This window comes from Anoplolepis gracilipes, chromosome 13 (assembly GCF_047496725.1).
Source record: "Anoplolepis gracilipes chromosome 13, ASM4749672v1, whole genome shotgun sequence".
In the NCBI taxonomy this organism is placed as follows: domain Eukaryota; kingdom Metazoa; phylum Arthropoda; class Insecta; order Hymenoptera; family Formicidae; genus Anoplolepis; species Anoplolepis gracilipes.
Genome location: NC_132982.1, coordinates 8,055,491 through 8,338,035, shown reverse-complemented (window position 1 = coordinate 8,338,035; position 282,545 = coordinate 8,055,491). Strand labels below are relative to the sequence as shown.

At 31.7% G+C, this 282,545-nt stretch overlaps 11 protein-coding genes and 2 long non-coding RNA genes across 26 annotated transcripts; 7 read left to right on the top strand and 6 right to left on the bottom strand.

Annotated features, from left to right (window-relative positions):
- Nucleotides 1-2,129: 2,129 nt before the first annotated feature.
- LOC140672406 (HEAT repeat-containing protein 3) lies at nucleotides 2,130-4,803 on the top strand. Its single transcript, XM_072904551.1, has 6 exons — nucleotides 2,130-2,423; nucleotides 2,645-2,905; nucleotides 3,049-3,974; nucleotides 4,059-4,344; nucleotides 4,410-4,583; nucleotides 4,664-4,803. Exons 1-6 carry the CDS (start codon nucleotides 2,286-2,288, stop codon nucleotides 4,784-4,786), a joined length of 1,908 nt encoding a protein of 635 aa, XP_072760652.1. The 5' UTR covers nucleotides 2,130-2,285; the 3' UTR covers nucleotides 4,787-4,803.
- LOC140672405 (uncharacterized) lies at nucleotides 4,572-20,392 on the bottom strand. Of its 3 annotated transcripts, none has more exons than XM_072904549.1 (7): nucleotides 20,258-20,392; nucleotides 9,700-10,023; nucleotides 8,106-8,176; nucleotides 7,418-7,667; nucleotides 6,988-7,107; nucleotides 6,528-6,807; nucleotides 4,572-6,450 (listed from the first exon to the last, which is right to left on the bottom strand). In XM_072904549.1, exons 2-7 carry the CDS (start codon nucleotides 9,903-9,905, stop codon nucleotides 5,443-5,445), a joined length of 1,935 nt encoding a protein of 644 aa, XP_072760650.1. In that variant the 5' UTR covers nucleotides 9,906-10,023; nucleotides 20,258-20,392; the 3' UTR covers nucleotides 4,572-5,442. The 3 variants fall into 3 exon arrangements, with proteins under 3 accessions (XP_072760650.1, XP_072760649.1, XP_072760651.1); XM_072904548.1 differs by lacking the exon at nucleotides 20,258-20,392 and adding an exon at nucleotides 15,091-15,298; XM_072904550.1 differs by lacking the exon at nucleotides 20,258-20,392 and adding an exon at nucleotides 12,222-12,352.
- On the top strand, nucleotides 12,343-20,264 carry LOC140672411 (uncharacterized). 2 transcript variants are annotated; one of them, XM_072904559.1, is made up of 6 exons: nucleotides 12,343-12,468; nucleotides 14,271-14,414; nucleotides 18,516-18,741; nucleotides 18,956-19,229; nucleotides 19,768-19,845; nucleotides 19,934-20,264. In XM_072904559.1, exons 2-6 carry the CDS (start codon nucleotides 14,315-14,317, stop codon nucleotides 20,027-20,029), a joined length of 774 nt encoding a protein of 257 aa, XP_072760660.1. In that variant the 5' UTR covers nucleotides 12,343-12,468; nucleotides 14,271-14,314; the 3' UTR covers nucleotides 20,030-20,264. The 2 variants fall into 2 exon arrangements, with proteins under 2 accessions (XP_072760660.1, XP_072760659.1); XM_072904558.1 differs by lacking the exon at nucleotides 12,343-12,468 and having other exon boundaries at nucleotides 14,198-14,414.
- A 472-nt stretch (nucleotides 20,393-20,864) lies between the features above and the next one.
- On the top strand, nucleotides 20,865-25,085 carry LOC140672403 (solute carrier family 12 member 9). Its single transcript, XM_072904547.1, has 10 exons — nucleotides 20,865-21,125; nucleotides 21,322-21,599; nucleotides 21,679-21,813; nucleotides 22,106-22,443; nucleotides 22,558-22,771; nucleotides 22,843-23,112; nucleotides 23,211-23,418; nucleotides 23,501-24,289; nucleotides 24,365-24,784; nucleotides 24,871-25,085. The coding sequence occupies exons 2-10, from the start codon at nucleotides 21,332-21,334 to the stop codon at nucleotides 25,067-25,069; spliced, it is 2,841 nt and encodes a 946-aa protein (XP_072760648.1). The 5' UTR covers nucleotides 20,865-21,125; nucleotides 21,322-21,331; the 3' UTR covers nucleotides 25,070-25,085.
- Nucleotides 25,086-26,389: 1,304 nt separating this feature from the next.
- Nucleotides 26,390-28,419, top strand: LOC140672408 (enoyl-[acyl-carrier-protein] reductase, mitochondrial). The gene is made up of 5 exons (XM_072904554.1): nucleotides 26,390-26,807; nucleotides 26,914-27,150; nucleotides 27,223-27,444; nucleotides 27,575-27,805; nucleotides 27,903-28,419. The coding sequence occupies exons 1-5, from the start codon at nucleotides 26,607-26,609 to the stop codon at nucleotides 28,131-28,133; spliced, it is 1,122 nt and encodes a 373-aa protein (XP_072760655.1). The 5' UTR covers nucleotides 26,390-26,606; the 3' UTR covers nucleotides 28,134-28,419.
- Oscp1 (Organic solute carrier partner 1) lies at nucleotides 28,413-30,124 on the bottom strand. Of its 2 annotated transcripts, none has more exons than XM_072904557.1 (4): nucleotides 29,981-30,124; nucleotides 29,211-29,530; nucleotides 28,859-29,136; nucleotides 28,413-28,776 (listed from the first exon to the last, which is right to left on the bottom strand). In XM_072904557.1, exons 1-4 carry the CDS (start codon nucleotides 30,090-30,092, stop codon nucleotides 28,413-28,415), a joined length of 1,074 nt encoding a protein of 357 aa, XP_072760658.1. In that variant the 5' UTR covers nucleotides 30,093-30,124. The 2 variants fall into 2 exon arrangements, with proteins under 2 accessions (XP_072760658.1, XP_072760657.1); XM_072904556.1 differs by having other exon boundaries at nucleotides 29,903-30,029.
- A 4,197-nt stretch (nucleotides 30,125-34,321) lies between these two features.
- On the top strand, nucleotides 34,322-38,877 carry Atg7 (Autophagy-related 7). Of its 2 annotated transcripts, XM_072904813.1 has the most exons (9): nucleotides 34,322-34,510; nucleotides 34,833-35,059; nucleotides 35,229-35,709; nucleotides 35,832-36,148; nucleotides 36,241-36,541; nucleotides 36,786-37,133; nucleotides 37,274-37,389; nucleotides 37,501-37,798; nucleotides 38,049-38,877. In XM_072904813.1, exons 2-9 carry the CDS (start codon nucleotides 34,860-34,862, stop codon nucleotides 38,106-38,108), a joined length of 2,121 nt encoding a protein of 706 aa, XP_072760914.1. In that variant the 5' UTR covers nucleotides 34,322-34,510; nucleotides 34,833-34,859; the 3' UTR covers nucleotides 38,109-38,877. The 2 variants fall into 2 exon arrangements, with proteins under 2 accessions (XP_072760914.1, XP_072760915.1); XM_072904814.1 differs by lacking the exon at nucleotides 34,322-34,510 and having other exon boundaries at nucleotides 34,921-35,059; nucleotides 35,218-35,709.
- Nucleotides 38,878-40,662: 1,785 nt separating this feature from the next.
- LOC140672370 (uncharacterized) lies at nucleotides 40,663-57,557 on the top strand. 3 transcript variants are annotated; one of them, XM_072904468.1, is made up of 5 exons: nucleotides 40,663-40,892; nucleotides 46,692-46,985; nucleotides 52,870-53,034; nucleotides 54,740-54,934; nucleotides 55,388-57,557. In XM_072904468.1, exons 2-5 carry the CDS (start codon nucleotides 46,928-46,930, stop codon nucleotides 55,465-55,467), a joined length of 498 nt encoding a protein of 165 aa, XP_072760569.1. In that variant the 5' UTR covers nucleotides 40,663-40,892; nucleotides 46,692-46,927; the 3' UTR covers nucleotides 55,468-57,557. The 3 variants fall into 3 exon arrangements, with proteins under 3 accessions (XP_072760569.1, XP_072760571.1, XP_072760570.1); XM_072904470.1 differs by lacking the exon at nucleotides 40,663-40,892 and adding an exon at nucleotides 41,192-41,398; XM_072904469.1 differs by lacking the exons at nucleotides 40,663-40,892; nucleotides 46,692-46,985 and adding an exon at nucleotides 52,654-52,675.
- An 8,171-nt stretch (nucleotides 57,558-65,728) lies between these two features.
- On the bottom strand, nucleotides 65,729-74,544 carry LOC140672402 (sorting nexin-13). Of its 3 annotated transcripts, none has more exons than XM_072904544.1 (10): nucleotides 74,341-74,544; nucleotides 72,397-72,509; nucleotides 72,153-72,252; nucleotides 71,971-72,057; nucleotides 71,758-71,882; nucleotides 70,900-71,464; nucleotides 69,063-70,628; nucleotides 68,652-68,840; nucleotides 68,361-68,575; nucleotides 65,729-68,046 (listed from the first exon to the last, which is right to left on the bottom strand). In XM_072904544.1, the coding sequence occupies exons 1-10, from the start codon at nucleotides 74,377-74,379 to the stop codon at nucleotides 67,716-67,718; spliced, it is 3,330 nt and encodes a 1,109-aa protein (XP_072760645.1). In that variant the 5' UTR covers nucleotides 74,380-74,544; the 3' UTR covers nucleotides 65,729-67,715. The 3 variants fall into 3 exon arrangements, with proteins under 3 accessions (XP_072760645.1, XP_072760646.1, XP_072760647.1); XM_072904545.1 differs by lacking the exon at nucleotides 74,341-74,544 and adding an exon at nucleotides 73,903-74,310; XM_072904546.1 differs by lacking the exons at nucleotides 72,153-72,252; nucleotides 72,397-72,509; nucleotides 74,341-74,544 and having other exon boundaries at nucleotides 71,975-72,057.
- A 1,878-nt stretch (nucleotides 74,545-76,422) lies between these two features.
- On the bottom strand, nucleotides 76,423-166,735 carry LOC140672413 (uncharacterized). 2 transcript variants are annotated; one of them, XR_012047887.1, is made up of 3 exons: nucleotides 165,938-166,366; nucleotides 76,848-76,983; nucleotides 76,423-76,681 (listed from the first exon to the last, which is right to left on the bottom strand). It is a non-coding gene; the product is annotated as an uncharacterized lncRNA (long non-coding RNA). The 2 variants fall into 2 exon arrangements; XR_012047888.1 differs by lacking the exons at nucleotides 76,423-76,681; nucleotides 76,848-76,983 and adding exons at nucleotides 109,339-109,979; nucleotides 110,174-110,565 and having other exon boundaries at nucleotides 165,938-166,735.
- Nucleotides 82,166-264,758, top strand: LOC140672407 (alkaline phosphatase). The gene is made up of 9 exons (XM_072904553.1): nucleotides 82,166-84,127; nucleotides 106,346-106,593; nucleotides 203,872-204,046; nucleotides 209,576-209,754; nucleotides 211,373-211,580; nucleotides 212,398-212,538; nucleotides 224,699-224,893; nucleotides 251,939-252,060; nucleotides 259,413-264,758. Exons 1-9 carry the CDS (start codon nucleotides 84,007-84,009, stop codon nucleotides 259,839-259,841), a joined length of 1,818 nt encoding a protein of 605 aa, XP_072760654.1. The 5' UTR covers nucleotides 82,166-84,006; the 3' UTR covers nucleotides 259,842-264,758.
- On the bottom strand, nucleotides 166,911-201,428 carry LOC140672409 (caspase-1-like). The gene is made up of 5 exons (XM_072904555.1): nucleotides 200,835-201,428; nucleotides 196,172-196,428; nucleotides 180,904-181,079; nucleotides 176,779-176,899; nucleotides 166,911-168,952 (listed from the first exon to the last, which is right to left on the bottom strand). The coding sequence occupies exons 1-5, from the start codon at nucleotides 200,942-200,944 to the stop codon at nucleotides 168,645-168,647; spliced, it is 972 nt and encodes a 323-aa protein (XP_072760656.1). The 5' UTR covers nucleotides 200,945-201,428; the 3' UTR covers nucleotides 166,911-168,644.
- LOC140672412 (uncharacterized) lies at nucleotides 227,118-232,870 on the bottom strand. 4 transcript variants are annotated; one of them, XR_012047886.1, is made up of 4 exons: nucleotides 232,852-232,870; nucleotides 231,491-231,614; nucleotides 228,583-230,620; nucleotides 227,120-227,628 (listed from the first exon to the last, which is right to left on the bottom strand). It is a non-coding gene; the product is annotated as an uncharacterized lncRNA (long non-coding RNA). The 4 variants fall into 4 exon arrangements; XR_012047885.1 differs by lacking the exon at nucleotides 232,852-232,870 and adding an exon at nucleotides 232,122-232,228; XR_012047884.1 differs by lacking the exon at nucleotides 232,852-232,870 and adding an exon at nucleotides 231,987-232,126.
- Nucleotides 264,759-282,545: the final 17,787 nt, after the last annotated feature.

The following is a 282,545-nucleotide window of genomic DNA, read 5'->3' as shown; positions in this document are numbered from 1 at the left end:
GAGAGAGAGAGAGAGAGAGAGAGAGAAAGAGAAAGACATAATAATTTTACTTTTAACAAACTAAATGCGTGTTTGATGGAAAAATTTCTGCAGACAATAAGATTTATTTTTTTTTCTATTATTTATTTAAATGAATCTAATATTATAAAATATATCTTATAAACGCAATTTTACGCATTTTATAGAAAGCATTTAAAATTTATAAAAATATATAATATAAATCTCGCCACGCACATATAATAGTGTTTAAAGAAATAAAATAAAAGCAAAATGTAATAAGTAATTTCTTATGCAAATATAAGTGGAAAGTGTAAAACAAAATTTTTTCATAAGACTACAAGTTTTTTCGAGAAAATTGATTTTAAAGATCCGCATGTGAGATCAAGTACGTGTGTGCACTAAGTTATAGAATCAATGGATCTAGCTGTAAATTAACAAAAAAATAAAGATTCGAAACATATATTATTATTACATAATTTACGCGCTTTCTTATTCGTGGAGTAAGATTTTACGCGCGACAAAGAGGACATTTCCAGTAATTTGTCATTTAATGAAATAAATGTATTATTAAAACGAGAGACTCGGTTGTTGCTCCGTACTCGTGTTAGTTCAATATTAACCGCGCGAACATGTATCTCTCTGTACATGTTCCCTACGTCTTACGCGTCTCACCGCGAATTTTGAGGCGCGTAAATCTTGTCCAGTAAAAAATGACGATTGAAAAACGCCAAATAAACGCCGATAAACGACATCGATTCGACATCTTCAATCAATCTCATCTTTCACTGGAAAGCAACGCTGAGAGAATCCTATTTATAGTCGGCATCAAATACGATCCTCGACTACAATAATAGTGATCAAAATCAGGATTATATCAACGAAAACACGGCCGTGATTGCGACAAAGACAAATGACCGAGACAAATGTAAATATAATTAATAAATAATAGCGCGCTATATGTCACGAAGATCGATGTTATTTTTTTTCGGAATATTTTTAGACGTATTTTAACACATTAAGATTATCGCGTAATATTATCGTATTATTATTATATGTATTATCGTCACGAGAAACGTGTACGCGCGATTGCGAGATGATCAAATAACGCGAGATGCACGTGCCGGCGCCGGCGCCGGCGTAAGAACACGTGCGCACACCACGTCCGCCGAAATCGGATGAATGGCACACAGGTGTCACGGGTCATGGGTTACGCGTACGCCGTACTCTCCCCTGCCTTATTATGCAATGAATGACGCCAAGGAAAAGCGAGAGTATGCGCTCTCTCTCTCTTACGCACGCTAAAAGTAAAAAATACACATTATGTAAAATTTGACGCATTAAAATATTATATCAAGTAATTTTAAAATGCACGTAAAATTCTCTAATTAAAATGATATTGTTATTAGATACCTTTAACGCGCTTTGAAACATGTATGTGAAACGCGATTACAAAATATATATAATGTGTAAAATACTTTAATAACTAAAATCAATCTTATAACTTGCAGTGACGAACGTGTACAACTGTATATACAACGATTCTATTTTCTTGTTACATTTATTGTATTATAATAAATAAACATGTAACAAAAATTATGTCAATAATGTTAACAATTATTTGTGAAAAATAGAAATCTTCTAACAATACAATTATATTGTACCTATATTTATATCTTAGAGATTTATTATAAATATTCTTTATGTGCACATATGTATATGCATAATAATTTTAATAATTTTGTAAAAAATATTTTAATAATAAATAAATAAATATATATATATATATATATATATATATATATATATATATAATGTACATTTATCTTTCCCACAGCACACATATGTATATATTTATATACATACATAAAATAATTTTAATAATTTCTCTAATAATACATATATATAATACCTATTGTTATTGTTAAAATAAAAAAATTGTGCGCAGCGAAAATAATATATAATAAAATATATTAATAGATTCATATTTCCCTGTACTTTTCAAATCCATAATTGTAAATTTAGTACGGATATGAATCAAGCGGCTGTTTTACCGTGGTACCGAAAATTTGACCATGTAGTTCTACCCTTTAAAGTGGATCTAGTTGGCGCTAGCGTACAATGAAAAAGTATTGTACAAAAAACGGCGATAAAGAAGTCGATAATGAATTGAAAAATTACTAGTGCGCTGATGTGTATCCATGTGCAATTTTAACCTCTATACTCTGATTTATATCCAAGTATATATATTTTACCGTTCTCAATATATTTTTAATTAATTTTTCGCAATGGGGAAGCAAAGGCGACAACGACACAAGCCTCATAAGGCAAATCCCACTGGATTACCGTCCGTCAAAGAGCTTGAATTGACTGAGGAATTTACGGAAGGAAACAGGGAGAAAGTTTTGCAGAATGCTTATGGAGATGTAAGCACGTGAAATTTGTCAATGTAATATATATTTAATCTAACAAGAATTAAGTAAAGAAACTTAGTAAATTATTAACGAAGCGGAATTCTCTGATCTCCTTTCATTGTTTTTCAATGTTTTAATATATTACATGTTCTTTTATCTTTTTTTTATTATATTTCCTTATATTAAATGTTCTTTCATATTTTTTTTTTTTTTTTTTTTTTTGTTATATATAGATTCAATCATCTAATCTCGAGGAGAAATTATCCGCTTTGCAAATACTGGCATCAATGTCATGCGATTCCTCTATGGCCAAGCAAATTGCTAAGGATGGAATAGCAAAAATAATTGGACCATTACTGATGGATCATAATGCCGCTATACGAGCTAATACTGTATATACTTTGAGAGATATCGCTGAAAATGGTGGAGAAGATGCATATACTGATTTAATCAATGATGACATTATGACTCCATTGACTGCATTATTGAAACAGGTATACAATCATCAATAATAATTTACATGTATATTTAACATATCTTAATATATTTAAAATTTAACATGAATTAAAATCAACTATTATAATATTATTATAATATTGTGCAACAAACATTATGGACTAAAATAAAGTCTTTATAGCATTTAGATTGGGAACCAAAAAAAACAAGAGATGAGAAAGAGACATTTGTTCAGGCAGTTGATTTGTTGCGAATATTGTGTGCAAATAATGAAAGTGCACTCAAGTGCGTCAACAGGGAAGATTTAGTATCACTCTTAACCAAGTTTTTAGATATTAAAATTTACGGAATGAAAATTGTTACAATTACTACACAATGCATGGTATGTCTATCGGATGAGAATGATATTGCCATTAAGAAAATAAAACAAAGCGAATCAATTTTATTCAATCTGCTGGACTTGAAAATAGATGATGAAAAAACTGCCTTTAAAGTACTAGCCTTAAGAACTTCAGTAGCTGATTTATTAATTAATATAAATAATGATATAGATAGTAATCAGATGCAAGTATTTTGCAAAGTATTGCCAATACTTTCTGAAGTACTTACTGTTGATCATAAACAACTACTGTCTTGCTTAATATCTATTTTACCTCACGAAAATAATATCTCAAACGAGAAAAGGAAAAAAATACAAGAAAATAGAAAAATGTTAGAATTGCAAGAACAAGCCTTGCAGATTCTAACAAACTTATGCTATGAAGACGACGACAGTGAAATTGATTCTGAAATTGATGAGTCTGATGTAATGGAGATAGAGTCTGAATGTCTGGACGATGATTCTATGAATGACACTTTGAAAATGACGTCAACATTTCCAGTAGAGTTGGTTGAAATTATAAACAATTGTAACTTAATTGATAAAATTTGGAATAAAACTGAACTCGTAGTGGATAAAGACAGCCAAGAAATACTGACTCAAACCACGGAAGGTAAAGCTGTAGTAAAACAGTTTCAAAATATTCGATGTGCAGCTTATTTATGTCTAAACAACTTATTATCTAGCATAGAAATTGACGTTTTTGGTGGTGTTGATAATTTGTATAGGTAATTTTCAAATTTTTTAAACAGTAGAAGATCACTTCTGTTCTATTATGTTTATAATAATTTTCATTTTATTATTCATTCCAGGAAATGGCTGGAGATTGGAACAGCCGTATTTAAGTCATATGATACTTCGAGTAACGTAGAACTTTTAGAAGCGGCCACTGCTGCCATGAGAGCCATTCTTCAACAGTTGGCCGAGGTGCGAGCAACGGTCTTTAAGCAGTTAACTGTTCAAGACTTTCAACCATTATTGAACTGCGCACGTCAATGTCCTAATGCAAGTGTCCGCGTCAATTTAATAAGGATGCTCTGCAATCTGGTACAGATCTTAATGAATAACAAAAATTCTGAGAATCACGAAATGATAAAGGTAATCATCTTCATGTTTTTCTGTCCAATTAAAATTTTCTTATGACAACCGTTTATCGTTGACAGTTTATTTCCACGTTCTTATTGGACATCTGTACAACGGACACTCAAGCATGGGTTATAGCGGAATCTATAGACGCACTTATGGACATATATGCAGAAGATGAGACAGATTGTTTAGCAACAGAAATCAACCTCGTGTTGAGATTGTCATCTTTAACGCCACACTTTAAAAGCAAAGTAAATATATTGTTTTATAAATACATTTTTTAGGGTAATCCGTACAAATATACTATTGTTGTAATTTCTGGTTTTTACAGGTGCGACAGCAGAAGAAACAGTTGAAAGACAACATGTCAGTAATATCGATTGTAAATGCAAACTTAACAAGATTTATAAAATATAAACAGAGACAAATAAGAAATCTTAATCAAATGAGTTAAAAAAACTTTGTTAAACAGTTATTTTATAGAAAATGAACTGTAGAGATCATGAGATTGGAGATTTTTACAATGAATAATAATTTATTCAAAAGCTTATTTGAAGAGATGATATATATGTACTTGTCCCTCTTCCCATTTTTGCACCCTTGTAGATTTATTTCAAACTATTACTCAGTTATTGCGTTTTTAATAGACTCAAAGTAGGATTATATTTTTTATCACAAGATAGGATTTTAACTTTATTTCTATGATAGAGGAGGCTTAGAGTTTATTTCTCATATCAATAAATAAAGAAAATTATATCTAAAATATTTCTCGGTGTAATATATCGCAATTGTGTTGAAAACATAAAAGATCACTATAATCATATAGCATGATAGAAATGGTAGAATTCTGCAGCGAATTCTATCGCGGGAAGATATATGTCGTTAGTATGAAATCATCAATCATCTAAATAAGAAAACGTCATGTGTCAAAATGTCTGAAACAAAGACGTATATATGTATACAGCCTTCGAGTGATAGCCCGTTTGTAGTACATAGATTCTTTCATTGCATCGAAATTTACAGCTAAAGGTGATTATATTACACTTGCGCGTAAAAATCACGATAGAATTTCACTGGTAAATCCGAAGTCGTAGACGAAACTTCTAGATTTCAAAAGGATCCTCTCTTACCATTGTCTTCCAAGCTCTTGTTTTCGTTTTTCGAGAGCCTGGATTCAGACAAGTTTCTCAAACTCAGCGCGCTATGTCTTCTAGGCTTTGGTATAGGGTTTACCTCATCCAGGAGCTCGGGTTTGTGCCGGATCGGTTCGGAAATGTGTAGCTCGATCACCTTTACCGTGTCCCGGGGTGCCGCGACCGGTATTGGTGGGTCTGTTAATCGGACGACATGAATATCCTTTTGCTCGCATGGTAGCTTCTTAAATTCTAACTTGATCGGACCGGACGGACTGTCCACCATATTTTCGAAGAAGTGCCGGCGATTTGCTTGGATGGACAGTCGGGTACTTGTCACCTGGTCATCGTCACACGCGTCGATCTTTTCTTGTTCTTTGGACGCATTCTTGCTTTCCAGAGCTTTGATCTGCTTTTCGATCTTCTCGATCTCCTCCTTTACGGAAAAGCTGTCATTTCGCGATAACGTGCTCAATGAATCTTTTTTTCTCAAACAAACTTCATCAGATTCTTGATCGACGTCTTTGATGATTTCGATCTTTTCCTGGGACGTTCTGCTGTATTCTATGTTTACAGGATCTTTCTCGACAGGATCCTTGGTAATTATATTTTGTTCCTTCTCCTCTGTCTTAGTTTTGAGTTCGACATTTTCCGATATTCCATTGGAGTTACACGTTGATCTTTCTTCCGAAGGATCTTTTTTCTCGTTCACCTCAGGCACACAATCCTTTAAAACTTCACACGTTTCGTCCTTCGTGATGTTCTTCGCAATATCATCGGATGTATCCTCGACAGTTTTTGATAATTCGTCCCGATTCTCTTCTTGTGGCAACGATTTTTCATTCAATTCCTCGCAGCTCTTCTTCGTCATCTCGTCGATGTTTTCAGTGGCTTTGATAATATTGATAGGCTCGATTATTTGAAGTTCGATTTTCGTCTCTGGTGTAGACTCTGTTTTATTCATCTCTGAATGACCATTACTCTCCTACGAAAATATATATTATACAATATTATTTCGATAAATTATTAATATCATTTATTAAGTATTCCATTTCCATATACCAGAGAAATCTCCAATTGCTCCTTTCGTTTCGGTGGTTGCGGTGCTCTACGTTTTTTACGTCCGTACGTGCTCGCTGTACTGGTAACGGATACGCAACTGTTGATGGACAGGTTCGATTTCCTCACAGCATCCTGGCTAAATCTCTTAAAGACGTAATCTTCCGGCACGTTCTCATTCTCGTCCTTTAAGCTCATGTTACCGGATCGATTGGCCGGATCTTCCTCGAGATCTAACGCGGTTCCGTTCAACCTCTGCGACGATCTATTGCCGAACCTTCGCCTGAGCCAAAAAATTGTATCAATTAGAACAAAATTTTTAATTACAAACTATGTCTTTTAGCGAGGAATTATTTTACGTTAAAGAATTTAATTTTATCACTTGATACTCAAAACAATTGAAACTTTAAATTATCACAAGTGTTAAAAGTATCAATACAAAACAAGAAGCAAAGGATCTTACATGGGTGGAACCGGAGTTTTTTCCAATTTGTCATGAAGGCTACCGTTTTGATTCGGATGCTTGTCCTCGAAATTCAAAGGTGGTATCTTGTCTGTCGGCCTTGGGCTCACCTGTCCAAACCTGAATAAAAATATTGAATATGATTTTAATGAAAACAATTTCAATCCAGCTCTAAAAATCATATCTCTATCACAAACTAATAACACTATATTTTAATTTTCGTACATTTAATTTATACGGGAAATTTCAACATTTTAATCTCATTTTAAAATCAGCATCTTTGATTTTTTTTTTTAATTAAGAACTTCTATTTGCTACTTAATTATATTAATAAAAGAATCTCTCTCTCATATATAATAAGTACAAATGTAGATATAATAATATACTTAAAATAATACCATTGACTGTCTTTAATTCTATGAAATTTCACCTTCTGACTGGTGGCTTTGGTGTGAGATCAACGCCCATAATAGATGTTGTGGTGTCTTGCGGATTTCCATCATAAATCTTGGGATCTCCGTTCATTGTCAAATTCGAGCTGCATCTCGAAGAATTATTGTCGAGAGTGTATTTTCTTCTCCTCGTCAGAGTACCCAGGGCTTCGTCGAACTCTTGCTGATCCTTAGAAAGACGCGATTGTACTGGTCTGTCGTAAGGCTCTCTCTTGTACGTCGTCGAAACTGCAGCACGCGATAAGTTGCATTTTAATTTACACGGTAAAGTACATCATCGGTTACATAAACGTTGCGGCACTTCAATTTTTATTTTGCATTTGCAATCTAAAGATTAAAGAGTTTATTTTTCCAGATTGTTTTATATATAATACACACACACACACACACACACACACACACACACACACACACACACATATATATATATATATAAATAATATAAACGAATTAATTATGTAATAAAATAATTGTTAACAATATATATATAATACTATGATTATATATAAAATATATAATATTTATAAAGTGTTTAAAAATATATATTAGACTTAAAACAATTTGATAAATAATTTATTCATTTATTATTGTAATCATATATTATTGCACGTTAATTAACATTTTATTTTTATTGTGCAGTTAATAAAATATACTGAATAAACAAACCTGTGGTGATTGTCGACCGTTTTTCGGCTATTGGTTCTGAAGATTCTTTGCGTTTTCCAAACAATCCATTCCTAAAACATCACAAATTAACATTGATTCGATGTTGACATCAATTATTCAGTATCGTTATCTTATTATTATTGAATTATAATAGACGTAATTATAAAAGACGTAAATAAAAGGCATCATAATAAAAAAAAAAAAAAAAAAAAAAAAAAAAAAAAAAAAAAAAATAAATTAGTCTGAATTTTAGATTAACGTATACGACATTATGTCATTCAGTTAGAAACGCTCTGATTCCATCAGTAGGCGACAAATAACAATTGCATTTCGCGTTGGCTTCTTAACGGATTCACGCGGCACTTACACGCACGCGAAGATGATGAAGTTGCGGGCCGCGTCGTTTGACATACTTTGTACATATGCTGGAAAATTTATAATCAAGCTAACACCAGTTACCGTTCACGTCCTAAAAATTTTTACCGATTGCGTTGAAAGATCTTTCAAGCCGGAATTTAATTAAACTATACATTACTTGGCGAGTTAAAAATAATCGTGAAAGTCATTGAAAAAAAAAAAAACATCATGCCGGATATATAACATCCATGACGTCTACAAACGTATTCTTATTTTATCCATCGCGACACGCATGCGGCATCAAGAATGCCGAGATACATAAAATCGACTTATTGCGCTAAAGAGAAACAGATAAAAAGAAGAACGAATTCCCTAAAACACGACGCACGCGAGCGGCGAAATCTTCCTATGCATTCGCAGTTGTTAGAGACGTTGATTATATTCATCCTCATTCTCCGCTTAATGTCACTTCCACTTTGCCGACGATAATTTGAAGCGCATTTGTATTCGTCCCATTCCGCGTACTCTCCGACGTGTTATAATTCAACTTTCGATTTGACATTCAACGACGCAGATTCTTCGGTTTCTCGCATTTTTTTTTCGGTCAATTCGAAATATTCCGAGTGCCAATCAGACCAAAACTCTTGTTGTTTCTAATGAAAGTATTTTTAGTCACGTGAATGATGCGAGAGTATCCACTTACAGAACTTGATGACTTTCGGAAAAAATGTAGCACGACTTTCATACAATATAATTATACGTGATATCGCGAATAATTAATTTTACCGTCGTTTTAGAAAAAGGATATTCAATTTAAAATTGAGGAAAAATTAGAAGATTGTCAAAGAAAGTATCGTCATGTTTCGTAATATCGAAACCAGCTTTTACAAATAATTTATATTTCCTTGTACTTTCTTTCTGTAAAAATTATGAACAAGAATTACGCGATGACCAGACATGCACATTGTTGAAATTTTAATGCATAATCTACATGTGTCCTTTGGACATTTGCCACAAATTAGCAGTGCTATCGATAATCTAAATCGCAAACACAAGTTCAAGTTCGGTAAACCTTGCGAAAACATTGAAATATTCGATTTTGATTCATACAATATATATATGTATATATGCATGTATGTATAATATATTATTACTTCTTGTAGTCTTTATAAATATTCTACATACATATATCTTGTCAATATGTCGCGCAACGAGATACAACTGCAAAAATATTCACCAAGTAGATTTGATCGAGAAGCTGTTTGACCTCTTCTTCCGGCTTTTGCCAAACGTCCAGAATTTGTGCTTTGATTCCTTCGATGATTTACCTTCGTGGTATACTTGCGACTGAGAATTCGTCGTATCATCGTTGAACGGATTTAAATGTTCCGGGTAATCATAGATCGATACGCTAGGTCGTCTGGGCCTCTGAGACGACGACATGATTCACCCGTCAAATTTCGATCGATGTCTCGAGATATTAAATGAAATATCGTACGAACTCTTCGTGCAGGTCATCGATTTTTCGTTACAGCTCCTGCCAGTTCTTGCAATCTGCAAACTAATTTTGTCGGAATATTAATTCAGATTGAACAGATTATGGCTTATTCATACTGCAGTAAAAGTTTGTATAATAATATTCAAGTATCAGCGTGTGACATAAAAAAGACTTTTCTAAACTATTTAAAATATGATCAAATGCAAACATTATTATTGCATTATATATAAATAAAATTATTGTTCAATATAATCGTATTTGTATAATTGCATTATATAAATAATACAATTAAATTAAATTAAATGAAGATAAAGTAATTAAAATAGAGATGATAAAATAGTTCGAAGTCAAATAAATTGTATTGTCAATTATTTGCACTGCTCTTTCATTAAATTAATGTGTTACGTCACTAATTGTAGATCACGAAAGCGATAAAATTTGTCGGCACGTTCGCGATTAATTACTAAGCGAGCTATCAGCAGTTTGATTGTAGACAATAAACGAGAGAAGAGCGATTTGGAACAATATAATTGTTGAACGTACGTACGTGCGTGCGTGCGTGCGTACACTCGTTGTTGTGACAATTGTTCGGTTCAAATTGGATGACCCGGAATGAAACAGAATGGCTGATACTGCCGCAAGTGACTGACGATGAATTAATCCGGTGACAGTAAAAAGGCCGTAAAATACATACGCGTCACTCATAACCAGGTTAACAAGATGTTTAATCGTCCGCTATATTATAACGCACAGCTGTATGTCGTTATGTATGCATAATGTAACTGCTTGCAAGTTGTCTTGTCTTTTTGATTACGTAGTGCAACGGATCGACATTTTAGTAGCATCTTCGTGATAACATAATTTTACTCGATTTTAACGCGCAGGTTTTTTAACAAGATTTTGAGATATTAAACAACACTTTTGAAATATTTAAAAACAAATATTGTTATTTCAATTCATAAAGATTTTTTATAATTTAAAACGTTTAGGGATTTATTTTTAGATGTTTAGAAATAAATATAAAATATAAAATAAAAAGGGACTTATTTTCAGATTATTAGAAATAAATATAGTCTCAGAAGTCTTCGTGGACCTTAAAAGATGGTAAGGAGGATAGGAAGAACAAATGCACGTACTAAAATGCGGATCAGTGTGTGCAAATAATACCTAACAAATGCAATTAGCTCAATTAGCTCACTGCGTTCGCGCTTCGTTTTGTTCATCTTACTAGTCGCGACTTGGAATTATTCGATCATGCGTAACTTTTGAATACGAGTCGCGTATTCTATTCTATTCTATTCTATTCTGTGACGACGAAACGCAAAATACACGTTCGAAGGTTCTTATGCTAATATCAATCATATTGCTGATGCACACACGAATCATTTACGAATACAAATCTTTGATGATCTCAGAAAAAATGTATAAGTACAGCAAGATGTACATACATATTTTACGAGATAGAACAAAAATAAAGATTAATCAATTCTTTTAGCATACAAAAAATATTACTTACATCATTATGTATTGTGCAAAATATTGCTTGTAATAATTTTTACGAAGCACACATACACACAAAGCTTTTATTTATATTTCTTTTATATATATATATATATATATATATATATATATATACATGTAACTTGTCGTAATCTTAATCTCTATAAAAAATATTTTATTTTGACAAAAAACGAATTTCATTATAAAAGACATTCGATTAAACATTTCCGCAGTTATGTTGAAATGCGTTAACTCGAGTGAACTTTTTATGAGGAATGCGATTGTTCAATAGTCTGAATCGTTCCGTCCTGTAATCAAACGCGCGATTTAATTATATGGGATATTTCACAATGACCTTTCAACTCTGAATATTTTGTTCAATTTAAAATTTGAAATTGACGTTTCCTTAATAGGAATATCGAGGAAGGTCGTTATTTGTCGTAAGTCGTACGTCAATGTTATCTTTGTGATATCTCTGTAATATCTCTTTGTAAATAAATCATCATAAATAACCCACGTATTATAAATATATATTAAAAGAAATGCTTAAAATTCGATATAGAAAAAAAAACAAAGAGTTTTACTATTCTGAGATTTTTTTGCACATCCGAAAAATTCAATTCTCAGAAGAGTATTTTCTAATTCTATCGATCTCTCTATTCTAAAAATTTTAATCAATAGAAATTTGATTCCGATTGATCTTGTAGATATAAAAAAGAAAATGGTATATGATAAATAATTTCGAGACACTCTGTACTTACGCGCTGATTATCGGACGTTAAGCACAATCGATCGATCCTCGATTATGACGTAACTGTCTGATACATAAGTTTCGCAACTCTCGAGTAACGCGCGAGCGTCGGAAAAAGATCTCCTTGTGCATCGAGTTAACACGCGTCGCGTTTCTCCTTCGTCGCTTATGTGCCGCTCTACAATGCACCACGTGGCACGTATCATTTGCGAGAAGCGACCGGAGCGTGTCGCTAACGTAACGAGCATAATGAGAAGGTATACTAAAATATACTCGGGCGTGACGAGTATGCATGTATATACTAATTTCTTAAGCGAGAAACAGGTACGTCTGTTTTTCGCCTGTTATTTTCCGAATAATCTCACAATCCGATTGTAATTACAATCCACGAGGCTCGAAAGTCCTTTTGAAGATCCGTCATCATGCAAAGTCGATCGCGCGCGGGGTGGGGATTTAATCTAATCTTTCCCTCTCTGCTTGTTGATGAGAGAAGCATTTTGCTGGTATAAGCAAGTGCCCTCGCACTTTATTTAATCGATGATGACGCGGAATCGATCGCTGATTTCGATAAAACTAAAAAGGGTATCTCTCTTTACCTGCTCGTGCATCTTGATTCCGCGAAATCGTGCCTTCCCTTCCCCTCTACGGATAGCTAAAGTAAATAGATAACAAAGCGTTTCTAGTATTCTCTATAGGCAACCGCGAGATCATTTTTCATGTTTTGCACTTGAGTTTACGCGGCGGTAAATCGTCATTGAAAATCGGATTGAATAATAACAATTGCAATCGGCCTTACCACATTTAATTGTCAGCTGTGTATAATTTAAACTTTAAACAAGCGATATATCTAAGTTTAACCGCAATGATTCATTGTCCCATGCGACTGAACTCACGAATGACAATGCAACTTATCTTATTTTCATCGGCTCTTCCGACGCGTTGGAATGCAAACTGATTAAAAATCGAGTAACCCCAGTGGTCAGAATAATAAAAATAAATATAACTAAATAAATAAAAAATATTAAACCTTCCTTGAATTTTATCGAATTCTTCTTTCTTTTATTTTTCCGCGATTCAAAGAGAGAAAGAAAAAAAGAAAAGTTTAATTCATATAAAATTAAAATAAAATTTAAAATATATAACACAAATATATTCAAAAGAAAGTATGCAATAGTGATATCATCGTCACTTACACATCGAACAAAGTATAAGGAAAGTTTTATATTTATAAAAAAAGTCTCATCTCTTACAAAAAATCACGTTATATAAATGTACAAAAAAAGTATCGACGCGTCGGGATGTATGCTCGAAGCAAAGTTGAAAGTCGACTCGGTTAAGAATACGTAAAAAGCCTTTGTTAAAAGTAGAAAATTTGATAATCTTGGGTCTCGTGCGTGAAAACAGTGTGATTTTCTGGCTGCGATCCAGAATTTAGTCCGCTCTGTTTCACCGGCGATATATTTTTGGATCCTGAAAATATTTAACGAAATTATGTCGTGACCCGCGATGATTCTTCTCTACGATATCACGGTTCTTTTTCTTTCCGAGAGAAATTTTCCTTTCATTTCGATGAAGAAATTAACGGTCAATGCGCTCGAAAATTAATTTCATTCTTTGTCTGATTCGATTTAATAACTCGCGGAACGAGCTTATACAGTCGAAGCTAAAATATATGAAAGGCACGTTTTTCGAAAATGAAAAAGAAAATAATCTTAACAGCATTTTCTAGAAAATCGTGATTATCGTTGACGTATTTCTTATCTTTTCTCATATTTCAAATATGCAATGCTGATATCGCCATTTTAAAATATGTTTTTTTTTAATTTGCAACACAGATAATGTAATCTCTGAATGACAGCATAATTCAATAAAAAATTGTACTTTTTATTTCTTTGTCTCTATCTCTCTTTCTCTTGTATTAAGTAAAACTTTCTTACAATAGAAAAAAATAGAAGCAACTGTTAACGTTGCAGATACAATGCTATGCTATTGAAACGCGTTTCGTGTTTGGTCATTTTGTTAGCATAAGTATTATCGATTGATGTGGCCTTCGTTACAGATTCCTAAAAAATCAGTCGTAAATTAGCCGTCACGTCATAGATAATGCGACTTTCGATACAAATGATGGAAAGGGATCGGGGACCAGCGCGCGCGCCGGTTCTTAAACTTCAGGGAGACATCATCAAAGGAGGCCGTTCGAAACGTGAGTCCAAAAATAGAATCTCGTTGCAAAGCCGCAATCTCTACGCGCTGATGATAGCAATCGGAAAAGTATTTCAAAGATTATTTCGCCGTTCCATATAATGGATTCCATCGCATGTGTAGGTCTCTGTATACATATAATATTTGCGGTACACGTAAATCATTAATAACTTTTATACGGATATAGCGGCCAAGGACTCGCAGTACATTCGACGAAAATACGGCGAATCAAATATCGCTGTAATTACGAGAGACCGAAAAGGAATTTATACTCTTATAGTCTTTACCACATTATCTCATTGGCAATTTTTAGGTATGACGATACGAGTGACTTGCAACGGTTTACACACTGTCACGTTTCGTTGAGCCGCGAGCGGCTTATCGCGAACGTATGGATTATGCTAATATTACACCCGCGGATATATGCATATATTCGATTCCCGTGTCTCTAACAATAAGACATTTCAAATGCCATCTGCGTGTTCTCGAATCGTTTTAAAAACTCGTGGAAAACTCACTGTATACCTTTATATGTAATTGTATGCAAGTGACACTTTGCATCTAGCAACTATCCACAAAGACGCAAAGACGCACAGTTTATCATGTCGAGGAGACGGTGAAAATTTGCATTTCAATCTAGGTCCGCGAGAAACTCGCTGTAAAGTCATTGTACTTACGTAAGTGCGTGTGTTGACGTCGTGACGTGTCAGACTACGCGATCGTCTCCCAAGACGTAGCTCGATCAAACACGATGCACTTTCACGAAACTGATCACAGCTGTATAAGAAATACGCGAAAATCAAAGTTCAATACGAGACATCGCGAGCGCGAACGATGCATGAAATAATCCTACCACGAGTCACGCCGGCAGACTGACGACTGAGGCCGGTCGCGCCAATGTTCGGCCATCGTCGTGTCGTCTTCGGTCGTCTTCGGCCATCTACGGGCCACGCGCAAATTCGCGCCACGTCCGACGACGCGCGAGATTAGCCGAGCGTTCGATGAGGAAAATTCAAATTTCAGAATTGCTTTTAAAATTGATTGCTCAGAGTAGAGTTTAATGTTTAGCGTTTAATTCATCATTTAGAACAAAAAAATTCTTCCTACTTAATCAATCATACTCTACTCCAAACAATAAATTTTGAAACGCAATTTAGAGATGTCATCGTATGTAAACTGCATTTATTTATTCATATCTCTGTAATGTCATGGATGAATTAAAATTTTATTTGTACTAATTTTGCTACGTTAATCTATTATCAAATTGGTATTTTATCACGTTACTTACGTTACACGATTCTTTGTATTAACTTAAAAATCAATAAACGAAATTAGTGAACTTTGTAAAAGTTGTTAATCAGCAATAAATTGAGAGACAAAAATTAAGAAGAGCTTGCATAGTATAAATGATACTATTTGATTCATAAATTTTAAAAGATTTTAGATTTAAATAGATTCTGGAATAAATTCTGATATAAACCAAAAGGATAATTAAAAATATTCTTTCTATCAAACATTAATTAATTATAATATATATAATAAATTGCAATATTACAGACGCTGACTAATGCTGACTGAATGCAAGCCCGCACATTTCTAAGCGCAAGATGCATGTTTATCGCGTAGGTAGGCGTTAATAAAACTGGCTTGGAGAGTTGCACAAGAAAAGTTGCAAGTAAAAGTGCAGACATGTAAATTTTACATTGAGAAAATTAAAACATAAATTAAAAACCTTTTGTTCGATAAAATATTCTCAAATCTTTTTATTTTTAATTCTATATCTAATCTCAAAGAATAGTTTTCAAATTTTATTAAATAAATATGTCTGCGCGTTAAAATAAATGTAACGTTCGATAAAGGAAATTCTGCGATAACATTTAAGACCGTAATATACCATTTTATTTGCATAATGCACATTCGTTTGCCGAATCGATAACGTATAGAAATGTAGAATTGTTGCAAAAATCCAAAGTATACAAGTAGAGCATTTTTTCCTTTTTTCTTTCTCGATATTCTCCTTCTGTGCCACGGTTATCGCATGACATTAGCGAAATAAGGCAGTGATCTCAATAAATGCGATATCTACACCCAATGTATATTTCGATCGATGACATCGCGAATGAAACACCACAACTACGCGTGACATGTTTATGTACGGATCGATGCATCGCTGTAATCATAAATTCACGATTCGTATATCATACTTGGTTTTTGCGAGAAATTTGGAGACGCGAGAACTATTTATTCCTCTATCTATACCTCGATTTAACTGTACTGATTACATCGTCAAATTGATAAGATAGCTCTTATCGTGCAACTTTATTCAGTAAAGTTTGTTAATATTCCCAGTAGGCACCTAAAGCCTCGTTGAAATTGATAAAACCCTGAGATGGAAAAAAGGCGAGATTTCTTTACATAACGCGAAGCATTGATAATGTTCGCAAAACATGTAAAATCAATCAACAATATATGATAATAGATATAACGTTGAACGTCACTTTAGCAGGCTGCGTTTGAGATAGTAAGGATCCGTGAATCTTTTTTGAAATCATTAAACTTTATTATCCCATAATCCGAGCATTGTATGCGAGTATAATGGAGCCGGCTTTCAAGACTAGCGGCGCAATGAGACTCTCTATTGAAAATAATTATGGGTTGATCCCGATGCAATTGATACGAAAAGTTCACCGTACAAAATCCTTTTATTCTTTTGACAATCGACCTAGTGATGTGACCTTGAAAAGAAAAAAAAAAGAATAAGATGTCACACTTCTAAGATAAATATTACGTTAATTCTCGTAACGATAAAATCATTTTCGATGTGCAGCTATTAATCTCAGCGAAATTATTTATTTTTCATTGTCAAAAGAATTTCTTTATGTTATACGATATATAGCTCGTAATTTTCTTCTACTTGTAGAGAACTAATCGAGGAAAATAAGATTTTCTTATCGCGCATGCTTTTTTTAATCAAATTATCAAATGCCGCGATGTACGCTTTAATAAAACAGTTTATGAGATGACCCGTTTTCACCTTAACTTGACATAAATGCTCGATATATCAACAACATTAAACTTCGTTATAAAGTACAGCCTCTGTGTCGCGTGAAAATTTTACAATTTTAATAATTTTAGCAATGCGATACATAAAAATTTACTTGATTAAATATAACAAATACAAAATATATTTTATAAAACAATAAAAAAATAATTAAAATTATATATATATATATATAAAGTTAACAACAAGTTTCTTGCAGATATACTTTTGAAAAAATGCGCACCAAAGATCACTCAATAAACGTCAAATGCGCGCAAGCTACTCTCTTTGCTTCAATGATATCTTAAAGAGATCTTTATAATGTTTCTTTGTGATTCGTCTAAAATACTCTGCATTATTTAAATTTCGTTATATATAAAGACGAAAATCGCGGTCGTGTCCTAAATAGCAGAACAATGCGGAATTGTCAGTCTTGAGAGATTAGCGGCATCCGTCTAAACGAGAAACGAACAACGACGAATTTTTGCGCAAGAAATGCGTAAATTACAAGAGCCGTGTAAAAACGCATCGGTGCGACGCATTGCGCTAATTCTTATGTAACTGACATGAAACGGACAGAAATTGAGCTCTCTCGGTGCGCGAGTACGCGGCTTCGTCGTTGCGTATGTGCACGCACGGCAAATGGCTCGGCAACTATGCAAATTTAAGTGCAGGATGATCCATCCGTTCGTTAAATGGGGCGAAGGTCTTCGTCGCGTTAATCCACGCCAATTTTTTTTTGTTTCATCTCATCGCGTAGAACGAAAAATCTCGATTAAAGACGTAAATGAACTGTGTGAGAAACTTTGCTATTCTGAAGATTCCAAATGAAAATTAAATTAAGTAGTATTAAAGTAGTGATTGTAAGAGAACAATTTTTCTATGTCGCGAGTGTTTATTTGTGTCTCTGAGCAGTGTCAGTCATTTTAATCAAGTGTGTTACGAAATACTATGAGAAGTTAACGACGAAATAAAAAATTTGTACACATACTTCAGAATGTTGTAGAAGGAATTATCACGGAAACGTTAAAATGTTAGAAATTAGCGATTACACAATTTTAGAAAAGCAATCAGAGGAGGATGTATACGAACGGAATGAAGCAGAACAGCTAGAGGAAAAATCAATAGAAGAGATAGAAGTGATTAAGGAAGTAAAAGAAACAAAGAAGAATAAAAGGGAGGACGAGGAAATAGATAAAAGCATTGCGACATTTTTGCGTGAAAAAGATTTGAGTGAAAATCTCGTCAAGACATTGATTAATACTGGTCTTACGGATGAACATGTCAGGTTACCTAAAATTGATAAATTGCATATTTTCCGTATATTAATCAAAATTATAATTTATAACCAAAATGTTATGAAAGAAAAATTATTTTTATATGTTTTATATTAATAAAATATAAATAAGTTAAATATAATGTTAATAAATCCGTGAGGCTTATTTTTTCCTTGTACGTATTCTTTTCTTAGTTTTTTTTTTACATTTCTTTTATCTCCTCAGATTTTTAAAAGCTTTAAATCTAAATGATGATGACATGGACAATTTACGAGATTTATGGCGAACAAAGATCGAAGTTAGTAAAAGCAGCGATTCTATTAATTCCTCTACGTCCGACGATTCCTCTACGTCCGATGGACGTGCGTATTTGTCACCGAATAATATCTACTTAAAAAAAGTCTTGAGCAAACCTTTGATCCAAGCTCTTTGCGAAATTGTGGCGAAGAAACCAACCGATCCCGTGGAATATTTGGGCCATTGGTTACTTCATTTCAAGGTCAGTTAATTTAGAAGTACAATGAATCTTCAAATTTAAATCATGAAAAAATTAAATCATATTAAATCAAATTATAACACTAAAAATTAAATTATATCGATATATTGATAATTTATATAAAAAAAAATAGATTAAAGAATAAGGAAGATAAAAAGTAAATGTTGGGTCGTTTTCTGATGTGAAATCTAGAATGAGCTATTAAAACTAGTTTCGACTTTTGCTTAACTACTTTTCAGTTCAAGGTTGATAACAATAAGTGAATAAAATTTTAGATCTTCTCATATAATGTATACAGCTGCCAATGCTCAGTGATTTTGTACCATGATTCATTACAAATCAATAAAGTTTTCGGATCTATTCATATATATACTTATGATGTTATATGTTTCGCAAGAATAATATTTACTTTATTTGGCAAATTTCTCAATGATGAGAATAAGATATACCTGTGATTTTAACAACTCGTACTGCAATTTCAACTCAGAATATTTCAATTTGCAAGATGTCTTTTTATATAAATAAAAAATATAAATTTTAGATTTGTGAGGAACGAATTATGCAGCAGAAAGAGCGTCATGAGTTGGAACTTTTGATTAGAGAAAAATTTAAACTGAAAGTATGGACAATATGTTACATATTCTATCGATTTTCCTGAATTATGTATATGTATTTGATATTTAGAAAATATTTACTTTGTACAATAGGAAGTTGAAGACAAACAAGACCTTATTATCGAGGAAAAAAAAGAAGAGATACCCGGCGAGGATGAACACTATTTCAATATTTATGATGACGCATGAGAATTGATTACTAGTTCAATTTATATGCAGAAAACAGTAGTAAAGATTAAAGAAATAGGAAAATTTTCTGAAATAATTTTACATTTATATAATTAATAAAAAATAATCACATTTTTCTCATGGGAGAGAATGCAATTTTTCATTATTCTATTTTTATAGAAGAGAGATGAGAGAGAAATATAAAGATTGAAGTAAAAGAGTTTTTAAATAAATAATAAATGTACTCACCAATAAATATATTGCAGCTTCATCTTCATATCGTACTAAGAAACACACTAAATTGACTGACAGACGCAATTAATTAATTAAAACAATTACGACAAAGTGTTCGAATCTTTTTTCTCTTCATTCTCTATATTCGCGCACACACGATTGCAATTATATCGTAATGAAAACTGAAGTTGCAATTAATATATCGTATGAAATCTAGTTGTTTGTCACAAAATGTTTTTTATCAATACATAATAGATTTAATAAATTAATGAATTCTATATTCTCTCGATTACACTCACAAAATTAAAATAATTTGCAACAAATTTTGTCAGACACCGAACGATATATAATTCGAATGACGTTTATTTTTAATCAGATAAGAGATCGAAGAGAGAAATTTTCTCAATAACGATATACGTGGCGTTCTCTAGCGAGAAACTTCTTAAATCAAAATCGGAATCATTTGCATGCCATAGGGAATTTTTTCTCCCTAGTGTTATGTTTACTAACTTGGGGTCACGTTTGACGCAACAGATCTCTTCTTTAAAAAATCGCTTTATCAATGACGCAAGAGAAATGTTTTCCAGTTATACTGTTTGTATTGTACATTGGAAGTTATATATGTCTTGACACCTAAAATTGGACAATTTCGTATCAAATGCATGGATTAGATGCATTCAATGTAATATAATCTGGAAGTTTTCAACTTCAGCTTCAGATATGAAGACATATACGACGTCAAGTATACCGCGAGTTTATTAACCTCAACTCGAGACTTGAGTTTGACATTAGACTGGTGGATGCTCGATGTGTGACATCACACTCGACGTATGATAATTTGATTATATCTTTTTATATTTTCTTACGCATGCAGCTAATAAAGGTGAGTCATTTTCTTCTTTATTACGTTCAATTGATAACGTAAATTTAGCTCTTCTTGCTCTGAAAATCTATTTCAACGTTTGTTATCTAAGTGTTACGTTGTTGATAAAAGTTGCAACGTGTACATTTTTTTATTAGAAGAATGATCCTTTTTTGATTTTGTGACATTATTAATTGTATTGAATTTATTGGTCTAGCGATTTTAAAATGATTGCGTCGGAAGTTGGTTCCACAAATGCGGATTCTGTGAATGTCAGGATTGCAAACGAAAAAGCCCCGTTGATCAATGGCAGAGGTGTGCTTCAACGACTGAGTAATATTTTTAAAATTGGAAGGATAGCACATACGGAAGGAGATGGCTATGTTGAATTTGGTAATCTTGGTATGGACAGCACTCGTACATTGGGAACCTTTGCTGGTGTATTTAGCCCGGTTACATTGTCAATGTTCAGTGCCTTAGTTTTCATACGAATGGGTGAGCAATAATTCATAAAATATTATGACATTTTATGATATATAAGTATCTGTTATTAACAAAAATAATTTTATTATAGGATATATCGTGGGTAATGCAGGATTACTCGTCACTCTAGCTCAGTTTATTATAGCATATGGTATTTTATTATTCACTGTAGCGTCTGTTTGTGCTATTTCGACAAATGGCGCCGTGGAAGGTGGTGGTGCTTACTGTATCCTTTTCTCATCATGAGTGATAATGACAGCTATTTGTATTTTATTATTTATCTGACAGAAATAAGCCAACTCAACTAACTTATCACTTTGAGATAACTTATCAGTAGATCAATTTACATTATTCTGCTTATATTTGGTATTATGTTTTAATATTATAATGTAGTTGAGAGAAATTTATCTTTAAACAGAAATTTACAAAATATTGATTTAATTATAATTTATAAATTATAATCTTTGGCAATTGAATCTAAAAATATTAAGAGTATTTTCCTATTAATTCTTGTGCAGTTATGATTAGTCGCACATTAGGGCCTGAATTTGGCGGCTCTATCGGCACCCTTTTCTTTATGGCGAATATAGTGTCTAGTGCACTTTGTATTTCTGGATGCGCCGAGGGTTTGGTCGAAAATTTCGGTCCATCTGGTTATTTAAGCGGCAAAACTGGGCTTATACCGGATGGTCGATGGTGGAGATTTTTGTATTGTTCTGTGTTAAACACCGCTAATCTTGTAGTTTGTCTCATCGGAGCTGCAATGTTCGCAAAAACTAGTGTCGCAATCTTGGCGGTTGTCTGCATCTGTTTGAGTAGCGTCTTTATCAGTTTTTTGACACAAGGCATGATGGAGGTAAAGATTTTACGCACCGATATATCTACAAATATATTTCGCGCGTTGTATATTTAATATTTTTTATTTAATTAAGTCATAAAATTAATGAATATTTATGATACATCTTTTCAGATATCAATTCCAGATGCGAATACATTGGTACAAAACGCAACGGAGCATGTAAATGGAACTTATACAGGTCTATTGTCTTCTACGCTTTCTAGCAATCTCTATTCGAATTACAGCGCCGATTACTCAAGCGGAGGCACTATCACAGACTTTGCGAGCGTGTTTGGTGTACTGTTCAGCGGTGTAACTGGAATAATGGCCGGAGCCAATATGAGCGGTAAATAAAATTATTCGTTTGACATAATTAACTTATTAACATAATTAATTTATCCGTTTAATGATTAACAGGTGAGCTGAAAAATCCTGGGCGGAATATTCCGCGTGGAACTTTATCCGCGGTATTATTTACATTTGTATGCTATATTTTGCTGTCCGTATTGACGGCCGCTACTACTAGCCGCTTTTTACTGCAAAATAATTTCATATATATGATGCCGATCAATATTTGGCCACCATTTGTTGCCGTTGGTATTCTCACAGCAACCTTTAGTGCTGGTTTAAGCAATTTGATAGGTTCCAGCAGAGTATTAGAAGCATTGGCCAAGGATAATGTATTTGGTAAGTAATTAATAGAAAAATATAAGAGAATCTGATTCTTAAATATCTTAAATAATTTAATATTTCAAATATTATTTGCGCTTTATTTATGCATCTAGGTTCTGGATTAAATTTTATAATACAAGGTACATGGCGTGGCAATCCAATAGCAGCGGTATTAACTTCGTGGGCTCTGGTTCAGACGATTTTACTCATCGGTTCATTGAATACTATCGCCCAAATTAATTCGGTACTTTTTCTGTTAAGTTATCTCGCTACTAATCTTGCGTGTCTTGGGCTGGAACTCGCTAGTGCACCAAACTTTAGGTATGCTATTTAAATATATTTTTAAATATACAATTATATATATATAATTTGTACCTCACAAGTGCCTAAATCTTTCTTGCAGACCAACGTTTAATTACTTTACATGGCATACAGCGACTATAGGTCTCCTTGGAACATTGATAATGATGTTTGTAATTAACAGTATTTACGCTTCCAGTAGCATAATATTATGCTTAATTTTGATTATCGTTCTACATTTATTCTCGCCGAGTAAAAACGCTCCATGGGGTAGCATATCTCAGGCATTGATATTCCATCAAGTCCGAAAATATTTGCTGATGTTAGACTCGCGTAAGGATCATGTCAAATTCTGGCGTCCGCAAATGCTACTGATGGTCGCGTCCCCGCGATCCGCCTGTCCTCTCATCGATTTCGTGAATGATTTGAAGAAAGGGGGACTCTACGTTATCGGACATGTGAAGGTCGGCGAATTTGCCGGTCAGAATAGCGATCCTACGTTAGACGAATATCCACATTGGCTAAGTTTAGTCGACCACATGAGAGTTAAGGCCTTTGTTGAATTAACAGTAACGAAAACGGTACGCGAAGGCATGCAACATTTAATAAGACTGTCTGGAATGGGTGCAATGAAACCAAACACGATCGTTCTTGGCTTTTACGACGAGGAACAACCAAGAAACTTTTTCCTCGATTCTCCATATGCAACGACGATGTTTGAAAATACTACAACGCTTCCAAATAACGCTATATTTCCCTCGAGGCAAACAACGGGCGAAAAGAATCTAGATCCAATCCAATACGTCGGTATGTGCTCGGATATTCTGAGAATGAAGAAAAATTTGTGTCTCTGTAGGAACTTTCATCTGTTAAATAAAGCGCAGTTAACAAAGTGAGTAAAAACTTTTCGCAAAAAAATATTTGTTTCCACATTATTACATAATTACATTTATGTCTTTGTTTTCAGAAATTCAAATTTGAAATACATTGACGTATGGCCGGTTAATTTCTTTCAACCGACCGATCAAGATCCTTTCGATACAACGTCGTTATTCATGCTTCAGCTCGCATGCATTATCAACATGGTACCCAGTTGGAAGAATTTACATCTCAGAGTGTTCCATTGCGAAATCGCGGACAATAGTGAAAGCCTAAATATCTCAGATTCTCACAATTCGATGAACGAATTCCCGAGAATCTCGAACGAGCACAGAATACGGAAATCATTAAATTTACTGCGAATTTCTGCGTCAATTAAAAAGATCCCGGAATGGGGAGAGCAAGTTCGAGGATTAAAGGGCAGATCTCTGCTTGAACCAAAAAGTCAATATGAACCAAATACTGAATCCAATGCTTTGAGTAACATGTCTCGAGCTTATATATTAGGGTAAACATCATTATTCTTATTCTTTGATTACAATTTTTTTCGCAATAGTTTCTCTTACCTTTTTTTCTCTCGATTTCATTTTTTAGCGTCAATCAACTGATAAGACAACATTCCTCTCAAACTGCAACGACATTTATTTATCTGCCCGCACCGCCAGCTTCGAGCACCTGGGAGGAGGATGACATGTATCGACAGTATCTGCAATTGTTGACGGAATTAACTGTGGATTTACCACCAACAATTTTGGTGCACGGTGTTAGCGCCGTCACATCAACCACGTTATAACAAAAATAAATACGAATAGGCAATGCTTAAAATTTTCTCGATTGGTAAGGAGAGAAGACATACAAAAAATAAATTATATGATTATATTAAATTATAATTTCTCAGTTATATAACATACTAATTTAAGATTATACATATATATATATATATAATATATATATATATATATATATACATATATACACACACACAGACAGACACACAAACACACACACACACGCACACACACACACACACACACACAAGGTGTCTCAGACTTACCGTATCATTTGTTAATGATGGATTACTGAGATCATTTAGAGATGAAAATCTTAATATCAAAATGCCGAGGCTATAATAGTTTTCAAATGATAAGAGTTTAAAGTTGACCAAATAGCATGACAACATTTTGTGCGCTCAGGCATGTTGCATATTAAAAATGTTCTCACACTAAATTTAATTATCAACATTGAAATAATATTGATAATATTGATAAATTATATATTTAATTTATTGTTAAGTTATTATTATTATTTAAATGTCGATAATTAAATTTAGAAGGCACTTTCAATATGTGACATGCCTGAGTGTGCAAAATTTTGTCATGCTAATTGGTCAAATTTAAAATTACCATTTGAAAACTATTATAGCCTCGACATTTTTATATTAGGATTTTCGTCTCCAAATGGCCTCGGAAATCCACCATTAACAGATGATACGGTAAGTCTAGGACACCCTGTATATCATTATGAATATACATATGTATATATCTAATAATAATTATATATATCATATATATATCAAATGCATAAAGAGAAAGTGAAGATAATTATAATTTATTATATCTCTTATATATATATATACATATTAATTTGATTAATTCATTTAATTATTTTATAATACATATATATATATATAGTAACATAGTATTGCGAAGCAATAACTATTGGATTTTAGATTAGTAGATAATGTTATCCCATGTTCAAAAACAAGTTTAATATCTTAAGTACTAAAATTTATTACTGTGATAACAAACGTATTATATAAGAGATTTTTCAGAAGCAAATATTTTTTAACAATAAATGATTCTAAAACTATGTAAATAAAATATCTTATTATATTTCCATATACATAAGGAACTATTTCTGTACTTCTCACTGTTTTTTATATACTATATTTCATATTTTATCATAAGTATTATTTAGTAATAATTATAAAGTTATTTAAATAAAAATTTATTAAAAATAATGCTGGAGCTTATTTATTATAGATTCAAAAAATTGTGATAAAAAAAATCAATCTAATCGAAGAATTTAAATTTTAAACTACATGTTACGTTAGGTCAGAACAACACGTGACATTGTGACTCGTGACAACTGCTTATAATTCCTCTCTAAGAGATAATATTTAAGTTTAGATTCTCAAAGAAAATGTTCAATTTTTGAAAGTTTAAATTTTTGCATTTCGCAAAATATTGACGATCGTTGGAGTGATTTGATATTTTCTTATCAATGCTCTTATCAAACATTATTAAACATTAAAAACGTGATTCATCAACATGGTTATGTTTGGAGGCAAATTGGCTTTGTCAATTTCGTTGACTTCAAGATCAGTCAAAAATAAATTAATGAGCATTCGAGAAATGAGTTCAGTAATTAACACCGATTGCGTAAAATCTTTACTGTATAAAGAGTACGGCGAACCCGTTGAAGTTCTTCAAGTAACCACCCAAACGGTAGAACAACTAGCAAGCGATCAAGTAATGTCATTAGTCATTATTATAATAATTAAATTCTGCCAATTTTTTTCATTCACTATTTTCTACTTTTGTTACATAATTTAATTATTTTTTTTTTATGATAAAGGTATCTGTAAAATGGCTACTAGCGCCAGTGAACCCAGCTGATATAAATACGATACAAGGAAAATATCCTAGCAGACCTTCGTTACCAGCAGTACCAGGAAATGAAGGAGTTGGAGAGATAGTAGCAGTTGGCTCCAATGTGCAAACCTTACGTATTGGAGATAAGGTGGTGCCAAATGGTCCTAATTTTGGAACATGGAGAACGCTTGCTAATTATAATTTTAAGGATGTTATGAAGGTACTATTGCTACACAATACCTTTGTGACATATTATATTTGTTACATTATTTCTTAGCCTCTGATTTTACAGATGCCGAGTGATATCGATCTAGTTGTAGCTAGTATGATAAATGTGAATCCATGTACAGCATACAGAATGCTGAAAGATTTTGTTTCATTGAAGCCTGGAGATACTGTGATACAAAATGGCAGTAACTCTGCAGTTGGTCAATTGGTCATTCAATTATGCAAAGTATGGAATTACAAGTCTGTCAGTGTTGTTAGAGACAGGCCAAATATACAAGAATTAAAGGTTACATAGTATTACAATTATAATAATGTTATATCTTTTTTTTACAGTATTATATTAAATAATGTTAAATCTTTTTTTTACAGTATTATATTAAATATAATGTGCATATAATATTACATATTTTATCCAGAATCAATTGACAAGCTTAGGGGCGGACCAAGTTCTGACTGAAAATGAAATTCGAAATACACAACTATTCAAAAGTAAAAAGTTGCCCGCACCCAGATTAGCTCTCAATTGCATCGGTGGACAAAGTGCACACGAAGTGCAGAGACATCTCGCGCAAGATGGTATTATGGTGACTTATGGAGGCATGTCCAGAGAGCCATTGACCATACCGATAGCTGCACTTATTTTTAAAGTAATCAAAAACTATCTAGAGAATATTATAAAAGATATTAGGTGAATATTGTAAAAGATATAAAAATATAATTTATACTATTTATATATGCTTGCAGAATATATCTTTCAAAGGATTTTGGATGACAGCCTGGACAGACGCAAATAAGGAATCTCAGGAGAGAGAGGATATGTTCAAGAATCTAGCAACTCTCTTTAAAGATAAGAGATTGCAGGCCCCACCACATAAATTGATACCCTTCTGCGAATATCAAGAAGCTATCGTTAAAGCGCTCAGTTTCGATGGTCGAACGGGTGTAAAATACATTTTAGATTTGACGAAATCTTAAAATTTTTTTGCATTTGTATAGAGAATATTATATAGAGAATTAATTTTTTCTATTCTCTCAAAACTTTCATCAATGCATTTAAAATCATTATAATATTCTGGTACCTGCTGTTTTGTACAATTCGCGTAAAACTGACGCACTTTTTGTCAACTCGGGAGAATCGCTATTTGTATAAAAATGTATTTATTTTTAGTAAGAATATCGCAAAGTGTATAAGTATGTGGGAAAAATATAGAAGAAATAATTGCAATTACAGATTTCGTCAGTCAAAATTCTAAATCACTCGATCTCGTCGAGGAGATCGAGCAAGTCCATACTTCGTTTCAAAGTCTCGTGTTCGTCCTCGAAAAAATCCGCGTATACGTTATCGAGTTTGGCTTTATAATCCTCGTTCAATTTTGGCTTCTCATTTCCTGTGTTGCTTTGTTTAGCGTTGCTTCCTTCAGCATCAGTTTCGTTATTCGTATTATTTACGTTCTCTTCGTCCTCATTTGACAATAGATTAAGCGTAAATGGTCTCTCGTAATTAGTCTCCTCGGTTCCCAGCTGAACAGCCAGCATACCTAGTTCTGCTTTTGCACTGCAGTCTTTCAAAAACTGTTGACTGTCTCGCCTTCCCGTGACACCGTATGTTGGTAAGTATCTAGAGTACATAACGATATAATTATTATTATTATTGGCACAGCATTAATATAGAATCTAATACTGGATACTTTTTATCTTACATATTCTTCCCCAATAATGTTTTTCTGTCACCGAAAGTGTCAAAGGATCCGCCGCAACACGTTTCAGGACTCACGTCCTTCATCTTCATGGCCGCCAGAGTACTCCTGTGTTCAATATATCTCTCATTGTATCCATGAGGTGTGAGGTTGAAACTGGCGTTCTCGTTTTGTAGACCACGTCGCAGGAGAATTGAGACTCGTACATGATACGATTCCAGTTCCTTTAGACAGCACTCTCGCGCTTTCCAGATCTCTTCGAAAGTCAGGCAGCCGTAGAACTGTTTGAAGAGGAGATGGATTAGTTCATCGTTGGTTGTCAATATATCCCGTTAAACTAACACGTTATACTCACGTCAAGAACCATTTCTTGCACCAGGGTGACACATTTTTGCGCATTTACATCGCTGACCATATCGCGTATCGCATCTACGTGATTCAGAATAATAAGAATGATCTCTCTGGGTCCAGTAGCTGCCATTAATTGATACTTGACCATCATAATCATCAGATCGAATAGTTTGTCCATACTATTCCTATCTAGCTTCATGATGGACGAAAGAACGACACTCTCCAAGGTGGTGCGCAAGTGTGACACACCGATCATCGGTGACTCCGCAAATATCGACGATAATATTTTAGGATTGAGTAAAGCGGCGGTTACATCGTCCAATACTGTAATTAACTTGTAATTAAAATAATGTTTTGACGAAACAAATATCTATAAAATCTTCCCAAATTTTTATAATGCTGCTATACATAAGATCATAGATACAAAAAATTAATATTCATCAAAATTAACATCAATGTCTTCCCAAGGAATAATAAAATATATAAATATTTTTACTATAATTAATAATTTTTAAAAGTTTAAATATAAAAGTGATAGTAGTAAATCTTAGGAAAATTTCAATTTAATATATATTTATCTTGAAATATTTAAAGATATTTAAAAAATTATAAATAAATATATATGAGATTCAATAAGAAATTTGTAAAAGATTTTTTAAGATTATCGTCATAAAAATAAAAATAAATTATAATTACATAAATTAAAGTATATGTACAAATAAATAAAATATTAATGAAATATCTTCGAAATATTTTAAGCGTGTGCGGCCTCGCCTTGTATTGTTTTGTCGGCGTCGATCTTTTGCGCCTTCAGCCTCTGTCGCAAAACGTACAACATTTCACCACCCATATTTAAATATAGAATAGGTGTCGAATGCAAAGACATTTCTTTTTTTTACGTAGGAGTACGATTTTCCTTCGACGATTGTTGTCAGAACGAAGATAGATATATCAGACAAGTACACGTACTAAAGAGTAAAGAAATTGATGCGTCGTCTTGACGACATAAGTGTACATAATGCTTCCAATTGTTGCGATCGGTACCGAGACTGCGCGAAAAAATTCACGACCGAAGAGAAAGAATTCGTAAGATTAACATTAATAAGATCATTTATTCTGAATTTTTGTTGAAAAACTTTTGAATTTATTACAGAATGGATTAAGATAATTTTATAGATAATAGAGCTGTTTGTGTAGGAATGTACATCTATAGTTTCATACTTTTATATCTTTCTTTTCATCATACATTCTGACACATTTTTTTTATTTCGAAATTTCGTGATAAGAAATATATTATTAAAGACAAAGATAATCTTGTGTAAAAATTTGCTAAAAACGAAAAGTTGCTTTTATTTCACGACTAATGTGATATATTTATAAATTATAAAAAAAACTTGTTTAATTTTATATTTTTATAATCATATAGTTATAAATACACACATCAATCGGTATATATTAAAAAAATAATTTTTTTTTGGTATTAAATAATTATTTCAATGAAATAAAGATGTGTGTAAATAAATTCACATTAATGTTAAACAAAATAACGGAAATGAATTCTTTACATTTACTATATCAATTAACGATGTAATAAATTTATCATGATACTACGTGATCACATGTTTTTTTATGACAGACATAAATTAAATAATTGTTATATTTTTACTTAAATACTTATATTTTTATATTTTTATAGATATATATTTTATAATTTTATATTTTTTTGTAACCATATAGAATTGTTTAATGCAATAAAAATAAATATTTTGTTTATTCATTAATATCTTTTTCTATATGTGTTTTCTATATATAGAAATATGGATTTCTACATATATACGCATATACTATATATATATATATATATATATATATATATATATATATATATACGGAGATATACACATAAAGACAAATGTGTGGAGATATGAATCTCTATATATTTCTTGTATGAAAATAATATTAAATAAATAGAAAATATTGAAGAATTATATTAAATATTGACTCTACATTACCGCAAAAGAGTTTAAGTTATATATAACGAACTTGATTGCTCAATTAAATTAATAATATATAATTAAAAATGGAAATTGATTGTAAGAGAAACCACTTGTTAGAGAATTCTTCTGAGGTATTTCTATGCTATCATTGTTACAAGGGTATGTAGTTTCTTTTTACAAACTAATAATTTGAACTCTCTTTATATAAAGGTACTTGTGGATTAAAACTTTGAAATCTGTGTTATGTATTTTGTATTGTAAACATTTATGTGTAATAGATTGTGTCTGGGTATGTGTATGTATGTGTGTGTGTGTGTGTGTGTGTGTGTGTGTGTGTGTGTGTGTGTGTGTGTATTTGTTTTTTATTTTAATAAATAAACATGTAATGAAAATTATGTCAATAATGTATATTACGCATTTATATTTATTATTTATTTATTACAGTATTTATTCGTAGAATTATCATGAAAATAAAATGTATATTTATATCGTTTAACGTTAGAAACATAAAGAATATATATTTTTTATTATTTTATGTAGCATACAAATTTATATAATTACAAAGTAAATAACAATGTTATTAGATACGCAAAATACATATTTATAAAAATTACATCAAAGATGCAATTTTTTTTGGTGGCTATGCATAAAGAGACATTTTTAAAATTATCTTTATGTTCAAAATAAACTGCATTATTAGTATATTTAAAAATACAAAAATAAGCAATTTTTTATTATTAAAGTTAATATATTTATAATATTATAAACATTAAAAATTAACATTATAACTTATTATATTACAAAAGTTATATTATAAATAGTCTAAAGTTATATTAAATATATAACTTTTATTAATATTAATATTTATATATAATTCATATTTTATGTCTATTATATTAATAAACTTTAATAATCTTTGAATATTAATATAACATTCATATAATTTTATATTAATATTAATAATTAATATTAATTTTCTTTTTTTAATGAACAAAATGAAATCTTGTAATTCGAATTCGCATATATTACATTATTCATCTGTTTCTAAAAATATGAAACGAATCGTCTTAATGTATGTCAAAATGTAATGTATCTTGGAAAAATGATTTTTCTATGTCTTCTTTATAATAACTGCATTATAATCTATAAATATATAGAAAAGGCTATAAATATAATTTTAAAAAATATAGAAAAAATAATAAAATTATACTTACACTTAAATTTATTAAATGTGAACATTACTTCGCTATTACTTTTTCAGTTTAAATTGACCGCTTTTATAATAAACGTAAACGCTTTAAGATTTGGGAAGTGTTTTTATTTTTATTTTTATGTTGACTTTTTTGTTACGTATTTTAAAAATATATGTTGATTTCATAGAATACATTTTTGTACGTGATGTTTATTGATTCTGATGAGTTTGTAAATAATTTTCTTAGGTATACTTCAAACCTTATTTTTTGCCAAGTAATGACGATATATATGTATACATCGAATAAATATAAAAAATAAGAGCAACGGACGAATACGAGGGTGAAAACATCAAAGTATGATAAAATTTGAGCATTTTCGAGTTATATGAATATTACTGTAGAGAATATATATATATTGTAGGCTCGTATACTATATATTATTTTCAATAATTTTGTAAAATATATTATTGAAATTATTGTGCATATATGCGTACACATAAAGAATATTTTTTAATACAATAAAAATCTTTAAGATACAAATATATAGCATATCGTTTTTTTTGAGCGGGGGGGGGGGAGGGAAACGTCACCACGTCCTGTTTGGCAGGAGCCCTTACGGGGCTTTTTAAATTAATATAAGCCAAGAAATAATTAAACTTGTCAATAACTGTTTTCTGTTTTGTTCTTGGGTTTTCGTTTTATTTTTCTTTCTATATATATATATATATATATATATATATATATATATATATATATATATACCTTTAATAGACTATATAGAAAGAAAAACAAAACAAAAAAGAACAAAACAGAAAACAGTTAATTGACAAGTTTAATTATTTCTTGGCTTATATTAATTTAAAAAGCCCCGTAAGGGCTCCTGCTAAACAGAACGTGGTGACGTTTCTCCCCCTTCCCCCTCCAAAAAAAACTATATGCTATATATTTGTATCTTAAAGATTTTTATTGTATTAAAAAATTATATAAAATATATTTTATATATATATATATATATATATAATATATTTTATATAATCTGTTTTCGCAGAACTGTGATTACTATAAGACAACAGAAAAGAAAATTTATGTTTGTATTTTTTGTTCGAATATGTTTTCTATATATGTTTTAAAAATAGAGATACTGCAATATTATTCTATTATTAATTACAAACTGTGTTATTGTAAAGAAACTATATTAATAAATAAAATTAATTATAATAAATCTGTAAGCTTTATATTTTCTTATGTAAGAAATAGTAACAACAAAAATAGTAACAAAAAGATTTTTAGAAATAGTAACAGGAACATTTTTAAATATATAACCGCAATATAACAATGTTATATTACATATTATATTTATAAGTAGGAAATTACAAGAAACTGGTATCTTACCGGTTTTTGTAATATTACCTGTAACATTTAGTTACATTATAGTTATATACTAAATATATAACAGTGTTTACTGGGTACGTACAATTAATTGTATTTTAGAAGATTTCTATTTTATATATATAATATATATTACACATATATATTTTTATATATACGCATGTATATGTACATACACATACATATAAAAAAATTTTAATAATTTAAATTCTCTAATAATAATAATATATATATATATATATCATCTATTATTATTTATAATATGTATTAAAATGAAAAAAGATTATGTGCAGCTAAAATAATATATAATGAAATATATTAATAAATCTATAATATTTTCATGTACTTTTCAAATCCACAATTATATGAATTTAGCATGGACATGAACCAATTGGTTGTTTTACCGTAGCACCGAAAAATGAATTTGATCATGTAGTTCTGCCCACTTTAAAATGAATCTAGATGGCGTTAGCGTACTGTAAGGAAAAGCATCGAAAAGTGGCGGCCCCTCTCAGGTTTTTCTCTGATAACAACAGTGTCTCGTAAACATTTGTCTTTATTTATTGAACATGCTTTCTTTTTGGCATTTACATATTTTCAGTATAATCGTATGAGAATAATGCGATTAGTGTTGATTGCTTTATATGAATATATCTGATACACTGATGTGTATTTTTATTGATGTCAATTTGTAGTTACAAGAGATAGATTTTGGAAGTGTCCATGTATGTATAAATCACTATCAAAATATTTAAGATTCGTCACACTTTTTTACATAATCGATAATTTAAGAAATTTTTAAACATGCTGATGTGTCATCGTATAATTAACATTAATCTGAATTTGCTTCAATTGTCAAAAAAAACACTTGTGTATCTAATAATAGAAATATATGTTTTTTTAGATTATATCTATATTGTATATATTTTAAGACAAAAGTATATCAAATAAATTTTGTTTATATTGAAAAAATATACCTGTACTGTTTATTCATAGTTATTTTATTTATAATTAATTGTACTTATTATAAGTTTTTAATATTTTCAGAGTAAAATAAATCATTAAATACCAAAGATGACATTTGAAATAGTAAAATTTACTAAGTTGAAAACAGCTATGGACTCAACATTTTGGGCAAAATTTGCAGAATTAAAAATAGACAAATTGAAATTAGACGAGAAATCCAAGATACATTTATGGGGAAGTTTCTCTCTTCAATCGATGAATGAGGGAAGAACTAATCCATTAACACTTGATTGTACATCATTTAATGAGTAAGTATTATATAAATATACGATAGTTTCTCATATTTTTTAATAAAAAATATACCAATTACTTTTAAATACATTTTGCAATATGATTTGCATCTGTATTAACATTAGCCAATAATATATAAATTGCATGTCAATATAATAGAATAGATTTCATTTAGATGAGTTTCAGAGATTTGGATACAACTTCTCACAATGCAGGAATAGCTTGTTACGGCTATATGATTAACACAAATACCTATGAAGCATTTAGACAGATCAATCATGAAAAGTTTATTGACACTATGGGCAAATGCATTATTGATAATATCATAGATGGCACAGCTCTGCAAGAGTCTTGGCGGCTTTCTGTATTCTCTGTATTTGCATACTCAGATTTGAAAAAGTATCGATTTTATTATTGGGCTGCACATCCGACTCCTTTCACATTGCCAGAAATTCATTTGGTTGAACCATCAAAATTTATATCTGACGATGAATTTACAACTAGTCAAATAGATAAATTACAAACAAGCTTTCTTCAGTTGGATGCAAAATCAAGAAACTTTTTCACAGTTTTTGTATCTGGAAAGGATGATTTAAACGTTGATAACTTGTCGAAAGGAGTGGAACATGTAAAATTAAACATTAATAGCATTGGAGATTCGAAACAGGTATAGTATTTCATGAACCTGTATATTCTTATTTTTTATTTATGTTTATGGTATTGAATAAGACTTGTGCTATTATTTATAACTTTCTACTAACGAATTAAATTTGTCTTTCATATTATCAGGAAGGGAATAAAGTATACTTTGCATTTTATGATCCTTGTGCAAGTTCAGAACCTGGATGGCCCTTGCGAAATCTTCTATGCCTATTATTGTGGCATTGTCCTACATATTGTTCGACACACAACATCAAATTCTTATCTATAAGGAGTGATAAAATGCAAACTGCAGTTGTATTTACACTTAAAATCAAAGAAGACAGAGACATGGAAAGTATAAGGAAAGCTATTTCTGAAGATCATTTAGTAGGTTGGGAAGCTAATGTAAATGGAAAAATGGGTCCTAATATTGCGGATTTATCCAGCACCATGAATCCTACCAAGTAAGAGTTCTTTGAATTCTTTGAATTAACCAACATTAATTTCTATAGATTTTATATAGAGATTCATGAATATCATTTATATGTTACACTAGATTATCAGACAAAGCAATCAATTTAAATTTAAAATTGATGAAATGGCGCCTTGTCCCTGATCTAGATTTGGAAAAGATCAGTGGTTTACGATGCCTTCTGTTGGGTGCTGGTACATTAGGATGTTCTGTGGCGAGATTACTCCTAGGCTGGGGTATTAATAATATGACAATTGTAGATTGTTCTAATGTCTCTCACAGTAATACAGTGCGCCAGTGTCTATATACGCACGAAGATGCGGTGAAACGTCGATACAAAGCGCATGCTGCGAAAGATGCTTTACTCAGCATACGCCCTAATATGGCAAGTACACTTTTTATCAAATATATGTTTTCATATGATAATATTTTGATAAATAAAATATTTGTATAAAATAATTCTCCAATAATAATTTCTTGTAACTTTTTACTTTTCAAATTTATTAAAATATATTTATAATATTTAAGATATAATTTTAATACACATATAATATATAACATATATGTAAATATATCATTTATATGTATAGTTTATAATTTTTAATTTTAGTTTAATTTCAACCCTTTAGAATGTAGAAGGTGTGGTTTTGCACATTCCTATGCCTGGTCACGTGGTCGGCCAAAGCATGATGGAAACGACCAAGGAAACTGTGAACAAATTGCAAGAACTTGTAAGCAGTCACGATGTAGTGTTCTTGCTATTGGATTCGCGCGAAGCCAGGTGGCTACCCACCCTCTTGTGTGCCACAATGAATAAAATAGCCATTAATGCTGCTTTAGGCTTTGATTCGTATACGGTACAACGGCATGGCACGCGTAATCTCTCTGATTCTTACACACCCAATTTAAAAATGCAGAATCCTGCAGGACAAGATCTTGGATGCTATTTTTGTAATGATGTAACCCAACCAGGAAACGTGAGTGTATTCGTTTTATTTTAGATATCTCTTTTATGTCAGCTTTTGAAATATTTAATATGTGAAAGTAGGAAATTGATGTATACTTATTTAAAATACATAATGTTTTAATTCTACGATATTTTTTATTCTTATTCTAGTCACAAACTGACAGAACACTCGATCAACAATGTACTGTCAGTCGACCAGGTTTGTCGCAAATCGCCGCAGGTTTAGCAGTTGAATTACTTGTGGCAATAACGCAACATCCGCAAGGGTAAGCTACATACGAATTGTCTACGTAAAATTCCAATAACATTTCTATCTTTATCTATTTTTAACTTTTACATAACTCTAGTTTACTCATCTACTTTTATGTAATTCCAAGAATTTCAGCTAGGGCGCTTATGAATAACGATAGCGATGATTGTCAAGCAAACACAGATAATCCATTGATAGGATTATTAGGTGGTATACCTCACACAATACGAGGTTCAGTTTGGAGCCAGGAAATGAAACTAACAATTACACACAGATTTCCATTTTGTACGGCTTGTTCTATACCTTTGATTAAAGAGTATATTCAACGTGGTTTTGGTTTCATACTTGATGCTTGCAATGTGCCAAACTATCTCGAAAGATTATCAGGACTCGAAGAAATACTGAAAAGACCAGATTTGGATGAGGTGTGTATTGATTAACCGATTAAGTGAACATCTTATGCACGAATCTTTATAACAAAAAATAAATATAAAATATTTCAAATTGTTTCTTTTTGTATAAATATACTGGCTTTTTTAAAATTTTTTTAAATTACAGTTTATAATTTGATAAAAATTAAAATAGTTATATTTGTACTACCTTAAATTAGAATTATAAATATTAATTTTGTGTTTGAGTTTATATTATACCGTACATATATATTTCTTTTTCAAGTTATGTTATACAATGGACACTTCAAGCGAAGATGAGGAAGCATTAAAAACTAGAGTTTAAACGATGTAAGTAAATGGGAAAAATTCACATAAAAATATGTATTTGTAAACTATATTTGCACTGTTTATATATAAAAATGATATACAACATTTATATGTACAAAAAGTAAAGAAAGGTAACATCCAAAGGGTTTAATCAAAATAACACACATTCTGTAAAATCAAATTTAAACATAAAAATTGGTTACTATATAAAAAAGATATATCATAAGCAAAGAAAGTTTTTCTGTTTCTTCAGTTTTACATTTTACTTATAGTTGACATATGCACATTTGTGTTATGTGTATGTCATTCATAGTTTTATTAACATATTGATTTCTTTGTGAATTTTTTAAATATCAATTTTTAAACTGAATGAAATAGTATTTATAAAATATTAAAATGCAAACTCTTAATTTTATTCTTTTAATTTAGTTTTTTTTAATTTTAATAAATGTTTGTTATATACAAGATCTATTTCAACAGAGAATATAAAAAAATTTTATATATAATAACATAATTCTCAGACTATTGCTAACGTGTTAGAGAATAACTATTGTGATTTCTAATCAATGTTGCTCGTTTTATCGTCCTTTTATTAAATATTTCTCATATATTGGTTTTCCATGTCATATTTTTATGTCATTGTTACTAAAAAGATGTACCTGTGAACATTCGCTTCTGTAAAAGTAGACATAAATAGTAAAGCCTGAAAGTACTTTCAAATAAAACGTTAATATTTCTCGTATCTAAATATTATATCACTTGTAAAAATAAATTATTCATATAAACATTGTAGGACTAGCTATCTTTTTCTTCCTTATTCGATTAATTAGGGAATATTTCACACGGAATTGTGTTTCAAACAATATTTTTTATAACATGAAAAAAATTAATCATTGCTCTAAAAAACTTTTCCCTTTTCTCTTTTATTATGCAAACTGTGATTTTATAATTATTAGTCACAATTTTTTTTATATAAACCTTGTTCTTTCTGGAAAATTAGTCATTTTATTATATTTTTTATTCTATATCGTATATAATTTTTTTCTTTAAAATTCTAATCAAAGAATTGCTTATTTAAGAAAACATGAATCTTCTCACGGTCCTTTTGCCTGAAATATATATTTATTCTTCTCGCGCTACCTGACGACTCTATTTCACTTTTTTCTGTTTCGACGACTATGGCTATTGTTGTTGTAACAGCTGCAAAAAAAATCACAAGAGTTTCGAATATCACAAGAGTAAACTAATATATGTTATATTTATCATAGGAAAATGGAGAATCCGATTATTCAGTCACATCTGAATAAGTACAATATTTTTAATTTTCGCGTTTTTTTTAATTGATTGGACTTTATATAAAAAGAATGAAATAACTGCATGTGAAATTTTAACAAAAAATGTCTTTTATAATAACTATTAGAGATAGTTTTATAATATATATTGCAGAAAAATATTTCTTAGATAAAAATAGTGATAAGATCAAAAATTGTCTCACTTTGTTTGATGATGAAGAATTTACTTATCTATTAAGGTGTTTATGAAAACTTCGATTTCGTATCGCAGTTTGTATTTATATTGGTATTTTCTTATCATATCTCTAAATAAAACAAGATCTATAAAAGAGAATTTCACGTAAAATCCGATTATAAAGAAAAAAATTTTTTCATGTCATATCTCCAACATATTAATACGATTTCGAAAATATATCTAATATAAAAATAATTTATATGCATGAATCTGTTGTATATATTATTAATTTATACTCCTATAAGTAGAATGACCGCATTTTTTCGTGTACGACTAAGACAACGAGCAGAAAAGTAGGACATTGCCATTTTTGGTAAAAAGAGCAAAGTTAGAGATAAAATCTTACAATTAGTTATATATATATATATATATATATATATATATATATATACATTTATGTTTTTTTTATATTTCCTGTTAAAGTAAAATTTACATAGAATTTTATCGTCAAGTATGCGCGTGGGTGTGTGTATGTGTTTACGTACGTGTATATGACTTTTTTTTACGTATGTAAATATTGCTAAAAATAAACTAGAACAATGTAGCGTTAAGCGATACGATTTCAAGTTTTCAAGTTCTATATCGCTTCAATCATATATAAATATAAACATAAAACTAGGACAAAATACACACACACACACACACACACACATTCTAGAGGAGAGGAGGAATTTAGGACGTACGAGAACACTTCGGAAAGGAGGACACGTCCTCGGAAAGCAGGACGTCCGATCCATAGTCATCCTAATTAATGTATATACATAATACATATACATATATATATATATATATATATATATATATACATATATACGTATACATAGATTCGTCGCAAGATATCAGATATCAATACTCCGCTTAAAAACACCAGGTGATCTTCGCTGCTGGCGACAAGACCCTCCCGTTGGCGTATTTACAATAGCGCGACGCGCAGCGGGCGTTAGTTGGCGATTTTGCCGTCAAGACGCGACGATCGCGCCGCATACCGCGCATTCCAGCGTAATGCTCGAGCGCGACGAGTGGGGACGGGGGGGGGGGGTGGACAGTCGAGGCCTGCCCGTCGGTGTCAAACGGGCCGCGCGCGTCCACCCGCCCGCATGCCATTAGATTTTCGTCGTTTTCGATGAGAACGCGTCCCCGCTGGCGGTAGGACTCGCCGGCGACAAGCGTGCCGGGCTATCGACGTTGCGTTTAACCGAGTGTCAACACACGGCGTAGGAGTGTCACGACGTGAATTGCGGCGAGCCTTCGCGTGCGACGAGTGTATTCACGGGTGAGTAAAACGTAACACACGCATACGTATACGTACGTATGTATGTGCATATATACACACACGTCAAATAAAGCGATGCGACGAGACACGACGTGCCGGTGCGAATCTTCTGAGGAATGCGTTTTTTCTCTCTCTCTCTCTCTCCCTCCCTCTCTCTCTCTCTCTGTCTCTCGCTACTTTTTTCCTCCTTCTTTTTTTTATTCTTTTACGCTACGCCGGATTCCTCTATTGATTCCTTGCGAACGTCGAGAGACGCGCCGCGCGGCGGCGCCGACGACCCGCGCGTTCGCCGTCATCATCGTCCTTGTTGAGTTCGCGCGATGGATATTATACTCGCGACGTTCGAATAATACAGTCGGCGAACAATCCGGCGAGCGAAGATTCGAAAAGCTGGCGCGCGATCACGAGAAGTTGGCCGTTTTCGAAATCATCATCACAAAAGCGCGCGAGAGAACCGACAAAGCACCGTCTCTCGTCGTCGTGTTTGTCAAGGAATTTCACAGCAGGTATATATATATATATATATATATATATATATATATATATATATATATGTGCGTGTGTGTGTATATATGTATTTGCCGTGACAATTTTGCGTACGCATACTTTGTCTCTCAAAAAAAAAAATTACTGTGTCATAAGAAAATAATTTCGAGGCCTCGACGAGCGTGTGAGTTGACATTTCGCTCACCTTTGGAGTTTTTGCGGCGAATTCGCGTTTCGCGTGATTGACGCTCGATCATTTACGTCAACGAGAATAATGGTTGTTTCAAAAAATTGTATCACGTAAGTCGATAAGTCAAGAGAAACGCAAAACTCGGCACATATCCCGGCATAAGATATTTCAAATTCCACGACGTTGTTATTCGCACGAGAAGGTATCAGCGTTTTAAAAATGCTTTACGACGTTTGTATTTTCGGGGAGAAGTGCATTCCACAACGTTGGAATTCACCGCGGAATTCGCGAGCTCGTCTTATCTGCACGTTCGACGAATTTGCAGCGGAGTTTAAAACTCGTCGAAGCCGGTATCGCTTGAACGAAATCGAATGTCTTGCGCGAAAATAATTTTTAGTTTATTCGCAATCATTCGCGTTAGATACGATTTATCGCGCGTAACTTTTTATATTTTTCTATATATATATATATATATATATATATATATATTTTTTTTATTGCTCTCTTTTCACTTGAAAACGAGCGCGTTGCGCCAACTTGGTTTTGAATGCATAAAGTGTAGAAAGTACACGCGACGCGGAGAAATCTATAAAAGATTAAATTTGTGAGACGGATATTTTTGTTTTTTCCTATAAATTGACGTGTTTTTTAATTATTAATCTGTTTGATATTTTTTTATTTTAAATTGACCATACGTACAGTCACGTCAAATTTTTAAAAATATATTTCTATTGTTAATAACTATGGAAATAAAATACGCTCTTTATATAAAACCGTATGTTTATAATTTTATATATTCACTTTTTTCTATTATATATTTTTTTATATTTTTACGTTTTGCGATAGAAGTACGACTTTTTAATATATTCGAGTAAATTAGAGGAAAGTGATACTTTACGTTTCGTATACGGCGTGTAAAAGTTCGGTGCTCGCGTTTGGAATTCCATTGAGTGCGTCGAACTTTTCTCGTACGATCACACAGATCTTTGTTTGGGGAAAAGCGATTGTTGTTACGTTGGCATGCTGATTTCACACGAATAATGGATCTCTTAGAAATTTAAAGAGATCCTTTTTAGAAAAACCCTGAATGTGAACAATTTTTGTTGCTCTTAAATTTGGTTATATTCCTTTGTGTTTCGAAATTTTTTTTGCAGGTGTACGATATAATCGAAATTTTTGGAATTTTATCGTAATTCTAAAGAATTACCGCTCTGTCGCAATAAAATTACAATTCTTGCAACACATGATGTTACCAGTTTATTTATCGCAATGTTGTTATATTTTGGATAACAGTCCCGATTTGTTAATTTTAAAAGTTTATAAATAGAAATTTGTGCAATTTGAAAAGAAATATTTCGTCATTTTTTTAACGAGTATTTTTGCAGTAAATTGATTGTGAAACATTATGTTTTTAGTTTATTCGATTTTTTCTTTTTTTTTTATCTAAAATTACATATAATTATCTATATATAATTCGAATGAAATGTCCGTATATTTGTGCATAATATACAGTTGTATAACTGTAATTACACTTTGCTGTATTTAAAATAAATATTTAAGAATCAAAATTAAAATGAAAATTATATTTAAAATGATTCACACAAATCAAGAGAATAATTAAGACAGCGAATCTAAATTGTATGAATAAAATATTGAAATTTTAGGTAATTCTCACTCGAATTTTTTTTGGCGAATTCGTCAACGAGAATGTTCGACGAGGAATCTCGATCGGCGGTTTCGAGTTCTGGCGTTCTCGAGCTCCGCAGTCGCGTGTATAATCGCCCGCATACTACGTGCTATTCAGTGCGTATATATATGTATGTATATATACAGGGTGTGTGCAGGGTTACAGATTATGAATCAATGAATTTGGAATCAATTTTTCTTCAAATTTTGTGAGGATTTATCGTCGTAAGAGTTTATGATTTTTAATATTAATAAATTCGATTAAATTATTATTAACGTCGAATCAAAAACACAATCTAAAAAAGGCAAGTGTCTTTCAATCGTTAAAAATAAATTATACATGGGTGCTCATATTAAAAAGTGGTATTAAATAGCTTTTTAATTATTGCTTATTATAAAGCTTCGTAATTCTAAATTTAGAATCCGTAGTTTAATTTCTATTTAAATAAGCTTATTTGTAATTAAATAGAAAAAGTATTTGCCACTTATTGTATAAACGGGTCAAGTGTTTCTTCGCAAAACTTGAAAGCTATAAACACTTTGATATTGATGGCATTCCTTCTAGTATTTTATAGATACTCTAATTCTTGGATACCCTGTGTAGTTATTCGATCGAATCTTCAGTCGAGATAACACGTCGCGTGGGAATTCACTGATCGGGTGGTTAGAATGGCGTGCGTGATGTTAGTCGAAGGTGCGAAGATTCACCGTTCTCTCCGTTGGTTTGCACACTGTTAATTTAACGCTCTGGCTAATCAAATTAAATTACAATTAATATGCGGTTTAATTTTTACGGTCATAACTTCAATCTCCGGGAGAATACAGAGAGAAATCAATTTTTCTTTTATTCAAAATAAAAATACATTTTCAACAGTTTAAATTTGTCTAATTTTTTATTCTTAGATTTATATACCTTTTTTTTTATAAATAATTTTCAATATTCTTTAAATATTTCTCATTTAAATATAATTTTTATTTTCTTCTGTGATTGTTATTTAGTTTGTACTAATTATTATAAATTGCAGAAATTCACATAATACTAGAGATCAGAGATAATATAAGGATCAAAATAAATTTTCAGTTATTGTTACAAAGGACAATGAACGAAAATTTCTATAACTTTTAAAAATATATAATATACACAGAATAATATATAAAAAAATAAAATTTTTTTCTGAATAAAAATGAGATTGGAAAGATTAAGGAGGCTGAATTAAAATATTTAAAAGTGTTTAGAAATTGTAAATTTCATGTGCTTAGAATTTTAAAAGTTTCACGCGTTGGAATTCCAAAATTCTCTTACATCAATTCGTGTTTATAAATGTGCATCATTTCGTATAAATGACGTTATAAAGATGCGATTTTCACATGCACGCGATACACTTTATTTAGGCCGTCCTTTCATTTAAATAGCACGGCAGATGAGATGACGCGTGATTCATTTACACTATGCGCGTTACTCTCGTAAAAAAAAATGTGAGGAAGGGGTACGGCCGAAGAATGGCACGCCTAACCAGATTCATCCTCAATCTTATCTCGTTGTTTCACGCCAGGAACTCGACAAACATTCGACAATGCGTGGCAATAGTGCGGTGTCTTTTAGAATTCTTTTGAAGTACTGGCAAATTCAAAGAATTTGATAGTATAATAATTTACACAGGAAAATAATAACAAAGTAATAATTAATAATTCTCGAGTTGGGAATTTATAATCTTTGATATCAAGCGTCAATCTCTTATAATTCTGGGTTTTTAAAATTTGCTTTTATTTCCTTATTACACACCTTAACTCTTACAACATTAGTGAGGAATTAAAAATATATTTTAGCGAGTTAAAGGAATAAGAAAAGGAAAATAAAATTGTTTCATTTGTATCAGTTTGCACAAAAAGCGCGATTCTCCGAAAAGAAACAAGAACAAGAAGAAAAAGCTAAAATACCGGAAAGAGAGTAATGCATGGAGCGGAAGAGAGGCGGATAGAAGATTGTTTATATTGTTATGATGAAATCGTGATGTCGACCGTACGGTAGTGTTGCGAGAAGTGGGAAAAACATGCGAGGAGGATGAGAAGGAATGAGAAAGGCCGTGATACAAGTAGCGAAAGACTCGAACTAGCAATCGACTCAAATTCTCTTTTTCTTCTCACAAATCCGAAAATACCATCTCTCTGTTTCAAATATCGCGGAAGCGATCATATATTTGGCTCGTTTTTTTTTACATCAAAGAATAAGTTTCAGCAAGTGAAATTGATAAATTGTTATAATAAAAAGTATTGTGGTATTTTTTTCGAGTTCCATATATATAGAAATCTGAAAATATTCAGTAAAAATTTTAATCTGGAAATCGTAACTTTAATGTAAATTTTAGATATCGCACATAGAAAGTGTTTTTTAAAATAAAATTTAATTAAAATGTAGTTTAATCAAATTTTACATCATACTAGCTATAACGATAAAATGCAAATGTATTTTTTCTCGTTTCAAGTTGTATATTAATGAGAAACCGTGAAACATGTAAATATTTACTTGCATATTTTAGTAGGAATAGTTGAATTGTTGAATAATATTAATAATGACAATCTGTTATGTTTTAATACTTTCAATATTAAGTGTGCATTAACACTAACTATTTTGCTATTCTGTATTATTTTCTACATTTGTTTCTTCGTATTTTTGAAAAATGTTAAATAATATTTGCATGTTCGTCGAATTATTCAAACGTTAGAATTTTTTCATTAATTAATGTAAAGCTGTCAAAATTTGTAGCTTGAAAAGAATGTAAACATATATTGGTAAAGTTTAGTTCGTTAAAGATCTCGGCTATCAATAAATAGAAAATAAATTCAAAAATTATTATATTTGCAGTAGAAAGCTTCTAAATACTTTTTATAATTATAAATATCTATAGCAATTTGTTAAACATTTTTCAAATGTTTTAAGCGTTAATAATTAAGAAAATAACAATTAAAAAGAAATATAATAAATTAGAGACTTATTAATATCAAGAGAATAATACAGAAGAAGAACTACTGGTATCAATTGTATTATTTAATAATCGCTAAAGAAGATTTAATTCTCAATTAATTTTTAAATTGCCAAGAAATGCGTTATTAAAAATGTCACTGTAACTTGTATTTAATTGAAGCGATTATCAATCAGTATTTGATTGATCCTATTTCGCGCGAACGTGTCGATTCTGCTGCTAACAAAAGTACGTGGCACGCGAGAAGAGAGTTCTTGCTTGAAAGAAAGAAAGAAAGAGAAAGAGAGAAGGAGCATTGCGGGGGTGGGGAGTCTCGCGAGAGGAGGAGAGGTGCTGGAGTCCGCATTCCACAGACAATGTCACGTTTTTTAATCCCCGTTTTACTTTATTTGCGCCGCCTTCGCGGTCACGAGGAAGGCCCCAAACAGTTATAGTTCGACTTCTGTCCCTATACAGAGAGCGCCTTCTTTCGCAACGTGGAAACAGACGAGGACAAGGACGACGTATCCTTGACGAAAGACAGCGACGAAGGAGGCAACTCTACGCAGTGGCGCAAAGTGAGAATTCGCGAATCGCTGTCGGAGTACACGCGGATTTCGCGCGAGGGTGATATTGGAGAGGAGAAAGAGAAGAAGGAGAAGGTGAGAAAAGGAGGAAGAAGAACCAGACGAAACGAGCGAAGGAGGGAAGATATGTCCGCTGTCGAGAGTGCCTTGGACGTCCTCTCCAGAGCGGCGACGATGGTGCAAGGTCAGTTTACATTTTTTGGAATATTTTAAAACTTGCGTAAACCTTAAGGCGATCAGAGTTTCTAAGAGCGTACCTGCTTATTAAAGTATCCTTGAGGCGAAATATACAATATAATTACTCTCACTTTATTAGGACTCAATATTTGATTATAAGCAATATGTGATTATAAAAAAAAGTCGGATGTTAAAAATTTTTTGACGGATATAAAATAATGTTAATAATTCCTATATTATTTTATTTTATAATTATTTCAATTACGTAAGAAAAAGAGAAATTATTTCATTTACATATGACATAAGAGACATACTATATGATATTACAACGCGAATAAAATTTGTAATGATTTTTATTTTATCATTTAGATATCTTTAAAATTATGTGAGAAAATATGATAATATAAAATATTCAAAAAATTTGCTAAAAAATTATATATTAAATAACTTTTTCTTTTTTTAATTGCAACATTGTTTTATTATTGTTTTGAGCATATATGTTAAGCAATGTTCTATATTGAGTTTACTGAATATCGCGGGATATAATTTAGTTTTGTTAGCAATAATGAGATTTTAAACTACAGTAAAAACATTCTTATAGAGAATATTAAAAATTTGAGAAGTTGTTTTTTATAATATACATATAAAATTGTCTTTTTTTTTAAATGAAGAATAATCGTCTATTTAAGAAATACGCGCAAATATTAAACACAGAAATTTTCGGACCGCTTATTTAAAAATAGAAAATGAAAACGTTTCGAACATACAACGATGTCTATTTTTTCAATTCTGTCTTGCTCATTTTTTCGAAAAGATTTTTTCGATTCTTTCCTGTTGTCTTTTCCAGAAAATTTCCAATTATATGCAAATAATATACTGATAATGAGTATGCGGTTTACCGACATAGCGCGATGTAACGCGATCAAGTTCGCGCGAAATGCACAGACTTTAGAAACAGCGACGACTACTTGACATGCCGTCGACATTCCTCGCATAATTCGTTTAATAGTCATTCTATATTTCGCGCGCGTGCACGATGGCGTTAACCAGACTCGTTCGTATGCAAGCTGCACTACAGCGAATCACCGTAGGTATCGCCTATTATTATCGCAGGTGCCTAGTCATAATGCAATGTGCCATTACCTGACATAAATTCGTGATTGTAATATACTATTATACTATCTCGGTTACGATCCAATCTGTAATCGTTTTTACACAGAAACGATCGTACGATTGCGAGTGAGCAATCACATTCTTTGCTTTGTATTCAATCTATCTATCCCCTTACGAAATCATCTTTGCAGAATAATCCGAACGCTTTTGTGCGATTGCTGAAATAAGGAGTAACGAACATATACGAATATATTTTGTAAAATAAGTGTTTCAAATATCTTTAATGTTTTTATTTAATTTTAATTATTTTATTTAATTTTAATTATAAATTTAATTATAAATGTATTTTATTTATACAATCTCGAATTGATATTATATTTTGAAAAGTAATTAATGTGTATGTTTAATTGTTACATTTCTCTGCTAATTACTAGTCAATATTGTCATTTTTTAAAAATTTATCTAGCCTGAGAAAGACTGAACATAAAATGGCTACAATGCTTTATAAAGATATATATAATACTTTTCCTACGTTTTGATTTCGATTCGATAGGATCGATTCTTCGTTCAAAGCATTAAGGAGAGATTTATTTAACAAGATGATTAATCTGCCGTCATCACAAAACAATCGTGCATTGAACCGAATTCTGACCCCATTTAATGGCTGAATAATACCTCTGTACCTCGAAATGTTGTCACAATCGTTCGACAGAGCTGCTGTTTATAATCGTGCGATTCTACGTATTGTAGATTAAATACACGTGTTCAGCTATACGCGCGCGAGAATGCGCATTTGCTGATCTCGAATTTTTATTCTTTGATGGAGCGAGTCCGTCCTCTGCTTACATCGATACATTTTACCAAGAGGTTTCAAACAAAATGTGCATCGGCTGTTTAAATTCTCTATTGCATTTTATACTTTTGTTTCAAATAATAGATCGAATGAATAAAACAATGATTTTATTCATAATGCAAATTAAGTAGACCTTTCATACGAACGAACGAATGTTAAATTGTATGTCACACCTCTCTTATATTTCTCTCTCTCTCTCTCTCTCTCTCTCTCTCTCTCTCTCTCTCTCTCTCTCTGTGTGTGTGTATGTGTGTGTGTGCGTCCAACAATTTAATGAATCGTGATATTATTCAATCTATCCATTCATTTTTTTAATTTATTAAAAATTAATTATATATTATTTATATATTTTTTATAATTTTTTTACAAACCTGCTATATATAGTTGTTAAAAAAAATTATGTTTTACTAGCATCTTCGTGAAAGTGTAACGGACTTGGTGATAAAGTCGATGTGCGATAATGATAGTACATGGATATCGAAAGAATTAAAATAAACTCTCTCCACACCATTATCAACGCATTCGTGCGTGCATCGCGTGCATGCGCTGCACGCATGCGGTTCTCTATCATATGTCTCCGTCTATATAGAGGGTCGTACAGAATTGCTCATCATTTATCAACCATGCGGTTTTCGACTTATAAAGTTGATCTCTTCTCCTTAATAAAATCATATTTTAATGATTTCTTTAACGACCACATCTGCGATATTATGTGCGATAACATTTTAGAATTTTTTTTTACTTATTAACCGCGTCATCGCACTATTTATTTTCTGCATTTGACTTGCCTAAAAATGTACCTTAGAAATATAAAAATTGCAAGCAGGATTTTGAGTATTTTTAATACATTCTTATCATTTTACTGGATCTTAACGAATCAATGGACATTTATGTGCAGATCTTTAGATCTCGGCACACCCTGTACAACGTGTCTACCTGAGGGAGAAAGAAAAAGATAGAGAGGTCGTGAGAGAAAGCAAAAGGGGAATCGAGTTGGCTTCGCGCGCTTGTTTGTAGTATCCATCTTACAAATACACACTTAAATTCGCGATGTATCCCCGCTGTACGTTTATGTACGTGCATACGCGAGTCAGCGTGTTTGTGTGTGTAAAAAGCAAGTCTCCTTCGGTTCCACGTGGATGGCGAGAGGGGAGAAGACGGTGGACGACGAAGGAACCGAGGAGGCGGCGGTGGATGAATGAATGAATCTTAAGACAGTCGTGAGAGAGACGCATCCACGAAACCGCGAGCGTGCTTTTGAGAGAGGACGCGCGTTTTCAAGAATTTCGCGGCTCTTCATCGTCGACGTTGTCGTCGTCCTGGGCATTGTGCGCACCTCGCGATTGCACTCCTGTGATCTTCTTCCCCGCAGCTTCTCTCCGCGTATGCGTGTCTCACACCCTCCCGTCTCTCGCAGCTTCTGCGTTTTGTGGTTTTTTTTCGCATTTTATCTCGTATTCTCAATATAAACCTCTCGTCAAATTCGCCTTTTTCTTTGTTTCTCCGATTCCGTCTGTTGCTTTCTTGTTGTTTTCAATCTCAATATTTCGGAAGAAAAAGAAAAAGAGATCAGTGCAAAAACGAATTAATTCGAGGTTCTTAGCGTGGAGATCGTATGCAAATTTTTCTTCATCTCGAAGATGAAAGTGACAAAGTGCTGCGAAATTTATGAGCGATATATCTTTTAGAAAGTTTTAATATGAAAGTTACTATTTTTGCTACACACTTTTATATTTATAGTAAAATTAAGTAAAAATTACTCTAAACTGTTGTAATTCCAAACATTAAACGAGTTGAAAAGTGTCCGAAGAAGCTTCTCCGAAATCTCGATTCGAGGAAAGGATACAATACGTCTGGAAACAATAAGCTTTCATTTTGATCCTATTCATCGCAAGACCAATTACTTTCGATCTCTTGCAAGGAAGGATCTTTTTAATTTGACTCGCTTTTGCAATTAATGCTCTCAAGGTTGAACATGGAGATTTCATCCAAGAGACGGGGTCTCTGGCAACCATGGCGTAACGTCGATAGTTTTCGACTGATTCACAAATCGGAAGGTATGTTATTCTGTAGAGCCCGATGGAAAATGAAAGAGAACTCTGAGAAAGTCTAAAAAAACAATGCAAATTAAAACAATTGCAGAAAGTCCAATAATGAATTAGCGACATTTCTTTACCGTGTTTTGGGAGTTTGGCGCAGATTGGCATTATTTGATAAGATTAAATAATTAATTATATGTAGATTTAGACGTGGAATGAATCATTTCTCATTGAACAATCTTATCTCTCATGTTAATTTTTGAGAAATTTTGATAATCTCGATCCATTCGCTGGATAGAGTAAGTTGTACATATATTTCATTATTTGTCGATAAGGAAATAAGAGTCATATGCTTGTTTGTTAATTATCAGCGGAACTTATCGAGAAGTCAACCGACTCGCAGACAGAGGAAATCCTCTCGCCCCGCTCACTTCTTCGGTCCATTCATCTTTTCCCTACGCGCCTCTAAACCAGTTTCATCATCTTCCTAACGATCCTCTCACGACTATTAGGCGCTTCCTGCCCATCCTGGGAACCGGACTCCTTTTTATCACCCTTCTTCTTCGTCCTTCTTTTCTTCTTGTTTCTTTTCTGCCGATCGCAGCGAAGGGGTGTCGTTAGATCGGTTTTCCAATTCTAGATATCTAGTCGCGAGGAAATGGCAACCCTCGGCGATTTGATAAATTTCGATCCATAATGGGACCCACTACAAGGACACGACTAGAATTTTGTATCTCATTCTTCTTGACGTAAAAAAATTGTTTAGAATATAAAAAAGGAACGTAATGACACAAAAAATTCAGTATTTTGTGTACTTGTCGGTACTAAAGAAAAAAAAAATGGTAACCTTCGGCGATTTGATAATTTCGATCTATAATGGGACTCACTTCAAGGACACGACTAGAATTTTGTATCTCATTTTTCTTGACGTAAAAAAATTGTTTAGAATATAAAAAAGGAACGTAATGACACAAAAAATTCAGTATTGTGTGTACTTGTCGGTACTAAAGAAAAAAAAAATGTCGAAAGAAGAAAGATTTATGAAGGTTGACTGTAAAGCTATTATTTTTTTCTAATCTGACTTGCGTTGATTTTTCATCAAGTATCGGATATCCTCGTATCCGATATGAACGCAACGTATAACATTTAACGTACACATAACATTTTATTACAAAAAATATACTAAACTAACTAGTTTATTTTGCTTATATGACTCCAGGCTTTTCAAGATATATCATATCGTATTTTTCATTTGAGATATTAAATGCATCGAATGTTGATCATCATTGCCAATGTTTCGAATGTTAATATTTAATGATATATAATCTGTCAATTTTGCTCGTCATATTGCTATGTTTATACTGATTTATATATACATACACATATATGTTAGGCTCTTTATTACCTCCAAGTATATTTACAACCAGTATCTTATAGCACATCTGTTGTTATTCTCGCTTTCACCCTGGATTTATAGTAATTCCACGCATGCGTAACATTCCTCTTCCCTTTCACAGTATGACAAAGCATTGAGAGAAAAAATAAGTCAGTGTTCCTTTTTCGGACGTTTAGCACACCCCCTTGTTTTAGAATTGTACGTATCGTCTCTTGCTATAATCCTTTCGACTACGATCTGGTACTATTTGAATTGGAGCAAAACGAATCCAAGGAATTCTACTCAACGTATGTCAGGCACGTCATAGTACGTTGAGTGTACATGCGTGTGTGTGATCGATAAAAGATCCGAGAAGTAACATAGAGATTTTTCAGATTTGAAAAATCGATCTTAATCTCTTCGTCGCTGTTACAATCGTCAAGTCATTAATCCGTAATCTTTATCGATGTGCGTTCACAGTAGCATTTTCGGCTTGCTTTATATGTTGCAGAGGAGAGACCAAAAACGACGAATCTACATCGGAAGCCGAGTAGTGCTTGGCGCAAAGAGCGTAGGAGAGATCCGATTCAGAGCGAAGCGTTGGACATGTCGGCATCGAGGCAACATCATCATCACAGTAGGCCAAGTGTGATTGTCCCTACCACGCCGCAAACCGGTAAGCATTGCTGAAGAAGCATTACTTTTCGCAGCTAAAAATGAAAAAAGATATTAGTAAAAGATCAGTTAGAGAAAAACAAATTTTTTTCGTTGCATTGTAAAATTATCCGACTGACAAGGATATTATTTTTTAATTGAACCGATGAAAAAATAAAGTTTCAGTGTTTTCAGTTCAATGTTAAAGAGTTGAAAAAGAAAGAAGAAAACGAGAATTTGATATCAAGCTATTAAATGTTTGCATCCATTTATTGTATAATTGCGTCTCTTATGGGATTTCTCGCGATATTCATTAATATATGTTTTAAATTTTGATCTTATTTATATTACAATTTATAATTTGACTTTATTTATATTTTGCATTCTGTCATTTGCTCTTTAAGTGATACTTTTTGTATAAAATTTTCATTGACGAAATATATGAAAGATTCCTATTGAATTTTAATTTGAGAGTTATGATATAGTCTCGATATTGAAGAAAGTTAATGGAATTCATAGTCTACTTATTGTAATTTCTTTTGATAATATTACTATAATTTTCTAAGAATGGGATAAAACGCTTTAACACTGAAACTGAGATCTAATTATAGAGTCATTCAATACTCGATGTTTACAAAGAAAAATTAAATTAATTAATTATTGTGAAAGCAAATAAATAATAAAATTTTTCATTTAATTTGTAATATAATTTACGTTAATGAGATTATTAAAATTTGATTATAGTTGTAAAAAGAAATGACTTTCATTTCTCTTGCATTGATTGTGAAGATAATATTCATTGATCGTAAAGAAAAAAATCATCTTAGGAAACGATAAAAGTTATTGTCTTACCGTCGTTATATAATTTATCGTTGGTACAATTCATGTAAAGAGTGACTTTATCGTCGTCTCTTTGCTTTCCGCTGTTCGGTATTTTTACCAGACTGCTTCCGGCTAACAGCGGGTATTTTGACGATGTCGTTAAGCATTTCGCTTCCCTGAGACCCTATTGTCGTCACTATAGGGATGTCTGAATTCTATGACAATGCAACATCCGCTGCATCGAAATATCGTGCAGATGTGAAGCAACTTTCAATAGGAATATACGGTTAATCCAGACAGCATTCTTTCGTGCTTGTAGGCTTTCCTGAAACATTAATCTTCGTATTAGTCATAGATGAAATTAACACGATGACGGAAAATCCGAACTACATAACACTAGAATGATCTATTATTCAGAAATTTATTCTAAATATTAAAATGTTTCAGTAAGTTCTGTTAGAAATTATTAATGAATATTATTTAAGAAATTTAAACATTAATATGATTAATATGATAAACATATAATATAATATTTGCGAATTTATATCTCAACTATCGGAAATAATAGATATTTTAATACATTTTAAAAAAGGTGCTGCAATTTAAAGATTTCTATTGAAAATTACCGAATTATTTTTTTATATATTTTTGCGAGATTATTCTTTATTCTAAATCTTTTTATGAATTTGTGATTTATATGCAATAATTATATATGTATATAAATATTACATAATTATATATAAGTACATATAATAATATATATTATTAAATAATTACATATATAAATAATATAAAATGTTAATATAAAATAAGTAATATCAACATAACATATTATTTGTCGTTACCAATATTGCTATTTATTTGAAGTTAATTAATGAAAGGAATCACGTTTGCATTTTTTTCAGGCACCACGATCGAAAACACGGCAGAGACGACGGCGATACCTACCGCGACCGGTGGACAGAGGACCGGCATCAGGACGACGGGTGGCGTAAGCGATCCCGCGATCGACGAACACTTTAAGCGGTCGTTAGGCCCGAAAGAGTACGCGGCCGTGTTTAGTCCCAATTCTAATACCGACAAAGAAACCGGCCTGAGCGGTAAGTATATATTAAATATTTATCTGCGCGCAAAAAGGGGATAGACAACACTCTGAATCCAATCTTGAATCAACCATGGATGATATTTTCAATAGCCCGGGTTAGATTTAATCTGGATTCGATTTATCAGCTCGTTATTTATGAAATGTGATTTTTATATCAATTCTTTATTGGTAGGTGATTTAAAAAAAGTGTAAAATCTGTATTAAATTAAACAATTTTTTAATAATTTTTTTCTCAGAACGAGAAGATATTTTTACAATGTTAATTCGATTACGTAGGTAGAAAATTGATTGAGACGTTTTATAAGAATGTTTCACAGAAAAATGTCAAAGTCTCGGAATACATAATATGTAAATAGACCAAGAATAGAACTATGGATCCAATCTGTGTCGGAATAGTTCCTTTAACTGTCTAAACTGGATCATTCTATCTTATATATTCTTTGCGTAGTTGATGATCATTTTGCGAAAGCGCTTGGCGAGACATGGACGAGGCTTCAGGCGAATAATCGAAGCAAGAAATCCACCTAACCATCGGAGAAATTCGTGAGGAATCTTATCGTCGTTCTCGTTGTCGTTCTCGTTGTCGCTTGACGACCATCGTAACCCGTTCGGGTGAAATCGTTCCAATCTTGCTCGTTAATTATGCACTAGTGATAAGTTATTACCGATAAGAGTTAACTAAATTCGCGCCTGTATTCGAAGAGTCCGTACAGAAGGAAAGCTGAAATTATAAGAATTTTTAAATAAATGTTGAATTGTAACGTTGACAACTGAATTGTCAAACGGTACGACCTTGTTACAGTGCATTCTCTCTTTCTCTCTCTCTCTCTCTCTCTCTCTCTCTCTCTTGCTTGCTTGCTTTGAATTGGATTTCTACATCTATACTTGACATTTGAAAAGATGTAAGTCGTAAAAACATTAAAACCTAACAAATTAAAGTAAAAGGTATTTGACTAAGTATTGGACTAAATGTTAAATATTTTCTTAAATACTTTCGACTTACACTTTTATGTGAATTTTACATCTTTTTGTTAATCAAATTATTTGCTTATAGGTTTGAAATCGACCAATATTTATATCTTTTCTTTCATTAACTTATGACAAACTTATGGCAAAATTATGACTTATATTCTTTTTTTCACACATCCAAATTCTTTTGTAAAATACTTTATTTTAATTGATACGTACCGTGGTACAAGGAGGGTATCAAGTGTCCTTGATCTTCTCGTTTTTCAACTGGATGCTGGTTGTCGTCGCGCATCACACACGCAAAATAAGAAGACATTAGGAAGGGTGGTCCGCTGCGCGCTTTTTGTTTTGTACGATGCGTGCATCGCGCGAACGAATTTGATATTGTTGTATATAAGCACGTACTCCCTTACTATGCCATCGCCACAGTCATTACCATATAGTTCCAAGTGTGTCGTGTATGAATATAAAATTATTTATTATTATGTGTTTCATATCCTCGCAAACTATTAAGTTTATATATATGTATACACATACATGCACACAATACGTACACACACATATATGTATGTATGTATATAGGATGTCCTATATACATAGGGTTATAAACTGTTATTTCTTGTAAAAAAAAAAAAGCAACTTTTTTTATAAAATTATCTTTAGTAAATTTTTCCTTTATCATAAAATAAAATTTTTTGACATCTCTCATTCGCTAACATAATCGCTATTAGACAGAATTTTCTGATTTTGTCGTATATATTTATATGTCAGCTTAAAATAAACCTTTTTTATTTTAGAAAAATATAAATATTAGATTTAATTATAATAAAATTATTAAAATTTTACATAAAGAATCGAGAAACAACAAATGCACCGTATTGACATATTAAAAATTGAGAACGATATATATTGCGGAAATATATCGTATTTAACAAGGAAGCAATGTATCGGTTTATATTCTATTCCCATAACACAATTTGTATATACATATATATATGTGTGTGTGTGAGTGTGTGTATATGTGCATGTGTGTGTGTATAATGATATTTATATAAGCGTATGTATGATTACAACATTACACTGAATAACAATGATACGTTCCTTCCTAGTATAAATAATTTCAAATTTTAAATTTTGTCTTCAGGCATTTAAAATTCAATTAAATATTGATGGAATTGATTCAATAAATTTTGCGCAGTTAGTAATTAGAAATATTTTACAGAATGTTTTTTCACCATATCCTCTACAACAGTTAATAATATTTACACTACAGATATAAGTCTGACGGGCAGAATAGTTTGAAAACTTATATTACTTAATTCGTCCCAGGAGAGTAGAATCAATTCGTCACTAGGAGAATAGAATCATTGTTCATGTAAGTGTGTATTGTAATAACGACCATTATTACGACAAGAGGAATGTAACGCGCGCACAAGAGGGTTGGTGAAAAGAATTGTAATTTAATAATAAAACAGGACACCGCACAAACAACGTATAAATATTACGTCTTCGTATCGGCCATAATGCCGTACTAATGGCTGTAAAGATAAAAAAAGGATATGTATAAGTTACCTATAGGGTATCTATAGGTTTAAAAATGATAACGATGATGTATAAGATTAAAAAAAATAAGAAAACGTTTAATTATTCTTACAGAATTATGTTAGTCTTCGCCAAAGTTCTCTCCCCCAAGATTCCTTCAACTTTTAATCGCGCGCACTCGTAAAACGATCTCGCCTCGATCCATCTAGGTTTGCCGAATGCTAAGAAGAGTAGTACTGATTTCTAATGGTGCTAGGAAGTCCAGTTCGTACCCCAGCACGCACAGAAGTCAGTACCTCTACCTTCTTATATGCGAAAAATTCTTTCACTTTTTATCATCGCGATGTAACGGGGATAAGATTATCGCAAAGCCTTATAAAAAATAATCTTGCTGGAGAAAGGTCAAGGATTCGGGAAGTTAGGAATCGAATCATTGGTCATCGAATGTTAACGCCATCGAATATTCCAAGATCAATTTTTAATAAATTATTGGGAAAATAAGGATCTTTAATGTTTATAAACAAGCAACTAGAAACTGAGCGAATAAGAACCAAACGCAGATATTAATACGTCGATTTCGCAGAAAATAATTTTTCTACGAAATTGATAATTGATAAGTGCACAGGGCACATATTTCTCTTGGTGTATTAACCAAGATTTTTAATTCTCATTTTTTGAGAATTTTATAAACCCCTCTACCTTCTTAAAGAGACGTGGGCGAGAAAAATATCAGGGCGAATTTTTAATTTCAAAAATCGGGATCTCGTTGATTTTGCAAAATAAATATTCGCGTTGTCTCTCTTTAACCTAATTGCTCCTTTATCAGGCGATAATTACATACCTCCTTTCGCTTACGAAAACTATGGAATTTTAGCGATTTCATCCGGTGAAGGTGAAGCCGGTTACTCTTCGGGATGAATAATACGAAGAACGAGCAAACGTGTGTTTCAGGTACGATTATATAGATAGAAACGAACGCGATCTAGGCTGCCCTAGAAGCTACACTTTTTTTCTCCGCAATAGGAATTTTCAACTGAAAGGAGAGCCCGTCGATATGTTTTATGAGTGAAAATAATAAGCTTTTCTCGAACGAACGTTGTTATTCGTAGGTGGGCCCAGATGGGATGGACTGTCCCAGGAGCGCTCGGATGGCTTCCTATATGCAGGCGGCCTGTTCATTTGCCGTAAAGCAAAGTGGTAACTTAATATTAAAGCTGAATATAAGTACGGTAATTCCACACCGCAGAGTCTAAAGTAAGTCTACACCTTATATCCCGCCCGCTCCTTCTCCCCCGTTACTGTGTTCTCAGTCATCTCCGGACCTTGTTTCCCTCTTACTCCGGAGTACCTCGAGCGTGATAACACGACAGGATACTAAATATCGGCTGTTCTTTCTATTCCAAGTGCAAATTACCACCGTCCCGTGTCTACTATATAGTCTTCTGTTCTCGTTCCACTCGTGGTCTCCTTTCATACCTTTTTGTCCCCTTTCTGTTCCTCCCCTATACGCGCACAATGCCTTTTTCTTTCTCGTCTCTTTCGTCACTCAATTTTCTCGAAATACAATTCTGTATATCAATAATTATGCAATATAAATTATAACAGTGATTAGATGAAGGAATATATATCGCTATACAATTTTCAAACAAGTTTTACTTAAGCTGCAATTTTTAAAAAAAATATTACGAATAAAATTTTTCTCTATAGTAATATAGAGACTCAATTTTATTTTATAATATAATGAATAATAAATTATGATATATTTTGAATATTTCTTCGGAATAGCATGTTAAGCTTCTACCAATTTTAATTAATTCAAGCAAATGTGTCTCGATGCAGGATTAAAAGTTTTTAAAATGCACAACTATATCCATGTGATAAATCATATAATTATGTTACAACAAATCTCTGCTTTTTTGTTAAAAAAAAAAAAAAACCCAATGTGTCGACAAAGCAAGTTTTACCGTTTTATCTTTTCATTGTCTCGGAGTGATTATTAACGAAATGAGAGACAGGTGTTTGCAAAGTGCAGCGGCCTTGAGACTAACAATAAGATCGGTTACATTATCATCTATGCATCTTTTATACATTTCTTTCATGAATTGTTCATACGTAGATACCTTTTGAATATTTTCAATTTAATTGCGTTAAATATACTTGATATATATTATTAATTAAATTTATTTTTTCTATTTTCTTTTTGTTATTGGTTTCTTACTTATAAATTTAGAAAATTATTTTATAAAATATATATCTCTATTTTTTGTGTAGACTACATATATCGATATGTAGGAGAAATCGTTAAAGATGTGGTAGAAATTAAGTAAAACAATATAACAAAGTATTCAAAATAATATCGATTTTTAAATAATATCAAGAATTTTCGAAAAGAATTTTTTTTTCAAGATTGATTAAGTGATTTTTGTCAAATGATGTCGGACTTGTTAGTGTATATTTGAGATTCCGTACTTTCTAATTACAGTCTGACTCGATACAGTCGACCTCGACCAAGGGGTGTGGATAAAGGGGGTAGGCTTTCGGACGTGTCGTCCTGGATAATTTATAATTAATTGGGGTGAGTGCCTCTCGTGTTTCCGGGATACGCAGCTGGAAATGGGCCAGTAGATTGTGTATTGAGGCAGATGCTCACGTGAACGCACATTTTCCAACAACACACGCAGGTGTTTCTTGGCTACAAAGGTATATTGACTGTAGAAACGAATCTAATTTTATATATTTTTATGTATTTGAATGTTACATTTTTTGTTAAAATAAATAATGAATAATATATGTTAAAATGAAAGAGAACGCGATAGGAATATATGATAGATATTAGAAAGTATGCGATTGAAAACTTTTAAAAAATAATAAGTTTTATGTGTGTAGGGTATATAGAGTTATCGATATCACTATATGTAGTAAAATTTTTTTTGTGCTACAAAATAAAATCTAAAATGTTAATAAAAGGTTATTGAAAATGTCTGGTCTAACAAGAGAGCGCTAATTTTGTGTCTGAGGCACGACTCTGAAATGCTATCGTGCTCAGTTTCTAGGGCATAATTATCTAGAAAATTATCTATAATTATTTCCAGACTGTATTTATCTTGTGCGAAAAATATAAGGTTAAGTTAATGAAAATATCGAAGCAGTAATGATTTCCATTAATTAGGCGTTATTTATCGCCGATGTAAATAAATTCTATTAATTTACCGTCGAAAAGATTGCTAAATTTTTTTTATATTAACTATATATATTTTAACTTTCCTTCCTCTAAAAATCTAAACATATTTGTTTCATTCTATTTGATATGAGTACAGAAAATTCAACCTAAGAGGCCAAATCTGTAGTCGATTTTTCCGACATTACTCAAATTTTTATCAAAAAATCAAGAACTTTCTAACATTTCTTGATAAATAACTTATTTGATAACTGTCAATTAAAATAAATAAAAAAATTTACGTTTAAGGGTTCAAAGAATATCAAAGATTTGACGGACACAAAATCTAAAAATTTTGTTAAATTAATCGGCATATGATTTTTTTTTAAATGACTTTCGGGTACTTACATGTTGATTCAAGATGATCGATAAGCAGGTATTGGACGTCAATCGTAAACTAGTCTCTCTATCGTTTCTCGCGGAGACGCGATACGTTGCCGTTTGTTTATCTGAGGTCTCTCAGGCGTATCTCGTTTCTGAACCAGATCCGGTCGACCGCAGGTCCGGCGTCATTTTTCCGTTTTCTTCTTTTACGTTACTTGCGACGTGTCAACGTCGATGCGAAAAAAGCAAAAAATAAAAAGAGAAAGAGAGAGGAGAAGAAGGAAGTTGCGAATTACGATAGGATCGAGTAATAAAAGAGAGTAGAATAGAATGTGTTCATGTTCTCTCCAGGATTAAAGCTTTCTCGAGACATTGTACACGCAGGATCGAAAAATATAATGTAATTAAATTGCATTACAATGATTGTTTCTTCGATATTTTGAAAGTAACTTATTGAGGTGAAAAAAAGATAAGAGCAGCGAAAACCTAACCAAGGACATAATGAAATCTGACTCATGACTTAAAAAGTCAGGACTGAGAGAGAATAAATGAAACGCGATGACAATACTAACGATGTGCAAATATTGATTTTAAAATAATCGAAACTTAATAGAACTTTATAGATTCAACAAAAGAGATATAATATACTGGAATATATGTAGAGTATATACAGGAACATTATAGAGAAAAAAATTTATATATTTTACAGGCATGTTTTGTGTGAAAAAATCATATAGAAATAGAAAAAAAATTATAGTATATACATTCGAAAAAGAAAGGAAACTAATAGAAGCCACGTTAAAACCGTAGCGTTATGCGCAACGCAACGTTGGATTTGTGACGCTGCATGCCTTGCATCGAAATCCCCGGAGTTACCCCCTACACGAACTGTTCAATCTGCCCCCATGCGGACGCACCGAGTCATCCTGTTCCAAAATATCCCCCTATGCGAACCCACGGTCGATTACTATTCCATGACTTTTCGACAAATGGGCTATAATCCTTGATCCTTCGATTATAATGCGAATCGATACTGCTCCAGAGTTCTTTCTCTTTTTTTTATCTGTCATGCTATTTTTCACTCTTTTAGCTGTCATCGTGCTTTTCACTATTAATTATTTGTTCAACTTTCAAAAGAATAAATATTCTCTTTTTTATCGTTTTCTGATATTTAAGGCTTGATATATTTTTTACAATGAATCTTTCATCGAAAAGTCTATTAAAGTCTGCTCGAGATTAAAAGAAAAGTAAAGAATAAAGGGCGCATCTATTTCCACTCTTTATTTATATGTAAAAATATTGAGAGAAGATTTAAATTGTTGAAAGTATGCGAATAAAAAAAAGTTCTCCGGGATCTCTTAGGATGCGTCATGCAGACTCTATGCGTTGCATATGCACGAATTTTTTCTCTCTCACATACGCATCGCATTTTCTGAGTCATGCTCGATCCTGCGAGTGGAAAATTACGCGTAATCGATCAGTGTGCATCCCTCTCTTTCGTAATCCCATTACAACGCTTGTAACTCGCGCTGCAGCCTTCGAGCGAACATAACGATCGTGCAAATCCTCCGAATGGAAGTCCTTACACAATTGAAGATTCACCCACGTATTTATTCCCCTAAATGCATGCATGTTGATTTTGTTCTTACATTAAATCTTACTGTAGATATATATAAATGTATTGTAAATTGCACGTGCAACGATGTAAATATTATTAATATTTTAGTTTTAAAATTTCTCTGAGTGTTTATAATATTTTTAATTCTACCTTTTATAATATTTATTACCTATCTCTCTCTTTCTGTTTTTATCATCTCCATTATTTCAGCTAGGAATAATCAAACTAAGTAAACTACTTAATTTTAATTTAAATATATATATACTTACTGCTTTAAATATTTCTATAAGAAATTATACAATAAAATTTTACACACAACTTTGTACACGTATAAATTTAATATTGTTTCAACTTATTAAGTTTTTTACTGAAAATAAAGTTATTATATATGCACGCCCCATGTTATTATAATATATATATATATATATATATTAATGAAAAGGAAATTTTATCGTATAGTATCCTTCCATAGGCACCGAAATATTCAGAAATTATCGCTGATTATCTCCATTGAAAGCGACGCGTGTTTTGCAACGTGAACGATATTCGCGGACTGATTCACCCTCCATTCCATCCATTCATTTCCACGTTATTATACCTCGTGGCGGGAAAGCGCGCAGCCGCGTCGAGGGAGGGTGTTTTGCGCTTCAGATTGTTTCGTCGCAGTTTCAACGAGCCTTCGTTCCAGATTCGATCTCGAGGATACGAAATATTGAATTTTGGAAATTTCAATTTTGCCAGAAACGTTCTCGCAAAATAAATTTCTATTAATCGAATATCATGTTAAACTTGACGCTTTTGCGAATTTTTTTAAATAAATCTGTTTAAGAATAATAATTTGTATAGCGATAAAAAAATTGTTTACAATAGAATTTTTAATTTTTAATACTTCCCTACCTTGAAAAAATATGAGAAACATAATCTTTTCAGTTTCTGAAAATTGACATTTTTTATATGTAATTTCAAATGTCTCATAGATTAAAAAACAATCATCAGTAGTCTCAATCGATATTAATATTCCAATTAAATTTATTTTATTCACATTTTTAGATACTTCTGAATTAAACACACGAATAAATTTTTCTTTAACGGAACAAACAACAAATGCCAGAAAATTATAAACTGTGTAAAAATTCAGTCAGTAAATTATTTAAAAAAACGATGTAAAGATGTTTTAAAAACACTATAATTTTTTCAGGCGTTTCTTTGAATTCTTTCTTTCAGATTTTCAACGTGTTTATATAAAACAAATGTTACACTCGATAAAATGACCGTCGCACGCGCGAAAATTTTTTTTCACATTCTCAAAAACCACGCACTTCTAAAAATTTTTACAACTTTATAAACTTTCATTTCGGCACGATATATAAATAAATAAAACATGTAAATCGAAATTGGTGGTTTTCTGGCAAGGATCGTAAGATTTTGCGATGCTACTGAAAGTGATTGATCACGTATTCAAGACACACGTTTTCACGCGCGTGGAATAACAAATCGAATTCATTGAAATCGCAACGATTTTCCTCGAGGCGGGAAAACTCGGTTAACCCAGAAGTGGCGCGTCCACGCCGGGCGAGAAAACACGCGGCGACGCGGAGTTAACACGATAGCAGTTTACGACAGCGAGGGTACCTCGGACACGACTGATCGAGTGACCGAGGGGGTAGCATCGCGGGACATATCCCTCCCTATCGCGCGGGAGCGGGTGCGCGCGCGCGCGCGCACATTTATGTATGCAGGGTTTACACACGTTGGGTATAGTGTGCGTACTACTACTCTACGTCGTACTATACACCCGATGGAGCCTCGTCCCCCTTCGAGAACGAAACGGCTGAGGGAAGAGAAGTGCGATGCCAGAGTATGACCCCCCCCCTCTTCCCCTCGTTTCTCTTCTTCCTCGTCATACGACTTTCTTCACCTTTCTCTTTCTCTCTCTCTTTGTATCTCCCTGCTTCCCTCGCAAGAGCGTCCCGCTCGCTCCCCTCCAACCCCCTTCGGCACGCTCTCGCGTGCGTGAATCATGCATATCGATTTTCTTTCGTAGAGTAAGCGGGGGCCGTTCGGTAGTCGCTCACGTATGGCCGCTATTTCCCTCTCCCTTTTCTCCCCTTTCTCTCTTCTCCCCTCTCTACCCCCCTTTTCTTTCTGAGAGAGAGCCCGGGGGCCGCGTTGCGCCACGAGCGAACCCCCTTCTGAAAACGCATACGCGTACGGTACCTGATTCTTTTCGCACAATGGCCCGTGTCTCGCTTTCCTTCTGCCCCCTCGCCCTCTGTCTCTTGCTCTCTTTAGCTGCCCTCCTCTTCCTCGCGTACCCCTCATCGTTACGTCGCGCGAAGCCCTCGACGCTCTCTGACGATCACCCTCTCCCCCTATATGTGACGCTATTTTGCGCCTCAGTAAAATATCCCAGTCAGAGACGCGCGGAGAAATTTCAGAATGCAAATCCATGATCTTCCAAACTATTTTAATATTCTAATCTCTGTAGTTTCATATTTATAATACAATATTTTATTTTTGTGACGCTGATAAGTAAAAATCTTTTAAAAAGAAAATTATCATACAATATAATTCTTCTTAAAGATTTGAAAAATGTAATTCTTAATAGTTATTGCTGTCGAAAGGATTATTAATTTAGAAAAAATTCAGGGTTTGTCATTTTCCGTCCAGAAAATATGAAATATAAAAAAAAACTACGTCGACTTATATGAAGTTTTAGTTAAGAGAGAAGCGGTACAAAGTACGCGACCTGGGGGGGATTCGTGGCAGAAGCACTGGTCGCCCCCCATCTCTTCCTGCCCTTCTCACTCGAACATCCCTTTCTGCCTCCCTCGTTTTCGTGGCGGCGGTAGCTACCGCGCGCTCCTTCGGTAATAAACTTCTTTTGTTTTCAAACACCCTCGTTCGTTCTTTCGCTTCTTTAGGGACTCGTTTGAACCGGCGCGGCGGCCGACTAGGCTTTAACTAAGCTCGAAACAAAAACGTTCATTTAATAAATAGTTAACCGAATCATTATGGGCATTTAAACTAATTTGATGAGAATACATTTTATGTGAATTATAAAAGTTGAAGGAATAAATATCGGGATACATTTAGGAGATAAAACTAGGAACTCCTAAGTTATAAATAGTTCCTTTAATAAGTGAACATGATAAGTGTGTATGGAGTTTTAACATGAGATAACTCTATATACAGACGTACGATGGAGTAATGTATAACAATTTTATACAATTGCGTTTTGTATTTTCGACGAAGGGAGTATCCTTCTAAATTTTTACAGATGTTCAAAGAACGCTGTCGAGATTGTTGTTAATAATTTTTCGCTCATGAGTAGATATAGGTACTTACTCGACCGCGAATGGCACAAATAAACTACCGAGTACAATTTCAACATAAATAATTAAGTATAACGTCTGCGATAAATTATATTACTTATCTAAATTGATTGCATCGCCTTACAACTTAAGTAAATTGAGTGATGTGTAGTGTACTTTTTACATCTACTTATGTAGTATATTATAGTTTCCCGAGCGCTTCTTTTGTAAAAAGAATAATTAACTAATTATCCGGTGTGTAATAGTTAAAAATGCAAGTGGAATGTTTCCGTGAACTTTATTGCATTTCCCTACGAGGTAATCACAAGGAATTCGCGAGTTTTTTTTTATTTTGTTGTATATTATTCTACGTTAATACCCACGAAAGGATAGCAAGATCCGAGTTGCACAACTCGGTTACGTAATATCGATATTGAAATTCGTATATCGTACTTTTTGGCCACTAGATCACTTAGCATAATTGCACACATCATGGAAAAGTTCTGTTTACCACCTGTTTTTCTGATTGCACTAACAATTTTTTTTCAATATATTTTAATTCGAGGAAACAATCTACATCTAGATAATCTAACGAGAAAGAATTCTAAGAAGAGAGAAGCCAAGATTAGTTTTTTTTACTATTATTTTAGTCTTTTATACATATAATAAAATATCAAATTAATTTATATCTAGAACATCATCTTATTTTAAGAGAAAATTACTTATCTTTGTATTTTTCATATTAAGTTTAATGTAATTAAATAAGACAATTTCTTAAAAGTTTCATTTTTATATTTTCATTATACTATTCCATTGGAAAAGATTTCTGGCGCCGATTAATTAACAGGGGAACTCTATAGGATGGAACTTTTCCGACGTGCGCATCGTTGAACGTACAAATCGTCAAGATATGAAAGCGTATAACTTTCATTTTGTTCCCTGTCGGAAGCTGTAGGCGCGACGGGTGTCCGTTACAATAGCGTATGTATGCACTTTGCATTGCAATTCAGAGGACTGTTTGAAGAGAATAAACGACATTCAGTAATATCTCAATAAGCGTAACGAGTGATGTCTCATTAACCCATTGAGCTCAAATAAGCTTAGTCGGTGAAATATTGAACTCAATTTCAAAATATTGACCCTCAATCAACGCAGACATTTTATAGAATATTAGAGTATGTGTTCAACAACAAGAATGGCATAATTGCATCTAGTACTTTGCATTTTGGAAACAAAAATAATAAACTAAAATATAAAAAGTAGGACATTGTGTGTACAGTCTACTATAAACTCTCTCGCACATACACAGATAATATTAAGTACATGTTACAATTAGCATGTTCACACATCGCTACGTTCTATAAGATAAAAGATAAAGAAGTAAACATTTTTTTTTTCTGAGAAATAGGTGAAGACATTTAATTGTACAGAATTTGCAATACCTACGTAGTTCGTGTATCTGACAAAAAATAGTATTTTATTTATCTTTAAATGTTTCGTCGTGTAAGAGATAAAAAGAGAGAGAAAAACTAAATATTAAAGTCGAATAAGAGCTCAATGAGTCATAGATACAAATATTTTAAATATTTTAAATATGTTTCTCTTATATTGGACACTTTGCACGAGAGTATTTTCTTAATATCGTAAATCTCTAAGCTACCTAAAGAACTGTGATGTATATCTTTATTTAAGATCAATAATAAAATCGAGATTCTTAATGTCACGAGTTAGTTTGAGTGTGCAATTGTTCTCGCACTATTGCATCCGAACATTAATCCGTCCTGTTCTTTCATTAGGATCTCGTTTTGCTTTTATTTTTTACCCTGGGTGATACTGAATATAATTTCCTGAAAACCGTCACAAGATTGTTCTGTGGGAATAGGGTCTCCGCAATACCCTCTAGCAACACATATAACAGTCTCCTGTTTAATATGGGCCGCTGAAACAGCTCGAACACTCTCAACAATCCGCGCCTCGTTGTCTCGCTACCTATGATATGTTTCAGTTCGTCCGAAAGACACGAAAGCAAAGCTACCTTAGCTGCCACTCGCGTTCTATTCTTCATTTCTGTGTCTCGCGGCGGTTTATTCTCAGCCTTTACGCCATTCGGCCAGAAGCTATTCCTGTAAAAATGTGATTAGTACATTTATAATTTTCCCTTTATTCATCGATTAAACGTTGAATGAGATAAACAATTAAAATTATAAATATTATAATTATATTTACATGTTTTAATATCATAAATTAAAATGATAAAAAATATAAATTTTATAAAATTATAATATACATATATGAATTATTTTAATTACATTATTTATACACATTTAAATTATATTAAATTATATTAAAATTATAATAAAAGTATAATTAAATTATATTAAAATTATATTAAAATCTCAATGATATTCCTTTTTACGCAACAATATCAGTTACTTACTTGAACAAACGCAAATATCCCGCAACTTTCGATGGGCTGGTTAAGAATGATACGTACTCTACTATTCTTCTATTAACTATATCCCCAAACATTGTACGAATAATTTGGCGCAATAGCGTTATAATGCGCCGCCTTAGCCACTGATTTCGCACTTTCAGATCAAATATTTCGTCCATCAATAGCAACATAATTCGCAAGGGTATGTTATCGTCAGTCTAAAAATAAATTAAAATGATTAGTGGATCGATTCGACATATTGATCTCGCGAACAAATATAACACACGGAAATACCTCTGTATCGAGACTGGCGCCAACTTTGGTGTTCTCATAAAATATACTCGTTTTCTTGGGATTGCCAAAAAATTTGCTGAGATTGTCCATCACACCGTCCACTGTACTCAACATGTTATCTGGCATTGTTTTCACTGCCTGTGTAACGCTTTTCATGGACGTCTTCAAAGGATTCATTAAAGTATCTATCTGTAAATTAAATATTTGATTAGTTTATATTAGTCCTAGAATGTAACAATAATAATAATTATTATTATTAATAAAGAACTTTATGTAATTTATTATATATTTATAACTTGTATATTTTACGATATTTTTTTTAATAAAAATTTCCAATATTATTTCTAATAAGTTTCTAATAAAAGTTTTATTCATTTGATCATAAGTGAAAAATTCTACAATTTAATTTACCGTTCTTGATATTTGGCCGCCAGTAACTCCTTTATCATAATCTCCTTGCTCCAAAAAGGCTAATAACAAATTCTGCAGTCCCATGTGACCGTCGACGATTGCAGGTTTCGTCAGTTGACACAACCAAGCATTTAACATCAACATTCGTCTTTCCAATACGGTCCGCTCCATATTGTGGAAAGCCTTTTTTGCGGGAAAAGGAATTTTGGCCAAGTCGTAATACTTCTCCTTGATTTTCTGATGCAGATCGTAGAAATCAGAATATCGTCTATAGATGTGCCACTTCTCTTTATAACCCGAATCGTAGTTTTTCGTGACTGCTACGGCGTATATGCCATATGTTTTCCCGCGATCGTTGACGATACCGGTTTCTATTATCGTGGCAGTGATCTCGAAGCGGCCCTGCTGTAATTTCTTGATTGCATTTTGATCGTAATTGTTCTCGTCTAATTTGACAAATTGTTCCGCGTTTGTTTCCACGTAAAACGAAACGTCTTTCTTCTCGCCGACTTGCTCCATTTCCGCGATGGATCCCTTACGAACATTTTTCGTACCCTTGAGATTGCACGTATCTGAGTCAACCTCGTCGGACGCTCTCTCTTCATTCGCTTCTCCTATACTTGTTAAGCTCGTCGAAGAATTTGATTTCTTGGTGCCTTCCTTCACGGTCGAAACAGGTTTCGTGTCATACGTTTCGCACAATTCTTCCAGAGTATCCAATTCGTTGTTCGTACTAGACAAGCTTATGCTGTCCAAGGATTTTGCATCATCTTCGGAAACTGGATCTTTCAGCAGATCCAGCTCGGCAAGCAACTTGACGTAAGCTAATGATCTTTTAAAGCCCGGCAGGAATCTGTCTTCATTTTGTAGTTTTTCGTAGCAGCAGTTTCGCAGCTCATCGAACCACGTCTCCTTGACTGACTCCGTCTTCATCTTACTTAGCAAACTTTTCACCAGCGTGTCGTCCAGTTGTAGCTTGGGCGATGCTTTGTCACTGAGATATTGTTGGTAAATTTTTGTGGCCGCCTCTTTCAGATTATCCAGATCTGCGTTCTTGCGTCTAACGCCAATCATTCCTGGACCAGATTGAGCACTTTGGATCTTCTGCAGTTCTATATCCGATATTTGTTGCTCGGCCGAGACTCTCCATCCGTAGATATTCAAATAAAAAAACAGGTACGCCTCTGCATTTATGGAGGTCATATAATCGATGAAGTAACTGAGGGCAATATTATTCTTTAGCAACTCGTCTAATGGCAAGTTAACTAATTTTTGGCCCGGTAAAAGCAATCTGTTCCACTCTGGTTGAGTGCCGATCCCATCCGTTTCTGTTTCCAAGCCCTCCTGCATGCCGATGATCCTCGTCTCTAGAATTTTTTTCACGTAAAGCAGACTGTTCAATTGCTGCTTCACTGACAGATCATCGTCTCCACCCGAATCCTTCGAACGTAAGTGTGCTATTTCTTTACAAACTATATTCTTCGTCGCCATTAATTCGTCTAAATTGTCTGTTATTCTAATTACTGTTAAAAAGATATCACTTGGTAAACTACCCTCCTTGGTACACTAAAATGAAAAAAAAAATCAAAATACTACTATGATTCAAGTAAAAAATTAATACGATATATATATATATATATATATATATATATATATATATATATATGTATATATTAATATAAACAGTATTTTGAGACAAGTTTTAATAACATTCTTAATAAACATTCTTCAAAAACATATGACACAAGCTTTAAACTTAAATAAATTTATCAAAATTATAAGTTCTCGAATTTACGACTACAAAATTTATCAATTTCACATTTGCTGTTATACGTACCAGCCATATACATGCCTGATTAATGTAATCAGGATCGGAAAACAGATCCAATAATGGTCTGATTATAACGTTCACTAACAGCTCCCTTAAAATAAATCTCACAGTCAAACAATCGAAGTCTGCCTTGGGTAGCACCAGGTACAACAGAATCTCGGATATTTCGCCTAGGAATTCTAATTCCTGTGTATCGTTCGTGCATACTAGATCTCTGCATATCAAATTATTCTCCATTTGTACCTCGAGATCAAAGAATATCTTCTCCAGCGATTCATTTTCCTTCTCTTCGCCAGATGACTCGATCGGTTCGGTGAGTGAGGATAAGTTGGGTATATAAAATTTCGATTGTGAGTACCAAGACACATCGGTCTCACTTTTGTTCCGGCGATGAGTCGGTGTCTTCTTTGGCGTTCCACCTGACGTGCTTGAGCTGGCACTATCCTTTTGAATCCTGTTCGATCGCAATTGCTTCATCCTCGCGCTTGCTTGTCGATACAGCCTGACATGCGAAGCTGCATCATCAACGAGTCGCGTAGTCAAGTAGGGTATCCAATCGACACTCTTGACCCTATTTTAATATTGCATAGAAGACTATTTAATCAATAAACGGAAACGATAGTGACCATTTCTCTTCTATTTCTTTGTATAATGGATATTTAACGTTTTTTTCTAAATTTTAACATCTACAAAATATACTAATATTTTATATAATTATTTTGAATAACATTTTAAAAATTATACAAGCATAGCATGCATATAGATAAAGGAATTAAAATTCAATAAGGCTAAAGAAAACTGGTGTAAAAATGTTCCAATTCTGATACAATGCATTAAATGAATTCATAAAAAACTTATATATACCGATTTGCGACATTGATGGCGATCTTCTGGGCAGTATCTCGAACAGAATAGATAAATTCTTCATCATCTGTAACAACACTGTACCATGGCTCCACATAATCTCTGATTATAAAATCTAAGATTTCCTAAAAGAAAAATAACAGATGCATTAAGCTATTTCCCAATAATCAAGAGATCCAGTTGATATTGATTTTATAAATATTGAGTATGTACTTGCAGGGATTCATCAATGATACGGCTACCAGTTATTCTCCTATCTAATGTAAATGTCATCCTTTCCTTAGACAGCTCTAATATATACTGAAAATATAAAATATTATTATTAAATATTATATATAAAACTACATATTAAATATTATTCGCGGTGATCGAATTATTTCAAAATCTTGCATTACCTGCCGGAACTTTTCAGTCTTTTTAGTTATGTCTTCCCTTTCAGACTTAATTACATTGTCGAGATTCGGTGAGTATGTTCGGTATATACAGATCAATGTTCTGCAACAAATTAGTCTTTTATTTTTCATGTTCTGTATCGACATGTACTCTCATTTAATTTAATATTTTATGTAACTACGCATTGTTGTATATTTTATAAATCTTTCTAAAAAAAGAAGGAAAAAAATCTTTTTTTCGTCTTACCCTAAAATTAATGTAATCAAGCATATGAGAAGTTTTGCAATCGTTTCTACGCCGAAGATGTAAGCCAGTAGAATCGCGGCAGCTCCGAGAACGCCATACAATGGAACGTTCATCTGCAAAGATAACAATCTATTGTCAGACGATGGATTGTTACAGCATAACTCTTTAGAGTTTCGCATATACCGCATATACACGGTGTAATTATCTCGAAAGACGTCAACTCGCGCGTAGATAATGCGGAACAAATGTACTGTTAAGACTTTTCCATGTGGCGATGGCAGCTTATCATGTGCCTCTTCCCTCACGTCTATCAAATAGTGACTTATCGCTCGAAACAAGAGGGAATAAACGGAGAAATATAAATGAGAGGATACGGCTTAACGATGAGTCAGTAAAAAAAAAAAAAAACATAATCACAGAGTACAACTTCTTAGGCGACTGCGTAAGAATTGATAATCTTGTGTCGTGAATAAAATAGAGAACTGAAACTCAGCTTTTTTTTTTATCTTTTTAGACGCAAATTAATATTTTATATTCGTATTCATATTTTGATATTTTTATATGTATAATGGAAATAGAATACGGATAAATATCACTTTATTTTTTATAATTAATTTTACATGTATGTATATGGAAGATTAGAAAAATTTGAAAAAAATAATCTGGATTTTATCTTAAATAAATTATCTATAATAAAGACTGATGTATTATACATATAATAAAAATAATATACAAAGTATATGCCAAATAAATATTATAAATTAGTTATAATCTATATAAAAACACACGTGCGCGCGACAATGACAAGCTTAGTTTAATTTTGGCAATAATATACGTACTCTACATCAATTCTATATAACAAAGTTGTAGATTTATTTATAATATAGTGACGTGTCGTGTTCGGATATATCACTAATTTTATTGTTTATAAATTATTTCAAAAGTTAATCTTTTTGGGATATAGAAAACTGAAAAATGTTTTTATAAATTTGATTTTTAAATTTTTATAATGTTTTTTGGATATAAAAATTTAATCATATTACTTTGCTTTTAATGATTATCATTAGTTTGCTACATTTATTCATATATACATAATTGTTACAATTTTGTTAATATTTATTTATGTGCGTGCGTGTGTGCGTGTGTGAAAATTTGTCGTATTAATATATGTAAAATTTTGTGATGAACACAATGTACAAAGATATTAAATTTAATTTTTCCATACGTAAACAAACTGGTACATATTACAATTTGCAATAAGCCTTATCAGAATAAGCAGATTAAAATAATAATGAAAGAATAATTCACATTAAAGTTGTTCAAGATATTTCTTTCTAGATATAACACTTAAGACATAAACGACAAGAGATACATATCTCAAGAGATATAAATCTCCATGACGTATCTCTGTTCAAGAGATATATAACTATTAGTAATAAACTTATAATAAGGATCCAAAGCACGTGCTTTGTGATAGGAACAGATTACGAAATGTTTGATATTTACCTTTTGTTGTCATACACTCTTAAGACAAACGTTTTCTCCCGCTCCATTTGTCTTATTTTTATTCCCAAGAGCCTCTTTATTTTCGACAAAGATCGATCATATTCGCTATTCTTATCATAAGTGACGATTATTGTCTAGAACTCCGAATCTAGATATTTATCATACGTTCCTCTCTTCTCCTCGCCCGTCTCATCGCGCGCACAAGCAACACTAAACAAATGTCACACTACTGACGTATGGTAGGCGCGTGAATGCGCGCCTATTACACGTCACGGCTATAGAATCGTGAATCACGAGACTCGTAACTTTGTCATCTCGGACCGATGAATGAACGAACCACGCACGGAACTCAGAGGCACGGATTGCCGTCGAAGATGACGACAAAGGTCCGTCGCGGTGATATACTTTTTTTTTCACATGTTCTTTTTTAACGCCTACCTTTGGTAGTTGCTCGACGGGCCGATTGTCGTCGCGCATTCGGCAACACGCATATTGCAAATCTCGCAGAGGCGGTGCTCACGCTCGGCCAGCTGGTCAGCTAAGCGGTGCTTTATTTACATCCTCGCAGATGGTGCGGCTCGATGCGCTGCTGAGTGATACGTCGGTCGACATCATGTCTTCCGATTCTCTCTCTCGCGCGAGTCTGCGTGCTTGAACCTTGAACGATGCTGTCGCGAAGCGCTCTCTGTCGGCAAGTGTATGATCTTTTATTATAGTTTACTTCATTAATCAGAAAGTTTTCGTTTATATCAGCAGGATGATATATCACGCCTTTTTAATAGCTAAACTGTCGCTAGATGGACGTACTAGTTTAATTTAACGATATAGAGAATTATTTTTATATGTGAAAGGGAAGAGATAACATACTTAGGTAATGTATTAAAACTAATTGTAAATATTATTACGTAATTAATTACATGCTTTGGTTATATATTTTATTTTATTATACATGTAAAATTTTAACGAATTCAAACTAATGTATCGGATATTTTATTCACGCAAAAATTTCCTATCGATAAAACAGATCGCAATTGTAAATTGCAAATTTACATCGATTATAAACTTATGCATAATAACAGGCAATTTATCATAATATTCCTTTCATCAATATAAAAAGTTTATATTTGGCGATTCGAGAAATCTCGTATCTCAATTCACAAACTGCCTCTTTTGAGATGAATTTCATCTGAAATTCAAATCAACTCGCGATATTAAAAAATTCCGTGAATGATAGGATACGATGATGGTTGCCATCAATTGCAAAAAAAAAAATCTTGTAGAATTTTTTTATCTCATTGTTCCTTCTCAAATTCAGATGAAATTTGTCCCGAGAGACAGCTGTCGCTTGATAACGCGTTAACGTTATCGCGATGATTAACATTACATATTTTTTAAAATCTATTCAATTATGAAAATGGGATAAAAATTCTATTATTTAAATATAAAATAATATGTAAAAATTATTCTAACAATTCTATGCAATTACCGTACAATTTTAAATGCATTTTTTATAATTAATTATAATTTGTAAATATTACATCTATTTTTATGAAGGACATATTATAATAAAGAATACAAAATGCATTATACAATCGATATATTGATATATTTATACTTGCTAAACTATATATTATACATTTATATTAAATATTGATATATCGCACTTTAAGTCACAGAAATCGCGCTGTGCGCATGCGCCCTCTCAACGCGTCATGTTGAAACTTTATTCATATTACGCGCACGTCGCGTTAGAGTGCAATTATTCGTATATTTGTCGCGATTTTTGTTGTAGTAAATTGATTCCTGTGTATAAGTACAAGTATTATTAATGTAAGTAACTTATCTGCATCTGCGTCGACTTTTCTCTTGACGCTATTTTGTGCATCGCATCTAAATCATTTTGCATCTCTCGCGTTCTTCTGAATGTAAGCATCACGAATTTAACATTAATATTATCCTAAATCGAAAAATGATCGTCTTTCGTATCATATTATTGATATGTATATAATATCGCGTTAGAAATCAAATTTCAATAAGAGAGATGGCTTGGACATTTATATATAATGCTACGAAAGGTATTTAGACATTTTATTTTTATGCGGGACGATTTAGATCGTATGATGAAAGATGCTGTAACATAATTAATATTCATACTGCACTTTGTCAAGCCATCGAGACGGTAATGCATCTACTTTACAGGTTGTGTTCCAAAATTCATTGCCAGTACTGTCAATATTGTCATCTTTCTAGTATTCAGTGAACAAGGATATGCTGACAGTGAATTTTGGAACACAGCCTCGTGTACACGTATGCGCCCTCTGATGCGCGCGCATGCGCGTGTCGATGCGCGGGAATGTGCTTTTCGCGCCATGCGCCATATTGAAATTTCGTCCGTCGCGCGCATCGCACTGTACGCGGTCGTTCCGATATTTTTCGCGATTTTTATTCGATCAGAGTGATCCGCGAGTGTAATAAATAGTGCTACATTGAGCGGGAGACAAGTGACATCGAGTATTATTATCGCGCGTGAGAGCAGGCGTTGATTGAGACATAATATTTGTAATATTTATGTAGCGTTTTATTTTGGCCGGTTTACGAGTCGCGCATCGCGTGAAATCATTCGCAGTTATACACGCATTCGTCGCGATTTTTGTTCGCAGCAGACTGATCCCCAGGTGATGACGGAACAGTCAAGCGGATAATGAACCGAATTAAGCGAGGAACAATCAAGTATCGATGAAAATGCACGTCATTAATTATGTAAGTAATTTATCTGCATCTGTAATAGATATATATATATATATATATATACATATATATATATATATATATATATATATATATATATATATATATATATATTATGTATGTTTGATTTCTCATGATGCTACTTTATGTATTGTATCAAAATTATTCTGTACTTTCTTATAAATGTGAATACCGACGTTGGTTAATATTCGCAGCAGACTAATCCCCGGGTGTGATGATGGAACAGTCAAGCGGATAATGGACCGAATCAGGCGAAGAACAATAAAGTATCGATGAAAATGCACGTCATTAATGTAAGTAATTTATCTGCATCTGTAATATATATACATTATGTATGTGTGACTTCTCATGATGCTACTTTATACATTGCATCGAAATTATTCTGTATTTTCTTATAAATGTCGTGAATATCGACATTGATTAATACTATTTCTATCAAGAAATAATCATTTCTTATATTATATTAATATATATATATATATATATATATATATATATATAATATATAAATAATCAAATTTTGATAAGTGGCACGGACTATTTATAAATTTTTCTACAAGATTATTATTTTCAAATATTTTATTTATTTCGTACGATTTTTTAGATACTTCTGATAATATGGTAAAAATATTTCAAATAGAACTTTGCCTGTTTTGAATGAAAAGCAAGTTTTATTATTGTAATTGATTGTATAAAAAAATTGGTCTATTTGTCAGATTTTTATCTTGAAAATCATATGGATTGTTACATTATTTATATTGGTACATTTTATACAAAGAACTTTGCCCTAGCAGCACTGTTATTTTCAAATTTTTTATGGAGCAGATTATTATTGCAATTCGAGTGCAATAATGATCCAAAGTAAAAAAAGTAAAAAAAAAAAAGTAATTCCCCATTTGAATAGAAAAATAAAAAAACCACGAACATCTCACTTTACAACGCATATCGCGTTGCAAACGCAACTGCGGTGTGTTTTTTTTATGTTTTATGTTTCTTTCCACCACAATACACTTCAGTGGTAACCATGTGTAGTGAACAGACTGACCGAGTTAGCGGTCGAGCCCTTGTGAAAGGTAGCCCCTCGTTTGGTGAAGTGAGGGAAAGGAGGATAATTAAATGTCTATCGGAAATTCGTCGGTACGGCCAACGGTCTAACTATCGAAAGGTGATTGAAACTATTCGGTTTGTTCTCTCTCTCTCTCTCTCTCTCTCTCTTTCTCTCTCTCTCTCTCTCTCTCTCTCTCTCTCTCTCTCTCTTTCCTTCTCTTTTGTTCGCCGTTCACAGTCACAGGTGTCTGGATACGGCAGCTTTATTCTATTATCGCGTGACCGAAGTGCTTCTTCGAGTATTCCGAGACTCATCGTCTCGTATACTTAATTAATCACGCGGCATCACTGATATTCAACGTTAAATCTCGCCTGCGGCTTTGCCGTGCTTTTTTTAGACGCGTCCAGCGCGAAATGCAAATCTGTTCCTGACTTTGTCATCGATATGCATTGTTCTTCTTCAGATTCCTCAGGAAAGTGATAGCTTTTATAATTGAATTTTGCAGAGAGATAATATTTACTTACATATCTTTCTCTCAGACTGAAGCACGTGTACAGATTAAGATATCTTAAACAAGCAATTCTTTCTGATTCTTTAGCTAGCATTGTGTCGGATAATGAATATATGTAATAATTTTCCGGATTCATGGGTTAATTTATTTTCTAAAATGATAAAATTCCATGAAAAGGTATTATTTTTTAAATATTTGTTGTCCTCGTGTTTTGAAATACCGATTCACAAGAGATATTGAATACTTAAATTATGAACTACAATTCTAATTTTAAAATGTCTTATTCAAAATAAGAATTTTTTATAATTTTTATAATTTATTATTTTTGAAAAAAATAATAAATTTTTCTTGAACATCGTATAAAAGAAAATGTTATTTTAAAAACATTAATTTTGCGAGAAACATGGACATCGTAAACAATATTTCATTATTTATTTAATAATGACATTAATTTTTTTGGATTATTTATCTACAAACATCAGGATAGTCAGGATTTTTCTACCTTGATAAGATTGAATAGTGACGAATAATCGATGAGAAAAAACATCCCAAAGGATGGTAAGTTCTTTTCAATCTCTCAAGAAATCTAAGACTAGCGGTCCAAACGTTGGAAGATTCGCGAAAAATTCTATATCTCACCTTTAATATTGGCAAGCGACATTTCCTAAGTAGAGGATGACGCAGTCAGGATGCGCATTGCTCAGATTTTCTTCATTCTTATACAAAATGTCCCGAGAGATTTTTCTTTTCAGAGACAAAATCTCTGAGTTTTAAATGTAAAATTCTAGCTTTTAATACTTAATAGTTTGGTTTTTTATTTTAAAATAAAACCAATGAAAGACAAAATAATAATATTCTATTTAATTAATTCTTAGTTAATTGTATTATTGAATTGTACTGAATTATAAAAATATCGAAATGTACTAATTATTGCTTTAGGTGCATTGTGTATTTATGCTGGATTACATTATACTTGCTAAATTAAAAATAATAATTTCATACGGTTTTTAATTTAATTTCATCATAGTAATTAATTCTGTATTAATATTATTGAAATTATTTACAAAAAATAGTATTTCGTATAAAAAACTTTGTTTCGTTTACATCTTTACTGATTTTTAAATGGATATGGTTAATAATAACGTTATAAAATAAGTCATAAAACTGCAAAGACTTAATTAAGAATTGAAAAAATAGTATTTTTTATAGGTATAAAGTGTCGAAAAGTGAAAATAATTCTATAAAAATTACAAATTTTGTACGATATACATAATATACGAAAAAATAATCTATGTGAAATAAAATTCAAATAAGGTTTTCATAAAAGCTTTTTTTAATCGGAAAAAATTTGTATTACTTTGTAATTTAATCTATTCATTTATAATTGATATTCAGAGAGAAAATATATACTGTGGACAATTTCGTTACATCATCATTAGAATTATTTGACTGAATTCACATCGATTATTGAACTTTTATTTAATTTTGCGTACTCTCTATGATATGATGGTGAAAACTGAAGAATTCACTTTGGAGTCTTTCCAATTTCTTTGAAAAACGATTTCCAAAGTTACTACTCTTGGAATGCTTGCTAGATATACAGACTATCCAAGCCCCATTACTGTGTCCATTATAGATATTGAAAATTAAATTAAGAAAAATGATATTTTTTGAAATGTCAGATTAATAATTTTGAAATTGTAAATGATTCAGACTTGTAAGAATTCATTTTAAAAAATAAATATATAATAGGGACTTTATATTATTTAATTTTGAAAAAATTAAATAATATTTTAATTTATTATATAATCATTATTAAATTATATTTTATTTAATTTTGAAAAAAAGCTTTAATAGAATTATAATTTTCATTTTTATATACGTATATATTTAATTCTAATTGAAGATTTTTAAATTATCTTTATTAATGCATATTTGTTTGAAAAATACGTGCACTCTATTAAATTTCTATATATTTTGCATCATGTTTAAAAATAAATTTAAATAAAAATTAGCTCAATATTTAAATGGTTCGAAGAAAAACATTACTATTTATTTCTATTTAAACGTTTCCATACACACATGTATAGTTAATAAAATATACAATGAAAGCGTAGAATAAAAGAATAAAAATTGATGTTTCAATCGTTTTCACTAACAAAATTCGTCTCCAAATTTACCAAAGAATTTGCATCTGAAAGAACGCGTTAGTAAATAGTACAGTGTGGAAGAGACGAATCGCGAACAAACACAAGATGTATGCGCGAGATGGTCCACAGTGATGCATGAAAGGATTATATGGAGAAAGAAATCTCACAGTTTTTGTTACACCAGATAATAAAGTATGGTATATTAACACACAAGAGAGATTTATTAACGGACAATTTGTATCGATATTTTTTTTTGTTTCTAATGTAACATATTTTGCACTACTTTATATTGTTTTTTGTACTTTGATTCACTAACCATTTTACACATTAGCTTGTATCATAATTAATAATTACTTATAATTATTATATGATTACAAATAATGTATTATTTTCAACTTTTATGTTCTTTTATGTCCTTTTAAAAGATGTATCTATATAACTGTATTAGTATAATAATCAAAATATTAATATGTAAAATGATTAGTAAAACAAAGTATAATATATATGAGGAAATAATTACTCGTAATATGAAATAACAAAAGATAGGACATTGTATCATACTAATTAGCAGCAGAAAAATCTTGATAGCAATTAATCGATAAATAAATGGCTTCTCTTTTATACCTTTGTATCATACTTTATTATATTATTTATCTAATACTATATAAAAGAATTTTGAAAATTTTTTCACAAGAGAATTTCTCATTTTTAGACATTATATAGAATTAAATATTATGGATATAGATATTTTTTATAGATTATAACAGTTATAATTTAAATATATCTCGACAACATAAATATAATAATTCTGGATCGTATAATTAGTATTTTAATATTTTACAAACTGAGGTAGATATTTCAGTTTTTATTTATATAGCTCTTCATTTTTTATAAATGAATGGAAATTAAGTATAAATATTTGAAAATGAATTTACTTAATATATACAAAAGTAAATCCTTTTTATTAAAAGTTTTTCTTTTTATTATATTAATCAAGATTTGAATTTTTCATGAAAAAAATTCCGACATTTTTTAAGTATAATGTTAAGATAAAATATTTTTTTAGCTAAATATATTTTTTTTAATTAATAAAAATATGTTATACGAATAATAAGTAAATCTAGCCACAAATATAATTTTTATAAAATAAAATAAAACTCAATTTCTTATATAAAAAAATTATCAGACAATTTTCATAGAATTACCTTTAACAATATCGCGATTCAATATTGTTTATTGTTTATTGATTATGATAAAGCTACCCTATAATAACTCTTACTCCGTACTGGTGGATCATTTTTGTCTGTGATTTTTCTAACGTCAATTTTTCGAAAACAAATAATCATAAAATAATATATTTAAGTAAATTATTTTTCAAATTTATTATTTTAGTCTTTATTTAGAATGTTCAAAGAAGGTATACACATTTTTTCAGATTTTTTAAAACACTTTAACATATTAATAAACTTATCGAAAATACTCTGACCTACCTGTACAGTTAGAAGGTGCCAAAAATAACAATACGGAGTAAGGGTTAATTATATCAGCGTTTTCAGGACTTCAGTTTTCGCGATGTTCAAAGTAGTTTCTCAGGTCAGATTGAAATATGGCTAAACTATCATCTTAAATTCTTACTTTCCTGTTTTTTTTTTTTAAATCTCAAGAAAAAGAAATCGGACAAGAGTTTTTCACACTCCGACGACGACGGTCGCAAGTCGCAGTCGAATTGGCACGCAGCGGGTGGTTAAGTTCGCTCTCGGATTCGCACGGTTGGCGTCGGCGCCGAAAGGCGAAAGCGACGAGAAACGGCGGGCCCATCGGTACGCTCGAGCCACTGCGCCCGCGTCCGTCCGTCCGCACGCGCGCCAGTATCCCTGCCGGTCCTGCGTTACGCCGGATTCACTACTCATCCTCATTCCGCCCCTCGTGGAGATCGGACGCGGATGCGCGTAGGACGGGGGATCTCTACGTGCGAAACGATCAACGACGGACATCGATATCGCGATGAGTGTTATCGCGGCTGCGACGAGAGGCGGAGGGTGGTAGTGACCCGCGCCGGATGCGACATCGGTAATTTACATCCCGTGAACGGTGCGATATCCGATTTGTGTTGATTCAAGTAGATGATGGTAATCTTCGAATCTCTTGATATTGAAAAGAAAGACGCTTATATATGCTTTCGCGATAGGTCTCGTTGCGATTGAATAGCGAAAGAAATTGTGTACGACACGAGGAAAGAGTGAATGCGAAAATGTAAAGGAGATCTTTTCTTGAAAGAAACAAAGTGTTTTGCAAAAGAACACAAAAAGTGCTGCGATATACAAAGTTCTCGTGATATACTTCGTGTAACGAATTATAATTCGGTTCAGAAAGCCGCGTGATTATGTCATCGCTTGCGTGTATTCACGTTCGTTAGGTATCATGAAAAAGTGGTGGCTTTGAAGTCTTCGTAAGCTTCTTGTCGGGATAACGAATTTTCGGTAAACGGTCGCTCTTCTTTCGCTTTGAGGAGGGAGCTCTGATTATATGAAAGTAACAAAGTACGGTAAGGTCGGTGATTTACGGGAAAAAAAGGCTAGAGAGACGGGCTCGAGGATGCGAGAAGAACGGAAATTAAATATGCCCCACTCGTGTATAATCATGTATGTTAGTTAATGCAATCGAAACGCATCTGCATATTTAACTTTTTCAATGTTAGCGCGTGTAAGGAGATATGGAGCTTTGTTTATCTCTAACAGTTATTTTTTATAAAAAGCAAAAAACTGTCATAATTAGAGATTAAACTGTGTAAATTTTATTTTCGAGTCAGTGAATCTATATACTAAACTATATATAAACTGTTTGTATTATATATAATATTTCTATAAAATCACAGAAAGAAAATCATTCGATTAATCGAATATTATAAATACGCCTGTTAATCTTGATTTTCAAGAAAGGGATAATCGAGGTGGACACACGTGTGCCATTAATAAACAATTAAAAAATTTGCACACGGATTTTGTTATATATATATATATATATATCTAAGCATCGCACAAATCAATTTCTCGTCGATAATTCGCGACAAATCGATGGGACTCGGGAACAATCGATTGGCGTGTCCGTCCGCACCATGTCCGGCTCGCCGTGCACGACCGGCCGTGCATCATCCTCGCAGCAACGAGCGGTCGCGTCGAGTCGCCGCGATTTCGGACGCCGGGATAATTTCTCGCCGCGCGAGATAACTCGCGTCGACGCGCCGGAAGCGTTCGCCAGGTCAGCGCTCCTCGTCCCCTTCTTCGATGCAAGCCGTTCGTTGGACCGTCAGGTAGATAACCGGAAGAGCGGTGCTTTCCTCCGGTAACCGACATCGCATGGGACGAGTAGTGGACGAGATCCTGTAAGATACATGACGAGATTCGGGACGTGGTGCGAGGAGAGTGACGGTAACGAAACGACGAGTGAGACGCGACGGTGAAATACTGGACGCCACTTAAGGAGGATGGTATAGTGAGATAAGGGTGCTCGTGATACATCGCTCTACTCGAGCTGCTGCTAATCTTCACGGTGAATCTGATCTTAAAAAGAACTACACGTAAAGGGGTATGAGAAAGAAGGGGTACGGAGGATAGCACGTAGCGCGAATGGCCCGTTCTCGTTTCGGAGAGATGCGACGCTATCCATTGCATATCAACGTAGCCCTCACCGTCGTTCTATCGGCGATTTGTGCCACCGTCGTCGTTGTCGTGCGTGCCGGCAAACAAGGTAAACACGATACTTCTTATTTCGATCGTATTGTACTAGCGATTGCAACGATAACCCCCATAAAAGCACCGTAGAGCACGTAGTACGCATAAGAGAATGAAATGAGTAAAAGACGCGAGAAATGAAAGAGAGAAATGAAAAATTGATTACACGGTTCTCTCTTTCTGTAGAAAGCATGCGTATTTTTTTATTCGTTTATATTATTCTGCGAAAACTTTACTTTTTTAACGATTAAGTATAATTTTATTCATATTAAATAATTATTATGCAATTTATATACTTTTATAAGCTGTGTGCATTTTTATTTAAACTCTTTGATGCACTATTTTCCATATATATTTATATATCTTTAATAGAGTTATGATATATATATATGTATATTTATTGAGGTACCATTTTATCGCATTTATAAAGTACCATTTATCGTATTTATAAAATATAACATTATTGTAAAAAGTTTTTAGATAAAATATATTTAATGATTGATGAAAAGCTTTTGAATTGAAAAATACGGGCATATAAATAAACCTTCGAATGTGGATTGTAGTCTGATCAGATGTATCGCAGTTGGAATTTCATTATTATTATTCAATGGAATAGTAGGTTCATATCGCACGATCAGGAAAACAATTTCACCAGCGGAAGGTATCTTTCAGCAGAAAACGGCTTTTCACGGTTTGCAGGTGAATACAGTTTCGCGATTCTTGGCAGGCACAATGGACGCGTATTGTGTATCGCCGATTCGTTATCCTTACATTTCCGATTGAGATGGTTTTCGGTATGCTTGCCAGGTCGCGCAGAATTTTTCTCTCATTGTACGGCACCGCCTTCGTAATGACTCAGTCTGCGGTGGAACGTGAGGCAGACGATAACCAAACTGTCACAAATATTGTATTGTGCAAGCTTTGCTATTCTAAAAGCCAATATCGGTGTTTTTAACCTTACACACGAGGAGTATTGAATAATTCAAATGGAGTATAATAGTATAAAATAAAGAGGGATTACAAAAAGCGATTACAATTCTTCTTCTTTTTTTTTTTTTTTTTTTTTTTTTTTTGATAAATTTTGATACATTTAATCGCTACAGAGAGAATAACAAACCACATTTACGATAATATTACGTGGTAGACGCGCTAATCAATATACGCGTTAAGTATACGTTATAATCTTAAGTCTGGTCCTGAAGTCATTATTAATTGTTACGCTTGGACCGACATAATATTACATTCCTCGTGGGAAATGTGGTTCATAGAAATGAACATAACAAAGATGTTCTATTACATCGGACGACTGATTACGATAATTTCAATAAATAATGTAATTAGAGAATTTATATAATTACATTTGTTTTGATATTTACACAAATTCAACTAACGTAACTGACATAAACAATCAAAATAATGTAATACTGTTGGAACTGAACTATTGCTTTGTTATATCTTTATTTCTATATAATTAGCAGAACAATGACACATTTATTTTATTTATCATAATTAATTTTCCAATTTGTTTAACAAAAGAGAAAAAAGATATTTAAATTACAGATGTTAATTATAATAACAAGAATCTGCATAATTGGAAAAATATATTAATTAAAATTTAAGACATTTACACTTTAATAAATTATTTTAAGTAAAATTTTTCTCTAGTTAATAATTGTGAAAAGATATAATTAGAGAAATTTAATTGGTGAATTAGTATGTATTTGTTTTTGCATTTATAAGAAATAGCATGCGTTAATTAAGACTAATTAATTGTTAACATATGAAAAATACAATGCACAATTATATAATTTAGGAAATATATTTAATTTTATACACACACACACACAAATTGATCACTGCTATATAATTGCAGAAGTAACATGCAAGAATGTTTCTCACAATGGTTAATGTCAAATAGCACTATGCTTATTCACAATAATAATGTCCTGCCAGGCTTACGTCACACTGTCAATTGTTGCAACTATAGATTTAATGTACGTCAATTCGTCATTCTCGCTTCCTAGGCCGCCGTTTAGACGATCTAGCTTAGCGTGTAATTTATGCATCCTCTGCTCTCTCGCAACTTGTGATCAAGCTTATGTACAGTTGCCGTTAATAGTACATTTAAGTATGTATAATTTGCTGCATGATATAATGTAATTGGATAAATAATTTATATTTTCTTGTTCACTTGTTGAGATCATTTAATTCGCAAGTATAAAGCTTTGACGTTGCGGAAATGCAAACTAGAATTGAAAACCCAATATTGCCAAACTTTTTTACTTTGAAATAATTTTTAAAAATTTAATACAATCTTATAGCAAGTATTGTAGCAATTATATATATGGTGCAAGATGGAAAAAGTTTGCCAGGTTAGAATTAAACGAAAAGTTTACGTATTTGTTCAGACAGAATTATTCATGAGTATAAAATGAAACATCAGTGTGTTTTATTATTAGCATTAAAATTTTCCATATATTTTATAAATGTGTAGAAGGATGTAGAGAGAAGACAGAGAGAGAAGAGAGAGAGAGAGAGAGAGAGAGAGAGAGAGAGAGAGAGAGAGAGAGAGAGAGAGAGAGAGAGAGAGAGAGAGAGAACTGTTACACAAGATGTGTGTTTAGATTTTGTAAATATTCTTAAGCCCAGCACGACGGCATCCAAGTTTGATATCTAATAACAGTTTTCTTCGGGGATTCTCGAGTTTCTAGTGCGACCAAAAGTTTTCACGTATCGGGAACACTTAATAAGTTGGATGATAACACCGGAGATACCTGATTTGCAACTTAATGCATGGTCGATATGCAGCAATGTGCAATCTATGAATTGAAAATTTTTGTTTATAAAATATCAAATGTCACAAAACTTGAAAATATTATTAATATGGCAATCGTTGTGGAATTCTAAATACTCGAAATTCAATAACAAATAATTTTGTTATAATACGGGATTTATGGAATAAATTTAATTAAATAGTGTCTGTTATTTTCAACAGAATTAAACGAAAGGTTATATGTACGAAATATATACATCAAATCAAGAAGATTATTGTCTCTTTTGATGTTGAAATACATTTAATTTATGACAAATAAACTAAAAGATTTTTTCAATCTGTGTGATTGTAAATAATATTCTATATATTATGCACAATTTACAATATTCTATTTTTTATCAGCATTATAGGCAGACATCTGCTGAATATGTTTTCTTTCGTTTGTAGTTATATTTGAATATTTAAGTTATTATTTATTTCTTCAGTAATGATAGGCATTGATAATCATATTTCAATTCGATGACGTGACATAAGATTAGAAATAAGCTTATTATAAGGTTGTATTCATTGAACTTGATAAGTCAACGATATTATACTAACGCTATATTAACATATCAATAATGCATTATTTCAGCGAAGTGCATTGTATGTGAGCTCCTATTATTCAATGCCGAAATAAATAAAAGCAAACATTTCCACTTATTGTTAAATTGAGTGCTATGGCAAACGTTTAACTACGTGCAGTGGTTAACTGCAAGGACACATTATTTGACTTTTCCCATTATATGTAATAAATGTAAATAAAACTTACATTATGCAAATATTAGAAACTAAATGTTCTCAAAAAGTCCTAAGAGGTATATTTTTGTTAAAGTTAATTTACATATAAATTTTTCTTTACCACAAATATATGAAAAACTAACGTTCAATGAGGGATTTATTTAATATTGTATCTCGTAAATTGAATATATGCAATACATATAAAACATAATTTAAATATAATATATAATAATTTCTTGATTTCTTAATTTTTATATATAAATATAATATATAAATATAATATACCTTCTGTTTTCTAAGCAAGGGAGAAAGAGAGAAAAAAAGAGGGAGAAATTCTTTTTAAATAATAGATGGGAAATTGATGTCAAATTGATTTATTTTTTTGTAATTTTATTACGTCAATTTTATACGTATGCGCGTGTGATAGATAAATAAAACAATGATGGAAAAAGTAACAATATTTTTGTGTATAGTTATCTATTTTCAAGTTACCACATTTATTATATATAATTCTCGTGTCAAAACGAGTTCTCTCATCGTAACAGCTGTCACGCTAGTTTTTATTAAATGAAATGTAATTAACTTTTTAACAATGACAGGGTTTCATATAACACATATTTATGTGTCGTATGACACTTTATCTCTCATATGTAGAAATCGCGGAAGCACATATGCGTATGCGCACGTAATGAGATAATTCGGTTTTTATTATGAGTGGCGCGTACAAGAGGGCTTATTAAATAGCGCTCGTTGTTAAAACGATGCCAACACCGCGGTTGTGTCACATGTTGCGTTTCCAAGATTGCAGATATAAAAATATGCCGATATATTTGCATCGTATTTTTAACATAATCTTCAGTAAATGTAAATACATTAGACTTTTTTAAAACAGTCTTGTTTTAATAACCTGTTTTTAAATTATATAAAAATATTTCTTGTAAAATTTATATTAAACTTATATTATATTATATATAAAATAGGAGATGGAAACAGTATACCTAATATTATAAGTTTGTGAAGTAAAGTGAGATCTTTGTGTATTACAACTTTCTAAATTTTGATATTAAATTTTGAACTTTAAATTAAGTTCCTTAGTTATTTACTTACGTTTCTTATTTAATTTCCTTCCTTAATTTATGAGCTTGAATAAATTTACAATTACTAATCGTCAAGCAGCCACAAATTTTTTAACAGTCTACAATATTTATAGACATATTAGTATTTCGTCTTTCTTCTATTTAAATTTTAATATGTTATTTCCTTTTACTAATATCAAAATCCTTGGCATATCTTTATGTTCTCTTGATCTCATACCTTCTCTTCATCTTGAGTATGTGCATGTCGAGATTGCAGTCGCAATTTACGCAGTTATGCGGTAATAATAATGTCTGTAATCGTGGCAGTTGGTGAACATTAGTTGCACTGCGTTCTGAACGTAAAATGTGGCGTTACATCGGCTATGTGGGACGTGCATACAATTTGTGCGTTAGTTGCATGCGCAGGTTGAGCGGATATGCCAAGTTGCAAAATCTTCTTAATAGCTCGCAGTTGATTATATTATGTGAGCGTATATAAAATATGGATAGCTTTCGCGCAAATTTACAGTATATATTTTCTTTACATAACATTGGTTTACAAATTTTAATTTCACGCTCTTTAGATTCAAATGTAAATGTTTAGATATTGGACAACATTCGCATTTTTATATTACTGTCTCGTATATTAGGAAAAAGTGTAAATTTCTCCGTAATTAGAATTTCTCTCTTAATACTGGTGTTTAATTTCTCGGATTAAAATTTTGTTAAAGTAAAGTTAATTTGGAGTAAAGTCGAGATGAGATTTTATATATGTGTAGCTTTCAAATTTAACTTGTTAAAATAGTAAGATAGTATGTATATAATAACATCGCTTTAATGAGAGCATCCGTGAAATTTTCGCGAAATGAAAGCTCATTTATATAATATAGAATATATTTAGACACACAACTAGAAATCTGAAATTAATTGATAATTATAAAATATACTTTTGAAAAGAGGTGGATTTGCGGAAAATGAATGTTCTCTTTTATTATTTTAGGTATGCGGAAAAATTTCTCAGATATTTTATAAGCCACTTGTGAACTCTCATGTCTTTATATGTCTCTTTTAGTAGTTCGGAAGTCACGATATACGCAACTATTGTTCCGCACAAAAAGATCGTTACCACCGGTAATGGCGTGGTATCTCAGTCGCTTTATCCTGTCGCTTCTGTCGATGGAGCTCACAATCAGTCTACATCTTTCCGAGAAGTCCTTAGTATAGCATGGTAGGATTTGAGGAACATTGCGGCACACAATGCCCGTACGGAATAATTACACGGGCACGTCAGCCGTTCGCGTAATCGTGCATCACACGCGTCTGCTCCATCGTCTACTGGATGCTGACGTTCGCATTACCGGTGCAAATGTCCGGGGATTCACTAACGAATTGACTTAACCATTAGATGCATAATGTGTCGTATTCGATACATCAACACGCGAGTTCCAACACTTTGTGATATTCCTCTCTTACGAAGCGTTCCATAAAATCATATTCGTGATACACTCAATTATACTTATTCGAGGGTTCACGATTCGCGTTATCGATATTCGCGGAATAAAAATTTATAACCACTCTTTTTATTAGTGACCAGAAAATTTTGTATTTGCAGTCAAAATTTCAAATTCTATTCCATTATCTGTATAAATTCTTTATGAAAATTAACCCCTTAATTGAGAGAAGTATTAGTCTGATTTTTAAAAGAATGATAAAAAAATAATAGCTAAATAAAAGCTCCTGCAAAATGCTGCAAAACAAGAAAAAAATTATCAAATTTTTTAAACCAATATCTGATCAATCTTTTAATAACACTTGAGTAATTTTTTCTAATTTTAGTAATATGGATCTCAGAAAATATTTTGCAATCATATATATATATCATCTTTCTTAACAACATTTTTCTTTAATTTTTCTGGGAACGCATCCTTTATACTTACATTTTATCATCTCATATTCGCGTTTTCTATATTCACGGCATTTTGTCTGAACCTATTCCCCACGAATAAGAAGCTTTATACATGCATATCCTTTATGAATAAACGATAAAAACATAATCTTGAATTGATTTTCCCTTGTAATACTTCGATTCTCTAGTTATGCCATCCACGCATATTGCTATCTGTGTCATTTCGTTTAAACGGTATAGTTTGCGTTTTGTATCTTCCCTACGTACGTACACTAACAGGTTTAACGTTACATCTCTATGCGGTTAGCGCACTTAATTGGTACGTATCAGAATCGGTGGGCAAGCAAGTTGCATACGAACTAGTTTTGAGTTACGTAACGGTTCGCTCGAAGAGTGTGGTATTTGAGCTTATATTAGTTCACCAGACGCTTGCCTTTGGTGATAGACGATGGAAGTGGAAAGTGCCGTTTCGTACGCGGTTATACCGTTAAACGCGATCAGCTATAACGGCTGTCATATCCATGCGGCGATATGCCGCATGGCTACAGACGTTTAAATCTAGCCCGTCCTTTGCGCCTATAATCCTGGATATCCAAATCATTTTGACAACGGTATCGCAACTTACGATCATAAAGGCTTAACCCTTAATAAGCGTCTCTCGTAGAGTCTCTCAACGTTTAATCCCACGTGAACTTTGTCTTCCAGCTTTTGTACGAAAAAAATAGCTAAAGATTTAATGCTACATTCTTTTTTTCTACTATTTTTTTATATTATAAATAATTTAGATAATTAATCATTTTTAACGTTTTAACAACGAAAAAACTAAACGAACAAATCTAAAAGAGAAAAATAATTGGTTTAAAAGATTCTTTATTTGCCAATCATATCGAATTTTTATACCTCATTAATTAAGGATTAATATTATGGATATTTTCGAAATTGTACAATCAAAAGAAGAATTTGACGATAAATCTGTTAAAATTAATACAAATATCGAGATTCAAAAATCTTTTGCTGCACAGAAAAATGGAAATCAATTAATAAGGCAATAAGAAAAGAATTATCGATACTTCTTATTAATATCGGAGGAAAAATATCGGTAAGGAATATTGGAAATAAACTGTCAGAATATCGATGTTGTTGTATTATACTACTACACTGCTAATGCAGAGAAGAAGTTAGATTTTAATTATTTCTTCTTCCTTTGTAATCTGTAGATGCTTAACAATACTTGGTTATTGCTAATTACAGTGGTATCTAACGTTTAATTTCGATTACCACATCGCTTTATATACAAGAGAACATAGACGCTCGCTAGGCGTAATCATCAATTTGCCGATATATGTACAAACGCAATAGCTAATGAGAGAGTAATTACGACCGATATGATGGTCTATTCTCGTAGCGCATTCAAGTGACTATATTAAAACCGTATATCTACATTGAATTGAACATTAATAAAGATTTGAATATAAATGCATGATTGTGAAAAGTCTCTCTTTGACCGATAACTATATTTTTTTAATCAACTATTCTCTCTTCCTTTCTTGAAATATATTCTGAAAAATAAATTTGTATTGTAAAAGCATTACATACGTGCTTTTCAGATACGCTTTTTTTACATTTCTATTTTATTTTTTTTTCTTTTAAGTGACAATTGTATATGCTCGTACTTTTGCGAAAGAAGAAATAATACGAGTGCAGAAGTGTCATTTAAAAAGAAAGAACTATTGTCATATTCGCAATTTATGGATAACTGTCCCCGGTACATTATCCATCATGTCCGGGGCTTAGTGGTGACTCGGCGCTATCCGCGCTTTTATGCATCCGACAAATGGAGTATATATAACACCGTATGGTCGGTAAATCAAAAGGAAATTACAATCGGAATTTTATATCGCATGCACGAATATGAATTATTTCTTGAAAATTATTACATGATTTTGAGAAAGGCACGTTATCATGAAAATCATATACCGTTCTCACGCATTAAATATTGAAACAATAATTTACATTGCAACGCGAGCGAGCGAGTGAAATTTTGTACTGTCATCCGGAAATAACGCGCGAGTTTTCCACTTGCGCGCGATACAATGCACTCTGTTGCATATAATAATTGGATTGAATTCGAAAAGATGGTTTATTCTTTTTTTTTTTAATGACAGTGTATAATCGATTTTTTTTGGATGATCTATCACATTCGATGAACTTTTATTAAGATAAGCACTTTAGATTTTTCAGGATATTTTTAAGGAGAAACATTCCTTGAGAAATATAATCATATTATTATATAATTATATAATTATATAAAAATATAATTACATGTAATTATATAAATATTAATCTTGAAATTATACGCGTTGAATCCTTTTTATGATGTTTTCCATATATTTTTTCGGCTGAAAAAATGGAACTTACTCCCTTCAATAGCAAAAAAAATACGTTATTTTAAAGTACGTTTAAAATTTTTTTAATTAAAATTTATGTCTGAATAAAGTTTTTTAATTTTATTGCAAAATCATCGTTAATACGCGAAGTTTTAAAGGTTTTAAATTTAAAACTGCTCGTTACAACGAGAGTTAAATTTTTTCATTATTGTCAAGAATGTTACATAGTTTATCAAATATGGTTTATTTACGCGTTGTTTAAATGTAAAGTTAATTTATGAAAAAAATAATTATTTTTTTTTTACAGAAAAATAGTAAGTTATATAACATTAAAGAAAGAAGTCAAACATGATAAATTATCACTATATAATAACAGTATACTTATTTTATTTTAAACTCAATATTTACGGCTCTTTTCTAGAATATCGCTCTTTACATGTCGAACTTAGATTTAATACGCTGTAGAATCTAAATTATAAAAGTTATACATATATAAAAATAACACGCGATAATCTCGCGTAATATATTTGGTCACGTTCGGAGTTTAGTGGACTTTTTCTACCACTGTACAGCTTATCAGACTTCGCGGTTTATGCATTAGTATTGGTGCTAGGATGAAAAGACGTGCCATGGTAAGAGACGGAAGTAACGTTACGTAAATCGTCCGGTTGGAATAAGTTCTACTTATCTTACGTCGCTTAAAGTTTCCTTCGGAGTGCTTTTGTAACGCGCATTAAAATGCGGACTCTACGACTATACAGAATTCTTTGATCATGTCTTTTATATGAAAGATTATATAATATTACGTGATAATGAAAAGTTCCAACGACGAAAATATAATTTATTTTATTGTTGTTATATATAATGAAGTTAATCTTGAGAAAATGAAAGAAGATGTACTTATCTTTTTATACCGCTTTTTAAAATTGCAGTAATATTAAGATGTTATAATATAATTGATTTATATAATTACATATCTATATAAATTATCTATAAAAATCTCCACGGAAATATCTAGAACAAAAAGTATGTTTTTATAAAAGTTTATAATAAAATGTTTAGAAAGAATTTTATATGCAGTCTTGAAAGTAGTATGTGTGATATTATTTGATTAAAATGTAAAAATTCATACAAAGAGTAAAAATCACAGTTATATATATTGATCAGTTATATATATCTCAAGCATTTGAAAAATACACAAAGAAAATATTATAGTAAAAATTACAAATATAATTTTGTTTGTAATCGTGAAACACATTAACGTAAAAGAGAAGTCATGTGATATTTTTATTCAATAATATTATATACGTTTTCTATTTTACAAAGGATTATAATTATTCGAATATTTTGAGGCACAAACAAATGTATAATTGTTAACAAACAAATGTGTAATTTGAAATTTTTATTGTAATAAATATCTTAACGGCTTTTATTATATTACAGTTGTATAAATGTTGTAAAAACAAATGTATTTTTTATGTAATTTGTACTGTAAAATTTTCTCCCGTGTATAAGTTAATGACATTTTTTTTCAAAATATTTTTTTTCCATTATATGTACTGGCGAGAAATTAAAAGTGGGAATTTAGAAACATTTTGGCTTTAATCTTTGCTTCTTCCGTTAAAAATCGTGCAAGCTTTTATTTTACAAATTTTATAAGCTTATATAATTTTTTGAATTTCTGGATAAATAATAAATGTATCTAATTGTAAGTGCACAGTTAAATGGACTATTTATCGTAAACCATATTTTATAGTCAGTATTTCTTCGTTACAATAGGGTCTTTCTTTATTTCGCCGCAGGGAAGAGCAGCAAAGTGCGAGAAGCGTGAGATTATTCTCATGACGCCGACCATAGGTCCACGTTTCTGCTTTATGATTGCACGTGGCATTTTCCGGAACGGCTTATCGGGTGTCGTAAAATGCTAAAAAAAATGGCGAGGAGAAGAAAATAATGAAGATGCTAAAAAAATAATCGTGTTTATACAGAGGGAAAGATTTTATATAGAAGTTTACGTGCGTGGATTTTTTTCATAAATTTTCTTTCGCAAATATCGTGCTGCTATCTTGATAAAGGTAACACGCATTTATTTCGGGAATCTTTATAAAGTTAAATAAAAAAGAAAAAGAATTATTTATTTTTACATACTTTATTTTATTTTGTATATTTCATGCAGTTATATTTCAGATGATGTTATTTTGAACGTGAGATAAAACGTGATAAAATTTGAAGTGGAGATTTTATGCAACACGCGCGATAAACAAATGTACAAACAAAACCATACACATGGTTCTGTCTAAATAGACTGAATTCCTTTCGACATTTCTGATTTTTCTAGAGTGTTTGCTTTGCATGGTGCATTTACGGTAGTAATCAATCATTGAATTTCTGATTTGAGTAGCATCCGGATAAAACCAAACAAACTCGGGTACATTCTCCTTGGTATAGCTGTCAGAAAAGGTTGGCAAGCTGCCGGAACTTCGTTCGGTTACAATTATTTCTGAATTGTTCTCTCAATCATCTCAAGTTAATCAATTAAATTTGAGTGATTGGGAAATTATGGAGATTATCCAAATTTTGTTACTCGCTAATCATTAAATTCGCGAAACTTATTACAGAGATTTCCGTATCTTACATGTTTAAATCATGTTTCGAATTGATCATTTCTCTCATATGGCTCGTTATACGAGAAATAACTCCATTTATATGCGTTGTAATTCTATTGCTACCAATAAATTATATCATCTACAGTTATGGCTTTGCTGGCCGCAAATATTGGATTATTTTCCTCGGCTAATTTTATTTTATGTTTGTATAGCAGCTTTGTGTAACAATTAACTGTTTAATAACGCCGTTACAATGCAAGCTGTATCACCAAACGTGTAAATAAAATTACATTATAAATATATAGTTTAGCTGAAGCGTTCTTTTATCTCCTTACTCTCTTTCTCTCTCTCTCTCTCTCTCTCTCTCTCTCTTTCTCTGTTGTTTACTTCTTATGAATATATCCTTTCAGGATATACATACATAAAATGTCTTAGTGAGCTATAGATTTTTAAAAATTTTGATATACACATAATTCTGAAAGTCATACGTACATTAAATTATTTTATTAGATCTCGACAAAAATAAAACTTTATATTTAATTTTTATGATTTAATAATGTTTTTCATAATTTTTAAATTAAAAATTCAAATTTTGGAATTATCCGACAAACAAGAGTTTATAAACTTTTTAAAGTTTAATATGTCATAAAATATTCTTTTGTACTTTTAAGCTGATTAATCAGTTATTAGAACTATTGGAAAACTGTGCGATTTGAAAAATCTTCTCTCGTGTCTCATCGAACTTTTGATGTTTTTATTTCTCTAATATTGTTCGAACAAATTGATATTTTAAGAAATTTAGATTAGGAATAACGGATTCAAGAAATAAGAAATAATGTGTGAACGAATGGATGAATGTATGAACCATTATGTATATAGTTTAAAATGGAGTTGTTTGTTCCAAATCTTTTCTCGTGTATATTTTGCATAGTTGGCAGATTAAATAGATTTAGTGAATTTTGGTCGATTTTGTAATTCTATTGTTTGTTTTTTCCACGATAAATTCAAGTAGTCATGATTATTGGCTGATTTCTTCCATGCATATAGATCGCTCGATTGCCGGAATACGATTCTGGTTCCGCTTAATTTTTTTTGTTCCTTTCTCTCTTTCGTTCTTTTCTCATTTCCTATGTTATTCCTTCCTTTTTTCTTTTTTCATTCTTTTCTTGCTTTCTTCCTTCCTGAATTCTCTGTTGAATCTTTCTATATATATTTCTCGCTCTATGTCAGAACAGCCGCAATGTCGTTACAACCTTCATAAAACTTTGCGGCTGTGCGAAGTTTCTACGAAGTTCGAAATTTATTCGCACTGGGTTTATCGACATCGCGCGAAAGATCGGCAATCGTAAACGTTATAGCGCGGCAGCCGCCATTCGATCCTGCGATATCACAAAGAAAAGTGAATCTTTCGAGTGGATCAGCACCGTTGAATTCGAAATTCTGATACGATTTTAATAGAAGCGTTCTCGAGTTAGCACTTCGCGAGATAGGCATTGATAGGATAAATGTTATAAAAAGTGGAGTTTTAGATAAATGACCTGTCACGTCTCAAAATTTAATTTTCTGGAGCACTGCGAGGTAGATAGGATAAATAATAATAATGAGCATACTTACGTTTAGGAAGTACACAATTTTCACGGTATCATAATCATTCTAATCTGGATCATGATCTTTCTATAGTTTTAATTTATCGAATATATTAAATTGAATATTTAAAAAAATATAATTTCTTTTAATTTTAATTTCTACGCATGATTTTTAATTTGGAATTTAATGTGAAGAATTTGCTGCGACAGAATTTTATTAATTAACACGTGCAATTATGTTTAATGACAAAAAAATGAAGATTCCTGCTTCGAAGTGGGAGCAATATCTATTCGAATTAAAACTTTATACTTCGTGAGCAAGAGCTTACGTTTATTTATACCAATGATTATTTGCGTACGGAGATAATGCTAGCGTGTTCAACGAGACGATGCATAAGAGATACCATGCTTCGAGTAAGCTGAAAAACTTTATCGTCGCACTTTTATTCCGTTCCGTGATAGCGTCCTGCAATCACGCAAATATTCTCTGGCGTATATTACGAATCCGGATAAAGTGCGCGAATATTTCACGGAATGAAATGGACGGATTTAAATGGTAACTGCATCTGTTGGTCGTAATCGCCAGATCTATGGACAGATAGTATTGATGTTTGTTTTTGTCCAGATTGAGCAGGTCGTGCGAAATCCACTTTCGGATACGTCATAAAAGAAAGGAGTGTGAACCAACATAATGCAATTAATATTATCAATACATAAATAATTAATATGAAAGATCAACCGTTACGTAACAATTTATTTACGAAGATTAATGGCAAATTTTATTTTATAGAATACAAAATAAATTTTTATATAAATGTACATTAAAGAGAAATATTTTTTTCATTTTTTCTTTCATACCACACTTATAAATGTTAGGAAACGTTGTGAAAAAGTTCATAAATTTACAAACTGCATGCAATTTCCTAATTTTACTTCTTGAATTATTACTATTGTTTACAAACATTTTTGAAAAATGAATAAAATAGACGTATAGTTGCATGCAATCGGATTATATAATATATATTCATGGATATATATTTGCAGCTATAAATATTGTGTTTCAAAAGCACAAAGAATTTTTATTAGAAAACAATTTCATTAGAAAAGATGCATTTCTGAATTGTTTATTTAACTTTTTTCTTTGGAGAACATATAAGATTATAAAGCAATATCTATACATGTTATGCAAATAAAATTGAAATTTTTGTTCCAGTTTAAATGCTTCAACATCTTATTTCTCATTTAGCTTGAAATGAACTTTATCAGAATTTTGAATATTAATTACAGAGATATTTAATCTCGTAAATATTAAAAAATTACAAGGAATGAAACGAGATGCGATCAAACTTTTGTTAAAGAAGAGTCGGCTTCAAATTACTCAAAGAATCCATCGACGCGCGAAAGAGTGCGGAGAAGATATTTCTCGTAAAGATTGTTAATGATTCTCTCGACTTATGTTAAATAATAATGCAAAATATCCCGTTATGAAAACTTTATTCAACAAACTTTGTTTATAAAACGAAAAAAAATTACATGTTTATTTTATACGATAAGTCTAATGTAAAAATGTTTTCGTTAACACAAAGTATTTATTCGAGAATCGAAACGTTACTTCAAATATAATCTACTGCATAACAATGCGCTTGACATATTCTACTCAAAAGCATGCAACTTTACGGAAAATATTGTCTTTCAAGCGAAGCAATTAACCTGTCAGTGGAGCAATCAATGCGCAAACTAATTTCTCACGCAGTACGCGAAATCCTTGGGAATCGATATTTTTATTGCGAGCCTTTGACGTGCGATACTTTCGCAAAATTGATTTTGCTGCATAGCGGGAACTCGGTCCAGTTCGAATTTACTATAACGGCGCGAGACTTGCAGCTGCCCGGACTCGCGCGATTGTATTTGGAGTTTATTCGGCGAATGCGTTCTAAGCGGAAAATGGTAATGGCTCGTTAAAAGTGGGCAGACCGAATGTACGTGCCCGCGATCTTAAAAGCGCGAAACTGGTCAACCGACGTGGCGCAGCTTTGCATTGTAAATGGCAATCGCGTGCGATGCTGCATCTGACGGGAGGCGAAACCGTCAATTCCGTTTGAGGCCATAGTGAGAAAATCTGCGTGGTTACCCGCAACTTTTCCCTCAGTCATGCAGACATCTGCATCGCAGATGCAACCGGTTAAAAACTCTCCGCAAGCTTTCTACCGCCGCCACAGAGGCGTCGATTATAATAAATCTCATCGATCGATTATAAATATTTAACTTTCGCGTCTCTCCATTGATTTATAAGCAGTTACTTTAGCCGCGAACTTGTTAAATCGAACAACATATATATATTTTTTTTAAATAAATGTATAGATATATAATTTTTTAAGAGTCATATTTTAAAAAATAAGATATTATTTTAATTACGTAAAATGTATGATTTGATTAATGTATAAGAGAAGAGCAATTTATTTTTCATTAAAATCAAATAAATTTAATTTTTAGTGTTTAATTTCCATTCTTTATATATATAATATGTATAAAATAAAAATTAAAGTATATCTATATTTCAATTTTTTAAAAATATTTTTAATATAATTTTAACTACACTTATAATCTAGCATTATTATTTTAACATGTTGAAATATCAATAAATTACCTTAGGGCTTTATAAAATCAAATATAAAACGCTGTGGACTTTTTTCATATCAATATTTCACAAAATAAAATTTTGTACAGAGAGATGATTTTTTTATCAAAAGATTTTTTTATCAAAAGATATTCAAGATATATTTATATTTTTATTCACTGTAACTCAACATGCGATATAATGGTGAAAATAGAAACGTCTATATATATTTTGCTTGCCGAGTGATATTTGTGGCTATTGACTGCGCGATGCAAATCTTTTACATTGAGTTTTCGAGATGAAAAGTTTGAACCCCCGTACTATATCGCTGCTATACAGGACATTCGCATAATTCTAAATCGCACAGGAGTTGTAATTCCCCCGGAGACGTCCTCGGGGTATTTATTCCTTAAATATTTTTGACCACGTTTCTCGGGAATTCAATCGTCGATATTTCATATTTCACCGCTGCATTCGTATGTATTTGCTCACATAATAACTACCGCACATTATGTGTATGTGTATGTATATTTATCTCCGCATATGTGTATGTGCATGAATCGTAATATGTATGAATAGTTAATTCCTGCTGCAAACGAGAAGTTACGGCTGAATAATTAATAGATATGAGCTATATACGATAGTAACGTTTGGTTAACCACCGTGTGTTATACTTCCCTTGTGTTAATATCACGAGCAATGATCTGAGTAAGCGGTAATTACAGTAACTCCTCAACCACACACGTTGAGCAAATTATACGAAAATCTTTCATTTCCTCGCCGATAATTTTTCCCTCTTCTATGAATTTACGGGATATAACCGCGCGTCATTTGCATGTAAAGTGCCGTTATAAACTTTTGTTACAATTGTTTGCCTTGCACGTATATACGGATCTATTTCGCGTTACTCTTGTAAACGTGACTTCCGCACTTCAAATTCATAAATAAAACAAAGTTGAGTGCGCCGCGATAAACCTGAAGGGGACAATAAAGTTCTTTCGTTTAAGTTGTGTACTGTACCCAGAGAAACCTTTCGACAGAAATGCAGCAACAACGGTAAATTAAAGATGCAATCTGCGATTACGTCCGAGACGCAGAGTACGGATGTAATAGTTTGTCACTGTGAAAAACCGATGGAAAATGCGTCTCGTGTATATTCGACATCATCGTTTACGATTGCACAAGTACATCTACGAACAAATCTCACGGATCGTTCTACGATTATTTAACGCATATAGTCATTTCAATCCTCAGCTTAACAAAAAAAAAGTAAAAGTAAAAACGAGCTACGCTTCTTCAATTTTCATGAGTTTGGACATATCGTTTCGCAAAAAAAAAAAAAAAAAAATACATATTTCTTTTTTTTTTTATTATATTTGCGCAGATTTATGAAAAGTACGTCGAAGCTAATCTGACTGTTGCTTCCGAGTACATCATAAATATTAAACTATCAGAAATATTAAGTATTGTTATATGTTTTACAATCAGACTCAAGTAATTGTTAAAGAAAGCTGTACTCTTCATAATACGCTATTTTTGTTCATAATATGCAAACTGTTCCCATCGGAACAAAAGTAGGATGCGTGCCAGAAGCTATTTGAAATGAAACTCGTGCAACTTGAAGTCTCTTGGGAATTTTAGTCCGGTTTATATTAATTGTGAGAGGGGTCAATAAGCTATCGATATACAATGCTTTCGCAATTTATTAATATGTGCCTCGAGGTGGAGAATTGATTTGACTCCGAATCCAAAGTCCGTTTTACAATACTTGGCATATACCTAGTGAAATTATGTGTTATTTTTTAAAAACGACATTGCAAAAAGAAGATTCGCGGGTTTATATGTTTCTCGAATACATATCGGATATTTATACCGAATTATTATATAAAATAATGCATATCATTCAAATAAAATAAAATATATTTTAATTGTGATTTAATGTAAATACGAATTGAAATATTCTGAGCATGTGTCAGATAAAATTATCAATACGCGATTGGATCTCAAAACAATTAAATTCAATTTTGTTAGATATATAAAACATATCTGCGTTTCCGTAAAAATATTTTTTCTTTACGTTATTTTATATGCGTAGGACATTCATATTTATAACTTTCACGTAAAATTTAAGATAAATGTCATAAAAAATGTGAAATTATAAAATTGTACTTTTCCGTGTTTTTCCGTGTCCAATGGAATTTTTGCATAGCAGAAAAGTTAAGAGAAAGATCGGTTTTTTATTGATAATTTTTATTAAAAAAAGCATACCTCGTTCGATAATTTGATCTCTTTTGCATATTTAACATTTTTATATTTTTTTCTTCTCGACATCATGTCACTTCTATCATAGAATTTTGCGAGCTATTTAAAAAAACGAAGACTTTAATCTTGGACACTGATGCAATTAAAAAAGCCATATGCAAATCACTAGGCAGAGTCTTCAAAGGAGTTTGAAGCAGCAGAAGCAAGCAATATACACTCGCGGCAACTTTCGTTTGATCTCGGAGGTTACGTTGTGACTGCTCTGATGAAACAGCATTTTTTTTCTTTGCACTTTTCGTGGCGTGCAACTTACTCTTTATTCTATGTCGAAGTTTCAGTTATTTTTATTGTAGTCGCTCTTTACATCCTTCTTGTCGATGAGAATTTAGATTGTAGAGAAAACACGGAAAAAGGACGTTTCTAAAAATATCTAGCAAAGTTTGTTTTTCGACAGGAATGGTTTACTTTGAATTTTTTCTTAGGTTGGTTGTAGATTAAGGGAAAACTCATTCTTTATAAAATTAATTAAATATTATGGGTTGTCGTAAGAAAGTTGCTAGTTTTTTAAATTTTTCTTAGAAATGTTATCATAAATTATTTTTAATTAAGAAAAATTTTAAAAGGATAAATTCATATGCTTTATCGAAAAATATTGCATTTAGAGAAGAATTCTTTTTATCCAAAATGTATTCTTTTCATAATACCGTAATCAAAATTTAAAAAAATGTATTATTTTTATTAATTATGTTAAAGTTTCGTGCGTTAATTCTTAGTAATTTTATTGTATTATGTTTCTCAAAGAGTTTGCGTGATTAAATCATGTTAAAATCTTTATTAAAATCTTTTATATCTGATTTGCAGGAAATTTTTTCGTGAAGTACGCATATCATTTTTCTTAAATTTGTTCAAAATTCTCGGATGAGTTTTTTAACGAATCTTTATTTTTTTCTTATTTTTTTATTCTTTTCAGTACTCTTCCCGACCTCTTGCTAAATATCTTTTATACTATCGTATATATTTAACAATTTTTATATTTCGTGTAAGCACATTAGTGTAATCCATTCATGTGCGATGAATTCTTAAGCTGAAATTTTACTGCAGTTTTTGTGGCAAAGGGTCGCTATCATTTAATATCCCCGGCAAAGATTTCACTGCGAGAAATAAAATTTGTTAGATGGTGCCCGGAACTTTGTTACACTCTGCGCAAAGAATATGATATCATGATAATAATTAATATATAAGCAGAATAAAGAAAGAAAAGATTATTTAATAGAATAATTATATATAATTTAAAAAAGGACTGTTTTTTTAGAAATAAGTTTTTATAAAATGTAATAGTCTTTTTTTTAAACTTCTATGTTTAAACTGTACAAATAAATAAACCAAATAAATGCACCCGCGCAATTAAAATAATACATTACAAAATATTTTACAAATAATAAAAAAGTAATATACAAGTAATAAAAAATAATATATAAATAACAAATTATGTAAAGTTTCTTTGTCATCATTTGATGCCTAAGAGGTATAATACTAGATATATTCAAATACAGGAAATATATGCACGAATTGTTGAGAAAATAATTATCACATTAATGGTAATTTATATTTCCCATATTTCGTATTGTTTTGATTTCTACGTTGAGTGACCAAATTTTGCGCGAATTATTCATTTAAGTAGAATGGTTATCGCCTTAATACGTTTTATGAATCTTTAATTATGGAATTAATTAATCATGCGGGGAGCTCATAATCGTTGATTGTAGAGTATGATCGCATTAAGAACGGTATGCGAAGCGGATGATGCTTCGCTTTATTATTCGTGTCGGAATGGCACTTGTGTTAGTACATCGAACATATTATTAATCAAACTTTGTGATAGAGTTAAAAATTCAGAGCTACTTCCTGCCGTTCGTTCTGAAATATGCAAACGCGAGCTCGTCACGTTCAGAATGCATAGAAATGTTGCGCAATTCCTGTACCGCCGAGTAAATCCTGACTATGCTTTCCGTCCGATACGCCGCGCGAGTCTCTCGAAATCTCTTCTTGTAGAAAACCCATCGGACTTTCGCAGGTTTAATGATTCGTAAGAATCAGTGGATAAAACATGCGCGAAATTGTGTGTGTATTTTCGCGCTGCTGGCATCTAAATTTTCCATCAATTCGATCAAACAGTAGCTACGAAGAATTACTGCTTCTTCTTGTGTACTCTGGTTTCAGTTCCGGATAGGCTAGCTCAACGGAAGTCTGCGGAAGCGCCGTTTTCTCATGTTTCTTCGACAGGAAAGACGGACAGATAAATGTACAGAAAGATAGATAGAAGATCGGTTTCACTAGAGATGGAAGCTGGGCTTCACACTCATTGTCAGACTCTCCGATCGTTCGTGGGATTACATGAAAAAATATAGGTAGACACTCTGTAAATCGCTCGTGTAAAAACATCGTCGAGGATGCTTTTGCTGGTATGATTTATCGTGTTATTTCAGAAAAAAGATGAAGGTCTTTTGTCAGAGGCGTATTTTTTGTACTCGACTGTATCCAATTTTAGTCTAAACGCTATTTCCGAAAATTCTCCTAACTTAGGATATTTTATTATCGCGTTATTATATTATATGATATGATTTTATAGATCGTCACTGTGGGATGCTTCAACTTATCCATTATCGAGTCGTGGTAGAGAGTAAGAGAATCGGAGAAACCGCAACCGCACGAAATAGGGTTTCGTTCGTCGCGGTTCGATACAACCATTCTGGCTGAACCTATTGCTTCCGGCAATATCGCCGTTGAGCTTGGAACGAAATTGTTCGGCCTTAAAACTTTCTTGACACGCGACCCTACTTTAGACGCTCGCATATATTCCAGCTGCTTTTATCTTTTCGCTATAAATTCATTACTTGGATCTTGCTGGGATTTTCAAATTCCTTTTTAAATATTAATTGCACACTTTTTTATAATTGCTTTTTTTATTTTAACACAGATCAGAGAGTTTTTCTTTCTTTCATTTTTCTGTTTTTTTTTTATAAAAAAAGATAATACAATTAATATGACCTTTAAGTATATATATTACTCGTTATATTTTCCGATAGAACCATTGAGAAGTGGACAATTAGGATCGTTTGTTCGGTATTAAGCTAAAAGGTTTAGTATGTGCGTTTTTGCTGATTGGAAAGGAGATACGAACGAAGAAAAAACTCATTGAAAAAAATAAATCTCTTTCGTGCTATTATACTTACGTTTTTCACCTTATTATTTACTCCATATGATTGAAAAAAGTGTAGTGCTCGCTCAGAATCAATTTTCTATTATACATTTTTTTTTACATTTTATTTTCAATATGATTATCGGTTGTTCTTGAGTGGATATATGAGACATGATTGATATTTTTTTTAAGTGAATATATCAATCATTTTGTTTTCCATTGTATAATCATGTTTTTTTGAAGTATATCTAAATTGATATTTTCTCGATATTCTGCATTACGTCATTTTACTCGTCAAATTAATTTTTTAGTTTTTCTAAATAAAATTTTTATTCTATATATAATCTTCAGCAATTATGGTTAAATTATGTGATTTTATAACGCAATTTTGAAGATCTATATATTTTTAATAAAATTAAATATTTACGCATCTGTTATCCATTTTTTGCACGATAAAGGTTAAAATATGTTTTTAAATGAAATCAATAACAGTATCTTTATATCATACATTTGTAAGAGATTATATTATAAAAGCTCAAAAAGATTTTTTTCCTTTTCATTCGAGATCAGCGGTTTACATTTAAGTAATAAAAAGTAGAAAAGAAAATTCACACACACAATGGAAAGATAAGCGATAATATAAGTATGCTTTATTCGTCAGATTAATATTAGTTGAGATTTAGAAAATAAAATTGACTTATGTTAGAATTTAAAAAAAATAGCAGATTACAATAATAAGACGTTTTATTTTACAATTGTATTAATGTTGTTACGTTTATATATTATATTATTATATATACGATTAAGATAATATCTTAAAAGCGTCCAATCAATTTATCGATCAAATCTATCTATAATTTTTAAGAAAAGTATCTTTTCATGTTTACGCAGTTATAAAATTGGACAACATTATTACGCGAAAGAATAAAAAAATTAGTGCAAATTGCACGTCATAAAGTGTCTGTCAATTATGTCGAAAGTGGCATTATAATTAATGTTTCTGATTGTGCATTACGATATCGAGAGTATTTTTTCTTCGCAGAGAGAGAGGTCTGGTATGAAGCGGCGACGCGAGCGATCGAGGCGCGGATCAGGGCGGCAGCGAGTTCCAGCGCGAGTGGTACGACACCACCGACGGGGGTGGCCCGCGGCGTCGTCCTCTTCGTCGGCGACGGCATGGGGATGAGCACCCTGACCGCGGCGAGGATCCTTTCCGGTCAGCGTCGCGGAAATCCGGGCGAGGAGACGCAGCTCGCGTGGGACAGCTTCCCGGCCGTGGCGTTGGCGCGGGTGAGTACCAACGAGGAAGTACAGATATCTTTTTTCTCTTTCTTTTTTCTTTTTTTTTGGAGAGAGAAAGGAGAATGCGGCACGTAAAATCGACGTTTCAAACGTGCATCAAATTCGCAATAAATTTGAGTTGGGTCGCAAATCTCTCTGTCAGATTTACGCATGTAAGATCGACGTTTTACGGGTGCGCCAAGCTCACGATAAACTTGGAATTGACATATGTCGTCGAGCAACAGAAAAAATTGGCATTTTCTAAAATGAGTTAAACACAAAACCTGAAAATTTCCAATAGTTCATATTTTATAAGCAATAGTTTAACGTTTTTGCCCGTTTGTAAAACAAATATAGAATTATCTAGTACAACAGTTTAATAAAACAACGAATTATATCTTGGGATATTGATTTTATTTTTGACGATCAGAATCTTTATTTTAAATCAAAACTCTATTGTTGTTATATTTTTATTTGATTTTTGTTTGTTTGAAAATTTTGTAGCGGATAAACGATAACAGTTGTGTTATTTTTAGTTTGATTAAATATTTTATTTTACGTACGATTTGCTCTGAAAACTTAGGAGACTATGCAGAGAGAGAAGAATCGGATATTATATTTCAGAATATCATTTGTTACTAAAAATATCAGGTAATTATGTATGTATATAAAATAAACATTTTATTGAAATCTAGAAATCTATATGAAATTAAATAAAAATAAATGAGAGTTTGTTATCGAATGGAATGAAACTTGGATCAATAGTTTTTAATTAAGAAGTTTTTGCTGTCTTGACATTTTTCTTGACTAGGCGTGCAGCCCTTTTTATAGTCAAAAGTAATTACGGTACTTGAACGACACTCCGACACTATGATATTTGTATGCGAATTATATTGCTGAAAACTATCGTGCAAACGTGTCTTTTTTTCGATTACGACACGGATAACATCGAGAAATCGCTGATACTCGTTTATAATAAGCGGTGCGCGCGAAGGAAAAATCCAATGTGCTGAATTCACTTCGTTAAGGCAGCAACAGGGTATTTGCATGCAAATTTAATCGAAACGCGCGTACACACATTTCTACGTGGATTACAGATTGCGTATATGTATTTTAATTAATCCTACGGTCAAGCGTTTACGTTTATTTTTTTACTTGCAGATATCCTGTTTTGCACATTACAAACAAAAATATTAAACACATATTGTTAGTTGATGCTTTTCACGTAAAATCTGTTATAATATTATTTTATCAACAATCTCGTTTAAACTTGAGTTTTTTTGTTTGATTTTTATCTCATATTGTTTATTATGCTTTTTAGTTTTAATTTTTTTTAAATTTTTTCAATTTGCCCTGGAAAACATGACGGAAGGAGAACTTTTATCAAAGACTTTTTGGAATTGAAGAAAGCGCTTTTATATGGCTTGGAAATTTACTTATTACTGGCAATTCTTCGTCATTGTAATGAAATTGAAGACTTGTAACTTTCTCTGTCAATTTTCACGATTCTAATTAGTTTTATAAAGTGAAGATTTCCTGAGAAAAAGAGACAGAAAGTAAATACTCATTGTCAGATATTTCCTCTGAGCTTGCAAGTGGTAAAGAATCATCATAAGAAAAGAATATCTTTTGCGCATTATTATTCTTATTTTTTATTGTGCTCTTTTTACCATAATACTTAATAAACAAAATTGAATTCGATAAATGAAAAAAACAATTAATTTTTTAAGATTTTACAAAATAGATATACTGCGTTATCTCAATCTAACTTTTTAATTGTATAAAAATTATATTTTTCTATACACAAGACAAAATCTACTCTCTTCTTTGAAAAAAGAGATTTTAAAAGTAATTTTTAAAATTTCTTTTAACTACATGTGTCTAAAAAAATTAAATAAAACAATTTAATTTAAGTCATCCACTTTGAATTTTTAGGAAAATAGAATGCTATCAAGTGCTATTTATGTGCTAATTCAATTTCAAGTAATTAAATAGCTAATAAGAAACATATTGTCTTTTGCAATAGATAATAACTGAACTTTGTGATAATTTTCGCTGAATCTTATATCTTAGAGAAATTCTGAATTTAAGACTTATCAAAAATACTTTGCTAAGATTTTCTAAAGAATTTTTATTAAAAATGACGTTTGAAGATATTCAATACATATATTTCTAAAATTCTGTCACAAGTCAACGTTATTAATGCCAGAAATGTACTAATTAAATTAAAAATCATTAATGGCTATCTCACGACTTTTAATTATATGAATTTTTTCTATGCTTTTATTTTGGACAAAGAATAGGAAAAATACTGCAAAGTAAAAATAATTACACATATAATAATTATTTTATTATTTTACGTCATATAAAAAATTATATGGTTCAACAAAAAAAATTTTTGTGAATACATATGAGAAAGAATGATTTCTTATAATTTTTTTTGGATACGATTTTAGTATTGAAATTGCACTATAACGTTACAATTTAAAACAATTTCCTATTAAAGTTGCAAAAAATAACTATGTTAATGTATTTCATTATGTTACTATTATAATATTCAAAAAGTTTTGTTGTAATTAAATTTCTTTTGACGACTAAAAATCCTTTTAACATACTTAATGTCTATTGCAACAAAATCCTTTCAACATGTCATATTTAACATGATAATATACATTAAAATATTTCATTTTTATAATTTTAATTACAAATTTTTCAAAATTGTCTGATCTTTGACGAGAGCAATTTGTAGACCGTAATCATATTTAATATAAAAAATATCACAGAAATTTTCTTTTTTTTTGTCTTATTAATAATATTATTACAATATTAAAAAAATGATTCCTTTATTAAAAATTAAGCATAACAAAATCATAGTAAAAACACTATGTGTGTAGTCAGAAGATAAAGGTGCATTTTCGGACTTGAAATTATACATACTGGTATAGAATCCGCTGTCAAAACTCGTTTTCTGTAAGGGGATTCAAAACATCCATCACGGATATCGGTGTTTGCGCGCGAATTTACGTACCGTTTTACGTATGTACATATGTACATATACGTGTCTGTATGTGTTATCGCTCGTGCGTACGTTTATTCCCTGTGCATCGTTCTGTTTTCCATTTACCGCGTTGCAGACACCGTTCTTCCGTACCTTTCATATCTTCGAACTTTTCGTACCTTTCATTCTCCTTACAAGAACGAAGGGGAAACACTTCCGCGTCTCGAAGCTATTGAGAATATGGAGCACGAAACTTTTCAAGTAAAGTCCCCCGTGGATTTCGTGGCATTCGTTCTGCACTGATTACAGACCTGCTTATTATCCGTTTGATATAATCTCGCTTTTCATTTTCTCAAGTTGGAATCGAGCGAACTAAAGTCGATGCAGGCATTTGAATCTGCAAGATCTACAGAATAAAGGCTCGCTCGTATAATGACGTTTGGACGTCACTGAAACTTTTCTCTTATTAGTTAACTCGGTCGTCTCTCTCTTTCTCTTTTTATAATTAATTTATCAAAAAAGAGGGAGAAAGAACGAATATATTGCAAACATTATATAAACTTTTAACTTTTGTGGTCTCTTCAAACTTACATTGTTTTGACAGTAATTTAATCTGCAAAAATATCGATTATTCTACCGTTGCATTATCTCTTGGAAGTTTAAATATTATTTCTACGAATTGAAGGGAACAATTGCGGTTGTTCCACGATGCGTGTGTGCGCATACATCATTTTCTTTCCCTCATAATTTTTCTTGTCTTTTGTCAAGTGGTATTATATGTAGTTTCCCGTTACTCTCAACCGTTTCCTCCAGTGCTCTTCTCCCCCTATATGGTACACACCTGAGAAAGGTTGTTGGTTGGAAACAAAGTTCCCTGAATAGTCCCTTGAGAACTTCCTCAGGGAACTAGACCAGCGTTGATAGGGGACTTGTTTATTTTCGTGTGGACATAAAAGCAGGACAGCATATATGTATGCAACGGTCTATGAACAAAAACAAAGTACAAGTCGCATTATGTAGATATGGGTTTTAGGAAACCATATTTAGTTTGTTTGAAATAAAGGAGTTTGTTTACCGTTAAACTACTGAGCGTAAACTTGCATATATATATATATATATAATACTAAAGTAATATGTGAGATTCGTTTTATTCTAATGAATAAAGGCTATTCAAATGCAACATAAATTAGAGGGCAACTAATTTTCGTTTGAATAATGAATAAAAAAATCTTAGAAAAGCTAATGTACGTTAAAAATTATTAATAAATATCATTATATTTATGAAATTAAAAAAAGCTTTTGACTTTTTGTTAGATTTTTTTCTACATAATTAAATATAAAAAGTAGTATAATTCAAAAGGCGTAATCATTTTAAAATTTATATATTTTTCATAAAATTTTATTTTATCCTTTTATAAAACATCTTAAAATAATTTTCGACTTTATATATGTCAAACTTACGAATTATCATGCATATATACATAAAATGAATTAAAAAATATATTATTTATAAATATTAATAAAATATTTAATATTATTCGTAATTAGTATTTTTGATTTTCTAATTGAAAGTTCATCATGTGTATGTCGTGTGAAATCAGTTGTTAACTTTAAGCGGGCATCAAACGATTATTAAATTATATGACACCTGCACGATTGGATATACACTTCGACAGTCGCGCTTATCACCGTGAATATTACGATTTATTTTCGAAATACCTAGCGTGTGACATTTATCAGGATAATAATTAATTGTGGGTTACACAGGCGCGGATGACTAATGGTTAAGCTACCTTGACATATCGAACAGACATCGATCATTCGCATATTTGTCATCTTTAAAATCCTTGCAAAATATAAATTGTTATCCCGCTATTTTGAAAGTTAAGCTTGTTACCAGATTGTTGTGGATAGGGCAGCTAATTCTCGACTAATTTAAAGCTTTATTAGATTACTTGTCATGAGTTATACGCAAAATTATGCAGAACTTATGATAACTCATTTAAAAAGATAGAATTAAATGTTTATGATTTTTTATTAATTTTTTCACGTGCATGTAATTTTGAATTTTTCATATGTTAAAAATTTTTTTGGTAATATCTTTGAATTATTATATGTATTTTAAATTCTCTCTTTTAATATTGAAAATTCAGAATTTTAGTGTATATTATATCATTTTTCTGACAAAATACTATAATATTAATAATTTTTTTTCAATCTTTGTAAAAACTCAATACTGAGAAAGTTATTATTAAATCGATCAATAAAAGAAATAAAGATAAAGATACAATTTTTTAAAATAAAAATTATGTAAAATTAATAAATATATATTATTTTAATACGTATAATTATACATAATTTTAATATGTAGATATAAAATTAAATACATTGAATAATATTAATTTATTATAAAATAATGTCTCGTGTAACAAGTGAATAAGGCAGCTACATGAATATAGGACAACATTACGTGCCGAATGATTAGTAAAAAATTACACTGTACCTTTTTTATTCTACACTACACATATACATGTCTCAGCGGCTAATGAACATGGAAATGGACACGACGAAAATAGGTTGAAAGTAGTAAAAACGTTTTCTTATTTTACGAAAAAAAGGACGTATTAACGAGGAATACGTGCAAGTGAATTATTTAAATCATTATAGTATAAAGTATTCTCCCAAGTATAAAAAGATTATCGATAATTAAGCTATTCTTTTGTGATGTGAGTACTATGCGTCATTAAATTTTTAATTCCTCTTTTTTTTACACCTAGTATGAAAGAAGATACAAAGAATCGAGTATCGAGATAAAGCGAAAGCCAGAATGGCGAGCTTCCCACTCAGGTACGCAAACATAAAAAATTCCACACTCGAAATGCTCACTCCACTGACACGTTTTTCATCGCAAATTGCGTCAATTTAATCGAGGCACGGTCCGCTAAATATCGGACAAATTGCGCAAAATTTACAATCGTGCATTTCATTTTACATCGCTTTTGCCGTAAAGTTTTCCTCCAACGTATTTTCGAATAATACATTTAAGAGGGAACTGTTTCAAACGATATTAAAACGCAGAGGTATTTTGAGAGAATAATTTATTTAAGATTCATAAACATGAATTAAATTCAGTTTTCTAACATAGAGACACAAAGAGTATATATATGGAAAAGAAATGCTAAGTATTATTAGCTCTTTTGAGACTTCAACCATTTTTTTTATTACAAAAGTTGAAGATTTATGCACGCAGTAATAGTATCTCCATATTTTGACGCGGGGAATATTTTAAAGAAACATCTTTAATTCTGAATTCAAATATATTACAGCTCTTGCTTCTTTCAACGCGATTACGATTGTTAAACTGAGTTTTGATTGTTAAACTAGTCCAAGATAAAAAAAGCCATTATTCACAGAATTACCAATTCGAGCAAGAAACTGTAAAAGTTGCAGAAAATGACTTGTTAAATATTAAGAGCTCTTCTTAGTTCTAAATTTAGCGTGCTAAATTTTTTTCACATTTTATACAGGTGCAAAAGGTACAAAAAGATGTTTATTTATAATATTAAATGTAACGTAATATATATCTTAATGCATATTTAACTCGGATAATTGATATCTCCGAAATTGATGATATACATATTCTTTTTTCGATTCAAACCATCTACTTTGGAATATTATTCACGTAGGGTTAATCTCGACGTAAGTAAAAACACAATAAATTTAGCAAGAGTTGACGCTCCCGACGCGATGAAGCGTAACGCCGAGATTTTCCCTCTTCCTGTCTGTGTGTATGCATAACACGTTCCATGCATATTGCGATTCCGCGAGATGTTTCCATCCAGCAGCCGCGATCTCCCCGGACGGCCGAAAAGCGAAAATATATTGTAACAAACGACTCGTTTCCGGCGACCGAGGCGCGCACGTATCGTAAACAAATGAAGAGTCGGGGACTAATGAAACTTGCAAATCGATCACGTAGCAAGGACCAACGAGAAATTCGCAGCTTGTAATAGCATCGTGGCTCCGATGAGCGTTTTGTGAAACAATAATCCGGGCTCGTCGAAACAAATTAGTTGTAATATTTCACGCGAAGAAAATACGATTAAACGTGACAGCTCTCTGAATTTACGTCTCAAACAGATGAAATGCATTTACGCATGCGTTATGTTTCATATCGATAATATTATATTATAATAATATGCAATATACAATCAAATTGTGGTAAAACGCAATTTACAGATGTCTAATGTAAGCGTTTGTACAGTTCGCTGACATCGAGAATATTCTGGATTATTCAGAGTTTGATCTGACTGATAGACGTATTAGATTGACATATAATTTCCTTGACAATAGTAAAGAACTCAATAATTTATTTTATTTTCTTGTCGTGAAAGCAAAGAACGTTACCGTATCAGCGACAAATAATTTTATATCCTTGGCAACTTTTAACAAAAATTTATACTTCTAGTTGTAAATATCTATTTATACCTTTTCACTCTACATTTCTCATTTTTTATTTTATTTATCTTTTTAAAAGACTAGACATAACGATTCCTTTAACAATGCAAATATTCAAAACGATATTTTTATGCGACATTAATTTTCATGAAATTCCATGGAATTCTTTTTTCTCTTGACATAAAGCTAACATTTGTATTACTTGTTTCAATGAATATTTATTTACGTGTACAGTCGCGTATTGAATAAATAAAACTTTATTTCATAACATTTTTAACATGTAATAACATGTACATAGCTTTTTTTTAATTATTTAAATTCTTGATAACATTATATTTATTACTCGATTTCCTAAAAGTCTTTTTTATTTTGCCTGTAAATTAAAATTAAAACTTAAAGATTTAAAATTTAATTTGTGAATTTAGAATGTATCAAGAGAAATAAATGTTTGTTATTTTTTTATAGAATCTTATCTGATACTACTTACTGTCATATTTATGGATAGCTTCTTAACAATTAAAATTTAATTTATTTTACAATTAAATTACGTTTCATAGATGTATATATTATTACTTTATTTTATTATTTGGATCGTCTATTATTTCTCTGTTGGATGTTGCCAGTTGAATGTAACATCAGGCGAAGTACGTGTATTGAAACAAATAGAATAACAGATAGCTGCGATATCACTCTCATGAATCATGTTGGAATGTGTTTCACGCATATTCCAACTGTTCCGTATCGCTTAAGATAGATATATACACATTTATAGCCTTCTTAACCCGTGCAAACTAGGTCGAATACAATATTTATTTGAATAATCGAAAATGTATCGAACATACTTGTCACTTGTTGTTGGACTAGATATAGGCACAGTAATAATTAATATTAGTGAGATTGCATCAAATAAATATAAACGTTATTTCGCCAGCTTAATATATATATATATATATATATATTTTATTAATTTTCATCATTTTAGCTTATATACATATATTATTAATTTTCATAACTTTATGATAGAAACATAAACTTTGTATTTTCAAGTAATTATTTAAAAATAGTAGTCATATAAATTTAATTTTTTTGAAAACAAGCTATTTTGAGTTTCTTTCTCACTTTATATATTATATTGGCATTTGTTATCTCACGTGTATGCTGAGGACGTCTATTTGCGAAGAAATTGTATTTAAGAGGCACGCGCCTCATAATCTCTTTTTGACTACGCGCTTGGCTATGCTCGGAAAATCGCATCTTACGGAAATTGTTTGAAAATGCCCTTTATTGAAGTTCTCCTGTTTGCATTTTCATATTTGATCTTTGCTACTTTCATAGATTTACTTCCTACTTGCACTTCTTTAAAGCGTTGCCTCTGTTAAACGCTTCATATGTATGAACAATTTTAGGATAATCGTAAAATCAGATAATAGAAATTGCAAATTTTCTGGTGAATCTCTTAGGCGAAAAGAGAATAATTAAACTTATATCTAAAAATCTTATCAGCTAACAATTATCGAACAGATTCAGAGTATTATAAAAATAATAAACTCTTTTAGTTGAGAATATAAAATTTTGCGTACTTTTATACTTGATTGCATTGCAAGTTTAACATTTTTATATAAATTTGACAATAAATTCTATAAACAATATTAATTTTTATTATAATTAATTAATATCTTATTAATATGATAAATTTGCAATTGTAAATTAAATTAAATCATTATTACTCGTTAAATAAGAGTATCACATAAAACAAGTAAAATTATTTCGATTATTTATAATAGCGATTAAATTTCACCATTATATTTTTATATTATATGATTAATTTAATTATTATGCTTGAAAATAGTAATTTTTTTTTTAAAGTTTATTATAGTAAGTATGTATTACATTTTACATTTATTAATATAAGTACAGAAGTAATTGCAACGCGCATAACATACAATATGATTTGATGGTATTCACTCGATATTTTAGAGCATTCAATAGCATCTTTCAAAGTCACTATATATATTTGTAAAATTCCATCCTTCCTTATCTGAATTCATTATTTGAAATGATAATTGTATATAATATACTATATAATAAATAATAATAACACAATGTTATCGTTATATCATATTATATCAATGATGACAATAATCAATAATTATATGCTTTAGTAACTCTTTGCTTTCAAATATCATAGTTATAATGTAAATAGCGGAGAGAAATTGTCAGTTTTTAGCTTAAAGCTAAATACGCAATAAACTAATCAAAGGAAAAAAATAAATAAATTATTAATAAGAAAAAAAATTACCACTATGAAATTATTTGTTTCTTTATTATAGTGTTAGAAGAAGGAAACTAATAAAAATTTAAAAGAATTAGTATTAATAATAAACGCCAGCAATTTTGATAAAAAAAGTTAAATTTACAAAGTGATTGATAATAACGCTAATATCATTAATATCGATTTCTTAAAGCAGCTAAAATAAAATGAGAATATATTTCTGTTAAATGGCGGACTAGTAGTATAAGTACCTTTTTTGTCAGACGATATCGCGTCAACGTAGTGAAAGATGATATTAGACAAAAAACTCGAGTATCTCTTATTTATTTTTATTTTAGTTTTAATTTTCTACTCTGATACGTCTATCTTTCTCCGCAATATAATAAAATATTTTGTCCAGTTCACATACATTTTTAAAACTTTAATTAATTTGTGCGCGTTTTTTGGCTATAATTTTACTTTATCTAAATAAAATACATCCATTTACCGTGTATACATATTACAAGATGATATTTTGTTTAACGAGGGGGATGAAACTTTGCTATTGGACCGGAATTACCTCTCGTTGAATCTTCCCTTCTATTGGTCCTATTACATTCCATTCTATCGCGCTGACTAGCGTACTGCCAATTAAAGTACGCGAACGCGATTTGCATACGCACGTGTTATCGTGACGTTAGTGGATGTAAACTTCGGCTGACTGCGGAGCAACCGGTCGGTATTTCCTGCGACGAAAGTTTCGCATCAGCCTCTGTGTTTCAACGGTTAATACGATGGATTTCCGAAGGATCAGCTAATCGTATGCACCATCAGATTAGTATTAATGAAGGTAAGATAATGAAGACGGGAAGGGATAATGAAATAGCGAGACGCATAAGAGAAAATGTCAAAGGAAAATATTAAAAATCGGCGATTTTGAAATTGCGGTATTGTAGGTGACAAAATAAGCGAAAAAGTTTTCTGGATCTTACATTCGAACCGATGACTTTTCGTCAATAAAAGTAGATCATAGTTTGTAACAAACTTAGAGAACATGACAAAAACTATATTGAAAAAGGAACAAGTTGGAAAGTCAATAACCGAATTTCAGTTATTGAAGTTGCAACTGTCAAAACAGTGCCAAATTATAAAAATATATCACATTTTTGTAAAATATTTTACATAACGAAGACCTTGTGGATTAATCATACAATACCTGATACCTTTCGTAATTTTTTTTTATTAAACTATGATAGTTTCATTAAAAAGAAAAATTACTTGCTTAATCAATGAAAAAATAATTGTGAAGGTAGTTATTATTTTATTTCGCGATAATTCAACATACATATGATGACATAAAAAATGACATGTATGCTAATTTATAAAATCTTTCGTTATTATAAATCATTATTAGCAATTGTTTGAATTTTCCATCAATTTTATAGGCTTTAAAATTTCATTAAACACTAGTAAATATAAAAAATTCAAGTGCGCACATAAAACTGTTTAAAAATTAATATTTCTTTAAAAATTAATGTCAAAAATAATCCATAAAAAATATGTTGAGATGATAATATATTTTTTTTATAAGAAAAATAAATCTACGTAAAGATGTTAAATTAGCGATACTATAATGATAAAAACCTTATTTTAAATTCCAGCTTGTGTTACGATAGTACGATATTTTATTGTATAAGGTGAGTCAAAGGAACCTAACGATTTTCAAAATAAGATAAAAAAATGAAATATGAATATTTATTTCTTGTCAGATAACAATAAGATATAAAATGTAGTTTGAGTATATTATTTGATCTCTTATTCATTTTTTAAAATTAAAAAAGATTTTTTCAAACGCTCTCCGTATTTATCCTACATTGTCCTAGTCTATCACACATATTCGCATCACTTTTGCACCATGTTGTCTGGTATAACTGCAATTTTTTCTTGTATATTGGCCTGTTCGTTCGTTAATATACGGGAAAAAAATTAGTTATACCAGACAATATGGTGCAAACAGCGATGTTGCATACAAAACATCAATGTAGGATAATACGGAGAACATTTGATAAAACGTGAAAAATTTTTTTAAAATGAATAAGGTTAAATAATATACTCAAATAGCATTTCATATCCTATTGTTATCTGACAAAAAATAAATATTTAAGTTCATATTTCATTTTTTATTTTATTTTGAAAGTTGTCAGGTTCTTTTGACTCAGTCAATATCAAGAAAGCCTATTATCGATCTTCTCAGTTCACATATTTTATAGCGAAGAAATACTGCGTATACAATCCATGTCAGCTTTAATACCCGTCGATACTCATAAAACTAACGGTACGCATCTACTTTATATTCATGAATTCGTCACATAGGCTGATTTCTGCCGTCGAAGTTTCTATCGGTCTCCACGGCGGATATTAAAATGATAACGACCCGGTTAATGCGGGAATAGGAAAATTTATGGTTACCAATTTCGTCTGTCTCTCAGTTTCGTTTAATGAATCCGACTTTTAAATGATCCGTATCACGTGCCATCGTTGCAACGCGATTTAAAAATGGAATAGTAGTATGAATCTGTATTATAATAAAAAATAAGTAAAGTAAAAGAAATGTAAAAGTAAAACCTACATTCTCTCCTAAATTTTTCGATACTGTATTTCGATATGTATAAGAGCATCAGTTACACTCGTATAGCACAAACTAGCATTTAGTATTCTTAATTCAATTTCAAAATAAAAAATACATCAAAAACCATTCATTCAAAACTGTGTGTGTGTGTGTGTGTGTGTGTGTGTGTGTGTGCATGTAAAAGAGAATTTTTTTAATTATATCAAATCTCTCTCTCTCTCTCTCTCTCTCTCTCTCTCTCTCTCTCTCTTCCTTTCTCTCTTTTGAAAAAAGAATATGAATTTCACGTTTTATTCTATATCTTTTTTTAGACGAGTAATTGAGTTAAAATACAACAAAATTATAAAATCTTTAAATTAATAAATTAAGATAAATAATTTTAAATTTTTCTTTTCACAATATTAGAACTTTATATATACACAATTTTTTCAAATTAATCGTAGATAAATATATTTTATTTTATAGATCGAGAAACTTTCCCAGAAATTATTGCAAGTTTCGCATGTTTTATCATTTACATTTCTGCTAATAAAATCATGATTGGTTATGCGCTAATTGTCAGTCGCTGCATTTGAATTTATGTATTTTTGATTTGTATGTAAATTGTATTAATAACTTTAACACACACATACATACACATAAAATGGCAATTTAATGTGAATGACAAATTACCGAAGAATTTATCGATTTTTTTGCAAAATTTAATATCGATCGTGATTTAAACATTGCAGAGAGCTGTCAACTGCAATATTACTATGCTTACATTACAATTTTGTCGATATATGCCGCAAATTTCATCGTTTGTTGGAATTACACGTGCAAGATGCATCTCATTGCAATACTTCCCAGCTTATCGCGTGGGTTTTAATTCGCTTAGCGTTGATAATACTCGCGCTAACCCACGTTCATTAAACGAAGCATTAACGACAGTAATTAACTTCATTTGTTATCTTAAGCTTCGATAAGTCTGTCGATGCTTACTAGTCGCGTACATACCATTTTTCCGAAAAAAGCCGCCACAATTGGTGTATGTATAAGTGTAAGGATTAGGAATAATTGTTAAAAAGTACTTGAAATATGAAATTTGAATGCTTTGAATGTCTCATTCCATAAAAGCTTCTTTTTTATAGTAAAACAAGTTTATAAAATAATTTTCGACTTTCAGTTATTACACATTTCATAAGAATGATATATAAATTCATGAAAAAATAATAAGAAAGATTTAATTCTGTAAAAAATTCTAAAGTTTTAAAATTATAACATAAAAATGTTATATTATAATATATTAATACAAGAGGTATAATTATTAGTACGTCAACTTTGACGTTAGAAATTTCAGCATGAAGAAATTTTTTATTTTGAACGTTTTCATCTCTATAAAATATTTAAAGTTTAATATATATATATATATATATATATATATATGTATATATATGTATATAAAATTAAAAAAATAGTTTTTCTCTAAAAAAACGTGAAGATTTTTTATAACATAAATTATACATTTTTTATTTAATTTTTAGATAGATAATTTTAGTGTTTAGATTCATATATATTTAATTTTTTTTAGATATATTTTAAGACTTAAGACATTTAAGCCTGAAATCTTTTTATGCCAATTTAATAGCTCGTTCAATAGCATACATTAGTAAGAAGCAATAAATATTCTTATCTCTTTCGAGGCGTAAATCCTTTGTTAACTCCTCGCTAGATACTAGAGTCTTCTAAGCGGGACAATAGATTGTCCTGGAAATCCCACCGCGACCTATCATGGCTCACCGACGAGATCAATCTTTTTTTCTCAAGACCTTTGAACCTCGATCAATCGATTGATAACAGAAGACGATGTACCGCGTTAAAATGAAGTTTACTAGATTTGTGAAGTGATCATGTATCAGATCAGTGGCAAAAATTGTCTATAAAATTAAGACTGATAGTCCAAGTAGCTAAACATTTCATTCTCTTGCTCTCTCTCTCTTTCTGTATATCGCTTTCTTTAGAAAATTTATATTTTAATGTGCTATTTTAAAAATAAATTATAGTAATTCTGAAATAAGAATTACTTTGTTCTTTTTATTTTTTTTGATCATAGATTTTTTAAAAGTAGAGTAATTATGTAATTTTGGTGTGTGAAATTGGCGTTTCATTTCGTAGAAACTCATTAATTGTTGAGAGTTGTGGCTTTATTTTTATTAATTCTAAAGTTTTGACAGATTAACAAACAAAGTTCTGGTTATTAAACTAAAAAATAAATAAATAGTTCGGGATAAACTGAGACGCCAAGTGCACGTTCTGCGTCTCATGTTCTTAATCCGACGATTTTTTTAGTATTTTTTACTAGATTTTAAACGCTTGAGAATTCTACAATAGATTTACAAAAAAGTTTATGCGTAAAAATTATTAGAATATTAATTAAACAAATTAGACTGTCCGAGATGCCGACGTATAAATACCGAAGTGAGATATATATTTCCGCTCGTCTATAAATAACTATATATATATATACATATTATAAAGCTGATAAATTACGTATTTGTCCCATTGTTTGTTAACGATTATTTATTTGTGCATCAAAATATTTATAATAATAATAATAATAATTGCAATTTTCTTTTGTAAAACATAATACTTATATATATGTATATAATTATATGTTTAATATTTATATATATTATTGAATAAAAATATTACGCGTGATTTTATGTATTTTATATATTTTAATATTTTAATAATATTCTAACAATAATAATTTTTACGCATAAAACTCTCATAGAAACACGCATAGGACTCTCGCTAGAAGTTAAAATTGATTGCAAAATAACACAAAATCTCATTTAAAATTGAAGTATTGAAATATGACCAGTGTTTAATTTGACAATTTAATTTGTATTTTAATTAATATTCTAATAATTTTTACGGATATAACTTTTTGTAAAACTATTGTGAAATTCTCAAGCGCTTAAATCTGGCAAGAAATGCTAAAAAATCGTCGACAAAGTGAAACGCAGCATGAACTTGGTGTCTCAGTTTGTCCTGAGGATTTGTTTTTACTTAACGGCCAGAACTATTTGTTTAATCTATCATGAGCTCTAAACCTATTAAAAATATAGTCAGAAACAGTTTTCAACAATTAATGAGTTTCCACGAAATGAGATGTGAGCTTAACACATACACACAAATTTGTATATAAAATAGATAGAAGCTTCGAAGAATAGATAGAAGATAGATAAAATAGATAGAAGCGAATATCTTGCATTATTTAGAGAAATAAAAATAATTGTAATTTACGTTACTCTGTAGGAATAATTTATGAAACCGCTCATTTTTTATTCTATTATATTTTTGTTGAGAATACTATGCATATATGCATTTTCTGAAGGTTCACTAAAGAAATCGTATTGTAATACATTTTTTATGTCAAGGAGATACAAAACATTTTTATGCGAAAAAGATTTGAAAATAGATGAGAGCAAAACTGTTCAATCAAATAAGTTCTTTCCCCTGAAAAATTGGAAAAACTAAATTCTAATATTGTATATACTGACATTATGTTAACCATTTAATGGAATCGTATCGGAATAAAAAACTGTACAATCGAGACCGTAGTGAAAATTTGATATTACTGTTTTGATGCATAATTTCGGTATAGTAACCTGTTACTATATGTAATCTAAACTTTGCCGCATTGAAAGCGACGTAAGGGAAGTCAGTCTCCGTGCTGAGAGAATAATTAACACACGCGAACTCTATAAGATTATCAAACAGAGAGAGAGAGGGAGGGAGGGAGAGAGAGAGAGAGAGAGAGAGAGAGAGAGAGAGAAGCGTAAGTAGATTAGTCGACGAAAAGCCAGACAGTTTCACTTACGGATTCAATGGCCGTGTAATCCACGTTTCGGGACAAGAAGACTGATGTGAATAGTTCCCTAGTGGCAAGGATGAACTGTACATCGAAGATGAAGAGGGAGAAGAGAGAAAGAAAGAGAGAGAGAGAGAGGGAGAGAGAGAGAGAGAGAGAGAGAGAGAGAGAGAGAGAGAGAGAGAGAGAGTTTGTGTGTCTAGAGAAAGACAAAGATAATTTCTCTTAATGACTAATCGCGCTCTTTGACCGAATTTCTCTTCTTGTACGTAAGTACAAACTAATAGCGTTCGCTCGTCTGAAAACCATTTCTGCATTTAAATCAAGAACGTTCCGGTGAACGTTTTCCGAGAGCCATGCATTTCTCATCGACATTGGTCGTTGGACAGATATTAGTTTCGGTGAATTACGCGAAATCTAATTTCCACAATTATGGGATCTTAACTTCAAGCAAATAAAATGTCTAATTGGAATTAATTCCATCTATTTTGTTCGAAAGAATAAAAACGTTTTTATTTCGATATAACTAAATAATTTTATTTATCCAATCAAAATGCTATTATTAAAATGCTATTGCGAGAGATAGAAGGCAAATATAAAAATATGATGGAAATGTAATCGATATTATAAATGTCACGTTGATTACAGGATTATTAATCAGATTATTCAACAGAATCATTAATCAATATTAATGTGGGATATGATTTGATAATGTAATGAATTGTGTCATGCTCGACTGATATTACTCGTTACCTCATGAGATGTTACGCGAAGGAATTGCTAGCATTTCCCAATTGGGAGTAGAGAAATTTACAGAATTAAGGGCAATTGTAGCAACTGTCGCAATTGTTAGTATGCCGAATTAATCCTTGATATAGAAATTGCTCGGACAATGATTCTTGATATTATATTTCGAAAAGTTCTTTACTTTCAATTTAAAATTCAATGTGTAAATATGTAAATTCTTTCTTACGTTCTATAAATTCGCAGGAAAAAACCGGGGCAGAAAAAAATCTATTTTTCTTTCCGTACATCGTTTTATGGGCAGAGATGTGGCCATGCGACCAAAATGCCGCCGTTGTTTTTTCTTTGCCTTCCCTAATATATGACACATCTAGTCATTTTTTTTTCGTTATTATTTTTGACTATATTATATGACGGTATATTTTTTATAGGATTGCATTCTCCCTGAAAATTTTGATGCGAAATTTTTAGACTTGAACTTTTAATATAAAAAAAATTATGTTTATAAATCTTATTTTTCCTACAAAATGAATTTTTTCAAGATTATATTATAATGTGTTTTTGACTTTACGGATATGTAAATATTTGATATGTAAATATGACAGATATATATTTGATATAGACAGATGTATTTCTCTTCTCTTGGCAAATTTTAAACGCATTAAAGAAAATATTATTATCAATTTTTACTTTAATAATGGTAATTTGAAGACGCAACTGTAAGAAAATAAAAGTTAGTGTTTCAATTCGAGAGAAGCTGCGAAACAACTTTAGTCATTAAATTTGAAGCTTTTAATACAATTTATTTATAATTAATGTTAGTAAGTTTTTTATTGGAAAGAAATAATGACAAACTAATAATTTAGGTTGTCGATTAAACTGTTTGTATAATAATACGTTTCTCAAAATATTATAAAGCTATAGCAGTATTTTGACAACAGATTAAATTAATAGGAGACCTAATATGACTTGAGATTATTTTAGAGACATTCTCATTGTCAGCGTTATAATGTTGAAAAATGAAACGTACGATCTGTAAAAGACTCTAAGATGAATTGGTTCCGCGATGTTTTACTCGACGTTACTTATCCAAAGTTAACGCCTGCATTATCAAGTGCACGGTACCAAAATAGAACGAGGTATCCAATGACGTGCGGTTATATCCGAACAGAATATAATTATGCAGAAACATTCTGCCGTTTGTTTTCCAAATAGCGCTCTCGCCGTTCTCCTGGTGAAATACGGTCGTTGAAATTGTAATTAATAGACGGCGTGGTGCGCGTAAATAACCGCGACGATATATACAAAGCGGCGAGTCCCGGAGGAGTACACGTGAGAGAACACCTGGCAGAGATCCAGGATAATGTTTGGTACAATTCCTGGACACCAGTCCATCATTTCGAGCATCGTGAGATCGGCATTCAAATAAGAACCGAGGTCGATGATGACAAAAAACTCGCGAATGCTGCCGAGCGCGGCTAGAGTTTTTTTTCTATATGGAAGATTCTTTGAAGTAAATAAGTAAAACTAAAATAGTAAAGTGTTGTACCGTCTTCTTCTCCTTCTTCATCTCAGTGAATTCGTAATCAAGTTTTTCCTTAGTAAAAAATGCGCATTAGTGGCAATTTTTTATTTTCACATCTTATAAATATTTAAATTATCAATTAGATATTTTCCTCGAATTAAAATTTTCTAGAGCCTCGAATTGAAATTTTATGTAATAAAAAAACCACTTTGAAACAATTCATTTTTCTGTTTCTTTTTTATTTTTTGCTATTTGATTTTTGATATTTTATTTTCAAATTTCGTGATTTTCAATTATCTATCTATCGTGATGCTTTGCCGCAGGGGAAACGCGAATCTTCCATTATTTAATAGCTACACGATTCGTAAATAACGTTCGTTTGGTCATCCTGGACGAAAGTAATTTTTCCGATATCGTAGCTTATACGATTTTTCCTACCTAAAAACCGGCAATACTGGCCGGAAATTTACGAATTATCGAATCGCCTTTGACCGGCGTTTTTCTGTAGCGGTTTAAAACGAAAGCAGCAAATTTATTGGCGAAACACCCCTTGCACAAATCGCTTTCTCTAGTCGCGTAAATTTTTAAGGATTCGTGAATTATCCATTAACGTGGCTGCCGATAATAATTTATCGTGAACTTTTCGGGAAGATTCACGAAAATAATGCAGAGAGAGATAATGTAATTTAAAAATACGGAAGTATATAAGTGCATTATATATTATACACTTAAAAATGCACGTATCGACATGGAATAAATATAGCAATCATGGAACAAATAAATAGGAATGCATAATTAAGTGTATGAAAGCGTAATGCGAATTTTATGAACAATTATTATATTTTGTAAATAATATACGTAGCAACGGAGAAAATTTTACTGTACAAATTACATGAAAAATACATGAAAATAAATTACGCAGTTGTGTGTGTTTTATTGTTTGTTAATAATTATGCACTTCTTTATGCATCAAACGATTTGAATAATTACAATATTTGGTAAAATATAATACGTTTATAATATTAATGTATAAAAATATATCAAGAGCGTGATTTATATGTTAGTACACTGTATATTTTACAAAAATTATATTGTAATTTTTACTTTAATATTTTCTCTGTGTATATTTGTCATAAAGCAACGTAAAAAAATTGCCTCAAGGGTAGCTGCAACTGACTATACAAAGATTGTATTATTATTGTATAACATGTTAAAAATGCTGCTCTTAAATGCTTGTTTAAATAAATAATAAACTAATGCTAACCATATTAGATTAATAAATCAAAAACTCTTTTAACTGAAAATCGTGCTAACGAGAATCGTACTAATGCTTACAAAAACCTTCCGGAAAAAAAGGTTTCCCTATAAAGAAAAAAAAAAAAAAAAGAAAAATATGAACGTAATGGAAATTCAAGAATCACGAGAGAAGAATACGTTTTTTTTCGTGTATGAAAAGAACATACATTCTCTACCAAATTTTAACCGCAGAATTCCGTTCCAAAAATGCAATGTTGCATTTCGACTTTTACATTTCCGGGATCGATGTGATACGCAGTCGCTTTCAAAAGAGACGTATTTTCCTCGAAGCCAAACGCGTTCGACCACCCGCCGTTAACGCATGGCGGTAACTGCGGATGCCTTTGCTTTTGCATCTCTTTTATCCGTCTGTCTCTCTCTCTCTATGTGGTCGAGCTTTGGCATTGCAACGTAACTCGAGCGCGTGGAATAATCGGAATAGTTTCCGAGTGTGCGGTCCTTGGGAACACGCGAGCAAACGCTCAATTCCGCACCGGTCCCTTTCCAATGCAACGATGCTTTCGTCTACTTAGCAACTGTAAAAGCAGCATCTGTAATTTGCGTAGTAACCGTCCAATTTCGGCGTAACGCGATTGATATTATTGGTCTTCTCGTTGAATTGGAATTTTCGGGACAGAACTCTCGAGATTGAGTCTTGGAACTTGGAAATTTTCGAGATAATTATAGAATAATGAAATTAAAAATCTAGTATTCTCGAACCAAAAGTATGATTTTTTTTTTATCTTGTAATCCCGAATTACGTTACCGAAATTTAATAGCTAAGATTTATATTAGTCAGATATATGTTGAGAGTTCATAATATCGATTTATTGATAATTACGTTTCTATTAATGCTCTTGAAAATATAATAGATATACGTTACACACCGTCAAGTATTCATTCGCTGATTTATGCTATCAGCTGTGAATTAGTGTGGCGCATGAATGGTGCCGGGTAGCCAGTCTCATACGTAAATTTGGTCTAGAACTTGCACATGACTGACTAATTGAGATTAAACGCGGTAATAATGCCGATATAAATCTTTGCCTTGCCCCTCTTTGATACTCGTATTCGCTCCAATTACACAGGGAGTTTCAGGTACTACGTAATCTCCCATGACAGACTCGCTGATAAATTTTCGAATGATTTCTCTTCTCTTACAGAAAATTTACGTCAGATCAATTTTCTTCACTTTTCATCTCTTAGCAAATAATTGATCTTAGCAAATAATTCTCAAGAGTTAAAACGATCTTAGCAAATAATTGATCTCAACAAATAATTCTTAAGAGTCAAAACGAATGATGTACGCGATGATTTGTTTTGTCTATTTCAAGGTAAACAGAAATTTTTACTTTAGTTTCAATTCGCAAAGAGAAGGAGAACGATATTTGCACACGCGAGATATCTTTTGGCATACTTTGTCCTACGTCTTAAATATCGATTTCGATCGAATCTACAAATGAAACATGATAAACTCTAAAAATGGGATGGTAATGGACAAAGTTTTCTTTAAAAGAATTATAAGTTAAGTTTTTTTTTTGGGGGGGGGGGGTCTGAATAAAATCGAGAAAAACAAGGATCTAGCGGAAAATTCAATTTCGGATTTCATGACGATATCGATCTTTTGGTAAAACGTGCAACGCTTACATTTTTGTTCGTTTGCCTCCTGATAGACTTGCGGTGTCGTACTCGCTACAACAATGCTCGAAGAAACGCGTTAGCAAGTGGCTACGTGCCGGTACTACTGCGAGCTGTTCTTCATGGCCGAACAAGTTTTCACTTTTCGTGCTCGAATGCTTTCCATTTCTCTCTCTCTCTCTCTCTCGTTCTCTCTTCCTTTCTCTCTTCAGGATCCCTTTTCGATATCCGCTTCGCGGTTTCCTGTCACAAGATCCTCGTTTGAAGTTCGAAAGCAAACTTGGCTTTTACTCCGTATAACACGCATCATTGTCAGACCAACGAGGTTGATATTTTTATATTCGTCTTTAAGGTTGTCACAAATACCATATCAAAATCTTTTATATTTCGCATATATAAAGAACAGATTTTTACTCTAAAAGTACTTATCAAAAGATTCGCTCATGCTGAAAATAGTCATTCGTTTAGGATATTTGCGTCTATCCAGTACGAAAATCAAGCTTTTGATATGATAAAGCAAAATCCGCGTATCATCCGAATATCTGAATATTTTTATGCAAGATATTTTTATCGCCAAGCATATTGCTCTCACGGTTTATTCTTTTCTAATTAGTTCAATTAAAAAATTTTACCATTAGATGTGCTGGGTCATTTACAAAGCCAAAGTTGAAACCAAAATTTGCGCTACATTTTTTGTTATTAATCATTAATAATTTGTCCAATAAATAACACATTCTGTTTTTCCAACAGAAAAAATAAGTTTTAAAAGTTTTTCAATAATCTTGAGGCACTTTGTGTATAATAATTTAAATAATAAATTGCTTCAGATAAAATTACGAATACACATATACATATTATACGATAAAGAGTGCTTGCGGTTATCTGCTTCCATATATCGCGATTTAATTTCTTCACGAATTAACGAATTAATATGTGAAACTATTAATTATATTGATGTGTTTATCAGCGAATTTATCGAATCGGTATGTCTAAAAGATTAATTTGTTTTTAATATATTTATCTTTATAACACAGTACACGTAATATTATTTCATAAGAGTTAAACTGCGATATTGTAATTTTTAATGGTTAATATTTGGATGGTCAAGTTTTTTAAATTGATTTATTTGGAATAAAGTTCAATAAATATTATTTCATGAGAGTTTATCTTTAGTCGCGATATTGTAATTTTCAATATTTAATATTGAAAATGGACGGTCAAGTTTTAAATTGATTTATTTGGAATAAAATCCAATAAAAAATCAATTAGAAAGTCCTTTAAAAGGATTTTATGATTAATTTGCACTTGAAATTTAATTACTCAAAACTGTTTGAGTGATGTTCGATGTCAAATAATTTTACAAACTTTCAAACAACCTTCAGTTTAAAATTGCGCAATATCTATTGCTAATATAGAAATTCGTAGTTATTTAACAACGTTAATTATAAATAATTAAATTAGTGGGGTAAATTGGAACAATACCTTTCGAGTGGACGCATCAATATTTGAGTTACACCGCATTCCGTAATGTAGGTGTATCACGTAAACCGCGCATACCGCGTATCATCAAACGAAATTGCAATAAAGTATTTCGATAGAGAGCGAGGGATCGCGAATTGCTACTCGTAAATCAAATTTTCACTGAAAGGCATTTTACAGGTTCCTGCATATTGGAACTTTTGATTATCTCTCACAAAGACTAATCGGCATAAAAGGCTTTCGGACTTCGTTCTCGTGACGTGGATTTATTCACGAGATGATTCATACCTTGCTGCGAATTAAACAAACATCAGAGTCATGCGACTTGTGGTCGATAAATCTCTCTTTAAGTACGGCACATTCACATGCATGCGAATGTCGGCGTAGATATGCATATTACATTGACTCGTAAAGTGTGCATATGATGCTTTTGACTATGATATGGATTTAGTTTCATTGCGCATTTGAGGTCGGATAGTTTAGAAATATTTCAACACGTGAGAGAGATCTCGACGATTTTATAATTCAATAATATCTTGAAAAAAGCTGGGAGCTAAAAAAGCCGGTAACTTTTTAGAGACAATTTATGTAAAATTCGGTTGCAATGTTGTCAAGAATTTTAAAGGTAATTCTATAAAAATTGCGTGCGTGCGGAAGAATGCGGAAATGCGTGCATGCGGAAGTCCAGTTCTTTACTTTATATGCAAAAATAAACTTTATTCGTATAAAAGTAATTTTATTTCAAGAATTAAATGTCTGAAAAGAGATACATTATTTTATTTAGAATGTCTGAATTTTTCGCATGAGTTCAAATCCTTTTTCATGTAATAATAAGAGAACGGACAGTTTATTTTTACGAGTATCAAACGAATTTACTCTTGAATGTTTATGACTACTTTTTTATTAATATAAAATAAAATATAAATAAATTAAAATACAGCATGTGCTTATAGTTTGTGAAACATTAAAATATATGTAAAATCTTAATTCAAAGTTTTTATGTTGGTATATCTCAAAATGTCTTGAAATTTCTCTAATGTAATTAATTTCTGCTATCTCTTATGGTCATTAAATATTAGTTTTGATACTAGATTGATTAGGTTTCAAATTTTGTCATATATTTTTTTTTATTAAACAAGCACGTTTCTCTCTAATTTGATATAATTCTTATTATATCGAAAAGCTTAGTGTGTTAAGAAGACGTCAACTTTCGAGTAATGTTAATCAAATTTTTATACTTTAACAGCTTGTAAAACGTTATAAGACACGTAGTGAAAAGGTACTTATATATAAATTAGAGGTGACGGTCATAGAAGGATCCTGATATTCTTTGCTTACATTTTACGAGCAAGGCCTTGGCGTAATCGCGAGCAACTTAACTGTGGGGCAGTTAAACTCATGGTACGGTAAATGTAACAACGTTTGTCGGATATGCACGCAGAGCTCGGAAATGACGGTGTCGCGTGGTAACGTGCGTATAAATCCTTAAGCGCGCAATAAGGCAACGCGTTTTTCCAGGAATTGCGGTTAAGTAGGCGGAAAACCACCGCTCTAAAGCCCAACCTGAAGCTATGACATCCGGTGCTGTTGGATCGTAAATTGCCGGCAGAGCCGTCAACCGCTACAAATTGCGAGTCGTATTTCCCCCTCTCTCTTTCTCTCCCTTATTTCCGGAAAATTGTACATTGTCCTGCGCTCGTGTATCATTCATGTATCACTCGAGCGAACAAGACGAACATGGGATGAATATGCGTATTTTTTTCTTTACTAGCGCAGCATGCGCCGCGAAAATTATTCAGAAAGTCGGCGACCTCGTTATTACAGTGTCGATACCGTCGTGAGATGAGCGGTGCCAAAGCACGTTCTTCCCTCGGAAAACTGAAGAAAAGTACGTTACCAAGAGATTTACGCTGAAAGTGTAAATCGCTCTTGACGCTGATATCCTGAGTTTTGCCGCGCGTGCATGAACCTCTTTTGGACGGAACAGCTGTTCGTCGCGTATTTTTGTCGAGTTATTCCACTTTCGTTACTTTGTTTCGGTACTTTGGAGACATTGCTAACATTTTAAAATCAAAACAGGTACGTCGTAAAATCGAGCACATATTGGATGACCTCGTGTGTGTATTTATATAATATGTATATGTGTGTGGAGAATTATATTTCTTAATAGAAAGTTTTCGATCCATCAATCGAAAAGTAGAATCGGTGTCTAAAATTCGCATTTAAAGCCGTCGCATTATCAAGCGAGATCCTTTATTTCAAGGCTATTCTTTCAGTGGAATTAATTTCAATTTGTATTAATTATGAAAATTTGACACTTGAGTTTAAATTAGCCAATCTGTAGCTCCGTTACTTTCGTGTACACATTTCCAAAAATCTCTAACAAGGTTTATCGATATGAATATTAAATTGTAAACTCGCTCGAGGTTTTAAAATATCAGAGAATGCAACGCGATGAGGCAGAAGAGTTTTATCATTTACTGTTCTTCATGCAAATTTTAAGTGGTTCTTATTTTATCAGAATATAATTTAATCGTCTTCGAATTAAGAAGAGATTTTAAATGAACATTTCGTTGTGAGGTAAAGCTAGAATTGATTAAAGTAGCTGGCTCGCAAAGCGAGATCCGTTGGGGCGAGTGAATACAGTAAACTGAGTGTGCGGTTCCTCGAGGCTCTCTAATAACGGATATGTCAACGGCTCGTTCGATAGCTCGAGATTCGAGTTCATAACGGTTCGTGGTTATGACAGTATCCGTTTTGAGGCATGTTCGTGACGATATTAGACGGTATTTCGATTAAGTATGACCTTCCGGAGTCGCGTCATCATTTCCTCCTCGACTTTGTACTAAATATCTTTGGCTCGCGAACATATGGCAGAAAAAGTTATAACCAATATGTTTCATATGAAACATAAATATGCGTCGTCTTTGTGAATGTAGGTATTGTGTGCGCAAATTACGCGGGGACAAGAAGAGTAGTGAAACGCATACGCTTTCTTTTTCTTTGAATATCAATGTACTATGCGAGTTATGTAACGCCAACGATGTCAGATAGAAGTAGTGCATCGAATATTTCTACGTCTGCACTAGCAAGAATATGATTTAATATGAAACTTGAACTTGTTTAAAAGATTTGCGTTATTTGGAACGGAAATGTATGTGTCGTTTCATTCCTCAAATTAAAAAAGTTTATATATAAAACCAAAATAGCTCTCTGTAAGATTTATTTTAAACATATACATATAATATTCGATTTGAAATTTTCTTACATATTATAGCCTTTTTTTTACGTTGATTTTTTTTCAATTATAAATTGGAATGTAACTGTCAATTGATCATCAGCATTTAAAATATTTGTCACAGTTGACATTTATCTTGTCTGATTTCAAATAATTATTTTTGGCTTCTTAAAACCTTATATATTCTATGGGTAGATAATTAATTCTGGAAATGTATTATTATAAACTTCGAGTTTTACCGATGGAAATTAATTAATCAGAGATATCTTGCAGATATTTATTGATTATAATTTCAATATTCAAGGATTGAATAATAATAGGAAAGAAACAGAGAGAGTACAGCGGAAAGAGTATTTCATCTACATTTTCTGCTGAACGAGAAATCGGATGAAGAGTACTACAAGAGTTTGCGAGCCAATTGGAAGCCGCTTGACGATCCCTCTCAATTTATGAATCGATCTCGGGATGGCTTTATGAATCGTATCACTTCCTGCGGCTTTACAACCAAGAATGTAATAAAGCGCGTCCTCGTTTGATGACTTGCTGCAATTGCATTCTTAAAGTTGTTTGCGCTATCACGTTAACTCTGTTGCTCTTCCGTTCGTATCGCTAGCCTATTGATGGCTGAATTAAATTCAACGTCGAAATAGCGAGATAAAATTTTTATATTCACAACTTTTTCAAACATTACGTAATGTTTTATTAGACATTTTATTACACGCGATTTTTAAGACCATCTTTATATTTCAGTATGGAAATACAGATTTATAATAAAATTCCGAAAAGAATAAATAAATTTTAATAAGTTGACAAAAACCTTTTGTTAGAATGTTCCCCTAAATTAATCGTTTGTCGGGAAACAGAAGATTCCGTATGATTATATATTTTACATATATATAAATGAAAAAATGCATATGCATTGTGGTATGTGCATAAATTCATATGTTAAAGCGTTTCTGATGCCGAGTGTACATACATAATAATTTCAAAAATTTCGATCGATATGTTCAAACCAATTTGCAAAACTGAATTAATTGCAAAATTTTTTGTTTATCCTTTTTGAAATTTTATATGAAGCTAAATTTTTTTGGCGATCTCTTTTTTTAGATCGCGCAACGTATGAATTCAGACATAAAAGAATCTTTTGTGCCCAAACACTCTCATATGCATATGTTGTTCGCATCGTTGCCTTTCTCCATGCGCTATGGCTGCCCAAAAAGAATACCATACGACTACATTTCTATGAAGCGGAACTTGAAAAGGTAGAATAGTTTGGTAGCTATCAGGTAAATATCAGAGAGCAGTATTGGAACGAAACTGTTTGATGTATAACTCGTGAAAAACTTATTTGCAACGAATGCAATTCACTTTTACGAGGATCAAAGAAAAATTTAGTATGCCCTATATATTTCCACTGTTATGTAATTTTTATGTGCATATATTTATATTTATATACACACACAAACAAAGCGTTAATTAATACAGAACGTTTCACGATCTATTAATTTCCTACTAATTAGCAGTATCAATGAATTTGGCAAGTGTTAAATTTTAATTACACGATCGAACAAAATGTAAATGCGGTTGATCACGAGTGCTGCTGAACTACAAGAAATCCGTTAAAAAATTTTTCTGTTAATTAAAGTTGTACTAATGAATTAGTGTATTTGTTATTCGTATTTCGATTTCTCATTATACTCTGCAAATTTAATGGGTAATTTATTCCTCGTAGCTTTAAGCAAAATGAAACCGCGTTTACATCCTCGTATAAAATAGTAAATCAGCATATTGGCGAGTATGTTATTTCAAAATTTTTAGCTATACGTGATAAAATTTTTCATTATATGTTTATTCTCATATTTCTTAAATTTAAACAATTTAGAAATTTCTCTTCGACTGGATCTAGCTTTTTGAATTTTTCGGCGTACAAATAAAGAAAATATTCATCGACATGAGGGAGATGTAACAATTTAATTCTTGTTTGGCCGTTAAGTTTGCTCGATGACGAAGTTCGTTGATTCATCGCAAGAGTCGTGTTGCTTTAAATAGGAACTTTATTCAAGCACAGCGAGACTTTTTTTTTTATTCGCGATCAGCCACGGCTTTACAACACGGAGTCAGACTATTCACGCAGCTTAGCTAGCTATACGTATTCATATAGAAAGAGTTGCCTAGAAACGTCCCGTCTTCGTTCGGTAAGTCTCCAGTGAGCTCTAGATCTTAATAGGGCAGAAAACGCTGGCTAAATTGCTCCGCTATAAAGAAGATTTCGAGGGCAGTCACACTTCGCGCGGGGGATCCTTTCTCTCGAGGGTCATCACGATGGATAAAGTTAAAAGAACGATGGGAATCCGCTTAATGATGTTTTACGACTTTTTAACGATCGTGAAGCCGACGGAATATTTAACAGATTATAACTCCTTGCGAGAGGAAGACGACGAGGCTTCTTTGCGGCTGATATGCAAAAGAGAGAGTTGCGCAAGTGACAATAACATTAGCGGATATAAAAATATTCTCACAGAAGTTGTGGAAATGCGACCGAGCAAGAAATATGGATGTGGAAAAGAATATTCTCGACGCGTTCGCGAATACGCTTCGTGGAAATACTCTCGCAGAATTGTATAATAACTGAATAAGGGAAAACGGACGAGACGCTCCAGTGTTCCTCTCAGTTCTAGAAAAATGCAATTTTTTTTTATAAAAGTATGAAAGAATGGTTGGCTAATTGAGTTTTGCTTAACGAATTTTTTTTCGACTTGCCAACGCATTTCACTGACATAATGTTTATAATGAGTATCATATACATACGTGTTACGTGAAAAAGTGCGTAATACGTTGGTGAGTTAAATAATTTAGTGAAATAGTAGTAGTTTTGTGCCAATTTAAAATTTTACTTTTTGGACAAATTTTTTTTTTTTTTTTTTTCAGAGCAAATTATATGAAATTAAAAATTTATTAAAGTTATCTCATTATTTCACAAAAAAATATTTTTACCTTTAACCATATGAATAATAATAATTGGTATATGAGTAAAAATGAATTGAAATTTACATTTTTTGAAAGCATAGAAAGAAGAGTTATTGTAATGAGATTATGTGTAAATTTCTTATCAGCTGGCTACTTATTTCATTTATGTAATCAGCCTATATAAAATTTGTATTTTTTAATAGCTTCTAAAAGGCTGATATTCATAGTCGGTTCTTATATTTAAGATCAACTTAAGTAAAGTCTGAAGTAAATCTGATACAATATTATATGTGACCATTCATTGATATATGACGTTCATTGACTGAACGGGATTTTAAGACAATTTCAAATCATACTTAAGATGATCTTTAATATAAGGACGAATTATGAATATCTAAGAGTTGAATGTCTTGATAATGCAAACTAAAATTTTGTTAAATCAAAATTTGATTAACCGAATGACTATTATCTGTTTTTCTGAAGACAATTGTTGATTTTCAAAAAAATCGCGAGATATTGTATAATTTAATATTTGAAGGAATTTCGTTGATAAATTGAGTTTTTGCGCGGCATCGCGTAAAAGCGCTCGATATTTGTTGGCAAGTAAATATACACAAACGCGCATAAATTAAAATGTTATTTTAATAACGGTGGCCGACTAAAAATAAAGCGATTGTCGATCATGTTGATATTGTTGTACAGCTCTCAATTATCCTACATAATAATTACCGTACACATTTATACACACAAGCCTGATTTTGTGGACGCGAAAGGCAATCCAATGTACACATCATTCAGCGATGTATCTCCCTTTTAGTGACGCGAATTGTGCTTAAACACCATCGTCATTATTGTACGCGCTTGAAGCCGTAATCGTACGGTAATAATAGCCGGAAGCTGACATGTCGCTTTATACGACGCTCCTTGTTAACGTCCGGTCTACACTGTTGTTGATTTTGTCTCAGCGGGGTTTATCTCTGCTCACTGTGTAATTAAGCCGCGTTGACATTATCGATAATATTAGTAGTGTGTATGTATCTAGTAGTTTATTTCACACCTTACGGCTTTTTAAAGAATTATATACATTTTTATACATTATACAGTTTTTAGAATATAGTGAAATATGTAGTTTTCGTTTTTAGACATCTTTTTTTCCATTGTACGTGCGTAAAATTATAATCGTCACATTAATCTCTCGAGCATTATCTACTTGCATTACCGCGCAATAATGTAACGGTGTAATAATAGACTGAATAAATTGATGAATAATATTATTGTTCAACATGCCAAAGGGGGTTTTTATACGAACGGATTTTTGCGAGAATATTAAATTAAGCTCCTTTTTTCATTTGCATTAAGCTCAACTGTATTGCAACGCACTCAATGCTATATTTTCTGTCACGTAAATGTTTTTTATTGTACAGAGGAACAAAATTTTACAATATAAATTACATTAGGAAAAATACATTCTCTGTTACAACATTTATTGTAAAGTTAGAATATAACGATAATAAGATTTTTATTATTATAAAAATTGTAAAAAACTATGCATTTTTATGTTCTATTGTTCGTTAACAATTATGCATTTGTTTGTGGATCAAAAAAATTTAAATAATTACAATACTTTTTTTTGTAAAATAATACGTTTATTATTAAATAAAAATACATGCATGATTTCTCTGATATGTTAAGGCGTTCCACGATTAAAAAAACTATATTGTAATTTTTATTAAAATATTTTCTCCTTGTATTAATTAACATATTTAAAAAAATAATTTGATAATAATCCTGAAAAAATCGCAGAAAATGCACTGCCTTTTTCGATAAATTTTAAATCCGCATAACACACTTGCGTCACAAAAATTTTTCAATTCGTGTAAAATTTTTCAAATGCCTAGAATATTTCAAGATTATGTTTAACTTTAAATATTCAAAGGTTAATTTCCAGCTATAAGCAAGAATATATAGATAAATATTTATATATAAAGGATTTATTAATGTAGCATAATAACACATAAATACATAATGTAACAGCACATAATAACATTATTATGTTGCATAACGGCACAGTAATTACATGTAACGAAATCAAGCGAGACTGTTTCTCGCACACTATTATCCATATCGTGTGTGCATGCATTTATTTATGAATGCAATGCTTAATATATAAAACAATACATTTGAGCTTTTTCTTATTCGATTAATTATTCCGGTTTCACATTTCACGCTTCTGGCGTTCATTCCTTTTTCTTCTTCGCTGAACGCGAATGGTACAAAGAAGAGAGAGAGAAATTTCAGATGAAGCAGAGAGATGTGGAAAATGTGTCGTTCAACGGCGGATAAAAACTTCTCTCCGACTTGTCTCGTGGCTACACGTATGTATGTATATATGTCTATATGTGTAGCTCTTTTAAAGAGAAAAGTAATACACAAGTTTCATATGTTTCTTGTATACTTTATTGATTACATTTGTCAATTGTTATTTTTAATATTGAGAGCTGACGGCGAATTAAATATTGTACGTTTTCTTAAAATAATTTTCAGTTAGCGAGACAAATATTCTCTATAAATTATAAACTAACGAAAGCAATTTTAGACATCGTAGTTTCATTTTAAAATACTCAATATCTCATATCGGTACGATCAGCGTGTAGTACATGGATCGCAGTATATCGATATAAATTGAATATTGCACATCTATATACATATAATGCACGTGACAAACTGTCTAAAAAGATTCGTTTAAGCGGCACGTTTCTCACAATGCGCATACTGTGTTTCGCTTGAATATAGACGGTATTCATGGAATTTCTAGTATTATATGGTCGAGGCGATTTTAACGATCGAATTTTATTGATAAAGCGAGAAAATAATTAAATGTACATCTCTATACCGTTTCTAAACCATTAACGATTTCGCTCTTTATTGAGCCAATATGGAATTAGTTAAATTGCGACTACCACATAGCATTAATTTTGGATTTTGCTAACTAACGAAATATGGATAAAATGGATTACGCTATTACGTGCTAATGCAACGTGCTAATGTAACGTGGTTCGCGTTAATATATGTAATCTGACATAATGTTGTTAACGCAATTAATATTTATCTAATTTTAACATATCCCCCACACGTATCGGAACAAAATTACTACAATGTAATGTACCATATTACTGTAATGTATGTAAAACGAGAATGAAAATTATTGAAATGGAAATTAATAGTGAGAATACTACTAATTTCCATGATAGTTGAAAGGTTAACATATCTTGCTAATTCTTTATATAAATATGTAATAAAGCAAATAGCAATCAATACTTAATTATTCAAGAAGCATTAATAATTTACGTATTTATTGGAATAATAAATAATTGGATAATAAATAATCTCGTTTTTCTTCTGTGGACATCATTTTTTATTTATCGTATTGTATTCGTATTATATTTCGTATCATATCGTGTTTCTTTCTGGTCGAGATAGCACATATACATATATGGAACGAGAAAAGGAGAGAACAATCCTCCGTATATATCTGTATATAATTTTCGCCATCCCTTATCGTTCTGCTCGCTGCCTTATCCAGTCGGTGGCAGAGCTTTTCTCACGAGGCGTGCAATACGAAATTAACGCAACGGCGATAAATTTCGTTGTGGACGCGCGTGTGCAACGAACCGGGCAGCGAAGATTCCCCGTGTACACCGGAAATGCGCAAGTAGGCTTGTTCGGCCGCGAATGTCGGAAGTGGGCCGATTCGCGCGCGCAGATGTTCGCGCGAGACGGCTATTGTTGCGGCTCCCTGCTCGCCCCCTCCCTTCGCGTATGTCGCAAGTTTGCGCAATCGAATAAGCTCGCTTTTACCCTGCCCGAATTGCGTTCCCGTGTTGCGCCCGTGAAATGAGATTGCTGCGCCGTGTGTAACTTAGAGACGCAACATTTGTAACGAGTATTGTTAGCGACCACCGGCCCTTTCACCGCGTCTTGCCGAGGGGAAATGCATGTAATTACTGCCAGAGGCATTGATAATTTGGCGTCTCTCTTCTCCCGACCCTCGCCTTTCTTCCCTCCCTCTAGTAAACCTCTCGGAGATTCGCCATCAGAGTTGTGTTCGCGCGCGCGCTCGATTACCAATACTTGGCAAGCAGCAAGGTTGGATAATTTCCGACAAGCTTTGTAAACATATCTCAAATTCTTTGCGAATTCTCTGTGGTTGTAGAACGTAATGTTACTCTTTCAATTCTATAATGTATATATTACTATAATCTGCATAATAATTTCTCTCTTGATAATCATTTCGATTTTTAGGCTTTCGAATAATATTAAATAATGATTTTTAAATGATTATATATATATTTTTTTTTATAATTTTATTTCATTGGAAATCAAGATAGTTTAAAGACATTTTTTGAATATGAGAGATCTTAACAATTTTATAATTTCGCCAAAATTGTTGCGAAAATTAGATTTCAAAAAATGCATTTTTATTATAAAGCTGAATTCAAAATTATGACCGAATTATCTACAATATTTTAGTTTGTAAAATATTAAATTGTTTAATTTAAAATTACGATTTTTTCAGATTAGAAAACATCGCGATATTTTCTAATTTATCTTAAATCTGTTTTTTTACAGATTACATAATTTCTCATAGATTTCTTGAAGGAAATCAAAAAATATTCTATTTTTTAATTAATTATTTTTATTTAATATATTTTTAATTAATTATTATTTTTTAAACAGATTTTTCGGAGTACAGATACTAAAACAGATATTCAATCAGGATTTTTTTTCATTGTAATATGAAAAGAAAATCAGATTCGTGATGATGCTCTTCCATTTAATCAATAAACTTTCAATAAACTTAAGCGATCTAATTTTTTAAGCTTTGATATTTATGGCTACACTTGTATGTACTAGAATCTTCAATTAGAATAGTATACGATCCGCAATTTCTAGAATACGTGTTCCAGCAACATAAACCGGTATGCATTACCATAATCGCACACGCGCACTTAAAGGAACAAACGGGAATAACGTTTCGCGATCACGAAGGCAAACGCGGTCGCGGCAATGCAACTCATTCGTATCCGCCAAAGCGAATTTCAAGAAAGGTATGGAACGTCGTTCATCACATTCAGCGCTTTCCTTCCTTTTATCGAGATAACTGCGACTCTCGTTCCCTCCGTTCTTTCTTCACGGTCGAGACGAGGAGAATCAACGACGAGGCTGCCTTTGTCTATCTAACCCAATTCGTGGCACTTTTTCGAGCAGCTGCGCGATGAATCAAGATTTTCTCGAATATTTTCCGGAATATCCAATGGTCCCGTCATCTTATCGAGACGAACTGTTACCGCGGAAAGAGGAGGTTCCCTTTAACGGAATTTTTTGCCGTAATCTCGCACGAGTATCGACGTTTATCGATACTGTGTGCTTATTCGATATTTACTTGTAAGTACGTCGAATGCAGACGATTTTTCACAATTTTGTGCTAAATTAGGTTGTCTGAAAATGAGCTGGATTTTGAGATAGATATTCGAGAAGGTAGCACGTTAATTTCATTAATTACGCAACCGAGAAATGTTCCTTGTTTCGAATTTGAATCTTTGTTCCTTCCGGCGTTGAATTAGAGTTAATGAATTCGACACAGTTCATGTATTTCAATGAAGTCTGTGTCTGTTTTAATGTTATATATATATATATATATATATATATATATATATGTGTGTGTCAGTCCATATTCGTATTATACATATACTTTTCTCCTTTTTTTCATTAATATACATAAATTTTAATATAAAAATAATTTTACGCATACATTACTAGTGGTATCCGAAATTATCTCATTATCTTATAACGAAACGTAATTTTATTTGAGTTGATTACACAGATTCAGCTGTGAAAATTGAAGTTTACACAAATATAATTAAATAATTTAATGCGATTGAAAAGGCGTTTGTAAACACGCTATGTTGCGCGAATTACATTAAGACGCGAAATAATTCCATGTCGAGGAGAAACGCCCACGCTCTCACGTAGTTAAATGGTTACAAAGGCTTCAAGGAAGCGGTGCAAAGTTAATTGTTTTTGCGGAAGCGAAATGCAAGCAGTAGGTTCCCCGCGACAACATGCGAGTTTCAACGCGAAACTTTCATCGTTGCACATAGCATTCTTTGTGTCGACAACAACCAAAAAGACGATTTAGTCGACGTTGCTTGTGTATTTGTGCCACGAAGTTTTATACAGGATACTGCGTAAAACTATTTTCGACGAATAATAGCACCATTAATCGAATCGTTAATCGACCGTACAAGTAAATTAGCTTTCGATATATTAATTAACTGTAAAGAACAACATGTTTGCAAATTAATGCATGAGAATATTTAAAAATAAGGTAAAAATGCATGCTAATCGTAACGCTCATATATTTCTTATCTTTATGTTCTCTCTCTCTCTCTCTCTCTCTCTCTCTCTCTCTCTTCATATTACATAATTTTTTTTATATATAATTTCCTTGTTGATTTAATTAGTAATTTGTAATTTATATTATATTATATTTTATATTTATATTTTATTTGAATATTATTAATTTATATTAAAACTCTGATATATATAAAAAATGCAATATGTTACACTTTTTATTACTTTTTTTATTACACATTTTGTTCTGTCATTAAAATAAATTTTGCTAAAGATTTCCGCGCGATATGTCATACATATAATGTACAAATATATAATGATAAATATATAACTCGATAGGAAAATTCAGAAACTTATTGCATTATTAGAGAAGCAAAATGTTGTTATCGTTAAAGGAATTTAAACTCGCCGTTAATAATATCATTGCTTTAATCTAATACATGTTACCTCGCATTATACATATAAGATATATGCAAGAAACTCGCGCGCGCATGAATGTATATATATATAAATACATATACTTACCAAAAAAAATAATTACATCACGCGAGAAGATGAAGCACGATAATGAAATCTGATGTTATATGTCTGCAAAACATAATTGCATGAATATTTTTAATGCATTATTAATTGCATTTACTGAAAACTGGTTTACGTCTATTCAAGGTAGTATCAAGTAAAGTATTGGCTCGAAGCATTAGAGATGCGTCTTTGATATAAATCTTATTTAATAATACAATGTTTAACGCGACATTAGAATTTACATGGATTTACTTTGTGTAAGTGTGTAATACTTTTTATTCAGGATATCAGTTTCGCATTATCTCGGTTAGTGGCGGGACAAGCTTTTGTAAATTGTCAAAGCTCGACGCGCAAAATTTTGGAGCAATATTACAGCGAACGAAAAATTCTTGGTTTATTTTCAGTTACAACAGCTGTTGCAATTTAATTGTTTGTGTGGTATAGAAGCAACGTTTATTTACACAGAGAAATAAACAGTAAAATAAATATCAGAATATTACAACATACATTCATTGTGTTGTAGTTTCTTTTATCTCTCTAATAAAATTTAAGAGTCGGAGAGGTTGATTTTTTTTAAAAAGAGAGGACAGATATTTCTCCCTTTATATATGGGATGTCTTCGTCATAATTCAAATAATAGATTTTTAGGATTTACGGGTAATATTTCTTTCAAGGCAATTTTGAAAAGAGTATTATCATTTGTCTTGCAAATTTTTAATATTTTTTAATATTAAATATCTTAATAAAAGCTATTAAATTTTAAAACTATTAAATATCTTAATAAAAACTATTAAATTTTCAGAAAAAAAGGTAGCAAAATTGTGCAGCAAGTAAGAGTATTTTATATAAAGCAACAAAAATAGTAAAAAATTAAGATTATTTTTTTGTTCATTATTAGCAATTAAATTAAAAATTTCGGTTTATGTTTTTAAGAAAAATCCTATCGCACGATTCTTGTATTGTATAAAATTTACGTAGACAAATTGTGGAGAACAGAGGTTTCCTTTTTACCGTTTGTCTTTATAAGAAAGAATAAATTAATGATATACGTGTAGTCTTGAAAGAATCTTTTGTGTAACCATAGATTTGTCGAGCACAATAATGCTCTTATTAACATAAGAGGTTTTTTCTTAGTTCCGTCGAGTGCGCATTAATCGCGTAATGTGTTTCTTCAGGATAAGTATAAGAAAGACAAAAGTTTTAATAAGCTCCTGCGAAAATTCCGCCGACGTTAAAGTGACGCTTTAATCTGCTTAAATAAGTTATAAAAAGCTGTCTTCGGGTTGTTTGTTTATTTGCATTTCTTATAAAGCGTGTTTATTTGCAAGATTGTTTACTCGTACAGTGATAAATCTTATTTCGGCTTATATTCGGCTTATTTTTCCTGAGCGATAAAATACATTGTCATTATAAAATAGTTAAAACGCGTCAAGCATACATATATTTCCATCAATATGCACGTATTTATAATGTTTAAATGGAATGTGTTTATTTTTTCACCATTGCTTTTATTTTAGTTAAAAATGGAACGTCAAGTTTGATTTTATTAAAACAATTGCCATATCATTGATTCTTGAAATTGATTCTTTCGGAGAAAATTTCACATGATAACGAAAATAATTTGCCATGACTTGATAGATGTATACTAACGAATAAATATGAATAAAAATTGAAATAATATAAAGGATAAATACAAAATGTGTATTTAATGTTATCATGTTTCATAGTGTTTGTTAATTACTTTTTGCGTATCTATGTCTAAATCAACGTTTAGTACGTATCTCTTTAGTTCGAGAGTTCCTTTTATATTGCATATCAGTTATATTAGAGTGTCCTTTCTCTTCAAGAACTTAAGATGAGCTCATCTTTTTTTATATTTGACGGTTCCCTTTCTCTCTTTTCGTTGGATGATATGATGTGATTACCCATTTATAGCTTCAGCGTTTTCATTGCTGCTTAATGTGTTTCGACATTAGTAGTTTAATAATAGTAGAGTAGTTCACTGCAACACGTTGGCATCAGATTCACCAAGCAGTTTTCCAGCATTTGCAAAGGGCACGGTGTAAATATACGATAATTAACGATAATGTTAAAACGAATTTACGATAATGCTATCAAGTTTTAAGGTAGAGTTATGCGTGTTATGTTTTATTTAGATTATGGATGCAACGTGAATGCGGATTTCATTTCTAACGGAAAACGATTTGCGGCACGCTTGATAGTCTTGTAAATTTTGAAACTGATATGACTGAAGTCTTGCTAAGTATATTTGATTATTACATATTCACATTTATGAATAATCATTATCTTCTTATTAATTATTTACTTTTATATAATTCCTTCTTAATCATTATTTATATATATTATTTACTTACATTTTTAATTAATACGAGTTGTATTAATAAGTGTAAAATTAACCAAATTAACTGATTAACGATTAACATCATCAATTAATTAGGAAAAAATAAATTAAAAAGTTAAAGAGATAAAAGTGTATATATTACGCGAAAATATTGCATCGTTTTTCCTTTAAAAACTAAAAATTTTTAAATATCCTACATCATTTTTTAGTCTGTAAACTTTATGTATTACAATAGAATTTCACATTCCCGATGTAAATACGCTTAGGAACTTGTGCTCGTCGGAGCACAAAATTTCTCTGGAGAATCATTTTTTTTTCAGCTAGAACAAGCAAGTACTTTATAAAAATGGCTCTATTAAGTTTTACTTTATTTTGTACATATATAAAATGTTTTTTAATTATTGATATGATATCAGAATAAAATCAAAATATTAACTTTCTTTTCTAAAATTAACTTTTTTCTACGAATAATTATATTTTTTAATTTTTTGCTCAGACATTTTTTGAAGAAGAAGCCGTTATTTTTTATTCGATTTATTGTTTACTATCGCTATCTGTTTGACTAATCGCTGTAAATTTCGGACAAATATCTCAACATATACTACAGAGTATTTATTATCTACTATTTATTTTTTGATCAGGTTTATTTATTAATGCGCTTAGATAATATTTCAACGGAAGTAACATCTCAAAATTTCTTTATGAATTACGACAGGAATATTAAGTTTAAAACTCTGTTTATAAGCGGAAAATAATACAAGAGGTGAAAAAGGGGAAGGGGTTAAAGGGTTAATTCAACGGAACAGCAAGAGTTTTGGGAAGGACATATCGCGCGCAAGAGACATCAAAAACTTTACGTGGCGCGTGACGAGAAAGAGACCTGTGCGAGTTAGCAACAAAAGTTCACCGCCATGGTACCTAAATGGAAATTATATCCGCAGTGACGGTTGTATCGATCGGCGTACGCGAGTGGAACTAAGTTGAAATGATTCAGTTAAAATGGGACTCGTCTCAAAGGAATCCTCGAATAGGATTTGTCCGAATCCTTTGATAATTAGTGCCAGTCGGTCGAATAAAAGCCGCTCCTTTACCTGGTAAAATTAAAGAGAAAATAAAAAAAATAATTATTTAACCTAATACGCTCTCATGTTTTTATGTTTTACTATATTTATACTTTGTGTAAATATGTATAATATAGGTCACATCTCTTACCGATTTTTTTACAATTAAATATATTGTAGGGAAGATTGTTCTGAATAACCCCTCGCAAAAATCAAATGATCTATAATTTATAAGTCTTATATGAGAAATTATTTTTACTCAAACTGTGATTAGATTTAATAAGGATTTAATTCTTTACATATTACTAATGACGTATGTTTATTAAATAGTGTAGGAAATTCTAATTAAATATATAATATAAGTATAAATCTAATTATATTTAACTGTAAGAGAAATAGATTTTTTTAAATATTTTCTTTGCTCCGTATTATTGTTTCATAAAATATTAATTATGAATTTATATTTGTTTCTGCTTTAAAAAAAAAAAAAATCAGTTCACTTTAGATGAAAATGAGAGTATGTTTGATATTATTAAATCATTATTTGATAAATCGCGACTTATGAGAAAGATATATATAAACTTACAGCAATAATTATAATGCAAAATTACCTAAGTATATATAGATACATTCATAATATAAATGTTTTATTATCTATAACTAATGTTCTTATATCGATGATTACAATTTCAATAAGAATATAATTACTAATAATATTTTGAGTGCAATTATATATTATGTATTAAAAAAATCATCTTTATTTGCAACCTTTATTTGAAGAAATATTATAATTGCATTTATATATATAAATATTTGAAAGGAGATAAAATATCGTAATCACTTTATTGCGTGGCTCCAGTAAAAAAAACTTATCGTTTTTAAAGATTTTTAAAATATTATGAACGCATGTTTACGATCCCTCGCACCTTAGGAAACATGATAATCAAAGTTTGATATACTCGACCGTCTATAAACGGGAAATTGCATTTTTAATTCATTATAGCGATAGATCTGAAGAACGTGTCGATCTTCCGCAACGTTTCATTTCTTACTGTTATAGATAAATCGCGAGCTTAACCGCAACAAAGTTCCTCAACGTGCGAATTATTTCAGGCGGAAAACAATATTTCTTAAATTCACTGATGCTAACCTTCCTGCGGTCGTTGTAGACGGGTAATAACCTCCCTTAAGCCAGATAATCTCTGTAATAAGTTCCTGTGTGGTTTCTTGCTAGTATCTGCTAGTTAGAAAAGGAAGTAATTTAGGAGGCGTTTTTGTATGGGTATTGTGTGTGTTTAGCGATAAAGAAGTTAAATTATTATTTTTTTTTCATGGAGCAAAAGATATTAAATAATAATGTACTTAGTTTTAATTTGATTCCCGTAAATTTAGAATTTTTGTCCAATCAGTTGACTGCATAAATCATCTCGTAATTGAATTTTGAACATAAAGATCTAGATTTATGGATTTTTCCGAAACGTAAAAATTTTTTCCATAATATTCTGACTGCATTATCGTCATTCAATTTCCCTTTGTCGCTGTTTATCATCTATCGCTGTCCTTGCATTTGCTCCGTTTTCATTAAATATTGAATTTGATATATTATTGAAATATTATATTCTTCTCAATATCGATATTGATATAAACAATTTTGAACATTTTTATCCATTGTTTCATCACCCACTTTTAACACAAAAGTGGATTACCTGATTCTGTACTGAAAAATATTGAATTCAGTATTTTGCAAATAAAAATAAAGCCAGGAGACAAAGACGGATATATTTAGCGTTAAATGTGGCGTGAAAATAATATATCCTTCTCTCTCGACACGGCAAAAAGAGCAACTTGCGGATTCGCGTGGATAAAATAAATTTACGTTCGTATTACGAAGTCTCGTCATTCGATCGTGTCGTCAGCGTTCGAGAAGCAAGAAAAGAACAGGCAATAGCGCTAGTAAAATTGCAAAAGCTCTAAAAGTTGGTCGAGAGACCAAACAGCGCCGAACTCGAGGAGAAAGCCTCGCCCCGATAAAATAACGGAAATGTCCTCTCTTTTCTCCCTTCATTCTCTTTTCTTTCTCGCTCTTCGTCATCTCTTGCATTTCCGTTTCCTTCATTCATACTTTCTCTCTCCCTTTCTCCCTGTCGAATTCTCTTATCCCTTCCTCTCCATCTCTGTCGCTCTATCTCTGTCTCTCGTCGGTTCGACATCGCGAGAGAATTTCAGAACGAAACGCAAACACTTCGATTTTCGACGAGACGACCGGGGGACAAAGAAAACTCGTTGACTCACGCTGATGTCGACAACCGTGCGACCGGAGCGAATCTACACGTCGATATTGACCAACTTTTCGCCCGCCGCACGACGGCGGTTTCAGCTTCCTTCCCTCGCGTCTCCGCAACTCTGCATTGAAACGGATTTATGCGAGGACGACCACGGTTTTCCCTGGGTCGACTGGATTATCTCGGGATCTTGCTGAAATACGGTACGTTCGTTGCGGAAAAATTTGCGGTGCGCATTTTCGTGGTCGTGCGATCGTCGTAGCGATGCAGTGGCCTTTCAAATACACAGGCGATCTATAATTTTTCAATTATCGTATGGCATTTCACACAAGTAATTTTTTTTTTTTTTTTTTTTTTTTTTTTTATGTCGACTTGGTGAAATATCTGCCTCAGTTTAAATTGTATAATATATCAACTTCTACACACTCTCACATTTTTTTACAGGCAATTTATCGAATGTGGATAATTTTTTTCTGGAATTAAATATATACATTTATTTAAAACATTAAAATGTCAATAAATTATAAAACCTTGTATAAAATACATCGATTCCCTTTTTATATATTTTAGTTATATTTCTGTGTAGCACATATGTATTGCAACTGCTCGAATACGATTTCTTCTCGGCTTCGAAAAATCAAATCTTCCGATTCGAGAGAGATTCGCCCGTATCGCCAATCCCGTTCTTTCGTACAATTGATGTTTTTACCGGTGCCGCCATACGTTCCCGGGGTTTACACTTCATCAATCTCATCACTACACAACGAGAGTTGTAGATTTGGTATCTCGGCATTGCCGCGCGCCCGAATGCGGGACTCGATCCAAGAATTGTGGCGGCGTGTCTCGCATACGTGACACGTGACTTCTTCCGTTCTACTAGACATCAGCAGATATGCGGGAACGAGTTGAAATTTCCAAGCCGGGAAACTTCGGATATGAGGGGTTTCGCACGCCGGGATTTCCGCGCGATACGTTGCCACGTGTGAAAGTGTGTCATGTCTGATTCTGCGAATGTACAGACCTCTGTGCTGTTAGGTGGATATATTTTGATAAATACCGGGTGCAGTGACATCCACGCGCGATATCTGACAGAAAAGTTGCGCTTTTTCTCTTTTATGAACGAAAGCAATGTATTTGATGTCAAATTAAAATTCTTTCCTAAAATCATGTTTTATGAGAAATAAGTGAATCGAAAATAGTTTATAAAAAAGAGACAGAAAGAGAAAGAATCAATTCTGCAAAGTCCTAAACTTTTAATTTTTGAGATCACAAATGATTAAAATCTGTTTTTTCCTAATCTTGTTTTATTTTTCTTCATTTATTTTACAATTAGTACGTTTTTTAATGGAATCGAATAATTCCATTCTTTATTGTAAAATATTTCAAAATACTTTTACCTCTGCAATATTATATTGTCAGGATTGAGGAAATTTAAACAAACGTTTTTTATGTAGCTTATATATAAATAATTGTTTGAAATAAAATCCCTTTATTGCGATAAAACAAACTTTTAAAATTTCTGCTATAGTTACATATCGAGTAGAAAAATTTATATTTTTCTAGATCTATGAAACATTTCAATAACTGCACATCTGCGCGATTCATGACAACAGCAACATTTCTGATACATTTTAAATGTTTACTGTGTTAAATTTAACGCAATTTTGTTCACGAAAAACTATTTGTACGAAATGTGCAAAATCGCAAGAATAGCGTGCACGAATTTTTCCTCGCTTCTGACGTTATAATCCAAGATCACTGAAACTGGAACAGTTGACCTTTAATTGTTTAATGTGACATATGAACTGTTGCAACACATACAAGAAACTCACATACAATGGCATATAATTACTTCATCTTAAAATTAAAAAAATATATATTTAAAAAAAAAAAAAAAATATATATATATATATATATATATATATATATATATTAATAATTTAATAAATATATAATATAATGATGAGACAAAGTAATGTCATATTAAATCTAGTTTGGTAAATTGATTTTTCAATCGAAAATCTATTCTATATGAATGAAAATCTGATACGTGAGACAAACTTGGATGAAAATATCACATATTGGAACTCGTAAATTTTTTTTAAACTATTATGTAATAATGCAATATCGCAATACTATCTCAATTTTATTCCCGTAAGATTTACTTGTTGGCAAGGCAATCAAACCGTTGGATTGCTTATAAAGTTCTTGCGGAGGCGGAACGGACGCAATTGAGCGTTCAACAGTCAAAAAGAAGTCGCTAATACCGAGGAACAAAAGGAGGGTAAATGAGGATAAGATCATTCCGTGAGTAGCACCATCGAGGTTCTTATGGAAACTGCAGTGCCATTTGAGCGGGGTGGAGAAAATCGTTTCTTGGATAAGGATGTGGACACGAGATAAATAAAGGAGGTCACGGAAAATGAGGAAAACTTGGGGGGAGGGGGAAGAAAAAATACAAATACATAGAGGGAAAAAACTCTTATTACAAAAGTGTCTTATCTTTGTAAAAATATCTTATGTACATTGATTGTAGAACACGAGTGAAGATTTTTTTTTTTTTTTTTTTAACAGCATTAATTGACTTTTTTTTCAATAAAAAAATCTGCATGAAATAAATAAAATGTTATTGTTAAATAAAATGTTATTAAATGTTTAATTTTAAATTAATTGAACCGACAGAGAAAAAGAGAGATACGTTACATTATTAATATATTTCCAAAAGAATTCAAATTTCTGTTTAATTATATGTTACTATATGTCTATCGGAAATCCGTTTTGATTCTTTCAAAAAAGTAATTCAATCGTATATTTTAATATTTCTGTGGAATACTGTTTGCTATTTTTTATAACAGCAACAATATTATACACGATGAGGTATAAATTCGCAAAATTTTGCAAAAAAAAAAAAAAAGTTTTTGTCGACTTCAGTTCTAATTTAGCAGTGACACGTTACACATTCATGTTATTCAGGATGTTCCCATTTAGGAACATTATTCGTCAGTTATTGATGGCGCATGCAAGATTCGTGTTACATGTCCATCATATATTTGCTGGCTCTCTAGATTACATTGGAATACTATATCCTACTGAACCAAACAACGTATTACATTTCATCGTCATTTATCAAATGACGAATAAATGATGTGACGTATAAAATTCTTTTCTTCAATAATGCAGTTTAATTAATTCTCTTGATAAATTTTTTCAAATTATAATTGTAACCTTCTATTCTACATTCTTCTCTCTCCATTTTTCTAGAATTTACAAAAGCATTTGCTTATATGTAATTTTAATAAATAAGTAATTAATATTTTATGTAATAATAAAGAACGTAAGATTTTTAATTATTTTTAATTACAATTACAAATTGTAAAATTATATTGCAAAATAATCAGTTATTGTTACATCAAAATCTAAAGTAATTAAAATTGTAATGATTATAATGCCTTCTTTGCAGATTTAATCCTGATGTATGCATGTGTGTTACTATTTCAATTAAGGATTCTCCTTTTTTTTGTAGAACTCTAACAGGGTCGATTGATGTGTTTATAGCGGATACATGCCTAGTATTCATGTTCTAGATTACATTTGCGTGACAACGTCACACGTTAAAGCAATATCCGCCACCGTGAGCTCGACCGTTTCGAAGCTGCTAATCCGGTCGCACCGCTGGACGCCGACAGTGCACCGAAGCTGAAGTATAAATCGTGCATTTATATCCCGCGTGAGGGCTGTTATCAAACATGTAACTAACAGCCGTCCGTGCAGATGTTATCAACGAGTCGAAAGGACGGTGTGGATATCACGTGGGCGGACCGGATAGAGCTGCATATTCGTTCCCAGTCCGTGGCGCTAATTACGCATCTATCTTCCGATACTTTATCGGCCGCATTGATCACCACGTCGGCCTATTTTAGGAAGGTACGGCATTTTAATTGCGATTCCGTTGACGTCCACCAGTTCGGAAGACCGATTTCGATTCATCTAGTTATAGGGCACAGAATTTATTCGCAAACTTATCTGTCCGCCTCATCTTTCCCTTCGAGAATTAAAACGCGTTAAAACGCGATAAGGTACCTCAATTATGCAATCGTATCGCGCGCAACTCGCTTTGTCCTTGAATCGTCTAGATTTGGATTTGTCTTATTGTTAGAGTAGGTACGCGATTAACCCTCCGGTGTCTCTCTTCACTAATACCAAGAGATTCTCTGAGGCACCTAATACATACTCCGCTCTACTCTAATCTCTTTAGTTGTTTCTTGTTATTATGTCAAAGCACGCGGCGAATCGTATGTGCCGTGTATGATAAATGTAATGCACGTGATTGTAATTCTACCGCGCAAAATGTCAGGACATAAATGCTAATGTAGCTATTAATTCGGCTAATGCGTGTTCCTAATCCGCTGGTATTGCTGTTACAAAGAATCAAAGAGTTTGAAATTTCGTTCTTCCAAGACAGAATACGAGCTTAAAGGATATAATCCCTTACACGCCTTTACAATTCTCACGACAGCTGTTACATTTCGTTTATAATTTCTCCTTTGACTCGGCAAGTACTTTCGCTCCTTTTGTAACTTTCTCAATTGTTTCTCGACAAAGTTTCGCTCCTTGTAACGTTCAATACTGTCCATGTAAGACGTAATCATATTAAGAAGATCGTTTGTAGTACTGCAAATTAAAAAACTGCAATTTCTCCTCGTATTCTGAATAATAATATTTTAAAATATTAAATGTATACAATGTATGACATATTATATTTCATTAATAATATAAAATATAATTAAAATATATTTAATATAAATTATTAAATATATACATGTATTTAATATTTTATACACATAATTCTAAATACAATTTCTTATATACAATATATGATTAATATAAATGTTTAATTTATAAGAATATGTAGAAATGCAAAATCATCAATTACAATACGCTTTGTGTTAGAAGCTGGCGGAAATTGATGTACAGTTAAAAAAAAAATTCTTAATTCTCGTAATTTTGATTCACGTATATCTCAGTTTTCGAGAAAAGCGTAGCTCTCAACTAAACTATTTAAATTATTTGAAGTATATTAGTGCGCCGTAAAACTTAATGCCGTAAAATGCAAACGGATCGTTTCTCGCAGACGGCGAGAGACCGTTCTTTCGAATCGATCCCTATCTCTCGTTCAAATGACACCGCCTTGCAAATTAGACTTTGGAGAAGAGTAATAAGTGCGCTTGCACGTCACGTACTTCCGTTCGGGTGAGATTTGCTTTTCGTACCGCATGGGACGACTTGTACCAAAGTCGATATCCTCTTTTCTCAACGTCTTCCGCAGTAGTCGCCCGTTGTGTTCGATAAACTGCCGTTTCTCGAGCGCACTTGAAACTTTCTTCAGACTTTTGACATTTTTTATATATTTATTGGTAATAAAGTGATTATAAGTATTATATATAAGAAATGCCTGCATTTTTTATAATTAAACTTGCATAATACGTTCTGTGTCTTAACGTAAAAAAAATAATTTATCTATCGATTATTCAATTTTATGTTTGTCAAAAGTTCTTAAAGGCTACATACAATGATTTTAACTGTGTATAGGTATAGCTGCGCAAAAGAAAATATTTCTCTGCAAGATTAATATAAAATCCTATCAGATTAATTGCTCAAAAGAATTTGCCTGTAAGGAATTATACTTGATAAAAAATTTTTCCAAAGATATCAGCGTCTGCAGTATCGACCTTGTAATAATTTACCTACTGAAAGACTCGAATTGATTTGCGAATCAATAAAACCTTGTGGCAAATAAATTCTCAGGTTAAGCGAGAAGTAGAGGAGCTCTTATTTATTACGCATTCCGCACATAAAACAAAAGATTTAGTCTCAACGATACGAACGTACAAGCTATCTATAAAATGTCGGACATGCTCACATAAAATGCAATCGTTGTCTACGGATAGGCAAATCGAGTTCACGTCGAGCTCGCGTACATGAATAACATTTCGTTCACTAACGAAATGTTAGAATTATGGTTTGCGTAACAATGTAACGAGGTAACGTCGATAAATTTGCCGCGATAAAATAGATATTAATGCGGACAATCAGCGTGCTTTCATTAAGTTAATGCGAGCTTTCTCAATTAAAGTCTACGACCTAATATTGATTCTTTTGAAAAAAAAGATTTGTTAACAAAGAATATTTCCATCAAAATTGCGTTCTTCTCGCTAGTATAATTATTAATCAATTTTGGAATATAATTGTCGGCTATATTTGATAACGCAAAGCGAATTTATGATAAATTATCACAGTAGAAGCGCAGTAGAAATTTGCTAATTTTATTGTTTTCGTCGACAAGGATGAAAAGCTAACGTGGCGGCAAAAACTTAAAAACGTTTGTCTTATGCAATCCGACAAGAAAGAAAGAAAATTACGTCGACGGCCGGAAACCTAGATATATCGCGGACTAGATACGAGAAATGCGTGGGAAGATTTTTAACTGCCAGGTTACAGGGGTGACGTTTTTTTAGACTCGCGGCAAAAGGTTGCGGGGGGTACACTCACGGCGAAAGAAGATTACGTGAGGAGAATATAGCAGGAAATCCTTGAAAATTGCCGCCGCGGCTTACGCACCACGCGAAATCTTTAAATTTCACGACGTTCTCTTCAGCTCCATTTCGATGATGAAAGAAATAAAAGAGGGAAAAATGTCGATAAACCGCATTTCGACTTCTTACTTCTCCTCAGACTCGCGGTATCCAACATTTGTCGAAAGCTGTAGAACTTGGAAATACATTTCTTGGATCAAGAAAAACGAAAATCTGTTATTCTTATATTATTTGAAAATATTGCAATATTATTAATAATACCAGAGAATATTTCACGAAACATTTTCTATCGAGAAATCTGTTTTATAATTTTTTATCGAGAAATCCATACGAATAACGATGTCTTTTCTCTACATAAAGGCAAAATTACACAAAAACCTGTGCATGTTGAACAATAATTGAAAACTAAAATGTGCGATCTTATTTATGAATCGATAAGGAACCTTGTCTTTTTTTTTTTTTTTTTTTACCCAAATGAACCAACCGTATACCGCGACTCTGATTTTTATTTGTACATAGTTTTTGCCGAGAATTAAGTGCCAGCGTAATTTACTTCGCATTCCGTTGGTGGCGAACCATACAGCCTCCAACGCGAATATTTTACGAACGGCGTTGACCGAGTAAATGCGGGTATCGCTTCCTCTTTTTGTATACACACACACACCACCCTCGACGTTAAGCGAAATCCCAGTAATTGGCTCGGTCGCGTTTCGGAAACGTCGAGCGACAACGGAAGATACATCTTCCACCATAAATAAAACCCGCTTAGCCGCGCGCGCGAAACGCAGGGCCGAATTCCGCTGGGGTTAGCTGTCTCTCCTTTTCCGAATTTCTGTCCCAATATCGCTAATTCAAAATGTTTGCGACGCATTTTGACGTTTCGACGGGATGTTTATTATGCTCTTGGATATGTTACTCTTAAATATTTGAATTTCTCGAATCGTTACTGATAGCCAAGTTCTCTCATTTTTTTTACATATCTCGAAAATATCCAGCTTATGCACATTTATTAATCATATATTAAAAATTCCTGAATATGAATTTGCTTTAAATAACACAAAAATGATGTATTGATTAAGAGGTAATGATACAGACAAAAATGTATTATATATGCAAGTGTAATATAATACAACTAATTTTCATTATCAATTAACTTCTACTATATCGATTATTTAATTTTTTTCATCGATAATTAGAATAATACTGTGCATAAACATTATGATATACACTTAGATGTGCAAAAAGATCATATTTTCAGCAATAATCGCCCAAATGATCTTTTGTATTTTAAACGTATTTAAACGTATTACTTGTTGCTTGACGATATATTATAAATTAAGAATGTATTATAATATATACTGCCACTAAATAACGTAATAAATAGAGCATATCTGTAAGTTATTAAAATAATAACTCTATTTGCATTTTGAAAAAAAAGAAATATCCAGTTATAATTTATATTAATAATTAGTTTTAAGAAAAGTTACTCAATTATTGGAGTACAATAACAAACGGAAATACAATTCAGAATTTATACAATTATAAATCAATAAGAACATTGACAGTAATTTCTATAACAAGAATAATTATTGTAAAATGGTCATGATTAACTATTTCAATCATATTTAAAATATGTCTATATTCCATTGTACTTATATTATCATTATAGGATAAAATAATTGAAATAATTTTTTACAGTTAGCAATAATAGAGATATAATTTTAATGACTTAAATTAGTTTATTATTTGACTATGTTTGATCGCGATGAATATTATATAATAATATATGTCATAATGCAGTAATGTATTAAGAACATGCAATCTTTTTACTACCTTTAGTGAACGCTTCAATTCCACTATGAATAATTATGGTACTCATGATATAATAGCGATGGTCATCAAAATGTAACTCTTATTATTAGCTCGCTTTTTATTTGTATATCGAAAGCTACATTTTATGGAATTAAAAAAAAATCAAATTTTATTGTTTAATTTTCTGCTTATATATTTTTTATTATTAACTTTCTTGCGATAATATGTTGGCTTGGAAGTTTTAAAATATCTTGTACATGTGTTTGTGATAATAATTCTCATAAATTCATAACTCCAAAATTATGAAATAAAAAATCATTCAATTACTCACCGACATGATGCGCAACAGTGGAGTTGATCAATGTTGTGGTCTATAAAATAAAAATATATCCAAATTGTATATAAAGCTGTGTCTAAAATAATTAATACTTAAAAAATATTATTGTTGCGTGCAATAACCTTTTTTTATTTGTTTTTAAAATGGATATTTAATAAAACAGATTGCATGAATAAAGAAAAAAATTATTAATATAAATTGTTATAAAATAATTGATAAAATTTAAATTTTTTATACAAATATTCTAAATAATTATTAATTTTAAACACTATATGTTTTAAAATATTTTACATGTATTTACATATAAATATAAATATTTATTAATATAAATATTTTATTAGCAAAATTTTGTAATTATTCGAAAAAATTAATTTGTAGATTTATAACATAAAATATTTTACATATGAATAATATTAGGTACTACATAAATTAAAATAAATTAATGGTAATAATACTAATAATAGAATAAATCAATGAGAAATTAATTTTACAATTAAAAAATAATAAATTCAGAAAGTAATATAAATCACTTACCTCACGAATGTTCCACCATTGCCCGATGATGCTTTTCCGAGTTTGCTTCTTCATTGTAGTTCATTTTTCATCGCTTCTTCCTGGCATTTTTTCATGACTCACTTGCGGAAACATAATTAATTACAATCTCGCGCACTAATCAGTAGAATATGATAATTGTTCAACATTTTGTATGACATTTCTGATGTTAATCACATCCAATATTAAACACATCCGATGCATATTTTATTATATTACGGGAGAAGTTATTATATTACAGTGAAAATTATGGTTGCACACAAAATTATGGTGATCGAAAATTTCGCAGTTCGAGATGAGTTTTGACAGTTGTTTAAAAAGGTGTTTTGTATTGTTCAAAAATATATAATTGAAATTTACTGCACGCTATATTTTCAACACAAAAATCCTGTGAAATATACATATATATTATTAATAAATAATACGTCACAATTACACGGCAACAGTATTGGAATTAGTCGGTAATTCAAATAATTTATGTATCACTTTGTGCTTTTGATTCGAAAATAACGTGTAATTAAACTAAAATCATCGAAAAATTTATTGCAATAAATTAAGTGAAATATTTTATAATTAGGATATATTTAAAGAAGTAATTATTACACCGTAAATATCGTAGTAAAAATAACATAATTTTTATCTTCTGATGCTTTGATTCCTATTTAAAACGAATATATATTGCGCGAAATTATATGCTTCGATAAATAGTTGTTATCGCGATGCTCTTACAAATTATTAATCGCAAAAATTATTTAATTACATAAATCGATAATCGCTAATTATAGTAATCACGATCACGATATCTCTCAAAGTATAATACGATGATACACTCAGGAGCTACTCACACCATTACATTCTCACTCGAGTGTCGTCGAGCGAATGACAACAAGACTACGGTATGTAAATAATAGCGGGCTATGTGAACGCTATGAAATGTAAACAATAGCGCGCTAGGTGAAGGCCACAAACAGTATAACATTTATGTCGTCACATAATATTTAACATACTACAAAAATAACTGAGAATATATTGCGTTCCTTAAATTTTAAATTGATTATTAATTAATAGTGAATATATCACGACTTTTCGTTACTTAACTTATTCGATGCCCGTTTTTTCAATCTGAAAATATAATCTCGACAACAAAAATCGACGAAAAGTTTGAAGTACAATGTAATATAACACATCAAATATTGTTAAAGAATATAATTACTCGTAAAAATCGTTTCAATTTTTACTCTGAGCCCGCTTTAGACAATATATAATTTGCATAAAAATTCATGATGAGAATTTAATTTATAATTTTGTGTGCCACATATTTTACAATACATGTATTTTATATACATATGTATTTCATTTTTTAAATATTTTTTGTATTTTTTTTACATGACATACATAAAATTATAATTAAAAGTCTGAATTTTATTCAGAATTTTATCGCGAATTACGAATCGTTTAAAACGGGCTTTAAGTAAAAATCAAAGCGATAGGCGAGAGAAATTATAAGTTAATGAGATCCGTTACGCCTTTTCGAGCAAATTTTAGTTCCTTTAATGAAAAGCTCAATCGGTTTGAGTTCGAATGTATTTCACATCACGGTTTAAACTTTTGAATCATTAAACGACTCAAGTAAACGTCAATTATTAATGAATAATTAATTTTAAATTGATAATTTATTTGAATAGAATATTTAGCATAATTTTATTTTGTAGTATGTTTCGTAGTATGTTTAGTTTGTAGTATGACGTCAAGTGGAGTGTTATTGTACTGTGTTGGGCCTTGGCATAGCGAAGTATCTATATATTGTTTACGTACTGCAGCCTTGCTATCATTAGTTCGACGACACTCGAGCGAGAAGGTAACTGCGTGAGTCGCTCCGTGTGTCATCGTATTACACTTCGATGTATAGTCGCAATCGTGATTACTATAATTAGCGGTTATCAGTCTGCGTAATTAAATAACTTTCGCGATTGTAAGAGCGTCGAGATAACGACTATTTATCGAAGCATATATTTTGCGCAATATAGTAATTTTAAATATGATAGTATCCAAATAATAGAGAATAGACATTATAATTAATTTTATTGTGGTATTTATTGACAATAATTACTTCTTTAAATACGTTTTGAATGTATTTTACTTTGTATTTTGATATAAATTTTCCAACTAGTTAATATAATTCATATGTTTTGAATTATTATTAAAAATAATAAATAAAGTACATAAGTGCTACATAAATTATTCGAATCGCCGACTAGTTCCAATAACGGCCGTAATTAACATATCTAATGTTTATTAATAATATGTACATTCATTTCGCGTGATTTTGTTATGTTGAAATGTCTCGCGCATGCAATACTGAATTCAATTTCAATATCGTATTTTCGGACGACAATGTATCTTTTAACAAGCTATTGAGTCGAACTATGTGATTTTCGAACACCAAAGCTGCGACTATAATTTTTACGCTTTCTCCCTTTGTAATGTAATAAAATGCGCATTACGTGCGTGCGAGTGTGATTAACGTTAAAAGTGCTGTACAAATTGATTATTGTATTCTACCAATTAGTGCGTACGATCGTAATTATGTTTTCGCGAGTGAATCTCATGAAAAATTGCCATAAAGAAATGAAAAGTGAACAGAAGAAGAAAAAAAAATAAATCCAGGAAAGCATCGAACAATGGCGGAAACAATCGTGGTATGAGTAATTTACATTATTTTCTAAATTTATTATTTTTCAATTGTAAAATTGATTTTTTGTTTATTTCTTGGTTTATTATTAGCAAATTTATTTTAAATTATATATTACATAATATATTATACATATATAAAATATTTTACGTTATAAATCTACAATATTTTCGAATAATTAAAAAATATGTCTAATAAAATATTTTATATGAATGAATATTTTTTTTATATATAAATATATGTGTAAAATATTTTAACATATATAGTGCCTAAAATTATTTAGAATATTTATATAAAATATTTGAATTTTTTCATTTTGAGATTATATTTTATAAAAATTTATTCTAATTCAATTCTTTCTAAAAAATTTTATTTTGTTATTTATCTTTTTTACTAAATATCTATTTGAAGAATAAATAAAAAATATCACGCAATAATTATATTTTTTAATAATAATTTTTTTAGACACTGCTTTATATATAATTTAGATATATTTAAATTTTACAGATTACAACATTAATCAACTCTGCTGTTGCGCATCGTACTGGTGAGTTGTTCAATAATTTTTTGTTTTATAATTTCAAAATAATGAAATAATGGGAATTATTATTATATATACACATTTTATTATTATTATATACAACACACACACACACACACATATATATATATATATATATATATATATATATATATATATACAAGATATTTTACACTTGCAAAACAACATACATAAAAAATCTAAAAACCCACAAAATTCAGTTAAAAATCTAAAACATTAATAATAAAAATAAAATTTGCAATTTTTTATTCTAAAAAATAGTTTTTGTGTGAGATATGCGGACTTATTAAAGCCGTCCAACTATAGCTTACGTTTAGATTTATTCGTGAGTCGTTGGTACAGTAATTAGTGATAACAAACCAGCCAAAAGAGATATATCTCGCTCATTACTCTGCATAACATTTATGGCGACAAAATGCTGACAATAAATTACATAACGAATAAAATTAATCTGCAAGTCATTAAAATTATATCTATCTCTGTAATAATGCAGATTTCAAAGTATTTAAATTATAATTTATACTAGAACTGATGATATACTATGAAATGTAAATATGATTGAAATAGAGTTACAGTAATTACTTATGAACATTGTACAATATAATGTTTATTCCAATCTTTTTATTTTTTTATTTATTCTTTTATTTTTTATCTTTTATTTATCTATTCTTATTTACTTCAATTCCGAAAAAAGGTGCTATTATTTTTTTACCAATTTTACCATTTATTTATTCTGTCTAGCTTTTATTTAAATTACAAATTTACATGTTTTTGGTTTATGATTTAAACTAAATTGCAATTCTATTTATTATTACATTATCAGACTTGATTGAGAGAAATGCAATAAATTTAATTTAAAAATATGAGAATTTCTTTCACCATCAATTTGAATGAGACTAAAATAGTTATTCAACGATTACATGTACGTAATTAAAAGTTTCAATTATTTTATAATAACTATTCTAATTATATGTATTTTTACATTTCGTAATATTGGTATTATCATTTAATACAAATTGTAATTTTTATAGCTATTAGTCAGTTAACTTAATTTGTACCGAGAATTTTAGTAATCACAAATTGACTTTATATTCATTATTTAAAATATATAGTACACATATAGTTCTCACATATATAGTAAAAAAAAGAACATGTGTTAATAAAAGTCAGGCACAATAATTGTAGGATAGGACGAAGTCTTTAAATATTATTTTATAAAAATATAAACATTTCGGGAATTTTGGATAATTTTTAACAGATTAAAAACACATAAGAAAAAGTTGCATATATACAATATATAGTTATATATATAATGTAATGCACAGTTATATGTATGTATGACAGAGTTTTATTATCACGATATGTGTAAGGGAAGAGAGATCATTTTGTAAAAATATCTCCGAAGCGTTATATCCCACTCGTCGTTTGACGTTGAGCTGCAACTGAAGAACGATGTAATCAACGATATATGATAAAACGTAGCAAAAATGAAAGCGGATGAAACGTATTGGAAAAGCGGAGTTTTATTTTGCATAGATATCACAAGATAGACGCGGATGATGGAAACGGGGAAGAGGGAAGGGGAGATGATTCTCAGCCCTATGTGTTGTGGCAACGCTTTGGCGATCTTAACGTTTGATGTTGCGCCAAAAAAGGCGACCATATTTACACTTTGACAGTTACAACGCGACGGTCGAAGGATATCTCGTCGGTCTTCGGAATTATGGCTCGAATACCGAAAGAGGTTGAGCAAAAAGATTACGTGGCCGTCAGCGTGACTCGTGGCAAAAGTGCTGACCGGGTCGCCGACGGAGGGCGAAACGATGACGCCTCGTGAATCGCGTCAAAACTTCTCGGTCGAGAGGTCCAAAACGATCACACCCGCTATCGCGACCTACCGAGAGGCATTCGCGGATCAAAACGGATTATATCCTGATGTCGAACGGTATGGAGACACACCGTCCCGATCGTTCGGGGTAATTTGCGTCGACCCTACTGTCCCCTTTCACCCCTTTTATCTGGTCATCACTCTTGGGACCATTTCCGCGAGAGCCGCGATGTGTTTTAGTGGCGAGTTGACGGTCGGTGAGAATTAGCGATGGTTAATAACATCGTGATGGTCAATCATGGCAGAATTTCATAGTCGCGTTAATCCGTAACGTCGATGAACGTCACTCAATGTGAGATTGGCATAATTTATCTGGCATTTGACGTTTAGGCAAATCCTTTCATCGTATTTCATACAATTGTAAACGAACAAGTTGAAAAATATAACTCGTTTTTTCTCTCTTTCCCTTTCATCAAATTAATTTTATTATTTAAAAATTTTTAAAAGATAAAGAAAAAGATTATCTCGAATCATTTCCTACTAATCACTATGCTAATGAAACGCAGAAAAATTGCTTTTTATTTTGAGATACCTGTACTTAGTTTACTCTACTTTACATTTGTTCAACAGTTTAACGAGGATCGAGAGTAATTTCTAATGCTATGACAGGTTCTTGGGTGCCAACGCGCGTGCTAATGAAGTCGAGCAATTTCTAAAAGCAAGGACTGCTCTTACCATTGTGTTCTATTTCACGAGCTCGATGGCACCACGTAGAACTCAAGAAAGACGACACTCTCAATCGAAAACTGAAACAGTAATATCCGCAAGTGCGAACGGAATAGAATTTAGCGCACCCACACAGAGCTTGTAAATAGGATTAAGATGAATAGTACCTTAGTTTACCGCTGTCTTGGAATGCTCTGCTGCGTTGCTTTCATTTTCTCAGAATTACATCGGATGTACACTGCAGATTGCACCGCGGCAAAGGGTGATTAGCTATAAGAACACAGCGCAGTTTCTCGATTGCGATTTCTCGATTTTCTCGGAGATAGGAGCAGATTAACCCTCTTGTATTACGAGAGTTTCTAAAATTATGTCGTCGGGAGCCGCGCGTGTTGCACACATAATGTAACATCTTGTAACTTATCTTTTCGTCTAGTATATCGACAATACAGCCACCCCTCTCTCTCTCTCTCTCTCTGTATATGTGTGTATAGTGTTGATTTATTACTTTTAGCTGTATCGAGTCGAAACTCATTTCGAAGATGAAATACTATACTACTTGCAACACTACATCGCTCATGTTACAATTCTTCTTACACGTGAAAAATTGCTTTTTTTTTTTTTATTTATTTAGTTAATAGTTAAGTATATATAAATAATTTTATTTATAAAAATCTAGATAATTTTATCTATTTGAATCGTTTTACATATCTACATTTCATTAAATCTTGCGATATCCTTTTTTTTTAAATATCTAAGAATTATAGAGTTTGATGAACAAAGATAAATCTAAATAAACTCATACATTTTATTCATAAAATACATTTATTTATATTTTTGCGTGCAAGTTACGCGACATCTCGCATGATTTATTTTATAAGATTATAAAATATAACGGTTGGCGGGTTAAAAAAATATGTCAGAGCATTGTTTGCAGTAAAGAAAAGTCGACATTTCGCACGCCAAAAAAGCAAGAGAAAGAGTTGACGTTTGACGATATATGCGAGAGGAAGCTTAATGTCGCCAGGCAATGAATAAGCAGTGAAATATCAAACATCTGGGAATATAAAAATGCGATGTTACCGTTTGCATGCAAAGTTGTTCGCAACTCTTGGACGCGTCGATATTGATCGTAACAAACGACACGATCGTCGAGTCTAGTGCTCGGCATACCTCTACTTCACGTGGTGTACTTCACAAACGTCGATAAAGAGATGTGAGAGAGAGGGAGAGAGCGAGAGGGGCTTTCACGAAAACCGAAATCCTTTGATCGTGTTTGAGACACGCCATCCGTGCAGTTTCGAGCGCTCGTTTCTTCGAGAGCTTCACTTAGCAACCTGAGGAGATAAGGTCGATTCGCAATCGCTCGAACTGCCAGTCTGGAAAGTCAAAACGACTCGAAGAATTTCTTCGACAGCTGGACCCCTTTCTCGCGTCAATGATTGAATCGTCTTCTTATCGTTTGCGTTTCGCTTCACGGTGTTCTTACGCTAATACGTGGAATGCGTTACGATCGAAAGTTTGAAATTGCGAATGATATTTTCTTGATTCGTGACAAATTATATTTGGCAGATACGTCGAAATATATTCTACCTTTAGGAGAAATGAAAAGATTATTTTGTATCGCGCGTAAATTTTTTTATTATATAGTATTAGTATCATTTTTTGAAAGAAAATAATTCTGTTAAACTATTTTAATTATTTTACTTATACATATGTTGTTAAATTGTTAAAGGAAAAGAAAAAAGAGGGAAAGAGAAGTAAAGCTGGTTTTGTATCGAGTATTAAAAATATCTTAGTTAAGATCTTAGTAAAGATTAACGCGATTGTTTTTTGGCCTGTTTTTTTTCAGGTAAGTGATTAAGTAATGTATATAACGCGCGAAACATATGATAAATCAGTAAAAATACGTGTATCAACAAAACTGATATGGAGAAACAAATCAATTATAAATGATTATATATTGTATTCTTTGCTTAAAAAATAATGAATGATTTCTGCGAGCTATTATGACTCGATTTGATTATTATTCATAATATCTCGTGCAGTATAAAAAAATATAATCTTCTTTCCTTTTGCATTTATCTTCTTTTTCGCGTAATCTATAATACTGTCATTATTAATTGCTACTAATTAGTAGCATAAATCAGCTCTCTTAAGCTTTTCGGTGGTATAAATTTATTTTCGGTGGTACAAATTAGTACAAATTCAGTACTAATTGTATCTGTTTTGTTTTATTTATTTAAAAAATTTTTTTTGGTCCTGCTAGCTTAATTTTAAGTTAGCAGCGCCACGATTTTTTCTGAATTGGCATGGAGTACAAAATTGTTTTTGGTGGTACAAAATAAGTACTAAATAATCCATTAGGTTCCATTTGATTTTGCTGATTTGCCTGCCAGCTTAAGAGAGCTAATATTCTTACGTGTAGTTTATCATAAGAGTTAATTAATTATGTTAACAATTGCTAATTATAAAGATTATAATTAGCTAATCGTATTTTAAAGAATAATACGGTATATATAAAGTACGCATACCTATTCCTTCGAACGTCGCCGTACATATGACAAGAGCAACAGCGCGCTACGTCTGTAAAGGTCGAGCGCCGAACACTGTGTGACGATGTAAGATAATAAATTCCTTATGCCTATAAAATAATACGACATATGTATGTCGAATACGTACTTGTTAACTCTCGCGAACGTTGGCTGAACAATAATAATTTTTTCGTCTCTCTGCTTTCTGCGCGACGCGGCGGTCCTTTCCCCCACTTGCCTTCCCCCACTATGTCCTATGCCGTGTCTTCCTACGTCACGCATACCAAGGATACAAACAAGGACGCGTCACTATTTTTTACAAAGGATATTCGGCATACCTACGTATATTATTTTATAGGCATAAGGAATTTGTTATCTTACATCGTCACACAGTGTTCGGCGCTCGACCTTTACAGACGTGGCGCGTTGTTGCTCTTGTCATATGTACGGCGACCTTCGAAGGAATATGTATGCGTACTTTATATATATACCGTATTATTCTTTAAAATACGATTAGCTAATTATATTCTTTATAATTAGCAATTGTTAACATAATTGATTAACTCTTATGATAATCCATTTGGTCCCATTTGATTTTGCTGATTTGGTCCTGCCAGCTTAAGAGAGCTGCATAAATCTATGTTTTTTTTTAATTATATTAAAAATGAAATAAGAGATTTTATCATTTTCCGTATTATTTATAGCTGATATATTGAAACATTATAAATTTCTTTTAATTAGACTGCAAATAAATCGACGCAGCGCATAAACTTTCATAATATTTTTAATATTTTTATCTTTTATTGTGTTTTTAAAATAAACGACATATGAGATGTTACATGAAAATTCAAAAATTATTAATAATTTAGAAGAATAAAAATATTATAATTTTATAAAAAAATCATGTTTTGTTCACTAGATTTTTATGCATTATAGCTATTTATATTCATTATTATTTGCTAGTTTTATTTATCTCTTGCAAAAGCATTTATGGCGTTATATATATATATATATATATATATATATATATATATACGCCATGTGTAACAACGCGATTAAGCGATGCCGAGATTCCCACACAATATGGAGCTGTCTGTATTATCGTTGTAGATCGATCTACTCGTGCACGAAGGAGATTGTAATTCGCGATAATTTGCATCTGGTTAACGGCATAATTCACGGAGATTCTCCACTTCGCGTCTTCTAACACAAAGCTTAGTAGCATCTATACGTACGTCTAACTCCTTTGACCGCAAGTATCTAATCCAACATTGAACATGCCATCGCAATCACACGCACTGCGTTTAATAGACCTATCGTCGATGCACCGATGGTATGAGGATATAATTAATCCTCACTGATTTCTCTTGGTAAACGCTTGAAGCTCGCGTTCAACATTTGTTATGGATGATTTGGAGAAATTTTCCTTTCGTGTAATCCGCCTTACACAGAGAAAATTTAGAGACTCACATATACAATATCTTTTCAAGAAATTTGTAAATTAATTTGGAATCGAATTTTGATCAACGAGATGTTGAAATTAAATTTATATCTTTTATTTTATATCTTTTCTTTGTATTATTCCACTCGGTTATAGTCGATACATCATCGTGACTGATGTAGTAAATAGTGAAAGACCATTAATTATTATTATTCTTGGTTGTTATGTGATAACAGCCTTTACCACTCCCGAGAGCCCAGCACATGTAATTAGCATATTAATTTGAAATAATATAGCGAACTTGATTATAATATAATAATTCGTGGTATATCGCTTAATACGTTCTGACGATTTATTTTCCTTTGCCAAGCATTATTAACATTATGCTCTTTACGTGATATTCCATAATTTACTTACTCAATTATACAATAAACGCATAGAACATTAAATAAGCATTATCCAGATATTAAGCACTTTTGCAATCTATTTATGTTTAATTTGCTATTTTAGTTTAACAATAACAGATAGAGTATTCTAATAATGTATATTTTATATCTTATTGACAAACAAAAAGATATTAGTAATAATATCGAATCTTAAAGTCGAACTTGAATAAGATAATTTAAATGGACAGTATTTGATTAAATATAATGGCAGTATAAATATTTGAAGTATTTGAAGATATTCCATCGTTTTATCTCATCTAATATCTAATAAAATAACGATAGAAATGTAGAAAATTGTCTATATATTTTTTTTTAACTAAATTTCTATTTTTTGCGTATTTATATCGTTTAAATCCGAGTGAATTAATCTTTCTCCTATTTCTAATCTCAATTTTCAATATAAAACATCTTTGATATTTTAGATAACTAGATTCTCTTTTAAAACTACTTAATCTAAAGTTATGTCGAAAGTTCCTCCTTTTAAATCTACACTCAAAATTGTTTATTTATTGCTAATTTTAGCAATAAATTTTTACAAATAAGAAGCTTAATTTCTATAAAAATTAAATATATTGAAAGCTTCTAGGAGCCGTTTCATAAGTGTGAGAAAAATGAGATTAAAAATAAGAGGAAAATTTCAACTCGAGTATATACACTTGATCACAACACGATCTAACCGTATTTGATGAGTCACGCGGATCCATGATCATTTTTCAAATTTGATGTATGAAAATAATTGAAATCAATTTGTCAGTTTCCGACGGAAAATCCATCATTTTTCTTCGCGTTCGAGAAACGCGAACGTACGTTCCTTCATGTTTTACGTTACTTTTTCGCAAACCTGCGACTTTTTTTTCTCCGATACGTCATCGAGGTCGTCCGGTATCGGTGTACACTTATCGGGAAAATACACGAGTCGGGTCAACATGGAGACAATCGATGGGATTTGCTTCTTTCCATGATATCTCTCGTTTTGCGGCACGTACGATTGATATTCGATGGCGACGCGACGGTTTACGGAGGTCATTAGGCTGAGTAGATCGCGTTTACATCCGTGAAGATCCAGCTCCTCGCAAAGTGCCTGTATGAACCAAGAGCCCACGTCCGGATTACGCCACGAATAAAAACCTGAAAGTAACGCGCGGTTTATTAATGGGTTGTAGATAGTGGATTACTATCGGTTTCTAGTATGTAATGAGATACACTTTGCGAAATGCAGACGATACTTCTTCGGTGGTCGAGCTCTCGATAAGGTGGATGCATCAGCGAATGATCCATGACCCGTGTAAAAGAGAAGGGAGGATGGTAATATGAGACAGGCGAGAAATTTAATACTTGGAGGTAAAATGTATATATTATGTATATAAGTTAATTATAAACACACGATGGTATTAATGTATTGATTTTTTTTAATTCCATGTTAAATACCGAAGTGCAATTTTCAGCAAAAATATCCGATTTTTTCCCTTTGTTTTTTTATCGAAAAAAATGTAAAATATTGAAATGTGTAATGATCTATACTGTTAGATAAATAGCAGTTTTATATATTTTATAATAAAATATATTTTATAATATTTTATAATATTTTATATTGTAAAATGTATTTTATGATAAAATCTTATATATCTTAATAAAATACGCACTTGGAAAGAATTTTTTTTAAACTTAGTAACCTCGTATTAATTGAGGTTTATAGTGTCAGAGAGAGAGAGAGAGAGAGAGAAAGAGAGAGAGAGAGAGAGAGAGAGAGAGAGAGAGAGGGAGAGAGAGAGAGAGTTTGCGTCGCAGATTTGTTAGTACGAGTTAACCCTGTCTCTAATAAAAAGTTGCGACTTTCTAGGGCAATAAGTTTAGATTAATTTCAACTTTCTGCGTATACACGAGCAACAGCATACTCCGCGCTAATTGTGTTGCACGAAACACAGGTATATTTTAACTTGAAATTACGAAGTTACTTTGGCGTAGCACTTAAACTTCTTAGGAAAGCCGCGTATCCTGCATTTAGATGGCATCCTGTTTAGGCCTTACTTAATGGACGGAGAATTAAGTGAAGTAACAAGGTAGACATTGGAATACGATTGACACGGAATGTGATATTCGTTTTATTAGAGAGTATTTAGTTAGGACTCGTAAAAAATATTGAAAAATAGTGAGAAATAGAAATTAATATTTTATTAAACGATTGTTACGTTGTCGTTTCATTTATTCGACAATCTCATTCATTCGTACATGATTTTAACCGCTTGAAAATACGTAATAAATTCGTTATTCAGTGTCTATATCGCTTTAAATAGGGGTTTCGCTAACGATGTAGAGTCGCCATGACGGAATGAACATAATTACAGACTTCAAATTTTCAGCGCGGATCGTAATCCGAGCGGAATAAATACGCAATGTCTAAAATAGGTCACCAGGAGTAGTAATTTTTGTCAATATCTCTTGCTCTCTCTATCTTTAGTTGATCCGCTTGCATCGCCATTGATTAGTGTTCAATATCTATTAGTTCAGTATCAGATTATTCTCCTTTCCCGCATGTATACTACAGATAGAATTGGAATGCCCGTAATTCTCTGATCTAGGATTATTTTGTACACACGATAGGTAGGTACGGATAGATACACTACAAATACGGATCTTGCTGCGTCAAAAACTGTTCAATTATTCCTCTTGTTTCATTATTATTATCGTGCTTTTATTCCATCAAGAGCTTATCATCAATTTTAAGCTCGTTCCAATCGATTTGATTTCTTCGCGAAAATGTCGAAAGCTACTTCAGTCGCATTTCATCGTCGATTCTTCGATCAAAAGTGCTCTTAAATTGTGCGATATACACTATGTAGTATATAAACTCCGATTCACTTTGTATTGATATTATAAATCATAATAATTGGACAGTTTCGATCAGGATTAAGTATTGCAGCGATTCAAAATTCGTTGCGCGTGTAAAGGTAGTAAGTTGCATTGTAGGATCGAAGTGTCTTATAAGAAGAACACGTTGTTAGAATAAGTAAAAACTATATTTGCATCTGCTTACCATTCGAGAATATGTAAGAGAAATCGATTTCTTGATATATTCTGACAACGTGTTCTCTTTAAATGACGTATACAACGTGAGCTAGATTCTTGCTGCAACTATTTTTATCTTGTGAATTTTGTTATTAATATACGAAATCGATTCGATTCTCCTTTTCAATGCGAAAATCTAATTGGTAATTATTTTTAAAATTTAAGCATATTTAAGTTGATAATAATAGAAATTTTTTAATTAATTTCAGACATTCCATTGGATAAAGAAGTATTACTTTTTATTCAATTATATACGAGTGGATTTTGCTTTAATATAATAGTACTTAATTAAAAGTTTAAAAATTTCAAAAGTACGTATAAAGTGTCAAAATAGTTCAAGTAAAAAAAATATGTAGAGTATTCATATTTTGATAATAATACATCAATGTGATAATTTTTAACGTAATCACTTATAAATTAAAATTATCGGTTATTTCAGCAGGTCGGGAGAATCTTGAGCGCAATGTGATGAGAAATCGGTGTTAACCGGATGTACACGTACTCGATGATGTATTAACCGTATGTTCCCCGTATAGCGAAGTGTTAAACGCATGTGCTCCTATCGCCATCGGTATGTTAACTATGCCCTTATCTCCTACATGGCATATTAACGACACCTTTAGCATCGGACCAGATGTTATCCGTGAATTCAGTATTATCTACATTATTAACAATATATCTACTTCCTGACAACTCATACATGCATATATATATATATATATATATATATATATATATATATATATATATTTACACATACATATACATACATATATAAATATATGTACATAATCGTTTTTATGAAAGATTAATAGTGTGGCCATCCGCGTTTCACGTTTATCATATCACACACCTATTATCCAATTGATTACTATATACTTTTGTAAAGATAATTTTTTGAAGCAAATTTTAAGAGATTGATTACCGATTTCCCCAAAGTTATTAATATTTAGAATAAGAGAGAAAAATATTTTCACATAAATTTACTGCGTAATATCAGTGCGCGTTTATATGCGTAATAATCGTTAAACTCTGTGAAATAAATACATATGTTGGAGAATTATTTGGATTACGTATTTTATTTACTCGTATTGAACTTAATCTGGAAATATTAAACCGTTAATATCAGCTACACGCGCCCGATTGTATGGCAAATGTAAAATTGCATTACGGTTACAGGAAATGTTATATGAACCGTTATATCATAGACATGCATGTATCATGTATCTTCTGTTTGGTATCAAGTAAATCTTGTTTGAGCTTGTTAATATGATAGACAGAGTTTATTTACAAACATTATTTCGTAGAATACACGCGTATCATACAAATTTTGTTTACATATCTTAATCGATGTGGTAGATACGAGCGAAGTCGCCATCAGCGGGATAAGTTTTCCGGCTTATTTTCGTAAGCAAATTAATCGTGGTTATATTAAATTGGATTTCAAAGCGAAAGATTTTGATATAAAACTGTGTGTTTTTTGTATGTATAATGACTTTTATATTTATTAAATTTAATTAAATGAAACAAACGTGTTTCTTCTATTAGATCTTATTTATACGGGTATTATTTTAATTAATATATATTTAATATTAATACATATAGTCAATTTCGCATAGCGACAAAGCATACCATGTCGTGTCAATCGGGCGGAATTGAATTAATGAAAAATATCTGTTGATAGTCAGCGAATTGCCGTCAAAATTACCACAGTGATATCAAAGCGATTGTGTACCATTTAAACGAAATAAATCTGTTAATATTATTTTCATGTAGTATATATATATATATATATATATATATATATATATATATATATATATGTATAATATTAATACATATATAATGAAGAAGAGATGTACTACATGAAAAGAATATTAATAGATTTATTTCGTTTAAATGGTACACAATCGCTTTGATATCACTGTGGTAATTTTGACGGGCAATTCGCTGACAATCGACAGGTATTTTTCATTAATCCAATTCCGCCCGATTGACACGACGTGGTATGCTTTGTCGCTATGCGAAATTCCCGATCCAGGCAACCTGCTAATCTGTATTCGTGAGTTTGTTGAGTTCCTGTATTTTTTTCTCTTGTTTCTTTTTTTGTTTTTTTTTTTACGAATTGCTAGGCTGCTGTTCGCAATAAATCCACGAAACTACAATCGTAACAAAGTTCATGTCATTTGATTCTGAATTTAGGCGAATCTCGGTTAAGAATTTGCAATATTTCTCTTTCGGAATCTTTTGCCTCATCGATATTGTTATGTGCATCTGCGTTAGATTTGCAAAGTTTGCATAATTATTGCGTTCGTCCAAAGTGCGTTTAAGATAATCTCTCACTGTGTGCTTATTTTTATCTAAAAAAGTATTATATATTTATGAACAGAGTAATTATGTTTTATATGTACATGTAATTTTATGCTTTTTGATTTGCTGAATACAATGGTAGTATTTTTATTTGTCCAAAATGGTAGTAAATTTATCTTAAAAACACTTTTAATTAATACGACTATTTCCTTTTAGACGAATTTTGATTGCTTCTTCACGACTTTAGACAAATACATAAAAATGCTACCATAAGAATTGAACAACTCAAAGTATAAGATTACGTGTATAATATACGTTACATTTTTTAGAGCAAAATCAATCCCTATTTTATCCATCATTCTTATTTCCTATATATACCATAAAAAGTAATAATGACTATGAAAATAAACTCTTTTTTTGGTATCGATGTATTAAATTTTGACTATATCAATTTAAAATCAACAAAGTTTAGAAAGATCAATTTCAATGTAACGTAACAATAAATAATGTAACAAATTGTATTACATGAACTGTACATTTCGTTTAACGAATAACTGCGGTAATTAATTTGAAGATTAATTAAAGTTTGAAATTAATTGAGATTTAAAACAAATTTGTCACTTTCTCATTTGCCAGCTAATGATTATATACACGCAGGAAGAAAATAAAATTTAAAACAACGGTGCCATATATTTTAATATCAATGTGAAAAAATGTGAAACTTGGCTACGAACAGTCTCAACGGGAGTAAAGTAGTCGTCTGAATAAGCTTGGACGATATCCAACCTGTTTCGTATCTCAGAGAGTTTATCGTGGTAGTTCATTTTTATTTAAATACACCTTTGTTTCCAATGGTGACCGTAATAATAAATGCAGTAATAAATTGCTAGTATCGATATACCATTTTACACCTCACTGCAATGTTTAAAAAAAAAAAAAAAAAACTGAAAATTTTTTCCTCATCGAAACATATACCATAAATTTGCTCGTAGTGCAATTCGTGGTTTATTTCGATTTATTGCACAATGCTCTCTATATATTTTATGTAGCAACAGCTGCGTGGTTTTATAGATGCAGTCGCTGAGAAATTTCATTGTTTCAGATATATCACACATATTTATTTCTTATAGATTCACTTGTAGCTTTGCCTTTTATATAGATCTCTTTTCTTTCAATACCAAGATTAGAAAACAAAAGAAAAATTATAGTCATTTCACACATATTATAAACGTTTTTTTTTTTTTTTTTTCAACTCGAACTCTACGTTAATATCGTTCAGATAACATTAATATACAATCATTTAGAAATTTTTTAGATTTTGACAATAAGAATTTTTTTAAATTTGAAAAGAGAGAGAGAGATTATTTGAAAATTTATATATATTGTAAACTGAAGCAATGTTTGCACTCGCGCGATAACATTTTCGCGAAGAAAACTCGATTCTACATAAAAATAATGAAACGGAGAAATCTTAAATAAAATCTTGAAAAATGGATTATTATAATCATATTTAGATTACGAGTACATGTATACGGTGTACGTAGTTCTGTAATAGTATTACGTACTTGTATCGATTTATCAGCTGACTGATTGACGTTCTCGCGCTGGATAACACCGCGTTGTTGTGTCATCGACGTGCACTGTCAACACAAATTCTCGCACTCCATTAGCAACTACAGGTCAAATGTTTGAACGCAGACGGAAATCGCGCGAAAATGTACGCGTTGCATCATACGTTGTTACTGTTCTCGATACTCTCGTAACAATTTGCTTCTCAAAGCCCTTTTGGCATTTGATTGCGATTTCGAATAGTAGCCGTCTTCGACTCTATTCAAATCTGAAACGTGAAATTATTTTTCCTTTCATACTATAAGTTGTAAATTGAGAATTTGTCTTTGGAAATCTCGGATTTCCGTTCGACGAATTGTAGAATATGCGGAGCGATAATCAAACGTGCTGTGCGGAAAGGGAGAGGTGCACAGTAATTGGTATAATAATTGGAAATTTCGAAGCCTAACTGGTTCAGATTGGTATTGAGTTGCAAATAACATTGGTTTACATTCATTAACGAGTTTTAGCTAGGGGCGTGAAAGAGGAAGGAAATAATTGAGAAATTGACATAGATTATCTGTGCATCACGCGTCTACGTTATAATCTGTATTATTATTCAGAAATAAGCAGCTTATGACGCTATAGAAATCTAGAGAAACGGACATGCATACATACAAGAAGAACCGCTTAACTCGCATTCGCCTCCTATCTGTTTATTGTTCAGTAATCGAATATATGTCTCGTTAATATTATATTAATAACCGTAATACCTTACGCTTGACGAAGTATGAAAACTGGCTTAAAGCGCATTTCAATGCAATTATCGTTCGGAATTTCTAACGCTAGTTGCTTTGAGAAGCGAATATAAAGCGTGGTAAGAAACGTAGACATGAGGATGTGATAACAGATATCCATAAGACGTATCTTTACAATGTAACGCATCAGATTTAAAGATAAATATCTTGGCGAATCCAAATCCTCAACAAAGATTTAATGTTATTGGTTTTTGTAACTTTTTATATTTTGATGTTGTAATTCAATTATTATACTTTCTTTTAAGCGAGAAATCGTTAATTCTAATAAAGCTGATCGACTTCTGAAACAAGATTTCGCCAGAAGATTTCTTATTAATTAATTAATTCTAGTCACGAACTTGACAGTCTGAATTATTTTCTTTTTTACATGCGTATGAGTTTGACGGAACTGTTTGATTTATCACATATCCTTGCAAATGCAGGTTTGCGTTATGCGCGTGTTAACGATGGTTACCTAAAGGCTTGTAATCCGAGTAAACATCCTCATTAGCGAGCACCATTTGCCAGGTCGTTTGTTATTTGTTCAAGCGGTACCTAATTATCGCGTTATTCTTTTCAATCGCAGTGTACTTTTGATTAATGCAATCGACATTTCTATTTGACTTCAATTATGATTTGCATACGAATCTATTACTTTACAGCAGCTGTCATAAAAGATTAATGATTAATTTTAATACTTATTGCCTAATCTCTGTAGCTTTTGCTTATTCCGAGAAGTTTTAATATTTTTATTTTGATGCTACTTTAAACTCCTCTTACTTTGATAAATCAAATGAAAGATCATGTCGGCAAAAATACAATTGCCGACCATCAGATTATCAATATGAATAATCAAGTTGTCATATATATCCGACATTTCTATAACTCTGCGTCATACTATTCTCAGAAAGGGGTTCCTTTCATTCAGATTCCCTGCATTATCTCCGTCTCGAATAAAGGGGCTTATGCGTGCATTTGCACGCGACAATACATATCTAGTTCACGTGTATCTATAGAGCGACTCAGAATTATTGTCCTTACTTTTAGATCGTGCAAAGAAATAAATAAGAAAAGCTATGTGAAACGAGAATCATTCAAAATATAATAATCCTTGGTAAAATAATTTTTCAAAAACTGCAAGACCAAAATCAAAGGTTGCTTCAAGTTTTGATTTCAATCAAAATGTTTTTGAAACCTCCTGTAGACTCTTACATATTACACGCATATACGTACCGTCGTAAGTAGAATACGCAACCATGATATCCGCATAGGTGGGAATGCTGTACGTAGTCCTCTTGCTATCCGTCTCATGAATAATTTTCACCCCTTTGTCCAGTTGCGACCCGCGGCATGCCTGCGGCAAAGAAAAACGTGCGCGTGAACGATACTAGATTTTCCCAGCGCGTAAAAGATGCATGGGATTCACGACCGCTCTAGATTTTCTCAATCGCGAGAACGTATCACGATTTATTTAAAATGCTTCAAAGGTTTTTTTCGCGCAATAAATTTGCAATATTATTTGAAACAATGTCAAAAGGTGCAAAATGTGCAAGTGTGCTCTGCGTCGATTAACAAGTCATATTCAAAAGATTCTGAATGCGCTAATGCAATTTTGCTAAAACTTATTTTTATATAATTGAACCGAGTGATTATTTATGCGATGCCACGCGCTTAAATTTTTGTAAAAGAATTGATACGCGCGAGTTATCAGCTTATCTCGTATAATTTACATAAACATAAAACTTGGTTATTACAAAATTATTTAACTTTGCCGAGATTTGCCCGATATTTGCCCGATAATATTCAATCCCACATGCAATTACAAATACAATTAGGAAATATGTGAAAACATAACAAATTGCTGGATTTATTGGTTTTAATAGTTTTGAATCCGATATATGTGTTCTCGAGTTACTCTCCGTCATGTACAATGCAATATTAATTAATCCTTATAATACATGCAATCTATTTTTGCAATGTATATAGAATATTATCCATGAAAAATTGTAGTTTTTGTTTTTGCATAACACAATACTCAAACATAAATTCAATGAGAAGTTTATCTGATTATTTTACATTGCAGATTCAACTCATCATACATACATTCTCGTATTACGAATAATTTCACGTTACTATTAATGAGAATAAGGCAATGTTAACACAAACTGCATCCAATGGATCTCGTTTGCCTCGATAAAGCTTAAAAATTGTTTCCACTTTTATAGAGGGAACGTGCAACGATCATTTGATACGTTGGAAGGTTAAATGTTTAATGGTCAAACACAAGAATTGCGCTACGATTGTTTTTATTTCAGAATCGGTAGTAGAACATACAAGACGATTACACACAAATCTATCAATGTTTACAGCGTCGTTAACGGAAGACGAAGGAGAATTTGAGCGGAAGAGCGGCAAGAAATATATGGGGTCTACTTTACTTGAGGCTATATCGTGGCTGCACGCAGCTTTTAAACGGCTAGAAATTGGCACCGATTTCGATACAACGCGGCTGAAATTTGCATCCGCACAATCTATCGCTTGCAAATCACGATAACCCCGTATTCATAATCTACATCGTTAAAATTTCACATGAGTATCGAATAAATCATTAACGTGTAATTAATCTTCTTCATTAATAATAACAGCGTTTCCGTAGGCGTAAATTAGTCAAGTGTTCGCATATAGCGAGAGGTATATTATACATCTGTTTCTGCATTTTATTCGACATTATTTTTGCACGAGTTTCTAAAAGATGTACGACCGAGTCGTGTGAATTATTATCTCTTTGGGACTTTGGACATTTTTTTGTACGGTTTCCTTTTTTTTTGAAGACACGAGATTAAATCACTAATCATATCGATCGTTACGAGCGCTAACTTTATCGTGCTCGTTTATCTTCGTCACACTTTATCTTTGGGATCACCGATTCTCTGACTCTATTTGAGACGAAAGCGGTAATTTCGAAAGGGTATCTGGCCAGTTGGTTGGCTTTTTCCAATCCTTTTTCTTTCGTGGAGAGTAAATTACAATCGTTGTCGGAACGGCTATCTCTGCGATTGCTCGATATACCGATCGGATTTTTAACGATCTAAAGCTATGGGCGTAGTCTCAGATCTAAATTTTCAATTCTCCCTTTCTGTATTATTCTCTAATTTTAAAAAGAAGGCATAATTTCTTCTCCGATAATGTACGAAATATTTTTATCGGGGTTATTTTTCATCTCTATTACGGTGGTTAAGAATTAAATCGTTTTGTGTGCATAATTCTCATTGCGAAATTGTAAAAATAAAGATCGGTAATAAATTGGCTAAGAAAAATGAGAGCGTATAAAATTATAGTTCATGTACCGTAGCGAAATTACATGAAATTGCTTGTATCTTCTTTTACTTGAATATGTATGCGCGCATGCAATTGTCTCGCGCGATTATGACATATCTACGTCCAGGATACACTAGTTTCCAAATGCGTCCGATAAAAACATTCGTGCATTTGGCCGACGTATAAGTGTATTCGCGCGATGCAGAAAAAAAGCGTGATGGAAATATAATCGCAGATGGAAAAATACGAAAAGAAAAAAAGAAAAAAAAAAAAAAAAAATACGTAGAATATTGTGCAACGCGAATTGTCGCTTGGCATTTTTTAATTCGTCCGGTGGCAAAATCCTCGAAACGATGCATGCGTACATTACTTTGGGAATTATGCAAATAACAGTTTTTGCCGTCGTTCCCTTTCGACCGGCTGCGTTACGCGGGGACGCGGGAGAGTAATCTTAATTACTGCGGCTTCCTAGAGTGCGCGAACAGGTTCCATTACATTGCAGAATGCACATATTTCATTGGCCGCGGCCGCTAAAAACCCGACGGTGCACTAATGTGCAGGAGTCCGCAAATCCCTCGGAGATCGTCGTGAGGCAGATAAATGGGAAATGTCTCTAAATGGAAAACGATCTCCAGGCAGGATTATGTGCCCGAGAAAGAATTAGATCTAGCCGGCATTGTTACCGAAATTATGTGCACAACTAGACGTCGAGTTAATCGTTTCTTTTTGAGACACAGATTACAGATCGCTGCAATTATGGCATTTCCAAATGCGACGCCAGCGAGCAGGAAGTGAGTGTTGTATTTATAGTTAACTTTCTTTCTCTTTGCAGCGGCCATCCATTTTGGTATCATCTATTTCGCAACGTCATCTATTCCCATCTCGCGTAATTACAGAAATTCAGGAGAAAACTTTGCCGCGTGCAGAAATTGATGAAAAATACGCGGATGGACAATGAATAATAGATTAATAAACTGTTGCTTACACAGACAACAATTATAAGAATTGCAGACTAAGAAAATGCAATTTAAACTTATCGAAATTAATTATATAAGCTTTGAATATAATAAGTGAACAAAGGAAAATCAAATCGTATCAAATATAATCAGTTGTATATATATAGCAATTATTTATATTTTTTAAAAAATTTACATTTTATTTAGAATTAATAAAATATTATAGGAGAGAAAAATAAATTTCAATAGCCTTCACTCTGTTTTTATGTTTCTCTATACGTTAAAATTCATAAAACAGAATATAATTGTTTTCGTTTTTCCAATCAGGACAACCGACATGGATATTTTTCTTACTGTTATATTTCAAACATGCGGGATCTGCAATCGCATTTCTGGCTAACTGAATTTATATCGCGCAAGAATATCGTATATCAAAATTTCCAGCCGGAAAATGTAATTATTTTTTTCTCCCTTTCTCTTCCGTCTCGCTCGGTCCTCTAGTGGCAACATCGTTAAAATATGGCCGGAATTTCGCGAAAGGTAAAGGCAATGCAAGAATCATAAAGATGTGACACGATTTCGCTTCATCTAAACTAGATCCAAACAACTTTGAGCCAAATAAAAATATTCAAGTTTCTTGGCACACTTATAAATTCAAATAATAAATAATAAATAAACATAATTTTTGTAAATATAAATGTAAACAAAAATATTTACAAGAGTAAAACGCTCTCGCGAGATATCATGTAAAGAGTAACTATCGAGGAGATGTTTTAATCGCATCTATTTTGAAAGGCACGATTAACTTCTACAAACGCCAGCTTGTACAATAGCTTATATTAACTCATAAATCACTCTCTACGCGATCTGTATAAATCTCCCCTGAATTACTCAGCATGTAACACCGCTCGGACGATTCACTTTGAGATGATCCATCACGAGGCTGTTTGGGATGAACGAGAGCGGAGAGTTGCTTCTCTTTGAACGTGCGGTTCATCATTGTTTGCCCGTTTGGCACGATTCATTCGCGATTCATATATATACCCACGACACATACATACTATAATATATCCGTCAGATGTACCTGAATGAAGAACAACTTTGGTTTGCCGGCCAGAGTGGAGCATCGATCGCCGGTGAAGGGAGTCCACAGCATATCGACTGGATACAGGCTATCGGTCGAATGCAATAGACCCGACTCGCCGTGTGACATTGCGACCACGATCAGGCAGTCGGCATCCGTGTGGTCTTCCGCAGCGGCTTTAATGAAAGGATTAATTAATTCCTCGCGGTGGCCGCTAATAGTCGTTGGACGGTCTGGCCTAATAGTCTATGCAGAAACAAACACTGAATTGCCGTCGGTTAAGATCGTGCTCTGATATTGTTGGTCGTGTCGCGCGAGAATTTCCTACGGCAAGGAAATCGAAACACAGTGAGAGCAGCTGTACTTCCGGGCTTTACGCGAGATAGCATTAAGGAATTAAATGAAATTTCCGCCGAGTAAAATTGTACAAAGCGATTTATTATTAAGGTTCTAAAACGGCTGTAACCGTGAGTTACGGACAGCTAGGAATTTATTAATATGTAATTTTCTTTCACAATATTGAAAGAGATAAAAACATTGATAATTCTCTCGTATTTTTTGTAAAAGAAATTTTTAATTTGAGGATATTTACACAAAGTGCATATTTTCTTTTCGTTTGGATGATTGTCAGAATGCAAGCTAATTTTATTTTATTTCTTTAATAAAATGTTTTACAGAACAATTAGAAACATTTAAAAACATTAAGGAAAAATTTAAGGAAATGACAAGAACATAAAAGGAACAAATAACGTAATTTTCACAAAATGAAAATTAAAAGAATTGTACTTGATACAACCATAATGAGTATTTTATAGATATATAAGTATTTATTTTGAATTTTACATGTCGTATATATTTTACACTTAATGAATAATGTTATCTAATTATCTGATTATATATTAATGACTAATTAAATGTTTGCTAAATTAATGCGATAATAGAATAGCAATCTTGAAATACATTTAAGAAACAGATCAATTATAACTATATTTATATATCAATATGCATATATATATTTTTATACAATATTTTATCATGTTACATTTTTATTAGAAAAGTGTAAAAAATATCAAACGTCCTCTGAATGGAAAGTTCAGGAGCGTTTGCGACAGGAAACGTGTGTTAAAAAACAAATTCGCATACAGAACAGTATTAAACAAAATTCTTTCTACAATTACGAAACGAGCTGTTCTGATTAAAACAAAAGTATGAATGGCAACTTTGCTTTTGAAGAATATAAAAATAATTTATTTTTCTTTCTCCTTTTCTTGGTGTGTGTACAATTTTATTTAAATTACCACTGTGTTTTTTAAAGCGTGTTTAAAATACTTGTTTGTTTCAAAGTGGTAAACTAATTATGGATGGATGTAAAAAACATCTGATTTATAAACGCTTGCAGTTATTTTATCAGTGAAATAAAATTTTTCATTACGCGAGATTAACTATGTATTATTCGCGGTAGCTTCATAACTTTTGAGAAATTTTAATAAAATGCAGAGATATTGCATTCTTTTCAAAGTACCGTTCGCTGGTGAGTCGGGCGGATTTTCAAAACGGTTTAACATAAAAGATTGATTTAATTCCGCGATAAAATGAAAAAGGCTGTTTACTCTAACACGTTGTGCAATATTAATTGTCATGTTACAAAATGAAATAATGTTAACCATGTAAATCGTGTAAAAAAAAAAACAGGAAATAATTTTATTTTCTTTCCCTTTTTTGCGACGCCAGAAAAACAAGAAAAAAAATTATAAAATTACAATAGAGAGCTCGGTGGATACACGTAAAACTTTTTGTTGCGCCGTCATATACATATGTATAACCGTTATACACTCTCCGAATGTACAACAATTTCAGGTTTTTTTTATTACGTTATTTTTTATTATGTTTTTTCCAATCTCGTTTATTACAGCGATCGTATTTTCGCAGTATTGTATTTACTCGGTTTTTTAAACTCGTTTCTTTCCTGTCACGTGACCGAATCTCTTGTGCGTGACTTTACCGTATCGTATCTTAAATCTGAATTTTTATGGTAAATTTATCTCGAATATGCGAATGAGAATTCAACGGAAAACATTTTTTCCCTTCTTTGAAAACCATAGCGAGTTTTCGCTATGGGCAGGCGATAAGATTATTGGATACTTTGATCACAACTTTTTCCTGACTTTAGCACAATCGCGCCTCTGTACACTGAACTAAAAGAACTTTTCTTACGGGAAACATCGAAACTGTTTCCGTGCAAAAGCATTACATTCAAGGGCGGTCGATAATCCAATTAATCCGCACTACCTCGGTCCAGTAATCCTGGCGTACTAGTGTAATTAAGGGACGGGATATAAATTGCACAAGAAGGAAGGCTAGATTGCTGTTGCAAAATTGACGCGCGACATATTCAGTTTATGAGTTATACATGATTTGTGCGGTCAAAAAAATGTTTCGCGAAAAAGCTCGTGTGATTACGTGAGACGACGTTTCCGTTAATTCTCTGTTCCTTGCAAGAGTGCGTTTTCCCTCTGGAGTTCACCTTGGAAACCGTAATGGAAATCTGGCTTTGCACAATCTCGGCTTGAGGGAGCGAGGGACAGGAGGAGGGAACCTCTATCACGTGAAAAGATCGTCGTAATGTCGTCTCGTAGTGATTTTTTAATTACCACTACTGGTGTACCGCGTTGTCGTATATAAAAATAATTAAGAGAGACAATACTTTTTTACGTCAGCCAATTATCTGATATATTATCTCGTGATTGAATTATTTTTCTTTGTGTTTGTTAATCCGTTCTTTTTGTGCTTCTATTATTTATTTTCTCTTGCACAAAGGAAGTGCCTGCTCCAAATTGATCGCGCGCGCGATCGATCTTATTACGTACAATTTAATTTATGTTTCTAATATATTTTCCTTTATTAAGTATTTTACGTAACTTTAATTACTTTATTTTCAATTGATAACAGATGCATTTGGCAGTTAAAAATTATGATGTCAAAATTACATCGAAAAATACACATTAAAAATTGTACATATCTAATAACGTAAATGAATAAATAAAATGTATTTAAAATTCTATTATTATTAAACTTATATAATATAAAGTACAATAGTTTTCCAAAGTGCATAGTTTGATAATATTTTAATAATATTATATTAGATATATATGTTATACTAATTTCAAAGTTTCCTTCTCGACCTCATTTTCTAGAAACATTTTATAAAATAATTTATATATAGAGAATATATTTATAAAATATGTATTAAATATGATACATAAATATTAAAACTTTATAAAAATTATATATATATATATATATATAAAATGACTAGTTAAATAATTATAGTTATAGCGATATAAAATTAATGACAATTTGGCCTGTTCATTAAACGTTAATAGCGTCATCCAGGAAAAATCATATTCGTGAACGAACACAAAGCTACGAACAACATATTCTCTATCCAGAACCTGCCATAATTCAAAACGGTCGACGTGCAGGTATCGTCGTTCGAGCACCGAAGTATAAATCGCCCAAAGTGCAGTCTCGGCGTGTCGTAAATTCGAGTCGGCGGTGAATACTGCGGCGATACACGTATATACATACATATATATACGGGCAGTTAACAACCCGATGAAAGAGAAGCTCCTGCTAATAATATTCTAGCGAAATATTCTCTTTCGCTGAAGGCGTGGACGATTGTCCCTAGCGGTTCGATCGATAACCGGGACACGCGCGCTATAAATTCGAGAGTTTAATATCGACATTGGCTGTGATAGTTTTCAGCGCGAGTGGAACATCCTCTCCAATCCCCCGTAGCGAGAATGTACTGGGTAAAATGGACGTCGCGTATCTTCTCTCGACTGCGAAATACCAGAGATCGAATCGGGAAGAGTATCATTCGTTTTGATGTCGAGAAACAGGGACAATATCCAAGTATATGGTCGATAGAATACAAGACTATTTCCCTCCCTTGTCCTTCTTCCGTTCATAAAGTTACTGATAAAATCTTGTAATCTTGCAGACATTTATATAGGTGTTAAGAGCTACTTACAAAAGTTTATTCCAGATTCGCCGAGGCATTTAACGGTGACAAGTAAAGAGAGACGTGAAAATCGCGACATTCACGTATATAGAAGATATTTCAAGGATTAAATGTTTTAACTTAAAATCTCTTGAATTTAGGATTCATAAATAAGAATAAAGTTTCCCCTGCAGACATCTCTCTAGAGGAACTTTTTTATTTTTGAATCCTAAATTCACATTTTAAGTTAAGATGTTTAACCGCGAAATACTTTGTATATACACACACACACACACGTTTATATGTATTTGGACTTTTAATGAGGAAAATTCACTATTCGGTATTCGAGTACTAATCTGTATTCTAGAGAAGATTCGCGACCCTCGGCGCACTCTGTATATCTCGAGAAGATTGGCGAGAATAGGCGGTGAAATAGATGTGAAATACCCGCACGGAATACGCGAATAGCGACGGTATCATTCCTCAAGCCTGCAAGAGAATGAATTATGTGAATTAAGAAATGCAAATAATTACGACGTGTCCGTGAGCTGCGACCGACGTGCTCTCTTGGTATACCGCCAATTTCTGCGTTTCGATTCTGTCAGAGGAATAAGAATTCTTGCCGATTGATGTGATTTACGGTTTGTTCGCGACTCGCGGATTTTACAGATGGACTTTGTACACGTGCGAATCGAGAAAATGTTTTTTTTTTTTTTTTCTGCGCAGTTGCGCCTATAAATTGAAATGTAAAGAGCAAATTCCAAAATTGCTATCGTAGTCTTCTATTCTCGAATTCTTCGACCGATCCAAAAATTTGATGATTTGTCAGAGCTAATAATTTTTTTTTTTTTTAAACTGCTCTTATCTATATGCGATCTAACTCTTGTCCGTTTATTTAACGAACATATATTTTCCTAATGATAAATTTTTATTTCTTGGAACTGTATGATTTTAGTGTATGTTTCTGATCTGCCTATCTATGTAATTAAGTTTTTTGAAATTACGAGTATACCTTATTATACGCGCGGATTTTGTCAAAGGTCGTTTTGTTGTTTCAGTTTATATTTTCATATATAGTCATATTTAATTTATTATATAGAAATACATAAATTATTTTTTAGATTTAGATTAATCAATATTTATTTTGCAATAATAAAATTATATAAATAAAATTATATAGATTATATAATGCAGAATTAATATAAAAAAATAAAATGCACATATGTTTTTATGGAACATTTTTAAGATCGAATTATTTAAGTTATCAATTTTTTTGAAAGTTTTTTATTTAAAAGTCATTCATGGCAAATTTTATCTATAATATTCTATTAATATTATATAAATATGTAATATTGTAATATCTATTATTTTCTACTATAATTCTACATAATTTTGGAATTGGTAAAAACATGGTAAAAATATATATATGACATATATTCTCAAAATTAAAACTATTTGTATTATGATATTTAGAGAAAAGGTTAAACAAAAAATATAATATAAAATAAAATTATAAAATATTTTATCAAAATTAAAATTATTCTAATAGAAAATTTGGATATAATATATATTGCACAAATTTGCTCTACAAAGTAAAAGTTTAAATATGTATGACAATTCTCATGCAAAGTCTAATGATTAAAGCAGACATTCAGGTTAAAGTTATAAAGGATTCATTAGAGAGTGTTATTAAAGAGATATCGTGACTAAATAAATTTAAAAAATCTGCGGATATAAACGTGTACCTAATATACATATTACATTCCAGTAAATTATGCTAAGTGAATGCAAATAGTTACATTGAGTTTTAAACTTGTTACACTTAAACAGGCATAAGACAGGTTCAAGATTACTTCACTTTGCAACATTGTTTCATCCTTCATCTAATTATTCATTTAATTATTCATGTTACCATAAAAAGCATCGTTCGTAAAAATTGGAGAAATTATTTACATTTAGATGGTTCAAATTATGCATTGAAAATGAAATAAACCCTTTCGAGAAAAAGAGAGACATGTTCAAATATCAAAAATCGAAATCAATATTTAAAAATATCGATTTGCATACAAGTCACTATCTTTTTCAATTTTATTATTAATCATAAAAAAATCGCAACTTTAATTAAATTAAAAAAAAAAACAGTCATTTTGTGCTGATATAATTTTTTTTTCGCGTAAAAATTTCATTTACAGACAGAATTATATGAACGTGTTGTACTAACGTGTTGTATTACGTTGTTATACATACTGTTGTATTCTTTCTCTCTCTCTCTCTCTCTCTCTCTCTCTCTCTCTGTATTTATATCTTGTTTTTTATTATAAATAAATTCTCGAATATTGTAATAAATGATAGGAGATTTCGCCGAAATTTCCTATCATTTATTTTCGCATGAATAATAACATGATGAATATTCATTTTATAAGGAAACGTAGATAATGCATACTTCTATAATATGAAATTAATAATAAATTAATATTCCAATATGCTCACGTTTTACAATGTAATGGCGAATGTGCACACGAATTTCGGATGAATTCCTCAGAGGGAAAGAAAAATGGATAGCGTAGACAAAGCAAACAATGTAATGTCCGCGAAAATATCTCTATTGAACGGTGACACAATTCTATATTTTTCTTTAGTTCGGTTGATGGCTTATTCTGAGTGATTTGTCATAACATTGAAAGATCTCGTTTTGTGCTGAGAGCATACACGGGTTGACGTTATATTTTTATAAGTTATACAGAGTTAGATTCATAGCTTCCTTTAGATTATTACTGACATATATTGATATATCGAGAACGAACAGAGAGAAAATAAAAATAACTGCATAAATTATTCTGATATTCGAATATTTCAAGAATTAGGTTTTAAATTAATTATATAATTTGAATTCCTTTAATTACACCGAATATCGCGATATTCTTGTACTGAATAAAAATTCTTTATTCTGTATCCGAAGAAGAATTTTTTTTTTAATTTACCTTATTCGTGTTAAAGATCTTTAAATATTAAATCGTGTTTATTAAATATTAAATAGATTCAAAATTTTATATCTCAACAAATAGTTTTTCTTTTTGTTAGATTAGAAATTCTGCTATCTATTTATTTGACATATTTTTCAGTGATGATGGAGCCTATCAATCGATATTGTGGTTCGCATCTCATAGATAGATGTCTATATAAAACATGTGATAGCACAGTTATTAGGACAATTCGAAAAGGAAAAAAAAATCATGTATTTTTCCGTTTGATAGGGAGTTGACAGTAGAATTTGTGACACGGTCCACGATCTTGCTTTATCGAGTTAAAAAGAATAGTTTTCGTTGACAAAGAGTAATTCGCGTGGATATAAGTTACAAGAGTTCGTGTATATATATATATATATATATATATATATATATATATATATATATATTTCCGTGCTTCTGACGTCATAATCCAACACGTATTGGCGGTCTTTTAAAGCGAGTAAGCCACCACTACCGTTGTAAACGAATAAGGCCGAGCTATTATGTAATTGAGTTTCATATCGCGCATGTAACTCGAGGTAGTTTACATATCTCCGTTCTTTTCTTTCGCTTTATACGTATACTCCGAGGAAGACGATGAGGGTGGAATAATACATTAAGCGGAAATTCAGTACGTCGTCGGTATTCTTATTATTTTGCTCGAGAAGATCATCCTGGCTATTTTTTAATCTGCTGCGTGTTAAAGCATTATAGTTTTGCACAGTGAAGTAACGTTATTTATATCGAGACAGATTTTGCAAAACGTTTTTTTTTCTGTTTGTATAAAAATACACATATTTCTGTAAATAAAATATAAAAAACGGAAGACGTGCTCTCCCTCTCTCTCTTTCTCTCTCATTGATACATGTTTGGTATAATATTATATCTATTTGATAATATCTATTGATATTATCAAATAGTATTTGATAATTAATATTATATCATATTTATAATATTATCACATTTTGAATACGAATTCAAAAGTATGTTTAATATTTTTTATGTTCTGTATTTTTTTATCAAAATTACAATCCGTACTAAATGATATACACGGTAAATTGTTACTGTATCATCGCGAAAGATCGTATTTTCTGTGTGAATAAATTTAATAAATCGCCAATATGAAATATTCTGCGCGATAATATTGTTGAATTAGAAGTGACCATATGCAATGCACTTACCGAAAAATATTATTGATATTTTAATTAACGTATAAATTTATTGTTATATAAAGTTATTTTAATAAAAATATTTGAGTAACGTCTCAAGGAGAGATTAATCTTGTAATTTTTTTATAAGAAAAATCTAAGTATATTTTTAAGTAAATACTACGTTATATTTAAAATCTAATTTTTTCCACTGCCAGCTATTTTCATCACGCAATCATTTTTTAAATTTATAATAAACATATAAATTTTCAAAAACAAGTTTTCAATAATCTTTTTCACGTTTCTATTTTAATATAATATTTCTACGAAATGCTTTTTTTCTTTTTTGTATCATTGGTAAAAGTTTTTCCGTTGTTCACAACAAACGAAACGTGCCGCATTTCTGTAAATGTAATGAATCCTTCTTCCAACTATGATGCAACTACGTGAAACGAACACGCGTATGGAATTATTAAATCACATCGCATGTTATGCATACCGCGGTTGATTGGTATCCGTCGTGTCCGCCGATATACCCACGGTGTTCGCAATCGCGGAGTTTACTACTGCATCAGGATCATTGCGTCGCGTCGCATTGTCGAGTCGACTGTGAATATCGACTGTAATCAACCACCAGCCGCCGCGCGCATCGCCCTCGGAATTTCGAAATACGTACACCGAACAATTCGCGTATATTTGTTGGTTCTTTTTTTTTTTTTTTTTGCTTTTGCTTTTGCTTTTGCTTTTGCCTTTGCCTTTTTGCGGTCTCGACGTTTATGACGCTACTGTGGCCGGGCTTCGGTGAAACAAGGAAATGTCGACGGTCGGCCTGTGGAGTAACGGGTTGCATTTTTACAACTCGCAGTCTCTACTTGTCACCTGTTTGTACAATCACACAGTGTACGGTAACAAATTTTTCAAGGATAACGTGAACAAAATCTATAATAGCTGTTTGTTTTCTCATCCTTTCCTCTCAAAATATTTTACATATACATGGAAACAATTGGTAATGTCTTCTCTTATCATCTTCTACTCTACTGGCGTGTTCAGTTATTTCAGCATCAAAGTCGAACGTTTATTAAGTTGTCAAATACAATATGACAGAAAATGCGAACTTGAATACAAAATTGGCTGTAATTTCAGAACAGCATTATCATATAGAGGCAGTGCTATACTATCTTTTGCTGCAGACTGTAGAAGTAGTTTAAAGTTGTACAATATTCCGAATGGAGCTAAAAGTTCAAAATTGTACGATATTGTCTTCGTATGAAGTACTAGAAATGGTTCAGGATTGTGCAAGGAAGTAAAACTCGTAAAGTAATAGCGAAGCGGAGCTAGTAAAGTGGTTTGGAAACGAAAGTAGAAACGGTCCAACATGTTATACAATGCAATTGGTGAACAAGAGTAGATGCAACGGTGCGTTTCCTGCAACGTGTAACCGGATTATGCTATTTGCATCACGGAAGCGCGTGCGTTATGGAAACACGTCGAACGCGAAAGATTTCGAGTGTAACATGTGTTTTTACCGGAAGTGTAATATTCTCATTTCAAGACGTCTGCGTTCGACATGTTGACACGAAAAATGCATACTTCGGATATAAGTTCGTATTGATACGCCGATACACAGTTATCGACTGTCACGTCAAAGTATAGCTGTTTTAACGAATTTGTCAAGGAACGTACAGCTCGCCAAATAAAAATAAATTCTGTATATTTTTGAACGTATATTAGGAGAAAGAAGATTACGCTTTCCACGATAGCTTAGTACCTAAAGTAGAATGTTCAAGATGCTTGTAAGAAGTTAGCTCTGAAAAATCTGTGCTTTTGAGTGACAATCTGCACCTAACCATTCATGTGAAGCTACCGTAACTTGGAAAAACGAATGCCACTCTTGACGAGCTTGTCGTACCTATGAAGCTCAATCAAGTAAAAAAAAAAGTAATATAACTTTTCGCACATTTTCGCAAATTGCAACAGGCACAGGTGCATCAAAGAGATAGTTTAAAATACTTTTCTATCATAGATTCTTTTTAACAGAATCATGAGAATTGTATTCGATACATTAACTTTAAATAGACGCATGCTTTATTAAACATGCTGTAGGATAATATTTCTTTTGAGCCACTAAATGTGAAAAAATATAGGTGTTAGTCGTGCCACGAAATATTTTTTAAACTTGGGATATATTTTTTTTAGACAAGATAGGGAAAATATAGTATGAAAGACTTTTTGACTTTAGAGCCGCAGGCTTCGAATGCGGATTGCGTACGTTGTTGTCGCAGCTGCGGAGCCTGTCAACTGCACTTCGATAGGACGGCTGCCAAAGCCGCGTGACGAGCTCATCAAGGGACGCTATCACGCTTTCGGTGGGAAATGTTGGCAAACACTTTACGTGGAGTACTTTAGGTACGTGCTGGCGCATCGTTGCACGCGCTAGCGTTCTACGTTATCGTACGCAAATGTTTACTGCGAAATATATATATATATATATATAAATTAAAAAATAAAAAATTGTTTTTTTTTTATAAAAGTTTAGTTTGAAAGATGACATTATGTGATTATAATTAGTTTTTTTTTTAGATGGAAACATAGAGAAGGTTAATTTTTAAAAACTTAATTTTAATAAACTTATATGCAATACAATAAACAATTTTTTTAAGGTTTTTATTTTTAATGTGTGATAGTGGTTGTTGAGAAGTTCATTAGTTTTATTAAAAAAAGTTGATTAAAAAAGATGCAAGATAATGAAAAGTTGTAAATTAATTCTTTTACATTTACCAATATATTTAATTTGAAATAACTGTAAATTATTCATTTTTTATATTTGGCTTTTCATATTTAATTTTCTTTTTGCTTTTGAGCTTTATTTATACGTTCATTTGCTTGTTTGTTTAATTAATTAAGATTGATGACTAAAAAATAAATATGAACGTATTATTGGAAATTTAAGTATAATGACTTCAACGTCGTGAAAATATTCATATCATGCAAAATGTCTTTTATTATTAAAGAAAAAATGGAATTAATTTTTATTACTTTTATGAGATGATGGATATTTGTCGTAAAATTGTCAGCGAAATTAGCAATATATTACAGCATTCTATTTGAACAAAACTGACAACGTTAGTATAATGATACATTTATATTATTTTTCTACTCATCAATCTTAGTTAATTGAACGAATGAACATAAATATGTCAATAAATGCAAACAAAACTCAAAAGCCAAAGTAAAATCAAATATAAAAAGTCACACTCAGAAACTATTAAATTATAGTTGCTATTTTGAACTGATATTAATATATAACTTAATATAATTTAATATACATATATTGATAAACGTAAAATGATCTCATTAATTTACAATCTTCCATTATTTTTTAAAATAACTTTCAATAAATTATTAAATTTACATCAACAACTGCGTTATATTATATTATACATTAAGGATAAAATAATATAATATGCCATTTAAAAAAATAAAACTCACTGAAATTTTCTACATTTTCACCTACAAAAAAATTAATTCTACTGTATAATGTTACATTTTAAATGAAAAAAATTTTGTATTAAGAATTTTAAAAAATTTTTAATTACTTATAAAATTATTCTGCATATTTACTTTCAAACGTACGTATATATATGTACATACATATATACATATATATATATATATATATATATATATATATATATTTTCCGATTGGGAGACGCATGCGAAAGGAAGACAAAGCGACGACGGCTAAGGCAACGTGTGTCACATGTGAATGGTTTCTCTTCACGACGATGCAACATCTGTCGCGCTAACACGCCCGACTTTACGCGGAAAAACTTGTTTTTCTTGCTTTTTGGTGCAACGGCGGAAAAATTTGTAGGACAAAAAAAACACAAACAGTTGAATGGCCCGGATGCGCCGATTGCGTTGATTGTCTGGCGGTGCATAGGTATAGCAAAAGAATGCGCGGCTTTATTCTCTAACTTTATTATACGCTATCCGAAATGTAGTATACTCTATGTATTGTTTTATAAAATACAAGAATCATGAAGCGGTCAACAAACGTATACTGACAATTTTATACAAATAAAGTTAGTGTTATTAGTTAGTCTGTTTACTGAATATTATCAAGTTTACTAAACGGATAAGTTTACGTAAGCAGCTCTATAGTTAATGAAAATATAATTTTAATAAATCAATAACTTTAAGAGAGCTATATAAGATCTTTGGAGAAAATTTATGAAAATAATTTTTATAAAGAAAATTGTGTTAAAATATCTTCTATATATTTTTCCCTTTTTCTCTTTTTTTTTCTCTCTAATTAATGCTTATATTTTAGAAACTTCTTGCGCATCGAATGACTACTTATTCGGCGAAATTAATGCATCATAAAACAGTCGATATATATCAACCAATTGAACAGGTTTAGTGCTCAATTTTATAATCGTTAATTGCTTTTATAGCCTTGATTAAATGGAGTTTGAAAAAGATATCTATTTTCTTGGCGGAAGGAACTTAATGGTATATTCGCGAAATATAAAGTTTTAATTTATATATACAAGTATTTCCTTACTATTTTATTTTTTTTCTTTAGCAAAGTGTAACAAATTTAAAAAAATGGATAACACGTTTTCAGACGATTATGTGTTTATTTATTTAATTTCATAAATTTTCTTAATAAAAAAATAAAAGCTTCACATTTCTCCCACCTGTAGCAATGTCACTTCAATTTCATGTTAATTTAAGTATCAATCTTTAGTGTATCTTTTAAGAGAACTTCAGATTTAGTAAATGATCTCTATGTTTGTGTGCTATGATACCGTATCGGTACATTTATCGGATATCCTGGCCGTACGGCTGAAGAGTAAGAGTCGTTGGTATATGTACGTGAAAGAGAAAAATAGTGCGGGTGCAACGTGTATTGTTAGCTGATCAATGCAGGAGAAAGAGAGGAGAAAAAGAAGGAGAAAAGGAAAACGAGTACTGTAACAACACGCAGGTCGCTCCGATTGAAAAGTTTGGCCCTCGTTCAGCAGTCGATACGCGTTCGTGGAATTCGCGGAAGCAGGAAAAGCTCCCGCTCGCCTCGGCTTACTCGAAACTCCGTCAGACAAAATTAAAGCATTGAGAGTGGCGGAAGGTAGCCGCGCAAAATACGAAGCCGAACGGGTTTATTTATGTGACAGCGTAGTTATAACACGCGCGCTCGGCCGGCTGTGGTTCTTCCAAAGTAAACGACCGCTCTTTCGATACTTCCGATTCGGTAATCGAATACGTGTAAAGTCTAGCTGCGAGAGGAAGAATCCGACGGGATTTTCCTGCCTTTGGTTTGTTCTGCCGTTGTTTTCCTCATATTGATAGAAAGTGATGAAAAGTCAGCTTGAATCTCTCGAGAGGAAAATAGTGAACAACAATTCGTTATCTTTATACGGCCAACTTTTAACGTGTTCTTTCTTCTTATTTTTCAAATTTTTTCCAGTTGAAGAGATTTGTCTTTTAGCATTTGTGCAATATATAAAATAAATATAATACTGAAATAACATAAATATATAATTCTCAAAACTCTTATTATTATGATATAAATATAAATGAAAAAATTAAGTTAAGCAGAATTTTTTTATATAAAGTCCAATTCTTCCGTATGCATGAAAATTGTCACATAATTGTGGAAGAAGTGCTTTTGAAACTCTCCACAAAATTGTTGATTCTATATATTCGTTATAATAAAAATGCTCCGAGGTATAATAGTCATCGGGTTTTTCGAGCTTTCACAATAGTCCTATACATTATAAAAATTGTCGACACGATATGTCGCACACAGACTTCACTTTAAATCGAATAAAATGGATATTTTCTATTTTGTCGGATCATTTGTCGCTATTGGTTGTAGACTAAGAGCGATATTGCTTGAATGCATATGTAATGTATGAGTACAACCGAGTAAGAAGCGAGCAAATGAGAATGGCTTCTTAAGACTTGATGGAGCGCATCGTGTCGCACTGAAGCGAAGAAGGTGCGAGAACTTTTCTTATCCAACGCCAAGTTCCATAATCATCGGGCTTTCCGCCTCACTTTCCGCGGCACCTGCCGCAACCGTATTCACGAGATTGCTTTGTTAGTTATTTGTTGAGGAACTCGGTTCACTGCGACGAATAGACATTTAATGAGCTCGTTCCGTTGTAAAATGTTTGTGTAACTTCTCCTCGAGAACCCCTTCGTCGAGAACCTCGCTCATCATTATCCTTCGCGTTATATCCCCCAATATCTACCCTTCTGCCTACACGAGGGTCTTCACAAAGAATTCATCGATAATTATCAATTTTCTTGGAAAGCTATTATCGTTGCTATTAAATGTATCTACATGAGCGTAAAAATATTTGATTTTCGCATGCGATGCTGTCACTCATATTTCTATCGCCTATATATTTTTATTTATTTTTTCTGGCCATATTTTCAATCATTTATCAAATTAAGCAAATATGATTAAAATATTGTGTATTTTAATGGACCGCTCGAATTGTCATATTGCATCTTATATATTAAAGAGATTTTGTTTATAACGGAATTTTATTTCAAAATTTAATTATGAAAATATTAAGCACGCGCCAAGAAGTGTTGCATAAAATATTCTTTTATAAACTCTTTTTCTTTTCACAGAATAATTGAATATAAATTCCTTACGCGATTAAAGGTGAGATGGAGGATTCTGGGACATTCTGTATTTTCTCTTCGTCTTGAGAAAACTCTATATAGCTTTCTTATATTTTATACAATAAAAAGCGGAATGAAAGAGTGCGTTCGATGTAGAAAGGTAAGAAATAATGGTATACAGAGAACTAACGAAACGGTTACGTTACGGTTTGCAATATTGCAAAGTGATGGAAATAATGATATCTTCGTTTCTTCGTTTTTATTATTATTATTATTTTTTTTCAAAGCGAAAGCGTTTCGCGTTCATTATTTTAGTTTAGACATATACATAGTATCAGTCAATTCATCCGTCTGTTTGATCTGTCATCTGAGACAGACGATATACGTAAGATATATACGTAACGAAGCACTACGGTTATAACTGCCGGGTTATCGGGAAGCGTAATATATATAGTACTTACTTGACTGTAAGGTCGCAGTTATAGCTTTGACTGTTGGATCGGTGTAAATCCGGACGTCGAATCCAAGCTTGCCTAATGATACCTTCAGATCTAGAGAATCCTTTATGGATCCCTTCCTCGTGTTCATGCTCTCGAAGTGAACATGGTTTAGTATGAGCGCTACTCCTCTTCTCTTATGGTTCATGTTGTATTCCTCGGCGAACGGGTCGAGATCGATTTCCACGGCCTTTTGGACATCGATCGAGTGCTTGCGTGAACTACCATCGAATGCCATTAAGCAAATATTCAGATTAAATCGTTAGAGATAATTAGGAATAATATAATAAAGCTCTTATTTAAAAATATCATAAGATTAATTAAAGGCCAATATGAGCATTAAAAAGTTGTTAAAAAATTTCCAAATAAAGTAATATTGTCAAATAATATTTAATAACTCAATGATGATAATATTTGTTTAATAATATTTAATAACTCAATATTTAATAACGTTATAAAAAATGTGGAACACTCATTTTTTGATACTCACTTGTACCTCTTTAGCCACATATACTATTACACAATTAAATTATAATGAGAGGATTATTTAATACAAACTTCGTATAAAATAAAATGCGAGATACATGAAAATTACAATGTCAAAAGATCACGATACAATTTTTAGTACTTGACTTTTAATTAATCTTATTATAAAAAAAAATATTGCAGGCGTATTGATACATCTCGCTTCGCGGCTTAATTACAAACTGTAAGAGAGGATATTAATTCTGCTTTTGATAGTTGACACTTTTGCAACCTATAATTAAGTTTGTAATGACTCTAACGTTACACTCCGTCGTGTCAGCTATCATAGAAAGTTAAAATGTTATTCGGAAGACGTATTAAAGTAATGTTTAACTTTTTGATCGATCGTATTCCATTAATTAACGTTGGAAGTATTCTACTAAATTTTACTTTGGGAAATGTTCAAGTATTTAAAGCTTTGAAAGGTTTTGGTATGATTTTGACAAGCTGCAGGTAACGAAATTTACTGCAGTGCATTTTGTAATCCCGCTATTAATAACACAACGAAACTGCGGAATGGAGGGAACTCGATATATTTATTTACATGTCCTGCGATTGGATTTTATTAGATATTTTTCTCTGCGCAATGGCAAACATTTTTATATCTGAAGAAAGAATTTTATTATATTAACATTAACGTTTTCTTCTCTTATTGAAATTCCGCTGTAAATTAAAGCGCTTGATGTCTCGAGAATTCCGTTAAGGAAAAATCAACACGGCATTAATGAAAGAATCCATGATAATTTGTTGGAATATTTTACGAAAAAGAGAAGAAAATTTCCAGCTAAAAAGACCAATTCCCTCTCTCGTGTTCAACGGATTAATTATCGCGAAACTCGAACACTGCGTGTTTTCATTTATTTTTATCCGGTACATATCTATCTTCGTGCAGATAAAAATAGCCGGTACCGCGTAATCACGCGCATCAATCTCGCAATACGCCATGCACAAACAATATAATACGCGACATCGCGAACGAAATAAATGCTACTAGCATTTAGTAACAACGTCTCCATAGAGTCGGTGTAATTAGGCGGCAGCTAGCTGCTGAATCCCAACTTGAGGACAGTCGCCGGTAAATGGATGGTCCGGTGCGATACGAAAAGAAAAATAAAAGAGGAAAACGACAAAGTAAAAAAGAGAGAAACGAGCATTTCCGGTACGTTTTGCCTGTTTGCAGTCGGTATTCAGGAAAAATATCAAGGCGGTTCTCCCTCTTAAGAGTGGCAAAGAAAGTCCTCTTTTTCTCAAAAACAGTCCGATCCGCTTCATACTTTCCACTCACGTGCGCTTACGCAAGACGGATGTTTAGCGGAGATCATATACCGCGGTCAATTTAATTTCAACTTAGATCGCGATCGAGAGAGGAAAAATCCTCGCAACATCCCGCGATTCCACGGCACTTTATCGTGCGAGAAGCGGCTTTTCGCGAATACCGCACGTACGCGTTCGAGTTCCAACTTTCATCGAGTTGCCGCGATTACGGCCGCATCGGCGAAAATAAACCGGCGGTATTGTAGAGGATGACGTGAGATGATACGGAGGCAGAATTGCTTTCGAATTGAATGGACCGTAAACTATGGACCTTTAAACTTTGCGCGAGGTTTTAAGCCCTCCCTCTTCAAAGTTCTGAATGGCTGAAATTTAATTACAAACATATAGTAGCAGTGATTAAATTTATATTGCCGAGTGAGAAAATAAAAGTAGATTAGATTACTTATAAGATTATTTACTCTGCGTAATCATTCTCTGACGTAAGAAGAAAATAATGTTTCGCTCAGAAGACAATTAATGGTAGATTAAATAAATTATAAGTACTGTAATATTCTTTCGGGCAGCTGAAGAAATTACTCTGTCTTTTATTCATGCACTGTTGGACTAGTTTTCCTTATTTTAGAGAAAACTTATTCTTTAGTCTGCCGAATCGATCTATTCTACGACAGGAAACCATTCACTTCTCGAATATACCGAGAATTACCAAACAGTCTGTATGCTGTGTATGTATGCCATTAGTCAGACACATACCGAAATGACAAAGCAGCACTCGCGACGTTTTGTCCGCGACAAGTGACATACATGTAACGATGAATACATGTCTATTGTACATACACACAGAATCTCCGTCCTAAATATGTGTCACCGATATCACGTCGTTTCACTGTGTGCTCTGCCCTATATATATATATATATATAAATGTAGCTTGTTATATTATCATGGGTTTTGTCGAAACGCTTTTACTTTATTGCTGTTAGATTAATGATGCAGAAATTTTTTGTCTTCCACACAGCATTGCATCTCACAAAGCTTTCAACTCGAAGGAGTAACAAAGCGTAGCAACAGAGTGTTTTAGAATTTCTTTTCTTGTATTTATATAAAAAATATTTAAAAATAATTATACATTAAACATATTCAATAATTTAGCCATCTTCTAATAAAAAACTTGCAAAAAGAATCTTTTATACTTAGATATTCATGATTCTATTGTTATGCGTTAATATTTATATACGTAGACGGTAAAAAATTTTGTGTCAAATTTAACACACATTTCTCGTGTCTCGATTTATCCACTCTAATTTTAATGTTAATTTAACAGAAGGCAAATATGTAAACAAATAACACAAAAATGACATACAATGAAGTGATTAAAATTTTAGAAGTGGAGGGGTGAAAAGAAAAAATAAAAAGAAAAATAAAGAGAACGTCGTGAACGAGCGGCTTTTATAAATGAATACAATGACGAATATGAGGAAATGACACAAGCACGCCCATACACAATCGCCACGAACACTCGAAATATGCTCGGGACAGGAATAGCCGGGAAAGAAGGGAATACAGAATGGATGTGACAAAAGCACGGTTGGGCGCTTACGAACTAGTCATAAACGTGGTGAGCCGGTGGCCATTACGAGACAAATGTTCGTCGTGGGAGAAGTGAGTTACCGGCATTATACCACAGACTCGGTGGCATTTACTTTAGCCTCTAAAACATTCTGCGCCTACACATACAGCGATCTCTCCCACGCCAAGCGGGTATTATGAATATAAATTTACTCCTCCCCTCCCGCTCAGCCTACACTCTCCTCGGGGCATCCGACAATTACATCGATCGTGCGACTGCAAAAATCGTGTTAGAGCACCACCGAATCGCTTTAACACATGTACGAGAAGATCTCGATAAAGGGAGAACAAATAATACGGCGATATCTTTTAAAGACGTGTGGGTACAAAGAGATCGCGATAAAAAAGAAAAAGAAAAAAATAATACGTCACCCAAAGTTAATAAATATGCTTTGTAATGCGTCTTTTATCGTACGTGCGATAAACTCGATTACGGAATTGTCGGTCATTGTTGAAAGGCGATCTTTATTTGATATTGATGCAAGATACGAGAAATGACAATGAATTATGATGGAAACGAATTTCTTAAAACAATATTGATGTTTTCGTATTAAAAAGCGATACTTTTTTTTTGCGGAAAAACAAGAGTGAAAAATAAATATTATGAACCATAAGTTATACAATATTTATATACATATACTATATATTCATATGTTACATATAAATATATAAATATATGTAAAATATATATCCATATGAATGCATAGTAATATTTAATTTACAATGAATAAAGGATTAATTAAAACACAAGATTTGCATTTAGATTTAAAAAGTAAAAAACGCATATAGGAAAATACATATAATAAAAATATAAAACATAAATAATAGAAAGTTGCAGTGAATTTTTAAATATCAAATTCACCCGTATAATTAACCAATTAGCCAATTACGTTTCTCTATCTACGATGTAGAAAAGTAAACAAAAAGGCATTATTTCTTTCAGAATACTTCATTAGACATAAAAAAATTAATTAATATAAAATAAAGTAGATATAAGCAAAATGCGAATGAGAGACAGGGCGAAAAATTTTTACAATTTTTTTAATAAATTATAAATTTAAATTCGCTTTAGCGACGAAAGGGGAAACAAAAGAGCAAGCGTAAATGATTCTGAAAAGGTCTTTTGCGCGCCATTCACATACTCTTCCCACCTCGGTATCTCAAAGCTTTCTATCGGTCACGTCGTGATCAAGTGATGCTTACTTTGCTTTGCTGAACGGCCAACCATCCGGCACGCTCCATTGCGACGTGTCCGGTACCGAAACAGCTGGCTGCTTCCGCCCCGTGATGCACTCTGCGTTGTCCGGTTCCATGTCCCCTGCGGATATCTCCTAACGATCCCACGATCTGCGTTTTACCACCGCTCGTTCTCACCTGCGGCTCGAGAGAGAGAGAGAGAGAGAGAGAGAGAGTGAGAGGAGATGCGATATGTACTCGAAATTTATCTTATCGACGTGCCCGACGCGGAAACGCCCGATAAAAGCGTCGCTGGCGATAATGCCAACGCGATAATCTATAGCATCTCCGTGCCTATCGAGAACGTTTAACCTTACCTGATATCGCTGCATACCGTTGCATAGATTTCGGAAATTCGCATGATATCGAGGGCTTTTTGCGACGCTGTACCTCTCGGATACGGTGAACGCGCTCCGGTCATGTGTATAGCGAATGGCAAATGCGTGGTACAAGATCGAAATTTTGTTACGCTGCCTGATGGATTTTAATACAATGTAAGATAGTTTAGGGACATTTTGACATTTGCTAACATAAAAATGTTGATAATTTTCAGATTAATATTTTAATGTTTCACACGACGGCTCTGTGAATTAGATACTTTGATTTTTATTTTATATGATGTTTTTTTTTAATTATTTTTTATTTTTATTATTAGAAAAAAAAGTTATTATTAAGAAAGAATTTGTATACAATTTAAGAGCATTTATTTATTGCGCTCGGTTTTTATTCTTTCTCCCGACTTTTTAAATTTAAAATATTTGTTTAATACTAATGAAAGTAAATCTCTCTCTTCTTTTGTACGTTTTACATAATAATGTTAAATACACAATATTATTAATTAATAAAAACATTAGATTCCACATGTATATTAAAATGTTTTTTAAATTGTAATCTATAACAAAGCGTATTAAAATCGCATTTTTAATACGTAATAGTCTGGAAACAAATGGTAATTATGTTAAAATTTGTGAAATTTCGATTTCATTAAAAAAAAATCTCTTTCATACTCTACTGTATAATTTGTTCGGTCATTAATACCATTGAAGTTCTAAATGCTACGATTTCATATCCATTAGTATATATTTTCTCTTACCATTGAGATAGCTATCGTCGATTGAATCTCGAATATGCCCGACATGGAAAAATCAAACTGTAAAATTTCAGGAAACGTGAAATACCTCTCAACGAAGATTTTTTCTCCCCTTTTTGAGATATTACGTATGCGTCTTTCGCTTTTCAATTCCGTCGTCAAATATCAACCGCGTTTTGTCTTCTTCCCTCACAGTTTTATACCGAGAATATCGGATAAATGCGACGTGTTTGCCTGACATATACTAGTCCTATGCTTCAGGCGTTCCATTTTACCGCCACTTGACGATCGACCGTGTCGTACGATTCTGCGGTTAATCCACAATGGTATTTGAATTGACGATGCATGGCTTTCAGTATGATAATGACGAGTGTGCTTTATGGGTGTTCTTGCGGGAATCGGCATTTGCTAGTCGATGTTGTCGGAAATCGTTGTCTGGCTTTGAAGTAGGAACGCACACTTGAACGAATCAATCGGCTCTCTACGGGATGGAGGGATGTATAATATATATACAAACACACGTGCTTGTCGAACAAGAAGAAAATTATCGGATATCAGCAGTATTTTGCGCAGTAGCGCCGTTCTCGAATAGTACCACGGGGATTTATACGTACGAGTATGTGTTCCACTTACCATTTACGAGCGTAAATCTGGGTCGATCATTATGACGTGTAATCCGTACAAACTTAAACTCTGACGTTGATCCGTGATAAATGGATCGAAGAAGAACTCGATTAAATTTATAGACACAACTTTATTGTAATCTTGCAAAAATAATTAAGATGAAAGTTGTCTCGCGTTGCGCAAAAAATTCGTTATCTTTTGTCGTGAGTGTATATGTAATATTTTTTTTATTACTAAAAATTCATACTAAAATATCACTCGCGTCAAGTCGATCACGTTTTCGTTAATTTTCTGCAAAATGAAATTTGCGATTTTTATTATTCGCGTCAGCAGTAATAGAGTACAGCTGTCGTTTTCGCGGCATAAAATGGGTCCGAGAGGAACGAACCGAAGGATGGAAAATGTCCATTTGCTCTCGTTGCAGTGCTTACCCTAGAGCGACGTGCGGTTTCTAGCGGTGTCACTCTTCGAACCCCATATCGTGTCATCCTGTTACCCGAGGAAAATCGCCAGTCATGACACATTGAGGCGATGTCCACTTACCGTGAGAATTTCTCTTTACCTCTTATCATTCCTTCCTCGATGTTCCTGACATCATGAGACTTGATGTATGGTATTGCCTTATTTACGTGACCGCGGTTATATTAACCGCGGGTAAGCAATGGAATTGCTCTGAGTGATATAGGACGTGCGATATCGCGGTTGAAATCCGCTTGAATTCGGAAGGACTGTGAGTCGAGTGTCGAGTTTTCTCATTAATATTCACGAAATTGAATGAAAAATTCAGCGTTGCGTGAAAGACTTTTGACAATGAAATTTCTGCAGTAAATTTCTCTCTCCTTATTCTCTTCTCTCTCCCGTTATTTTCCTAGATTTAATACAATCGCAATGAACCAGAATAAATTTGATAAAATATAATTTTAAAATGTTCTAAAAGCTTCCGCGTTAAAACCGATTGAAATTTCAGAGTACTTACAACTCGAGTTTCATGAATATAATACAACAAACAGATAACACAAAAAAATTATCTTTTTTTATTTAATTTTAAATGCAGTTTACGTTAATAGAATTTTTCGAAAAAAAAAAAAAAAAAAGATTGACTAAAGAATCTGTAGGTGAAAGAGGAAGTGAAGACAATTTGCGTTACATGTAACGCAATATAATGAATTGAAAAATTTGTATTTCTTTTTTACAGAGGCAAAAGTGTTTCGCAAATCACGAATTCGTATTAAATAGTCGTAATTCGATTACGCGAAAATATGCAATTAATTGTCGTTATCTTGTTTCCAGACGTATAACACGGATGCCCAAGTTGGTGAATCGTCGGCATGCGCGACGGCACTGCTCTGCGGAGTTAAAGCCAATTACGAGACCGTTGGTCTGGATTCGTCGGCGCGCTTCGAGGATTGTTACTCCAGTTTCGAGGCGCGCGTTCCTTCGCTTATTAATTGGGCCCAGGATCAAGGTGAGTTCTACACCCGATATACGGGGCAAAGGATTAATGTTTATAGAACTAGAGAGAGAGAGAGAGAGAGAGAGGAAATATTTAAAAATATATTTTACACTCTGAATATTACTTTGAACTTAACTGTATTGATTTCTTAATAGATTCGCGAATTGAAATAATATGACGGTTTTAGATTTATTTTTTTTTTTTTTTTTATTAGTAAAATGGAATTGAAACACACGCACGAAAGGGGTCGTTTATTGATTTGCTGTAAACAAAATGAAAGATTAATGAATACAGATTAATCTTTTTAATCAGATCGTTATTTCCTGTTGAATTTCACTGCGCGACGTTTACGGTTCCGTGATCTCGTCATTATGAGCAAACGTAATTAATCCGCACATACATTCAATTTGCCGGGGACGAGCGTTAAAACGATTAAACTGCCCAAACAGGGTGCACGATTAAATGCCCACCGTATAAATTGAATTCGCGCACCGCGCCACACATGCGGTGCACATCGTATTCTTGGCGGGCGGCGCTTGACCGGAAGCCGATATCTAATTTACGACCAGCGCTAATTGCACAAGCTAGCGCGATTCGCCTAATGGGAGATTTCATGTGCTGTTTATTAACTCGCCTTGTACATGCGAGAATATTCCAGACGAGGTATATGTCGAACTTTCGCAGTTTCATGGCTCATACTTCGAGGCTTCCGATGGTAAAACTTGCGTATTTACTATTTACTACTAAGCGCGTACATTCACGCGAAAATATCGTGCGCTAATTAATATATTTTTGGGAAGTAGAAATATTGGAAGAATTAACTGATTAAAATTCAATTGTAATATATAATCCACATCGATGCATCAATTATTTAAATGAATCGCCAGGCTTAATTAACGATTCGAATAAAGGGTGTTTGATAATAGGATTTGGTCACTATATGATTAGATTCTTTGCAAATGAAAAGAATTTTGTCAAAAAATATCATATCTATCGTATTATAATTTATAAAATATTAATATTAAATAAAATTTATGAGAGAGTATGTTTACTTTAAATAAAGATTTTGATCAAATTAATCCGATTATTTATTTAAAATTTTATTGCATTTTTAAATCGTTTATTATAGAAACTATAAAGAGTATATATGTTTATATTTATAGTATATATTTATGATCTCTCTCAAATTTCTTTTTAAAAAGTAAAATAACTTTTTAAAATATTTTGAGAGAAATTAGATGTTTCTTATTTTTGTCATTATATTTTTAATATTATAAGTAAAGACCTTATGTGTGTTAATTTTTTAAATTACAATTAGACAAGATTTTGTTATTAATTTAAGAGCAGTTTATCGAGACTTTATTATCTTAAATTCATAACTATAGACATTTTTTGTTAAGAAAAAAAGTTTTTAATTTTCGACAAATATTCTATATCAAAATACTATTATATCTGAGTCGAAATTGAACGGCTATTGTGTGTATGCACATTGTGCGATGCTTGATGTACATTATATGCATGTATATATTATCTAATAAAAGACAATAATCTTATTTTGTATAATCAGTTTGTGATCTCAGGATATTAATTAGGAATGCGCATATTGTCGTAAGGGAGATGGTTGATCCGGGCGTTGTATGTTAAAGGCGGATAAACGGAGTCTCGTCGACGACGAAGATAGAAAATGTAATTAGAGAAAAGCATCATGACACAATGTCGGACAGCAAAGCACCATCATCGTTAAACAGCGCTGTCCATTAGATAAAACGCACGATTGTATAACGAAAGCCATAACGAAGCTGGTTTTATTACGTTGCTAAAATGTACCTCGTAAAACTGAAACTGTTGCGACCGGTATATGAGTGTACGATACATCTCGGAGGTCTATCGCGGGATGGGTCCGTTGCAGAGGTAATTATCGGCGATGCCGTTGTAATTGCTTTTACCGCGAAATCGTAAGTTTATGAGCGGTCGTGCTGGCGATGGCGGCGAATTAACGTTACATCCCGAGAGCGCACCGCTCCTGTGAGTCATTAGTAATTGCTTATGGTTGTTTACGATGGTCGGTCACTGCAAAAAGCGATGCGCGAGCGGGCACAGTTGTAATCTGGTTGTAACGTAATTTCTTGCTCCCGCGCACACGAGGCGGGATGTTCGTGAGAATTTCTCTCGCGCGTTGAATAAATAATAAATACTACAGATATATATAGAGAGAAATACCCTGTGCGTATTATAAATTCGAAGCGACAAGCGTCTCGTTAATTACGTCGTATATACCTATAGGTATCTCTACTCCTCGCAGTTGCATTTCACGACACGAGAATACAGTCGTTTTTTTACGACTGATAAAAAAATGTTCAATCGGGAATGTGCGACTGCGCAATCTTTTTGCCAATTACGGATGTCATCTGGCGCCGCATCGAATTATCGAGACTAAGCGATTTTCGAGATTTCTTTCTTACAATATTGCGCAATATGTCGCAACAAGACCGGCTCGCTCCGTACGGTAACAAACGGGCGGCATTGTGTTTTTGAATAGTTGACACATTGCCAAGAACGACCGACGTGGCCTGGCATATGTATATGTGGGCGCCCCTGACACATGCTGCGTCGGTGTTGTGTGTACACGCGCGGTATGAAAGGACGAGCTTGCTTTGGCGCGATCATTAAGATGAATGGCCGGGCTGATTAATCGCGCGCCGTTTGCCGTTGACACCCTTGGCTTTCCGCGCGGCCGCGGCTCGCGGCTTTTTCGTCCTCTCTACGTCGCCGGTTTGTCACATTCTTCAGCGCGACGTCGCGACGTGAGATGATACACGGCGCGCGGTGGAAATTCGACGTGGAACGAACGAGAAGAAGTAGAGAATTAAAAATCGATGAGGAAAAATGATGACGGGATATACAGTGGAGCTACTGTGCGGGATACTTGGGAGTGAACGACAGGATTATCTATCATTCGAGGAATAGTGAAATAAGAAATGCGAAATTATGAAAAAAAAAAAGTAAAACGAGAAGAAGCAGAAGAGCAAGAATTAAAAATAAATGAGGATGGAAAACTAATGGCAGATTAATATAGACCAGGATAGTTGAAGATGAATGATTAGCTATCATTCGAGGAGTAATTTTTTTCTGAAATAAAAAGAAATGTGGACTTAACGTTAGGAAATAAACGTTAGGAAGAGAATAAATTATAAGATAGATGAGAGTATAAAAAACATAATTTTATAACGCGGTCCTTTCATATATTTCGTTTATTGTGCATATTAGGATTTATTAATTTACTTTCGCAAAATAATTAACACGTGATTACGAACGATAAAGTATAATATCGTAAAGAAATAATACATTCATTAGATCGATATTAAATTCGAATTAATAAAAGTGTCTATATTCTTAAACCGAGATATTGAAAATATCCTTTTTTTCGATAGCGCGATCCAAAGATTAAAAAGTATGCGTTTTAAATGGGAGTTAGCTGACGAAAGGGGTAAATTTGAGTAGCGGGAGGCTATCTTCGCGACTTAGTACGGTCCATTTCGTGCATCTTAAGAGGTGAATCGACAGTTCCGCCAGTTCTCACTCCGAGAACTCCGAAACTCCTTGAATTATTATCTCGAATCGTGCGCGAGCTACGAAATCGGACGTTTCGCCCGCAGGAGAGGGGTGAGAACCGAATTGGAAGCGGGCGGCCACAGGATCTCCGGCGAATGATCCCGCAGGAATATTTACGGACCTTTCGCGATCCTGACGCGTAGAATGTCTTCGTTTCTCTTCGTTGAAATTTATAGACATGCATGAGAAAGATCTATCGCGTAGACGAAGTTTTTTTTCGATGTCCTAGTATTAAGGAAACGAGACTGTTAGTTCTTTGAATTTCTTACATTCTTCAAATATAAGTCAAGGACCGATTTTCAAAACTTTCCTTACAAAAAATCGACCGAAATCGCCATCTGTTTTCACAACTTTTCAATTTGAAACTTTGGATAACTTGGTAGCTAAGCCTCAAATTAAATTCCTCTTAAAGCAAAATCACTGGAAGTTAACGAAGGAACAAAGTTGTGCAATAGCTTTATGCCATTATTAAAAGCTCAATGTGTCAAAATGTTTTAATTTAGCGAAATAAGATGCGAATATAATTTTAAATATTTATTTTTTATAATAATTCTTTTCGTTAAATTTTTATTACAAAAAAAAAAATCGGGCTTTGATTTTTTGAAAATTCTAAAAAGAAAAGCGGCGATCAAATTTTTGTATGGAAAATTGTATATTAACATTATCATAAGTTACATTAATTTATTTTTATCCAAATAATCTTGTAATATTTTATTAAGTTCAATTTTTGTAATATATGAGATAAAATTTTACCTTTTTTTCTTAATTTTTCAAATTTTTTTTTATTTTTTAAATTATTTATAATAGAAAAGTAATATCACAAATGGAATCACGAGTAATATGGTGATAATTTCAAATCGAGATATCGAGATCAAAAGATCTTTCTAGGTATCTTTAATGAAGGATCACGCATCATTACACTTAGGTCGATTAGCATTGAACTACGTGCACTAATGCCACTCTCGTAATTACTGACCCCCGGTAGAGCGTTGCACACATTGCTAGGGTAAACTCTGCGTGCCAACTTAATTCCTTAGCGTTCGCGGGTTAAGCGAAATCCCCGAGACGGCTGCCAAGATCATCGCGAATACTCCTGTAATTAAAATGCGATCTCACGGGTCGGGTCGAGATGCACTCAGATTATGCATTTCGATTCTTTGATTACGGTTGAGTTACCAAACATTAACCTGCGACATTTAATTTCTACTTTTGTTACGTATGTGATCTTTATCAGGAATTACGTTTTTGGAAATATATAATATTTTTATACAGATTAATTTCGATTTAAGTCTCTAAAGAAAAAAAATTATCTTTAATCGTAAATATTATTTGATGAGAATATTAGTATTTTGAATAACACTTGATACGCAACAGAACGATAAGTATTCGAGAGACACCGTGTGTTTCTAAATCTTGAAAGATTCAGATCTTCATCGAGAGTTTACACCTGATATCGAGTAACCGCAATGCAACCGCATCCTAGTTAAATGCGGTACACTTGCTCTCAATTCGACGAGATTCCCGTGAATAATATACATCGGCCGACTTTGCCGGCAATAATCCCCGTACGCCCGAGCTCTATACCCCATAGTACTAGTTCGACATTCTAAAATCCACTTCGCCCCCAATGAAGGATAAATCGTACTGATTTGCCTCGGGGATCGCTACTCAGGGAAATTTGTCTTCTACGTCAATGTGGCGGGTGCGCGCTCCCGCTTAAACGCGATAAAGTCGGACGCGGATACGGACGACCGCGAGGATCCGAAGGGGTGATTTACGAAAGCACGTAGCCAGGAACTTTGCCAATAGGAAACAAAGAGAAAGAGAGAGAGAGAGAGAGAGAGAATGAGAGCGAGAGGTTGGATGAAGGGAGAAAGTAAGTGAGAAGTTTATCGCGAAAAGACAATAATTGGATTTTTCTGCTCGCAGGCAAATCGACAGGGCTGGTTACAACCACCAGGGTCACACATGCGACACCGGCGGCTCTTTATGCGCATGCAGCCAGCCGTTACTGGGAGGACGATGGAAAGGTGCCACCTGCTGCACGTACCTCCTGCAAAGACATCGCGCGTCAGCTGCTCGAGGACGAGCCCGGTCGTAACATCACCGTACGTAATAATAATATCCCGGTGTGTTCGTGTGTGGTGAAAATGTATGGCGGCACTTTTTGCGCTTTATGTAGATTCGATGGCTATATCTCCTTGAGGGTAGTCCCGAAACTTTGCCGGATATTTCAAAGGCGAAGAAAATCGATATATGCATACATACATGTCATTTTGATATTTACATACATCTTATTACATTCTTTACGTCTTTATATCTTTTTCAACGCAACCTTCAATTTTCAATACTATAAATTTTACAAGATTCTTTAACAATTGAACATATGTACATCAAATATCTGAAATAATACGATTATCGAAAGAGCTCCGAATTAATAAATATAAATAAGTAAGTAAGAAAGAGGCAATAGGAGCGAGGAGATAATATCTGAAATAATATTGAACTCGACATACACCGATATTATTTTATAATTTGAATCTTTTATTTGTATATGAGAGTTTTACTTAAAACTTGATTAATAAATAGCAATATTGGATGACGGAATTATTTACGAGCAAACAGAGTTTTTTCGAGATGAAGTTTTGCTCCGCGTGCGCGCGCCGCAATTTATAAATGAAATAATAAATAGGTATATCGTGTCGCTAAGTTTAAGTTGTTAAGTTAAGAAGTTTTGAAAGATGCAAAATGTGAACGGTCGAAGATGTAAAGCCTATCCGATATGGTTACATTCGCGCCGGATGACGAACAGGGATTTTTACAGTCATGATTCCCTCCTGCATACGAGTGGACATAAAATTCCTATCGCGGCTCGTTTATCTTCTTTCTACCACATTTTATTTCGCCTTCTATCTTATATTGATAGACATAAAATATACGTGTCACAGTTTTATTCACGCCTTTTGTTACACTGTGCTTGTTCCACATCATTTTTTGCCGATCAAACCGAAGAGAGAATAGTACTTGACGTATCTTTTTATCCCTTCGAATCTGTATCACTATTTATTTAAAAAAAAGATTTGCATTTTTTTACGATCTGAAGTTTTATTAAAATCCAAAGTTATTTTTCTCGCGGAATTTTTCAGTCGAGCAGTTTTAAATCTAAACATCATCAATTGTGACCTGACTAGAAAGATGCTTACATTGCACTCTTAAATTAAATATATATATATATATATATAACTAAATCTAGTTTGTACATCATAAATAAAAAAAGTGTTACATGTACATCACACGTACAACATTGTAAATTACATTAGGAGCGGATTAATTAGTGGATTAATTTTTATCTTTTGGAATGACTCGTGTGACGTACTTTTTGCTAAAAAAAGTTTTTGCCTTAAAGTTTGAACGAAGCAAAGAACTCCTCAGGCGATTTCATTGGAGCGCTGCATCCCTGCAAGTTAAGGCAAAACTTTCTTTCTCATTAAAGTCGGTTCCGCGTGTCTCGTCTAGGATAGGCGGGATCAGAAGTCGATGATTATATATCGTTTGCGATAAATTTTTCGATTCAAGGAAGACAATCTTATCGGGTAGAGCAAACGAATTCTGTAGAAGATTTTATTCGCTGAATTTCTATCGAATTAAATTAAGAATTAAACTTCGCGTATACACATACACACACACGTAAATAAGATAGCATTATTTCTGCTCGAATTGACATAGGTTGTGCTCGGTGGTGGGAGACGTCATTTCGTACCAAAGGTGACTTTAGATCCCGAAGAGCCGGATAAGGAAGGTAGACGACTGGACGGTCGAAATCTTATCGAGGAATGGTCCAGGAATCATCGTCGGAGGAATATACCCTCAAAATATGTCTTTAACAAGCAGCAATTTGAAGAGGTGGATCCACGAAAAGTAAATCGTCTCTTAGGTAAATTTTAATGCATTTTTTACATTTGTAGGAATTAGCGATTGTATTATAACGGCATTACTGTTACGTATTATCTAATCTCGGTTTTTTTTTTTCATTGCGTGACTTACTGATTGACATCTGATAGAGAACTATAATATCGCAAACTATAGTAACGCTCTGTTTTGAATTTAACTGACAAACGATGTATGATTTTTGATTTAATTTACATAAAAAATGCACGCGCTAAATTGTGGAATTGTGTTCGAATTCATTGTCGATACGCGAGTATCGCGGCGGGTTGCAAGAATTTAATTTCATCATTTGCGCTCTAAATTAATGCAATTGGTCATTGTGTCATATTAATTGCGCGTTGTTGACAGTCACGTAATCAGTGTAATGATTAGATATTCAGTGTTTGGAATATGAGATTACATCATGTTTATCGATCGCCATTGATAACACCTCTATATATCTGGTTAATAAGATAGAATGATACTATCGACAGAGTGAAATTTTAAGTTATTAATACAGCTTTTGAATTATTAATAAGTCGCGTTCAATCAATCAATAAAAACATTAAAAAGTTGATAAAAATATAGGAAAGAGAATACATCGTTGTCAAACTGATCTGTTAAATGAAACCTTATGAATCTTGATCAAATTAGCTATAGATTATCTTATATTTCCTTGTATTTTCTTTCTCAATGTTCTAATTTTTCTATTTGCCTCTACCTCGCGTTTCTTTATACGTCAATACGGTTGCAAACTTGTTTTCGTATAACACGATTCAATTATTTGTTAAAACTTACTCTTTTTCTTTTTTTCTTTGTCGCAGGTCTCTTCGCCTATTCCCACATGGACTTCGATGTCGAACGAAACACGAACGACACTGGCGATCCTTCTCTGGCCGAGATGACGATTAAGGCGCTTCGGATACTTTCAAACAATCCCGAGGGATACTTCCTCTTCGTGGAAGGTAAGTCAGAAGTTAGAACACTAGAGAAAGAGCCACTTACAACTTTGTGTGTCGACGAGAGGAATAAAGCTACATCTTTAGTGAGAAGACATCAACACCGAGAGTCGTATTGAGACATTACTTGGAGAAACGAGACTCGGAATTCTTGCGACGATTTAAAGAACTATCGATACAATAGTTTCTTAAGCCCGCATTTCTCGAGAAGAAATTTCTCAACAACAATTTCGCGCTTAAGAAAAGAATTTTTTTATTTTTGTTCCTTTACCAATTCTATTAGGTCAATATGCAGTTACGTCGGTATAGTCACTTTTTATAATAGTCCCGAAACAATATACTATCATTCCTCTTCGCGAACTGGAAAGAACTGAAGATTTCTTAGGCTTTAATCGCTTCCTCGATGTGGTTAACTCCACATGATTTCCGTTAAGCATACTTTACCGAAGATTGTTTTCTATGCATGTAAATAATATAATATACACATAATCACACTTTTCGATCAGTGATTGTCAAAAAAATATACTGTGACACATTTTAAATACATTGACAAATTTTTGCAAAAAAAAATATTTGTGATAAATAATACGCATGTTCTTCAATTTTATTAATTCATAAAAATTTTACTTTATTTGTATCAAGAAGTCGCGACATTTCTATTATACGAATAATGTACAACTATGCCTATTAAATAATACAAAGAATAGTTGAACAAAAAGAACATAAGAATTATTAGTCTTCGATCTTTGCGCGGTGAAAATAAATAGTTTATTCAAATGAGGATGAATAATGATGATCGATGCATGCGCGGCAGCATCAAAATTCATAATGACATCAGCCGCAGATTGTTCTATCGATCTATCGTCGCGACCATCGTGCAAATGGTGTGTGGGCTGCCTCGAAATGACAGAGAATTAAAAAAAAATACAAACATGTACACATAAATATTGTGTAGAAGAAAAAAAGAATAATTTGCAATTCAATGAGGCTGTTTGACATGTAAAAGCAACGCGCTTTTTATGCGTATTTGCATATTTGTCCAAATTTCGATTTAGTCAGCAATGCAGTAAAGAGCGATTATGAACAACACGAGTGTGCATTATGGATAAATCATTTTCTACCAATACACATTCGCGGATTATTCGATTCTATAAATTGAGAATACGCACGATCAGCGAGTTGTTTCGGTGATTTTGAAAAACCGTTCGACGTCGAGAAGATGATAAATAGGACGATTTATAACGGAAGTAAATCACTCAATAAAATACAAATGCACGACGGATATTAATCGTGGTATGAAAGACTTTTATTTATATAGAACGCTCAAGAATTATGGTCATTTATGAATATTTTGTACGGAGATTGTAGAAATTTTATCGGAAATTAGAATAAATTATATCTTCTATTTTCATATATAGAGTTGACTCAATTTTAAATTAAAAAAATAATTATATGTGTTAGATTTATTTTTTTGTTTGAATCTAATGCGAAATTTAACTCGCAAAGTTGTCTTTAATAAAATATTGGCTAAATTGAAACCTGTTAAACATTCAGTACTTTTATGTACTCTTTACGTCGAAAAATTTGACAATTTTATATTTATTAGTTATAGTTTCTCCTTATTTGAATTAATAATGGTTTTTATGAATTTAAATAAAGAATTACAAGAATATGATATCATTCGACGGAGCATTTTTTTGTGAAAAAGAAGAAATAGCTTTCTTTCTAACACGAAAATTGAGTCAAAATTTTGTTTCTCAAGAGTTTATCGTTATAAATAATTTTTGACGGCTAAAATCGAAAAGTATCTGATGTTTGATGTTATATAATAGGGTGTCTACTCTCTGGAAAAACGTGAAAAACCTGGAATCCTCAGGGATTTCTCTTGAAACTTAAGAAGCTCTATGTCTCTTTTTCCTCCTCTGTGTATAAATGACAAATACTAAGAAGCGCGTGTAACAAAAAATTAATTTTAGAGAAAGTTGTATTAAAAAATTTTGAAAGTATTTTCTTTACTTGGAATTTTGAACAAAAGTATCTAGAAAATCAACGAATTATCAGTAGACACTCTGCATAAAAACATTCTCAAAATTGACGTAATAATTTTTTTTAAACGTATGTTTTCGAAAATATATATTCAGTTAGGAGTTTGGAACTCTCCATCTTAGACATTTTCTCTCTCTCGCGCGTATTCATATAAATGAGTTTGAGAAACTCTCCGCGTGTTGAAGTTACTTACGCGAAGTAGCTATCTGCATATACACTTGCAGATTACAACAATTTGATTAGCACTTTCCGGTTAGACGATACGCGAGAGGATGCTATCATCCTTCAAATGGACTGACGCGCGGCGCTACAGTAAGCTTACCGCATATTTGTAAAGCTGCACTCGGATTGCATTGTGGAAAATGCATATTCGCTATTGAAAAAACTATCGCTGTCAAAAAACATTTTAAACAAATTAAAATTGCTGCATACACACCGATGCTCCGTGTGTTGCCAACGGATGAAATCCGTTATTAAAAAAATTCACGGAAAAAAGTCACAATAGTTATTTTTAATCTTTATATTGTCTATTTCACTCAACTTAATTTCCCAGAAGAGGGCACTGTTTATTTTATTTTAATTGTTTTTATTAATTATAAAATTAAATAACTGTTATAAAATATACCTGAATACAACGAATAAGTTTTTTTTTATCATTATTATATTATATCTAGAATAGTTTGTTTTGATTAACAAATGGGAGATCATTTTCGCGAATATATGTTGTTTTCTGACAAATTAATATCATATACACTATTTTACAAGAAAATCTATATAAAAGTAATTATAATAAACAAAAGTAAATAATTTTACTGTTATAACTAGAGTGTATATATGTAACTGTCTTCAATTAAAAAATCTTGAAAGAATTACGCGAAAAAAATTATACGCGAGGATACGAAACGACAAACAAAGTTAATTTACATAACTGGCTTTTTATCACAAACAATTTTCTTTAATAGTCTTAAAAAACTCGTTACTTGCGCTAAATTAAAACTATGAGCCACCTATGTCTATCTAGAATAGTTTGTTTTGATTAACAAATGGGAGATTATTTTCGCGAATATGTTGTTTTTTGACAAATTAATATCATATACACTATTTTACAAGAAAATCTATATAAAAGTAATTATAATATACAAAAAAGTAAATAATTTTACTGTTATAACTAGAGTGTATATATGTAACTGTCTCCAATTAAAAAATCTTGAAAGAATTACGCGAAAAAAATTATACGCGAGAATACGAAACGACAAACAAAGTTAATTTACATAACTGGCTTTTTATCACAAACAATTTTCTTTAATAGTCTTAAAAAGCTCGTCACTTGCGCTAAATTAAAACTATGAGCCACCTATGTCTAACTTTTTAGTAGCAATTATGTATACTTGACGAGATCGATATTCTTTTAAAGCAAAAAATTATTTCTGTTATTTTAGATAAATTTTTTTAGAAACTTTAATTTGTTAATTATTGCTCTCTCTTTCTCTCTCTTCTTTTCTTGCAAAACAATTCAGATTAACAAAGGAAGGAAAAAATAAGAGAGATTATGTCATATAGTGCTTCGATATGCGATGTCATTTTGAAATGTTGGTGTACAGTATACAGAAACAAATAAAGGGTGAAATTTTTCGAAGAAAATTTTATCGAAATATTTATTTACATTTTAACGTACTGCAACCCAAAGCGATGTATCTTTCATGACGCGCTTTTTATTTAATGGGAAAATAATGGACAGATAATTAGGCAATGTAAATAAACACATAAGTAAAATAAATCGTTTGCTTGCAAATGCAGAGATTCAATAATTAAATGAAAATAAATGGAAAGTAAACAAAAAGGAAAATAAAAACATACACTATATATGTATATGATATAGTTATTATTATTGCGTAGAACAATAATTTTACAATTATATGTTAATACAAAATGTTCCAAAGATAGATTGTTTAATTCTGAAAGCAATTTTTCTCACTCTGAAAATGAAAAAGAGGTCGTACAAATTTTCTCTTATATTTATACGATATATATGATCGCGCAAATAAAAAAATTATAAAACTATAATATAATCGATTTGATACCAATCTACATATACGCACACATACTTTATATATATATATATATATATATATATAAATTATTAAAATAATTTAAAATAAAAATAGTTATAAACTACGTGAATATTTTTAATGTTGGATATATAGTAAAGCTATCAGGGGAAACATGTTATTTAGCTGGCATTTATCGTTTTTGCTCGCTTTTGAAATTGAAATACAAGTTTCTGGAATATTGGCGTACGTCAGACAGACCCAATGTTGCCGCAAATATATCTCGGCATTAGCGTCGAGCGATCTAAACACGCGTCCGCGACATGCGTGTTAAAATACCGTACATCGTGCGGTAAATGCGGGCGAATTGCCGAGTTAGAGACCGATGTATTAGACTTCCGGCAAGGGAACTTCATCAGAGGACTGTCCCCATTCCGCATTCGTCTCGTTTGCCTTGCTGTTTGCAATCAGGCATTGAGATCTCGACGCCGGCTAAAGTTTTGCACAACTGTTGCTCTATGAAACTATCAACGTTCATTGCACGCTAATACATTTCGATGAGACTTATCGCATTCATTAGGATCATTGATAGCACCGCGACCGCAGCACTTTTAATCTGATGCATGAACTCTGGCAAAGTTTTTATCTTCCTCTCTTTTTCTTTTCAATTTAAACTCGTTGAAACTATGCTTTATATAGCTACTAGAATAAAATAATATATATTACTTTAGAGAAGAAAATACTTTCCTTTTAAGGAAGAAGAATTAAATGGATGAGCGGCATTTCAAGATGGTTTCAAAAGCATTGCATCCATGCTTTTTAGCATGGCATTGATTATTCGAGAAGAAATAGTAAATCTGGGCCGGAAGTCATATTTTCTCGTCAGTCCGCAAAGATAAATGCATAACGTCCGAACTCCCTGTTAAGCTCTTATCCGAGATAAACCTCAAGCCGTGTGGCCTGAGGCTCGTTTGCACGTCGGGCCGCTGTCGGCTGAGTTTCAGTAGCCGATGGATGTGTTTACACGTCACGTTCTCTGATGTATAGTTACGCGGTCAGGTTTTGGGTAGGACAAGCATGTCAAGAGGAAGAGAGAGAGAGAGAGAGAGAGAGAGAGAAAGAGAAAGAGAGAATGAGAGAGAGAGAACTCGGAAGTTAAATGGGTCATCTGAATATTAATTCCGAATATTGTACGCTATGTTACGTTTTAACTTAATCGACTGTTTATAAAGTGCATTCTTCACTTTAAATTATTCTAAATTTTGACAAAACGATAACGTTGATATTTATTAATAAAGAAAGAAATGTTGTAATAATTACATTTAAGATATATACTATAAAATTATTAATAATTATCACTAGTATAATAATAAATATTAATATTGTAATAATAAATATTAATTAGGGTTTTCCAATATTTAATATAAGTGCTTTTTAATTAATATATAATATAGATTTATTTTTTTAATAAATGGAATTTTAAAATTGTCTTGATGAAATAACTTGATTCTCGACGTTTTTAACCAGATAAGAGTAACATATGCGATAAGATGCTTCCTATTTATTATAGTTTTCTCCATAAATACCCAATGTATGTAACATCGCGACGCACAAAATATCTTTCTCGGTTCTGTACGCTGCGTGATATACAATATATGTATATACCCTCGTGTATTCCCGCATAGAATTTATCACAGAAAAACGAAACCCGCTTACCCGATGCTTAGCCGACGCGTTATTCCACCACGTAATCTCTTTCATCCCCAAGGCTTTGCGTCATTGAACAACCAAGGACATGTATTATTACCGGGCGATAAAGTATCTTTATTGCCTCTTAAAACCATACTTTCACGCTCCAAACGGTTCAAACGGGTCGTCCGTAAATTTCTCGCGGAAGGTGAGACTAGCGCACTTACTGCTAGTACCAGATGTTAATTCTATTTGTTACCGGTGTACAAAAATGTCGTCTGATCCATCTGACGCTCCGCGCGATTTTGCGAGGAAGGAAACTTTTGTATTCCATTTTATGTGCTTCCGAGAGTGTGTTATAACGCGTCTCTTCTCTCCAAAAGATAATGTAATTACAACAGAGCGATTTGTCTACCGCAGATTTGAATCCTGAAAGGATAATTTCAATTTTCATCTTCGATATAAAGATCTCTTGAATGTATGACACGATAAAATGAGAGGCTATTCACGTGAGGTTAAATTGGAACGAGGAAACTGTGAAAAATAATTTCATGATCTTTTTTAATAATGAAAATGGTACTATAATAGATCGTCATTTCTTTGACGAATTAATGGTTGGCCCAAGTCGCTCGTAAAAAGTACGATAATATACGGTGCTGCGGTTAATATCTTATCATTGTTCCTAATCCGACGAGAGAATCCACTTCCGGCAGCACATTTAGTAGCGGTAATATAACTCTATACTTAACATTAAAAATAGAAAGCCACGATTCCGGGACGATAATTAGATAAAGAATAGCTTTGTGTAAGAGTAAACACTTTTTATGTCTTTTCCTTATGTCTAGCATAACTTATATTATTTAAAAGAATGCAAATAAATATATTCAAATATAATATTTAAATTGTAATGTATTACATATATAGAATATAAATTATTTCAATTGTTATTCTATTCCGTTTATGTATATATCAAACATACTATAATAACATATATGTACAGAATTAATATTAATTATTAAAAATCATATAATACTGCTGTACGTACAATATTTGCCAGTTTCATCATTTTCCATTTATCACACGCATGTGTAGATAATATTTTAATTTAATTACGTAACACGGTAATAATTACTAACGATATGCGATATTGTTCCAAATTTAAATCACTTATTATTCTCTCGAATTCATTATTTAATCCTCTTACACATTTATTCCGTTGATAACAGTGGAATATTGATTTCAACAGTAAGTGCCGTTTTAGGCAACATCGTGGTATTTACTTTGAGTTGTAGTTTGTGGAAACTGCAACCGGGAAAATGCAGATACGAGCCGCTAAAGCAACGAGGATTCGACAGTCCTATAAAACGGCTTCCCAAAATTAACGACACGAACGTAATTTGTCGGACTTCGTTCGGATTAAAATCTAAAGCTCGCAAGCGGGTTACGCGACTGAAGATATCCCAGCTGGAAACTCGCTACGGGACTTTTCTGCAAATCTTTGAACGTGACAGTTTCGATTCCCCGCGGGCTCTTAAATGCTTCTGAGAACAAGTCAATATTTGGAACACTGTTAATTACGCAATCGACTAATGAACCAATAGTTGAAACTATAAAGAAGTTGCACTGTGGAATACAAATATTAATATTTCGACGAAATACAAGATATTTAGAGGATACTTTATCATTCATTTGTGGAAGAAATTAAATTATTTTATATTTTTTCTAAAAAAAAACTTTTTTTTTACCTATTACGCCACATCAAAACTTAGCTTTCCAGTGCCAATGCCTAAGTAAATATTGAGTACAGGTATAAAATATATGTGTAAGTAAAAAATTTATAAGTAAAAAATCGCAACGTTCGCATTAAAATAATTTTAGAAAAATTGTTTAATGATATATTAATTTTTAAAAAATAACAAACAATTAAAATAAATTATACAACAATATTTGAGTATTCTCAAGTATATTTTAAATTACCTAATGTAGCTCTCATTAACTAACAATTTGTATAAGTAAATAAGTACAATAGTAAATTTTCTGTAGAAAGGAGATACATATAAATAAAAAATTTGCACACACACACATAAAGAACTTTACATACACACGTAAAGAAGTTTCTTTAACATATAAACAAAATTTAAAATATATACAATAAATTATATTTCTTTCTCTTGTTTTCATACATAATTATTTAACATGTAAATATATATATTATATTTTTCATTTCAATAATTCGAATAGTTCCTGTAATATCGTAAGCCCTGTTTCCATTGATCTCAATTCTAAGTAGCCATTACCGGAAACTGGTACAATTTGAGATAGAAGCAACCTGGCGATCGTAATAATTGAAGTGCTGCGATTGTTTGCTGGACCGCTTGCCGACTGTCATCACTAAGATAATGTGTCGTGTCGTATCGAATAGTAGCAACAGAGATTGAATCCCAGAATAATCAAGATCCTCTGACGCTAACATGAAATAACAGAATTTTCATATCACACTTATTATGATAGAAATAATGTAGTTTTATTTTCAGCTAAAATATCGGTCCAATTTGCTGTAATGAAAATTAATTTAATGAAAAAATAAAGGACAAATAATGACATTTTGCTGAAGTTTTTGCAACTTTTGTAAAGAGGGACTCATCCTGCAAAATATCGTTCTTTGTTTTGACACAAAACATCTGGTATATTGTGTATATTTTTTTATGAGGTAACGTAAAAATACGCAGTGATGCATCATCGATAACAAAGTACACGCATTTACTAGGATCTTTAAAATTTGTATTCTCAACTCTCGATCGTTTCCCACATGATTAAAATCCGTTTTCACTTTATTCTGGCTATATTAAAATGCTCTTTCGATTATTTGTGCATTAAATCGCGTTTCGGCGAAGCGTTAACAGCTACGCGAAGACTATATTCCGCATCGATTGCCTTCTTTTCAAGTCGTGAATCGACGAGTTCCCTTTTCGATCACTTTTTATTTCCCCGGTGACATTTCGATATTTTTCATTTCACGATGACTTTGTGTTTGCTACACGGAATAGGCGATTCTGCGAGGACAAGAATTTGCGACATACAGTGACTGGGCGGCATCCAGGGGACTTGCCATTCTCGATAGCTGTTTTCGATTTCTTTGTATATACCGAGGTTACTTTGCTATATTTACGGCACGCGACATACACTTGAGAATGACTTATGTTTAAAGTGTATTCCATCAGAATACAGTTTTGCAGGATATTAACGAAAGAAACGAAATTTGAATTAAATAATTGCAACTGCATTCGACATAAAGAGATTACAACTGTAACAATTAAATTTTCAAAATAATAAAACAGAAATTTTAAACTGAATTATTATGTAATACACATACCGAAATTATTAGAAAAATTTGTCCACGAACTATTTTGAAGTGCCATTCTCTCATATTATATCATTTATATATATATATATATATATATATATATATATATATATATAAATGATTTTATATGAATTTTATATTATTATATATATGACTTAATATATTATATTAAATCGTATATATAATATAAAATTCATATATATGCACACACATATACATATGTATATAATTTGCAATTTTTACTTTTTTTAAAAAGTATAGAAAAACAAAATAATAAAAAAAACAATCTTAAATTAATTTTTTTAATTATTTTTTATTATTATTTTTCCTATAAAACCAGACGATTGTATATGACAGAGCGAAAAAGAGAGAGAGAGAGAGAGAACATATAGGGACATATTATACATATATATATATATATATATATTATTTTTTATTTTTATTTATTTATAATTATATGTGTAAATCATTTTTTTCTGAATAAATTTCCTCGTTTAAATCAATCTTCAAAAGTCTTGGTACAATATTTTCTTAACAGTTGTTCCGTGTAGTAACAGTACTGCAACACACAGATTTGCATTTCTTCTGGCTCACGTTTGTTATGTGATACTTTAAATGCTTCACGAAACGACATTCTCTCTGTGCGCATGAGAACTCATATGTTATTTGTAGTCAAGTAGATTTGAACGAGACTCGGATGCAGTGAAGGATTAAACGCAACAGTTACGTTTATCTACATTACACCGTCTGGCGCCAACTAAACCAACTGTGTAGGATGATATCTAAAATCTTGTCCCTCTTTCTCTTTCTCTCTCTCTCTCTCTCTCTCTCTCTCTCTCTCTCTCTCTCTCTGTTGCACAGCAATCAGATATAGTCGGTCGAACGAGTCGGTTGCGTCGCATGTGCACGACACGACGAGTAACGAGAGGATCGATGCAGCTACGTGCAGACGATGCAGTTCTTATAAGCATCATATTCTCTCGCCGGTATTTTTCTTCGTAGTTTTTTTACAAACGTTTTATCAACACGACACGGTACGCAAAAATTGTACAACCCATGACATGCTCTGCCTGTCATGCCGGCAGTCTTGCTTCTTGATTGTATGTATCTCATGATCGGTCGGGATCGTATACATATACATGTACTTGCGCGAAGAAATATAGTCAAGCTTTTTATTTATTGGAGATAAATTTCTCTTTGACGCATTTTAAAAAATAATTTTATTTCTAAATAACAAAGATGCGAGATTTAAAAATTGAGATAACACATATCTGGACACTTTTATTATATTAAATTAAGTAAATTATAATTAAATCTCTTGATAAATTAGGGAACAGCTTCCATTTAAGAAGATCGCAAATAAACATTATTATATGCAAATATATAAGCATTATTTTAGTATATCATACTATTTACAAATAATTGCAAATAAATGTGCATCTCATGGTTTAAGTATATGAAATATATATAATTTTATGTTAATGTTTAATGTTTATAACGTTTATGATATACAATTTTTATTTTTAGTGTTATAATGTTTTTTAAAATGATAAATTTCTCTCTGACATCTCTATCAGTAATGTTATTTGATGTACGAATAGCTAGAATTATATTTCGTACACTGAGAAAAAAAAGTCATTAACTTAACTAAATGCGTTTAGTTGGTTATAATTTTTTAAATTCAAATATGTAGATATTTAAATCAAATATAAAATATAACTAAATGCATTTAGTTAAGTTAACAACTTTTTTTTCTCAGTGTATAATGGTTGATACAACCGCAAGCAATACACTTGACGCATTGACCCGCATGTGGATTGAAACACGGTTGGCTAAATCTGTGTACGTAACTTTGTTAGTAACTCACATTATTAACAATTGCAAAGTGTGATTATTGGATGATATAATTCCATTATTCTACATTTTTGTTGAAAAAATCGAGGGGTTCTTCCTTCTATTTTTTATACTATGTTATATACACATAATTCTGTTGAAAAATCGTACGAAATTTATTATTACAATGAATAATATACTTAATCGATTCAAATAAATTAATTCTTAATTCTTCTATAATGTTTAACAAACAGTCAATTGTTTAATGCTCGAGTTCTGTATGATTTTAACATATTAAAAGAATAAAAATTTGCGTTATATTACATTATCTATGAAATGTTCTCTATGAAAATCTATGTGAAAATTATTTTGTTCTATTAAATAATCATCGTCACATTACGCTGGCGTATGATACGCCACAATTTTGTTGTGATAGAGTTATCACGATGATCTAGTTAAGTTCATTTGTGTAACTTTGTTAATACGATAACGAGAACCGCTGCTCTCATGCCGACCGTAACTATGTGGGCAAACGAGCAACATCTCGCCCATGATTGACACCGCTAATTAAAATCCAATTGAGAACTATTAATGAAGCCTTGAAGTGACAAACATTACATAAGCGCTCGCGGATGTGGTCATAGGTACAAAACAGAAACTCGGTTAACAATACACTTCTTGCAAACAGGACATTGGACGCTGATTGTGAGATAAATGACAGAATCAATGTTTAATGAAAATCAATATTGTTATCATATAAAAACGATTTGTAATCAAATTTAATCTTCGACAATGCTGTGAATTAAAAAGCTTAAAAAAATTTTAGATAACACGTGATGACTGAGAAAGTTTATTAACTAATTTATTTAAAACAAATGTTCTTTTATATTGTTCTTATAATATAAAGAATAGTAATATTTTATAGAGTGTAATATTTTATAACAAGCTCGATACGTTATGTGCTAGCAGAGAAATCTAATGTAAGTGTACCAATACCTAGAAACTATGAGGGTCTTAACGCATCTTGCGCGGGAAGCGACCAAAGTCGTTTTGTACGGGAAAACACCCGCGCAAGATGTGTTAAGATGGATCTGAACTGCGACATTGCGTTATGAAGTAGTCGAAGATAACTTTAATAAATGGCGGCATCTCATGAGCGCCTCTCACAAAGCGAGGTCTGTTTCAGGTGGAAGAATCGACCACGCTCACCATTACAACAACGCTTATCGCGCGCTGGATGAGACTCTGGCGTTGGAGGAAGCTGTCCAGGCAGTTATGAAGGAGGTCGATCTCACGGAAACGCTTCTCGTGGTAACGGCAGATCACTCACACGTGTTAACCCTTGGCGGACTGGCGACACATCGCGGGAATCCTATATTTGGTGAGTCCACCTATATATTTCTATCTTTAGTACGTTATATCCTGTTGGAATAAATGGGACATCTCCGCTTCTTGTGGGATAGATGCATAATATTCATGAACAACTGACTAGATAATAAAACTCCGTTAAAGGAAAACATTTTTAATTATAAGTTATAAATATAAAAATGTACTATTTAAAATTATAGGAGACAGCAAGGAAATAATGGTAATGATTTTTTGATTGAAAAATTGCTTTACTTTATAGTTTTATGACTATTATAAACCGATAGTATAGTCATGTCTTAATTTTTAAAGTATATAATTCAAGTGAAATCATTGAAATAAACGTAAATTACATGATTATATTATCATTAATGAATAATAATTTATTGTTGTACAATGAATAATGAATAATAATTTATTATTGTACAATGAATTGTCTATTATATACCAATTCTAATTTATTTTATAAATAAATTGCATTATATACAGTTAATGACTCAACAAATAGAAGTGGGTACATGTTAGTGCGATCTCGTTGCGCTTTTTTCTTTAATTAAACACAGAATATCTCGACTTTTTATAACTTTGCTCATCTCGGCACCTGTTTCCCTCATTCGGATTTTTAATCATGCACACGTCGGTATAAATATGGCACGTGTGTGGGTATATGTATGTGTGTTAATAAACTCCGTTCCGACGATCGATTCAAACTGCCGTAATTTTCTTCGCCGTCGAAAAAGAAAGCATCCTTTTCATTGTTGCATGGTTCTAGCCTTTTAATATCCGGAAAGGATATGTCAACAAGCGACTTTTGCTCCTAAAAACAGTCTTTATAGAAAATGTTATTGAATCACACGCTCAAATTAACTGATTGAGTTGCCAATATTGGGTGTACATATTTACTGTTTTATGCGGGTGTAATAGCTGAATACAACGCTTTCTTTCATTAGAGAGTAACAATGCTTCCTAATCAGATTCGCGTTCGCCGAATCCCTGGTAACTTGATCAAGAAATTGCGGAGTCTTTTGCGATAATTGCGCGTTTTTTTGTACAATTGAAAAAGTAGATCAGAAATAAACGGGAAATAAATACAAACTAGGTCGTAATTTTAGCGATGCGATTTATTTGAATAAAATATATGACATTTGAAAATTAGCATGATATACAATATAAGATTTTTCAATGCAAAAAATGTATTATTCGGTGTCTTAGGTTCCGAAAAAAATTGAATATGTTGAAGCTTGACATCTGTCTTTGAGTGCGAAATTTATTTCTTCAATGTTACGATATTATGGCTGTCATCAACAGTATAAAAGACCATATAAAAAGTAGGATCGATTAAAATAATGATGGAAATAGTCGCAAAATTTAATGCGAGACATTAATAGCTATCAATTTTCTTTATAAAATATAAAAGATTTTTTTTATATTTGTTATATTATTTTAATATTTTACGCAGCTGTACATATAATAAAATATTTCTTCATTACGTTATCAAGTCATTTAATTGAAAATTATCTCATTGTCAATGTGTTACTTATTGAATTCTAAATTTGAAATAAGTATTTCTGTTATATCTAATGTACTGTTTCTTAATGTTTTTCTAAGTAAATAAGAAGAATAAATTATCTTTTTTAAAGATTATAAAAAATAATAAGATAATCTTTATTAAAGATTGTAATTTACATTTTCGATCGTTTATAACAAACGATTAGATTTGAAAATGGTATAACAATAATAGTTTTTACATTATGTATAATAATACTATCATACATTCTTTTATTATTATGTCAATAATAAAAAATGTGTAGTATATGTTCTACATTTTAATGTGTAGTATGTTATACATTTTTTACATACATGAAATATGAAAGATTATATGATATAAAGATGTATTAATTTGTTTAGTTTTTACATTATGTATAATAATACTATCATACATTCTTTTATTATTATGTCAATAATAAAAAATGTGTAGTATATGTTCTACATTTTAATGTGTAGTATGTTATACATTTTTTACATACATGAAATATGAAAGATTATATGATATAAAGATGTATTAATTTGTTTACATAATTTGTTTACATAATATGTCAAATTATATAAAATATACGTCGAACGTTAATATTACTTATTTGAATAGACATTAAAATAATAAAAATTGTACTATGTATTAATTTGTATTATTTTATTAGAATTATCGTTAGCGCTTAATGATACATTTTTAAAATTAATTTAGAATCGACTTTTCCCTTGTAAAAAATGTGCAGAAATCTAGTTTCTAAATAATTGCTAATTAAAAAACCAGTGACTAAATCTTTTTAATGGTACGAACAAAAAAAATGTATTTTTTAATTAATTTTAAATAGACTATGTTTAAAAAAAATTTTTTTTAAATAGACTATTTTAAAAAATTTTGAATTTTATCGATATATAATATTAAAAAGAGAAACGATTATCGCGAATTTCTGTGATTGTGGATAAAGAAAAACGAGACTCAAAAAAGATTAAAAAAAAGCTTGATTGCGTAAAAATACAATACATTTAAACATGTTCTGAAGTCAATTTTTAGATTTGTCTTATGGTTCGAATTGCATCACTTTCGGGCTGACTTAGGACAATTAGCAGTTGAATGATCTCGCAGTACGTGAAATATGAGCTCTGACTGCAGTTGGAAATATATTTTACATATGTCACATTGCAAACTTGATATTTTCTTCTTTTTTGGAATGCCATTGTTCGGAAACACTATAAAAAAGCAATTTTCTATAAAGCAAATTATTTTAGATGAATAGTATGTTATAATCACTTAAATTCGTATAGTTTATACCGAAAAAATTAAATATAAGAGTCTGAACTGTAATTTTAAAATTTATAATTTTTACATTTTAACCGTAAACCTTAAAAAATATTTTCTATGTACATACATATTGTTTATATATACATATTTCAATCTGTTGTGACCAAATTTCTGGAGATCTTACAAGATACATAGATACATACTTATTTTGTACTTCTTTACATTTTTTCCTTTTGTGTTTCTTTAATTTTATTTATATTATTGTTTTGTCCCGATTATTAAAATCGTTGTTATTTTGGTGAGACTGAAAACATTCAATTTCAAACCGCGAATAATGAACGGCAATATTAATGAATTTTTGTATATTTTTATATATATCTCTTTATTTCTCTTAAAGTTAGGTTGCCATTTTTTTAGAACATATATATATATATATATTGCTTAAATATTATAATTGAAATAGGTATCTTTATAAACAGGCATTAATATAAGTGATATAAAACTTTATTTTATCAAAATGGTTAAAATTTGGTATACCAAAAAATATTATACTATATTCGTAGAAATATATAAGAATCTGAATTGCGATTGTATGATTTTTAAAACGTGAATAATGTTTGAAATTTAAAAATAAAAGACTATATTTTATATTTTTAGCATTTAATAACACACAACAGAAATCAAGCTAATAATAAATAGTAATAACCGACTAATAACTGTACTCTTTCGAGTATGTAAAAGCATCTGTTTATAATTTTCAATAACTCTAATACATACTTGGAAAAAATTAATTTTATTTTCTTAACGGAATTTTAAATACTTTCTATAATATTAAATATTAAATATAATATAACATAATAATAAAATAAAAGAAAAATATTATATGAATATTATTTCCTTACTTTTTTACTGGTTTATTTCCTTGTACCGTGTACAAAAATTAAATGCGTTTCGTTACTGTCGTTTCGTTGTTGTCATTCGTCACTTCTTATTTATAGCTTTCAAGAATTGTTTGTACTTACGCCAAAGTTAATTTCTATGTTATAAGAACATACAAATAAATATAAATAGGTCTAAATATAAATAAAAACAAAACTTTGAATTTAAATTTGTGTGTGTGTTTTTACATATTTATGATAGCTTGTAACTGCCGTGTAATCTTGTTACAACTTACAACCGTTTCTCGCACTCGACACAAATCGTAATATAGATATTTCAAATTAAATTATAGTTGTTTAATTGATGAATCTCAACATTTGTTTTCCAATGTTAAATTTATTCCTAGATGAAAGGCGTCACGATTTTGACCAACGGCATAAAATATCACAGGTTAGGAAAAAGATGAATTAAAATAATGATGGGAATAAGTCATATATTCGAAAGTGATATCATTATTTTTATAATTGTTTTATTATTTTAATGTATTATGTGCGACTATGTTATACAATATTTTTTAATTACATTATTCAAGTAATTAATATGGAATAGTATCTCAGTATCTTATCGAATTCAACATTAAATAAATTTTGTTACAAATCCAACACATTATTTTTTTATTTTTTCTAAAAGCTGATAAGTAAGAAAACTTCAAGTATCATCATTTATATTTATGATCATGTATGTTAAGTGATTTGATTCAAAACATAGTACAAAAATTGATTTTTACATTATATGTCAATTTTATTGTGTCAATAATAAAAAGTCTTGTGTATTATATTACCTATATGTTATTCAAGGATATGAAATAATATACAAAGATATATTGATATGCATACATCAAAATATAAAGATATAGATTCATAATAATATTTATAGATAATAATATTTTTTAAATAATATTTTTAAATATATTGTACATTAAAATAATTGAAATTACACATTACAATATTTGTATTTTATATTTAGAATTATCTTGTTATTGTCGCGTGTTTTAGCATTTAATGATATTTTAAAGTTAATTTAGAATCGACTTTTGCGAAAATGTCCAAGGATCAAGTTTTTGAATAATTAGCAATAGAAAACAAGAATCTTTTCATAAACCTAGTTTTAATGTTGCAAATAAAAAATGTGTAATATTTTTAAATTTGAATTTTATAGATAACATAATATTAAAAAGAGGAGCGATTATGTTTCGCACACGCATAAAAGAATAATTTTACTTGACATTTTTATAAAAAAATTGATTCTAAATTATAGATATTGTACATAGGATGAAAAATAATATATTATACGTAATAATTTACGCACATATTTATGAGAGAATAATTTTGATATTATGTCTGTATGTTGCTTATCAATGCTTTGTGTGGACGAATATGATAATATCTATAATAATAATTTACTTACATAATACGTGTACATATTCATTATCATACATAGGTATCTACGTATATCCAACGAAATTATTAATTCACGATGATTTTAAGCGCGACAAAAATAGATGAGAAATATAATAGAAGTATATCAGAAATTAATATTTTTTTAATAGTTACTATAACTGATGCTCTCGCGAATCTCTGATTATAGATAAAGAAAAAGAAAGACTTGAAAAATGTAAAATATAAAGCCAACGTTGATCGTCATTGTCAATTTGATCTTATCTCGAGAATGATAGCCTGCTTAATGTTGCTAACGGTCCATAGTTAAAATAATGAGTTGTATGAATTGTGCGTTTGTATGTAACTTATAAGAGCATCATTATTTATACATAAAATTCATTATATACGATATATTAAAACATGTGCTGAAGTCATTTTTTAGACTGGTTTGGTTTTTTGTAGTTAGATGGATTAGATGTTGCAGGAAAATGACCTCTCTGTACGTGAGCCATGTAAACTGATCGACACGAAAAACATTTTTTGCATACTTGACATTGCAAAGATTTTAAATCTAAATTAATCCCTTTTTTTTCCAGGAAAAAGCTATTGTTTCTCTGAGACACTACAAAAAATAATTTTCTATAAAACATTGTTTTAGATGAATGGTACATTTATATGTGTTATAATCACACAAATTTGTACAATTTATACAGAGAAAAATTAAATACAAGGGTCTAGACTTTAAACTCTAATTTAAAAACTTATAATTTTTATATGACATTTCAACCGTTACCTTTGAAACATTTTGTATAAACATATTTTAATTTGTTGTTATGTCTAAATCTCAACAGATAGATTTTATTTTGTTGTATTTGTCATTTTTTTGTATTTATTTTAATTTTATTTATATTATTATTTTGTGCCAGTTTTAAATTATTTTAGTAACCGTTATTTTAACAAATTTATATTAATAAATTTTCGTATATTTTTATATATTTCTCTCTGTTTCTCTTAAAGCTAAGATTGCCTTTTTCAGAACATATGTAATTCTTTTATTGCTTCAATATTATAAACAAAATTGTTATCACTATAAGTTGGCATTTATATATTGTAAAATTTTCTTTCATCGACAAAATTTGATATATCCAAAATGTTATGTCATATTCATATAAGTATATAAAAGAATTAAGATTGTATAATTGTTTTTTGAAACATGAGTAATGTTTGAAGTTTAAAACTAAAAAGACTAATATTTTGAATTTCTTAATTTAGTTATATTCATAAAATCAAGTTATACAAATCGGTTTTCTTTTATTGATTTTATAAAAGAATATTTCTTTACGACTTTTATTATATAATTACTCTTATGTTATATAAATAAAATTCACTTTTATTTTCTTAACGGAATGTCAATGTATAAAAATTATAAGTTTAAAATTTATATTATAGAATAATATAATATATAAAAACATTATATATATAATTTTCTTACTTTTTTAATATTTATTTTTCTGTGTAGTGTGTTAAATGGTTTTGCCACTCTATCGTTGTCACTTGTCACACTTGTAATGTCTCACTTTTAACTGCCAGCACAAATATCATCTGCCACATCATATCTTCGTGTTACAAGGACAAATAAATACAAGAATTTTAATTTAAATACTTTGAATACAAGGCTCTGAATATTTACATACAAGCAACTAGAAACTTGTCGAATAAGAGCCAAACGCGGATGTTAATGTGTCGATTTCGCAGAAAATAATTTTTCTGTGAAATTGATAAGTGCGCTGTGCATATATTTTTCTTGGTAAAAATCTTGGTAAAATATACCAAGAAAAATATGTACACAGGGTATTTATCAATTGCGCAGAAAAATTATTTTCTGCGAAATCGACGCATTAACATCTGCGTTTGCTTTTTATTCGCCAAGTTTCTAGTTGTTTGTTCATTTAAATATTTAAATAATTTACTTAAGATTAAATATTTACTTTTTACTTGTTTGTAATAGCTTTTAACTATGTGTGTATCTATCTGTACAATTTACATAATACATCGCATGCGCACGACAAAATAAAAATTTCAAATTTAAATATTTATATATATTAAATTAACAAAGGACTTACAACTGTTTGGAACCAATTTGATTCTCCTTTAAATATGTTGTTGAACACAAGAATCTAAGATACACGTATTTGTTTATACGTGCGCAATCTCATGTTTAAGAGGTAAACACCTTTGAAAAAAAAAAATGGTATTACTCTTTTAAGGTTAATTAAATATTGTCAGAACTATAAGAGATAGAAAGAAAATTATTAAATAACAGGTTAACGGCTTCAAGAGTACTTTAATTTGGTGAAGAAAAATTATAAAATTTTGAAAAAAATTTTGAGTGGAGATTTTTTGAAAAAAATTAAAAGGTTTTTTCTCATAATTTTAAAGTACTCTTGAAACCGTTAAACTTTTATTTTCTATCTCTTATAGTTTTGACGATATTTGACCCCAAAGAAAAATACGGTTTTTTTTATCAAAGGAGTGTTTTACCCCTTAAACAGATGAGATTGTGCACGTATAAAAAAATACGTTTCTGTTAGATTTTTGCGTTTAACAACATATTTCAAGGAGAATCAAATCGATCCCTGACAATTGTGACATGTCTCTTGTAAGGAATTTTTTAAACACATTTTTACCTTGCAGGATACAGTGGAATTATGCTATACATATAGCATAATTTCACAGTATCTTGCAATATGAAAATGTGTTAAAATATATATATATATTGATATAAAAAAAATAACACATAACGTGTGCAATTATTTAGTTTTAACAATTAACGGACAGTTTATTGAAACTTACGTTTTGACAGTTTATATTGTACATTATTAGCTGCGATCGATTTTTGTAAAATGTCCGTTTCGCGGGTGTTTTGCAAAAACACAGGTACTTTGTACCAGACAATATCTTCGTTCTAATGCAATATTTGTACTACATTCGTGACATATTTTTCAACAAACTTGCTATTTGCCAGCAAACGAGAGCGTCGTGTAAACGAGAGTGCTTTATGGACACCGTCTCCTGGGACATCCCTCGGATGTCTCCCTTCGATTTCTCGTTTGCGCCGCTTTTCCCGACCCGTTTATCCGTGAAGAGAACTAGCGACCCACTGATTCGCGACGAACGTCCAATTGTCGGCAATCAAAAGTGGACTTTTTGCCCGATCTCGCCCAACTTTTTCGCGAGGTAAAGTTTAACGCGACCGTTGTCTCTCGTTCCGTCAAGGTGCTGGCAGATGTTGACTCGAGATTCCTAACTGACCTCGACGACGATCCCCGTCGTCGCGGACCAATACCCTGACGTGATGGGTAGAGCGTTGTTTTATATAGGGACGCGAAGTCGTCTCCATCAAGTGGAGGAGAGAGACGGTCTTCTCTCTTTCCGGCAGGACAGTTCTGGATTCAATAAGATCCAATCTACTTCGACAACTTCGTGAGCGCTCGTCGACCGTGCGTTCGGTCGCGGTTAAATTGAATCGTCGGAAAACGTAAAGGATGGCTTTTCGGCTCTGGCCGTACGTGCAGTCACAAAAAGCCGGTTCGTTTCGTTTGTCCGATAGCAGTCGATCGAAAAAATAACCCGAAACGGAAGTGCACATTGAGAGAAAGAGAGATGCTGTTGAAAGTTTTGACTAGCCGGATTTTTTGAAATCGATTATCTTGAATTTTATCGCTCGTTTTGTACGTCGTTTTCGCGAGATTGTTGGACATCTTGCTACTCCATTGAAAAGTTAATCCTTTCACGTCCACGATCAGCTGACGGTTGCGCGAGTTTGCAAATTGTAAGCTTTCGAGAGTACAAAGTTGCATTATTGTACCGAACACAGTACATAAAGTTTAGTGTTTGATATATTTTTATTTATCGCTTTTCTGTTCTCTTTTTTTATTTTTTTGAAGCGAAAGAAGATGTTGGCTCATTTTAGAAAGAACCTGGTGGAATTCAACAACATAGTTGAACCAATAACTGTAAAAGAGAGAATTAAAATTTTAATTCCTTTTAAATTATTCATGTGCATTTACAAAAGAATTTAAACAAGTTTATTTTTAGAAATAGAAGTAAGAATGTATCTAAATCTTTTTGAATGTATCTAAATCTTTTCGAAAACAATCTCCATTTGTCATATTTTTATGTCTCAATTTTTTTATTAATTGTCTGATATTATTTTTTTTAAGTGTGATTAGTAATAAAATTTTAATCTTTTATCATCTTAATTACATAATTACATGTCAATATAAAATGATTTGAAAAACGTATGACTTACAGGGCAAATTATTTTTTACAAAATAATTGTTAGAAGCAGGCAGGCAGAGATATTTGTTTACGCAATGAGTGCAATAACTTTTTTAATTTTTAAGTTAATTCTATTAACATTGCAAGCTTGCGTAAATTTTCCCAATCAGACCGAGATAAATTTACTCGATTTGCTCGAGCGGAAGATATTCAGTAATGCAATCCCTCATTATGATAATATTGAATAAAATTTTCCATGATTTAATGGAAATTTATATATGTATATATTTGATAGTAGACATAATTCAAGTGAGATAGCTTTATTAATTAAACAGTTCGCTCGCCAAACGATTCGAAGTTCCGACTAGATGAAGCTATTTTATAATCAATTAGAATAAAGTGACATTTAAAACAAGCTGAAACGATTTCGAAAAATATTTTGTATCTCTATATTTTGTTCTACTTTATCATATATGTATATCTGAAATTAATAGTACTGATAAATTGCTTATATAAATTATATATATTATTGAATAATTAATGAAATTATAATCGTCAATGTTCGTAAATTATCAAAAGTTATCCTTTTAAAATGTTTTTTAAATATGTTTAGAACGCTCTGTTAGTCTATATATACTTTTTGTGGTTGTATTTTTATCATAATTCCTTGTAGTATAAAAATCGAATGTAGTCTTCGTGTAAAGAAGACGACATATGCATGTAAATAGCGTTCAATAATAAATTTTTGTCATTTTAAACAAAAAAAAAAAAAAAAACGTATACTCAGATAATCGAAATAGTATTGATTTATTTTTCGGGAAGTGATTTTTTTTGTCCATAGCTAGAAGCGATAGATCTCGCGGAAAAGTTTGCGCCGGGTCTCCGGCATTTGCTATTCATGTGTTGATTGCCATCAATAAATAGCGGTTGTCGAGCCGGCGAATCATGCAATTTGCTCGCTGCGCGGAAAACGCGGGATACCGGACGCTTTTAATTTTTGCTTCGTCAAATTTCGTTTGCATTTGTAATTGAAAAAACAAAGAAAAATCGGGTAACGCGTGACGGACGGTATCGATGTCACTCAATTCTGGGCGTACCGGCATTTGGCCGTGTCAAATCAGATTCGGTATCGTGCGATTCCACTTTCAGATTAAAACCGCGGGATAATTTCGTATTCGCGAATCGAATAGAAATAGAACAATCAGGGATTCTGTTGCTCAGTTGTACACTTGATATCGTTATGTACATATGGTGGCTACAAAGGGTTTCGTGTAAGTCACGTGAGAAAATTCATGGCATGAGGAAAAATTCAAATTTATCAACTAATTTGAATAAAAGATCGGCGTTGAAAGGTTTAACTACTCTGTCGTAATTTAACCCCCGTCTTTGCGATCTATGCAAGTCACGTAGCAGTCACGACACTTGATTCGCCTCGGTGAAACACGTTGTTTGTCGCATCGAAATTCCGAAACGAGGTCGCGCAAGAATCTTGCATATAATAAAAGTAATGGACGTAAGCAGTGGCGTTAAATCACGCGCGCCTGACGTTGTTACGCGTGAAATACGGCCTGTGGAAGAAGGACTGATATCGCCTTTTTGTTGCAACGTTTTGCCGTTTGAATCACGACGGATAAACCAAAATGAATATGCAGTCGTTCTCTTGTATATTTTCAAGCGATTATAATCGTTTAGTGAGCGAAAACGAATATTCCAGGTAAAATTCGAGAAGATTTAAAGCAGAATAACGAGACGGACAGTCTTATTTCAGACAAGATTTTCACAAGATTTTGTCAACATTGTCGCGACTATGAAACAATGTCCTTTTTCGTCAAAACGTTAGGTAACCCGAAGACGATGCATTTACACGCGAATAACTATTTGATAAATTTAAGTTGATGATATAAAAATATCATACAGATGTGAAACTGTTTTTTTTTTGTTTTTGTTAAACGAAATGTTCTATCTTACTGTGTTTAACATTTAAAATTTAAAGATAAATTTTAAAATTTATTAAATCAAAACTTTGAGATCGATATATTAATTTTTCAAATTATAAACGACTGAAAATATAGATAGCATTTTTTTTAAACAGCTGAATTATTCGCCAAATAAATTGCATAGTAAACGCTGGACAAAATTGAAATTTATAGAATATTTACACAATATTTATAGAATATTATAGGTGAACTCATTACCTGGATGAGTAATTTGATTTTTAGCATAACTATAGATAATTAATATATGCGTGGCGTGTAAGTAATATATCGACCATTCTCCTTGCTTCCATTTTGACGCGTACGTATTACGAGTTTATAATGAATAATATTCCAAACAATTATGTGAAAGTAAATTAACAAATACGCATCATTATTTGGAAATTCAATCAATTACTTTACCTCGTGTGTGTATAATTTAATCTCAATTTCTGTAACCTAGTTATACCATTCGTCGCCGATCTGTAAATATCGTTGTTCAGACATTTTATTGGCTTATAACAATAATCAAAACATATTTTGGATATCGCATATAAATGGTACTTCACAAATATGGTTATTGTCACTAGCAGTAATCTCGTTTGTGCACGAGTGTTCGAGATATAAAAAAAATCGATTAAACTGACTTGAATGACGCGTTTGAAGAACGCCTTTTATTGGTCACCGGCATATATGTAGTATATGACATGATATTGTGCTTTTCGTTATTTTTTTCGAAGATCTATATATTTCAGTGAGTGCGCGCTATGCATGCGTATATTTTTAGAGACGTTTAATAAAAGGAATACAGACAAATTAAAAAATAAAATAGCGTAGAAATAGAGATTTATAAAACCTCCGTGTGCGATTTATAAAGCATTTCAAATAAATATTTTAAAATAAATGTCTAAATAAAAGAATTCAGAGATGAATTAGAAAATCAAGAAATAAAATAGCACAGCATGAATAAATTGGATCTACGCGAAAACTGATTGTAATTTTATTATTATCCTCTCGTGACTTGATAATAGTGCGTGTCTCACTTGAAGTAGTAATTTGCCTGTGAAATGTAACAGATTCATGATCGATTTCTCTTTTGCATCCGTCGAGGTTCTCATGGAAAGATGATGAGGCATATGAAATAGACTCTCTTTAGAATCTTATTAAAAAAGATCCGACATAATTGATCTTTTCTGCCATTATAAAATCGCTGGAAAAAAGTATTATAGTTGGATCTGTTGAAAAATTATGACACTCGAAATAATAGCGCATCGACTGAAAAGAAAATACGATACATTGAACACCCGATACATTTGAAATGTCGAAACTGACTTTTAATAATAAAATTGATTTATATGTAATTAAATCTGCAATTAAGAGATATACCAGGATATTGAAAAGATACTTTTAATAGTATTTAATATATATATATATATATATATATATATATATATATATATATATATATATATATATAAGAATTTTAATACAGCATTTAACGTTTAATTTAATGTGTAATTGTAAGTTGTTTGGAATAATAAATATTTTGTGACTAACGGCTCATTTAAAATCATAAAATTATTTTAGCGCGCTGTAGTTTCGTATGAAAAGAAGCGACATGTAATATGTATCACTGATAAAGTTTTGTTCATATATTTTTAAATCTGCGTTAATGCACTGTAATTATATCCCTGTGTGACTTTTTCGCATTACAGTCTTCACATACCGCATTAGAATTGTTATGTTTTAACTATCATATAAAATAATTATCCCTTCGAGAGCCTTATTTATTTTCTATCTCGCGTGGAAGAGAAATGTAGATTTACTGAAATTTAAAATATCATAATTTTATTTGCTTGTCACATCATTCATATCGATCCGAATCAAAGAATCTTGAATTCTTGCTTATTGAATATGAATTAAACCTAACTACAGATGTTCAGAACGATGAAGCAGGATGAAGATTTTGATAAAAAAAGACAAAGAAGGAAAAAAGCTAAAGGAAATGAGAAAACTATGCGAGCGATTTACGCAACACAGCACTTGTAACGGCTTTTATTGCTTGCCGTTCATTAAGTCGGGTTACTTTGCTCACGCGAGCATATTGGATGAAGCAATTAAAGCACGCGCCGGTTCGAGATATAATTTATTTGCCGTGGAGTTACGTAAAGTTACGCGATTGCTCTTCGAGTCCACCTTCGCGCCCATTAAGAATTTAATTGCATTTACGCCACGTTGCGACTAGCCGGTATCGATGCGAACTGCTTTAGAACCCTTAACTCGTGATCTTTCGCGCTCTATGGGGTTAAGCACCACTCAGATGGAAATTATTTACGCTATTCATGCATAAAATACGTGTCGTACGTATAGGTGCATGTGTAGTTTTATTACAGTATTAACAGAACAGTGCTTGGAATTAGCAACTCTTTATTAATAAAAAAAACAAACTCGTTTATCTTTCAGGAACTGTCTTTCGATATTGTAACTATCAGCCAATTGATTAAAATTCACTCTAAAAACAGGGAGAATGACTCTCTTGATCTGTTAAAGAAATCTTTTCGAAGAAATATTTTATAAATATTGTATTCTTCAGTACAAAAAATTTTCTAAAATATCTAGAATATTGCAGAAATTATTTTCAAGGGATCTGCTTGTTTTTTATTGAAACAACAGATTCATGCAAATTCTCCTATTTGCTTCAGGAATACAGATTTATTATAAAATAAATAGATCAGAGTTAAGACTGTAATGATGAACACTTCGACAGAAACATAATGAAGAAGTACACGCTGTTAGAGATTGCAACTGGTGTTGCGAGCAGTGCAATTGCATTCTTTGTTGCCGCAATTACTTGCCTGATATAAGTAACTATGCCAGAATAATTTGGAACTCTCCAAAGTTTACTCATTTCTTACAACGCTGAGAAACTATTCGCAGAGAGGCTATTGAGACATATTCGCCAACTTTTTTGGTTTTATTATTGGAATTTACAAGCCTATAAGAACTCTTGACTAAATTATCATGTAGATGAACTGTAGAGCGAGAAATCCTCTTGAAAAAAAATTTCAATGACTTCTATTTCGTGTACATACTATACATTTACTATAAACTTTTTTAAATAAAAGAATTAATTGTTTGAAGAAAAGTTACAATTAAACTTCTTATTCGCGAATATAATATAAACAGAAGATTTTAATTTATCGAGTTACAAAACAATATCTAAAAAAAATATTCTAACGCATATGTCGATTAATAAATTTTTACTGAAATATACATAATTATTTATTATGTGCGTCGCGCGTTTTTATACGATTGAAAGACACACTTAAGTGAAATGTGCATTTCAATTTTCACGCTTAATTGGATAAAAACTTTACCGGAGGTTCCACTTTTGCGTGTTGTCCTCGAGTTTCTCGCGAGTATTCGAAGCGAATTTCTAACGTTATGACAGCGCTTTTAGACATGCTTTTTAGACGCGGATGGTTTTGCTTTTTGTTTAGGAGAGTTTCGAGGAGTTTTATCTCGCGGGGCGTAGAAACGTTTAGAGATTTTATCTCATTCACCCTGATATCTTCACGTGAGAGGCCACACGTGAGGCGGCAGTATAGCGCCTCGGTGTTTTGCCGCAGTATGCAAAGCAAGTTCTTCTAGCGTTCTCCAGCGGAGCTATAATCGCGATCGTTAATAAAGCAAGGGATATCTCGTTTCAAGCATTTCTCTACGGAATATTTTTTCTCTTTGAAAGCATCCTTGTAATTGATAAAGAGCGAGGGCAAAATTGAATTATTCGTGCGAATCGTCTTATCTCACGTAAAAACGCGCAGAAAAGTTTATATTATACAGCAGTTGTGAAAATAGAGTTGCCAGGAAGCTCAAGGCTCTCCGTCCCCGTTAAAAATCATATTTTACTTAGGAAAGCAGTGTGTTTCCGGAGAAAAATCGTTGGAAAGTCATTTTCTCTTTTCTAACTGCTTCTTGAGATGGCGAAGAAACGATCTATCGTAAAGGAAGAAATCTTCACTTGGATTTTTTTATACGTCGGTAAAAGATGGAACTGATCTTACATCGGAAATTCTAGTCGCGTATATGTTTCTCGCATCGCAATTGCAAATAAACCTGGCAATAAACGCAACTGAAATCGACGCGAGATCGAATCGCGCGTCATCCATCCGTGAATAATGCTTTCCGTTGCTATAAAAACCAAGCGTTTCTGCAAAATTATGCAGGACTTTTATTGAGTACAGTGCAGTGCAGGATACACATCAGTACGTATGCGCATAACCACCAGAATAAAAATGCTTTTTATAACAGCGATTGCGACTGTAAAGTGTTTTCGTCGAGCGATTAGAATCTTTTGCTATTTTCGACAACAGCAGCTCCATTACGGTTGGACAAATTCGCATAAAGGCTGATACTTTTAACAGGCCAATTTTCTGCATGCAGTCAGTCGTAACATTCCGATCTACAATATCAACAATTTCGCCAAATAATTGAAACGCGTCAGTCGTGTCATCAAAACGGCGAACGTGCTCGTTCTTTTTATAAATTCGGCAATTTTATCATCAACAGTGAGGGAAACATTTAGAAAAAAATCCATGATAGTATTTTCGAATAAAAATAAAACTCAGTAAAAATTGATTATGTCGTGCATGTTTTTTTACATATTTAGAAATATCGCGCGTACAGAGGTTCTTTATTTAAATAACTGAACTCTATATGCATATATTAACGCTTTATTTAATCTAAATTAAATCTATTTTATATTTTGATTAATCACAAAATATTTGACAGAAAATGTATGATTAGTCAATTTAATTTAATTAGTCAACTTAATTTAAATATTTAATTTTTTCTCATTAAGAAAAACATTAAATAAATTCAAAAGTATTGCCTGTGCTAAAATACAGGCTCGTAATTATCCGATACGAATTGAATTAATGATCACATCGCTGCGGAATGGTTTGATTTTCATCGATTTATCCAACTCGCGCATCCAAGATCTGATTGTGAGACGTAACGAAACAGAGTGCGACTAGAAGGAGAAAGATCTCTTCTAGTGTCTTCTGATTTAATTTACTTACAAACCTTCTTGATATCCGGAATCTGAAAGTTGTGCAGGATTTAATTCGGTTTTGCATAAAGTCACAAAATTAAATTTGAAATCAGTATAATTTTATATTAACAATTAAATAAGTTAAATCGATTTAGAAATTTTAACTGGATAAATAAAATAGAGCGTGATCTGCTCGCACACAAAGAAATGCATAAAAAAAAAAAAAAAAAAAAAAATCCACTAAACTAAACGAAATGTCTTTAGATAGGAGACATTTTATATTGTTTGCAATTGTTCTTTCTCTCCCTCTTTCTCTTTTTACATATGTAATATTTCGAACTAAATTTAATAATTTTTATTCAATTTTTTGCTTTAAAAAGTTGTATGGTCCAAGTTTAACTGATCGATATAACGATTATATTTTTTTCTCATATACTTTTATAGGCTCCGTCAGCTGGAAAAAATGCGTTCATCTGGCTATCCTTTACATAAGACTAAAATAAATATTACCTCGTGTTTTATAACATATCTTCTCTGTTTTTTTTTTATTTGCCACGAATATAGTAGCAACGTCTACTTTTGATGTATATAATCTCACTTATCATTTTTAAAATATTTTTCGCGCGTAACATTTTCATCTTGAGTTTACCAAATATCGTGTGGGAAAGACTGAAAGTTGAATAAGAATTGCAGTTCGACCAAGTAATCAGATAGACGAGGTGCTTAGTGGAAGAGTGGTCGATGTGCCCAATGTATTCCGAAACAGGAAATAAACGCGAGTTCTTTAGAGACTTACAAAACTCGCCCGCAGCGGATCTGCGCTCGGAAAGATAGTTAAGCTCGTTTATATGGGACAGCAAGTAAAGCAAAAAAATTTTTACTTATAGTTACTCGCTTTGGATTCCTGCAAGTGAAGCCGTTTTTATTCAAATGTCAAGGTGAACCGAAATTATTTGTAATTCTCGCTATATTAATTTAGCTGGAAAAAACTTAGAGAACTTATGAATATTTCTTACAAGATTATAAGATTAACATTTAGGCATTTTTTGATAGATAAAAGAATATATTATTATATTTAAAATCACAAAAATGATATAATAGCGAGACAGTGTAATAATTTTTCAATGATGGAATCGATGCAATATGTCAACGATTTTTTAAATGAAATTTTGTTATCCACACGTTTTGATTTTTTTAGAGTGATTATAAGTTAGAGTTCTACGATTGTATTTTGCTAATATTTTCTTAATAACACACAATTATCTCGTTTAAAATTGTCTAAAATTAATGAAACAAAGATCGAATAATTTTTATTTCTAAAATTCTGTGATGTATATCTCTTTATCATATCTCTCTATCAAATTAATATTATAATGAAATAATTTATCCTGATATTATGCACTTCATTTTCTGTATCTGAAGAAAATCTTTTATACTGAACGATGTTATTGTCAAGACCATCTCATGAGAAAGTATAAGCTTGAGATGTCTTCAGTGTGGTTTGAATGAAACGAGCAGGGTCATCCGAAGTTCAACAAAAGCGTCGCCACTTGCGTATGTATCACCGGTTTTAGCATCCTATACAGAGGAGATGGTCATTGGATGGCGCATTTCTTCCTGTTGGCGGATCCTATAGAATATCTCGGAAAGAGATTTATAATCCGATCGTTATACACATCGATCAATTAAACTTGAACCTCAATTTTTCAGAACGAAAAAAACGCAGGGGAATTATATTTAATTCAAATTTAATTGAAAATATAATTTAAAGAGAGAGAACAGTTGCATGCAGTATCTCGTGTCTAAAGCCATTCCTTTTAAAGTCTGTGGATCTTTCCAACGATGCTGAACTCGTATATTCGAATTAATAATTTACTGCGTGATGTTTGAACCGCAATAATTTCCGCAAGATCTTTTAACGAAGCTTGTAACGAATCCTTCTGCCCTTTAATCTGGATGTTTGAACACGTGTTGCGCACATTTATCCAAAGATTCTCGCAACTACGATCTATGCATTGCAGTTGGCGTGCCATTAAAAGTAGTCTCATTAAAACTTAATAAGTATCACAAAATACAAAGACGAAACCAATTATTTTATTGAATCCTTTATAAACGTTATTTTCATAATAAATCTTTTAATGATAAAGTTCTTGATCACGTATGAAGAGAAAATGTTAAATATTAAAAGGAAACAAAAACTTTTATTATACATATGAAAAGATGATGTAATCAGCAATGCGCAAGATTTGTTGAAAACGCGAAGCTGAAAGCTTTTAAATACTTTTATAGAAAATTTTTTAATGAAAAAACAGTTGCATTCTTGTTAATTGCTTTTAATTATTGCTTTCGCAAAAAGATTCTGCATTTTAGATATATTATTTTATGTAAAAGCAAAGAAAAAAGATACATTAAAGATACAAATATAAAAAGATACATTAAAATATGCTTTTGCTTTCAATTTTTATTATTATGTTAAAAAACCGAGTATAACAAATTGAAATAAATATGCAAGTGTGTAGTTTGCGCAAATACGTAAGCAATGATTAAGATATTTTCTTTGTAGATGAGCTTTTTGCGAAGTTCTCGGTGAAATACTTAACGTCTTAATGCTTTCAAGGAGAGCATCGCGACATGAAGCTTTTAATGAGCACATAATGTATATAAAGGAAAATCTGGTGAGTTTATTTACGATCTGCCTCGTCGTGCAGTCATTGAAAATCACGAATACAAATGCAAAAGCAACACGAAAATGAAAGGCAACATAGCAGCGTCAGCTGCGCCCAAGTTAACGATCTTAAAATAACATTTGATTAATTATAACTAGCTGTGCATCCAGCAAGGTTTGTAATTATGATAAAAGCTATATACTCTATACTGTACTCTGGTATATGAAACTATTATTAATTAAAATGAAAATGTGTGAACTTGCAACTCAAAACTTGTACTTGTAATCTAGCTATAGTTGTTGTAAACAAGAAAGATTATGAAAAACAAAAATAGTATAAAATAATGTTTCCATTTTTTGATAGTTTGTTTATCTCGGAACAACAATTTTTTATCATATTTTCTCGTGAGAAATACCGTCGCAGATCGATCTCTTAATACATTTTTATCGTTAAAAGAATTGATTTTGAAATGGTCCAAGCAACTATCTTTCATTTCGAGGGCCGTAATATGGCTCTTTTTATATTATAATGTTTGCATTTGTGAATTGATTGCATTTAGAAAAGTCTTGCGCAAACGAATCTGGATAGATTCACTCGAGAGTAGATGAAAACTGCGCCGCGATTAATTCGCTAAGAGCTACGACGGCTTGCTTGCCACCTCGAGCGGAAGAGTGCTTCTTCCTTATGCCAATCGGCATTGACTGCTGGTATTCTAGAGAAATGGGTCAGACCGAAGAGCAACGCCCGGCAATCCGGGGGAGTGCGTTTATCTTTATCACAACAATTTATCACCATAAATTCAGAAGGGTGCGAGGAAGTAGCGTGACGTTTTTTTTGCGAGAACGGGGTACGCGCGTTACTTTAAATGGCACGGAATTCAGTTAAGCAAATCGTGAACTTCTTGGAATACCTCGAATTAGTCGTCTGGCACGTCAGGCCCACATCGACACGCAGGACACTGAAACCGAACATTATATATCGCGTCGCTCGGACGCGCGATACGATCGGCATGCGATATCAACTGAGAATTTGAATTACATATCGGAATTTTCCAAAATTTTAGAATATTCATTTAGAAAGACATTTTCATTCTCTTCAAAGAAGAATATCTCGAAAGAATGTGACTTGGCAGCAATTAGAATTTAAAATTATTTATTAAAATCTGATAATTTCCCTTTCTATATATGTTTGTTATAAATTTAAAAAAAATCCTCCCTAATTGTCTTAAATATTTCTGAGATGTTATTACCTTTGAAGAAAACCAGAAATGATTGTATAGTTTAATAATTCTCACACTTTTATTATTTTATTTATTATAGAGAAAAATTGCGAAACATGCTTATAATCGAAACTGATCGGGACGTTGGCACGAGGAATATTTTAGGAGGTCCCTTGGAATTCGCGAAATGTTCGTAAATCAGCCCGGTTATGTCCTGTCGGACCTATCGTGCCAGGACGACGGGGGGGGGGGGGGTTTGTGGCACGCCAGGCCGCGGGTCGGTAGAGGCCCGACCTATTAACTCAGAAATATATAAGATCACGGAAGCATATCACGGAGAGTTGTGGAAAGTTATGCGATAGCGGCCGCTCACGAAGGTGCATACGGCCTCCGAGTGAAGTTAAATTACACGGTGGATCTCCTAGACTTTTATGTCAGAGGAAGAGGGGGGGGGGAGGGTAGAAGGAGGGGACGAGGGGTTATGAGAATTCTTTTATGTGCGAATTATATGAGACTCGGCGATATCGCTGCCGTCGCGGTTGGCTTTTACGTGATCACGTGAATTGAACATGGATAGAGATTCCTATCAGGCACTCGATTTCTTGTAACGTTCGTTACAGACAATTTTATAAATGCAGACTACTCGGCTGAGATACGCTGCATTCATTTCTCTGCTGCGAAACGCAAAACGTACCTTGTTCCGCAAACGCGATCGGATTACGAACGAATTGCAATTTATAGATGTTAAATTAATTCTATTTGCCATTTTATTATTTATTGGTAATACTCTCTTATTTATATAAGTCATATAAAGCATTTATATTATTAGCATGAAATAGACTTTTTTATTGATAGAATAAAAGAAATTTAAAATAAAAATAAAAATACTTCCTGCAAATGACGTACGCAAAAAAAAAAAAAAAAAAAAAATATAAAGATCTATTATATTGATGATGCATATAATATATTTATAAAAAAAATATATAGCATTTTTTATGTATATGTTTTCAACACGAGTAATTCTTATTTTAATTAAGTGTTTACTTAGTACAATTACGAAATTTTTTTTATGACAAATGACAAACTCTTTCATGTGCATTAACAGTTTATTTATCATCACACATTTTCTTATGTTTCTAAAACCTCACTTATTGGATTAGATCAGATTGAATATTATACACAAGTAATCCTTTTTTTTGTACTGAAATATCGTGCCTATACTGTTGTTGTCAACGTGCAATTTAGTTCCTATAGTCCATTGTCTCTCGGGCTTGAATTTGCTTTTCGGAATAGCCTCTGTGATGGCACGATATTTCAGAGCATTAATTAATACTTAATGGCACAATATCGTCGCATAATCGGCTCAACTATATGTATATTGCATAAGGCTTTATCGTAATAGTGTACCTAAAACCGCGATTCGATATCGATAGGCATGAACTGCGATGCGCCTGACATTTCTTGACTAATGAAAGGATTATATTTGATTGCTCTGTATCAGGTTTATCAGACCAAGCATGCATTTCACAACCATCGGTTTTAACTTTACATCATGTAACTTGATATAACACGATGTCGATGAAATGCATTATTCACGGCACTCAAGTACACCAAGAGTACTTGCCATGTAAACGAGCGAAGTAAAAAGTTATATTCTTCATCGAGCAGAACTTCGGTATTATGTCTTGCTATTTTTTACTAAACAAGGTTGTGATTAATTTTTTTTTTTATGCAACTTTAAATCATTCGAATAATTTACTTGCGCTTTTTTCTAAACCAGAGTAGGCTACTCTCAATGTGTTTTGAGCATACTATGTATAAGTTGTACGTAAATTATGATGTTTTTCCTGCAAATTAAAGTTTGAAGAATCGATTAATAGATATTTCGTTCTGTCCATTTAAAATGATGCTGCGTAGCAGCATCGCGATAACATAAACGCGAACGTAATAAAACTGTTAGGATAATTGAACTGCTTCATCAACAGTCTTGCATAAATAAACGTTAATTCCGTGAGAGATTCATCGTCGCGTAGCGATTCGATAGACACAGCTTCGTTTACATTTACATTTTACATCGTCATTCTACATCATGTGTTTTTCGCCTGTTAGCTCAAAAACTTTGCGGGACTTATCTGTATTAACGAAATCGTCCGGCGCATCTCGAAGTCACGCTCGCACGTATACACCCACTTATCCCTGCTCGAGTTTACCTTACCAGGTCTCCAGAGGTAGACTGCAGGATATTACTTTGCCGACTTCGTGATCCTATATCTCCCCTTTCCAGTTTACCGTGTAATTCGCGAGTTCCAGCCCGAAAGGAACGCAAAGCTTCATTTCGTTCCGGACGCGCTGTCAGGACGGTCTAAAGTAGCGGCGCATTTCGCTATCCTGACGTCGGGCATTACATGTCAGGTTGGACGTTACAGATGGGCAATTAAAGTGTTACAACCTACCCCCCGTGAAGTGCTTAGCACTGGTGGAATGCGCCATTGTTTACTGTAACGAGGAGCGTTTCTTTTCACGCATAATTCAACAGTCTTATATCAGCGAACTACTTGAACTCTATATTATTAAGTATTAAGACAATTAAGTATTTAAAATTTTTACTGATTAGTTTGATTATAACAATTTCCGAAAGCTACTTTTATTTTTATAAATTAAAAATTATTATAATAGAATCAAATTCCATTCAAAATATTTATATTTCGTGATATATACTTTTTAGATATTATCTTCAGATATTATAACGGTAAATACGATCGTCTTGTTCAGTTAAGAGCCCGCATACAATTAACAAATAGATTGACAGATCATTAGGAATAATTTCCTTTCGTTCGCAAAAGTCTTCGCGTTATTTCTAGTTACGAAGAAACGGCACGCGAAACGGTAGGTGTATGCGCATCAGTCAGGAGTCATGACATGCAACGGCAACAAGCGTGCAATTACTTGAAGAAACAAGAAGGTGTTTCGGTCTATCGGGCGTAAAATACGAGGGCAAGTTTAAAGAGAAGCGGCAGCGACCGTCCCGATTAGAGTGAAACGCCGCGCAAATAAACGGTTAAATTATACATTGTTAAACGACGGACAGACCTGAACCGGCATTCGCGGCCATGGCAGTGGTGTGGTCTATTTTTTGAAGGTGACTCTCTTATAGAAAGGAAGAAAGACTATCTTGAATAAAACATATCTAGCGGGTATGTTCTGGAGTCTCCAACTCATCCCTTCACCTTATCTCTCTCTTACATCTTCTTTTCACTTTGTTTTTTCTTTTTTTTAGTCTTGCTTGAAAGGATCCGTTCGATTTTAGCGTGCAAAACCATTCGGACTACGTTACATAGTAGGATGGAATTCATGATCGTTGACAATAATAAAGTAAATATATTGCGAAAAACATCTATGTCAAAGAGACTAATACATTTAATCATCAAAAAGCCGGACCGAAACAAAATTACGGTTTGATTTTAGTTATAGTTTAATAAATATTAATTATTAGGGTTTAATTATTAGTTTTATTTCTTAACAAATAAAAGAATCTGAAATTATTTAAATTACGGTTTATTCGAATATTTATTATTTTTCGATTATGGTTTTTTAACATTTTTCTAGTAATTTATATTATTTTTTATTAGCAATTATATTTTTGTTCTTTATGTAGAAATGCAGAATTTATTTGCAGAAATTTTTGCTTCTTTTTTATATACATATTTTATTATAAAATAAAAAAAATAATACTAAATAATTATTTTATTTTTTGAAATTTAAAGGCTTAATTCTAAAAATTTCCAAAATTATTCTAAAATTATTTTTATACACTTATTGTTTTTTAGTCATTATTTCTTTCATCTTTTACTTTTCGATATTCTGTAAATTGTTCAGAAAGGACACACACACACACACACACACACACACAGAGTTAAAAGTTATCACAAATATTTAATATTTTATTTTGTTTATTTGTCTTTGTAACACGAAAATTAACTGTGACGAGTGATATTTAGACTGACAGTTAAAAGTTAGACGTTACAAGTGTAACAAGTGGCAACGATAGAGTTAAAAGTCATTTATTTAACACGCTACACAGAAAAATAATAAAAACGTAAGAAAAAATCATATATATAATATTTTTATATATATATTATATTATTCTATAATACATATTTTAAGTCTAATTTTTATACATTGAAAACATTTAAAATTTTATTAAGAAAATAAAAGTTTTAAATAGTATAAAAGTATAAAATAAAAATCGAGGGCAAAATGGTAACCTAACTTTAAAAAAAAAAAAACAGAAATATACAAAAAATTCATTGTTACATCGTTTCAATATTATTTGCGAGTGTTTCAAGTTGATATAGTGTGCGGTCTTATCAAAATAGCGATAATTTTAATTAATTCAAATATTAATTTTAATAATTGGCATAAAACAATAATATAAATAAAATAAAAAAGGATACAAAAAGAGGAAGACAAAGAAATATGTACATACGACAAAATAATATCTATCCGCAGAGATAGATTTTACCATAACAGGTAATGAAATATGTACAAACAAAATATTTGTCATGTAAAAGATATAAGTTTTTAAAATACAGTTTAAAAATTACATTAGAATATTTAAATTTTTTTGTACGATAATTTGTACGAACTTGACTATAACGTATAAATATTATTTGCCTAACCTCTAAAGCAATATAGTTAAAAAAAATTGTTTTTGTAGTGTCTCAGAAGAACATTAACGAAATTCCTCTAATTTATCTCACCAAGTCTCCTACTAAATCTCTAAGCTTTTTGTGTGTTATTTGTTACCAATGTTTTTACATGAAGTTAGATCTCATTGCTCACATACAACAAACTCATTAAGCAACAAAGAAAAATTCTAATTCATTTCACCGATACTGATGCAGTTCAAAGCAAGACAAAATTAAAAGTTAACTTTAGCACATATATGTTTACATGCATCGTGCGCAATGAAGTTTTTAAAAGTAACGATGCTCTCATAAGACACAGACAAATAATACAATTCATCATTTTAATTCTAGATCACTAAATTAGCAGTATTAAGTAGACTACTCCTGGGATCAGATCGAATTGACAATGATGACCGACGACAACTTTCTGTTCTTTCTAGAGCCTCTTTATTTTTTTTTATTTGCAATCGTAGAATCGCGAGAGTTTCGGTTCTAAAAAAATACTAATATATTTTTGATATATTTCTGTTAATATTTTTGTGATATTACATTCAAGAGGCTACGCTCGAATTAATGAGTTATAATAATAATTTTGATTGATATAGATTTATAAATATATAATTATAAGTTAGAGATTAAAGTCGCTAGTATTTAATTGTAAACAACGGGTTAATTAAAACGACCTGACTAGCCAAAATCATTCGATTTATTCACACGGCGTTTCGACCATATGGTTGTGGTCCTTTTCAAGTGTAACTATAAAGAAAATATATAACGGATCAAAAATTATATGGATACAATTTATACCGAATTAAACGCAAACAATACAATATAATGTCATTAAAAAACTAGTTTATTCACACGTAAATTAAGAAAGAGAACAAAGAATCCAATGGGACATTTTAAAGGTAGAACTTAATTATGGAACAATTAAATATGTCATTAGTTAAAATCAACGGTTATTAAATTTGAGATAAACACAAACAACGAGATACGTCATGTCAACATGAGTTTTTAAACTGTCAATGTTTAGAAAGAAAAACAATTCAAACGACCTTTATAATTTTGTCATAAATATTATTTAAATTTTCGGTGTCTCTTTGTAGATTAATCGTGGAGTTAAATTTCTTGATGAAAAACATTTCAGCTATTTCTCTTTTCTTAATAAATTTTTCATCATGTAAAATAACCGGTTTATCCCACTCAGAACACCTTAACAATATAAAATTACATCCTACCAATCAATCAGTCGTTAGCAAGCACAGAGTTGAATTTGGACATGATTTTGAGTGGTCCTTTTCAAGTTACACTTGAAAAGGACCATAACCATATGGTCGAAACGTCGTGAATAAATCGAATGATTTTGGCTAGTCAGGTCGTTTTAATTAACCCGTTATTTATAAATATATAGAAATGAATGCTTATAAGCTCTCAAGAAATATTTTGCTCGACATTTTTGTAAAAAAAATTATGATATATTATATAATAATTTACAAACATTTATCTGACAGAATAGTTTTAATGATAAACTTGATTATCAATGCTATTATCTTCTATTGAACTGAACCTCTTTATAGTAACTATGCTATAAAAATTTTACAATGATTGTACATAAAAATTCATGAAAATTAAAATTTTAATTTTACCAGGCACATTGCCCTTTATTTAAACTCACAAATTAATTATTAATTTTATATTTTAAGAGGTTAAAAGTTCTTTGTGTAATATCAAATTCATGAATCTCAAAATATATTCAATGAATTAACTGTATTAATTTTTACCATAGATAATCCGTAGAGTTAACTTTTAACATATTTAATTTTCTTTATTAAGCACGAAACTTGGAGCACGAAAAATATAATTGAATTATCAAATGTTTCACACATTTGATGATTCCATTGTAACACACATTTTATATTTGTAAATTGATATGTCCAAATATCGATTGATAAATTTAGATTTGCCGCTCTTTCGCATCAAACCGTTGATTTGTCGAAACAATTCATCGCTGACAATAAAATGATAACCCGATTAATTTCCTTTCTCTTTTTTTTCCTCAGGCTCTGACAGCAAGTTGTCGGACATTGACGGACAGCCCTACACAACGTTGCTGTACAGCAACGGCCCGGGTTACACACAACCACGAACTATTCTGCGGGAGGCTGGGAAGGATTCCATTCAGGTAAGGGAGGCCCATTCTCATTTCCGTACACGCGGAAGGAAGGTAGTACGCCAGTGTTTATTGGATCGGAGAATGATCGAGTGGCGAAATCGAGACTGCGCTCGAAAATCCATCACGTACTATCGCTGTACGATCGTGAAATATTCCATCAAACACTTCCGACTGCCTCCTACCATTGATTCCCTCGAGGATCTTGAAATACCGCGCTTAGATGGTGCGCTGGAAATTTTTAATCTTACCGTCAAATTAAAAGACAGAATCTACATTGCGAGGTATTTGAGTTGAATTTAATTTAAAAAGTAAGTTTTTTTTAAAAGATAATATACCTATAGATAAAAATGTACATAATATCCTACATCGAAATTCCATTCGCAAAAATTAACTTTAACTTTTATTGGAATATGGGTGTATAATATAACTTTATATATATTAAACAAATTTCACAAATAAAATTCTCTTTATATGATTTAGTTAATTCTATATACACTTAATTGCTCGAAAGAAAGAATGGCGAGTAAATAAACTTTGTAAACTTTAAATACTTTTCTAATAGAATTTTAATATTATAATTTTTCTAATTTCTGGCGAGAGATATATATAGTGACTTTTTTGAATGAAAATTTTTGAATAAAAATGAATAATTTACGAAGAGAAATTGCAAGCGGAATACGAGACATTTTTACAAAAAAATTTAATATGTGTCATCTGATTTATTTATTTTTATGTGCTATATTTTATTTATAATTTAAACACATATTTTCTTTTTATCTATATTTATATCTGACAATTCTACCTGCATACATTCCTGTCATTATTGATTTAATCTCTTTCACTGAAAATAGCTTTATGTGAATTCGTATTTATTCTTTCGATTGTACTATGTTACATCTATGGGCGTGTTCTCCGCACGCATTTGGTATATCGCGTATTTACATAAAGATTTGAATTTATATTAATTTGTAAACGTAAATATTTCGCGTATTTTAACACCTATCCACAATTTCTCGCATATAGTTTTATTCCATTTTGTATTTACAATCTATCCGAGGGCAGAGATGTATCCGCTATATTTACACGGATGTCATTTGACATCGCTGAGTTACGTCGTGAAACGCAGGGTAGATTATTCTGTGCTTTTATTCGCGCATCGCTTTACATATCACGCCGAACACGTATGTGCAATAATTTAGTCTCCGATGTGTGAATTCAAATAAATTTTATGTGCAAATCCTGTGCGCGTTGTATATAATTACGGTATTTTACTTAAACATAATATGCCATACGCATCAACTATAAGATTAATATAATATAAATTAATCTTGATTAATAGAGAGCATTATGACATATATCTTAATTCAAAATTTACAAAATATGTCGAAAATACAAATTCCTTTTTTTTTATAGAGGATTTTATTTTACAGATATTTAACATTATAAGTTAAAACGGTATAGATAAAAATCTTATTTCTTAATCTAACTTATGATAATTTTAATTGAAAGTTTAATTCTCAAGATATTTAATATTAATTTTATTAATATTAATTTATGAAATTTATTATGAATTGATATTAAGTTAATAAAAGATTATATTTTTTAAAACAATATATGTAATATTTAATATTATTTAATATTAATTGAAAAGTTACAAATATGACAGTGAATTTTTATTTCATTAAAAAAAATTTTTGTTATTAACATAATCGAGTATTTGCAATTTAAAACGTATCATACATTTTTCATAAATATTTTCTCTCAGATTTATTATCTATTATTATAATATCCGCGATATTAAAAATCCGTCTCGTCGGGATCACAAAGTAGCAATTTGCGCAATCTTCTCGGTTGCAGTGCTCGAAATACATTGAGAAAATTCCTTCTAAAGTTATAAGAATATCATCTGGCGGTGACTGTTGAGCATGATTTTATTCAATTGCTCGAAATGTCCCGTCAGAGTGAATCGTCATAAGCGGTAAGTGGCCAAAGAAGAAACTGATTAAAATCTGGATGGCTATTAGGACGATGAATTACGTCGACTTTTCTCTCTCTTTGCTCAACAACGATCGTTATGGATTACAAGTGTGAAGCATGGGATACTTCGTCATCTTATGTGAAATTGAATCGCAATAGTCGTAATCATTAAGAAAGCGTCATATATGTAGGATTATCTAATATAAAATTATGTATTTTTATAATGAAAAAAGTTTAAAATAATATATCAAAAGTGACCTATATTGGGTTGTGATGCTGGAAACTGCTGCATCGTTATTTAAATTAATTGCATTGTTTATATGTATTTTTGTCAAGTAGCTTTTTACAAAAGAAATATATAGAAATATACATTTTCATAAGAAAAATATATATAAAATAATTTCACTATTCTATAAAAAAATTATTTGATACTTTTTAGCAAGAATTTGTTATAAAATTCTTTTCTATTTATTCCCTAGTATAATATCCACGATATTAAAAATCCTTTCATATTATATTAAACATTCTTTTAAATTTTTTATCTTATTTGAATATCTTAAAAAAGTAATATTAATAAATATATACGAAAAGCAAAAAAATATCCACATATATGGATAACAAAGAAATCAATAATCTTAAGAAAAGTTTTACTTGACACTCAAAAGTGTTATGTGTCATTAGAATGATTGGAATAATTAGTAAATTTATAATTAGAATTGCAAAATGCAAATTATATACAATGGATAATCTACAAGGACATTCTTCATTACAAGTAATGTTTTTACGTATCGTTTGGATAATAAGTTTTGCTATAAATTGCTATAAATTGCTTTGCCGATCGCGTTTGTTAGAATGTATATAATTATAATTCAAGAATTGGATGTGTAGTTTGGACTAGAGGGATGCTTACGATAGTATCGTACAGCTCCCGTCTCGAGCTCGGTTACATTTCTCCGAACTAGATATTATGTAAAGGCAAATTCTCTCTCGCATAAATCGATATTTCACGAAACAAGAAGCGGCCGTATTTTACATTGGGAGATTGCTTTCGTTTTACGAGAATGTGATTTACACGGTGAATGTCAGATATGCATTAAGCCCGTAAATCTGGATATACGGAGTGGTATTAGCAGCGAATCTGATGACCATAATGTGAAGTAAACACGGTAAACGTGCATGTGCAGTGATGGTAAACAGTGACCTAATTTCCAATCAAAATTGTTTATCTCGAGAATATATACAGAATTGTGTTCAACATTGCCATGTTTATTTCTGTAAACTTTATTTAAACGAATTAATCACAAAACGGATTAAAATAGCGATAAGAGAACATGTGAAACACAATCGTGATAATGATATTTGTAAGAGTTTAATTTGTGAAATTTGTTACAAGTTAAGTGCGCTGGAAAAATTGTATTGACGAAGCGAAAAACGCCATTTAATACAATAATACGCTTCAGGACTGGCAACTCGATTAACAATTCGATATTTTCGCTGACGAAAAAAATTCCAAGATCTGAAAAAGAAAACACGACGTATCTGCGTTAATTCCGGAACATCCTGCATAATAATTATTTTACGTGCGGTGTAAATCAGAATATATTTATTTTATCAGAGAGTTTTACAAAATTCCAACGGCACATTTTATATGTACCGACATGGTACAATAAAAAGCAGATAAAGCACGTTATTACCTACCTCGGTGATTTATGTCGGTAGTTACACATTAGGAATTAATGCTTGAGATATCCAGGACGAATTAAATATTGTGCCAAGCTGATATCAAGCTATTTAGTAAACGTCGACTCTTTCCGTCCGTACAGATTAATGAGAATTCAGCTTCAATAATTTGCATTTTTTTCTCGTTTGCATTTTATTATATACATATATTCTTGCGTCTCCTTAAAAGTAATATAAATCTGTTTGGCTGCGCGTTGTCGACTTGACCACTAGCTCCGTATAATATCCACCTCTCACAGATATCTTGAAACAGCCCTCTTCGACTTCATTGGCGTAGACGAGTTTTTATCCTGAGAGTTTTTCTGAGAAATTAGCGAGTACTCCTTTTTATTTTTTACAATACTAACGTCCAAGGTTTAGCTTGTAATAAAAACAAGAAATATGAAATTAAATTTAAGATGCCGAAGAACATTATTTTAATATTTTTTTTTTTTTAAATATAAAAGTTATGAATTTTATAAATTTCGCGCGGTGGTTTATATCATTACTACATTAGTTTTACGTTATCAAAATGCAATAATCGATGTCAAAGATATAAATGTAAATCCTAAAAATTTTCTACAAAATTAGCTCGTAAGCATGCATGCCATCTTTTTTTATATTGTAGATGTAGATGAAATAAATATGTGCGAGGTAATGACAAATTAAGTAGCCGGTCCAATTTGTCGCAGCCCTAAAATGTTTCTGAGTAAATCTAACAATTATCGTCATTATTGCTTTTATATCTAATCTTCTTGTTCGTAAAGTATATAAGTGAGCACTTGACGTCTGTAGATTTTGTTGCCGGAAATAAAGTTGCGCAAAGAACGTCTCGCTCCTCGCGATATCCAGGGCTTTCGCGTTATCCGATAGAAACGCCAAGCTTACGATGTACCACGATGGTAGATAACGCTAACCTCTTACGATATTTAACGCTCCTCTCCGACGGAGACTGTAATTCCTTAAGACGCCATCTCCCAGTTACGTCTTGTCCCGACGTAACCCGCCCAGTAAGGACGTTGCCTTACGCAATCATTGCCGCTGGCGAGATTTCTCCCAGGGGGATGCGTGGCGGACGCGCCAGGACGCCAGCATTCGGGGGATACAAGGATGCCGGCGAGATTTTTATTTGCTTATTTGGAACACGACTGTTCGCCGTGTTTTAGTGTTATTGCCTTGCAACTATCTTGCGGAAAAGATTCTCTCAGAAAAAAAAAAGAGAGAGAAAGTCGGTTCTTTTATATCTGTTATTTGTGTTTTATATCTATGTATTTATATATTTACAAGTAGTAACTATACAGATAAGCAACATAACTTGGCTCTACGCTATTCTCTCGAAAATTCAGCGAATGCAATGCATCTCTTTGCATCTTTTTGTTTGGAGAAATAGCGAGAGATCTAGCGATACTTGCAGAATTAATATTTCGATTAGTGAATATTTCTCGTATAAACGATTTGCTCAAATTTCGACATTTGAAAAAAAAATTTTGAAAATTAAATATTAAGTAAAATATAAATATTAAATATTAAGAAATATTAAATAATGATGTATTTTTAAAAATCATGATTCATATATTATTTTAATTAGATATAGAAGCATTATTATTGCGTTGATTAATATTATTAATACTCCCATATCTTTTCATTTTTTTATAAAGTAAAAAAATTTATTTATTTTATTAGACATTTGTCGCAAAGAGAGGTAAATTTGAAGCTGATTCTGAAGCTTTCTATTTGCGACGCCTCTAGTATTATATATTGATTTCAATCATACTTAATTATATCTCTCTTCGACGAGAATTTTGCTCGAATACCTATAAATTCGAGAAAAAAGTGGATAAGAGATAAAAAAGTAAATAAAAGATAAAATATATTATTGGCGCTATTCTAACCACGTCCTCCTCATTCATTGTCTCTCCTAAAGACATATAGAGCTTCATCGTTTCCACCCTCATTGCGCAAAACCACTTCTTCTTTTTGAGTCGACCGCAGCACGAGATGTGCTGTGGACTTTCATCCGATCATCGAAGTGAGATCATGGCAAAGGGTTTACGGTGTCCCCGACGAGAAGGGAAATATTGTGAGAGAATTCTGCTGCAACAGCGCGTCTCATTTGAGTTCCCACGCAGCAGAATACCGCTAAATAAAATGCTGAAAAGATCTGCAGTAGCAGAATTGAAGAGCTCTCGGTGGTCTCTCATGAACCGGCTATTTTAATTTTATTCTCATTTTAATTTTACTTCTTTAATTCTACATGAGCCGTTTCCGTTAGAAGCGGTACAATTTTAAAGCAATACGCGTTTCGATGAAATGAGAAAAAAATAATATTTACTGCTAGTCTTTATACTTGAACGGGTGCGTAAAAGAAACGTAAAAACAGTATAAATATAGTGAATATAAAATTAAGTTAAAGTAGATGAATAATATAATTTAGTAAGAGATAATGTGAATATGAATTAGCGTCGATATTAGGTAAATTTTCTCTAAATTGGAGAGAGAGAGATACACTATTTTCAAATTAAACTATCCATCTTGCGTACTGCATATTATTTGTGTTGTAAATTATGCAAGAAGCGAATTTTCTTACTGTTTAAGAAACAATTTTTATTCCTCTTTTAATTTTTATTTAAACTTAATTTCTATTTAATTTCCATTTAAATTCTATTTAAAATGCATGAAAAAAAACGTCACTTTAAAAAGTTCTTTTTATGGAAATGAATTTCAAAACGGACACTTATAAATCAAGGCTTTTTTCATTCTTTTGTAATTTATTAGATGCACCCAATGAAACGGTTTTTATTGATCTTAACATATATCTGACATTTTTTAAATTTTATTTTACGAGTTAAACTATGTATAAGTATGTATATATAAAAAGAGAGTATATATTCCTTTATATTTTCAGAAAACTAAAATGATACTTTTATATGCGCGAATTATAAACACACGTATCTTTCTATTATAATTTGACGTTTCTCGCTATAAAGATAATTTATTTCAATATAAATGTAAGATATTTTATAAAAAGTAGAAAATACTACTGCTTTATTATCGTCATTTTATAGGTATAGCAGTTATAAAAGCCTCGATTTATTAAAAAGTAATGCTCCGCTAGCCAGCAATCAACGAAATAGTAGGTACTCTCAAGCGAAACAAAGAACGGTCTTTAACACTCCTTTAAGATATTTAAGACAACATTTTTTCCACCGCAAGTTATCAAACACATTGACATATATAGATGTGCTTATATTTTTAACGAATATTTTATTTTCTCACTAGAATAAAAATTCTCACGCGCACATTTTTTTCCTTTTTTTTGTGTTATATTAATTAACATTTATTATTTTTTTGCTTGACATTACAATCTCACTTTCGTGCAAGAAGAAAATGTAAATACAGTTTTCAGCTTTCTCATTAAATTAAAAATGATTTGTTTTAACCTAGTAATTGCTTGCCCCACTTTCGTTATTGCCATATCATTATCATCTAAGTACGGATCAACAGGACTTTTATCAATCCTCGCGTGACGTCTATTACAGCATGTCTTGCCTATTTTGAAGCTGGCGTCTTCCGCAAGCAAGAAACACGCCCCGGAAACCCTGTACAATCGCTTCCGGCTCTCGATTTAGGTACAATAATCGCACCTCACGACTGTATAATTACAGACGGCGGGAGTGCCGAGAGCGTGGGCGACGCATGGGGGCGAGGACGTGCCGGTGTTCGCCGTGGGGCCTCTAGCGAGCACCCTGTTCTCCGGTAGCGTCGACCAAAGCTACATCCCGCACGCGATCGCCTACGCCGCCTGCTTGGCCCATCACGCCAGCCGTTGCTCACGGGATCCTGCAGGCAGCAACGCCAGCGACACAATGAGCTCCGCGCCGATAAGCTGTCCCTCGGCGGAGCCTAACAGCGCGGCGATATCCAGCGACGTGATGAACGACCAGGCGCGAAATCAACCCACCAAATCCTCCGGTCCTCGTTGTTCGTTGACCTCCCCGCTGCTGCCGCTGCTACTACTGCTGCTGCTGATGATGATGATGATGATGCCGCCCGTTCTGCCGATTCTCCGGTGTCCCTTCGAAAGGACGAGTTAATGCGCTCCTCTTCCGCGTGTTCGAGAGTGGCCGTCTGTGTACACGACAGTGGAAAAGCCACCGAAATACCCGCGTCCTGGGCGAGATAATAAACGGTCGATTGAGCGACCGTAATGTAAATTTGACGGGACGGGAACAGCGATGATAGTGGCTGTTTCGAGAGCGAGCGGTGCAACATCGTCTCCGTTGGTGAACCATTAAACGGATCGTTTGCGCCGGCGACGATCACGCTGTGGAAAATCGTCGAGTGTTGGTGAAAGTTGCAAGATATAGCGCGTTTCGGTAAGATGGGAGGGAAGACCTAATAGTCGAGATTCCTTGCGACGATCCATTCGTCGCAAAGAGAACAAAAGCGTATCTGCATTCCTCGTAAGACTCGAGTCGATTGACAAATGTGCGACGTTGATAAGAGCTAAAACGTCGTCGAGGGAGCGTATCATTCCTGAATTCTGTCTCGTGTATTTCCAGGTATCTCGGGACACGAGAAACGCGACTACTTGTATTATATTATATACTCCATGCAAGTTTAATTGATATACACGTTCTTGTTTGAGGTCATCCTAAAGATTCTGCAAACTTTCCGCTAATGGCTGAAGCTTCTCCAATAAAGAGCTTTAATAAAAAAGATTGGAAGCGGAGCTTCTTGCTCATTCACTTTCAGATTTTAAGAGAATTTACACATATATCTTTTATATATTTTAAAAAATTACTATTTTTATTGATTATTATTAATATTTAATAAAAAATATTTCTCGTTGTTATTCTCTTTGTAAAAAATTCTTGTATCAGAAGGTGAATTAAATACTAATCAACCTTGTAAAATATCTCGAAATTATCGTTACTCTTTGTAACTGTCAACTTTTTTTATTATTTTAAAAGCTAATATTTTTTTAGTAAAAATTAAAGTTCTATTAAAGAGAGAGTAAAAAATTCACTTAAAATTAAATCTCTTTTTCGAAAAATAATTATTATTATATTAAATATTATTAATTAAATTTATAACGTTATTTGAAATTTTTGTCTAATTAAATGACACATTCTTGTTAAATGAAGTAAAATTGATTTTGCTCTACAATTAATTAAGGAATCTGGAAATAAAAGATGATTATTTTACATATTTTTTTATCTGTTTCTCGAGAGCCGAGTTACGGAATTTTTTCAAAATATACATACATCTCCTGCCATGTGGTAGCATTTGTTACAACGAACCGAGTGATAACACGGCCTCGGCGATCCGATAAATCAATGGCCGTAAAGTAACTCTCGTTTTGAGAGTTTAAAATAAATCATAAATAAAATGTAAATATATTAGGAGTAAAGCAGACAATGTATAAATATCTTGAGACGTGCGTGTTCTCACATTGAATCATGTAAAATACAGATAAATCGAGACGGATTCTTTGCCCCAGCGCACATTGACATCCCCAGTTCTCGTCACGTGTCTGTTTCATTTTTACACAATGTGCACATGTGGTCATTTCGAATCGGAACAGAAAGAGGTGTTAACGCGATCTTTGACAAATTTTATTTAAAAAAAAAAAAAGAAGACAAATTGACTGAATTTTTCCGCTTCACGTATATCACACTATGCTTGACTTATATCACTTTCATTTCGAGTCTCTTGTAACGCAGATTAGTTTGTAGGGGCAACTTTGTCACGACAAGGAACAGGAATTAGAGAGTCGCGCACTGTTTAACTCAATTAGTCAAAACAAACTGTCGCAAATCTCTCAGATTTGTCCATTTTCGGGTGAGAATGTATAATTGAACAATCCGCTCCGCTTGTCTTTCGAAGCACATTCGTAATGTACAGCGCTACGCGAGAAAATCGAGATTCAGAGAGCTCTGGGGGAGCTCTCATGTATTTGTGACTACTGTCGAGGGAATTGCAGCTGTGAGCCTGAGAGAGTTCCTTTGCCACTCAATCCTCCGGAATTCGTTATCGCAAGAAGCGTTCGCAGGTCCAGCGTTCCAGGAGTTTCTATTTCTACTTTTAATGAGGCAATACGAATTTTATAGAGCTTTTCGTGCGTGTTTGCGAGCGCGAGCGTTATTTGCCTTTTTACGTACTTAATCGCTTTGATTCACGGCCCCTTTGTAAATTGGCGAGCTAATTGCGCCAACGGATTACTTTGTTTTAGTTTCTCTTCCACACAGCTGACAAATGTTAATGCAGTTAATGAACTATGAGTGAAAATATAAAAACGGGTAAACGTTTATCTCAAATGCGAAAGATATCTTGCAAACGGATACTCTGTTGCGAGAAATATTATTCGGAATTAAATTATTCTCTGTCTATTTTAAACACAGAGATTACGCGTAATTCTAAAATCTTTTTAATAACACGTATGAATTGTAGTTTAGCACCCAACAAATATATAGACGAAATTATTGCAATTGATTTATATTATTTTTTTATTTAAAAATTTATCATATTTAATTTATTAGATCTAACTTCTTTTATCAAAGATACATATATCGATGGAATTAATTATTTTGAGTAGGAAGAAGTAATATTATATTTTGCAAATTTTACTTTTATTTCACTTTATATTTCATAAATTGCAACACATGCATTTTTGAACAAACATATATAATTCATTTTTTACACACTTGATATAGTTTTTTACACTATAGGAATCTTTAATTCGACAAAGATATTGGCAAGATAATTGCTATTCTCTTTCTTCTAACAAAAGCGTGTGTCGGTGGGAAAATTGCCAAAATTTTATAGTAAAAAATAGCAGTAATATATCTTTATTTCACGAAACTTTTTATTTTACGCATCCGTCATCGATCCTGAAATATTACAATCCGTCCCGAATATTGTAAAAAAATAAAGGCAGTTATAAATCGCGGTATCGAGATGCCGATGGGTTTTTTAAATTTCGATAGATGTGGTAAAGTAAATGCGGTGTACATCTTCTCGAAACGATGTTCTTATATATCGCGTATAAAAAGCGCAACTTAAATCTTCCCGCACGCGCATCGGTTTATAGATAAACACCGTCAAATAGTTATATCGTTTAACGGGAACGAATGGCTGAGAACGCAACCCAGAGAACGAACGGAATTCACATTCCGTACCGACTTGTTATCCTTGCCGCGAACGACGAGAGATCCACGAGACGATTACGGTTTTCATGACCCAACCATGGGCTTTAATTGCAAACGGCGAACGTGCGCGAAATAAGAAATTATAAGGGACGATATTAAATCGGAGATTGTGCGTCGTTTATCCGACGAGATCGGGGAACTGCCTCCATCGGAATACGAATTGCTGCTTGTTATAAATCATATTTTATACAACCGGTTTGATAAGAGACGGGATGTCATTCCATGTCGTATCAGATCATTTCCCATAAAATGTCAAGATGCGCAGTTTCGAAGCTCTCAATTTAAAAAAAAAAAAGTGTATCAAGAATACAAATAACGAAATCCTTTTTCCAATTAATTATAAATGAAATTTACTTTAAAGAATATCTTAATCCGTGGCATAGATTTTAATACTTAATGTTAAATTTAAAAGAAATATATATACATATACACATGTGTATGCATATAATGTTCAATTATACTTTGATAAAAGAAAAATGAGAGATTTCAATTCTTATCCAAAAAAAATTTGGTGCTTTCTAAAAATAGTAATTATAAGCTTTTTTTATAAAACGGCTGATTTTGCAAAAATCCTGTAACATGTAGATTTTTGAATTTGAAATGTTAAAACTGCTGAAAGATATAAAAGTTGCACCGTTTATCATCACGCTGTTCATCATCAGAATACTTTGCTTTCTGTTCATTCATAATCGAGCATCGAAATCCTAATTAAATGAATAAAAAATGAGTAGGATAATCATTACGCCTTTGCACATTTATGCTTTCTTCGATGCCTTGAATTATTCAATTACAATCCGAATGCAAGATATCGAGTATCAAGGATTTGTCAATGGTTATGTAAAAAATTAAATGCGCAAATATTGCGATTATAACGAGTGAAGGGACAAAATGTCACTAGCAAGATATTATATAGCAGAAACAAAGGTACTTGCGAATTACGTTGCATCTTGTTAAATGCTTCGTACAATTCGACGCTAAATAGCTCTGACTCGCATTTGCACCGTTTAAAACTAAAGTAGAAGTTTAATCTAGGAAATTGCTAACAAGTGCGTATTTTAGTTCCCCTTAGTTGCCTCTAGGCTGTGAATTGCGAATTACGAATAATTTAAACTTTAAATCGAGGTAGTGCAGAACCGCATTTGCTGCAAAATTGTCATAATGCCCTACTGTTTTAAAAGCTTTCGACTTACGTGTGGAGTCATAAAAGATTTCGATGGTACCCAACAATAAGAATATATTACAACACATAGAAAGTTAATTTTTCTGCAAATTAAAAAATATTTTTTACTAATTATTGGCATAAAAATTACAATATTTTATTAACATTTAAATACACGATATAATGACATTGATCAATTTATTATGATTGCAATAATAGAATATTCTAACTTAAAATATGAATTTAGGATTATTTTGAAGTTTATATTTAAAAAATTCTAAAACACGTATAATTACATTATGTAAATTTCATTTTCTAATCAATAACGCTTTTATTGTTAATTATTAATGAGTTTTGATCTGAACGAAAAGTAAACGGAAATCCATCGATGCAGTATATGCACATAATTTGAAAAGTTTATCACGAATATGACGCGTGGTTCAGCATTCAGGCCGAGCTTACTTTGCTTAGAGTTTCACAGATTGCGATGAATCACGTGAGACCAAATCACGACAAGGAAACGAGAGATACACCACTTCATCAATCTATATATTTCTGTAAAAAAAAACGTCAAACACGAATTATTACGAATGTAATTTACTATAGATATCTGTATACTATTGTTTTATATAAAAAAAAGAAACCAAACATAGCGACTGTTTCGTGAACCTCTATCTTTTCAATCCTGCTTCCTTTTCTTACATTTTAATCCTAATAAAAAATAAAGACAAACTTAATTGATGCATGAAATGCAAATTAATAGTATATCTTTATTAACATTAATAAATTTAATTAAAAAAATTATCGCGTTATTTATTGCACATATAATAATAAGTAGAAAAAAATATATTTTGTATTGTATGTATAAGTAAAACAGACTCTGTCGCATGGCATAATTATGATATAAAATTTTTTTCTCGAAATCCCGATAATAACATTTATAAAATAATATTCATGTATCTAAAATCATATATTTTGACTGCAATAGTTTTAAAAATAAGTCACTTTCTTTGCATATCACATTATGATTGTGAGGAGTCAAAAATGTAAGGTAAGTTCGCTGTACACACACGCACAAGATGTTATAAATTTTCCAACATCGTATTATGTTTACATGTGCGAGTATTATATTCTGATATATACATAACTGATTTGCTCTCAAACATTCCATGAGCGCTCGTAGATCTTTTGTGGTCTTCCACTAATGCGGTCTAGGTGTTGTTGAAAGCAGTCTATAGCTACCTGGAAAGTTTTAGCGTTGCCGGATGGAACGACCACATCTAAGAGTCCCTTCTTGCAGGTATTTCAGCGAGTGATAAGAACGATGTGAGTTGGCTTAGCTCAGTCCGCACTGTTCCCTTGCGAATGCTGCTATAATTAACTCGGATGTTTTTATCAAAAAGAAAAGAAAAAGAAAACATTTTATATTTATGTAACATAATTTTATATAATGTGTAAAAGCAATGAATCGAGATTTTATACGCATATACACACGCACATACACACATACAATAAAGAAAAAAAGACAATTTTATTTAGATTTGATTAAACATTTTTTTTTTGCTCTGCCAAAAATATGAATCTTTTTTATTATAAATTAAAGATAGATAATTTGCTATAAATTTTGCTTTTATTCTTGCGTCTTGAATTGTAATGATCTTGCTGAAACGTAATTACGAAATTATTCACATTTTTAGAATGGAATTTATTTTGTTACAAAAACATTTTAAATAATAAAATATTTATTATATATATAATTAAGTTTATTAATTAATTTGTAAGTAAAGGAGAATATTAATGTTCATAAAGTAAATTAAATTCAAAATTTAACGTCAGAGAGAAATGTAATAACGCAAAGAGATTTTTATTTATTTAGTGTGTCGTAAGTAATATGAAATAAATACAAAGTAACCAATAAATGTAATTGCACTTATTTTAATTAAATGTAATGAATTCGTTGCGATTTTCAGTCCAATAATTAATTCTACAATTTATTTGTTTATTATTACACCACTATACAATTAACACGTGCGAGGAAAATAACCCGCTTGAATTTATTGTGTTAAGAAACAAAAGTATTTACTAACGATATTAAATTAATTAATAAATTCGGATATGTAGATAAGTGCATAATTGATTACGACATATTTCTCATGATTCTTTCTTCTTCATTAATATTAGTTTACTGCTCTAAAAAAAATATTTCTCCCCTATTTTACATCGCGATAAAATGTGATTTCTCGCTCTTATTAATTTGACGCGAATACGACCGTAACAATGTCGAGTTTGACAAGAGACGGTAATCATTGCGACTACTGAATAGCTTAATGGTAACAGTCTTCTCGAAGGACTTTGAATGAAAACTGCAATGGCAATGGAAGCGAGTCATCTTGGAGTAACAATCTTCTTAGCGTAACAATCTTCAAATAACGACGTGATACATTAAATCGTAGCGTACTAGCTTTGAAACTTTAGCAATGGCACGTTGGAGAGAAACTCGCGTAGCTCACGAGAAATTGCATCCCGTTACATGTCCGCAGCAGAACTTTACGCGACTGTAAGCGCGTTAGGCGATTAAACTGCATTGCGTGCGCTTGAGTCACGAAACGTTTGTAATCCACGAAAGACGTTATCTAAGATGACCAAAAGATGTTACCTTAGAGATGTTACTTAGAGATGATCAAACGCCTCGATTTTTCAAGTTTTGTCTCTATTTTCGATCGATTACGTTTGATAAATGTTTTCGGCTACGGTCAATTGTCGTATAGACACTTCTTACTTTTATATTATAGATATAATTAATTAAAATGTATTACTACTTTAATTTTTTAAAATTCTTTCTATTAAAATATATTTTTGTTACGTCTAAAAAAAATATCAGTAATATCGATTAATGAAGATCAAATATTACTTTTGAAAAATGCGAGAAGTCATTTTAACCATATATATTTTAATTAAATATGATATATAATGGCGAATTTTTATCCAGCTAACTAACAATAAGATCTGAAGTTAAATTGCATTGTGATATAACGCATGATTCATAATAAAATAATTTTCACGATTAAATTGTGTATTAGGAGAATAATATAATTTTTCAATGAATAGCATTTATTAAAATATGAATGAGATGAATATAATGACTCCAAATTAAATTGCTTTTGCAAAAGTAGCATTCCTTGATTAATGTAAATACAAAATGTCAGAAATGTTCTTGAGTGAGTAAAGTATAATTTCTGGTACAGCGACAAGATCAGATAATTAAGTACGCGTAGAATTAGCAAAGAAGATTGAGTAAGTAATTTTAATTAAATTACGATTATTTGCTACATGATTCTGAGTTTTGTGTTACGTCTTTTACATTTTATAATAATTATAATTTTAAAAACGTGTCTCATTATTTTCACATGTCTCAGTCTTATAAATATTTATACATGAATCAGGGGAGCTTTATTTTCTGATGTGCTATTATAAAATGCATGTTGGTAAATATCGCATAAATCGATTTCCTTAAAGTGCGTACGTTGCAGATTGAGTTTAGGGAACACACTTCAGATAATTTCGTTTGTGCCGGGTGTTGTTTCGTACATTATGAGCAAACGCGTAACGTTATTACTTTGGTAGAAGTTCATTATCGTAAAGTAAAGGTATAACAGAGATAACAAGTTATGAAGTAAAGGTTACATATATATATAACGTTGACAAGTAGTCATAAAGAGTATAGACTGTTCCAAAATATACATTTCTTTAAATTAAAATCCTTCAAGAATTACGAAGAGAAAAATTATAAAAAACCGAATCTTATAAAAATGCTGACATTTTTTAATATTTTTGTTATTTGTATTTCCAATTTTATTACATTATTTATTAGATCTTAATTTGCCTTTGTGATAATGATAATTATTTTTAATTTACAATAAAATTGAGAAAAATGCGATAGGTAATAGAACGCTTTATGGGATTAGTAGATAATTTCGTTGAGATTGCGATTAAATCGAAAGATTAGAAAAAAATGGTATAGTGTTGTGCGATTGATATTTTTGTTTTCTATTTTGTGCCGTCCTTCGAACTTTGTAATGATAGAAGAATATGACGCTCAAAGAACGAATCGAGAAAAAGTTATTTACTAAACCAGATACAAAGAAGCGATCTTCTTTACTTTGAGGACAGTTATAGTATATAAGATTTTCTTGACAATAAGGAGTTTGAGTGTTGTTGCTCGTGCAACTTTATCAGATTTAAATCACATCAAAAGACATGAAATTTTGCCGCATCAGTTTTTTTAATCCTATAATTTATATCTATTAAAAGTCTTTCTATTAATGACTAATATAATACAATTCGAATTTTGAACTCTTTATCCGAAAATTTTGTATACGTTAAACTAGTTTAAAAAAATGAAAACATGCAGATTTAAAAAGAATGAATATACGCAGTAGTTCTTTTAATGTAAAAGTATAAATTTAGTAACATTTCATTTACATACTTTATTTTGCGTTTATCTAATTTAACAGAATAAAAAAAACAAAACTTACTTCTTGAAAACTTAAAGAACTCTAGAATTCTTTAGAAACTTACTTTGTATTTTTCTGATAAGAAATTTTTTTTTTAATTCTGGGTAGATTTTTACAAAAGAAAAAAACTCATTCTTGACAGATCTTCTAAGTTTGCTATAAAATTATATGATTTGTTTTACGTATCTAATATAATAAAAGAAAAGTTACACATAAATTACACACACATACACGCATATATATACTTATGTGTTAGAAGTTTCTCTCCTGAAGATTACTATATCTCTCCATGCGCATCTAATACATCTATCTAATGCGCACACCATTGCATCGGATCACTTAGTAATTTTTCTTGAATGCATCGCGGCTTCTGCATGTAGATCATAAATTTTCGCGAAACAAATTCCCTTGGACGTATCCGTTAAAGCAAATCAATATCGATTTTTACTGATTGTCTAAATTCCGTTCGGTCCAAAAATAAAATTTCTAATTATTTGCAAAAAGTAGTTAACATTTTAATTTGGCAATTACCGACTTCGACAAAGCGCCGCTTAGTAAACAATAGAGAGAGTTTGGCAATAGAAGTTTCGCATTAGAAGCTTTTTGCAACGTTAAAAGTTTGTTCCATTACACTTTGTAGAACTTTCGATCGATTTGCATTATTTCCGGTGACTGCTTTTCGTTTATCCTGCTGTCAAATTACTTGTCATGCATAACATCCTTTATCTTGTGCTATATTTGATCACAAAGCTATTAACATAGCGCGATATTCATAATTACATATCAGTATTATTTACTAATTAATTTTCCACTAAATTAAACAGTATGAAAAAACATATCCACAAACATGGTGTAATAACGAATTATATTACAATTAAAAATAAAAATCTAGCCAACAAACAAGATCCTTTAGATTTAAAAAAACAAGTTTAGTATCGATTTTTCGACCTAGATATTTTTCGATTAAATTTTGCATTTATATAAGCCTGTTGAGATACGTTTAGAGCATTTACAGAAACTTCTTACAAAACGAGTTACAAAGGAAAAGAGTAAAAAGATTAATCAAGATTAATCAAAAGCTTAAATCCGGATTCACAAGAGCAATAACATTATGTTCGTTGTCTGCTTTTTCTCGATATACAATCCGATGAATTTAGATCCAGTGTTCTAACCCAACGGCTTAGGGGCAATTTGTCATCTCACTGACCGATAAGATCATAATTGTGTTCTTAGCATTAAACGGTACGTATTATACGCTTAAGCTGAACAGTTGCCTAATAACATCGATCATCACGAACGTCGAAGACTCGCGTTTGCGTTCGTGCGTATACGAGATTTATTCAGACGTAGTCTGTTATGGAAATTTTCCACGAAAACGGCAAAGAACATAAACGTGATAGAAATAGTGAAGCTGCTCCGTCGGGAAAATTTGACATTCTTCTACTAGAACTGGCTTACGACAGGTTGTTTAGGCTCCTTTCGAACGGAGGATGTGAAAAGAGCTGAAGACAAGAGGCAGTCTGTTTGTATAAGTTTATTGAAAATATAGAACAACGCGCCATGCTCGGGAAATATGTTGCTCTTATAAAGATACGATTTACAGCCGTCATGTGTGAGAAGACGACCTAACAAATTGTGCTGTAAAAAGTACAAGTATTGATTGACAAATTGAAACTTTTCTCTTCGGAAACAAAAGTAGAGTCAAGAAGAAGCCTGCTTCTTAAAGTTCTTTTCACTTCAAACACATCACATGCTCGATTAAAGATCCTTATTTTGACTCGTGAATGAATAAAGAACTATGAGATTTAATTAATTATCATAATTATTTCAAGAAATTTTGAACGCAGATTTATATATGTCTGGTTTTTGCGTCATCTTTCAAACAGACACAGTCAAAAATTTTCGGCGAATATCTGAATTATATATCAGCGCGCAGAAACAATTCATGAAAGATTCAAACCTTTCTCTTCATAAATAAGAACTTGGGGCAGATGAATAGCCACTTGGAGGATTTAATAAAATTTAAATATCTCGGTGTGGATTAATGTATGATATATTTTTATCGAGCTTCTTCTTCCACAAGTCTCATTTGCCTGCGCACTATCTGCTCGGAGATTCATTGACAAATAGTCTTTCACAGAAGATTCCGTTCGAGCGGATACGATAAGTAAACTGAAAAGGGTTTGAAAACCCTTCTCGCAACTTAAAACTTGATACGTAAGTAGACACATAAATACGCAGATAGGTGAAAGTCACTGGCACTCGTGTATCCGAGAAAGTACGATGGGAGAGATGTACGGGATGTCCCAAAACTGTCGTCGTTTCTTTCATCAACGGATTCTACAAGCAATTTGAAGTCGATTTTCGCTGAACGACAATTCGACTGAACGCAAGCTTCTTGCGACCGACGACTTTTCAATCCCCATCATTAAACCACTTCGCGAATCGGTGAAAAAATTTATAGACTAAAATGCACCGTTGAATTTGCGATCTTGCCGTGTTCAAGTACATATTCGATGGAGCTTACACAGCGTGACTAAATAATTTATTTGTTCCACACGACGCAACGAATAAATCTTTGATTAAGATTTTATTTATTTTTGTCTCTTGCATTTTATTTATTTCAAGTCCATTAGAAATCGTAAGCCAGTTTCCGATTGATGGTACATCCTGTCTTTGCTATTAAACATTAATCGACATTGATGTAAACGCGAGTCGAATTTCCAGATATACGCACGAGTACATTAGTACAAGTTGTTCGGTCGCGTACTGCTCGGAACTGAATTCGCATGTGTCGTAGCGATATCGATTTCGAATTCTAAGCAAACACTGTTTTAGATCTGACAAGCTCGAAACTCAACGTCCACAAACGAGAATAGGTAATAGCCTCATGATATCCCGAATGACAAAAACGGTGGAGATATGATGGATTACTTGTATCTTAAATTTTAAATGGCTAAATAAGAATTTATGATAAAAAGAAAACAATTTATATATGTAATATAAATATAAAACTATATCCGTATAAATATATAATTACATAAAGCTGTTTATTAAAGTACGACAAGAGAAAATTTATAAAACAGCAATATAATAAATGTTTAATAATAAAATATAATTGCAATTTGTTTACAAACATTTGTTAAAAACAGGGATTTTTTATTTTTCGCCTTTCATCTGTTTATAAATGACATAATTGGGGCGGATAATATGCAACTGCACGTAATAACATATGTCTAACAAATTTTCATGATAAATTTTTTATCCGAAAGAAAAATTTTTTGGGTTTTTTATTCAGTTATTTTTGCATTTCGAGCTATCATATTTCACACTTAGCGTAACGTCATAGATTTTTAAAAATGATAAATATGTTGCATATAACGCAAACTATTTAAAAACACAGTGTTTTCAATCTTAAATTTTATATTATGTATAAATAGACAAATGCAAATATATATAGCGCAAGCTATTGTACAATTAATATATATATATATATATATATATATATATATATATATATATATATATATATATATATATCGTAAGTATAATAATGCGCGTGAATAAATCTGAGGAAAAATAAATTTATCAAACTTTTTCTTAACGATAATCTTAATACGATTCAATTGAAAAAAACATATTATTATGTTGTTACACGCAATTCGTGTGCACTCACAAGAAAATTTAAATGAAAATAATTTATTAAATAATAGAGTGATTTCAAATTTCTTCGCTTAGTCGCAGATTTGCGTAAAAACGGTGTTCCTTTAAACGAGAATGTCCTATAGTCGCGAATGATAAATGCGATCGAACGCGCGCCGTCTAGGAGAATAAATTAATTTCCGCTGGCGCGCGACGGAAAGATATTAGTCGCGCGGCTGAGTGCATCGGCTGCAACGCCCCGCTGATGATCCTTTTCAAGGCGAGCACTCGAAAGATGATATTTATGAGAGAAGGTAATGGGCCGTGATGAGCGGAACCGAACGGAAGCGATCGGCATGGATGCGCGGCACGAAAAACGATCTGTGAAAAGTTATGCGATAGAGTTACAAGTTATTAGAATTACGAGTCATAGGTAACATAAAAAGGCGGAACCTTTTTATTTTAAAAGCTAATATATATTGAATATATATTGAAATATTGAAGAATATAGCATCGAGTACTGGTAATAACAAAAAGCATCAAGACTTTTTAGTGAAATTAAAAACTATATTGAAATAGTAATATTTGCGGAAATATCTTTGTATCTCTTAATCTCGATATGGAAAGATCAAATAAAAAATTAAAATTGATATGCTAGTTGCATTTTTGCATTGAAAAGGTATATATCCATGAAAATCCACTATTCTATTTCTAATTTTTTATTTTTTTTGTATAATTTTTAACATTATCTGTTGCTTCACGTTAGCAGTTCTTTATCGCTAATTTTCTTGAAATGTTTGATAAGAAATTTTTACGACGCGCGCTTTAAAAATAATCGATGCGGGAAAATGTCATTTCGAGATCGGACATAGATATAAGACACCCACAGCATGGAGGCGTGTTACCTCGACAGATTCGAAAGTTTGCCCCGATTAGCATCTAACGCTCTTTGATCTTCACAACGCGAACACTTGCGCTATTGATTAATCAATGTCTAGATAGCAGGAATGTTTCTCACAGATCCGCTGTTGACACAAATTCTCATCCCTCTTTTTAATACCCTCCTCTCTAGGCGCGCGCCGCACATCGAAGCTCCCTGTATCGATCAAATTGCGAATGTTCCGGCAACTTCCATCCGAAATTGCGGACGAAAAATTAAATGGAAATTTGACGGATAACGATAGAGAGCCAAAGAACACGAGAAAAACTTGAAAGTATATACAAATATATCGCCAACGCAAACATTGATTAAATTAATAAACGATAAAGATTACATCTCTGTTATATGGACAAATTTGAAGTTGATTTCTCTGCAGTTGAGCCAAAGTTAAAGTGGAACCGTCTTCTGTTTTATCAGAATTTTTTTTCAATATGTAAAAATTTAAATCGGATGAAACATATAGACGATAAAATCAAATAAATAAAAATTTCAATAAGGATGATTTCACAAGCTCGCATCTGTCTTGCGATGAATGTGAACAAAATTTTGCCAAATCAGGTGAATGTACTGACTGAAAGCAGATTAAAACTTATATGAATATATCAAAAAGCTTTGAGATAGAACGATCAATAATTATGCAACGAGATAATGGCGTAATTGAAAATTTTAAACTTTCAGTTGACTTAATGCCCAATATTTCATATTTTTAAATACGTAGATTATCATTGCAATATGTATAACAAGGATTAATCTATAAATAAATTCTTTAGAAAATAGTAATTACGTTTCTTTGCGAAACAAAATGCTCTGCGACTGTCACGTTGCAAACAAAGAATAATTTGAAGAACCAACTTTATAATTTGGTATTTTCTCTTTTTTTATTTTTAATTCTGTGCTAACCCATAATTTCAAAAAGAAGAATAATTTCACTATAAATAAGTTCTTTATAAAATAGTAATTACGTTCCTTTACGAAACAAAATGCTCTGCGACTGTCATTGCAAGCAAAGAATAATTTGAAAAATCAACTTTATAATTTAGTATTTTCTCTTTTTTTTATTCTGTATGTTAGCTAACGCATAATTAAACGTACGAGATGCTCGAGATGTAAAAAGATGACAGGACAATCTTCTCTTTGTTAGATTTTTCCTTTCTAGATGTCTCTTTCTTTGCGAACGTTTTAATAGAACTTAATTAAAGATTTATTTTTATGTAGAAAATTGAGATTTTACTTACTGTTAAAATTATCTCCTCAAATTGACCTCAAATTTATTCACAAATTGAATTTCAAGAGAATATATAATTAATATACAATGAGTTAATAGTTAAATAAATAGTTAAATAAATTTAATAAATTAATGATAGTTAAATAATTTTAATAAATATTAGTTAATAATATAATTTAAGTTATAATTGTTAAATCATATTTTAATTGAAGTTACTAACATATTTTAATAATATAGAAATTAATATAATAAGTATTATATTATAAATAGTTAACATAATAAAATTTTAGTAGATTTTGAATAAGTTGTACTTTTTTTGTTACGTTTTGATTTAGTTTCTACACATTGAACATACACATGTGTAATTTGATTTTAAAAATTAGAATGACTTATTTGAATTATCTCGTATAACACACGTATTCTATTCAAATATATATCAAATATTTCCAACGACAACAATATAATTATTAATCAGCATATATATGTATATATGATGCACTGTATTCCGGAATATTAATATTGATAACAGTTATTCATGTCAATTGACTAAAGCGAACATCTACATATATAAAGATATTTTTAAATAATAAGAGATAAATATAAATATATACACATACACATATACATATATATATATATATGGTATATACGTGTGTACGTGTGTATGTGTGTATTAATAGATAGGGAAAAAATAAATGACGATAATAAATAATTTATAAAATATAATAGTTAATAACATATTTTTTCGGATTTTCTCATTTTATCCAATATGTTTCGCCTTTTTTTACTACATCGCGTTATTCTAGCAGATGGAAAGATTTTTCAGAAACGTCAATGTGTCATGAAATAAACCAATTGCTACCTGCCAATTACACGTCGAATTATTATGTCGATATTGCATATATGTACCAATGATAATCTACATACGGCCGAAAACTTGTAAATACATAATAACCGAATAGAGTTAAATATAACAAGTGCAGTCGTAAAAATATATTCTGTTTTGCATTTGCCAATAAAATTCTTATTTCATTTCTTATTTCTGCTTTTAAATATAATATAAAATTTTCAAAAGCAAAAAAAAGAAAAGAAAGAAATTTAATGCAAAACTAAGAGATATTCTCATCGGCGAACAAACGCTTTTAATTTCTCCAATATGACACAATCAGAGATGACATTTAAAATTTTGCTATATCGTGCAATCAATTCAATCATACTCGTATCCATCGAGTTAGCCGACGCAGATGGATGATTCCACTATACTGCACGCTCGACCGGAAACATGCCGGATTAAGATATCCTTCAACGTTAACTCTAGCGTGCAAAATCTAATTAATTCTGAGTAGCGTCGAGGTATTTACCTCGGCTATGTCTACGGCCGTCGCTCGACCAATGATTAATTAACGCCGTTAACGTGCCGCTCCGAATGATACGGTACCGTAAACGATAGAAATTAACTGGCATTTAAGCGATCGGCTCTTGGGGTACCCGAACTATTACATGCCACATTAAGCTTTACGCAGCATGAGTTTCAAACGCGACATTATTACGTGATATTATTTACCATATCGATAATATTTGTCATCAATGTTTAATATTCATATTTACATATAAATTGTAAGAAATAAAACTGTCTACTTTTTAAGTAGACACAATTATATTCTTCTTCAAAAGTACTTTATTTCAATAATCAATCAATTTCTTGTCTGTTACATATCACATAATTTCTTTTAAAGAGATTATTATTTATACGTGTTTTCATGAAGAAAGAATATAGATAATTTTTGATAAAGTAAGAGAATAATCGAGCAACAATCTAATTGCTAAAAGTCTGAGAAAAGATACATAAAAATCCAAGGATAATTTAACGAATAAGTGTATTAAAAAAGCACGACTGGAATAATGCCTTAACTGGTTTTTCCTCTCCAACAATATCTTCCGACATATGTGAAGAATCACAGTCCAGCAAGATCGAATCGTTGCAGCAAGAAATTGCCGGAGTTGCTCGCAGAAATGCGTTTCGCGGAGGATGAAAACCACCCGGGCGAACTCACCGGGAGTAATCGTAATGAAGGATCACGCGAAGAAGCGATATTAATGTCGGACGGCGATGCGGAGGAGGCGGACGTGAGATCCAGAATCGCACAAGAGGAAATCGAAGCGTTTTCCCTTCTCTCCCTCCCTCTCTTTCATCTTCTCTCTCTCTCTCTCTCTTTTTCTTCTCGTTCGACAAAACGACCATCTGTCGGAGACGTTCGCGAGAGTATCGACTAATGGCACACGAGAGCGTGAACGAAAAGCTTCGCGTCGAGAATGACGACCCTTCGGCATTCGGGCTCACATTCGCGGTACCTTCCGCTCTAAATCCCTCTGGATTCCGATGAATTATTCGCGCTGTCCCATGGATCGCGTCTTTCTACCCGCTCCATCGAATCCGACTTTGTGCACCGCGGATTTTCGCCTTTTACATCACCTCCTGGGAAGAACGTATCAAATAAAAGATCGCGTGGCTTCAAGAGGAGGGGGGGGGGGGGCTACGAGGACGAACCCAATTGATATCGAGAGATACCGTGAGTTTTTATACCGAATTTTGTTTATCTGTGAAATTTTGTGCCTGTGGATTTGTATTTGTATTTTTCTGCGTTGCTTTTTTGCCTCTACGGATTTTTTAATCAATTTCAAACAAACATTTTCAATAGAAATGTCGAAATACTCGTTCTGGGATTATAAATACTCAAAAGCAATTGTAAATAAACTCAGCTTGGTATATATCATTCGTAGAGTATATATTGCAACATTATATTTTTATCGTTAATCAATTAGATCAATTAATTTTTTTTTAAATAATAGTTTTTTGAAATTCTGCGAACGCTCAATTCTGTGAAAATTACATTTTGATGAAAGTCTTAAAAACTGTTTGTCATACTCGTATGATCGTGTATTAATAATAATTTTCGGACAACTTCTATTAATTACTAGATGCAAAGGAGCGCTAAAATTCCGATAATTGTGCATTAAAATTTGAATTTTACAAAGTTATTATATGATCAAACACAACTTGTTTTAACATATTTGTAGTCTACAATTTTGTAATAAAGATTTACCACATATTATGCTATATTAATATCATTTGTTTTGTTCAAATATTTCTGCCATATCATAATTATAATTTCGAGTCTAACAAGCAATTTCAAATATGCATTTCACGCATACAAAACTATGCGTGTACATCTGTATTGATCGTGCTTTAACTGTAAAGCTGCATCCACACCGATAGATCTTGTAATATTTCCTCGATTCGTTATTGAATATATAAAATTAGATTTTAAAGTTTTCCGATATTTAAAAACAATTATTTGAGAGGGAGAGAAAAAAACAAAAATTGACACACGCAGAAATAAAATAAAATTCGATATTTTTTGGTCTGAATAAAAATTTTCATTTATCTTTCTTGAAAAAGAAATATTTATCGAGAACAAACAATGAAAGAATGTTAAAAGTGTCATTATACATATTACGATGCTGAAGAACTCAAGACGCTAACTTCGAACTAATATCGAACGTTCCGATATCGGGAGAAACTATGCAACAAACACGGGTTAAATTTAATTAAATTTTGATCTTTAATATGAATATCTAAATTCGAATATCACGAATAAAAAGTTTGAAAGACATATACAAATTAAATATACTGATACAACATCGAGAATTTTCGCTAATTTTCTGGAGCGCACGCAAAGTATTGTTTGTATAAGTTGTGTTGTCAGCAAACAATATACTATGCTCAACTTTGATGTGCGTACTACCTAAAGGTAAGCCGACATATGAAGATATAGGATGTAATTCGGTATGGGCGAGACAACTTCTCCACACACGCTCAGCGCTGTCATATATCACGATTAACTTGACTTAATGCTCCAGCAATGCCCCCATGGTGCGTGAACCTAAGGTAATGTTATTCACTATAAAAGGAATTAGTCTCGGTGGAATCAACCCTAGTCAGTGTGACAGTACCAATTAAATTATATTCAATAGCAAATTTGGTAGAGCATGTGAAAATTTTATTGGTCTATAACTCGTGATAGAAATTTATTTATAATTTTATATATCGCGTATTTTAATATACGTGTATCTCGATGTATATTTTGTGTACGTGAGTGTTTTTTTAATTCCTCAAAATGTCTTTTTATATGATGCACAAAATTATAAACAAAATTATGTCCTGCATTTTGCCGAAAAATATAAACTATTTAAAATTACGTGGAATATGTCATGTAATATATGTATGTATGTACAAATATGCAGGGTGCTTTAGAATCATCTCTCAAATAATCCGTCAAAGTTTGTTACACTCGTTTTGAATCATTTTCACATAGCATATAATTTCCGCAGAACAATTTCGAGAAGATATCTTGAAACGCATGGTCTGCAATGTGTATAATTTATAAATGTTTATTTTTGTAATTATTATTACATACGTTAATGCAGAACCAAAAGGACTCAACTAAAATAAAAAAAGCAGCCGTTCACATATAAATGTGTCGGAATTGACGCATACATTAATAATTTCGAGCTACACATTTTTCACCCGATCAACAATTACATAGTGTATTCAATATTAATTTCTATCTTTCATAAAATGTGTGAAATCACATAAAAAGTAAATAATTTATTACTGATATTGTATAAAAAAAGATCTTTGATAATATTAATTTATACAATAAAGTCTTTCATTCCAACTATAGTGCTTAATTAATTAAGATTTTTTATTAACCGTCAAATTATAGCTAAACTTAATTAATTAAAATTTATTACAATGTGAAGCTTCAGTATAATTTTGGACTTTTATTTTAAACTAAGTCTTTATAATTAGAAAATCCACGACGTATTAATCATCAATGAAAAGTGGTCGTTAATTAATATGCGGATAAAATTAATACGCGAACCTTATAGAAATCGATGTTCAATGCAGCGGCTTCTGGCTATCTATCTACATGACAGTTATGTCCACACGCAGCTATACCCTCTCAAACACGAGGATGTACTACTGTGCATCTGGAAATAGGTAGATATATACTACTGCATCAGGAGATCACGTACGCGCGCGCAACAAACGCAGCTGTAATCTATATGCAAAGAAGTAAAAATTCTATACGTACGAAATATTTCATGACGACACTTTCCGCACAACTCAAGAAGCGAGTTCCGAAAGTGTTCTTTTTACGATGAGAAAATTTAATATAACTTGGAAAATTTTTAACTTGTGTATTTTAATATTTTTTTCAAGTCAGAATCAAAGAACCGGCATTAATGATTTCTCAATTATTTATAATTTTTTATTCAATCAAACATCTTGAGATATTGCTACAAAAGATTTGCGGATCATAAATTTTATATAATAATAATAAATAAAATAAGAAATGTATGCTCTTGATATAAAAAATGTGTAACGATTTATCTCATGTTAAATTTCAAATCCAGACAACAAAAAAAGTATTTGAGACATAAATATATTTCGTGATGAAATATGTACGGTGCAGAAAATGTATATACATCAAGTTTCGTCTTCAAAGTTTGTATCATTTCATGATTGCTGAAAACAATTTGAATTTATAATGTAAAAACCCATCTTGTGATGAGTTCGCGCATGAACTATATCATTTTGATATTTTTCATGAGACAAGAAATATTTTCCCCACTTGTCGTGAAAATATATGCATGGATTTTTCTACGTGGAATAATCCGCGATTTTGTTATGCGCTGCTAACGATGCGATATCCAACGATGTAGAACAAACACGATAATGAGTCTTCAAAGCTGTTGAAATAAAAAAAATTTGTGCAATTCCAATTAAATCAAATAAATAAGATTTATCGAATTTAAAAAAGAGAAACATTTTCAAAGGAGATTAAAAGACAAAAAATTTTTTTTTTTATCAAAGATCTGACTTTCAAAGACAGGCCTAAAGTACAAACATTAAAATTTTTATGAAATGAAGATTGCAAATATTTTATATTCCAGATCTCTTCCTGAAGAGGTGAATATATATAGTTACGAATATCGAAGTTTTAAGATGCAAATTTGAGGAGATTAGCAGTTTCTCTCGAGTACATAAACGTTTTATACAAACGCAAAGATCCAGAATTTCATACAGTTTTAAAAACTGAAAGTTTAAGATTTGTAACATTAAAATTTTAGAAAATTGAAAAAAGAATAAAAAATTTATATTTTCGCCAAAACAAAAATGTTGAAGAAATAAAGTTTGTTTCACATTATACAATATGAGACACGAGAAAATATTCTTTCATAATATATAAATGTATTCATTCATATTGAATCTGCAACAATACATGAAGACAAATACATTTACATTTATGGAGAATATCTCGACGTATTATGTCTTGTGTGTCGCACGAATCAACTTCTTTTTCAGTATAAATTTTAAAATATGTCCAGAGAGGGAGAGATAAAATATAAAAACATATATGTATTCTTAAAGGATTTTAAAAATACAGATTTTTAAACGTTTAAACTGTTTTTATATATTTTTTTACTCGTATTTTATATTAAAAAATATTGATTTTATTTATTACTGATTATGTACGGAATAATTAATGATTATCTATAAAAATATTACAAGTAAAATATTTATAGTAATGTGCAATAAGTTTTAGTATATCTTTGTTATTTTTAAGAAACTCAAGTGGCAAAACATGCACTCTTTCATGGTTGCTGCCGTCTACATTTTTCTTATCGCTGATTGCATCGTTAGTTAATGAGTCTCGTATCACATATCTGTAAGCTTCAGCTACATTTAACGCTGTGAGTCGGAAAGATATTAATTTTAATAGTTATACATGTTTTAATATGTAATAATATATGTACATCACTGTAGTCATTTCAGTGTTACAATTTTTATTATATAATATTTTTTTAGCAATTTTATAAAACATTTAAGTATTACTTATTTTATAAATACGAATTATAGAAATAAAAATTTTTCAGAAATTCGACAGAAACAGAATTATCAGTAAATTAAATTCTGTTTAATAAAAACTAACCAGAATTTTGTTTTTATCGTAGGTATTTAATGTTCAATGTTGAAGCTTTCACTTGAAAAAATAACGTTTCAACCACTTTAATTAAATTTCTATTAAGATAAAACCTGGTAAATATTACCTACGAAACAAACTTTCGTTATCTAGTTGTGTATATACTTTAGATGGAATTTTGCAGAATTATAAGAGTTTTAATGTTAAATATTTTTAATTAATTTTTACCTTATTGTTAAATGGAACGGCCAGCTTTCTTGATTTAATATTTGCATACAAAATAACGAACAGTGCTAGACTTTCTGTGAAATAAACATAAAAAACTATAGCTTTATTTCAAGAATTGTGCTAGAAATATGTGACGAAGTACTACGCCTTGTGCTTCAAACGAAGTATGACGACCATTTGCGATGCAATGTTTCGTAGAAAAGTTGAAATATGTGTGTTACGTAGATAGAGCATCTTTGCATTTTATCCTCAAAGACCGCATCATCTCGTGGTCGCTGAAAACAATTTAAATTTGCAATGCAAAGCAGTAATAAGTCCCGGTCGGCCAGACAAAGTACGATTCGCGAACTGTGTGCTGTTTTGCTTTTTACTTTTTAATCTCCCAGACAATGAAAATTTATTTACTTTGGCTTGAGAATTTATGAGCAGTGTCCGTATACCATCTTAACGCAAGAAGCATATTCTAAAATTATTCCACGACAGCAAAAATAAATAATGCGTTAAGCATATAAGCAGTACGAAAAATACGCTTGTGCTTGTGGTCGCAAAATTTTACGATGGTTAAACTTGCAATTTAAACAAGTACGTTCCTGAATCTAGTACTTTAATCGCATTATTTGTATACAAAAAAAAAAAAATTAAAATCTGTATTTCATTACACTTACATGTAGATGACGTCATTTAATTTGCATTTGCGTTTACCGTTTATAGATGATATTGTAAATTAAAAAGTAAAAAAAAATCTTAATATGAGTATTATGGTCTATAAAAAAAGGTGCAAATATGATTTGTATACTAAAATTGGTATATTAAATTTGCCTTCTATC

Bases quoted from the DNA above. Each gene is read 5' to 3' on its own strand.
- Atg7 (XM_072904813.1), top strand. From the start codon at position 34,860: ATGACATTTGAAATAGTAAAATTTACTAAGTTGAAAACAGCTATGGAC. The intron at 35,060-35,228 runs GTAAGTATTATA...GATGAGTTTCAG, and splicing joins GATTGTACATCATTTAATGA to AGATTTGGATACAACTTCTC. The intron at 36,542-36,785 runs GCAAGTACACTT...TCAACCCTTTAG, and splicing joins TCAGCATACGCCCTAATATG to AATGTAGAAGGTGTGGTTTT.
- LOC140672403 (XM_072904547.1), top strand. From the start codon at position 21,332: ATGATTGCGTCGGAAGTTGGTTCCACAAATGCGGATTCTGTGAATGTC. The intron at 22,444-22,557 runs GTAAAGATTTTA...ACATCTTTTCAG, and splicing joins TGACACAAGGCATGATGGAG to ATATCAATTCCAGATGCGAA. The intron at 23,113-23,210 runs GTAAGTAATTAA...TTATGCATCTAG, and splicing joins GGCCAAGGATAATGTATTTG to GTTCTGGATTAAATTTTATA.
- LOC140672370 (XM_072904468.1), top strand. From the start codon at position 46,928: ATGTCCGCTGTCGAGAGTGCCTTGGACGTCCTCTCCAGAGCGGCGACG. The intron at 46,986-52,869 runs GTCAGTTTACAT...TATATGTTGCAG, and splicing joins AGCGGCGACGATGGTGCAAG to AGGAGAGACCAAAAACGACG. The intron at 53,035-54,739 runs GTAAGCATTGCT...CATTTTTTTCAG, and splicing joins CCCTACCACGCCGCAAACCG to GCACCACGATCGAAAACACG.
- LOC140672409 (XM_072904555.1), bottom strand. From the start codon at position 200,944: ATGGAACCGGACAACGCAGAGTGCATCACGGGGCGGAAGCAGCCAGCT. The intron at 196,429-200,834 runs GTAAGCATCACT...ATTCGATGGTAG, and splicing joins TGGCCGTTCAGCAAAGCAAA to TTCACGCAAGCACTCGATCG. The intron at 176,900-180,903 runs GTACATCTGACG...TCTTTGCCGCAG, and splicing joins CAAAGTTGTTCTTCATTCAG to GCATGCCGCGGGTCGCAACT.
- Oscp1 (XM_072904557.1), bottom strand. From the start codon at position 30,092: ATGTCTTTGCATTCGACACCTATTCTATATTTAAATATGGGTGGTGAA. The intron at 29,137-29,210 runs GTGAGTATAACG...CTCTTCAAACAG, and splicing joins TGCAAGAAATGGTTCTTGAC to TTCTACGGCTGCCTGACTTT. The intron at 28,777-28,858 runs GTAAGATAAAAA...TATGTACTCTAG, and splicing joins ACATTATTGGGGAAGAATAT to ATACTTACCAACATACGGTG.
- LOC140672405 (XM_072904549.1), bottom strand. From the start codon at position 9,905: ATGTCGTCGTCTCAGAGGCCCAGACGACCTAGCGTATCGATCTATGAT. The intron at 7,668-8,105 runs GTTTGTTTATTC...CGCGTGCTGCAG, and splicing joins ACGGTCGACAATCACCACAG to TTTCGACGACGTACAAGAGA. The intron at 6,451-6,527 runs GTATATGGAAAT...ATATTTTCGTAG, and splicing joins AGCAATTGGAGATTTCTCTG to GAGAGTAATGGTCATTCAGA.
- LOC140672402 (XM_072904544.1), bottom strand. From the start codon at position 74,379: ATGCGCGACGACAATCGGCCCGTCGAGCAACTACCAAAG. The intron at 72,510-74,340 runs GTAGGCGTTAAA...TTATCTTTGCAG, and splicing joins CCGTCGAGCAACTACCAAAG to ATGAACGTTCCATTGTATGG. The intron at 68,047-68,360 runs GTAAGTAACTGA...ACATTTTTACAG, and splicing joins GGATATTTGCGTTTGTTCAA to GAATAGCTTCTGGCCGAATG.
- LOC140672407 (XM_072904553.1), top strand. From the start codon at position 84,007: ATGGCCCGTTCTCGTTTCGGAGAGATGCGACGCTATCCATTGCATATC. The intron at 106,594-203,871 runs GTGAGTACCAAC...TCTTGTTTCCAG, and splicing joins CGGCCGTGGCGTTGGCGCGG to ACGTATAACACGGATGCCCA. The intron at 252,061-259,412 runs GTAAGGGAGGCC...GTATAATTACAG, and splicing joins CTGGGAAGGATTCCATTCAG to ACGGCGGGAGTGCCGAGAGC.
- LOC140672411 (XM_072904559.1), top strand. From the start codon at position 14,315: ATGCGACTTTCGATACAAATGATGGAAAGGGATCGGGGACCAGCGCGC. The intron at 18,742-18,955 runs GTTACCTAAAAT...TTATCTCCTCAG, and splicing joins CTTACGGATGAACATGTCAG to ATTTTTAAAAGCTTTAAATC. The intron at 19,846-19,933 runs GTATGGACAATA...TTTGTACAATAG, and splicing joins GAGAAAAATTTAAACTGAAA to GAAGTTGAAGACAAACAAGA.
- LOC140672408 (XM_072904554.1), top strand. From the start codon at position 26,607: ATGGTTATGTTTGGAGGCAAATTGGCTTTGTCAATTTCGTTGACTTCA. The intron at 26,808-26,913 runs GTAATGTCATTA...TTTATGATAAAG, and splicing joins AACAACTAGCAAGCGATCAA to GTATCTGTAAAATGGCTACT. The intron at 27,806-27,902 runs GTAATCAAAAAC...ATATGCTTGCAG, and splicing joins TAGCTGCACTTATTTTTAAA to AATATATCTTTCAAAGGATT.
- LOC140672406 (XM_072904551.1), top strand. From the start codon at position 2,286: ATGGGGAAGCAAAGGCGACAACGACACAAGCCTCATAAGGCAAATCCC. The intron at 3,975-4,058 runs GTAATTTTCAAA...TATTCATTCCAG, and splicing joins GGTGTTGATAATTTGTATAG to GAAATGGCTGGAGATTGGAA. The intron at 4,584-4,663 runs GTAAATATATTG...TGGTTTTTACAG, and splicing joins CGCCACACTTTAAAAGCAAA to GTGCGACAGCAGAAGAAACA.